The sequence below is a fragment of the Adelges cooleyi genome, unplaced genomic scaffold (genome assembly GCF_023614345.1).
Source record: "Adelges cooleyi isolate 19-005CV unplaced genomic scaffold, UGA_ACOO_1.1 ACOO_flye_CR_arks_rails_tigmint_CR_PRNA_30, whole genome shotgun sequence".
NCBI lineage: Eukaryota > Metazoa > Arthropoda > Insecta > Hemiptera > Adelgidae > Adelges > Adelges cooleyi.
In genome coordinates this window covers 21934491-22209504 of record NW_026095971.1, presented here as the reverse complement: position 1 = coordinate 22209504, position 275014 = coordinate 21934491, and the positions used below count along the sequence as shown (strand labels likewise).

The following is a 275014-nucleotide window of genomic DNA, read 5'->3' as shown; positions in this document are numbered from 1 at the left end:
GTGTCTTTTCGCACATTGTCCAACATTTATAAAACTTAATGGAAATTTTATATTACAACCAACTATCATATTATTAGGTATCATATTATTAACCTAAATGACATATGATTGATTTGTATTAATAAAAATTATATAGAATTTGTATGTCACAGTGTTTTTTTCTTTAAACAAATTTGTTTTTAGCAAAAATGTTTAAAATAAATACCGCATTACATTTAATTATAAAATATGATTTTAATTTAAAAAAAAAAAAATTCAGAAATTGTATATTTTACTTTATTTAAAGTAATATGTTTAATAAAATTGTTTTTCCCTCCAAAAGCTTGTCCTTAACAAGCAAACAAAAAATATTATATAACTGATAATGACAATCAATTCAAATAGTAAATAACAGTATGTTATATTTTTAACAACTTTTATTAATCTGATTTAGTCACATTATTTAGTAGCTACACACACATTTGAAATTATCATTTAATTGTATAGTATAAATTTAAGAAGCAAAAGCTTAACAGAAAAATAATAAAATATCAATACTTCGTAATAATATATAAATTAATTATGATAATTTTTCCAAAAAGAATCAAATGAAGCGATAACAGTGTAGTCTAAAATACTAAAATATTTGTCTACATATCTCCTAAATAACATGAAACTTAATTGACTCACAAGTGGCTTATTTGACTTAGGAAAAGTCATATAAGTGAATACGTCTTTATTCCTTAATTCGCGATATGAATATAACTTCGTTACTAGCGCTATAAACCTTTTTTTATAATATAATCTGCTATTTTCCACCGGAGAAAACAGACTTTGGCCGAATTGTAAACGAAGACGAGAATCAAAATTTTTTAGTGTAGCCAACAATTTCTTATTAACTGCATTGTTTTTTTCTACATCGGCCAACGTGCTTGCAGATGATTGCGATTTGAACAGTTCATCGATAAATTCCAATTCTTCATGATTCTTCAAATTCAAATACTGTAAAATGTTATTAATATCGTGATATATTAGCCTGTTGTTCCTCTCTATCTTACTGATGGCAGAGTCTTGCGTCCGCCATTTTTGGTAGAATTTAGCTTTATATACCAGTGTTTTATTTGGGTTCTTAGATGGTAAACGAGCAGCGATTTCAAGTACGTAAATCCACGAGATGTGTAACACAATGTATTTCATAACGGTTATAAAAAGGTCATGACATTTAGCAATGTGTTTGGACAGTGCCTCATAAGATTCGACGTCAATACTTTTAGAGCATGTATCATTTATTAGACTGTATATACGGTCTTGTTCCTTTTCGTCGTCAATTCCTACGACGACTCTCAAAAAGTTCTTAAAAACACGGGAGTCATCAATTGCAGGACGCAAAAACAATTGTTCAAATTCCATATAATATGTAGAACCGTCAATATTTAAACCCGTAGTTATTTTGCCGATTCTCTTACGAATCGTGGTCTTGAATCGGTCCACCAAATTTTTGATATACTCACGCGTTGTTTTAGGACCATCACGAATTTCTACCAGAGGTTTGAAATAAACAGAATCAACGTTTCGGTCGTTGTACACGTTATTATCATCTTCATTTTTGCAATTTAAGTCGGTGAATTGTACAAGTCTGTTGGAAACTGTTTCGTGCTGTTGCAGTAAACGCATTGGATCGTCTTGGTTTAATTTAGGCTTTTTAGTTAAACTGCTCAACGTACCTAAATACATGAACACGAGCCATAAGGGATCCGCGGAATTGATCTTACCGAAATTGTACAAAACGTTTAACAAAACCATCACTTGCCGTACGAATAAAATGTCGGTGTCAATCTTACCAGTATTTGGATCTTTTAACGCATCCTTACCTTCTACGACCAACAGAGGTTTGATCAAATTCATGTAACAACTACAATTAAACACATAACTACACAGCAGTTTTCCGTAAATATCATCAATCGCTGTCGCCACTTTTAATGTTGGATTCGTCTTATGTTCAGCCCAATTATTTATTAACTGTTTGTGAGAGTATCCCGTATCTATGTAGAGCAATTTTTCATAGTGATCATCCGTTTTTTTCTCGGCATATTGTTGACGGAGACAACAATCAAATTGCCCCGCTGATATAATAATCAGCAACGACAATGGCCAAGTAAGCGACATGGCCTAGTTTTAACTTAAAAAATATTGAATATTACAAAACTATCTAATAGAGTTGTAAATGCCAGTGAAGAAGAAGAAGACAAAACTATCTAACCGTAAGTCAAGGTTCGTGCTGGACTAATTGTGTTTTTCAGGTAAAAATTGTATTTTGTTTTCTAGTTTTATGAAAAAATTGACGCACATAAACATATTTTTTTCGATAGTTTATTTGTTGTTTTTGGTTTTTAGTACAGTATACTGCTTTTCAATGTTTTTTAGCACGGGTTGTGGGAAAAATATGTTGTGTACAGTCGTTTGTATTATCGCTCTTATCGATACAGGGTGTCCCGTCAGGATTTAACAAATCCTTAGTTACAATTTAGTTTCCGGTTTTCCAATATCATGGCTCCCGTGGATGATAATATAACATAAAAGAGTGGGTAAGTACCCAGTACTTTTGAATAATGACTGGGTTTTCCCAAGATAAGAGTGTATAATATAATTTATTGTCAAAGGTTTACAGTGCATCGGCCAAACTTAAAATTGATTAGTTCGAGTTGTACTGTTGTTTGTTTCAATCATTAAAACAGCAATGAAAGTGATGTTAAAAGTTTTTTTTAAGTGCCTACCTAATTTATGGTTTTTGTATTATATCGTAATATTAGTATTTTGTGTTGTTTAACAATGGGAGGTGCCTGCGGTTATTTCTATATCCGGGCCCAAATGTTGCCACTGACTTTGAGCCATGGCTTCTGGGCAATATACAAGACGAATGTGAGAAATTATCTACTTAGAATAAATATATGAGAATATGACATTTCAGCTGTTAAAATATACTGATGAAGTACCCAGTATCGACAAAAGCGTTATTATAATTGAAAAAATTGTTGTTGTGTAGAAGTATTCAAAATGTACACTGCAGTGATGTACTCAGTAAAAAAAAAACTCAACAAAACCGATAAACGAACATAAATATCAGGTCATATACTAAATTTCCAGTTTTAAAACAGATTTTGGGGTTTTTCATAAAAAAAATAATAATTTTGTTACAGATATTATTATACACACTATTACTGTTACAGTTATTATAACATGATAGACCTATCCTCAGAAAAATGTTCTATTTATTAAAATTATGTATATTTTATATTGTATTGTTGCAATAAAGTTATTATTATTATAATTAAAAATGAATGTAAGCTTTCAAATCATAAAAAATACAAATTAAATTTAAAAATCTGCAACCCTTCCCAGGGGGCGGTAAATTGTCAACATTTGGATTTGGTGGCATGTGTAGATAGAGGCGTGCTTAAACTATGTTCTAAAAAATGTCGACATGAATCGACAGTCGTTATAGTTAATCAAAGTTTTCCATTGAACACCCAGAAAGAGGAAAGAAGAAGAAAAATTATAATTTAATCTAAGTTTAATTGTTCTTATTCTTACAATGACCATCATAAATTTGTTCTATAAAATCTATTTTGTGCACATAAGCTGGAGTGTTCTGAATCTAAATTCAAGAAGGTAGGTATTGTTAAATCTTGACGGGACACCCTGTCATTATTCAAAAGTACTGGGTACTTACCCACTCTTTTATGTTATATTATCATCCACGGGAGCCATGATATTGGAAAACCGGAAACTAAATTGTAACTAAGGTTTTGTTAAATCCTGACGGGACACCCTGTATCGATAAGAGCGATAGTACAAACTATTGTACACAACATATTTTTCCCACAACCCGTGCTAAAAAACATTGAAAAGCAGTATACTGTACTAAAAACCAAAAACAACAAATAAACTATCGAAAAAAATATGTTTATGTGCGTCAATTTTTTCATAAAACTAGAAAACAAAATACAATTTTTACCTGAAAAACACAATTAGTCCAGCACGAACCTTGACTTACGGTTAGATAGTTTTGTCTTCTTCTTCTTCACTGGCATTTACAACTCTATTAGATAGTTTTGTAATATTAAATATTTTTTAAGTTAAAACTAGGTCAGTCACGGCTAAATACTCTAAAATTAAAATAAATAAATAATTGAAAAATATTAAAATTTTAATGTGATAATTTATTGTAGTTAAATTTGCAGTTATAACATGGTTAACAAACGGGTTATTATAATATAATATTGTTTTAATTTTAAAATTATTTCTAATTTAAGTTTTTATAATAATATTAGACTACAAGAAATCAAATACTACCCTATCCATATCGTTTTCCAATTTGATTTCATCAATATACTAGAGCTTCGCTCTAGCTGGGGGCTCCGCCCTCAGGCCCCCGAGTCGGGCGGGTAGGTCACAGATTCCTGGTACTGTACCCGGCTACGCCGGGCACGCTCACGTCCCCTCGCTGCAAAGTATTTTCGGGGAGGTCACAGATTCCGAGGGGGGTGCCCGGCTGCGCCGGCCACGGTATGTGGAAGTCAGTGCACAGCGGTTCCTAGGGGGGTGCCCGGCTGCGCCGGCCACGGTGTCGAGCCATCGCAATACGTCTTAAAGGAATGACGTTATAATTCATGGTACCTATAGGCTGTATCTAGTAATCAGAATTCATACCTAGTTATGGACAAATATTTTGCAAGCTAAGTACTGATTAAGTGTAGAGTAAGTCTAGGTATGTATCTGTAATTTTTTTTAATTTTAAATTAAAAAGAATAGTCTAGAAGTTAGACGGTTAATAAATATCAAGTGTCCGGTGTTGCTTACTTGGGTTGCTACCACTTTTACCAATTTGTATGAACTACCAATTTCCAGTTCCTTATCAGCGGGCGGAATTCGTATTGATAACTTATAAGGACGGCAGGTCTCCGTATGTTTTAGCATTGAGCATTCGCTCGCTCGGCGCCGTCGCTTCGCTCCGCCAACTAAAAATATCCTAGGTTTGTAAGCTAGTCTATGAGGAGGTAACAGGTTTAAAATTAAGTTTAAATTAAAATTTTAAAAAGTTAAAGAGACTTGATAAGAAGCTGGCCATTGGGAAAAAATGTATAATGGAAATTGTCTTTGGTAAAAGTTGTTATATTATAGACCACGTCATCAATATAGGCCGGTGTCATCCCGCTTAACTTTATGAGTTGAAAACAGATAAAAATGTCTAGAGGACAGTCAGCTAAATGTCTGTTAAGGTTTACCTTTGTGAAACAAAATTTGTTTAAACGTAGTATGTTATATGTCTGTACAAAGCGGTTCCAAGGGAGGTGCCCGGCTACGCCGGCCACGGTGTCGAGTCAGCTCACTATGTTTTAAAGTATACCGTTATAATTCATCGTACCTTTATCCAGTAATCATAGTTCATACTTAGTTTCGAAAAAGTGTTTTGCAAGCTAAGTACCGGTTAACTGTAGTGCAAGTCTAGCTATCTGTCATATCAGAAACGTCCTACTACTAAAGCGAGTGTGCTACTTGCTTAAAGTACAATTTTTTTTTTTAATTTGAATTGTTTGAGGTGTTGTTTACTCCAGGGGCTTGGTAATAGCTATGGTTAAAAATAGAAAGAAATGTTTAGAGATCAGTCGGCTATATGTCTGATGTGGTGTTCCTATGTGCAACAAAACTTTTTCAAACGTAGTATGTTATATGTCTAGATATTGGTTGAATTAAAATCCTTATTTGTTCAGAAATCACCGTCTATGCCATTATTCGGTAATGACGTACTGTACGTTTAGAATGTAACCAACAGCATAATGCATTAAATATGTATATTAAAGGTCTGGTGGTTTAACAGAAGTTCATAAGTGTTTAAGAATTCAAGAGTAAATCACATGAATGAAATGTCTAGAGTTTATATTAAAACTTAAAAGGGAAAGAAGTGAAGAGTGATAAATACATTATTTTGATTTTTGATCGACTATTTGGCAGAGCTTATAAAAATGTCCAAAGAGAGGTTAAATGAAATGTCTCGATGCAAATCTTTTAGTTTTTGGATCTGGACCTTTAATGCTAAAGGTACTTTGTTACTTAAGGTCTGACGTTTGTTGGTTATTAGAAGTTTAAAAGTGTGGAAGAATGATATGTTTGTGTGACGGTTACTTAGGAACTCAAGAGTACAAAACATAAATGAAATGTCTGAAATAATTTGTAGCAAATATTTTTGATTATTCGAGTGTCTGGCGGTGATTATAAAACGGTCAGAGTACAAAATGATAATAATAATAATAATATTCAGTGCATAAAATACCTAAATTATTTGATACTTATCCAGACATATTTTATACATAATAGATAAATTGATATATACATTAATACTTTTTTAAGTAAACCATGAAAAGTATAAATCCATATGTTGATATATTTTTAGATGGCTAACCAACAATTCATCCTACTAAATGATAATAATCAACAATTTTAAAATAATTTTATTTTTCATTATGTAGTATCAATTTAAAAAAATATAGCAAAATCTATAGATTTACTATACTTTTTTAGGGTGGAGCGAATACTTATATTATACTTCTGTAAATAATAAAATAGTAAATTAAATGTTGATTTTCAATATAAATTTTAACCCTTTGAAACACAGCATTTTTTTCTCCGATTTTCTCTGAACATGATTATGAAGGTGGTAATAAATATATACCACTGTGCGAGAGTAGGCTATTTTTTGAAAAAGTGGTATATTACTTATACCACCATGCTTCAAAATGTTAAAATGCAATAAAATGATTTGAAATTAATATTTTATTTTTATGTTTTAATTACGCCCTATGTCTGAAATCACACCACAAAAAAAACCAAAATAGTCAATATTAATAAGTATCTAATTTAGTTCAAGCTATATCAACAGCAGCTCAAAAAAAAAAATATATACATACATATAATATAAAAAATTAACATTAAATAGTTAGTAAAAATAAATGTTCAGACAATTTTTTTGATTTTTGATTACTACTCATAAAAACGGTCTAAGAACACAAAATGTTGAACGCTAAAATAATCTAAAGACAACTGTTTTAAGAATTTAAAAAGATGATATAGGGACTTTTGCTGATGCTTTTAAAAAACATACCTATAATTTTTTATTATAAGACTGTGTAAAAATGCATTTATTCGTTGGTTAAATAAGTATTATAAAGCCAGGGAGTAAAAACTGGAATGATTACAATAGCATAAGATGTTACTATGTATAATGTGATTAAAATAAATTAGATCATGTAATATAGTTATTTTTTATTAGAGCGGAATGAACACATAGATATTTTATGTCAATAATGTATATAAATTTTAAGCACACAAAAGTAGCCCCAGGTGTATAAAACTAAAAATCGATTGTTTTTAGATCTGAACAATTTTTATTCAGTGCATCAAATATACTATTATTATTATTTAAAAAAATATTTTTCATTATATATATATTATTATTTTAACAACAATAAACTTTTTTTAAATTAATCCATGTATTATGTTATTTTTAGATAGGTAAATAAATGTTTTTCTACTAAATAATTTACAATAATACTTCCTAAAAAAAAATTATCTGGAAAGTGAAATCAGATACATGATTTAAAAAAATAAAGTTATATGTTTGTCAATTTCAAAGAATTTTCTTAGCTTGAATTGTTGATTTCCACATAGCTTACCTACAATGTCTGAATTTTCCAAAGTTAAAATATTAAAACCACAAATTAAGTCAAAACACAAATTTTAAAAACCCCAAACGGTTAGTGATAGTACTCGATAGTGATCATACATATTTATATAGGTAAATCATCCTACTAAATGAAATAATTAAAATATATTCAAATAATGCCAATTTAACGTGAAATAATATATCATTAAAAAAAAATATATAAAAAAACTAAAATAATTTTTATTCTATGTAGTGATCACAATTGTACAGCTTTAACAAAAAAATTTGAAATAATTAATGTCTTAATTATTTGGACATCAGTATCGTATGTGTGTGCACGTTAAGAAACTAAAGCGTTAAGAGAAGTCGGTTAAGACACTGTATAATGAAAAAAAAACTGTCAATTTAAATTAGGGTTGAGTATAGAGATTAGATAGGCACTAATTATTAAAAAATACTTCATAAATAACAAAAAATGAACTTCTACGGCGTAAGTTTTCTGTTGGCCGCAGGCAAATTAATCGGTGACGGCATAGGATAACAGTCTGTAACCAATGGTAACAATAATAACTACTTATTGTATTAATTAAAGACAGAGTAGATAGAAGTAGCAATCAATCTTCTAAACGGACACGCGTCAGTTATGATTTTACTATAGCATTGGCCTAAAACAAATAATTTACATATATATAAAATAAGTCAGTAAGTTATTTAATTGAAAATAAATAGTAGATGTATATGTCAACAAATTTTTCAACAAAAAATATGAAATGTATCGTTATCACCACGCACAGCGGTTTGAAAAAGATAAGAATTTTGTACATCTAATTAATTTGATAATTTGATTTAAGCAAAATGTAATATACTACTGTACTATATATTTTTATATATATTCTAAATCTAAAAAACGTACCGACATCCAACGACGCATATTAATAGGTAATGTTTGCACACCGGGAAACACGTCGATTTCTCTTGAACGAAAACCGTGAGCGAATTACGGTCAAATATGTAATTAATAATAACTATTATACGTTTAATATATAATTGTATATATATAATATAACAAACTACAAAGACAAAAATTCACCAAAAAAAACAAAACACGCCGTTCACCGTTTTTAATTTTTATTATTATATATATGATAACGTTTGACACACCAGGAAACACTATTGAATAAAAAACCACGTATGACAATGAACAACAGTGTAATTAATAATAATAATAATAATTTAACGTTTAATTTAATTTAAGGAAAGTACAAACTCGGCAAAAAAAACAACACACGCCGTCACCGTTATTATTTGATACGATAACGTTGTGACATGATAAAAACGCGCGCCAACGCCACGCGCTGCCTAAGCCGCCTCAGATGCTAGTGTTATGAGCGAGATGTATTATATGAATCCCATGGAAGAGACGATTAGGCGACTGGCGGGACGTCGGCTATTTGAATTGACATTTTATGTATTAGATTCTATGATTAACTGAATGAGATTAAAACCGACATATTTGAACCTCTGACGGAGTAAAAGAAGAAATGCCCTAGCCTTTTCCAAACTGTTATACTCAACCGGCACATGTATTTGCCAAACTTATTGTATCAGCATTCGACGAACTTGCATAGGATACCTCAGCTTCTTTACTGTCTATATTGAATGGATTGTCAGCCTCACAACCGAGAGGCAGACAAAGCGATACTAGTACAGAAGTTACATTACTAACCACACTATCTATTTTTACTGTTCCATTAGAGAGATTAATAATGTCAGATAGCAAGTTCTTTACGTGTAAATCATTGGTTAGGCTTAAAAATTCCAAATATCTAATTCCCTAACTTCTCTACAAACGCTTCAAAAAATGAATCCGTTAATATATATTTGCTTTTCAGCAGTTCTAAGGCCTCTGTATTATTTATGTGCACCATATCTTTCCAAACATGTTTTGGTGGGTGAGGCCTTTTCAAGGCAGAGAAATATTGCTACTGATGAAACATGACTTTCATCGTATTATATTCATGTATACTTTGATCGATAGTCTAGCGATTGGAGTGTCTGTATTTTGTATCTATATATATATATATTTGTTTTTGGTATTTTTTTTGGCGCAATGTTACTCTACAGGCGAACAGTCATATTTTTTTTGTACAAGTATAAGACAAATCTATTTTTTTAAACTTATTTCTTTTGGTTTTTTATATTTTCAGAACTGCTTTCTGGCACGGTAGTATATGTACTGTACATTTACATAAGTTATAGCGAATGCCTATTTTGTACATTCGTAATTTACCATCGTTGAAAGGTTTGTATTATTTTATTTGTTATTTGACTCCACAAGATAAATTGTAACTACATTGCATTTAGCGTTTAACACATAATTATAAGTACCTATACAACTAGCATTTTTAATTTTAGCTATAATCCCCTTGTTGTACAAAGCCGGCGATGTATAGGGAGGTATTATTTTGTTAAAGGTTATTTTATTATACAGTATTTTTCACAATGACTAAAGCATTGCAAACTAAATATGAAAAACACCAGTTGGTTACACATGGCCCAAAAAGTTTTTACGTTATATGAACAGTCATATTTTTTGCAAAAACAATATTTTATAGTTTCATGTTATATTATTTTCATGGTCTAAATTGCTTGGCGTAGACTTACCTGAATTATGCACATGTACTTGAATGGAAAAGCTATTAAAATAGTATGATGGGAACAGAACAGGGGTTAAGAATGTTAGAAGAGAGAGTAGGACAATGAAAAAGAGGATGGGAAAATCACTTATAGTAGGTGCTTCGTGTAAGATGCACTACATCGAGGAATTAAAGGAAATGTTTTTAGCTATATGTTTATAAAACCAAATTAAGTTATTTTAAGCCATCGCAATAACTATTCCACGTGACATTTTTCTGTAAAGCTTAAGAATGTTCTAACAGGGGATGAGAAGTCCACGTGGATGAGGGAAAGATACAGATGAGCTGGCAATGTATTCAAGTCGTTTTTAGTGATCCCAGAGTTAACTGAAACCTACAGGAACTGCACTATTTTGATTCAGAACAAGAAATACCGTATAAGAGAGATCTAATAATACGGAAAGATATTTTAGAGCTAAATGTGGAGGAGGTGTTGGCTTCTTTTTTTTTTGTTATTGGCAAAATAATAATAATAAATAATTAGTTTTGAAGGGATGCAAAAACGAAAAAAATTGTGAAAAACTGATCTCAAATTGTATAAAACAAAAAAAATGTTTTATTAAACCTATGAAACATTGAGTGATTAAACACGATAACATGATCACCAAGCTAGAAAATTTGAATTACATACTTTAAATAGTATGAGTTTTTGAATACAGTGAACAACGATAGGATGTTGAAGTAATTTCGTAGCCCTGAAATATGTATATAAAAATAAATTTACAATGCGTTAGTAATGTAGGATATGTAACATTATATAAAACGTCGTATTAACATTCGATCTAGAAAGTCACCGGTCTTCAGAAATAATTATTGTCATAACTAAATAAATTGATACTTTAAAATCTCTTGATTACTCTAAAAAAGAAAACGCTTTAGAAGATAGTAATTGCGCATATTAATGTGCAATTGTATTTTTTGTACTTCGATACGTTTAGAGTTGATTAGGAAGACATTTTTTTTTTGTTTGGAAATTGTACAATCTGTAATATATTTAACTACAATAAGGACAAAAGATGATATTTAAGGTATGCAGATATATAATAATATATTGAGACAGTAGGATTGATAGAAGGGGCCAACCAGTGCTGGTACTTCATGACGTGTGAAATCGTAGATTAGACAACCAATAGGTCGCCAAGGAAAAAAATTTAAATAAAAAAGACCTGTTTCGGTCAGACCTCAGTCACAAATTTAGTAAAGTTAAATTAAACAAAAAACAAACGAGTTTCATCCGTACACCGAATCAGAATTACTTCAATAAATTTAGAACGGTAGATAAACAGTAAAAGTTTTTGAGTGCATATTATGCTCCGTCACCATTCTGCCTATCACTCTGTACTGGATTTTTATTTTTGTATTTAGATATTATATTTTGGATAACTAATAATACATTTAGACAAGCCAAAAATATGTACCAATATTTATTTTTATTTATCACATTACAAAACAATTATAAGCTAATAACATGTGTTATAAAGAAACGAACAATTTATTGTTAAAAGAGTGAAAAATATTACTTGCCTAGAGATGGAAAATGTAGAAATCCTACACCGGCCGGTATTGTAGCGTCCACATTAGGTACTTCTCACCCGTGGACGGTACCACATTAACAATCCCATAATACTGGTTATACTTTCGTTTCATATGATCTTTAAAAGCCTTTTTCTTTATACGACGATCGACTAGAAATCATTATAAAAGTATTCACGTCAAAATGTATCCAACTATATTATATTTTAACGAGTTGACTGGTTGCAATTATTATAATCGGGTTATTATGTACAATATTTGACCCCTGATATTATAAAAAGCTATTTAAAAACATTAATTTTTTCTGTCCGCTTATTTGGTTTTTAAATAACCTAAAATCGTGTCTAAAAAAGTCATGGGGAATGCCACAAAATAAATATTGTTTTATCACATAATTTGTAGGAAAACTAAGACAAAAGCGTTTTATATATCTATATAATTTCTGCCTAACCATCTTTACATAGTACGTTGTAGTGTAAGTATTCCCCAGAAATGTTGTAAAAACGCACTACCTATCCATAATAATTTATGAAAAACATCAAAGTGATTATTAGTTGTTCACATTTCACGTATATACATATATTTTACAATATGTATTACTAAATTATTATTGTGTACCGTACCCGTCGGCAAGCCCTCTGTTATCGCTGTCATGCTTTCCATAGTTAGTTCATATTCTGATAAGTGTTTCTTTAAGTAGCTTCTTGTATTTAACTTGTTAACTGTTCCAAAACATCCAAAGCAACAAAAAGGACAATTTGCTTTGGCACTAAACATTTTGACTTTAGAATACATTTTTTCCAGTTGCTAAAATCATTATACTTTTATAATTAATACACAATGTAAACAATACTATTGCAGAAATAATGTGTCTCGAATTATTCACTAGATTTATAGAGGTTATAATTATATATTTTTTAATTTGATACATTAAGCTATGAGACCATTTAATCACCTCGTCAGTAAATGTGTTTGCTATTTGAAAATAAACAAACAAGTATACAAATATATTAGCATATTTAAAATACATAGTTTTATTTTTTTTTTTTACACTCGATGTAGGACACTTGATGTTTTGCAGGAATTTAAGACTTTAATGATTCGTATTCTTTTTAATGGATTCTGTCGTAGCGATTTCAGTGTTACGTTTATAATATACGAATAATAATGGTGGCTGTCAATCATAAAAAAAACAGCAGTTGTTTTGCCGTTTGACAAAAAAAATTCCTGTAATACTTCTTTACACAACAGTCTTTGAGCCAAACATTTTATAGGAAAAAATTGTGTTATTCTTAATGACCTCCATAAAAATTGAATTTTTTTTTTATGTTTGAACAGTAGTTTGTTGTTGTACTGGTGATAGTATATGAAAGAAACAACAACAAAATATTCACCTAGAAAATTTGTACGAAAATTTAGCCGATTTAGTAATATCTACAGTTTAAATTGAATTAGGAAATTAATATATATATTTTTTGTATAATTAATTTGAAAAGTAATATATTATATGTATTATATTTTCATTTTTCTCTGTTAATTTAATTTTCTTACAAGTCGGTACTAATATTAGCCCAATAAGAGTTTTTTAAACTTCCCTAATTTTTTTCACAAACAATACTATATATAATGTTTTATTGTTGGTATTTTCTTTAAATTAAAAGAGACTCAGTCACGGCTAAATAATCTAAAACGAAAATAAACGATGGACAAATATTAAAATTGTAATGTGATAATTTATTGTAGTTTAATTTGCAGTTATGACATGGTTAACAAATGGGTTATTATAATAATAATATTGTTTTAATTTTAAAATTATTTCTAATTTAAGTTTTTATAATAATATTAGACTACAAGAAATCAAAGTCTAACCTTTCCATATCGTTTTCCAATTTGATTTCATCAATGTATTCTATGATTAATTTAATGAGGTTAAAATCGACATATTTGAACGTCCGACAGAGTACAAAAAGAAAAGCCCTAGCCTTTTCCAAACTGTTATACTCAACCGGCACATGGGTAATTGTATTGGCCAAACTTATTGTATCAGCATTCGACGAACTTGCATCGCATACCTCAGATTCTTTACTGTCTATATTGAATGGATCGTCAACCTCACAACCGAGAGGCAGACAAAGCGATACTAGTACAGAATATACAACCCTTACCACACTATCTATTTTTTCTGTTCCATTAGAGAGATTATTGATAGCAGATAGCAAGTTGTTTACTTGTAGGTCGTTGGTTAAGCTTAACAATTTAACAAATGCTTTGACCTTGTTGTACCATTCAAGCACCGGACCTTCTGAATACTGTAGATATTTCAGGTGATTTAACGTCAGCTTGAACATGATCACTTGAAAAAATGAATAGACAAGCTTATAGTATGATTTTAGATTTTGAAGGTTGTCGGTAGTCCAATTCAGTGTATGTGCGTGACGATAAGATTTTTCTAATCGTACTTTGGTTATGTCTGGCCAGCTCACTTGTTCTCTACTTACATACATTAAATCACATTTTCTAAAAAAAAGACTATTCATTTTTAACTTCTCTACAAACTCATCAATAAATTCATCCTCTGATAAATTGGTCTTTTTCAGCAGTTCTAAGGCCTCTATATTATTTTTGTGTACCATATGTTTCCACACATGTTTTGGTGGATAAGGTTTTGAGTGAATCATATTATAGAAACTATCATAAGAATTATCTTTATGGCATCCGTTTAGGTCTTTTAGTAGTTTATTGATGACATACTTGTGCGTGGCTTCAAGTTTCTGATAGTCCGTCGGTATATCGATTGAGTGTTCAGCCAAGCCTGTTACTAAATTCGTGTACAAAAGTAGTAGCCATAGGGATCTCATATTCTTTATTTTTAAACTATACAAAGAAGCTATCTGGAATTTAATGGTATTTTTATAATAACTTTCGTCAACTGCCGTCAGTGTTGTTGGCGTATTATATGGAGGGCTAATTAAAATCTGAGTTAGCAGCATGTGCTTTAACCCACTGAACAGATATGTGCATTTGAAATAATCAGACTCACTATAATTTTCGATATGATCTTTGCTGCGATATTCGTATCTGATATCCATTAATTTTACCGATTGACAAAAGAATAGCACAAAGCAATAAAAAAATGTCTTGAGCTTCATAGTTTTTGTGTAAAATTCAACAACTATTCCGTGGAAAAAAGTCTTGTTTTCTTGATGCTTATCGAGGCAGAGAAATATTGCTACTGATGAAACATGAATTTCATTGTATTATATTCATGTATACTTTAATCGATAGTTTAGTGATTGGAGTGTCTACAATAAACGTTCGTGTTGTTGTGGCGTTACTTTAAAGAAACAGTTTTAATTTATTTGTTCAGAACACATTTATTTTTATTTCAATATATAAACTTTCTGAACTGCAAAGCATTAATATAGTGTTAGATAAAATATTTTTGTACGCGTACAATTTAAAAAAAAAATAAAAATAAGGATCTATGTTAATCAACCAACGAAATCCGTCATCATAGAAAACACTTATTAGTTTGGTTTTAACCGGTACTTAGATACACAAATGATTATTCTCATAATAAGTTTAGGTATTGGCTACCTCTTGTTTCAATCGCATTTTGTCCTTGAATGTAAATGGCTCTGGCTTAAATTGTAATACTAAATTACATAGGTATTTGAGTAATTGAAAATCTAATTTGTTTCACCTGTTTAATAATGGAATTTTTTTTTAAACAAACGGGTAATTTATGTTAATCCCTTCCAAAAAGGAGGTATCTTAACTGCATAGACCTATTAAGAAATGGACTGCGCCTATACTGCCGCATTATAAACATCATTATTATTTTTTATTTTTACCAATAAATAGTTTTACGTCATAATTGTTAAAAATTAATAGTACTTTTGGTGGTTTCAAGTTTTACCAATAGCAATACATTTATTATCTACAGACTATATGTATATAGGTATTGGTTCTAAGGTCGTATAATTTTGCATTATTACAAAATAACAATTTTTTTTTAAAACACGCTTGAGTAAATTAAGTACCCGCTATATACATCATAGTTTCATGTTTTATAAAATGCTAGCACTAAAAAATATATATCAACACAATAGTGTAAAAAATGTAATATTTTTTCCACAATTTTCGTGTAGATTTATTATGGTTTTTTTGATCGAAAACCAGTTTCCTATATTGACATTTGCAGTGTTAACAAATACATACGCTTTTGTGAGTCATAAACTTTTATGTTCTAACATATTTTCCTTTTTTACGAATGTTGTTTATCGGAAAAGATTATTTTTTTAGCGCAAAATTTGTATTTGCTATATTATCAAGCAAGCAAATTCAAACGTTCAAAAACACAAATAATAAAAGAATATATGGCCATAAAACATATTGTTTTCCATAAAAAAAAAAAGAACAGTAAAAATAAAAATAAATTGTTTTTGTAATGTACAATCGATTTTAAAATGTAAAAACTAATAAAATGGGCGATGCCAACAGTTATTTGTATTTTGTCTGAATGATCAAACAGTACAAAAGGTATCTTAGGCTTAAGTACAATATAGATATAATAATTAGAGTTAAAAATGTTAGTTGCATACAAATTAAAAACTGATTAAAACCATTATAATCGTTAGATATGTAAAGATAGATAATCACTTTCAAATTAAAACTTCGATGCCTATCTATACATTTTGTATAAAATATAATGATTGTCAACAATGTGCTTAAAATTGTATTATTTTTTATAAGGATTCACAGAGTGTTCTCTGCTTCCCTCGTTTTGCGCCACTGATGATTGCCTATTTGCCCAGAGACTTAACACCATATTTTGTTTAACGTTTAATGTGTCGTGATGGATAAATAGAGTTGATATTTTATTAAAACTTTTTTATTTATTAACCGATTATTGCAAGGGGGACATAATTTCATTTTAACTAAAATTAGTATATTATTATGTTTTTTTGTTTTTATTTTCTTTAAATTAAAAGAGACTACGACTTTTGAAATAGTCTATAGCAAAAAGCTCACACGAAAATAGAAGAATAAACAAACTAGTAAAAAATGTAAATGATTATTATAAGTTAAGTATAGGAGTAAAAAACATAAGTAAATCTCACTTATCTTGAATTCTGATCTTAGGGAAAAGCCGAGCCTGCCTACATTTAATAATCAAGATAGTTAAAGAAGTACTAGATTTTAATGTTTAAAAAAAATAAAAATAATTTTCATGATATTTTGCTGGTATAAGATTCTCAAAAAAAATAAAAATAATAAATTAATAAAAAATGACGAATTTGTCACAGGTCACAAGTCTATAATATGAATTATTACAACTTAAAAGAGTAAAACCTCTTACAAGTAAATGCTTCAATACAATAATAAGTCAGCCTCAATATGTAGATGCAACACAACATAATCACGTTTCCAAAATGGATAACCCTTGGGTCATACAGGATTGAAGTTCAACGTTTTGTGACGAATTATTATCAGTTTTCAAAAAAATGAAAAAAATGGTTGAAAATTGGTTGCTGTAAATGACAATCAGTTAGTAAAATAGTAAAAAAAACAATTAAGTTATATTTTTAACAACTTTTATTAATCTGATTAAGTCACATTATATACTTACACACATTTTCAATAATCATTTAGTTTTACAGTTTAAATTTAAGAACCAAAAGCTTAACAGAAAAAAAAACAAAATATCACTATTTTGTAATAATATGCAAATTAGTTATTGACACTTCTTTTCCAAAAAGAATCAAATGAAGCCATAACATTAAAGTCTAAAATAATGCAATTACTTTCTACATACCTACTAAATAACGAGAAACTTAATTGACTCACAAGTGGCTTATTTGACTTAGTCACATAAGCCGTTGATAACACATTATACCTTTCTTCATAATATTTTCTGCTATGTTCAACCGGAGAAAAAAGACGTTGGCCGAAATGTAAACGAAGACGAGAATCGACATCTTTTAATGTAGCCAACATTTTCTCGTTAACTGCATTGTTTTTTTCTACGTCGGCCAACGTGCTCGCAGATGATTGCGATTGGAACAGTTCATCAATAAATTTCAAATCTTCATCTTTCTTCAAATTCAAATACCGTAAAATGTTATTAAAATCGTAATATATTAGCCCGGTGTACATCTCTATCCAACTGATGGCTGCTGTTTGCCGCCATTTTTTGTAGGATTTAACTTTATATACCGGCGGTTTTTTGGGGTTTTTAGATGGTAAGTGAGCCGCGATTTCAAGTACGTAAATCCACGAGATGTGTAACACAGCGTATTTCATAACGGTTCTAAAAAGGTCATGACATTTAGCAACGTTATTGGCCAGTGTCTCAAAAGATTGGACGTTAAATTTCTTAGAGCATGTATCGTTAATTAGACTGTAAACACGGTCTTGTTCGCTTTTGTCGTCAATTCCTGTAACGACTCTCAAAAATTCCTTAAAATTATAGGAGTCATAAATTGCAGGTCGCAAAAACAAATGATCAAATTCCATGTGGTATTTACAATCGAGGATATGCATACTCTCGGTTATTTTATCGATTCTTACACGAATCGTGGCGTTTAATTGGTCCACAGAGTTTCTGATATACTTGCGCGTTATTACAGGGGTGGCACGAATTTTCGCCAAAGATTTGGAATAAACGGAATTAACGTTTTGGTCGTTATAATCATTATTAGTATTGCAATTAAGGTCAGTGAATTTTACAAGTCGGTTGGAAACTCTTTCGTGCTCTTGCAATAAACGCATTTGACGGTCTTCGTTTAATTTAGGGTTTTGAATTATAATGATCAACGTACCCAAATACACGTGTACGAGCCATAAAGGATCCACGGAATCGATCTTGCCGAAACTGTACAAAACGTTTAACATCTCGAGCACTTGGGATACGAATAAAATGTCGATCTTACCACTAATTGGATCTTTTAACGCATCCTTACCTTCTTCGACCAACAGAAGTTTGATCAAATTCATGTAATAACTGCAATTATACACATAACTACACAGCAGTTTTCCGTAAATATCATCAATCGCTGTCGCCACTTTCAATGTTGGATTCGTCTTATGTTCAGCCCAATTATTTATCAACTGTTCGTGAGAGTATCCCGTATCTATGTAGAGTAATTTTTCATAGTGATCATCCGTTTTTGTCTCGGCATATTGTTGACGGAGACAACAATCAAATTGCCCCGCTGATATAATAATCAGCAACGACAATGGCCAAGTAAGCGACATGGCCAAGTTTTAACTTCAAAAATATTTTTTATATTACAAAACCCTCTAACTGTAAGTCACGCAGCAGTTGTGGTTTTTGTAGTACTAATTGTGTTTTTTAGGTAAAACTTGTATTTTGTTTTTCTAGTTGTACGAAAAATTGGACGCACAAAAACATATTTTTTTCGATATTTGTTTGTTGTTATTGAGTTTTAGTACAGTATACTGCTATTCAATGTTTTTTAGCACTAGTTAAAATAAACTATTTTACGGGTTGTAGGAAGAATCTAAAGCACAACAACATGTTTTTCGACGCTCGATTCGCTCTTATCGATACAGGGTGTCCCGTCAGCATTTAACAATACCTACCTTCTTGAATTTAAATTCAGAACACTCCAGCTTACGTGCACAAAAAATTTTTTATAGAACAAATTTATGATGGTCATTGTAAGAATAAGAACAATTAAACGTAGATTAGATTTTTGTATTTCTTCTTCTTTCCTCTTTCTGGGCTTTTTTTATAAAATGTTCCAAAAATAAAATGGATCTGCTTCTAGAACATTGAATAGTCAAAGGTCATAACGTGAGGTTTGTAAAATGTTAAAATATGTTAAATTCAAACATTTTAAACAAAAATCTCGTTGTTTGTCTTCCATATCTTAAAATATTAATTACTCGAAAATGCGTTTTTGTCCTTTTATTTTTTAATTTATTCCCATCACTAGTTCATGTTCTTGTAACTGAGCTTCCAAATGTAGGTACAATGAAGAGTGGTACACAGTTAAAAAATAACTTTAGGCAGTGGCGCATATAAAAGGGTTTATAGGGTACAAAAACCAATTGCTTGCAAGTATTGAAAATAACTAATTGTTTTCTATTTCATCACCTCCGTGGACGACAACGTAATATGAAGAGTGGGTAAGTTCCCAGTACTTTTGAATAATGACTGTTTTTTCTCAAGATAAGAGTGTATAATATACTTTATTGTCATTGGTTTACAGTGCATCAGCAAAACTTTTACATGAAATCTATTAGTTAGTGTTGTACTTTTGTTTGTTCCAAACAGCAAAACAGTAATGAAACTGATGTTGAACGTTTTTTTAAGTGCCTACCTAAATTATGATTTTTGTATTGGGTATAAATTAATGTAAGTATTTTGTGACAGTGGGAGGGGCCTGCGGTAATTTTTGTACCCGTACCAAAGTTTTGATGTTATGCCACTGACTAGTCGATGGCTTCTGGGCCATATACAAGACGAATAATAGAAACTAACTACTTAGAATACAAACAGGAGAATATGATATTTCAGCTATTAAAATATACTGATGGAGTACCCTGTATCGATAAAATCGTATTCATGATCGATAAATATGTTGTTGTGCAACAACACCGATAAACAAATATGAAAATCAGGTCATATACTAAATTTCAACTTTTGAAACACACTTTGGAGTTTTTCATTGTTACAAAATAATTGTGTTAAAAATATTATCATGCAGACTAATATTTTTACCGATATTATAATCTGTTAGACTAAATTTATTATTAAAATTATGTATATTTTGTATTGTATTGTAGAAATATAGTTTTTATTATTATTATTAATAATAAATGTCAGCTCTCATATCCCAAAAATGCGCCTAAGAAAATTAAATAAAATTTAAAAAATGTCCATCCCTTCCCCATGGGTGATGGGTTGTCTAAATTAGGATTCGGGGGCATGTGTAGATAGAGGCATGCTTATCTATGTTCTAAAAAAATGTCAAATTTATTGGGCAAGTCAAGAATTTCAATTGAAAAACCGGTTAATTTTTTTCGGTTTTTGGAATGTAGTTGGTGGATTTACTTTTGACCATTCAATAAGTACCATCGGCATACGAATAATGTTGTAATATTTTTTTTAATGTTAATTATGATTTTAACAATTTACTAAACATGTAAAATAACCATAAAATATTACACAACTTGTACGAAAAATTGGACGCACAAAAACATATTTTTTTCGATATTTGTTTGTTGTTATTGAGTTTTAGTACAGTATATTGCTATTCAATGTTTTTTAGTTTAAATAAACTAATTTACGGGTTGTGAGAAAAAAACGAATCTACAACAACATGTTATTCGACGCTCGTTACGATCTTCAGGGTGTCCCGTCAGGATTTAACAATACCTACCTTCTTGAATTTAGATTCAGAACACTCTAGCCTAGGTGCATAAAATAGATTTTATCAAACATATTTATGATGGTCATTGTAAGAATAAGAACAATTAAACTTAGATTAGATTTAAATTTTTTCGCATAACAAATAAGTTTGTAACATGTACTACCAAAAGGGTGTTTGGACCTTTTGTTTAAAAACAAAAATAAAAAACACTCACGTTGCCGTTTGACTTTTAAAGTAATTCTTAGAAGTTAAATCTACTTTTGACAATATCGGTTAATTAAAATTTGTTGTGCTACAACTATAAGAATAATTCATTTAAATATTATCGGGTTATTTGCACGATACTTCACAAAATCCGGATTATTTTCATTGAAGTTCGAAATCCGAAATCTGGCTTTTACGGTTTTAAATAAAATAACTCAACAACGCCGATGAACAAATATCAAAATCAGGTCATTTACTAAATTTCAAGTTTTGAAACGCACTTTGGAGTTTTTCATTATAACTAAATAATTGTGTTACAAATATTATCACGCAGACTAATATTTTTAATATTAATGTTAATTTTTTTTCGGTTTTTGGGTTGTAGTTGGTGGATTTTTTTTACTTTTGACCATTCAAAGGACCACGGACATAGGAATAATGTTGTAATATTTATTTTAATTATGATTTTAATAATTTACTAAATGTTATGTAAAATCACCAATAAATATTACACATTACTCAGAGACTTAAATTATGCCTTTACTAAAGGGGAGAAATTCAAAGTTATTTATGTTGTCGAAAAAAATTTGTAACTATTTAAATTTTGTACTTGAAATTTAGCTGAACATTATTTTTTACACCACAATTGTAACATATGCGCAAAAATATGTTGTTTTTGGATATAGATATACGTATGTTGTTGGTTGCACGCATTTATGTATGAGCAACAAGTAACCGTTTGACCAATTTAATACAATAACTGTTTTTCGATAAATCATTTTTTTAAAAAACAACAACACCGTGATTTTTGTACGGTCCGGTGTAGGAAAATAAGTATGAAATTATTTTTAAAAATAATACCGATGATAAAATTCATACAACTTTTTCAAAAGGTTCCAAATGAATATATAACAGAAAACAGTGCTGTGGGGTCAGGGTATACTCAGGGAACCGAAACGGACAATTCATTGACCTGAGCGGAAATGTTTTTCTAAACTGTATACAATTATTAAATATTGTAATGTATATTTAGTTTGAATGTAGACAAAAATGTATATATTTTTGTATCAATTTATTGTCTTACTGCGTGACTTAAAACCCTATAAATTAAAATTGTAAAGCTAAAAATCCGATGTACGCTATTTGCTTTGTATGACGGAATTTAAACGCTATACAATCTGAATTTGGTGCGCGATTTGGCGTAGAATACCACATTAATACCACATGTGTTTTGCGTATATTTTATTAAGCCAAAGCTGAATGACATAAGGTGTTAACAGAAAAACGTAAAAATAAAATATAGTGAGTAACCGCAGTACCAAAAACTTCATAAAAATACAACTTCCATCCTAACCCTAATATAACTACCTTTTTTCTAATCATATCCCAGATATTCCGCCAAGAAGATTGATTAAAAAGAAAATGGTGCAGAGATCTCCAAAGTAGGTAGCTCCATTGGGTGCCCCCCTACATCATATTATATTCAAGTTATACTATTCCATTTTTATGGTTTATTAATTTACTGTTGTGCATATTTGTATAGATGTAAATATTCAATATAATAAAGGGAAAATGTTATATATATATATATGTAATATAATAACATATTGTTTGCTAGTTAACAATACTGATTTTATTAAACTAGGTATGACTTGTATAATATTTCAAAAAAATGATTGGTTTGGTTGAAACCCTTTGATTGAAATAATTTTTTGAGTTTTTGTCTCGATTATGACATTCTAACGATTATAGTTTCTGTCTTAATTAATTATTGGGCAACCAAATTTTTTTCAATACCGATCAATGCGTTAATGTACTACAGTTGCCTATACATGACGCCGTTTGGTGTATCGCGACCTGAAAACAATAAACAATATAGTATTGTGATCAAAAACAATTTTGAAATAATAATAACATTTAGAATGCACTGAATATAAATTGTCCAGATCTAAAAAACAACACATTTTTAATTTTATACTTTGTGTTACTTAAATTTATATACATTATTGGCATAGTATAAAGTGTTTTACATATTGTTTTATATGCATGCATAAATTTGAAGAAAAAAAACTATAAAGACAGACTCGGTGTTTTATTTTGAAATCAGCATTCCGGAGCTAGTAAAAGGAAAATGACTATTGGGTAATATGTACTCAAGGTATACCTAATGATTTATCAAAATAATAATTGTTACATTAGTTTTCTAATACTAAATAATATAATGTTTCAAGTAAAAAACATTAATTTTTGTAGTTTTTCTGCGTCAACTTGCGTAATCAAATTAGGAGGTGTTCGAATTAACGTAAAAATAACGTTATCAACGTAAAATACTTATTTACATATCTATTCTGAAACAAATTGAATTTTTCCAAAATTTTCAGACCAAAAATTCAGACAAAATTCCGATTTAAGTAGTATGGACCGATTTTAATTCTGTAAACATATACGAGTTCTTTGCTACTTTACTAGATTATTTAGAAAGTAAATTTTAAATTTTTTGCTTTTTTTATGTAAACTAAAATTGGTTTTAATACCGAAAAAATTGTAAATTTGTTATAAATATTAATTTTTTTATTTATGAATAGGTTCAATTGCATGGATTATTAGACAAGTTACACAAGTAAAAAAAAACCGGCTTTTTGATTTAATTTTCTTAACTACAAGGAATTGAAATTTTTAAATGAAAACCGGCTTCCTATACAACACAGTACAGTAACCAAATAACTAGAATCTCTTTACACAATTGAAATCGGACCATCCTATGTAGTCGATAATTGTCTAGCTTTTTGGTCTAAATGAAACCAGAATGACTTTTATTCATAGAAAAAATTATTTAAATTAAAAATAATACCTTGATGATTATACAAATTTACCAGCTAACTAGTTGATATGGTCGAAATTTATTAAAACTAATAACATTGTTTTCCTGAATATTGTCTGTAAAAAACTCCTTGAAAATAGACCGCATTCAATCCCCCTAAAATAGTTGTAAGATATTTATATCAATTGCAAATTTTGATCATATAATATTCTTTAATTAATAAAGCAACGACACATTTTTCATACACTAATTATGAAATTAATGCATTGCACGTTATTCGAAACTTTGAAAGTTTTATTCATATTTTAGTTTTATTTCTTAGCTAGCGTTATCAAAATTCATAGAAAGAACCACTATGGAGCATTTTAAAATCTGTATAAACAGTAAGCACATATTATTATAGCAAGTTATTATATATTTTAGAGCATTTGAATTGGACAAGAACGTTTTTATTAAAATAAATTTCAGCAAATTTACAAAGAATCAATGAAAATTGGGTCAAGCACAGCGCACAATTATTATTATGTTTTGTAGAATTCAACATTTGAATTATTCAAACAGTTACTTGTTGGTCATACATAAATGCGTGCAACCAACAACATACGTATATCCAAAAACAACATATTTTAGCGCATATGTTACAATTGTGGTTTAAAATAAATATTCAGCTAAATTTCAGGTACAGACTTTAAATAGTTACAAATTTTTTTCCACAACATATCTCTGTAACGTCAGAGTGTGACATCCAGCGTTACGCTTCGGACAAATTTTTTGTACCTGACCCCCAGCGATAAAACACATACTTATGTTAAAATAACGACCTATTCTCTACGGCCAATTAATTTAAATAATTTTTTATTTAATTTATGTAGAAAACACAAACTGTATAATTTAGCTAAACAGAATTAATATTAATTAATATACTTTTACCCTTAGTGACGTAATATAGGGCTCACATTTAAAAGTATCACAGTTAAAATGTATCACATTTAAAACTTAACCGGGTCCTGAGACCAGATTTCCTGCCACTTATTTATAAATTATTTAGGTTATTCCTGAATTATGATATATTTCCTACGGACTGAAAAGTGTGTTTTAATACTCCAAACATGAAAATCAGGTGATAGAGGTGATATTGCGAATTATGAACCAATTTCTAAGCTAATTATTTTAGGTGATGTTTTTTATACTAGTTATAAATTCTACATTAGTTGTATTCCATAAATATAGGGCTATAAAATTAATTGTTCATTTTTCTTCCATTCCTCTCAGGAGGGGGGGCAGAGTTTTCGTTATTTTTTTTGTAATTCCAATTTTATTATTAAAATACTAAAAAAAAATTTAGGGTTTGCACTTTTGTAATACTATAAATTACACGTGGACTTTATTAAAAATAATATGAAAAATAAAATAGGTCGGACCGCCTATAGTTATCTTAGATAAAACAAACTAGGTAGAAATTAACACAGTTAAAAAGCCTTCGGTAATTTATCAATAACAAATTTTGTATCTCTGAGTAATGCGTAATATTTATTAGTTATTTTAAAAATTTAGTAAATTTTTAAATTATAATTAACATTAAAATAAATATTACAACATTATTCGTATGCCTATGGTATTTTAATGGTCAAAAGTAAAAAAATCTACTACTGCATCCCAAAAACACATAAAAGTTGACCATTTTTTTAATTGAAAACTTTGATTTACTAGGTATAACTAACCAATCCAATCAATTTGACATTTTTTTAGAACAAAGTTTAAGCACGCCTCTATCTAAACATGCCCCCGAACCCCAATTTAGACGACCCACCGCCCCTTGGGAAGGGTAAGACATTTTTTTATTTTATTTAATTTTCTTAGGCGCATTTTTAGGATATGAGAGCTGACATTTATTATGAATAATAATACAATACAAAATATAAATAATTTCAATAATTAGAAATTTAGTCTGAGAATAGGTCTAACATATTTTAATATATGTAAAAAAATTATTTTAATATAATGAAAAACCCCAAAATGTGTTTTAAAACTTGAAATTTAGTATATGACCTGATTTTCACATTTGTTTATCGGTTTTGATGCACAACAACATATTTTTCGATTATGAATACGATTTTATCGATACAGGGTACTCCATCAGTATATTTTAATAGTTGAAGTATCATATTTTTATTCTAAGTAGATAGTTTCTCTTATTCGTCTTGTATATCGCCCAGAAGCCATCGACTAGTCAGTGGCATAACATCAAAACTTTGGACCAGAAGCCATGGACCATGTTGTTGTACATTCATTTCTTCCTACAACCCGTGAAATAGTTTATTTAAACAAGTGCTAAAAAACATTGAATAGCAGTATACTATACTAAAACACAGAAACGGCAAATAAAATATCGACAAAAATATGTTTTCGTGCGTCAGTTTTTTCGTACTACTAGAAAAACAAAATACAAGTTTTACCTAAAAAACACAATTAGTACTGCAAAAACCACAACAGCTGCGTGACTTACAATTAAATAGTTTTGTACTATTAAACATTTTTGAAGCTAAAACTAGGTTATGTCGCTTACTTGGCCATTGGTGTTGCTGATTATTATAACAGCGGGGCAATCCGATTGGGGTGTCCGCCAACCAATGTATGCCGAGACAAAAACGGATGATCACTATGAAAAATTGCTCTACATAGATACGGGATACTCTCACGAACAGTTGATAAATAATTGGGCTGAACATAAGACAAGTCCGACATTGACAGTGGCGACAGCGATTGATGATATTTACGGAAAACTGCTGTGTAGTTATGTGTATAATTGCAGTTATTACATGAATTTGATCAAACCTCTGTTGGTTTTAGAAGGCAATGATGCGTTAAAAGATCCAATTACTGGTACGATTGACCGCGACATTTTATTCGGACGCCAAGTGGTCGCTATGTTAAACATTTTGTACAATTTCGGTAAGATCAATTCCGTTGAACCCTTATGGCTCGTGTACATGTATTTGGGTACGTTGAGCAGTTTAACTAACAATCCTAAATTAAACCAAGACGATCCAATGCGTTTATTGCAACAGCACGAAACAGTTTCCAACAGACTTGTACAATTCACCGACCTTAATTGCAATAATGAAGATGATAATAACGTGTATAACGACCGAAACGATGATTCCGTTTATTTCAAATCTCTGGTAGAAATTGGAGCTAAACCTATAATAACGCGAGAGTATATCAAAAGCTTGGTGGACCGATTCACGTCCACGATTCGTAAGAGAATCGACAAAATAACTACGGATTTAAAATATATCGATAGTGCAACATATTATATGGATTTTGATCGATTGTTTTTGCGTCCTGCAATTAATGACTCCCGTGTTTTTAAGAACTTTTTGTATGGCGTTGCGGGAATTAACGACGAAAAGGAACAAGACCGTATATACAGTCTATTAAATGATACATGCTCTAGAAGTATTGACGTCCAATCTTTTGAGACACTGGCCAATAACGTTGCTAAATGTCATGACCTTTTTAGAACCGTTATGAAATACATTGTGTTACACATCTCGTGGATTTACGTACTTGAAATCGCGGCTCACTTACCATCTAAAAACCCCAAAAAACCGCCGGTATATAAAGTTAAATCCTACAAAAAATGGCGGCAAACAGCAGCCATCAGTAAGATAGAGATGTACACCGGGCTAATATATCCCGATTTTAATAACATTTTACAGTATTTGAATTTGAAGAATGATGAAGAATTGGTATTTATCGATGAACTGTTCTAATCGCAATCATCTGCAAGCACGCTGGCCGATGTAGAAAAAAACAATGCAGTTAATGAGAAATTGTTGGCTACACTAAAAGATGTCGATGCTCGTCTTCGTTTACATTTCGGCCAAAGTCTCTTTTCTCCGGTTGAACATAGCAGAAAATATTATAAAAAAAGGTTTAAAGCGCTAGTAACGGAGTTATATTCATACGTATTGTCTTATATGTATTTGCCTAAGTCAAATAAGCCACTTGTGAGTCAATTAAGTTTCATGTTATTTAGTAAATATGTAGACAAGTATTTTAGTATTTTAGACTACACTGTTATCGCTTCATTTGATTCTTTTTGGAAAAATTATCATAATTAATTTATATATTATTACGAAGTATTGATACTTGAATTATTTTTTCTGTTAAGCTTTTGCTTCTTAAATTTATACTATACAATTAAATGATAATTTCAAATGTGTGTATAGCTACTAAATAATGTGACTAAATCAGATTAATAAAAGTTGTTATAAATATAACATACTGTTATTTACTATTTGAATTGATTGTCGTTATCAGTTATATAATATTTTTTGTTTGCTTGTGAAGGACAAGCTTTTGGAGGGAAAAAACAATCTTATTAAACATATTACTTTAAATAAAGTAAAATATACAATTTCCGAATTTTTTTTTTTTAAATTAAAATCATATTTTATTATTAAATGTAATGCGGTATTTATTTTAAACATTTTGGCTAAAAACAAATTTGTTTAAAGAAAAAAACACTGCGACATACAAATTCTATATAATTTTTATTAATACAAATCAATCACATGTCATTTAGGTTAATAATATGATACCTAATAATATGATAGTTGGTTGGTGTTACATAAAATTTCCATTAAGTTTCATAAATGCTGGACAAGGTGCGAAAAGACACTAGCATGCTAAAAATTTTAGCATATTTACAAGAGTCTTTTAAATATATGTCACAATTCTCTATGACAATTTATTACTATTAAAATAATAACTAAAAACTGAACTGTTTTAAGATCTGTATAACTAGTAAGCACATATGGCAAGTTATTTTATATTTTACCGCATTTACATTGGACAAGAACGATTTTATTAAAATAAATTTGAGCAAATTCACAAAGAACTGATCAAAATTGGGTCAAGCACGACGCACAATTATTATTATGTTTTGTAAATTCATCATAGAAAAAAAAACAATTCCATAAATGTTATGGAACGGTTTATGATTGTTATGTTATTAAAATATAGTTTTTGTACTTTTGGGTTATATACAAATTCAGGGATTGAATACGTTACCTCACCAAAATCAAAACTACTTGTCAAATTTTAACCAGTTCATAAATAATTAACTAATTAAAAAAAGGACTTTTTTAAAAATGATATGGCGTCAGTCGTACTAGGTATATCGAAATAATACGGATGCTAGAGCACAAAATAATTTTGTCATGTACACTATGTATGCATTTCTTTCCTTAACTATACTATGTGAAGCCTGAGAAAAATTAATCCGCGCAAAGCAGTTTTGATGGAAAAAAATTGTAATTTATTCTATAGAAATGTCTGTGATTAGTCTGACAAAAAATAACAGATATTTGGCAACAGGGAGTACATTTGTCTCGCTTGGGTTGTATTTTTGGCAACGGGAGTCTACTGTTGGGCGGATCGTAGCAGAGACAACCAAAATAATATGGGATACAATGAAAGAAGTTAAGATGCCGAAACCGAATAAGGACCGATGGCTAAGTACGGCAGAGCGTTTTAAATCGTTGTGGAATCTTCCAAACTTTATAGGCTCTATCGACGGAAAACATAAAATACGTATAGAAAAGCTACCGAAGTTACAGGTTCGAGTAATTTCAACTACAAGGCTTATCATGATTCCGTAAACCGGTCTAAAAGTTTTCAACTAGCAATAATCGCACCTCGGATGGACCTCATTGGTTACGATATCGCCACTGCGCAAAGCTAAAACCGGTCTAAAAGTAAATAAACTACCTAAAGCCGTTATGAAATTATTGGTTTGTAAGTGAAATATAAATTCACCAGAAAAGACATCAGGGCAAAAAGCCCTAAACGCCATGCAAAGTCGTCCGACTTTTGTAAACAACATCAACACTGAAGAATACATTATTTACATCTAAAAGTATAACTGTCAGAGACAACACAAATAAGAACGGTCGTAAACAACTGTTGTCTACAGCGAAATCGCACAGCTCGATAGTCACAATATTGAAACCGTTTCATTCCTATAACCATATGTTATGAACCACATTGTTAACATTGTTTTAATCAAAGTCGCATACTACATGTAAGTTATTTGCTACATCACTCGCCACGCTACACGCCACGTTATAGAAAGTCTTGCGGTAATTCAATAAGATACAACACTGCCATTACATTATAAAATCGACATAAGTACTATTAGGTATCGAACAGTTTCAAAAGAGTTATTACTTTCAAAACTGATAATTGATTATTTTCAATCCAAGAATATCGTTTAAAAATTTTAAATGTATTCCAAAAATTTCATACCGTTGTTCTGCGTGGCATTATACTTTTTGCAATGTCAGGGTGCTCTTCCAAATTTTGAACATTTTGTAAGTATAACGAGAACATATTATTAAATTACTAAACTTAAAATTCATACTAAAAAATTAATGTTATTACGCTAAAAAAAACCAAGCATATATTATATCTTTTAGTTAAGCGTTTTGATTTTTTTGTGTACATTATATATACAAATATACTAATTGACTAATTCATACTCTGAAAACAATAGGATGCTATAAATGAAATAATCAGAGAATATTTATATCCTGAGGGCATAGTCGATGAAGAAAATCGGACCACTAACTTGATAGGTCTAAGAGATATCATTGAAAAGGTAGGACGGCGAATCGAAGGAAACAAAAAAATTCCCACTGTTGATGAATTGAAAACTATAGGATCAGGTAAAAACAAAAAATTATCCAATAAATTGATTGAGTAAATTGTTCAAAAAATATTTAAAAGACATTTTAATTATCAAGTTTGTCATTTCAAAAATTAGATAAAAAATTAAAAATTAAATGGCATTTTTTTGGAACCTAGTGTAAAAATATTTTTAGCAAAATGTTAGGTACAAAATTCTTTTATTTTTAAAACATTATAAATTTCGATAAAACCATCTAATATGATTACAACATTAGTATTATTAAAATTTTACGCGTTATTATTTTTAATTCATTCTAGGTAAAATAATTGTTCTATTTAGTTATTAAATAAAAATGGGCAACATTTTGTGATTTTAGGATTTACATACACATTGTGGGAAGTTAAAAGATACGTTGCAAAATTCGTAGATTGTGAAGAATTAACCAAGGAAATGGAGGTAAATTGAAACTATACTATTATGCTAGTTAAGTTATAGATATGTGTTAGGACACTGGTATTATTGCAAGTTTCAACTAATCTATAACACAAATAGGTTGAAATCCGTATTGTAAGATTCTTACTGATTTGTACAACGTGTAAATTATTGTTTGGAGAATTAATATTGCGATTGAACATTTTTTTTTTAAGTGATTTTTTAACGCCTACACTAGACATTTTTTTTGTTGTATGTATTGAAAACATTCTAATGTCTAGTTTTTATTCTGAAAACAATAGCCAAAGGTACGTTCTCTGTTCGAATCGTTCAACCGGCCAAATGGCATATACTTTCAAGAATTAGATAATCTACTCACACGATTATGGACGGCTTATCGGAATCCGGATGGCAAATATCCATATCATAAGGAACCGAAAACAGCAATACCGTACAAAATGGCCAGATCGGGTAACAAACAAAATAATTACAATTAATAAATGTCTTAATTGTCTCAAATGATCAAAAATTATTAAAAAAACATTTTAGTAAAGGAGTTTGTCACGTGTGACACATGTGTATTCTGGAAATTATAATTATTATTTTTACTGAAAAATCATAATTCTCTGAGCGGGCAAAATATTGAACAATTGTTGGTGGACAAAATAAATCAAAAACTTGTGGGATACATGATTGGTTTTTTTCCCCCATTTTTTTATAATCTTTACTAATAGATTAAAATTTAATTTAGTTTTAATGATTTGAAATAAAAATGTTTTACGAGTGTCATATGTTATTGTTGACATCTTGTTTGCTGTAAAATTGACCTGATTGGTTTGTTAAAAAATGTATAATATTTTGTACTTTCAGAATACAAGTTTACCAGGGACGAAGTTACAACCATCGTCACTGATTTTTTCTTTCCTGGATTGTTTTGATATATTTATTATTTTTTAATTATATATGTTTATACATGTAGTTTGTCACATAAAAATGATGTTTTGATGAAATAATAAATCACTTTGCTTTTATATTTTGGTTATCATTTATTTAAGTTTGACTAATCTTGCATAAAATATCAAAAAAAGTCCTATTATTTACTAAGTAAAATAGTTTAGTCCTGAACACCTTTAACCTTCTCGTCTCTAATAAGATTTGACACCTAATCCTCAGGCATTACTTGCATAAACTTCGAATGAGTTATTAAGGCATGTACAGTTGCCTATACAAAATTTCGAAATTTGTTCTTTCTTATCAAGCAACATTAAAAAGAAGGAGAATGTTATACTTTGACCGTAGTCAATAGGTACTTAATGAAAATATTTTGATTATACTGTTAATTACGATACATGGGACGATCAACCCTAATCGTATTCGCCTTATTAATAAAAAAATATTTTTTAAGTACATAATAATTGTGCCATTAGATTCTTTTATCGATATTTGTATTTTTATCCGTAAACACTGGACAGAATAGTTGATAATAAATAGATTTAACTTCTAAGAATTACTTTAAAAGTCAAACGGCAACGTGAGTGTTTTTTATTTTTGTTTTTAAACAAAAGGTCCAAACACCCTTTTGGTAGAACATATTACATACTTATTTTGTTATGCGAAAAAACTAAAATCTAATCTACGTTTAATTGTTCTTATTCTTACAATGACCATCATACATTTGTTCTAAAAAATATATTTTGTGCACGTAAGCTGGAGTGTTCTGAATTTAAATTCAAGAAGTTAGGTATTGTTAAATGCTGACGGGACACCCTGTATCGATAAGAGCGAAACGAGCGTCGAAAAACATGTTGTTGTACATTCATTTCTTCCTACAACCCGTGAAATAGTTTATTTAAACAAGTGCTAAAAAACATTGAATAGCAGTATACTATACTAAAACACAGAAACGGCAAATAAAATATCGAAAAAAATATGTTTTCGTGCGTCAGTTTTTTCGTACTACTAGAAAAACAAAATACAAGTTTTGCCTAAAAAACACAATTAGTACTGCAAAAACCACAACTGCCGCGTGACTTACAGTTAGAGAGTTTTGTACTATTAAACATTTTTGAACCTAAAACTAGGTCATGTCGCTTGCTTGGCCATTGGTGTTACTGATTATTATAACAGTGGGGCAATCCGATTGGGGTGTCCGCCAACCAATGTATGCCGAGACAAAAACGGATGATCACTATGAAAAATTGCTCTACATAGATACGGGATACTCTCACGAACAGTTGATAAATAATTGGGCTGAACATAAGACAAGTCCGACATTGACAGTGGCGACAGCGATTGATGATATTTACGGAAAACTGCTGTGTAGTTATGTGTATAATTGCAGTTATTACATGAATTTAATCAAACCTCTGTTGGTCGTAGAAGGTAAGGATGCGTTAAAATATCCAATTACTGGTAAGATTGACACCGACATTTTATTCGCACGCCAAGTGATGGTTATGTTAAACGTTTTGTACAATTTCGGTAAGATCAATTCCGCGGATCCCTTATGGCTCGTGGTCATGTATTTAGGTACGTTGAGCAGTTTAACTAAAATGCCTAAATTAAACCAAGACGATCCAAAGTGTTTACTGCAACAGCACGAAACAGTTTCCAACAGACTTGTACACTTCACTGACCTTAATTGCAATAATGAAGATAATAATAACGTGTATAACGACCGAAACGATAATTCGGTTTATTTCAAATCTCTGGTAAAAATTCGTGCTGAACCTACAATAACGCAAGAGTATATCAAAAACTTGGTGGACCGATTCAAGACCACGATTCGTAAGAGAATCGGCAAAATAACTACGGGTTTAAATATTGACGGTTCTACATATTATATGGAATTTGAACAATTGTTTTTGCGTCCTGCAATTGATGACTCCCGTGTTTTTAAGAACTTTTTGCATGACGTTACAGGAATTTACAACAAAAGGGAAGAAGACCGTATATACAGTCTAATAAATGATACATGCTCTAAAAGTATTGACGTCGAATCTTATGAGGCACTGTGCAAACACATTGCTAAATGTCATGACCTATTTATAACCGTTATGAAATACATTGTGTTACACATCTCGTGGATTTACGTACTTGAAATCGCTGCTCGTTTACCATCTAAGAACCCAAATAAAACACTGGCATATAAAGCTAAATTCTACCAAAAATGGCGGACGCTAGACTCTGCCATCAGTAAGATAAAGAGGAACAACGGGCTAATATATAACGATATTAATAACATTTTACAGTATTTGAATTTGAAGAATGATGAAGAATTGGTATTTATCGATGAACTGTTCCAATCGCAATCATCTGCAAGCACGCTGGCCGATGTAGAAAAAAACAATGCAGTTAATGAGAAATTGTTGGCTACACTAAACGATGTCGATGCTCGTCTTCGTTTACATTTCGACCAAAGTCTCTTTTCTCCGGTTGAACATAGCAGAAAATATTATAAAAAAAGGTTTAAAGCGCTAGTAACGGAGTTATATTCATACTTCGAGATTAGAGACTTATTGACTTATATGTATTTGCCTATGTCAAATAAGCCACTTGTGAGTCAATTAAGTTTCATGTTATTTAGTAAATATGTAGACAAGTATTTTAGTATTTTAGACTACACTGTTATCGCTTCATTTGATTCTTTTTGGAAAAATTATCATAATTAATTTATATATTATTACGAAGTATTGATACTTGAATTATTTTTTCTGTTAAGCTTTTGCTTCTTAAATTTATACTATACAATTAAATGATAATTTCAAATGTGTGTATAGCTACTAAATAATGTGACTAAATCAGATTAATAAAAGTTGTTATAAATATAACATACTGTTATTTACTATTTGAATTGATTGTCGTTATCAGTTATATAATATTTTTTGTTTGCTTGTGAAGGACAAGCTTTTGGAGGGAAAAAACAATCTTATTAAACATATTACTTTAAATAAAGTAAAATATACAATTTCCGAATTTTTTTTTTTAAATTAAAATCATATTTTATTATTAAATGTAATGCGGTATTTATTTTAAACATTTTTGCTAAAAACAAATTTGTTTAAAGAAAAAAACACTGCGACAACAAATTCTATATAACTTTTATTAATACAAATCAATCATATGTCATTTAGGTTAATAATATGATAGTTGGTTGTAATATAAAATTTCCATTAAGTTTCATAAATGCTGGACAATGTGCGAAAAGACACTAGCATGCTAAAAATTTTAGCATATTTACAAGAGTCTTTTAAATATATGTCACAATTCTCTATGACAATTTATTACTATTCAAATAATAACTAAAAACTGAACAGTTTTAAGATCTGTATAACTAGTAAGCACATATGGCAAGTTATTTTAGCGCACTTGCATTGGACAAGAACGATTTTATTAAAATAAATTTGAGCAAATTCACAAAGAACTGATCAAAATTGGGTCAAGCACGACGCACAATTATTATTATGTTTTGTAGAATTCATCATAGGAAAAAAAACAATTCCATAAATGTTATGGAACGGTTTATGATTGTTATGTTATTAAAATATAGTTTTTGTACTTTTGGGTTATATACAAATTCAGGGATTGAAAACGTTACCTCACCAAAATCAAAACTACTTGTCAAATTTTAACCATTTTATAAATAATTAACTAATTAAAAAAAAGGACTTTTTAACTTTCTTAAAAATGATATAGCGTCTGTTGTACTAGGTATATCGGACAAATACGGATGCTAGAGCACACATGATTTTTGTCATGTATAATATGTATGCATTTCTTTCCTTAACTATAGTATGTGAAGCCTGAGAAAAACTACCTTACTACGTTATGATATTATTGGTCTTGTAAGTGAAATAGAAATTCACCAAAAAGGCCATCTGGGCAAAAAGCCCTAAACTCCATGCAAAGTCGTCTGACTTTTGTAAACAACATCAACACTGAAGAATACATTATTTCCATCTAAAAGACATTTTAATAATCAAGTTTGTCATTTGTATAGCTTTAGATTATTTTTTAACAAAAAATCTTAACTCAAAAATCAGATAAAAAAATTAAAAATTAAAGGGCATTTTTTTGGTAGTGTAAAAATATTTTTAGCAAAATGTTAGATACAAAATTCTTTTATTTTTAAAACATTATAAATTTCGATAAAACTGTCTAATATGATATCACATTGTTATTATTCTTACAATTTTACGCGTTATTATTTTTAATTAATTCTAGGTAAAATAATTGTTCTATTTAGTTATTAAATAAAAATAAGCAACATTTTGTGATTTTAGGATATACATACACACTGTGGGAAGTTAAAAGATACGTTTCAAAATTCGTAGACTGTGCAAAACTACCCAAGGAAATAGAGGTAAATTAAAACTATATTGTTATGGTAGTCAAGTTGTAGATATGTGTTAGGACACTCGAAATTGTTCCAAGTTTTAACTATTCTATATCACAAATAGATGGAAATCCGTATTGTAAGATTCTTGCTGATTTGTACAACGTGTAAATTATTGTTTGGAGAATGAATATTGCGCTTAAACATTTTTTTTTAAGTGATTTTTTAACGCCTACATTAGAGGCGTTAAACACTATACTTGTTGTATGTATTGAAAACATTCTAATGTCTAGTTTTTATTCTGAAAACAATACGTTCTCTTTTCGAATCGTTCAACCGGCCAAATGGCATATACTTTCAAGAATTAGATAATCTACTCACACGATTATGGACGGCTTATACGGTATTGCTGTTTTCAATTATTTTTACTGAAAAATCATAATTCTCTGACCGGGCAAAATATTGAACAATTTTTGGTGGACAAAATAAATCAAAAACTTGTGGGATACATGATTGGTTTTTTCCCCCCATTTTTTTATAATCTTTACTAATAGTTTAAAATTTAATTTAGTTTTAATGATTTGAAATAAAAATGTTTTGCGAGTGTAATATGTTATTGTTGACATCTTGTTTGCTGTAAAATTGACCTGATTGGTTTGTTAAAAAATGTATAATATTTTGTACTTTCAGAATACAAGTTTACCAGGGACGAAGTTACAACCATCGTCACTGATTTTTTCTTTCCTGGATTGTTTTGATATATTTATTAGTTTTTAATTATATATGTTTATACATGTAGTTTGTCACATAAAAATGTTGTTTTGATGAAATAATAAATCACTTTGCTCTTATATTTTGGTTATCATTTATTTAAGTTTGACTAATCTTGCATGAAATATCAAAAAAAAAAAGTTCTATTATTTACTAAGTAAAATTGTTTAGTCCTGAACACCTTTAACCTTCTCGTCTCTAATAAGATTTGCCACCTATGTCCTTAGGTATCACTTGCATAAACTTTGAAGGAGTTATTAAGGCATTCACAAGATATTACCTTATAGTCATATAACAGAAAATATTACATTTGTTCAAATTACAGACACGGCCTCACATCATTTTCAAATGCGAATCTGTAATAGCGGAAATACACATAACACAAAACCATGTACCCCAAAAACAAAATAATCTTTTTTAAAATGTATTTTAGCTTCGATGCAAAGCGAGAAGGTATTGATTTTACTCTGATGTGTGTTTTTTTTTTATCTGTATACACTGTAACTTTTTTAATACTGGACCAATTCCTTCGAGTAGCAACTCTATAAATCGCAAATTTCATCTAGTTGGTACATTGGGGGGGGGAGGGGGGTAAAAGTTGAAAAAGTTCTTCACAGACGAAAGTTGAAAAAACAAAAAAAAAACCATACGAGTTTTTAAGTTATAACTTTTAATGGCTGTAATTTCGAGAAAAAGAGTCGGATCGAGTTGAAATGTATAAGAAATAATTATTTGGTATGCCCGCACACGTCAGTTGTGTCAAACTTAAACTATACTCATTTCCCGACCCCCTAGGGGGGGTACAATTTTTTTGTTTTTCGGGATTTTTAGCGGTAATTTTAAAACTTTCGGGTTGAAAATTTGCCAGTAGTTGGAACTCATATGTACCCATAACATATCAAATCATTAAAACAATTTTATGTATATCTATGCAGAATGATACTATTAAGTTTTGTGCTCAAGTACCACTTTTTACTTAAAGTTTATACAAATTCAATTTTTTTAAGTTCTTTCTGGCTGATTAAAATTGAGAACTGATAACAAATTCGTAATCACCGACCCCAAAAACATATTATTTGACCACTTTTAATGTCTTTTTCACAAAAATCCAGAAAAATGTTTACGACAAAACCACTGTCGTTATCTCGTTATTTTATAGCCTGCGTTATATAACCTTACCGAAGGTCTACTATGAGTATATAAGGTCCAACTACCTGCAAATTATGAAGAGGACTGTTGTTTTTTGGATTCAGATTGAGTGTTGGTTTTTATAAGTACCTATACAACTAGCATTTTTAATTTTAGCTGTAATCCCCTTGTTGTACAAAGCCGGCGATGTATAGGGAGGTATTATTTTGTTAAAGGTTATTTTATTATACAGTATTTTTCACAATGACTAAAGCATTGCAAACTAAATATGAAAAACACCAGTTGGTTACACATGGCCCAAAAAGTTTTTACGTTATATGAACAGTCATATTTTTTACAAAAACAATATTTTATAGTTTCATGTTATATTATTTTCATGATCTAAATTGCTGTGGCGTATACTTACCTGAACTATGCAAATGTACTTGAATGGAAAAGCTATTAGAATAGTATGATGTGAACAGAACGGGGGTTAGGAATGTTAGAAGAGAGAGTAGTCAATGAAAAGAGGATTGGAAAATCACTTATAGTAGGTGCTTCGATGGGAGACAGTAGGCTTGATAGAAGAGGCCAACCAGTGCTGGTACTTCATGACGTGTGAAATCGTAGATAAGACAACCAATAGGTCGCCAAGGAAAAAAATATAAATAAAAAAGACCTGTTTCGGTCAGACCTCAGTCATAAATTTAGTAAAGTTAAATTAAACAAAAAACAAACGAGTTTCATCCGTACACCGAAGCAGAATTACTTCAATAGATTTACAACGGTAGATAAACAGTAAAAGTTTTTGAGTGCAATAATATGCTCTTTCACCATTCTGCCTATCCCTCTGTACTGGATTTTTACTTTTGTATTTAGAAATTATGTTTTGGATAACTAACAATACATTTAGACAAGCCAAAAATATGTACCAATATTTATTTTTATTTATCACATTACAAAAAAAATAAAAGCTAATAACATGTGTTATAAAGAAACGAAAAATGTATTGTTAAAAGAGTGAAAAATATTACTTGCTTAGAGGTGGAAAATGTAGAAATCCTACACCGGCCGGTATTGTAGCGTCCACATTAGGTACTTCTCACCCGTGGACGGTACCACGTCATTAACAATCCCATAATACTCGTTATACTTTTGTTTCATATGATCTTTAAAAGCCTTTTTCTTTATACGACGATCGACAAGAAATCGTTATAAAAGTATTCACGTCAAAATGTATCCAACTATATTATATTTTAACGAGTTGACTGGTTGCAATTATTATTATTGGGTTTTTATGTACAATATTTGATCCCTGGTATTATAAAAAGCTATTTAAAAACATTAATTTTTTCTGCCCGCTTATTTGGTTTTTAAATAATCTAAAATCGTGTCTAAAAAAGTCATGGGGAATGCCACAAAATTAATATTGTTTTATCACATAATTTGTAGAAAAACCAAGATAAAAGCGTTTTATATTCCTATATAATTTCTGCCTAACCATCTTTACATAGTACGTTGTAGTGTAAGTATTCCCCAGAAATGTTGTAAAAACACACTACCTATCCATAATAATTTATGAAAAACATCAAAGTGATTATTAGTTGTTCACATTTCACGTATATACATATATTTTACAATATGTATTACTAAATTATTATTGTGTACCGTACCCGTCGGCAAGCTCTCTGTTATCGCTGTCATGCTTTTCATAGTTAGTTCATATTCTGATAAGTGTTTCTCTAAGTAGCTTCTTGTATTTAACTTGTTAACTGTTCCAAAACATCCAAAGCAACAAAAAGGACAATTAGCTTTGGCACTAAATATTTTGACTTTAGAATACATTTTTTCCAGTTGCTAAAATCATTATACTTTTATAATTAATACACAATGTAAACAATACTATTGCAGAAATAATGTGTCTCGAATTATTCACTAGATTTATAGAGGTTATAATTATATATTTTTTCATTTAATACATTAAGCTATGAGATCATTTAATCACCTCATCAGTAAATATGTTTGATATTTGAAAATAAACCAACAAGTATACAAATATATTATCATATTTAAAATACATGTTTTTTTTTTTTTTTACACTCGATGTAGGACACGTCCTGATGTTTTGCAGGAATTTAAGACTTTAATGATTCGTATTCTTGTTAATGGATTCTGTCGTAACGATTTCAGTGTTACGTTTATAATATACGAATAATAATGGTGGCTATCAATCATAAAAAACAGTACTTGTTTTGCCGTTTGACAAAAAAAAATCCTGTTATACTTCTTTACACAACGGTCTTTGAGCCAAACATTTTATAGAGAAAAATTGTTTTTTCCTCAATGACCTCCATAAAAATTGAATTTTTTTTCGATGTTTGAACAGTAGTTTGTTGTTGTACTGGTGATAGTATATGAAAGAAACAACAACAAAATATTCACCTAGAAAATTTGTACGAAAATTTAGCTGACTTAGTAATATCTACAGTTTAAATTGAATTAGGAAATTAATAAATATATTTTTTGTATATTTAGAATTTAAAAAGTAATATATTATATGTATTATACTTTCAATTTTCTCTGTTAATTTAATTTTTTTACAAGTCGGTACTAATATTAGCCCAATAAGAGTTTTTTAAACTTCCCTTATTTTTTTCACAAACAATACTATATATAATGTTTTATTGTTGGTATTTTCTTTAAATTAAAAGAGACTCAGTCACGGCTAAATAATTTAAAACGAAAATAAACGATGGACAATTATTAAAATTGTAATGTTATAATTTATTGTAGTTTAATTTGCAGTTATGACATGGTTAACAAATGGGTTATTATAATAATAATATTGTTTTAATTTTAAAATTATTTCTAATTTAAGTTTTTATAATAATATTAGACTACAGGTAGTCAAAATCTAACCTCTCCATATCGTTTTCCAATTTGATTTCATCAATATATTCTATGATTGATTGAATGATGTTAAAATCGACATATTTGAACGACCGACAGAGTACAAGAAGAAACGACCTAGCCTTTTCCAAACTGTTATACTCAACCGGCACATGGGTAATTGTATTTGCCAAACTTCTTGTATCAGCATTCGACGAACTTGCATCGGATACCTCAGATTCTTTACTGTCTATATTGAATGTATCGTCAGCCTCACAACCGAGAGGCAGACAAAGCGATACTAGTACAGAAGTTACATTACTAACCACACTGTCTATTTTTACTGTTCCATTAGAGAGATTAATAATGTCAGATAGCAAGTTCTTTACGTGTAGGTCATTGGTTAAGCTTAAAAATTCAACAAATGTTTTGACCAAGTTGTACCATTCGAGCACCGAACCTTCTGAATAATGTAGATATTTCAAGTGATTTAACGTCAGCTTGTACATGATAACTTGAAAAATTGAATAGACAAGCTTATAGTATGATTTGAGATTTTGAAGGTTGTCGGTAGTCCAATCCAGTGTATGTGCGTCATTATAAGATTTTTTGAATCGTGCTTTGGTTATGTCTGACCAGCTCGCTTGTCCTTTGATTATATACATTAAATCACATTTTCTAAAAAAAATACCATTCATTTTTAACTTCTCTACAAACTCTTTAATAAATGAATCCATTAATATATATTTGCTTTTTAGTAGGTCTAAAGCCTCATTAAGATTTATGTGCACCATATTTTTCCACACTTGTTTTGGTGGATAAGGTTTTGAGTGAATCATATTATAGAAACTATCATAAGAATCATCTTTATGGCATCCCTTTAGGTCTTTAAGTATTTTTTTGATGACATACTTGTGCGTGGCTTCAAGTTTCTGATAGTCTGCCGGTATATCTGTTGAATTTTTAGCGAAACCAGTTACTAAATTCGTGTACAAAAGTAGTAGCCATAGTGATCTCATATTATTTATTTTTAAACTATACAAAGAAGCTATCTGGAATCTAATGGTATTTTTATAATAACTTTCGTCAACTGCCGTCAGTGTTGTTGGCGTATTATATGGAGGGCTAATTAAAATCTGAGTTAGCAGCATGTGCTTTAACCCACTGAACAGATATCTGCATTTTAAATAATTAGACTCACTATAATTTTCGATAAGATCCATGCTGCGATATTCGTATCTAATATCCATTAATTTTACCGAATGACAAAAGAATAGCACAAAACAATAAAAAAAGGTGTTAAGCTTCATAGTTTTTTTGTAAAATTCAATAACTGTTCCGTCGAAAAAAAGTCTGGTTTTCTTGATGTTTTTCGAGGCAGAGAAATATTACTACTGATGAAACATGAATTTCATCGTATTATAATGTATACTTTGATCGATAGTTTAGCGATTGGAGTGTCTACAATACACGTTCGTGTTGTTGTGGCGTTATTTTAAAGGAACAATTTTTTTTTTATTTGTTCAGACCACATTCATTTTTATTTCAATATATAAACTTTCAGTACTGCAAAGCATTAATATAGTCGTAGATAAAATATTTTTGTACGCGTACAATTTCTTTTTTAAATAAAATAAGGTTTTATGTTAGCTAACCAATTAAAACCGTTATCATAGTAACATATTTATTATTTTGATTTAAACCGGTACTTAGATACACAAATGATTATTCTCATAATAAAGTTAGGTATTGGCTAACATTTGTTTCAATCGCATTTTGTCCTTGAATGTAAATGACTCTGGCTTATATTGTAATACCAAATTACATAGGTATTTGAGTAATTGAAAATCTGATTTGTTTCCACCTGTTTAATAATGGAATTTTGCTTTTAACGAACGGGTAATTTATGGCAATACCTTCCAAAAAAGAGGTGTATTAACTGCATGACCTATAAAGAAATGGACTGCGCCTCCTACACACCCCGCCTATACTGCCGCGTTATGAACATCATTAGAAAGCGATAGAGTTTATAGGTATGGAATAATAAAATTATATTTATATACATATATATATACAGGGCTGCCCATGAAGTTTTAACAAATGAAACAACTTTAGTTCTAGTGAATATTTTTAAGATTTTTTAAATAATTTTTAGTCATTTACGCTACAAGCACCACGGTTTTTATTGCACTTAGCTGTTTTATTTTTTTAAATAATTTTTTTTTTTTGTTACGTTTTTGTTTTTATTTTCAAGATAGCCATTTCATTTAGAATAGTTTTTAAAAAAGAATTGGTTAACAAAAATTGTATTTTTATATTCATACATTAAAAAGTTATACACATGAAATTGATGAAAATTTGAACATTTCTCTCCGCGTTTATTGTGTCGGCCATTTAAACGTGTTATTTAATCACAATTGTTCATCTTTACTTTTACCAAAGCTTTTTAAAAGGAACTATTAAGCTAAACCAAACACCATGTGAGTCTAGACTCGATAAATGGGGAAAGGAAATCACTTTCGAAAACCAATGGATACAACCAAAGAAACCCTACCACCTGGTTATAAGAACAAATGGCAGATCTTGAAGTCTCTGAACAGACTATTAGAACTGGTGTAGGACGCTGTAAAGTCAATTTGAAGAAATGGGAACTACTGGGAGAAGAAGACACGACAAGCTCATGCGGCCAAGAGCAAAGCATGGCCCACTTACTTAGGTGTCCAGAGAGTACACACACTTGTTCCGAAAAGGACCTTATACAGGCGAATCAAAATGCCATTTAATTGTATTTTTGGTGGTTTCAAGTTTTACCAATAGCAATACATTTATCATTTACAGACTATATGTTTATAGGTATGGGTTCTAAGGTCGTATAATTTTGCATTATTACAAAATAACAACTTTTTCTTTTAAAACACGCTCGAGTAAATTAAGTACCCGCTATATACATCATAGTTTCATGTTTTATAAAATGCTAGCACTAAATAATATATCAACACACTAGTGTAAAAAATTTAATACTTTTCCACAATTTTCGTGTAGATTTATTATTGTTTTTTTGATCGAAAACAAGTTTCCTATATTGACATTTGCAGTGTTAACAATTACACACGCTTTTGTGAGTCATAAACTTTTATGTTCTTTATTGTTTATTGGAAACGATTATTTTTTTAGCGCAAAATTTGTATTTGCTATACTATCAAGCAAGCAAATTCAAACGCTCAAAAACACAAATAATAAAAGAACAGTAAAAATAAAAAAAATTGTTTTTGTAATGTACAATCGCTTTTAAAATGTAAAAACTAATAAAATGGGCGATGCCAACGGTTATTTGTATTTTGTCTGAATTGTCAATCGATACAGAAGGTATCTTAGGCTTAAGTACAATATAGATATAATAATTAGAGTTAAAAATGTTAGTTGAATACAAATTAAAAACTGATTAAAACCATTTGAATCGTTAGATATGTAAAGATAGATAACCACTTTTAAAATAAAACTTCGATGCCTATCTATATATATTGTATAAAATATAATGATTGTCAACGATTTGCTTAAAATTTTATATTTTTTTATAAGGGTCTATACGATTATGGTTGATCGTCTGATTATATTAATTTTATTGCCATAGTTACCCATACTACATAAGGGGCAAGTGTCTTCTGCTTCCCTGGTTTTGCGTCACTGATGATTGCTTATTTGTTCAGAGACTTAACACCATATTTTGTTTAACGTTTAATGTATTGTGATGGATAAATAGAGTTGATATTTTATTAAAACTTTTTTATTTATTTATATATATTTACGGGCAAAGCCCTTTACAACAATTTAACACAGGACAATACAAATTCAGATACTAAATAAGTTTAAACATGATAATAATTCAATAATAGTAATAATAATAATAACAGGTAATATAAATTAGTAATAGTAAAGTGGACAAAAAAATAATATTAAAATAATATATTATGGTAAATGGTACTCTCATTGACCTGCCGCATCATGCGATCAATAGGATTATTTTTGCCATAATTTGTAGTGTGCGTAGAAACTAAGAATGGGACATGGTGTCGAATAGTGCGGGAAGGGACCTTGAAATTGACCAATACAAGAAGTGAAGGAGCATCAAAGCGACCATCCACAAGTTTTTTCAAAAACTCTACGTTGGTGTTAACTCTCCTGTCTGCTAATGAGACGAGACCTAATTCCTGCATAACTATAGAGTAGTCGTGGGGAGGATGTTTTGTTTTTAATGTAAAAGCTGCGCAAGATAGGAATCGTCTCTGAACACGTTCTAATTGACAGGAGTCCGCTAACGTATAAGGGTCCCATAGGACAGATGCATAATCTAATAAGGAACGGACCAAGGAGCAATAGATTGTTTTCAGAGAAGAATATAAATTGAACTCTTTCGAAATACGTATTACGAACCCAAGCGTTTTTATAGCTTTGCAACATAACATTTCAATATGAGAGTGAAAATTCAGGTCAGTATTAAAAATAATACCTAAATCTTTCTTACTACTGACAGATGTCACATTAGAACCGTTGATTGCATACGTATAACTGATAGAGGAGCGGTGTTTAAAAAATGACATGGAATGACATTTATTCACATTAAACTGCAAACCAATAGTATTAAACCATGCAACCATGTTGTTTAGGTCCTCCTGGAGCGCAGAGCAGTCAGATAAGTTTTCAATTTTCCTAAAAAGTTTTAAGTCATCAGCAAACATGAGAAATTCACAATTTTTGATAACCCCTTTGATGCCATTTACATACAGTGAAAACAAGATCGGGGATAGATGTCCTCCCTGAGGAACTCCAGAAGAGACTTTAGAGATGGAAGATTTACAGCCGAATACTTTAACCCATTGAACTCGGTCGGATAGATAGGACTTGAACCACGACAGCAGTGGTTCGCCAAACCCAGACTTGTATAGAGCATCAATTAGGTAGCCATGGTCAACTCTATCAAAGGCTTTTGCAAAGTCTGTGTAAATAACGTCTACTTGGATGTGCTTTTCAACAGCCTCCATAACAAAGTTGTTAAATACCATTAAATTCATAGTGGCCGAGCGACCAGGTCTGAACCCATACTGCTCGTCGATTAGAATTGAATTAACAGAAGATTGAATATTTCTCAATACCAGTTGTTCGAAAAGTTTGGATATGTGGCACAAAATTGAAACTGGTCTATAATTTTTGACATCGTTTTTATCACCCGATTTAAATATAGGAGTGACAGAGCTAATCTTAAGGATAGATGGGAAAACTCCACAATCAATGGAACGCCTAAAAAGTAGCCACAGTGGAAAACATAGTGAAGATTTAATATTGTACAAGAAAATACCTGATAAGCCATCTGGGCCTACTGACTTTACATTTTTAAGGGCATCTAGGCCATCATTAATATCATCGATGCTGAATGAGCAAGTGCTAGGCAGGTCATGGACAACGGTCATGGATGCTTTTAATTCATAATTAAAATCTAATCTAAGTTTAATTGTTCTTATTCTTACAATGACCATCATAAGTTTGTTTGATAAAATCTATTTTATGCACATAGGCTAGAGTGTTCTGAATCTAAATTCAAGAAGGTAGGTATTGTTAAATGCTTACAGGACACCCTGTATAGATAAGAGCGTCGAAAAATATGTTGTTGTACATTCGTTTATTCCTACAACCCGTGAAATAGTTTATTTAAACTAGTGCTAGAAAACATTGACTAGCAGTATACGGTACTAAAAAATAGAAACAACAAATAAAATATCGACAAAAATATGTTTTTGTGCGACAATTTTTTCGTCCAACTAGAAAAACAAAATACAAGTTTTACCTATAAAACACAATTAGTACTGAAAAACCACAACTGCTGCGTGACTTACAGTTAAATAGTTTTGTAGTGTTGAATATTTTTTAAGTTAAAACTAGGTCATGTCGCTTACTTGGCCATTGGTGTTGCTGATTATTGTTTACCCGTTGATAACAGCGTGGAATAGCAGTTGGTGTGTCCGTCAATCATATGCCGGGAATAAATCGGACGATTACTATGAAAAATTGCTGTACATAGATACGGGATACTCTCACGAGCTGTTGATAAATAATTGGACTGAACATAAATAAAGTCCGACATTGACAGTGGCGTCAGCGATTGATGATATCTATGGAAAACTGCTGGGTAGTTATGTGAATAATTGCAGTTATTACATGAATTTGATCAAACCTCTGTTGGCCGTAGAAGGTAAGGATGCGTTGAGAGACCCAATTAGTGGTAAGATTGACTCCGACATTCTGTACAGTTCACTGACCGAAATTGCAATATTAATAACGCGCACAACGACCAAAACGTTGATTCTGTTTATTTCCAATCTCTGGTAGAAATTCGCGATGGTCCTAAAATAACGCGAGGGTACATCAAAAACTTTGTAGACCAACTCAAGACCACGATTCGTGAGAGAATCCACGAAATAACTCAGAGTATGCGTCTCTTCGGTTGTAAATTTCATATGGGACTTGATAATTTGTTTCTGCGACCCGCAATTAGCAAGGCCTTTAATTTTAAGGAATTTGTCAGAGCCGTTTTAGGAATTCACGACGATAGCGAACAAGACCGCGTTTACAGTTTAATAAACGATACGTGCTCCACAAGTCTTGACGTCGAATCTTTTGAGACACTGTCCAATAATATTGCTAAATGCCATGATCTTTTTATAACCGCGATGAAATGCACCACTTGTGGATTTACATACTTGAAATCGGTGCTCGCTTACCATCTAATATAAACCCAAAGAAACCGCCGGTGTATATAGCTAAATACTACGAAAAATGGCGGACCCAAAAATCTGCCATCAGGGAGATTGAAAAAAAACAACGGGCTGTTATATTACGATTTTAATGAAATTGTAGGGATTTTGAATTTGAAGCAAGATGAAGAATTGAAATTTGTCGATGAACTGTTCCAATCGCAATCATCTGCGAGCACGTTGGCCGGATGTAGAAAAAAACAATCAAGTAAAGCTACAAGTCAAGGCTATAATGGAAGGTGTCGATTCTCATCTTCGTTTAAATTTCGGCCAAAGTCTCTTTTCTCCGGTTGAACATAGCAGAAAATATTATAAAAAAAGGTTTAAAGCGCTAGTAACGGAGTTATTTTCAGACTTAGAAATTAAAGACGTATTGTCTTATATGTATTTGCCTAAGTCAAATAAGCCACTTGTGAGTCAATTAAGTTTCATGTTATTTAGTAGATATGTAGACAATTATTTTAGTATTTTAGACTACACTGTTATCGCTTCATTTGATTCTTTTTGGAAAAATTATCATAATTAATTTATATATTATTACGAAGTATTGATATTTGAGTTATTTTTTCTGTTAAGCTTTTGCTTCTTAAATTTATACTATAAAATTAAATGATAATTTCAAATGTGTGTATAGCTACTAAATAATGTGACTAAATCAGATTAATAAAAGTTGTTAAAAATATAACATACTGTTATTTACTATTTGAATTGATTGTCATTATCAGTTAGATCTAATTTTTTAAAAGGATCTCGTTCCACTTTTCGTGCCTTTTTTGTAACCAAGTTATTTAAAAAATTGCTGTTATTATTAATATTATTATTATGAATTAGATTATAAGGTATATTTTAATCGTCGTGTGTTTTCAAGATAATAAGTTGTAAGTAGCATATACATCGTTCCGTATAGGCAAATAGCAACGCAGGAATGTTTAAAGATCATAAGTGTATAAGTCACGGCGTTTTAATTAATCGAATAATTGTTTTACAATTGATTCGAATAAAAAATTGTCTTCCTATCTAATATATAATATATATATACTAGTTTTAACTTTTATGTACTATTTTCTAAATGTAGTATTATGTATTAGATTTATACGAATTAATGTTTGAAAGTATAATTATTTGAAGAAAAAAAACACTAACTATTTAAATTATATTTTTAAAAATTATTCGAAGAATTCTAATATGAAGTCATTCGCACATATGTAATATAATATTATATACAAATTATCACAATATTGTTTTATTGCTTTATAAATATAGGTAATAATATTTAAAATACATTTTATAATATAATAATTATAAACTACTATTATTATTATTTTTAGTTTATTAATAATTTTTTTTCTATTTAAATATTGTATTAAAATTTTATAATTAGCATGTAGATATAATGTAAATATACAAAATGACGCACACGGGCGAAAGGCCTTTTCAATGTGAAATATGTAAGAAGACATTTTCACAATCTGGAAATCTGAAAAAACACAAAATGGCTAAACACTAAAAATCAAACACTTTAAATTATATAAATATAATTTTTTCTGTTTTATTTACTCGTGTAGCTAATTTCACTCTCGTTTTAGAAAAATTATCCACAAATAAATATCTTCTTGTAATTTTAAGACAAACTTCAGTTGAAGCCATGGAGCTTGTTTTATTACCATTTTCATAAACATCTATGAAATGACTCCATCTTATATATGGTTTTTGAGGAAAAAATATATAACAGGAAGAAAAAGTAACTAGGTATTAGTTATTCAATTTTTGTTTTTAAGTTTTCTAAAACAACTAACTAATATTACATTTTTGTTGAGTAATCAATTTCTCACATTTTTTAACAAGTGTGGTGGTGCATCTAAAAACGTATATGACGAATTTGACTTATGTAATTATGTTTTAATTTTTAAAACACTAGAATATCTATCTTTACTATTAGGAGACAGAAAGGGTCCTATATTTTTGTTTTCGCTACTAAAGTTATTTTTCTATATCCCCTAAATGATAAAAATAAACCTTCACAATACGTATACCGTTTGCCAAATAAACATCTATCAAAAAATATAATTTCATTAACTTTTTCGACCAACTGACAAAATATATACCTAATGTTAAAATCTATAAAAAATTAGAATAATTGAGTTCATAAATCTAACGGAATAATGTTAAATTGATAGAAAAAGTAGGTTTGGAAAAAATTAAAAGTATGGTAAATTATTTAAAAAATATTGTGTCTGAAATCTTCAGATAAAATGCCAAATGTTAGGCCAATTGGCAATTAATAACTCGGAAATAAATACTTACTTTATTACAGTAATTTTTTGTTTAATTTTACATAATTGGGATACGATTATATGATTATTTAAAATGAAGATAACTAGATTAATGTGTATCTAGGTGGTTTAATAGATAAATAATCTGTCTGGAGTTAAATTTAAAGGTAGGTACTGAAACTACTGTGCATAATTAATTGTAAATAGATAATACACGTTTTTTTCAATTTGATTAGAGGAACTTACCCCCTCCCCCCTTTAAAAATACGACCTTCAGATTAAAAATGTAAATATTTTATTTTCAATATTGTCATAACACGAGTCCTAATTAATATGTACATATGTATGGCTGATGAAATTGTGAAGCCAAAATATAACAATATATTTAAAATGTGGGTGCTAATAATAATATAATATTTTCTGTGATTATTTAAACGGATTGGGCCTAGAAAATTGAAACTGAATATAAATTATTATCTTATGTTGAATTAATAGTAATTATGTCTCGACAAGAATAAATCTTTTATTATTATTAAGTAATGATTAATTTTGTTTATTAAAATTTGTTGTTACCATTATATTCCTACAACTCGTGTGCTTTTTAAGACATAATTTATTGGCATAATGATTAATTATTGTGAAATTGTATTCTAAAATTGAGTAAGTAGCAAAGAGACGAAGAGATTTAAAACCCTATTTTAGTGTACAGCGCAAAAAACACTCTTACAATGTTATCATAATTTATTTATATATACAATATTGCAATATAATTATAATAAATATATAATAAACTTACGTCCTATCAATTTTACTAAAAGTAACGACAAAATATTATACATCTTAACTATTATCATTGTACCTTAAAACAATATGGATTGTGTACACACAATAATATTGTAAATTAATAGATTTTCATGCGGTCTGTTTTTAAGGAGTTTTGTATAGGCAATATTTAAGCAAAAAGCTGGTTTAAGAAATTTCCATCATGTCAATTATTTAACCGGTTAATTTTTATAAGCTTCAAGGTGTTGTTTTAAATTTGTTCTATGAGTAAAAACCATTTTGGTCCTATTTTTGTCATTGCCTTTAATTACAATATTTACATTTTTATTTTACATATTATACTTTATTTTTAATAAACCTACTTATGTACAATTTTTTTTTAACTTACAATTTGTTAGTTAGTCTTTTAAAATGCTCAATTTAGCTGTTGAACGATATTTTTGGATTCGTTTGAAATTTGTCGAATTCCAATTAAATGTTCTAAAGAGTTTACAATGAATTAATAACGTGGTAATACAATTTAAATGATCTAAGCGTGTATTATCAACATTTAGTGTTTCACATAAAGAACTTATGTGCTTTTTAATTTTAAAAGATAATTTTCTCAAGTTAGGTTTTTTGGTTTATGAATTTAGTAATTATTTGTTGAGTCGAAGTTACAAAATCAATAAATATGTTAGTAGTAGTATTTCCTATAAAATCTTGATTTATGTTAAAAGATAATTAAAACCCAATTGCCCTCTTGCCATGAATACCGGGGCTTGGCTGGCTATACGATTGGTTCTACCTTTATAGCCTAAGTCATCATGGCCATGTCTGAAAATTTCGAATACTCTAAAAATGATTTGATTTTAATTTCATCAAAAAAATTATAACGCAATACTTTTCTTGATCAGTGATCGTCGTGTGGACTTTTGTTTTAATATGGTTTAAATTAACTGGATTAAAATCAGGTCGAAACTTTGCAGTCTCGCCCGGTAGTTCACTTCCGGTGTGGCTTTGAACCATTTGCCGAGCTCGAGGTGCTGTTTTGAAAAAGTGATAATATAATTTAAAAATTTGTTTTCAAGACATTCGATTATTTTTGACATCTACACAAAATATAATAAATAATTAATAATAAAAAAGTGTATTTGTATATAGCAATTAAATAATCGTTTGTTTGTAAGACAAAATAAATGAAATCTATGTAAAAAATGTGTCGAAAATAGTATGGCATGAAATTATTTATTTATTGAAATATTTAAATAATGAATAATTTATTGCCAAAATGAGAATAATGATTATAGCTGCGACGTGGAGTTGAAAAGGTATTACAATGATGTGTTTTTATTTATCATATTTTATTATATTATATTTGTGTTATACCAACGGGTCTGTCTATATTGACACCACTGGACTGATATCTTCGTGTCAGCAAGTCTGTAGATCAGAAATCGTGCCCTAAAATACACTAAATATACAATTTTAATTCGGTCCAGTGATTTCAGATGGTACAGACACAGAAAAAGAAAAACGCATGAATGTAAAAGACTTGGTTCGTTAATTGCATAAGACATTTTTTTTCCAACTTTTACCCCCCCCCCTTTTTTACTGTTTTAACCTTTTTCTTTTTATTAGATAACCGCATATCTACAATCTAACTGGATATAATTATTTTAAACTTTTGAATACCTCCTTTGAACTTGTATAAATAAATCGATATCGATAATTATGCGGACTATTGCCAATATTTATAATGTTTTAAATCATACGCTAATTAAAGCGAATGAATTTATTAATAACGGTTATTTGGTCATAAACTAAATTTACTGACTAAGTAGTTTGTTAGGCTTAAATTCTGGCTGACGTCAATTATTGACTAATAATTCATAAATATAAAACTATTACATCACCGTTTTCGTGAACCGGATATCGATCATTGCAATTATTATTATAGAAAAAAAACTAGGCATTGATGTTGTCAATAATTATTCTAATATCTTTATTACGGATATTAATATTGAAATGACAATTAATAACATAAGACAGTGCACAATTTCAGGTTTTTAACACGAACCTTTTAAACCTAATTAAATGATATATAAATGTATATTTATACATGTGGCTCTCACTCTCCCAAGTTTTAACAAATTCTTAATTTATTATTAAATTTTGATTAAAATACAGCATGCATAGCAGAATATGGCATCTATAAAATATATACTGTACTCAAACCATTTATGATTTTTATTGAAGCTACGATTCTGTTCTCCAAACTTATTGAAAATAAAATACATTATTTTTTTTTTCAAATAAAATGTTAAATTTATACATTTTTTCTGTACCTATTTATACTTAATTGCGAATAATCTACTAAACAAAATCGGTACTTTGGATAAATATTACTCTTTAATATTTTTTTTTTAATATAAATAGCAAGCAGTGCTGTGCGTTATTTAGATAAAAAATTGTCTAAATAATCATTTAGATAACAAATTATTCAAGTGAAAATTATTCGAATAACTTTCAAACATACTAGGTATTCAAATTACCTTAGTATTCAATTACCTTAGTCCTGAATTAAGGTTTCCTTAATCATCGATGGTAATAGTGTCATAAATTATTGGCTAATCATGAAGAATTATAAAGAATTATGATTTACAGATTGAGCACAGACAGTAGATTTATTTTGTGTGAAGATGTTTCTACAAAAAAATCAAATCAATAGGTCAACATGTTTTGAATTATAAATATGTATTTTTAATGTTTTTAAAATTTTAAAATTTAAAAACAAACATGAATACAAAATTTGTTTATATTGTAAAATTATTTTCTTTTGGGCGGGGGGGGGAAGGCTAATAAGCTAATGACTGTCAGAGATATGGCTTAAATGCACTACGGTTTAAAAAATAATTCTACTACAAGTACAATTTACCAATCAATTGTAGCACATTTTTTTTTTAAATGTCAATCACTTTGAAAACAACCAAAAATTAACTACAATTTTAAACAATGTTAAGCATCTTTAATTTTTGACTAAAAAAAAAAAAGCGTGGGCCCTATTCAACTAAGTCCCTAATAAATTTATCGGATAATTTTTTATATTGTAAGTTTTTTTTTGTAATTTAAATTTGGTTCAATTTTAGCGTGTGACACAATATGATACATTTCATAATACTGAACTCAATGAATTTGGACTTTGTTGAATAGGGCCCACGGTTTTTTCTTTTTAGTAAAAAATTAAAGACGTTTAACGTTATTTAATGTTGTAGTTAATTTTCGGTTGAACAATGATGTACCCTTAAAAATAATTACAGTTGGCGGGATATTAACCAGCGGCACACGTGGCTGCACTGGTTTCACGTAGGTGGTGGTTATCTCCTCTCCGCCGACAAGACACCGGCGGCAGCTGAGGCCAGCTAACCAAGCGCCCTCTTAAAACCGGCAATTCTCCTGGAACTGTCTTACTCGTCGCTACAACGTTGTCATCAGTGCTGTTGCATCCAATTTCACCACTGCAATTATTACTGCAGCTGTTGTTATCTTTCGAAAGGAAATAACCGAAAATTCAGGTAAAAACTTGTATGTACATAAAAATATTATACATGTAAAATTATAATAAACTACGTACCTTATTATTTATGATATGAAATATGATTTCTTCAAAGCGTAAAATTTTGTTGAAACGCGTCTGTTTTGTATTAGCCTTGTTGTAGTGTACAACAAACAAATGTTTAATATAGTTATAATACAGTTTTCGTTAATTGTGTGATAATATGAAAATCCGACCGGTTATTTTGACTCGAAAGAGTGTCGGCGACGATTTCGTTAATTATACAATGTCACAACGTTATGGCTATTTTTTAATTTAAAACTTTCGGTTAGATATGGCTAAGCTGTACTTTTGAGCTTTATTTGAGAAATCCCGAAAGGGTATTTTGGATTAGAGTACATACTAATTTTTCGTCGTTTAATTTTTCAGCTCAGGTACATAATTGCATTTATTTATTTAAAAGTAACCATCATTGAAGTTTCCTATTTGGGTTTTGTTTTTAATGTTTTTAATTCATAAGTGTGCATCTCGGAACTTGCAGACCGTAACGCGTTATGTCGTTCTCGTTTAGGCGGAAACCGTACTGGAAAATAATAATCTCGTTAAATTAAAAAGTGTAACCGTCTCGTGACTTCGATTTAAATGTACAGTTTGTAATATTAGTTGTGTACAAAAAATATAACATGTTCTTTTTATTCCTCGTCGCAGAAATTCAAACCAAAACTCGGTTAATTATTGTGTTAATTTGTAAAAAAAAAAAAATGTAATAATAGATAATAATGTTTTATTCGTCGTGGTCAACATAATGTTATCATCGTCCGTTCCGTTAACTCACGTTTTAGATATTGTGTCCGGCCAGTTCTTTTGTTTTTTAACCATATGGCCGTAGGTTTGGTATGCATGGTCGTGTCTTGTCTTCGGCACGATTGCCAAAACATCTGCCCGTCTACATAATAATGTAGTCGCAAAACTTTACACAAAGAAATAATCCAAATATTATTATCATAAACATTTATTATTGTACATATTGTATAATTCACTGATGTGCAGCACAACAGCTGTGTTATAATAAGTCCGGTTTATGCGTTTTGCCCGAAATATTTTGCAAACGTATTTTCGTTTGATTAATTAATAATAGTTTTAATAAAAAATTATTATCGTCATGTGTGTGTGTGTGTGTTTTTTTTTTATGCACCGGCGGTGTGTGACCGCGACCGAGGTAACGGTCAGCTTCCTACATGCTATAATATTATACTTAATTATTACAACTACATACGAGGAGGAATACTAGCTAGCTGGAACGCAACCACCGGATGCATTCATTTGTGCACACTAGTTGCATGCCCAAGAAAGGTTGAGATTTCAATCCTCCCTCGACTTATTATTATTATTATTTTTTTTTGGGGGGAAGGTGGATTAACATTTTTTTATATCCCGGTCAAAAACATTTTGATTCCAAGTCCATTTCAATCGCGCATTACCCGCGATTTCTGAATAATATGATTTTATTTTAACGCACTACTTGCCCATGTACTTTTTAACCCCTCACCATCCCCTCCCTGATGATCTTTTGGTGGTTACGCTGATCAGAATCAACACTGGGAGGAAGTTTATACTTGCACAAAAACGCGGTGGCCATCTTAAATCTGCACCCACTATAATGCGTTTTATCTATGCATTATTATTAGTTGTATTTAGATACATACACAGTTATGTATTATAACATATTATAATACTAAATAGATTTTTAAAAATGGTCGTGACTTTTTTTTGTTTACATTGTAAGTGACCCTTCTGCTTTAATCTGTCCTGTAAAAAATGTTATGTGGCGCTAACGGCTAAGTGCAAATGAGCAGTATAATAAGTATATGTCGTTTTCAAAAAGGACTCAAATTGATTTGTATTTATCTGCGTATATGGTTGGGCTTCGATCCTTTTTTATGTATTATTTTACATGTTCAAGTTGTGTTCTAAATAGTGTCTTGATCTTTTCACAATGTAATTTTTTTTTGGTTTTAAATCTTTATTTGACGTTTACTCCACCAGGCCATTTGCATAGCAATAACTTATAGTTAATTCTCGATAGTAGTGTACTAATAAGATGTGTTGTTTTTTTAATGATGATTTTTTGCCTGTTTTAATTAAAATACACGTTTTTTTCTGACATGATCATATTATATGTTGTATGGGTTAAATTTTTTTTTTAAAGTAATTGAAATATGGAAAAAAACTAAGCTTTGTAAACTAATACGATTATGTTTGAAAAAAATGGACTTTTTTATGAATAATCTTGGTTGAAACTTAAAACAACATTTACTTCAGGCACAATTGACAATATATTTTTTTTAAAAAACTGAACACGCTAGAATAAATTTGGGTCTTGACTTGAACCAGCGTCAAAATTTATCAGGTTTTATCCCAGTTGTAGATAAGATAAATATATATTTATAGATAACATAAAGGTCGATAGCCCAATACAGTACACAAGATAACATCGTTCGGGCATTTCCCATTTTAAAAATTGTACACACATATTAAAAAAGCTAAAAAAATTGTATTGTGTATTCAATCAAATGTATGCAAAAGTCATAATAATATGTAGGCCGTTGATTAATAATAACGTTCATTACATATTTTATGAAACATAATATTACTCATCGCGTTTTATACTAATTTGGAACTGTATGATTTTGGATTTTATAGAATTGGTTATAAAAAAAAATTGATTTTAAAATTAACGGTAAAACTAATATTAGCAAGACGTGTGTATCTTGTTTATATATGATTATTATAAATTTTAAATATTATACGACACTAGGCGACACCATGGGGACACCTGTTAGATGGGCTCAACAATTATTATTATCTAAATAATTATCTCTCTATTGTCTGGCATTATGAGCAATTCTTAAATTTTTTCCTCTTTATTTTATATATTAAAATGATTGACATTAGGCAACCGGCCGTCACCATCGTTTACTATTACAGTAAATTATTATAAACTCTCGACTCGGTATTACACATAATATTGATTATAATATTTTATTTGCCTGCTTGCTGATGATGATTCATCGCCTCGATGCATGACGTAGTGGGTCACGGACTTGCCCCGTCGTCAGCTCTAGAAAGTGTATATTTTACTAAATATCATGCCTAGTTTATAGTGTATTACTATTACTATAGGTTTATACCTAAGGCTTATGTATAGCTTAGGTATACTCGAAACACTGTTAGGACTGTTAAATTAAAAACAATTAAATCTAAGAACTTATTAGGCGTTAAGTGTATCCTACCCCCCCCCCATCCAACGAAGGGAAACGACATTCACTCGACTTACTTAAATTGTCATTTTTGATTAGACCCAAAATTGTGTGTGTTACCTTTAATTTTTTTGTTGTTGATTTAGTTTTCTAAAAAAATACAGTATTTTTTGGTGTTTTGTGAGTGTTTATGTGCGTTTAAAGTCAGTTTTGGTTATAGTTTGGCGTTTTATTAAAAATAGTGATAGCATGCAAAATTGACAATCATCAATTGACCTAGTGTTACCGCAGATTTAAGTTTCTGTGTAATACTGTAACTGCAGCTAAATGGTTTTTTTTATTATTTTTTACAATACAAAATCGTTAAGCTTCGTTAGAACACAACGTTAGAGATATTTTAAACAGTCCAAACTGTCAAAACAAATCGGTGTTTTTTTTTTCCAATCGAGACATTGTTCTTTACTTCAACATAACAATGTAATACAATTAATATCGAGAGCTCGTCGATTTTTTTTTTTTTTTTAAATACCTCCTTCCCACTCGTATTATCGACGTTGCATTCGTTTCCTGAAACCGTGACCAGGATTGAATAACTCTCGACCGTGTGTTGTTTGCTTGTAAAAAAAAACATAATATTAATATACAATATTGTGTTATTTATATACGGCCATGGAACTACCGTCTTGTGTAATGTCTTTTTAAACTGCGTATTAGGGTACTATACTGTCGCAACGCCCTATCCATGTGTTTTCTTCGTTCAAGTCTGCGGCATCCCCGTAGACCGTAGTAAACATGTTGTTTATCGTGTGCACAATAATAATATTGTAAACACGAGAGTTGTGGTGCTGCAACCAAGAGATATATATATATATATATTAGGACGTATCTCACACATAAAAACATCTTATTGCCAGTTACCAACTGTTGGAAAACAAACAACGCCTCGTTTTTCGCTTTTAACTTGCAATAAATAAAAACAATTTGAAGGTAAAATTTCGCCGTTGCAATCAACGCGCTTGTCCAACGCGAGCAAACCAATCATTTATTATTATACATACAAGCGGAGATTTATTTAAAAAAATATATTATAATATTATACTCTCTGTCAGTGTGTGTGTGTGTGTGTGTACGTACTCGACGAGTGCATCGCGGCGTTGCACCTTATTGTTATTGTAACGTTGTTTTTTCTTTTCTTTTTTTTATTATCCATTATTATTATTATTATTATTATTAAATTAGCTACTATACGGCGCATAGTCCACAGCAGAGGTCGAACGTACATAATAATAATATACCGTTGGGCAGACGGTGACACCAGACGATGACGTCACCCGGCTAGTCCGAACGGATGACGTCATCCCACATACCGGTATCGTTAGGTATAGTAAGTACATTGTCCCGTGGATTTACAGTCTATATATATATATATATATATATATATATATATATATATACACTATAGCTGCTGCAGTAGGTGCCACTCTTTCTAAATAGAAGAGAGAGGGGTGGGGGGAAATTATAAATTATGATTTTACATTTTTCGATGTAGACGTGCGTTATCATCATCACCGCCTTGTACGCTGCACAATACCTGTTGGAATAATGAGTAGTTAAAAAAAAAAACAAAGTCTGTTACCGTGATAACGTAAATAAAAAACACCATCCTGCGCAATGTGTAATTACCCGTCGGATTCTCTTTATTGAGCTGTTCGAAATAATGTGTTTTTTTAAAAAAATAATCCGCCAGCGTGTTGTGTGCTATGGACTTTTAATCACAGCGAATTGTTGGAAAACTGTTTAAACTATTATAAATAATAATAATTGGCGGCTATTAAAATTCCATAAGACCACCGGATTAACGTTAGAAATTAAAAGACGGTATCGAAAAACGTCCATGATGGCAACAAACGAATAATAGTGTTCTGGAAACCATACTGAAATAATATAATCAAACTCCTCCCCTCTTCTTCCCTTAGAAAATTACCAAAAAAAAAAAACATTAGACGATTATCTGCTTATTGTTTGGACATCAGCTGTTGGTGAACGGAAACTGTATTTTTAAAAAAAGACACATAAGAGTGATAATTTATTTTGTATATGTAATATAAAATACACAATGTATATTTAGTGTGGCATTGTGTGCACTTTTTTTATGTTCAACAAAAATTCGTGTACGTTTCTATTCTCAAACGGTATTTAATACACGTTTACCATTAGAACCAAATGATTGCGTTTTCGATATAAGATTTATTATGTTAGTTTATTGCAGTGAACATACACGTTACCCGTTTTTAATGTCAGCAATACAATTATTCTCTGGTAACAGTAATCATAAATACAAAATTCAATGAGCTTTTTTTTTTATGGTCGTATCGACCACTTAATTGCGACCTCATGCTCACTTAATATGGCAACTTTAGAACTTTGAATAAATGTATATAATGATGGTGTGTTCGGTCATGGTTTGCTTAGTGCATTTACATATTATCATAGCTTGATATCGGCTACGGTCGCAGGAAGTGACTGTCTCCACCGGCTATTCACAATGTTTTTCCCTGTACACAGCTAATAGTGCTATCGTACAGCAGAGGATAATGGACATGTTTGAAATTCATTATCAGTTTTGTGTGACGGCAAAACTTGATAAATTGTTTTGTTATCGCATCCGACGCGTTTTACCCTTTATCCAAGTGTTCTAGCTCGTTTGAATAATTACTATTATGCGTACCCATTTACTGATTTCTGAACACTGATCGAAATTTTAATCGTAGGGGTTCTTCAGTTTTGAAATTTCTAATTTCGGTTGACTACAAGGTGGTCGTTTTTAACGTTATCTGTTAAAAAATGAACATTGTCGAATGGATATAATATGTTTTTTTTTATAGCAATAGCTTCACGGCAGCAGCTGGTATTCACTATGCACAATGCGTTTGGAGATTTATTGCCCGTATCGCAGCTCTGTGATAATGTCCATTTAAGAGCTGTTGTGGCTCATTAATTGTAGTTTTTGTATTTTTATCAGTTTTTACTTCTGTGGTCCCACAAAAGATGTTCAAAAGCAGAAATGCTTGTTAAATAATATTACATTTACATTTTTTTAGCCACATCGTCGTCGTTGACGTGTGTGCTGTTGTGTGTGTCACAATTATTTAACGACAAATAACGCATGATATTATACCGCTTACTTGCTTCTGAACAAACGGCACCGAGTGGATAACCTACTTATGATACACTAACATGGTCAGACTACTTAAGTTATTGTACTCGAGACACAATTGCGCGTGCATGCATTTAATTTGGACGTTTGGCCACACCGACTGTGTGTTGTTGCTACATCTATCGGTCACCCAAATGGTTTCATGAAATTCCTTCAAGTTGCCGACGCGGATAAACTATCCATCATAATTTGTTAAAAACAAAATACTAGTCCTACTTTTAATTTGTATGTAGACTATTCATTTTAGACGCTAGTTGTGCGCCTACAGTCATTATTCCCTACTTAAAATTCGATTTGGACAACTGAGACAATTTTTAAATGAACCGCCATAACAATATGTTCATGGTAAAATATTTTGTCATTTTTTTTTTTTGTTCATTTTGATGTTATTTATTATACATTTGATGTATTTGATCCAATTTTAACGTCGGCTTCCGATAGAAACCGACTTGAAAACGCTAAGGACGAAATTGTAATAAAATCGGCTCGAACATAACCATAATTTATAATATTTAATTTGTTTGTTTCTTTTTTTAATTTGTGTTGTTTTTTGTTAAGCCTATTTGTTTTGTTAAAAAAACTTGTTGTTCTTTGGAAAAAGGACATAATAATATGAACCTCCTCGTGTACATTTTTAGGGAAATAATTTGAGAAAACTCACATAGCACATAAGTCGACGAAATAATTATTTTTTTATGTTATAAAATAAAAGTATTGAAAACTTTTAATAGGCTCTTTCTCAAAACAGTTATTTTGCATATATATATATATATATATATATAGGTCTTTTGCCCGAGAATGCATGAATCAACAGTATTAATTACATATTGATTTTTTTTGTTTTTGGGACTTAATATATTAGTATTTTGATTGTTGTTTTCGTTATTTTTTCTTGACCTAAACGTTGACGGTTTACAGTGTAATATTATAATTCTGAAAACCTTGATAAAAGTTTTGTTCTTGACGAACAGAAAAAAAAACGATATTAATATTATAAGATTATATTGTTTTTGCATATTTCGTTATCGGCTGGCAAAAACGTGATAATTGACTGTACACGCAATACCAGCAGTCGTGATTAATATATTAATGAAACTATTTTAATATTACTATTAGTACGATTGCTTGTTACAAGTAAGAACACGTTGCTGTTATGGCAAAAAAAAAAATAAAAAACATTTGAGTGACGCATACAAGAATTGCGGATATTATATTATTCGCATATGGCGATAAAAAAAAAAAAAATGAAAAAAAATTGACAAGTTTAATAAGCAGTTTGTTCGCGCGACCGAAGATTGTTACCTTCTTGGGCTGAGGTCGTACATAAAGCAATATTATATAGTGCTTGTATATATGTATAATATTACTATACAAACGCTTGTACTCGCCTGTTTGTCATGTACTTAGGTATCTCCATGCCCGCGACATTGTATATTATATTTTTATCCACTTAGCTTATCCGGCTGACGCGCGTTCCACGTACATTTTTCAACACATTATGTCATCTCATTATTATTATTATTATTATTATTATATTGTAATAAAGCGATATGCAAAAATTGTTATTCCCGTTTCCTATAAGAAGAAAAAAAAAACGGGTTTGAATTACCCGTAAGTATCCAATATGCCGTCGCGTCTATTGGAAAAGACCGTTCTCGGTTATTATTATATTGTAAGCTACGCTGGTTTTTTTTTTTTTTATTGTTTGAAACGTATATTATTCCTTCGCCTGTACGCATCACAATAGTTTATTAGCAAATACCTCAAACAATAGTAAAAAAAAAACTACAGCCGTGCCCTACATGCGCCTCTCCTTGTGCAGCGGTGTTTTTTTCTCTATAATATGTTGCATTAAACCTATATTATGATAATAATCCGAATAGGTGTACATTTTGCTCTTCTTCTTCCGCACACACACACATACTAGAATGGGGTAAAAAAATCCAACCAAAATGTTTGATACTTTATCATCCTTTTTGTACGTCCATGGTTGTTCTGTATTTGGATTCCGCTTGAGCATCGGCTGTTTGTCATTAGCATATTATTAATCATTGTCTCGGAGAAAATAACGTGTGGCAGGTAAAAAAAAAAAAAGAAGAAACATTAGAATGAAAAAAAGAGTAGTAGTTAAAAGTGCACAATAGAGAGAGGAGAGTGTTCGAGATACAAGAGACCGTGAACGACCGACCGGTGTCTGGTTCCAAGACCTATTTACCGTACAAGGAAGTGATTTTAATGCGCGCAATATCGTTTCAATGACGAACCGTTTCATCTCTCTAATACGGTTGTGCGTGTGTGCCCACACGTTGTGTGTACATAATAATATAATATTTCGTAGAGGAGCTAGTTAGTTAAAAAAAAAAAAAAAAATTAAAAAATATAACGTATATATCATCCAATCATGGACAGTTAAAAAATTGTGTTTTGATTACACTGCTGTGCGGACGGCGGTTTGTTGACCGACCAAAACACACTTATTACTGCTGTTTAAACGCCAATTGTTTGGACATTAATATAATAATTAACGTTGATTATTATTACTGTTCGGAGAGGAACTTTTTTTTTTTTAACACATGCCCCTCGTGCATTGGTGGGTGTTAGTGTTAGAGGTTGAACGGCCGAATTCCAAGCCGGACGCACCTATCCGTATCCGACCACGGACTGCAGCAATTAACTCTCTGGTCCGGTGTATAATGATTTTCAATTGTTCTGACCGATCTCTGTGTTATCCCATACCCCTCGTTTACTTATTATTAACGGTACGCAGACTTTTATAATGACTTACGTTCATACCGACTTGGTGGCGCACGGGGGTTTTATAATAACAGCACAATATATGCAGTTGGATAAAATCATGCCTACCAAAAGATGAATGCATTTTTTTTAAATTAAGAATTAAGGAACATATTATATGTAATATAAAAATTAAGTTATATACACTCGTAAGACTTGATTAAAATTGTATGACCCTTCGGCGAGTGCACGTGCAGTTGCTGCATTTTACATATGGTAAGCTAAATGAGCGCCATTGCTTAGGTACTTAAACTGCAAGCGAATAATAGCCGCAATAACGTTTCTTTTTTTTATGGTTTAAACAATTTAAAAACGTTTGAAGGTTTTTTTTTTCATTATTATTATTTAATGGATGGTTTTTGCGAGAAACGTTTGCTCGATTCGTTAAAACCGTTTAACGTCGTTGTGCGGTCACGTGTCACGCCACATCGAACATTGTGTTTACTGATTACATAATTTTACCTATTATGAGACCGAAATTCATAAAGCCGTGTAAACGAGGGTCGCAATTTTGAGCTGTAGACGGAAGACAAACAGTTAACATCCTCCACCACCACCACCACCGCCACCCTTGTTGTTGCAGCCGCCAGGGCGTGTTCTCGGATAGAATCAATCTGTAGGGGATGCCCAGACGACGGTCCAGGGGTTGCCAAAGGCACTCTATCAGAACACCAAACACACCCTTCTGCTGGCCGCACACCGTGTGTGCAGTTGAAATATAGTTGTACATGGCGTTTAATATTACAAGCTGTGTATATCGATGACATAATATATATTTCAGTGTAGAAAACAACTCTGGTTTCGTCGAAAACAGTGATTTTTTGGCAACTCTTGAGTCATGTCTAGGAGGACGTATCCACCTCGATTCGGGTTATTGTATACAACGGCCGTTATAGGTTGTGCCCAAGGCTGTCAAACTAAAAAAAAATGACTCTTCGTCTACTTTTTAAGTGCATATTTTACAAAACACGATTTTGCACTTAGTCATCGGTTTTAATAATATGATTTTAAAGCGACAAAAAGTAATTCGCAGTATTCGTCGGTTCTACTGCAGCTGCTGCAACAGGGGGGTTTGAAATTTATCAAACGTAATGGGGGTTTACTACCCCCTTGTAATAATATGATCGATAATGTCTCCTCGGCATCCTGTAAATTTTGAATGCATTAACAACTTAGGTAGACCGAACTCGTGTATGGAAAATATAACCACGGTAGACTATAGGGTAAATTATTTTACGGTGTACAACGTAGAGTTTTAACAGATGAAAAGCTATTTTTATTTTCTAAACTTGTATATTCATTGGACATGAATCATCCTCTTTTTACTAAAAATAAATCCTCGACCACGATAGCTTGTTGGTAGTTCCCAGAGTGTGGTGGCGCTTTTATAAAATCTTATATTGGTTACTTTTATTTTTTTTAGATAACATGAGTTCTCCGTCGTTGAAAGATTTGCCCAAAGTGGCCGTCGACTTGAAAAGCCAACTAGAAGGGTTCAACACCGAAAACATGAAGAAAGCCGACACCAACGAAAAAATCGTTCTTCCTACTGCCGAAGGTGATAAAAATAAATAATAATTTTTTTTTTTATAGTTGCTTTCCAATGTCTAGCTATATAATTTTGAAGGGTACCGGGAAAAAGCCAGCAAAGTCACTTTTTTCTAATCTAAGATAAACATGTTTAAGTAATGCTAAAAAATGTTTTAAAATGGTAAAGAAATACTTAAAAAAAAAAAACTTTAAAATAATTGTATATTATTGTTTATAATCGTGCTTAAACATAAAGAACAGATTTGTTTTGTGTCAAAACGAATTTTATGACAAAAAATTGTCATTTTTAAAAAGTGACTTTGCTGTACCCTTCATATATTAGCATATTATTAGCTGTTGTATGCAAAGGGTTTATGTGAATGTATTTGTGGGTTAAGTAGACTTAAGTTTGCAGTCCGGTAATTAAGCGTGCCCAAAGAGCTTGTGTTTTTTATTTTTTAAGCATAATGACTCATATATATATATATATATATATATGGTCGGTTAACTTCTTTAACTTGTTTTACTCATTAGCCATTTTAGTGGCGGTGTGGTGATCGTTATTTTTACAAGGGCACATGCTCGACTTTCTTTTGTATTAAGAGCGGGCGGTGGGAAGTAACTCGCATAATATAAGCATGTATAGAATTAAAATGGATTAAGTAAGGGGTAGTAGGTCCTTCACGACAATGATATTTTGTCCGTTTGAATATAGTATTTCAATTTTCACCACACCGCACTTGCGCATTATGGTTATTATGAAATCGGTGAAAAAACAAATGTACAATCTATGAGAAAAAAAACAAAAAATCGAGTTCCACGTTTGGTCTTCGCTATTTGGGATCATTCTGTAACTTTGCCAGCTGATAATCATCATTAAAAAAACACTCGCTATTTACATTTGTTGTGTAATAATAATAATTTGGAAAAAAAATGAATTAAGGTTTTTTTATTTTAAGTATTTATTGGTTCTATGAAATCTTACAGCGATTCCAACTGGTCTTTGACATAATTTATGTAACATATTTTTCTCAGCTTTACAAAAATAATAATACATTGGGCCGAAAACATCCTTTTTTTTTTTATAAAATAAACATGTACAATTTACACTCTTCTATTGACGTGTAATGTAAAATATTCATAAAAAAAAAAAAAATCTAAAAATATGTTTTTTAACGAGGACTATCCCAAAACTAATAAGTTACAAAATTCTATCCTAATTAGTCGTGGATCCCAAAAATGGTACTAGATTTGGTCTTTATCTATAACACAAGTGTCTGTTGCTAATTCGATACACTTCAAAATCATATTAGTATATGTGAAATATTTGAAAACAGCATGACACTACATCCATTATCCATTATACATCCATTATAGGTAATATATTTTAGAGCTGTTATATATATTATCAATTTGCTTGATGCTTCAGTTGGGGTATTTGCACAACTCGATTATGGGATATTTCCAAATAGTGTTAATTTTTTTTTCGATTGTTATCTCATTGAAATACAAATATATTCTCACCTATGAAGTTAACACAGTGACTATAATTAAAATATAAAAAGTTAATACTATTTTTTTTTTTTTTATTCAGTTGTCGCTTTTATGATATTCATTAGTTGCTTACACGTTATTGTTGTTGTTTTGTCTGCATATCGTGTGTTTGAATGAGCCATGACATTTTTGGGTAGCCCTTAAGTTGTGTGTTTAAGCTTATAGTTTTGTTTATAATTATTATCGAGTATTGCTAAAACGCTTGCTGTTGCTTTTTGTTTGTTTGAAACGTTATAAAAAAGACGTGCAACGCGAACGCCAACATAATGACTTCATCAACGACGTCAATAACTTTAGCCCGGATAAGCTTAAGAGAACAGACACCATGGAAAAAGTTATTTTGCCCAACGCCCAAGGTCAGTAATTTCTAGTGCAGTAGTATTATATTTGTGCTTTACATAATATTTTGTTGTCGGTTTTTGTGTTATGCATTCGCAGAGAGAGAGAGAGAGCGTGCGTGCATGCATAATTTGTGTAAATTGAAAATCTAAATCTAATTGCACTTTTGGTCTCGTTAGATGTGGCTCAAGAGAAAACCCAAAAGGCATTCACAGAGGCACTCATCGAGGGTGTAGCCGGTTTCGATGTCGGCAAACTCAAGCACACCGAAACCCAGGAGAAAAATCCACTTCCCGACAAGAACGGTAAATAAGAAAGTTGACAAGATAAAGTTGGCAGATAAAGCGGTGTGTTAACACGGATTTCAACTATGTTTTTTTTTTAAATATCTAGCAATTGAAGTGGAAAAGGAGCAGAAACAATTAATATCTGGCATTGAAAACTTTGATCCTAAAAAGTTAAAGCCCACTGTTACCGAAGAAAAGAACCCGTTGCCTACAAAAGAAGGTGATACGATAATTATTATTTGTTTATCGAAATATCCTTTAAAATCGTTTCTTAAAAAGACCAGTGCCCGTTTTGATAACGATACAAAAATACTGCCACACGTTAAACACATTATCGGTTACTGTGATACAATTTGTCGTTATTTTTTCATGTACAGTAATAACCGTATCAAAAATAAAATTATACATTTAAAAAAAAAACTTTTAACTAATTATTGTTGAAAATGTGAAAGTAAAAAATTAAATACTTGTTATAAATCCAAAATAAATAATATAGGTACGTAATACCATAAATATACTTATTCTAAAAATTTGTTGTAAAGATATTGTATAAAACTAACGATGAAAAAATCATTGTCATTTTGCTCAAATTGTAAATTTTACTGTAGGTTGGCTTATAAAAGTCGTTTGTACCCCTTTTGACTCTGACCACTTTATTTCATCTGCATTTGATGCACATTTTTAATTAAAACGCTAATCAAAAAATTGTTTTTTATTTTTTATTTCAGTCATAGCCGAAGAGAAACAGGCGTAGTTCCGTCACTGGCTAACGGGCACAAGATGGATATATATATTATTTTATTCTTAATACTCTTACATTCGTGTTGAGATTCCCACGGCGTGGCGATTTGATTGGTTTTCTTTTTATATATTTATATGTATTTTTTTTTGTATTGAATTTTTTATATGAAAATCGGTATTTTAAAAACCAAAATCTAGTGCCGTCTTCTTGATATATATTAACTATTTAGTTAAGTAATTAATGTGTTTTTAATGAATTTTTTTAACACTAAATTAATTTATATTTATTCCTTTTGCTTTTTATTATTTTTATACATATACATCTATATCTATACACCTATAACCGTATACATTCGTATTATATTCTATAACGTCAATACAAAACATTATCGTATGAATAGTTTATATATTTTGCGAAATAAAAATCAAAAAAAAAAATGTATACCCTTTTTTGTTTAGTCATGTTGCTTGTTTTTTTTAAAAAAAAATTTTAGTTCTAAATATTGTGACCAATCTATTTCCTTGTGAACCATTGAAACATTAAGACAATCGTGTGATTGATTCAGTGTATGCTTAAATAGCAATTAGTAAACCATTAAAATACCATTGATAATTGTGTACCTACGTGGGACATTAGCGTGTCAAGTTGTCTCGTCCAAGACATTAACATATTTATAATATACCTATATTAATACGATTCATGGTTAGACAGCAGAGCTATTAAGTAGACATAATATTGCATATGTCCTGTAAAGGGGGGTATTGGAAGCGAGCAGTCTTCTATAGGCAATATTTAGGAAAAATTGGTTTTTAATAAATTTCGATATTGTCAATAAACTGTCGGTCAGTTTGTTTAAGCTTAATGTGATTGAAAGTGGTATGTTTTTCTTATGTTGTTTTAGAACCAAAACGCTTGAAAAAATTACTCCTACTTAGAATGATTAGATTTTAATTTTGTAAAGAGATTCCTGTTGTTTGAACACTGTACTAGGAAGTACAGGTTAGTATTTTTTAGGTTATGTAGGTAAACAGATAATTACATTTAATGTAATTAAATAGATTACATTTTTTATTATTAAAAAACGATTTTTTTTACATAAAAAACAAAACCAAAAAATCTGTTTCCGGTGTAACTTAGTCAAGTAAAACAAAAAAACTTGTATTATAACTTGATGGCTTAAGGTGTGAATTATTGAAACATGAAAATAATTATACAACGGACTTGATAAAATTTGGGAAGCCTTTCTTCAGAAATTTCTTACCACGATTGTTCAATTTACTTATATTTGGTGTGTAAACGTTATAGTCTTGTTACATGGCATGGGAATATTTAAAAAATCATAACTTTTATTCAAAACAACAGAGAAAAACGTTTGGGTGAACTGTAAATTTTCCTCTAGTCAGAAATTAAAGTTGTATCACTTTATAGCAAAACAACAAATGTCATTCTTAAATACACTTGTTAAAAACTTAAAAAAAATAAAAAATTTATCGTTATATGTGATTATGCAGAAAATGATTAATTTTTCGTTCAAGACAAATACAATCCTTCCGTTGCAATATAACAATTAAGCTTCACTTAATGTCTATGATACAACATCAGTTCATTTGTCTATTGCCAACTGGGTAATTAAATATTTAAAAAACAAAATTTAACAATATTAAAAAGGTATATTATTATTTTACAGATCACATAATTTGTTTTGGCAAAATGCTTAAGTTTTTAATCCTTTGAAAATTCAAAGACGCGCGTTTGGTTGATTTTTAAAAGAAGATCTTCGGCCAATAATAATTGTTTATTTCGGTAAAATATGGTTCGTTGTACATTAAAGCTTTAAACCAATAAACTCTTAAAGGAAACTCATGCCACATGCAAAATTCTGGAATTAGTCTTTCAATGTATTCAGTCTGTTTATCTACTTTACCAGTAGATATTCTGTTAAACATAATGAGTAAACTCGAGTTATTAAACATATGAGCTTATTTAAATTCCTTAATTAGCCAACATGATTTTACTTGAATTAATGGTTGGTCTTTATTTGTTACTCTGATGGTGTACTTGTCTTCGAAATAATCCTGATATGAATCATAATTACTTGAAGGAAATATGCTTTCAGGTGACATATCATCTTTATGAACATCTGTGACAAGGTAACTCTAGAAAAAATAAACAAAAAAGTAATTAAGATATCACACATTTTTTATTCAAAATTAATTATAAGCTAACTAATGACAACACTGAAAGGTTGTCAAATTAATTTACTATTTTACCATTTCAGCAAAACGATTAACACAAATTTCTCTATTATTAAAGATTGTCCATGTTTTTTGATGAGTATTTTTTAACTGATCTCAAAACATCAATATCACTTTAAATGCAATTTACTCGATTCATATTTATTGTCTATTGAAAACCTGATCAATTTATTATAAGTCAGCCTGATTTTAACAGCTAAATTGAATATACAGATTTGTATTAGATTTGATACGGTCTGGCCAGCTGTAGCTAGTATGTTTTATTAACTTTCTACTGTACAGCTGCTATAATAGCTGTCTAGCCAACTAGATAGTAAACATACTGCCCTAACTACTCTCTGAAGATGGGTTCTAAAATGTTGCCACAAAACTAAATACGTGCATTGTAATAATTTTAAAAACAATTAATTAATAATATATAATAGCAATACATACATATATTACTTATTTTATAAACAATTAATTTTCTCATTATATAAGTAAATTTGTTTTTAACTTACAGATGGCAATTTCTTTGAAGTTATTATTCGAAAATGTTCATCTGACACCTTAATAACCCATCAAAATTGTATCTATATGATGTTTTATTTGGTTGTGGATACACATTATTCAAATATGATGGACTAAATATAAAAAAATCAAACTTTTAATTAAACACTAATTATAATATCTGCACATAAATGTACACAAATAAATAAATAGGCATTGTAGTTTCAAAATAAGGATTAACAAAATAAACAATAGGTTTTGAAGTCGTGAAAAATTGCAATACTAATAAACAAATGGCTAAATATTGTAGTAAAAACTGAATTGTTTAAAAACATACTAATAAAATTCAAAAACTTTAACATTCATTAAGTTTTGACTTCTTAAAAACTTTCTAAGTAATATTTTTAGTTTACAGATAAATCTATTTCAAATTGTATCTAGAACGAAAATTGAGACTTTTATAAGGCAACAATAATGTTTTTTTGTGAGCAATTTGTATTTTTCAGATCCAATCTAACATGGCATAGTTTTTCACATGGTATGTATTTTGTTGAAAGACTTTATGATTATTTAAGCAAGCAAATGATAGGGAACTGATATTTTGCACTAAACAGAAATCAAGTTTCTTAAACCACATCAGAGACAAATCACAAATGTAAACAAATTGATGAATGAAATTGTATTTTACACTTACATAAATGTTAACAATTCTTTTCATTTTATTAGTTCCTGATTTATAGTCGGCAACACTTCTACAGCATTCTCTACCCAAAGTGGAAACCAATTCAGATCTTTAAATATAGGTTTGTTTTTAATGGTTGTTGGAAGTTGAACGCGGCACTTTTTTTTTGCTTTTTTTGTTTTGAACGAAACACTTCACCCTGTAAAAAAAATGTATAATTTATAACATACTTTTTTCATTTCTCTTTCCGTATACTTTGCGTAGGCTCACATTCCGCTCGATTTTGATGTTACATAAGAAGGATAGTTACTCATCTCATACCTGATGACATAACTGCATTCTGGTACGTCAATACCTTCTTCCAATTCTTCAGAAGTTATTGAAACATTTACAGTATTTTGGTGAAAACTAAAGAAGTTTAAATTTGTTGTACAATAAATACAGATTTATGTTAAACTATTATAGTTTTAATATTTAATTACTAACAAATAATGATAGTAGTAATAATAAAAAACTTAAATAGCTAATGTAACCATAAGTGGTTGATAAGATTCCATAAAAATATAGTGTTATTATTTTTGTTTAACACGTTCACTTCCACACGTAAAACTCTGGACAGGCACCATATGCCGAGTGATTTCCAAGTCGGTTGCAAAAGAGCTAACACAGTCTTTATATTTTTACAATTACTATTTATTAAAGTAGCAGTTAATGGAAGTATGCAAGATTTGCATCCATCATTTTCATATAACCATAGTGAAGGTTATTTAAATAACCTCATTTTATTTTCCCAACTGTTTAACTTAACCCTTTAAGTAGCAAGTCTATAGATCAAACTACTGTATTTGAAAGGAACTTTATTGGGCAAAAATCTAACTCCTTCGCTTAAAAATCATGAAAATCAACCCATAATAAAAATATAATTTGTTGAAAACTGGCCGACCGTGTTAAAATTAATTCACACATAGAAACAATCTAGTTTGACTACACATTTTTGAAAACATTTTCTTTGTTATAACTCCCATTCTACATCTACCAAAAAAAACTTTCCACTCTTTCTAGGAGAAAATGTTGAGACTTGAGAGTGATTTCGTCACTCTCAGTTGTAATAGTTCCTACAATTCTGTGGCAGCGCTAAATTTCACTATCTACCTTTAGTAGAATATAATCCAATAAACATTCCAATTGGTAAAAAAATAACACGCTTGCATAAAGTCTACTATAGAAAATTAACAGTTTACATTTAATAATAGTTGATACTTATAGTAGAACACTCACCGACTAGTAACTAGTAATGTGACGTCGGAACAAAAATAAAGGGCAAATATAAACACAAGTAATAGGTATTACAATTTACGAATTGTTTCAATTAATAAGTTAAAGATTATATTATAATATAATAATATATTGTATTTAATCAATGCCCAAATCCCAAACGGCCACCGGGCAGAATGCCGTTTGTTATCTCTTATCAGTTATCTGGCGTTATCTCTGATTTTCGGCGCGCATTCGTTATCGGGGCTCGCAGATGCGCAGCGGTTGGCCACACTGACGGTTCCGTTAAATCGGCGCGCGTTCGTGTGACTTGTGGCGTACGCGTCGGGCGACCGCCCTAGTGGGGACGGGGAGATAACCGATTATTATTTTGCCGTTTGAAAATTTAACGGATTCCTGAATCCAGGACATCTGCACACGGCGACCGAGCCAGATCTCACGCCAACGGGAACGGCGGTGCACGTCAACGCTTTTCCGGTTTCGTCAGTTAAATTTTTTTCACCTTGTGTTTACATGCTTTCCCACTTTTTTCACCGGATATCTCGCCGCTACTATCTGTACCGCGCCACAACAGCGGCTAAACCGTGTTAATAAAACCGTAGACGACCCGCCGCAGACCGCTCGGAGCAAGACCGTCCAGCAACAATAAAATAACAAAATATCATAAGACCGACCATCATTTTCAAAGGCCTATGAGTACACCGGATTCGTCGAACACGACAGACGACATGGCGCAAGGTTTGTGCATTTTATTTTTTACCGTGGAAACAATATAATATGTAAACCTGTGCGAAAAACGGCGGGAACTGTCGACGCTCAAATATTGTAAACAACTCTGACTGCCCAGACGGTCTATGTATCTTGTTTTTTTCCACTTCTTCGTTTTTGCAAATACTTTTACCTTACAAATAACCGGCCGTGGTGTTACATTGCCTGTTCATTATGCATTCACTGTTAACCACACACTTATTCGTATATATTATAAATATTTGCTTGTCACAACAATAACCTAGTAGTTAGTACTTACTCTAATTATAATAACGACTGTTTACGTAATACGTTTGAGTTATAGCACGTAAACAGTAATTTAAATAAAACAATATTGCATATTATATTTAACCGATGTAAAAATAATACAATCCATACAAAACCTATGTACTTCCAATATTCTTAATATTAAAATCATTTTGGCTAAGATATTGAAGACATTTTTAGATAAGTAACAATGTCAACTTGTATATGGTTTACAGTAAAAAAAATGAAATTATGACCAAAACAATCTTTTTTTGTTATGGGTCAATATTTGATATGAAGAGAGCCTATAAAATGGCCACACAATCAATTGATATTATACTACAATTATTTGAAATTTATTTTAGAAAATTACTATTACATATCAGGGTCGGCCTGATACCTAAAAGCATCCAATAAAATTTAATTTATACAGATTATATATCATAGACAATTTTACAATTGTTTTTCATGACCTTGCAATTTTAGTCAAGCCGATCCTGTTTCATAAAATATATACTTTAAGTAAGCTGTGTTTTATTGTTCCATAGTATTGCTGAGTTTCTGGCTCCAAGGAAATTGTTAGGTCTAATATCCAATATATCATCTTTCATCACATATCTAATATTTATTTCCATAAATTAAACTCATACTAATATGTAGAAATAATGTATAGAACTGACTTAGATGCCCCCGAATGTGGTCTATTATGGTATAAGTAATAGTTCCATAAAAATATAACTTGATTTCTTCTCTAAATGTTCACAAAATACATTGAAAATGTTTGTAGTACTTTTTTTTAGTGTTTTCTGTGCAGCTGGTTTCTATAATATACGTATATATCATATAATTTGGTTTGTAGAATTCATTTTTAATTTTTTTAAAATTAGATAATTAATGGAAAGGTATAATGAAGATAGCGAAAATGTAATAAAATAAAATTAAAAAAATACCTCAGATCTGTCTTAAAAAAATTAATAGTTAACCAAGAAATAATGATTTAGTTGTATTGTTTGGATAAAGAAAAAAGCAAATGGCAGTCACTATTCAAAGACGGTTAAAAAAAAAAAATTAGAACGCTTACCTTCATGCCGATTTTTTATTTTTAAATTTGAGTTTTAGAACTTATGTTTGACATTTTTTTTATTAATAAATCATACTAAATCAAATTTTGGCGTTATAACCCTATAGACAAATCATGTGTTTTCCTTTAACCCGTAACTGGTACAGAGATAAGAAGTCTCATAAGATTTATATTGATAAGCGGAGTGTAAAACCTTACTGTACCAGTTATAGGTAAAAAAAAATTATTTAAATCCATTCAATAGATTGGCCAGAAAATTACAGCAACCATACTTTGCGCTTGCAGTGAAATTTCAAAATGCTCCTTTTTGTTTTATCTTAAAGTGGAAAGTTTGTGGGTTTTACAGTTATTATTTTTTCGTACTTCATAATGTCATTACTTCATTAGTTGCATGTTTTTTAAAATTTTATATTACACACATGCCTCTGTTTTCAAGTTTTAATTCTGTAATGTTATATAATGCGTTGGCATATTTTAAGGTACCAGTTAATTTTTTTTCAGTTCCAATATAATTTATTTAAAAAATAAAAATAACATAATTAGTACCAAAACAAGTTAATTATAACTTGTAACTTGAAATCAAAAGCATTTAGATCAGTTTTATATTTAAGAAATAAATCAGATTTAAATATTATAGTCCATAGAGTTATCTATATAAGTTTATACTACACAGAAATGAAAAAACTCAGACATTACTTTAAATCTATCTTCTAGTTTAACAAGCATTTGATCGTAAACTTGGAAAATACCTTTTAATAATATATTAGGGTCATTTTTCATCAGGTTTTTTAAATACCTCAAACTTATATATCCTATGCAAATAGTTCCATAAAATCGATAAAGTGAGAAGAACAATGTTTTTGGACTTACAATGTAAAATCAATTTTGTTCACAAACGCGTTACTTAATGACTAATTATGATATCGAAATGAAATTTTCACTTAACAATTGTAATTTAAGTTTTCTTTTTCTTATTATCCTTTAAAAAAAAATGTTCAAGTTTTTAAGTAGCTAAAAATTGAAAAACAAATTCAAGACACTTTTATGCCAGACTCAAGGTCCAAATTTAAAAAAAAAAATGTTTTATTCTGACACATCTAATTACACTTATTTGATTCAACATTTTTTTTGGAAATTTGGTATTTTACTAAAAAGTGCAATATTCAATGGCCTATAACTTTTTAGGGCTTAAACTAAAAATTCTGTAATTTGTACAGCATTACTTATATGTATATAGAATATCTGGTAAAAGTTTGGTAATGTATACTTAATTTTATTAGCAGTTGTAAGAACTTGAATTTTTAACATTTCTTATTTTAGAACATCTTTTTAATTCATTTTCTAATAATATTCATAATTCTATTATTTTTTATTTAATATTATATCTATATTTGAAGAGTATCCCACACAAGTTATATATTCAACTATTTTTGAAAAAAACATTTCTTGCCATAAATTTAAGTTCAATATAGTTCGTCAATTTAATTATCGCTATAGTAGGGGTCCGGTTTTCTTCTCGATCTAATATTTTCTAATCTCCATAATGTGATTGTGAGCTGTGATAATGATAAGGCTCTCATTGTCCCTTTGGACATTTCTTACCGTCCAGCTTTATTAATTGAAATTACATTTGCCACTTTAGTAAAGGAAATCGACTTCAATGAAAGATGTTTTGATTTCAAACGTTTTGATTTTGCAGATTTTGGTTAAATTATCATAATTGGCAGGCTACTTTCAATGATTTCAACATTAATGATGCTACCTCCAAATTTTACTCTATCCTTAACTCTTCTTTAAATATTTTTGTACCTTAATATTCACGCAAAACATCTAACTTTCCTCACTGGTATAGAAACAAACTAAAATCTATAATCATCAGCAAAAAAATAGCACACAAACGGTTTAAAGTGACTAATAATCCTATTGATTATCAAACATTCAATGATATACGTCGTTCAGTGAAATTGGAATCTAAACTTTCCTATTCTAATTATTTAAAAATGACCCAAAATAATTCATTTCTAATCCAAAAAAATTTTGGGATGTCTTCCGCTCAAGGAAACATGAAAACTAAATTCCTCAAATTATGTCTTTGGACGAACATTCAGTAGACGATGGTGGTGGTATTGCAAACTCGTTTGGCTCATATTTCAAGTCGGTATACAGATGTTCAAAAAAATCCTATTAATATCTCTCTTAAAGATATCCCATCTAACGTCGTTGATTTAATTTTTGTTCTTTAAGTGATATTTTTTATGGTTTAAGTGCGCTTAAACCTAAAACAACTGTTGGTCATTATTGCCAATATTCACAAGTTATCCTTAACCTCTTCTACATTTCCTGATTTATGGAAATCTAGTTTCATTAGACCTATTTTAAAATTGGGAAATAGATCTAAAGTTGAATACTATAGACCCATCTCAATTATTTCCGCAATCCCTAAATTACTCGAGAAGTTTTTATCACAACAACACGGTTTTAGATCAGGTCGTTCCACATTCACCAACTCACTCACTTTCCATTGATCACTACTTGATTCGGTTGAAGTTGTTCTTCAAGTTGATGTTATATACTCGGATTTGCAAAAAAACCTTTGATACCGTCAATCGTCATATTCTTCTACCAAAACTACAACATTTTGGTATTTCCGATCCAATTTTATCTTGGTTCAAATCTTAACTTAGCTCTCTCGTACACGGATTGTTAAAATTCACAACTATTTCTCTTCTCCCATCTCTGTCACTTTTGGTGTTCCCCTCAAGGGGGACGTTTATCCCCTTGGCTACTTAACGTTTTTATTAATGACGTTGCTCCTTGCTTTCCTATGACTGTGTTGATCTTCAGAACTGCTTAAATAATTTTTATACATGGTGTGTTAATAACGACTTATAACTTAATATACGTCTCTGGTGCGTTCAATTCTAGACTATGCTTCAATGATTTGGACACCCCGTCAAGCTATTCATACTGAGAGACTTAATAAGATCCAAAAAAAAATTCTGTAGCTTAGTTTTGTTTCGTTGTGGTACTAGTTTAAATATCCAATCTCTAACGGATAGACATTGTGACTCCAGTGTGTCATTTGCTTATAAGTTATTAATTAATTAATATTATGTTTATTGTTTACAAATTATTAATGGTTTAATTGATTTACCGGAGTTCCATGAAATAATATCTTTTACAATACCTACATTTAATTTAAGAAAACCATCTACCTTCAAAATTAATTTTCATAAGACTAATATTATGGTAACGCAGCCCCCTTAGACTGAGCCCTACGCACAATAAATAATGTCGTTGATATTTTCATCGATTCTCAGCGGTTTATTTTATCTAAATTAAACTGATATTCTTAATGAATCTTAATTATAATTTTATTGTTTCTTTATTATGACTAGGTTATACTTTAATTTAATATTTAGTCTTGTAAGTTTTTGTGTTAAATACCGTACTCTGTGCCCCCGTGGCGTTAATTTACAATGAATAAATAAAATATATGTACATTTTTAGTTTTTCTCGATTTTAAAAGGAGAGAGAAGGACCAAAGTGCCAGTGGGATTGAGTGGGTTATAAAATATATATTGTGGGTCAAGACAAAAAAAAATAAACAATATCATTGTGAACAATACCTTCTTAGCTCGCATTGAAGCTTTAAATATATAAATTAAATAATTAAGATATTGTATTTATATTATAATCTTAATTAGACGGTACCTAGCTTTTTCCGTTAAGTGTTTTCTTTTTAGTCCAATTTTAAATGTAAATTAGGTAAATTGTTTGTATAGTTTTCGACCCATAACTCATTCAAATTTAGCAAATTAATTTAAACCGTACATTTAAACGCAATAGTCGAAAATGGGGTAGATTTAAATGAAAATCCTATTAGTAATATTTTTCATAATTTTATTTTATGTGGCAAAATTCAAGTTTGACAGTTACAAACACAGATTAGATCAAATTTAGATTTTATTCTTATCTGTGGTTCCAACCTGTAGTTTAAAGGTTTAAACACATTAAAATACTATTCCCACCATCACGAATCAAGTAATATTTAAAAATCTATCAATTATTATTTAAATTTAGCCCAACTATTGAGTACATTTGAATCCAAAGGGGGCAGATTAGAATGTATCTTATTAATATATTAAAATATGTACAATACAACACAATATTAATTATATATAAAACTGTTTTTCTTTATTTAAAGCAAATAAGTTAAAAATATAATATAAAATATTTCTAAAAGTGTTCTTTGGCTCTTAACTAATTTTTCTTAAAATTTCAGCAATTTATAAACACTTAAGTAACATACATAATACTTTATTAGTTTTGTTTTTGTAATCAACGTTAGGTAATTGATAGAAAACAACATTTTGGATCTGTATAAACTATTTTCTACTCACGATTAATGAAGTTGCGAGTAAAAAATGTCTTACAAAAGAAATAATAAATTTGTGTTCAAATCTATTTTTGAAAAATTCTATTACTGTGAAAAGTCCTTGTATTAACATTAAACCTTTGTAGCATGTATGCAAATCTTAGAACATTGGTTTGATAATGGTGGACTTTGATGTTATTTAGTTTATTATGAATATGGCTCGGGAGATGATAAAAATGACTTTAAAAAAATATATGAAAATATGACTTAAAAAACAGAAAAAATTACAGTTAAAAATGATTAATTAATTAGAAATAAATAACTAAAAATTTAAATAATAAAAAAATTTACATTTTTTTTAAATTGTTTTTTAAAAAATATTTTAAAAATTACAAAATTACTCTTTTTAATTACTTTTATTTTATATAAACCAATACATGGTAAAATGTAATCAAAGTTATTATATTGAATGGTAAGCGTATGGTTAATATTTTTTATATTATTAATTATTATTATTAATTGATCGGAGACTATCAGACAACAAAGTTTTACACTTTGAGAATTTTCTTTATACGTCGACTGAAGTAATTTAAAGTGAACCAAATCACAAGTAATTAAGTCATCCAGAAAACTATCGCTTGAAGTTGAAAACGTTGTTGGTATTTCTTTCTTAAAATATCTACCAAACATTACAATTCCAATCACTGATTGTGGCCAATTGTTTGACTTATTTGCGGAAAACGGTCATGCCCGATGGATATCATCATTATAGTTTACTAGTTCAGTAGTTCTGGGATATAAAACCCAACATATGTATACATAGTATTTCAGTAAATATTATAAATCTTTAATTTTTACAGGTGTCGCAAGCAATGAGTACGAAATTGAAACCATATTGTTTGATGAAATGTTTGGAAGTAAGACAATGTATCTGGTCAAATGGAAAAATTATCCAATGGCGCAATGTACATGGGAACCGTATCGAAATCTGACCAACTGTCCGGACGTGTTAAGCGATTACGAAACCAAAAATAAAGTTATCACTAAAGATGTTTATAATGACGATAAATTCAAAAAACTCAACGATCTCCTCCACGAATACACCGAGCAAGATTTGATTCACATGATGAAAAACCATGTCGATAATGGTATACCTCCCATTGAAGAGCGATTTCTCAAGGGTACAATTGGCTATTTGTCGACAGTGTCTACCACGTACAGGAGCAGAGGACTGATGAAGGTGGTGAAGCATAATTTAATGCTCATCGAAGTCAACAAAAGACGGCAAAGACAATTGGACAGGTTAGAGAAATGGCAAGGTGACATGAACAAAATATGTGGATTTAATTTGACCGTTGTCAATAATGTGGATTTCGAAGGACCTCCCAAAAAGTTCATGTATGTAGACGAATGTGTGGCCGGCAAAGGAGTGACTATTCCAAATGATCCGCCCGTTTGGTAAGTTGTAATGAAAAGTAAACAATCTCTGTTCGATAAGAAAACGCTCATTGGTCATAATGTTTTTGTTTATAGGTGTGACTGTAACGTAACTTGCGGCGGAAAAAAAAGAAAGCGCAACGGATGCCATTTTAACGATTCGCAATTCGCTTACAACAAATCGAAACGATTAGTCGTTCCCGCGGGCACTCCGATTTACGAATGTAATAAAAAGTGTTCGTGCGATGACTCTTGCATGAACCGCGTCGTTCAACTCGGTCCGAACAAGAACGCAAAGCTACAAATATTCCGTACGGACAACAATCGCGGATGGGGCGTCAAAACGCTGGTGCCCATCAAACAAGGAACTTACGTTACCAAGTACACTGGCGAAGTAATCACGAGCACCGAGGCTGAAGTACGGGCCAACAGCAATGGGCAAAAATCCACCTATATGTTCGATTTGGATTACAATACTGAAAAAAACAATTGCGTATATTCCGTCGACGCAACCATCTACGGAAACGTGTCGCATTTCATTAACCATTCGTGCAACTCAAACTTGGCCATATACGCCGTTTGGATCGATTGTTTAGATCCGAACTTACCGACGCTGGCGTTGTTTGCGTCCAGAGACATTGAGGTTGACGAAGAGTTGACATTCAACTATATGACCCAAGTGAATAACAAAAACAATAGGATAAAATGTAAATGTCAATCTGAAAACTGCCGAGGGTATTTATGCTGATAGCGATACAAATACAGCGATACGAAGGGAAATAAAACTTATACTCGTTGAAGGTTACATTTTTTTTTTTTATGGTTGTACATGGTATATATTTAAGAGACAACTAATAATTGCTCGGTAGTAAAATGTGTGTACACATTTTTAATTTTAATCGTATTACAAAATATGTTCTAGAAGTGACGTTTGCATTTATAACCTATTATTAAAATTAGTTTCTTGTTGACATTTTTAACTTAATTATTTATTTAATTTAGTTTTATAATATTAATTTTCTAGTATGTTGGTAAGGGCGACTAGTTAACTAAAAATAATTTAAATACTGGTTATTGGTAGAAGTGTGTAGTTCATGTTATATATTATACGAAAAACTCCGTTCTCGGAGTATCAATATTTCCAATACGATATATATATATCAATATAACTAGGTACATTTGTGTTTAAAATTATTAGCTACCAGTAATTCTTTTTTACCTTTATTATTATTACTATTAATATTTTTTTTTTTGTAATATGTTCCAATCTAAAAGTTCTACGGAGAACATAAAATATAAGCTGATGTAATATGTAATTTGACTTATATTTTATATTTCTATATACACGTTCGGTTGTATATTTTGTTAAAAAAAAAAAAAAATTTTGACTATATTAATTAAATAAGTACTCGTATCCTTATAAATTTTAAATAATTTAATTTTGTATCTAGTTACCTATAGAGTTAATGACTATTTGCTTTTAATTACGTAATATCCAAACGTGTTTTTGAACACTAATAGTAATCTTATTTATAATAGTAAATTTAAATGTTTTAAAAAATTAATATTTTTTTGATAATTATAAATTTAATTAAAAGTTTAAAATAAATCGCTTTGAGAGTACATTTTAAAAAAAAAACTTTTTTTTAATTTTGCAGCTGTTACTTGAAGTAAAAATGAAAAAAAAACCTCGCGTTAATAACAATTTCAATATTTTATAATGTACGTATTAACTGTTTTATATTGTATACTTAACTTTTTTTTTTTGGAAATATATTAATTAAATTTAGTATTATATTAATCGATTTTTTTTCGTGACAATTTTCCAAAAAAAAATTGTTTACATTAATTTGCATTTGTAGTCTTAGAAAACGTTGTTTATATTTTATATATTGTGTTCAAGTCGAGTAGCGTACTAATTGGTAACGCTATTAGACTACTCCCCCCTCCTACTACTCCCAGCATACGAGCTGGATGCTCTGTATGGTATTTAACTTAAATAATATAGTTATTATTATCATTTTTATTTTTAATTGCACTTTTCGTTTTAATAATCTTTGTATCTTTGAAATGTGGTATTTTTTTTTTTTCAATATGAATTAGCTGTAAGTTTTGGTAACGCCGCTGTAAGTCTAGCGTTATTGCCTACATTATATATATATTGATTAAATATTATAGTGAAACGTATGTAAATATTTTTTTCGTTTTTTGGGCACTTTTTTTTGTTTTCAATTACAATTATTTATATTGTTAATAACGAGTATTGTAGACTGAATATGTATTTTTCAAACTAGAGAAGAAAAAAAAAAAAGGGCGACTCAAGCGAGTATTTTTTATTTATTTATTTTTTTTTTTTGTAAATATTTTGTAGATATTATATATTTTATTAAATGCACGGTTCCGATTATTATAGCGTTTGCTAATATTGTAATAGTGTAACAGTTTTAAACAGTAAAAACACACCACAGTGGGGTCGGGGAAAATCACAGAGACTATATCGCTCCGTTACCACTTTTTGATGGAACCCCCCCCCCCTCCTATCACTGTATAGACAATAAACTTGCCAATTATTGGTTGGTTTTTTTTTTTTTTTGGTATTCTTTGAAAAAAAAAAATCTAACGACTTAATATTTTATTTAGCTAGTACTAGATGTACTATTTCCATGTTGTGTAAGCCTTGAAACATTTGTTAAAAGTGATTAACGGCTTTGTGGCAAGTGCAACGGGTCTAAATTGTTTACAACAGAAGAAAATAATAAATTGTCAAGTTTACTTGAATCGTTTTGACCATCCAAATGGTGTTGTTAAATTATTGCAACGTTAAATGCATAAACAAAACAAATCATAAATTCTGTGCACAATTTTGCAGTAGCACTGCCTGTTTTGTCGAACAGCAGGTTTAAATAACAAATCGAACAATTATTTAACAAAAGTCATAAGCGTAGCATTAAGGATTTTTAACAACTTTCAATAATATACTATGTTGTTATAAAAGTCCCCGTGCAGCAAAATTATTTTTTAAAGCTTTATAATTGTTTACAATAGTTGTTGAAAATATTTTTTATTGAAAATACCTATTCTTAATTCGTATTTTGGTAGAAAATCAATACAATTGTTGTTTTAAACAAAGTTTGTTAATATTATATTTCACGTGTGATTTTTACCGATTTGGCAAATTTTTGTTATTTTGCCGCCTTATTAACACTATAATATAAAATCTTATAAAAAACTTTATAGTGTCCGAAAATTGTTTAAATAGGGTACACTTTGTACTTGAGCATATTATTTCAGACATTTTTAACATAATTTTATTCAATTGTTAATATTATATATTTGGTTTCTTCTACAACTGGTTTTTTTTCCATAAGCTTGATCATGGGTAAAGGCATATAATAATATTTATAATACATAGATAATCAGAATATTATAGGCCCTAGCATAATATGTGTCGTTCGTTGTAAAAATGAATTATATCCTTGTGATAGAATTTTGAAATAACCAGATTTTTGTATTAATGTGTATGAAAAAAGATATATATTCATTAAGTGTTTGCTATTTTTTTTTTTTATTTGATTTTGTATTTATTGGAGCTGCTCATCTTTTATAATGAAAGACTGTATGTGACTCCCTTAATTAAAAATATGTATTTTTTTTAAAAAAAATTGGAGTTACACCACTTTTACAACGAACCACCCTATATGGTTACTCCTGTGCACGCAAATAATATCAACTATGACTGTTACAATGGACAATGTCTAACAATTGTTACTAGGTATTTTTATTCGACATAAACAACTATAAAATCTATAGTCAATTGCAAGGAATCGGTCTTGATAATATATGTTTTAGCTTAGCCAACTTAACTCGAAATATTTTAAACAATAACAATACAATGTAGCCCGTGCTAGAGCAAATGTAACAGAATTGGGTTTGGTTGTACAAGAACTATACAAGAAACAACTAAAAATGGGCAGGACACGTCTTGCTGAGGAAAGAAGGTTCATTGATAAAGTCAGTATTTAATCGATAAATCCTTTTTGGTAAATATACAGCGCTGTATCGACTGACAGAATGAAATGACAATGAGCTAAGTGTGGTTCAACAGATTTTTCATTGATCAATAACTGTATGGTAAATTCGCATTAGTGGATCAAACTAGTAGTAAATTGCGTTTTATCAGTATTTTTTATTGCGAATATTACAAATTCCACAGTATGCATTTTTAATCAGTGTTGTAGCAACTGTCTTCCAAAAATTATTTAACCAATAAAATTATTATACTAGTATAGTATATTTTTTAGGAAATAATAGTCAAACAATACAGCTATAATGATTATATATATATTTTGTAAGAAATACAATATTGAATATTAAATATGATTTCGTATCCATAGGTACCATAGCAGAACGTATTAAAATAGAAACAAAATTCATAAAACCAGAATGAAAAAAAAAAATCAAATTCTGTCGTTTAACATTCCCAAATAACAGTATTGTTTTAAATTGTGATACTTAATCACTAGTTTTAAATAAGGAAATTTTAGTTCAAGTGTTGTCACATTAATAGTGATCAAACCATAAAATTATAAATTATATGTTTTCAAGTATATTATTTTAATTATTTCATTTAAATATTTAATTGTTGCGTGAGTAAAATATTAATATTAAAATTTTTTTTTTTTTAAATACTAATTAAAACTCTTATGTGATTAGTTTATCGAATCTGTTGTATACAAATATATATATATACAAATACATTTTAAATACACCTTTATTTTATAATAACGTTTTGATTATGCATAAATGTACCGCAACGTTTTTTGATATATGGACTGCCCCTTAGAATAATTAGAGTGTTGGCAACACAACATACACAAACGCCATGACACTTTCTGTTATCAAATATTGCTGGCTAACTTCATGCACGTTAAAAATGCGTTATCTGTTTTTTGATAACAGATACTGTTATCACAACCACCACCACAGTACATGCGTTTTACCGGTTAAAATATAATTATTATTGTTATATTATTAGAGAAATCTATGATTATCAGAAGATTATTGAAATTTACTGATATTTGCGGTTTGAGCTCTATAAAGGTAAGTGTAATACACATATTATATATTTGGTCGGGTTTATAACTAAATTAGTTTGCCATACCCCACGCTTAAAATATTTACCTACTGTTTTGATATTAAAATTCTGCGTAACTTGCATTTTAATTTACAGACAATACACACGATGTCTTCGTCTTCGACGTTGAAAAAGATTCCAGACGTTGAACTGGACAACAGAGGCCGTTACAAGTATATTTTAGTAAAAGTTACCGATCAGAATGATTCAGCTAACAATTCAAAATACGTCGTTCGAGGAGGCCGACAATTTGAATATCACGGTTAGTTCTTTTTTACTTATAATGTTGTAGCAGAAAAACAAATAGGGAATGTTTGGCTTGTAAATTGTTGAAAATGCCGATTCAGTAGAGGTTATATAATGCCTTACAGTAAACATATTGCATCGTTAACTTTTTTTTTTTGTTACTTTGTGAATGAGTTTTGCAAAAGGTCTATTACGTCAATTCTACATTTGAACTGAAAATTGTCTAAACTGTTTTACTAAATTAGTTGTAGAATATTAAATTTTTTCATGTGAATTATTTTTTCTAAATTACAACAACTTGGACATCTGTTTTAAATTTATCAGTTATACATTGGTTTCAAGAGCAAGTTTCAATCCAACTTATTAAGGCTGTTCAGGTTGACTCGTATTATTGTATTTATCGGTGTAGTGACAACTCAATTTTTGATATTAATTGGTCATACCGGGTGATATTTTCTATACTAGTTTAAAATTAAGTCGTTAATTAAAAAAAGAAATGCTATTATTAATTTTAATTATCGGGGATTAAAAAACATATTAATAGCAATTCAAAGTTATGCAGTTATTATAAAATATATTCGATTTTGGTTTTATAGATTTACAAAAGATGTCAAATAATAAAAATGCATAATATTTGTAACTATTTTACAAGTACACAAATATAAATATAGCTTAAATGTAATATTATTTACAAATAATGATTCCTGAGTAGCTTTAGTATGTCTTTCTTATTTCAACGATGACAGAAATTGTCTTTTTTTACGCTCATTAATTTTTTTATGTAAACTAACTTAAGTCAAAGTCAAACAATTTGTGTATTTTGAAACTGAAGTTTTGTTTTAATCAGAAATATTATGCTTAGATACATATTTACATAATTTTTTTTTATGATTTTGTTCAACTATTATAAAGGTTAATTTATCACATAAATTATTATGATCTAATGGTCGAGATAGTTATTAGTAAGTATGTGTATTATTGTAAATTTAAATCCGTTGAACGTATTTCGGATGAAACTAATTGGACGGTGGATATCTCGTTATAGATTTGAGCAAATGAATCAGTCGGAACGTTTTAATAAAATACTAAATTATTTTTTATTAAAGGCCTCGACAGCCGAGGTCTGGCTTGTATACTAAATAATTTATTAAACATACACAATTTAAATGTTTACTTAAAATAATGATTCTGTGACAACTTATAATAAAACAAACATATTATTAAAAAAACAATGATGTTTATTTTTAAATGGCATAATATCGTCTATATAGTTAATAATCATAAAATATCAATTAAATGTCATGACAGTTGACGGGTTGGATATAAAATATTTATTATAATCTAAAAACCTTAACTTGTCTATAAAATAGCATCTAATAAAAAAAAAACATAACTATAAGGCATACGTCTTATAGATTAACAAAGTATATTTCCCGTTTATTTCATCAAGTGTATAGGATAAACAATGTTTTATCGTGTTTCTTAAGAAAACAAAATTATTAGTGATTGATAAGAAAAAAAATGTACATAACATTGGAGATTAAAAAAAAAAGGTTTTTTAATTTTTTTTAATATATACTTACCTACCTAATAAAAATGGGTAACTTGAGCTACTGTTATTTAAAATATTATTTTTATACTGCGTCGCTGTATGTTTATTTAAAAGTATAGCCCACAAGGAAAAACAATAATTGTATCGTACATTGTTTCTTATAGTATGTCTTATTACATTTATAACGATTGAAATTAATTAAAAATAATTTGTGGCTCAAATCAAAAGCACCATGTGAAATGTTTCCCATTTTTTGGATTTATTATATTCAAAATGACTAGTTGTAATATGTTCAGTTCTGAAGTTAACTATTAAGATAACATAGTTTTCCATTTATAGTCGAATCGCATAAACATACAGTACGACTATCGTTTAAAATACAACATGTAAAAACACTGGTGTTATAAATAATTATAATAAGTAAAATCCCCCCTCCCCCCCCACACATACACACGAAAGGGGACCGGAAATGGTTAAGATTATCTTAGATGAGTGCTCAGGTTTTCAACAACAGCTATCTAACGGAATTCGGAGATCACTATTTTTATCATTTTTTGGGGTGACATTTAAACAACAAGCGTTGAGGATGATTCCATTCATTGGTCGGACAATGGAATATTTATTGGTTATTTTTTGAGCTCAGACGATAGACTTTGTATTTGGAACAATTATTTACAGCTCTTGTGTACACTGCCAAACTACATATGTATACAATAACAGTTAACATACACACACGTTGTGTACCATCCATCTCAAACGTGGGGCGGTTTTTTAGTACATAGATTTTAAAATATTCTACCCTGCAACAAATCAGCCTAATATATTATTATTTCAATATTTACCGTGTTCCGTTTTGCCGATGAAAATTTCAATATATTTTTATTTTATTATAAAACATGTAAAACGACAATTTCTTTTTAGGCAATATTAATTGCAACGCGAGCACATAATATGTCCATTACCACACACACACACACACACACACACACACACACGACTCGTCTTCCTCTAAATATAGTTCCGGTCGGAAGTAATAATATTAAACACAACGAGAGCTGTTGACTAATAGAAACACATGGTACAGGTACGACTTGAGAATATAATAATAGAAATCTGGTTAAACGACAGACGGGAAAATGGCCGAACACGATATGTGTTTTCTCGTTGGTCGTTTTTTTACCCTTAAATAATTGGCGTACATAAAAAAAAAAACGTTGAATATGTATATGAGTTCATAACGCGCTTACAAATTATTTTACATTTTTTTTTTTTTTTTAATTGATATATTTATTTTCTTTCCGTTTTTTGGTTTTGGACCCACGTTCACCATCTGTAGTTGCTGAAACAGCACAAAATTCTTTTGAACTTAAAACGGTTCGCCTCGTCGTTGTCGGCTTCTGGATCGGCCGTAGCTGTTGTTGTTGTCGAAGGAGGAACTTCTCGATTGTCGGCCGATTCGATTAATCCTCAGAGCTCCAGACCGCTGTTGTTGGTGCACCTTTCGTCGACGGCTATGACGGCTTCTTTGCCGACGGGCGGAACAAGCGGACACGGCCCCAACGATGCGCACGACGTGTTCTTGCATTCTGATAAAAAAAAAAAAAAAAACACATTGGCCATTGCATAATATTGTATAGTCCAAATGAGTTATTCGTTCGGTTTTTAGATAGAAAAGTGTATGATAAAATTTAAAAAAATACGTTTTCTCTTATCATTATTATATCTTATCACTTTTTTCATATCTCTTATCACTTTTCTCATATCTCTTATCGCGTGAAAGTGAAAGTTTAATGCGGAAATGGCGACGTGAAATTTCACGCATCCCCAGCCCAATAACATAAATTATCATTGTGGGGAAAATAAAAATATCCCTCAAATGGCGTCTGAGAAATAATTATTCGGCCATTCGATCGAGTAAAGCGGTGTACCTGTGTCAAATTTGTTGAAATTTCGTGTTTCTTACTGTCAGTTGCTTACATAAACGGAGTCGATACATACTCTACGGCGTAGAGCTTTCTTTTTATGGACAACAAAAATGTCAAAAAACGTAACGCAACACAGTTTCCGTTCAGTCTCCTACACCTTACTCTGTCAATGTTTCTTATATTTTTCATTTTCCGAATTGAACACACACTGTGGGGTTGGGAATGTCGACCGAGTACGATCGAGCCAAAGCTGGTTTTCAACGTCAGTCTGGCCTCTAATGACAAACCAACCTGAGAGGAACGCGTTGGACGGCGTGTGCATCAACGTAAAGGGCAATTTCAGAGACATTTGTCCGCCCATCGCGCCTATTAGGAGTTTCACTTTGACATAGTACGTGACGTATATGGCGAACACGTTTCGGTCTTCGGGCGACACACACACCACCGTGCTGGACAGAGATCCTTCTGCCTTGTTGACGGCTGTGCCCAGAGAGTCTTCCAGAGCGATCCAGTTCTTTGTCCTCGCCTTGATCGGATACAACTTGTACTCCTTCTCCAACGAACCGCCGTTGCCGGGTATTGGCACGTCGGTGCACTCCTCGGCGGCCACTGTGTTTTTGAATTTACCGTTGCTGAACATGCACACGTCCACGTGTTGCACGATGAACACCTGTTGATGAAAATTGTTCAGTTTACCATTTTCGCGGATACATTTGCAGAAAAAGGTGGGAACCGGTGTGCATATTTAATATGAGCTGCCATGCTACCGTATGGCAACGTTTGCACAACGTTGTTCATTGTCTCGGATTCGAAGTTTGAACTTATAATGACCGATTATCCTAGAGCATCAAGTTCGATTCCCTCCGGGCCGTGGCACAGAGGTTATCTCTCACGACCGTCAACAAATTAACGTTAGGTACGTTTGACAGTTATGCATGTATAATAATACAACGTGTTTGTACACTGCAGGCATAACAGTGCTAACGTGTGAAATCATAGTGTCTTACTGATAATTGTCAAAAACAAATGAAATAATAATTTCTGTTCGAGCGGGTACAAAATATCTTTTATTGATTGAAGTCTATATTTAATTTTAAACTTATCGCAAATCTATATTAACGTTATTTCTCGAATATTGCAAATAGGATGCTATTGCATGTTTGTCGCTGATGTTATATAAGATAAACAGCTCTATTATGTCGTTGTTTTAAGAGCAATCATTTTAATTATGACGATATCATTTAGCTTTTTTGTTCGTTTATAACTATTATATTGGTGGCCTGTAATTATAAGAAAATGAGTTTTACTTCAAAGAGTTTATCGTATTACACTTACGTACACTATATAAGCGTCGACATAATATTGTATTGTATGTTTTAATTTTTAATAGATTAATCTACATGATTTTTTTTTATTAAACTTTTTGTAATAAGCTATTGAAAGAAATAGTATGTCATAACTCCGTTATTTGTTAAATCATTAAATAATAAAATGACAATATCTTAGTTGTGCAATCTCATATCTTATTTCTGTAACAACTGTGAATAAGTGTGTAAGTCGATTTTAGTGATTTTACAGGGGAGCGTTTTAAACTTAGACCAACTGCCATAAATCAGGATTTCATTTAAAACATTAAATTTTTTTATGATCCTCTTATATTGATCAATAATTTAGAGGTACTCAAGTGGTTTCTTTCAAGTTTAAAATCGCTCCCCTGTAAAATCACTGAAATTGACTTGCACACTTATTCACAGTTGTTACAGATTTATGCAATCTATTCCTCGTATCATGAATTTATTACCTTTATGCGCTTAACGGCTTTTTTAGTGGTGTTTTTTACGTTGATACTTATATGTACAGGATCACCGTGTGTGTAAATAGCTTTGTCTAGATTCGCCTCCAGTGTAACTTTTCCGTCACTGAGCAAAAACGGTTTTTCTGACGTGGCTTGTGGTCCCCTTTGCCGCCAACCTTTAGGCTGTTCTGATCTAGGGGTGGGCGTAGGCGGTGGTGGTGCTGAAGCCATCTGAACTACTTTGATACCCATTTTTACAATGTTCTTCCTCTGTAGCTTTTCGTCTGCTCTCTCGGCTGTGAAACAACGCACGTTATAACATTAAATATGGCCATACTAAACATTTTCCTTTTCTAAAAATACATTTAAAATTGCTTCATAAATCTCTTGAAACGATTAAACTAAAATAAAGTCCTTACTAATTAAACTTTTTATATATCTACTTATTAATTTGTGAAATGCATACATTTCCCCCAGATATTTAACTTTTTACACCCTCCCCCTTCCCAACAAGCACAGCTTTTGCGAAACAGGGGCTTGACAACTTTGTTAAACTTGTTAAAATTTATCGATGTGAGGAAATCCGTTAAAGTTTTGTCATGATTATCGGTTTTGTGGTTTCTCTTGTGTGTAAGTAATTGAAGTTTTGCTGTTGGTGATGTCGTGTATTTCCTAAAAGCGTTTGGTAAATGTGTAATTAATTCAACCAAACTACTTGCCAAAGTGACTGATATGATTTCAATTTGATAACACTAAGCCTTTTGCCTTTAGGGAGTTAAACTTTAATATATTTTGACAACATTATGGGGCAACGTCACGTTTTTCATCCACAATCGTTTAAAACATTTTGTATTTATTTTTTAAAACTTATATTTCGACGTTTTACCCACAAGTGTTACAAGTATTAATTATTATTCATGAATTAATTATTTATGTAAATACATGTATAAAATACATATATTATTTTTTTAATTTTCATAAGTATACTATTAATTATGTACATTTTACTTGGCAAAATGTTATTGGGTTGTTATAATTTTTAATAATTACCAATATATATGCGTATATCATAGCTGGTTCCTATTGGCGCTCCGTTGTATTCTTTGGCTGGAACTAATTGTACACTGGGCGGAGCTAAATGTGTTACTTCCATTGAAAACGGATGTGCATTATTTCCTAACCTCTGTATCAACATTTCCTGAAATCGTCGGTTATCGTTTTATTACAAAATTCGCGCATGCCAATCATTATTGTTATTAACATGTATTTATGAACACGGATAATTAGAATTCGATTTCAAACACTCGAATATTTGTTCTACCTATATTATGTATATTTGTTGTACAACGCGCATTTCACATAACACGGTATTGCTACGGTTGTAGAATATACATAATAAATCCTCGGATTAACCTTACTTCAGAACCGTCTACAATATTGGTTTGTCGAATTTTCCAAGTGTAAACATTATTATACAAATCGGTATACTTAAATGGTTTTGGTCAATGTACCAGGCCAAAGCTATCCCTGCCTTACTCGTTGAGTTTACCTGCAAAGGTGTGTTTTGATCTCGCTGCGCGTTTTCGTGAGGTGGGTAAATTTGTGCTAAGCACATGATTGCTTCGTTGCAAAACTTAAGTCCCATGACTTCTTCGTCTTCTCGGCCGTACCGGAACGTCAGCGTGATTTGTCCATAGACCTAGGAGAAAAAGGAAAACGCTGAATTAGTTTTCGTTGGATTAGTTGGTGGTCAGTTTTAAAATCTTTTGTTTGTTCTAAACAATCCAATAAACATTGTGGTAAAACCTTAAGTAACTTTGGTGATGATGCATTGACCCGATCAATTGACAACGTCAGCCGGTTCGGCGGGATTGGTGATATTGTGTATCGAATAGAAAATTAGGAGTTGAGATGTTCTATTATTGACAGCTGTACGTTTTGTAGCTTAGCCTTAGGCAATTACGCGGTTTAGAGAATGGACAGAATTAAATGCTTCCTCTTGAACGCCGCCCGCCATTTAGAATCCATTAAAGGCCACGGAATTGAACCGGAAATTACATCCAACAACAACCGTGCGTAACAACACTCAGCGTGACCGCGTGGAAATGCTTTTAACGTTCTAGCCAAATCGCTTCATACCGTTTGGAAGTGTCGTGTCGCGCGTCTGAGGGCTTTGCATGTAGGCAAAGGGCGAGGGGAATGCGAAGTTGGTTGAAATTGTGTACAAAGCATCCGAGTACACTTAACCCGACCATTTGCGGTTACGAATAATAATTGTTTTGAATAATTCCAACCAACAGCTGTTGTTGACATCACATTTGTTTCAAATATTTTTTACCAACTCCAAACCGTATAATTCTACTCACAAACACCGGCAATGCGGCGAGTCCAACGTGTACAGCTTGTATTCTTAATTAGAAATTGTTTAGACTATACTCTAGGTTTTTATAAGGTATAGTCAACAATGCCGTTGATGGTGTTCGGCTAAACCGTTGAATTTAAAAGCAATCCAAATTAAAGGGTGTCTTTCGGTTATGGAATATTTTATCAATACGAATTACCACGTGAACCTTTCCTTTCGTTCTCGGTTTAAATAACATAACGTCATAACCTGACCGATATGACCGTCTTTCTTCTTCCTACACTCTCCCAGACAACCCTGCTGAAAAGTCCAAATGAATACTATTACTTGTCTAATACTCATCACCCCTGAAATTTTGAATTGAATGTCGACACTACTGAATGGTTTTCTAACTAAAATTGTTATTCATTTTCAATGTAACTACAAAAGTGATTTTTTTTTTTATTACAATTTGATCGGTCAAAGTTTTTGATTGATGAAAATCCGCAAATAACGATTACGCGAGAGTTAATCTTCGGTGAAATTTTACTCGTTTTATATATTATACAACTATGCATTTTCATTGTTTTACTTGTGCTAACAACAAAGACACGGTGTCTAAAAATAATCCAGCTTAATCCACAGTATTACGAGTAAACAATGATGTTAAAGTTGTGCGTAAAACTGTAATATAAAGTTTACCCAGCGAAACTTTGTACTTATTAAATGTTTGAACAATTTTAAACGCGTTTAAAACAATTAAGTTTACGGTGTTAAATCCAAAGAGTCGCCAATTGAAATCCCGGAACGATATATGGTCGGTCTGGATATGTTGCATTTCAACAAATCTTACTGTATGCACTTCTAACATTAACATTGATCCAACAAATTTAAAACCAACATTGGACAATTGAACTACACCAGCCAATGTATGTAAAACGTCGAAAGTGACGATCAAATAATTTGATATTCATTGAATACAAATTTCATAGTGTTACTATTCCTTTTCAATGTCGAGATTTTGTTGTTACGGTATTGGAATTACACAACTCATAAGATGCTTACTTTTTTCTTTGGGTCTTTCAGTAGTTCTGGATCAACCAAAACGATACCGTGGATTTTAGTGGCGGAATTGTTTGATACCACAACGTCTCTGTTGCCCAAATACAAACACAGTTTGTTGTTTTGTGCGGTTTTCCGAAAAACTCTGAAAAAGTATAATCAACTTGTATAAATAACATGTTATTATTCATATATAAGGGGACATTGAATTAAACGGTATTCAAGCCATCAGCAATTTTTTATTTATTTATAGAACTACTTATTACCTGTGAGCAATTCCAGGCATAGAATCTTGAATACAAGACCTGTAACAAACACATTCGTTGTATTCTTCGTTTAGTCAGTTAAATGTATATTTAAAAAATGTGCGTTATATATTTGCAATAATTTGTGGTATATATTTTAAGGAGGAAAAAGGTAAATGGGTAATTTATCTTAAAGATTTGTCTTCGCTCCTCAACGCCTCCTCTTTTTCTGTTTAGATTCCTTTAATAGTGTTTATAAAAAGTAACAAATGTGTCGTTATAAGCAAGCAGGCAATTGTTGGAGCGGATGCTGAGTTCAAAATTTGATAACTCATTAATCTAGCGGTAAAAAACCAAAAATAAGGTTTGTCTTAAATAATTAACAAATGTGTTTACAATATGAATAGACAACAGAGAAGGCGTTGTATTGTTTTACACGGATACAATCTACGCTATAATGTTTTACATCTTTTGCACAGATTGTTGTGTTGCCTTTAACGCCTTAATGTAAATATTGTTGTAACATTTGACGTTTAGTCCGAACGATTAATTATTTAAGATGCGTCATGTTTGATTTTTCAGACTCCAGCGTTGTGTTTAGAATACAAACACATTTATTACAGTCGCATTAGTAGGTATACTCGACGAAGGCTCGGATTGCTTTCAAACGCTACGTTTACATCCTCGGGACAGTTATGGCACGATACAACGACGAGCAACAATTTATTCGACTTAACCTGAGTAGTAATAAAAAGGGGCATTACCGCCCATTTTATACAAATTCTAGTTCAACCTTATATATTGTTTAGTATAGAAAATTCTTTTGCAACATCGAGTGTTTTACTAAATAACAAATGGGAGAATAAATTATATATATATATAAAAACATGTTTCAAATAAACTATACTCATTTTAATAAATTATGTGTACGTAGAAAAATTTAAACAGTATAATAATGGTAACAGTAAAATCTCAATAGTCTAATGTACGAAAAACATCACATTCGTTATTATAATCATCCATTATTATATATGACTATAGTTTATTTGAAACATGTTTTTATATTTAAAATGTATTCTCCCACATCTTATTTAGTAAAATACTCGGATGTTGCAAACAAATTTTCTATACTAAAAATCATATAAGGTTAACTGGAATTTGTATAAAATGGGCGGTAAAGCCCCTTTTTATTACTACTAACCTGCCTTAAAAAAAAAAGAACTTTCGCCCTTAAAGGGGACCGGAAAACACGTTGATTAGTTTGTATTACTCTGCGCAGCCGGAGGCGGCTACGAAATAATATAATATTATTACAGCTGTTATGATTATACATTTTTCTCTCTCTCTCTCTCTCGCTCTTGATATATTTCCCCGGGGATAAGACAGCAAAACGTTTATTATAAAGCAGGATGAAACGAGTCTTTGCGAGTGCGACTCACGTGTTGTCTCTTAGCCGGCACGAACGGTTCCATTACCCGTGGCCCGTCTGTTTATTCGACTCACCGCGACACAACGTGGCGGTTATAATAGCGGTCTGTACTTATACTTTCATTGAAATGGCTTAGCGCCGACTTTGGGGACACGCCGGGGGGGGGGGGGGTCATCACGTATTCGGTGCAGACGAGGTGCGAATAGCCCACAACAGTCGAGCGTTATAATGGATTTTTTTTTCTCATAATTAACACGTTTGTTGAAAATTCTTATTAGACTGATAATTGTTTTCACTTTTTGGTCTCGGCGACCTGAGAATATTATAAAGTTTGTTGACATTTTTTTTTTTTTTTTTTTTTGAGCGCACTATCCGATTTTATTTAATCCGCGGTATTAGGCGGATAACATTGCGGACTATATTACCACGTTGATAATTATTATCCCTATAAATACCAGCTTAAGCGGTATAATGAACGAGACATTTTCACGGCGTCGTTCACGGATTTCTAGATATTATACAGCTGTAGTTTTATTTAAATTAACTGTTATTAATATGTTTTTCCTGATGCGGTCGTTTGCGGATACGAATGTTTACACTTAACGTTCTCTCTCTCGTTTGCTATGGAAATTTCAAAGCGTTTATTATTACCTGCTCGGTAGGAGGGTTGTGTATTATCATTCACGGTTAAGTAGTTCAAAGGATGTGCTCTGGTGCATGTGAATTATGTGAAATGCCCCCGGGGCAAGTAGCGAACACCCCCCCCCCCCCCATGTAGGTCTGGCACTGAAGTGTTTCACGAATTCGTAGTAACGTAGCGTTTATGTGTAAAATTTCGGGAAAACCCGAACTTTATAAGCTGTCCACGTCGAGTAGATGTGTACAAGTGTAGTAAACGGTGTAGGGAAAAAACATGTACAAAGTATAAATAACGGTACTTTTAATGTTTTAATACAAACCACTTATTGTATTCGAACTTTCAATTATATATTTTGTCTTAAAAACGAATAACGGTCGTTCCGATATATATAAAAGGAAATTTATATATATATATATATATATATTGATTCGTCTCATCTAATTTACGTAGTATGAATAACGGCAAAACCGTTTACGCTGACTATGCTATAATCGAGATTGAATAATAATACCTTTTTTATTATTATTATTCCGAGAGTCGTGGAATATATATTTCATTTTCTTTGACAACCAAGAAGAGAGTGGGATTTCGAGAGGTTTTTCAAGCAGATAGGTTCTTTGCTATAAAAAAAAAATATATATATCTAGATAATATATTGCTTCTTTTTTTTTTGCTTGCAACGTACTGTCGGAATTGTTGAAAGCCTCATCAGCATGCCACGAGTTGATAAGACTCGGGTACCCTTACATTAAGTTGTATTAATTATTTAATATTTGTTGTCTAGAATGTGAACATTGTAAAAAAAACTTGTTTCTAAGCAAGAAAAAATCGTCGGGGTGTGTGTGTCCTTGTGATATATATATGTATATATCTTACTTTGGTCATCATGGTCTTATTGCGGTCAGTAAAGTACAACTTTTCTAATGTTTTGTCGTTAGTTAGTTAGTAACCGTGTTTGTGTGTCTCGTAAAACAACAGAATGAACACGGTTTATTTTGGAAATTTATGATTCGAGATAAAATAGTGTTCACTGTTGTGCCGATGATATATAACGTATCTTGTAATATTATACAAGGTGTTTCAGCATTGATGCTAGAATACCCCCTGTATATCAATGAACGTGTGGCTGTATCATAATCGCATAACCGAAGTGCCGGGTTACTAGTTACTGTCAAGACACTCCATATACGTATACCTATAATTATTCTTGGAACACTATTATTTCCGGATCTCGTAAATATTTAAATTATTCAAAGTTAAGGTTAATCAAAAGGGCACGTCGTCGTCGGGGACTCTACTTGGGTACCATATTATGTTAATGATATTAGATCCAATATGTTTATGAGTTTATTTGGGAATAAAGACTATCAATGTAAAAATTTATCAGTGTTGCAGCATTTAGTAGCATACATCAATTTGTACAATTATTATATTAAAATTACTCTCTCAATAGTATAACGAATTTATATACAACAATTTAAATATAAAAAATATAATGTTATAGAAAATGTAAACTATAAAATCATGCGTACAAACCAAGTATAGATTACTAAGATTACAATTTTCCAAAATGTATTGGTAAATGTTAATTGCCCAGCGCTTCATTAAGATTAAATTTCCGATTTATTTTTTTTTGCAATTAAGCACGCACGGGACTTCCAACAACTTTGGTTTGTAATTAAACCGAACGAAAACTAAGAAAGCGCTGAAAACGTTTTAATTAAACCACAACCTACTAATATGCAACCATCGGCTAAAACTTTTCATCCCGTTAGTACTCGAGAAATACTATTGGAACGCAATTTTGGTATTTTACCAGTAGAGAGTATCGTATCTTAAATTAATAATTATGAACCGTTACGTCAAGTAATTTGCACTAAAATTGATGCTTTGATTAATATTAATATTGTTATTTGCATTTTAAGACAGTTTACAGACAAGACGATTACTTTGTTCGTGGAAATATTTACATGAATATATATTTTACCGCCGAGGGTCGTTCTCCGAAATGTCCGTGGCTCTCGGACATGACTTTGTAAAAGGTATTAATAAAATATAAATTAAGTTTAGAGCGACCACTAGTGTGTAGGAAATATTACACTCAAAGTGACGAACGTGTTTTCAAGAATAATATAGTATGCTATGCAAACCTGTGAATGTTAAAAACTAGAATAATGCAACCTAATATCTATGACTGTCGTTTGATATGGGTGTATGAAAAACTAATTTAAAAAAAAAACTTCTGTATATACAAATTATCTTTGGATTGCTCCGAGAAAGTATAATTTGGAGTTTCTATTGAAAAGTTGTTTGCCAAAAAAGTTTTTTTGTGCATTGTTAGTATGAGCTTAAGCATAATGACTTTGTCAACAACAACACATTGATAAGTACCGAAGTTCCAATTTGTAACTAATTAATTATGTTAATCGCAGTATGGTTTCATTTCAATATTCATTAATGTATAGTTTATTTTTGGTACATCTTGTTTGAGAGGTTTACCTGCTCCACGCATTTCATTACACCGAAAAATACGTTAGGTCTAAAAGGTTAGGTCCGAGTGTTGATGAGTGTTGTTGCTCAAAGGTTTTATCACTTTTAAGTGTTAATTGAACTGCTATAGTCTGTACCGTAGTAACCGCAACGACCCGACTGTGTGTTTAATCCATGTTTTATTAGCAAACACCATATAATCTAACAGCTGTCTACAAATATTTCCAACTTGAGGATTTAGGTTATTCATTTCGGGTGAAAACCTATCTAAATGACAGCGATTGGTTAAAAGGTGACATATTATATCTCATAAGTTATAAAAGCGTGATTGATCAATTGGTAAACACATTGCTATAAAAACGCCATTGTCACAAAGAATATCCGATAGGAATACTGCGAACGTGAAAATGATTTATATATTTATGAATTTGTTAATAATACTTATGTCAATCGTTTGGCAAACTACTGAATTTCTAAATAATGCTTTGGCGTTAAATTAACAAATACCCGCTATTATAATACGAAGCTAATTTTGAAATTATTAAAAGTCCACTACTAAAGCTGATGACAATAGTGTATGTAGATAGTAGATACACAATCATATAAAAAGTTTGATAAAATTGTTTATTGTCCTGGAATTTATTTTAATTTACCGTTAAAAACAAATTGCATGACCTTAAACAAAATTATTGTTGGGCTTTGAAAATCTTTGAGCTACGCTGTTTAAATCCTTTTGAGAATAGCTTTAATTTTCTTTTTTTCCGCTTTGTATATATTCTGTTTATACAATTTTCTTTCACTTTCTCTGATATTAGCACAGTTGTGTATTATTATCCAACTAAGACAATTATAATAGATTTCATAGACATTCTTCAACGACGAATGTGCTGCAAAAACTAATAAATATAAATGTATGCAATCGTAGTTGTTTTGACAGTATAATGGGGTTGGTTGGTACGAAGGGTGAAACTCTTGACACAGACATCGCGTTTCAGCGGCTACCGGTGACAATTTATTAGGCCAACTAAGAGAATATAAATCCATCGTGTGTGGTTGGTTGGAGAAACTTGATTCATGCAGCCATTCCGTTTTAAATGAACCGAGAACTGACTGGGAATACTCGGTAAGGTATCTTTGGGGGGCATTTGGGTAGTCATATGAAAACTCATTGTCGGGTTGTCGTTTCTTAAAGGTTTTCTGTCGAGTGTTTAATTACTCAGCCCGTCAGTCGTTTCAGAGTTTATCGGGAGAGACGGCCCTAAGCACACAAGTAGAAAAACGGCAATCGTGGGATTATAAGTGTTGTATCGTCGGTGTTGTTGTTGTTGTTTTTAATCGTTGTATAGGTGGAAATTTGCTCGAACCGCACAAACGATAACGGCGATAATTACAAGGTCTTATTAATATTAACGTCGAGATAAATTGGGTTACGCCTTCGATAACACACGTCTTGGGCTTCTCGGTACAACACCCACCCACACGTCAGCTCTTATATAATTAAACGTCTGTCGGTGTTTGCTCGATTACCAGCACCGGCACTGTTGTAGTGCAGGGTATTTTATCTGCACACATCAGCTGATTAGTGGTTATGGTGTGCAAATTAACACATTTTTATACATACTGAGCTTGACAATAGGTAATTGTGTTAAGCTGCCTAACGCTAATGGAATGATTAATTATGGCTGGATCGCCGTGTGTGTGTGTGTGTGTAACAGAGAACAAAAGACAGTTTATAACCGCATGTTTGATGAGAAAATCCCTATGCGGTTGCATATTACAATGGTGTAGAGTATTGTCACCGGTAATCATTGTCGTGGCACTTTTAGAGCTATAAAACCCGATTCATTAACTATACTCGGTTGCGTTCAAATGTAATTAATATAGTTTTGCCGATTAGGCTCAATACCGCGCCACTGTCCATCATTGGGGATATAAAGCTTAATTCAGTCAAGTATCCTGACGATATGCTAATTTTTTTGTTTAATTGTGACCTTTTTTTCCATATTCCTCAAAGGTATACATTTTTCTTGTCTACATACTGTTGGTTGGTTTTCTATAGTCGCCTATAAGATGAAAAAACGTTTAAGAAACTTTCGGTTTGCTACACTGTATGTTACACGGCACGTCAGTGTTAAGAACACCCGATTTGTAACCCAACAAATGGTAGGTTATATAAACTTGCATTGCTATCCTAGAGGCTATGAAGCACTATAATAGCCGAGACATTATGTTAGTTTTTATATATTGGGAGATAAATAGAAACATTATAGTTTCTTAGGGTCCCTGACGTTGGATTGTTTGATCGTTACTACAGTTATATAGGCGCAGATACATAAGTTATAAAATAATATTTTTTATGTTATTTGTACACACCACTTATTCATTACTATATTACTATACTTAATATCATTAATATGATCGGTTATCGTGTGATGGCAAATTCCTCAGCAATTGATGATATTATGTCGAACATAATGGCTTATAATGGTGCATGATAGTTTTTGGTTGTAAAAAAAACACATTAAACCGATTTCATTGGTAATTTTTCAGATTTACTAAAATAATGTACGAGCAACAGATTGAAGTTAAGCTACCTCAATGGTCAATGGTTATATTTTAACACCGTGTGTTAGTTAACGTTTATTGTAGTCGAGTAAAATATTGTTGTATCGGTATAAAGAAAAAATAATTTTAAATTAACTTCACGGGGTCATTTTTTTAGTTAAAAATAATTTAAGCTAATTTCCAATTAATCTACAACGTATTGTTGTGCGCTAGTTCAATGTACAAACGAATAGCTATCCTCAAACAGTTAAATAAAATTAGTGTATATACTATAAAGAAGATGTTTTATGGTCTTAGTTCAGCTCACTGTGATGTTGACATTCGCGTTCAAGTACAAGAAACGCGAAAGTTTTCTGGTTTTCTTTGTTTTATACAATTATCATAAAGCGATTCCACCTGTTACAAGACTGACTTGACCCGTATATTAACATATATACGGGATATGTTATTGGGCTGGATACAAGACATTTTAGCCATTATTGCGTTACACTTCCACTTTCATTTAGAGATAAAAGATAATTGATAATATTAAAGTGATAAGAAATTAAAAAAAATACAATAGATAAGTGCTAAAAGATAGGTGATAAGAGTTAAGAAATCAAAGACAAGAGACAAGTGATAAGAGATAACATATACCAATAAACAAAGACATAACGACTGTACCTTCGACGAGGCTAAATCTTTTTATAATTATTAAATTTTTTTTTTCGTGCATTATGTTGCCCCGCTTGGTTGTTGTGTACCATACGAATAAATAAAAACAAAATAAGTTTTTCCTCGGTTCTCGAATATTTCTCCCTCGACGTGCAGCAACGTTTGTTCATGTCATTTATTTAACGTTAATTGAACATTGCGTTCTTTCGCCGATCCACGCATAGATAGGCTTTATATCCATTTCTCGGTGTTGAGGTTTCTGTTCTACTCCAACATACAAAACAACATACTCAGTATTCCATTACCCGCAGCATTACACTACAGGCAGCGGCATCGTTTCTCTGTGGAAATACCTCCTTGGCAGTTGTGCTCGGTAATTACATTCTGACGATCATATTATCACCACAGTAAGATGCCCAAGAAGTGTGTGTACAGATATGATAGTGTTTTACTTGAGAGCTCTGACGATAATGTGTCGACATCCCAAAAATCCTGCACGCAGCCATTGTCTTTTTTCAAGCAGAACTACTATAAGCATTTTACTTGCATAGAATCTTTTTGGCTTGTATACATATTTTATAATGTTAACAACGAAGCTTCTGTTTTTAAATTTGTTTTCAATTTATACACTATTTCAACAATTTACAGTTATAAGTAGTTAGGCGTTATTATTACTTTAACGATATTGGTTTAATAATGATTGCAATTTGTATTTAATGTACCTATACAAAACCCAACGAATAACTTTTTAAAACTGTTTTGACGTTCAAATACCGTTATACATTTTTAAACTGGGTATTTTACCTATGTTGGTAGTAAATTAAGTATGAACTAACGATGTAAAACAAATTAGGGGTTCTCGTAAAAAAAAAAAAAAAACAGTAATTTAACGGTCGATATCATCGAGAAACCTTTAAAAACGTTTTATTTTTTATCATAACGTTGGCAAGAGTTGTGTAAAAATGTAATCCTCTTATTGAACGGACTTGGGGAATTAATTAAAAAGCTCACATGAATTTATCTTGTATTAACTTATCATTATATTGAAAATAAAACGATTCACATAAAATCTATATTACAATGACAGAATATCATAATTATGTTCAGTAGCTTGACAATATATTTTTTACAGTACTTTTCTTTAGGCCTCTGACGTGTTTGACTTGAGTGTTACTTACAGTTTATCATTATTTTATTCTGAACTAACCGCTTTTTTAGATCATCGTAAAAACGTTAAAGTATAGTTTGCATGCAAAATTCATGTACTATGATAAAATATTTGTACCGTATAAAGTTATACTATTAATTATAAATATTAATATCATTTTTTTAATGGTTATGCGTTCATTTAGAACGTTTGTATTTTGAGTACTTTAAAAAAAAAAAGAAAATATTTTTTAATTAGATAAACCGATCCGTTGGAGGAATGTATGTTGGAATTCGACGTGCATACTGTTTTATAAATTCATACCTTTTGTCAGTCTAGAAAATGCTAAGAATTAGTTATTTTCAAAAACATCTTATTGTTCTAAATTTCAAGCATTCCAACTTGTTCGAAATAAATACCGTTCCAACAAACAGTGCGGTGCTGAGCAAACAATATTATGTCAAATAACAGTCAAAGTTAAATCAAATACAGACTATAGTATTTTGTCACTTTTCCTTAAGCTAATGTTTATCATTATTTTTTCTAACTTCCTTAAAATCTACAAACGGATTCAACAAAATAACTACAATACAATAATATGTTGCAAAATAGTTTTAAACGGATATTTTTATTTATTTTAATATTTGTAGGTTTTACGAAATAAGTGTTACTGCCTTTACACATTTAATGTTATAATACTTATGATATTGTTAAGTGTGCTCGTTGCACTCCTGATACAAGACGTTTTGTTGAAGTGGAGCAAGTTTTGTTTTGAAAACATGTAACTCTTTGTGGAGAAACGACTTGGCAAAACTTTGTATACAAGTTTTAGAAATTAATTTTGTTATATTATGCTTATACCCCAGTAACGCCACTCTCGAAAATAATTATTAACAGTGAATATAATTTTAAAAATATAATAAATAATTTATTACCTATGCATTCTAATTAGTAATTGCAATGTTATGTATGTGTTCTGTAGTATCACATTAAGTTATGTTTTCCTTGTTATCTTATCAGTTGGTTCTCTTAATAACATAGATGCTTTTGAGAATTATTTGTTAATTATATTAAAAAAAAAAAAAATCTAATTTTGTAAACCGGCCTATTATTTTTTCATTTTTTTAAGGATTAAATTTATTTAAATTTACAAATGGGTTCTACCTGATGCACCATAAAGTAACTGGAGAAATACAAAATAGTAATAAGCCTCATATTATACGGTTTGTTTGTACTTTTAAAGCAGCGACTTCCGGAAATTGTAAGCATACTGTTGCAGTTCTGTTGTACTCGTATTTAAATAGGTATATTTTTTTATTGACCTGATTACCAGTAGGTTGGTAAATTGTTCATACCATAAAAGTTACTTTTTATAAATGTATCAAACACCTGTCTTGTGTGAAAAACTGACAAGAACAACTGCGACTGAAGGAAAATAGTTTTTGAATTATATCATAACAAATGATGTGTACAAATTAATTATTACACAATAACACAGAACATTGATTAATATTTTATTATACGGCGTATTACAATAGCGCAAACTGTCTATATTGTACACCGAATTAAATTACTAAAACTTTTTATTTTAATTTAAAACTACGTTTATTATAATCTTAGTTTCTCCAAAGTTCGGTTAAGTTATAATGAACTTTTGAATACCAAATTTGGTGCTCAAAGCACTCAATTCGGTCGGTCTGAAATTTAATAAATATTATGTTTTGGAGGCTTTTATTATAAAATATACAGTCGTGTTGTCTTGTTTTTATGTTAAAATAAACGTATCCAGCTATACTTTAGCGCGGCCACGTTTGGTGGCGCTTTTCAGTCTCTGCGCGCAGGTATCTTCTTAATAAAGTGACCAAAGTATAAAGATAGATTATTTAAAGTAACGTTTTGATTTTGAGCGGTTTATCGCGGTCAGTGTAATGAAAGGATCACTCGTTACCGTTTTGTTTCATACTGTACATTAAGAGCTTAGCGGACGTCAAACGAGAAGGGGCTGTATTTTACGGGTAGTGAAAAAAAAAAAGACAATATTGGCCGGAAAAAAACTACATCAAATTCATCAAGCGTTAAAGGAACTGATAAATAATAGAATTACCGCAGCCATCGAGTTTAGTTAGTGTTTTTTCCCTTCTCTTCTCTGGCTTGTGAATTTACGGACCGCAATATGTCAAGTCTAATTGGACAGTGGTGGTTGACCTGCGGTCTTATTCTTGTAGAGCTATTGACATTTAGATCTCTAACAATATTATATTAGCAGTCGGTCGGATCATTTAAATATGATCAGCAAGACCAGATTGTATACAGCCACTAGAATCCAATAAATTGACTTATTTTGCATACATGACGTTCCAGTTAAAGAACAGTTTAGTTAGGGCTTTTGCCATTGTGGTATTTTTTTATTTTTGCTGCTCATATCATTATGGCAACAGACGTATACTTTAAACCGATTGAATCACTGAGAATTTGACTAATATCTCAAAATCGAATAAGTTCGAAGACGCGCAATGGTAAATTTGTCGTTTCATTTTTGGATAAATTGTTTAAATTAATATCGTTTCGAGTTCGGTAGTATTGAAATTATAAAAAATAGTTGTGTAATTTGATTTTTATGTAACTGGCATCAGAGTTATTATGTTATGGTCTTTTTTAAGTGACAAGATTTTTTAGCTTCGGTGCGGAGCTGAGAAGGTATTGTTTTTACAACGATGTGTTTTTATTTTTTATTTTTGTGTCTGGACCCACGATATCTTGTAAACCGCTCAACCGCTTTCTTCGTGTACCCCAAAAACTCCAAAAATAGTGTAAATTTACACTTTGGCCGTAGTCAGTTTCTAGGTTGCTATGTGTGTGTGAATCAACAGTCAACGGGTAATGAAAATATTTTTATTATATTGTTAATTATGATAAATGGGTGACTATGACAGTACATTTTTATAGACAGACGATCAACCCTTATCGTATCCACCCTGCACAAGACTTAATATTAAATTTTAAGTACATTTTTGCTGGTCCCACGATATCTTCTAAACCACTATAACTAGTTTGAACATACTATCCACTGATTCGCATCGAAGTGTTTATTTAAAAGTAATTTCATCATTTTCAGGTATAATAAAATCTGTAGACCTGTGACCTCTCCGTCCCTACTATACCCCGACCCCACTGTACTGGCATTTTTTTAATATAACGCTATTGCTGAATTATACAAGTCTGATGCAGAAATAGCGTTAAAATTTAATTATCGTATTTAATTTAATTTATATAAAAAAATTGAATTACCGTCCTGTTATGATGATTTGTCGTTTCTTTACCGGATTTTTAATAATTACATTATTTCAAACAAAATCAATACCGCCCAGTTGTGAGGTTTAAAACTAATCAAATAATGTCGCAGTACGTTTTATGGGATTTGTGTTTATACCAGGTGAATCTTTTAGGAAAATATAAATATTCGAAGTCCTTCGATAAATAAAAGGGGGGGGGGTGCTCTGGCATGGGGACTTTGATTATAAAATTATGTGAGGGGGAGAGGGGGTAAAACCAGCAGCGGCGAACGACAAACAAAATGGCGGCAGAAAGAAAATAATATTGGGGGGTTGAATCGCTTCAGTCTACAGGCAGCAGCGGAGCGAACAACACTTAACTTATATATGTAGCACAGTCCTGAAGATTGTAAGATGAACACCTTTGGCAAAGCCAATTTACATACAAATTTGAATAAATGGTAGTTAACATTATCTACTAGTTATGGGGTCGGCTCAGTCCTGGAAAACCTCACAACTACTATGATTTTGAGTGTTGGACAGCGAATAAGCGAATATAGGATACTCTCCAGACTATAGTACCTTGTACTATGATATTATTATTAGTATATATATATTGGTTCAAAACGATAGCTCTACATATTTTCTTTTGAACAAATTATCTGATTTTCATCAATTTTATCTGAATGAAATCTATCTAGTTAATTTAATTATATTTTTTTGATGGACATTTGATCCAAATATATCTTGGATTCTGCTTCCGTTGTCATTGAAACTTTTCAAATAAAAATAAGACAAATAAGTTATTTTGCATACACGGCACGTGCCACAAAACGAACGAGTGAACTTGACAAAAAAAATCTCACATAAATGGAGTAGAAAAGAAGCAAAGGAAGTTATAGTTAGGCGTACTTGGCATTGTTTTGCGAACAGCCGGTGTAAGAGCACGCGCTGGGCGTTGAAATCGTTTTGCATTGAATGTGTAGTGTCGTCTGAGATAATTGAATCAAAGTGTAGAAGTTATGGAAGACATGCGAATGCGAATGTTGTTAACGGTAAACTGAACAACCTATTGATGTGTGTTTTTTGAATTTTTTTATTTTGTCTGTTGTTGCCCCTTTTCATATAACATAATAAACGTATACATTCGAAACGATAAAACGTTTTAAGACTTTTTATTGAATTATTTTCACGACAGCGAGGAAATACAGACTGACGTTGGTGCGCTCATATAATGCACGAATGAGTGAACCGATAGAAAACGGAACACGCGTTGTTACTCTGGGTATTGTGTTCTGGGCTGATTTTGAAGTATTCCGTTTAACCTAAACGCGTTATATAAAAAAATCTTCTGCCAACGATACGGAAAATATTTTTTTCATCTCGCGTGGAAAATGTCAAGCAAGCTATTAGTGTACAAGTGCAGTTGCTGTGGCGTAGACATGTTGTAGTACAGCTCTATACCGACATCGCCGTTGTGGCAAAGGGCAGGAATGACCGAAACAGATATCCGACAAGTAGATTTTTTTTTTTTTTTGTGAATTACTTTTTCCAGCACACGGTCGCATGGACTTATTCGCATGGCTTTATTAATTTGTTAAATATCTAATTTGTATTGTATATAAAAAAAATGGTGGGCACGAGGATGACCTGCAAATAGGATAAATTGTGCACTGATAAAGTGCAAGGACATCTTCCTGTCACACAAAAACACATGACACCTTTGACAGGAAGATGTGGTCTGTACGGTTGGAAGATAGATTTTTTTTTAAACGGTAGTGAGGCCAGCAATGATGCCTGAACAGAGGACGAGTGTAGCGGAGATGAGAATGCTAAGATGGACGAGTGAAGCGACTAAGATGGATAGAATAAGAAATTAATACATAAGGGGGATTCTAGGAGTTGCATCAATTGTGGTGAATATGAGAGAGATGTTATAGGGAGAGATAAGGCAGAGACAGTGAGAGTTGTTATGAAGATGAATGTCGAGAGAAAGAAGAAGACCGAAGAAAAGATGGATGTGCCTTAAGAAAACTAGCGAGTAGTAAGTATTGTTAATAGGCGTTGACTGTAAAAGTAGCTCAATTTGCTTCTAGTGGCATATACTTTTGTCTAAAGGCGGTACATTTGCTTTGTTTCTTATACTTGGTTAGGTTAGGTAAAAATAGTATTTATGCCACCGGGTGACTCTTAATAATCCCTGCGCTGATCTTAATGATGATAAGTGTTGTTTAGCAATTTTATAGCACAAAAAGTTAACTTAAACATTATGTGCTCAAATTAGAGAGCTCAGAGTGAACTTTTGTACATGGAATGTTATTTATGGAACCTTGAGGTAAACGGCAATGATGAAGGAAGGAGGTGACCAAGTTTGAATGTGTGTTTTTTATAATTATTATTGTTACAATTTTTTTGATATAACACTTACAAGTCTCTCGAACTCGATGGCTCTTGGTCTTCTTCAGACACCATGGTAACCGTCGTGTCGGGACCTTGCTGGCAAAGCATAGCGGTGTTCATTAAATGTAACCTGAAATTCAGAAAGAAAAAAAAATTGTATTAGATTGCCTCGCAACGCGCAAGGTATTGTAATAAGACGTCCAGACGAGTTAAGGCGATAGAAGATTACTATTACCTTGCCGTACTGAAAGTCTTAACCCACATATTATATATACCTATCAATGTCTAGATTTAATACCTCCAGGCGCCGCTGCGGTGTGCAATAAACACAGATTACTATTAAACACACTTTTACAGATTTTCCAAAACACGTTCAAAAAGTGTAATATATGTGTATAATGTAAATAGATACATCATATACATTATGAAAACACATATAAAGTGTACAGAGAGGATCTTACCCGGGCATTTTTACATGATTTTAAATCAGAGCTTTAGGCTTTGTTGTTGTGCGCTGCTGTACGCGCGATAAAACGGAGAATGTGTATACTTTACTTTATTTAATCTTCCTGACGGTTTTTTTTTTTTGCAAATACCACAAAAGATTTATCGAATCTCGTTTGAATCCAAAACGACTTCGTTCACATGTTATTATCGAAACACAACAACACCGAGTAGAGAATAAATCAAATATATTGTCGGGATGATTTTTGTCGTTGCAGATCCTTTGTGCATGCTGTTGTATTTGTAACCGCTATTAAATGCACGTTTAAATTAAATATAGTCTCCTTTACTTTTACACGAACAATGAGAAATCGACTAAATTTTAAATCAGACCTCAAATCAATACAATCGCAGCAGCGTGTATGTTTATGTTACTTTTAGTAATTGTCCAAAACTAGAAGCATTAGGTACTCCTCTTTGTTTGTCAAAACAAACAGCCTTTTTTTATCTTGCCTGTTTTAAAGAAAAAGGAATTGTCATCTCTTAATGTTCCCATTAAAAAATGTTGGAATATAAATTGCAGAAGCTTTAGTATTACATTGAAGGGACATTATTAGATATTCATAGATAAAGATAAACCAGTATGTGCTTAAATTATAATTGAAGTTTCAGGAATTTAAATACTTTACTATCTCTTACGGTACATCAAATACATATTTTGAAAAGCGTTGAACATAAGACGGCGCGTTGAGTATTTAATTTTACTTCGTAACACCGTATGTCTACGCCGTGTAATGTATAAAAATGATATTATGTTATACATTTTCACTGAATTTTTCACTTCCAAGTGATTAAACATGACAGGCATTAGTTAAAAATTATTTTTCGACATTCGAGTTCTTTGACGACTTTACACTAGAGTATGTGAGAAACAGATTTCCGTTAAAAAAAATCAGTTTTTTGTTATTGAATACATTTAAAAAAAAACAATTTTTGTCCGGTATTTTGGTCTAAAACGTCAAAAATACAGACTACTATCAATTTCCTTAGCCTTCAGTGGTTATGAAATAATCAATCAATCGACGACAGACGCAGCTTGACTTTGTTCATCCGAAGTAGTAGCCACACCATGTTTCTACGGTTAATTGTATTTTGCTTTAAAAAGTTAATCCACTAAAACACATAATCGGTTAAAAAACAAAAAAATTATGTTATATTGGATTATTAAATTTAGTTTATTAAATCAGATCTTGGTTAACGTCATGGTGTATACTATGATTGTGTCAAGTTAAGTGTTATGATGAGAGCTAACTAAACATTATGCTCCAGAGCTGTCCAAAATGTTTGTAGTAGTTATAGTTTAAGGTAATGGAAATTAAAATTAGAAAATACATTGTTTGGGGGTTTACAAGGAGCCAAAGGGTGTTTTATCTAAAAAAAAGTATGGGCCAAAAAAAAAAACCAACAAGTTATCTTGGATTCAAACAAATAGTACCTATTGTACCTGTTAACAAATATGTTCTTAAAAATTGTAATTTTAGTATTAGAGGGAATACAATTAAGGCTGTTAGTCTGTCTGTGATAATTGATTGCCATAGTTACTCCTATATCTGTTGGCTGATGATTCACTCACACGCAGCAACCTAGAAGTTGACTATGGTCAATGTGTAATTTTTTTGCTTTTTATGAAAATTTAGTTCTCTGATGCAAAATGTTCAGTTGTTCGTTGAGAGTATTATACCGTATTCGCCTGGTGTAATTTCGTATTTACCTCACGTATTGCGTCGTAGAATTTATAACAGCGTATACGAGCACCCCATGAAGTATTGATTAGGGTGTTATGATTTAAGTTTATAATTCGATACCCCCCGGCTGAGGTAATCCATTAAAATCCGGCGGTGAACTAAAACCGTTCGCATTAGCATTCCCTTAAAACCGTTATTGTACCATACACGTAACAGGTACTCTCGGTAGCTTTATAATGCGAAAGTATGATATTGCACACCACCTCTGTCCCAGGTCACCTATTACATTATTATTATCCAAAAAAAAAGTGAAACGGGTCATCATTCGCGAAACGGGTCGCCGACCAGTCATAAATTTCGGTTGCTTTTTGAAAAACTACTATAATTAAATTAGGAACAAAAAGTAAAACAAATTTGATCTCTTTTGGTATTAGTTCGATGGTAGAGAAGATTGGTCTTCGAATTTTGGATTCACAAATGGAGTAGGGTTTTAATTTTGTTTGTATGTATTAGGGTGGCGCAAAAAAAAATCGATCTTCGAAATGTTAATGGGCCAACATTTAAATTTGTTCTATACATCAAAAAAGAAACTTGGTGAAAATTTGAGATAAAAAAAAAATTTTCTGGTCGCTCAACGCGTTTTAAGTAAATTGACCAAAAATTTTCAAAAAACCCAAAAATGACTTAAATTATAACATTTTTGGTCAAAAATCCTCATTAGCACATCTAAATTGTAGTATTTTTCGCGTTGAGTACAACTGTTTGAGTTTTAAAATCCTAAGTTAAAAATTAATTACGTAATTAACAAAAATTCGTAATTAAACGGTTAATTTTCAATTAACCTAAACATATATAAATTAAATAAATTGTAATCAAATATAACAGCCAAAATTCATAACGATAAGTATTTTATTATTTGACACATAATACACATTTTTCAGTAAAACGTTCATTTTGGTGCACGAAAAAATGACAAAAAAGGTATAAGTTTTTAACATTAGTAAAAAAAATGTTTCCACTAGAAACATACATAACGTTCAACAAAATAAAGTATTAAAAATTAAAAAAAAAATTTTTTAGTTAATTTAAGCTTAATTGAAAATTAACCTTTTAGTTACGAGTTTTTGTCAATTACGTAATTAATTTTTAACTTAGGATTTTAAAACTCATACAGTTGTACTCAACGCGAAAAATACTACAATTTAGATGTGCTAATAAGGATTTTTGACCAAAAATAGTTTAAGTCATTTTTGGGTTTTTTGAACATTTTTGGTCAATTTACTTAAAACGCGTTGAGCGACCAGTAAAAATTTTTTTTTTTATCTCAAATTTTCACCAAGTCTCTTTTTTGATGTATAGAACAAATGTTAGCCCATTAACATTTCGAAGATCGATTTTTTTTGCGCTACCCTAGTATGTATTGAAAAATATACAATATAAATAGACGTCTCAAAGAAATACTCAAATAATGAAATTTGAAGCATCTAAACTTTATTAATACCTCAGATTTAAATATATATATATAGATTTAGCATCCAATTAGTTTCATTGAGAGTAGTTTTATTGCAATTTAGAGAGTCCACCATTCCACATTAAAGTATATATTTTCAGCAATGATTATTATTCTCTTTTGGCCTGGTTAGGTAGGCAAAGCCTCATCTTTTTGTAATATACACTTGCTGGTCAAAAACAACTTTAAGTATGATATGTTCAAGATGTTTGTAATAGAAGTATTTTCGAGAACCTATAGCAAGCGTTAATAGCATAATAGGGGCGGTATAATTAGATGAATCGTTATTAGCTTACTCCGAATTGAGAACAGCTAAATTGAGGATTATTATAAAGTCTTGAGGAATACGTCCCAGTTCAATACATCTGAAAAGATAATTTTAATCCATATTTCAAGCGCCATTGTGGTTTTTTTTTTATAAATCCTGGACATTTTTCGTCAGATCCAGTAAATTTCCATAGGTTAATTGTTCATTTGTGTAACAGTAGCCATATAGTAGTGTGCATGCTACTTTACTATAACTTGAGAGGGTGTTCACACAATAGTTCGATGGTAACTGTATATTACAATGCATGATTGTACTAAGTCTACTATTGCAATAGTTCAAGACTGTAATAGTATGCATTTTCAGGGTAATATAGTTGTGTACCTCACATGGTACCACCTTTGTATACGATCAAATATCCGCGACATATGACGAGACATGTAATTCGTTTAGTAGTTGATATTGGCTAATTTGGTTGGTTCGTAGAAAAGTGATTAACTTGGGTTCTTTAGATGTATAGTTCGTAGAAGTTGAAAATTCCACGGCTACGAATTTCATTGGTTTAGCGGAATATTTATCTTGTACTAATTTAATTCCGGTTGTCTTACGGGCGAGATTACGTTTGAGCTGGCGGCAACAAATAGTGGTGGGAATTAGTATAATGTTGTTTACTTTGCTATACACCCGGCGAGATCAGGTGTATCTTACCGTTAAGCTAACAAAACCGTTTCTGAAAATCCATATTTCGCTTCGATTTCTGCCAGTCGACTGTTGTGAATGTATTCGCCTTTACACGGCGACTTTTAGGTGAGTGTAGTAAGCAAAAAAAAAAAACGGAGCACCCTAAAAACAGATAATGTTAGCGTAATATTCCTAGGAATATTGTATTGTAGTAGTTCTTCTAGAATTCGGTCTACCTTTCGACCGAAATTTATTATTCAGCGACACGCTTGCGGATGACTAAAACTCCGATCATCAGCCGCTTCTGCCGTATTATCTTCCATATTAACTCGCCGGTTTATAATTCTATTATTTTACACGGTCCACCGATCACTGTTTGGCAATCCGTTCACGGCACTCACGTTCTCCAAGGTACCTGACACGTCATAAATCTCAACGTCTAAGAAAGCAAACGAGCAGCTACGTTGTGCACAAGCGTGGTGTCGGGTTACCACTTAAACAACATGGTATCATATTCGCCACGTACACAACACCGTCTACTAACCAAAACGGGTTATGTCGCGCCTCGTTCGCAGTTGAAAAAATTGCATCCTATCTCGAATATCCTTGCCACTACCGCTGATTTCAGATAGACCCCAGCCCTAATACGTATCCGTGTTGTTATGCTTTTATCCCTCGGCAGTGACCTCTTATCACTTTTCGATCATTCCTTATCAGGAACCGTTATCAGATGTTTGTAATCAGCTGTTTGTTGTTGTGTATATGTTATACTCCTAGGTTGGTAAACTTGAGTGAGGGTAACGTGAAAAAGCTGGCGCAAAGAAGACGACGGATGGGTGAGTGATTGTTTGCTTAATTTCAAACGTCAAGCCGTCCGTCAATAATCCTTAATGAAAGACAGCTAAGCGAGAGATACAAGGGGAAAAGATTTATTAAAAATCCTTAACAAAAATGATTCATGTAAAATGACTTCGGAAAAAACGCCCCGCACAAAGAATGTACCTGGATCGCATGTCGGTCATTTGGTCATCGGATAAATCTTAAAATCTTAAAATTTGGAACAATACAGTAGTACTGTTTAATTACTGTAGTAAAAAAATGTCCAGTCTAATATATGCGCATTTCCTAAGCTACTAAACGATGAGAATAAGTGTTTTTTATTTGTTATCTGTATTTCTCATTTGGAAATAGAAAACATAGATGTTATTGCATCTAAGAGATGTATGTTTCCTTTGGACGTTTTATGTAACGTTCGGTGTTTAAATTTTCTGATTTAAACAAGAGTGGAAACCCAACGTGGTGGAAATGTTGATTTCTTTAGTTAACGTTATATGCACGGTAAAAACCAAAATTGATAGTTATGTAAATATTTTAAAAGGCTATAAAACGCAAACCTAAATGATTCTCTAACCACGCACGCACGTTCTTCTGTACTTTCATATCGTTTTCAGAATGTATTTTCAACACTATTAAAGGCAACTCTGGAACTCATATTAAAGTCGTCACGGCTTTTGTGCGGGAAAATGTAATTATTATTCGCGTACCGGATTGTCATTGCAATTTGTCAACGTGGAACACTGTCGTTTATAGTTTTTCATTTTCCATCCTTTAGGGATCCGCTCGTTTCTTTCACTCCCCGGCAACGTCACACTCGACACATTTATACACATTAAACCCTTAAGTACGTTTTCGCGTTATTTTGTTTCATTTATGTATTACACATATTTTGTAAACCGTTGTTCTCTCATTAATAATTATCAAAACGTTTCATCCGTTCGTTGTCTTTCACTTTACTCGGTCATACATAATATTTCCAGCCGACCGAATCCGCCTGATTAAATAAATAACATGTTTCGGTTAAACCGTTTACACTAATTTGTATTGGTTTATTAAACATACCATATTATATTACACTTTAACGTTATGACGTCGAGTATTTTCCATCGTTTAATTATTACAAACTTTCAGTGCTTTAATGTATTTCAAATTATATACCACTTATCATTAACAATAAAACAATTGTGCATTATTTACCGGTAATTATGTAGTATTAGTAAATTTAAATTGCTCCATTTAAGTTAACAAGATAAATACAAATTTAACAAACATTTAGAAGCATTTAGAAATCTTAGTTATTAAACTAGTAATTAATCTAAGTCTCGCTGAAGTTTGACAGATGTCAAAGTCGGTGTAAAGTTATCATTGTAATTATTTATGTTATTAGCACACTAGTAAGTCGACACTATTTCTAACACTTAATGTTAACATATTTACGTTTAGTTTTTATACGTTAAATTAAAACGTGTATATCTAATAATTTACTCTGGACAAGTTTCGGTATTAAAGTAAATATGTTTTTAAAAAGTATGCTTTATTTACTGTTCGTGAAGTTGGTAGAACTGGAATTTCATAACAAAAACATCAGTTTTTTTTATTAGCACACAACGTTTATTTTATTGAAATGTAAAGAACACTAATCCTATGGTTTATAAAGTCCATTAAAAGTGGGCGTGTGCTGTAGAAAAAAAGTTTATTAGGGCACACTTTACCGGATTTATAACCTTTATAATTTTATCGACTGACTGGCGTTATATTTTGCATTTAATATTAGGATCTTTTTTTTTTTAATACACTGCGCATATATTTTATCCTCTATAGTTATGATGTTTTGTTTGCACAGTAGGGTCGACGCTATCTTTACTCGGGATTAAATCATCAGAAGTTCCCGTGTGAGGTCCGACTGCAGGCCAACACCACCCTACATACATTATACCTATTTTGTATTTATTATGACGTGAACTGACCCCGTTTTAATAACTTGACATTTTGGCCGACTGCAGACTGATAGCCGGTCAACATCTCAATGGGGTTAGTCGTATAAAGTTTAATCTCAATTTTCCACAAATGTTTATGTTCCTACCCTCCTCCCGAACTCATTATTGTTGTATTAACTTTTGAAACGCATGCATTTAATTTGTGAGATATGGGAGATCACTATGCAAAAGATAAATTAAATCATTAATATTGAGTGGGCCACTTAATAAAAAAAATCACCCTTTATTTGTACGAGCGACATTACTGGCTGTACATAATACAAGGCCGCCGGGTTGACAGAAGAAGGGGTTCGCAGACGCTATTGGACAGTATATAATATCAAAAGATATTATTCAATTGCGCCGTTTTGTGGTTCTTATCGGTAACTGCGATAGTGTGTGCTATTGATGAATCGATAATCGTCATTTTCTTACTATTGTGCATAAAGGGCAAGTATATATGTACATATAACATCAGGTAATCCGGCAGCGCCGGGCGTGGCGTGACGTAGCTGTGGTGTTTTGTAAGTGCTGGTAGGGATATTTTTTTTATTATTCTATTTATATTTATATATATATATATTTTTTTTTGTATTACATCGAATGGCGCCGGAAAGGAGAGGTTTACAGGGGGAAGCTTTCGACGGAAAATTGGAGCGGAAGACAATTTCCTTGAAAGCCGCACCCTTGGGGCACCGCCTAAACGCGCGAGGAAATAATCCAAACGTGACGGACTTGTCGTTCGGCGCTAACCTTTTATTTCATTTTATTGTATTTAGTTATTTATTTCACATTGTCCTCACTCTTTTATGACGAGCGTCGTTGCCGGTTCGACATAATATTTATATAATATCTAGTCAACGTAAACAGATAGCTAGCACGACCGTTGTCGGATCATACATTTATCATTAGGTATTAGAAATGCCCTTTAACGCAGTAAAAAAACGCCGGTGAATTTTGGTAATAGGACAAATTTAGAGAAAAAAAATGTGTCTCAAGCCTTGATAACGAATCTTGAACGCGATGGCTAAACAGCTCGAAGGAACGTGTGCATTAACCGCTATACGTTTTGACAAATTAGCAATGCTGCTAAAGTAGTTGAAAATGGAATGTGCGTTTTATATTTACCACAATTCTCTAGGGTTAATCTCTATTATATTACTGTCTAACGATTTTTAATGTACAGAAGTGTCGATGTAGGTCGTTAAAACACAATTATATGATAAACCATTTTTCCTGAAAACAGTGAGAGAAGAGAGCTTTGCTTTTCTTTAATTAACAGTTTTGTAGCATAGTTTTGGGACTCGAGATGTAAAAATTAGACTAAAGGTAGATCTAAAGTCTACGCGGGGTTATGATAATTGTAATTTGTTTTTTAAATATCTTTATCATTTATTAACGTTTTCTGTTTCTCTTTTAATTGACCTTGTTCATACCTACGTGCAAAATCGATTGAATTGTATATTATCTCGTTCACAACAGCATTATACTTGTATTCATATACTCATCCGTCAGTCACTTGTGTATTGTGTTTGCTATTGCGCTCATTTTAAAGAATGTTTTGTCGCTCTCATTGTTTATGAATTCTCCATCGATCGTTACATTAATCTTATCAATCAACAGCGTGTGCCCACTCTAATGCCGAACCATTAACCAAGATAAGATTGACTTAATTCGTGGTTTTAACTTGACGACTATCCACGATAATTAACTTTCCCTGACGCGCTCTCGTTGCATCTTTTTTTACAATCAAGATTGATTTACTCGAAATTATAGTGAATTTTCGTGCTGACAAAGCGTCTACTTAAGAACCAAGTATAATCCGTCTGCCAACTACTCTGGACAGTTTTCCGAAGAAAAAAAAACCCTGAAGCAACGCGATAGCGCATGTATTAACATGTTTTTAGGCAGCGTCACGTCACGGTATATAGATGAGAGCAAAGGATTATGGGGGAGTTAGATAAGGGGTCAGATTACAAATTGTGATAAGAAAGAGCTGATACAGGATTATCGATAAGAATATAGTGATAAGAAACATATGATACGGCAGCTAGTGAGAGACAGCAGATAAAGGATTAGTGGTAAGCGACAGATGATAAGTGATAAGAGATTAGTGAAAATAAACATCTGATTATGGCTCCTGATAACAGACAGTTAAAAAGAAATCAGTTAGTAGAAAGGATACGACTATTGGGTGGATCAGAGAGAGAAGGAAAGAAGGGGATGGTGGAAAAGGTAGGGGATGACAGATATATCCATGATTATAGAATCATAGTATGTTTTTCCGTGTAAGACAAAAAATATTTAGTGTTCAATGAGAGAAGGAACCTGCGCAGTAACCAAAACGCATTACTCGCATATGCGCTTGCGCAGACGGTTGTGACGCGTTTTGGTTTCTGCGCATGGTCTTTCTCTGGTGATCCGTAGCGTAAACGAATAACGTTGACGAAAAACGAATTATATATATATATACACAACGTATGCATATATACAACAAAAAATTGTTTTGGATAACACCATGGCTGACGGTGTTTTACTGTGAAAAGTACCTTCAACGAGCTTTATCATAGTCGACGACCTTATATAATATTAAAACTAATACCAGAATTTCTAGAATTCACTTTAGTATATTATTATAAAAACTATTATGTATACTGTAACAACAAGGACGTTGGTAAATAGTTAATTTATATTTTACGGTATAATAAATAATGTAAACATGCAACGTTTTATTTCGGAAAATAAAAAAAAAAATTTAATTTTTACGACGGGAATTTAAATTGAGTAAAACGTCAAACTATTTTTTTTTTTAATCAAATATAAGTGTTTGCTATTAAATTTTTATCATATAGCATCTGTGTAACTAAGCTATATAAGCGATGGGTTTTGGGGTGGGTATAGAAATATTGTCGAGTATTAAAACAAAAAATATTTAACTAGATTTATTGTTATATTTTTAATTTTACATTTTTAGTTTAGATATACCGTTTTTGTGTTAGTAATATCAACCTTTTTTATTTCAGGTAAGAATCTAGTAAGATATAAGTAATCCTCTGGCCTCTGATAATACAAGAACTTACATTTAAGTAAGTGCATACTCATATGACATTTGTTAGTAATTTTTATTTTCATCTAATAGCTATTGCTATGAATTAGTGAATATTTTGAAATATCCTGTTTTCCCAGTCATTGTACACACATAATACAAATTAAAACAGTTGTTCTTAGTAATCAATTTTATTATTATTATTTATCTAGTTTGTATTAATTACAGTGCAGTTTGTCACTTTTATAGTTTTGTTAAATCAATGATCACATGCCTCTTCGAAATTAAATCCTAGCTACAATGAAGTCTTTCTTTTCTTTTAGTCCTTCTGTTTATTTTACTATCGCATACAAGCTAATATTTATTAGTCTATCTAAAGTATACAAAGATATACTTTTTAAATATTTCAACACAAATTTTTACTACCACCACTTTTGGTACTTTTGAATGATTAAGTCGTCCGATAAGCTAAGCAAAATAACCATTAAATAATATGCAATTGAGTTTTCTAAAAAAAATCTTTTTTTTTTTAATCCTACGTTATTATTTTTTTCAATTTCGGATAACTACTTAAGTCATAAAGGCAAGAACACATATTTTTTTTAAAAAATGTACTCGTTTTATGTAAATTAAAAAACAAAACATAAAATAAAATATATATTTCGACATTAATAAACATGGAATATTGACCTTAACGGGTAGTTTTAAAGTTGATTTTATAAGTTTTTATGAAGGTAAACAAATATATATATGTATATATATATAATATATATATATATATATATATATATATATATATATATATATATCTACCTAAAATACTTTGTGAAGTCCTTTATGCGGAAAGTTTTCCAAGTAAAGCGAGATTGTTTTAATACAGCAATCAAACAACAGAGAACTCTGTTTAATCGATATTTTCAATTGTCTTTCAGTAACGCTGTTGTTTTTCATAATAATTATTGTTTCATTCAAACTATTGATTTATATTTTAACCTAACAGTTTCGAGGCATTACAACACACCGTTTGCGCGTGTAAAACATTAAAACTCTTCTTATCATAATTCTACGATAAATTCCAACGAGACACAGTCGTATCACTCTGTTTGTAAATGTAAAAATTGATTGAACCCTCCCCCCCTTCTAAGCGTGTGCGTCTTTGATTTATCTGGTTCGAAAATGTAAAGAACCATTATTATTGTATAATTAAGATTCGATTGAGATTGGAAAACTATATCATAGTTTCAATATGTTCACATGGTGTTGTGTGTGCAAAAGACACGAGGTTTGGCTATTTTGTCATTTTCTTAGAACGTGACAACGATTTTCCGCCGTTTTCCTGGGAAGGACGAAACTAATTTCGCCGGAAGGTAAACAATAGAACTTTCAAACCGTGACTTGATTCTTGAGCATAATAATTAACCGGGCCATATACTACCAGGGGCGTATACAGGGGGATTAAAGCCCCTCCCTTATTTACTTGAATTGTACGCATTAAAATTGCGATTTGTATGACAATGATTATTGCTTATATCTATTGTGAGTGCATTTTGACATTTTCATGTCTTAGCTCTGGCACATAACCGAAAAAAGCGTTACGTTGTTATCTGATAAGAGATCTGAGATAAGCGATAAGAAATAGGAGGTAGAACATAGGAGTTAGGGGTTGGGTATAGGGGTAAGAGATACGGGGTAGGAGATAACAGTAAAATACTATAAATGGAATGGGGTTAGGGTGGGGATGGAGATGGGGGTGGGGATGGTTTGCTCTGGCGCATAATCGAAAAAAGCGTTACGCTGTTATCTGATAAAAGATTAGTGATAAGACATATGTTGTATTCACAACGATCAAATTATAACTGAAAAAAAAAATTTTAAGTAATTTAACAAGTCATATTTCCTATAAATTGTTTAAGGCCAGATATTATGAAAACACTAAAATATTAGCCAGAAACTTCACATGTTTACTATCCACCTTAGATAATATACTATTTAACCCTAGCTTGTTATTATACTATTTCATTATCTATAATTCCACACCACTAATCTAAATTTATACGGTGCTTCAATGAGACATGAAAATGCTCTTTCGTTTTTTCTATTCACCTAATTTTTTTCATCCCTAGATGAATCCGCCCCCCCTGTACACTACGCGGTTATACTGGTTTTATGTTTTGTCCGGTAATTGATATTTTAAAATAACAAATGCGTTTAAGTAACGGCGAAATTGTTTTTACCGTATTCCGCTCGAGGATAGTTACTTGCCGCTTAATAGTTCCATTTATAATAGCAATTTGTGGGTCGTGTAATATTTTTCCCTCCAGCCATTCATTCCAACTACTTTTACTCCCACAATGTTGTTTTCCAAACGATACCTTAGCCCGCCAACGCGGTAATCGCAAGGCGATTGCTTATTAGGAGGCTAAAGTCTGGGTTATATATGGTCACGAACCTTATATTGATGTCTGTACAGGTGACCCTTCTGCCGTTGTAAGACACTCGTTTTCTCGGACCAATATTTGTTCGGTTTTTATAATAGTAGCACAACAATTTCCCATTAAATAAATGCTACCATTATCTCAAATCTCATCTTATTGTGTCCGGTTGTTGGTGTTGGTACTACTGGAATTTAGAAAACCAAAGACAAATAATGATAATTATTATAAGAGGAAAATATGTAATATCTTTGCAAAGTCATAGCAAACGGACAAATTGATGATAATTAAAAATTCAAACGCTAACATTTGCTAAACCTTTTTGTCTACATATTAATGGAAATAAAAACATATATTCTCGTTTAAAAAAATATATCCTTATCCATATTTGTTTTATGTATAAGTGTTATAGGTAAATTGATAGATTTTTCCAACAAGTATAGGAAAAATGTTATTTATATTTTCTGAGAAAATGAGTGTCCTACGTTAGACGGATCACCCTGTTTGGTATAACTTACACAAAGATTCGAAATAATCGACTTTGCTATTGACCCTTATAACTAGACACGGAAACGAGTTATGCGGGTTAAAGGGGGCTTAGTCATCAATTTCGAAACCGTTCCAGATAATCTTATGGTATAAATCTTGTTTTGAAATAGCTTGCATAAGTTACACGATGAAATCAATCTTGCCATTTTCCATTTTGAAAGATGTATGTGTCGTTTCACACAGTTGTTGTCGATTGTGTAAACTGACATTCTTCTTTTATGTGCTGTTGACACTGTGTAAAAATCAGTCTTAGCCACACAGCAAATCTTCAAAGGCATCTATCTTCACTGATAGGGCACAACCGACTAATTTTTCAGTTGACTAAATTAATCTACCATCAAATTTAATCAATTTTAAACGGAAGGTATCGCCAGTACTGTTATCAGTTCGTATTTTCATGTTGTAAACTATTAAAACTGTTTTAATAGTAAGAAAGTATTAAGACTAAGACGAATAATGTGTTTATTAATTTTAATATTTTCTAAATCCCCTATCTTTACTATGCTTTTTAGGTGAAGCTATAGGACTTAAGATCGGATAATTAGACAGAAGATAAATCTAGTGAGGACTTTAACATAATATACATATTCCTTAAATATCTGTAGTCAATTTTTTAACATGAATATATTATGTTATTGGGTTGAATACAAGAAACATTTACGTGATAAGAGATAAATGATAAGACAAAAAGTGATCAGAGATGATTACATTTTTTTCCTTATTTTTTTATTGAGGAAAAACCAATTGGACAAGAGGTGAAATTACACTTTGTCTAACTGTAGCAATAAATTGTCATAGACAGACTATCAACCCTATTACATTATTATCGTCATTAGGCACAACGCTTTATCGATAAATATATTCTACCTTTCACAATTTTGCATCGAAGCGTTTGTTTGGAAAACGATTTCATCACTATCAGTTGCAATAATAATTCATACAGACCTTTCCCGCCCCAATATACATACGACACGTCCCCACTGTACTGGCTTTTTTTTTTCATTGGAAATTGAATGAATATTGTGGAATCGTATACGTTATCATAGGTGTTGTGAATAGCGGTATTATCGAGGGTTTTAAAATCACACTTGCGGTATAGACCTCGACAATGGCGGCTTTTCGACTATTTCCGTGAAATCCCTGTGGACTTTCGGATAGTGCACGAGAGCTCCTCTTCTTAGCGCAAATAGTAAACGTATTCAAATTGCATTGGATTCTAGGGTTTAATTCCATTTGTGCTGCTTGCCGAGCCCGTATGGCGCAGTGCGTGAAACTCGGCGAATAAACGAAGAATTGTGTAGGTAAACCGCTTGCAAATAACGTGGCGGCGCATTTGAATTACAAATTTAATAACCCACAGTATTATGACTATCATCGTCGGCAAAAATGTATTAAAGACGTATACAAAACGTTATTTGAATATGACCGCGAGCTTGTATTTATTTTGTCCGCAGCTGTTGTGCTTGCTTTACTACTCGTGTTGAGATTGTTGTACCAAAAGCGAAATAAACTCTAAATTTAAGGAAACGTGAACAAATGCCTCAGTTGAAAATTTAATTTTTCAAATTCAAGAGTTTAGCACACTGGTGAAATATCCAGATTTCGTTTGTTACATTTATAAGGCGCGAAGAATTTAAACGAATGCCAAATCTTTAATTTTCATATAAATGACCTTTAGCGATGACTATATATAATACCTATTCTTTTTATTAAAAGATATTTTTAGCGATTTTTTTTTTTAGTTTATAGAGAACCTTTTCTTTTTTTGAAATCCTATAAAATATGACTATTTTGAATAAAAGAAAATAGAAAATAATATCGACTACCTGGGTTTCGGAGCCAATTCAATTTGCACCGTTCTTGGATATGATGAAAAATGTCGCTTAGACCCTTTTGCTACAAATCAAATATAACCAGATAGTGTACTATAAAAATAAATCGAAAAATGTAAACAAACTTCAATAATCTCGGAAAAAATCAATCTTCTGTTATATACAGCGTGGTTTAAGAAACTTCATCAAAAATCTGTAACGTTATCACCATGAACCGTCGTCAATCAGTCAAGATTAACAGAATAATATTATCATCTATTAACCTTGGTAATCAACTACTTGTTATCAGTGATTCTTATCAGTCACGTTATTATTGTGAATAGTGTGTACGATGGTTTCGGCACTATGATTTGACCGTACTGCGTTGAAATTAACAAAACCAATCGAAAATCGTTATTTTACTATACCACACTTTACAACCTTCGATTTGCTTATTATCGGATCTGGACTTTAATCGGCAACACGTGCGTGGAATATATTTTCCAAACGACGCGTTATAAAACGGTTTGCGAAAATAGGGTAAGTATTATCCGATAATGCGCCACAATTGCGAACGATATCGGGGTCGGAATGGAAAGAAAGAAGAGAAAAAAACATCTTTTTGCGGCCTACCGTGGCAAGTCGAATGCGGGCAATATAAACACACACACACACACACACACGCGAGGTACTCGAAAATCTAAACATAACCCTCGAGGAATTTATATTTATTTGCGCTTAAGGACCACACCGAACCACCTTTATTCCAATCACGTGCTCCGCAAGCACAGCGAGGACTTTATCGGTAGTGTCTAACTCGGTGTGGTACTTACATTCAAATTTTGCGCCGAATTCATATTGCAGATTTCCCCCCCCCCCCCGCCTCTTCTACTGCTTTATATTAGCATTGTCGTTAATCTTTTAAGTCCGTCCTCGCCGACGCATATTCGAAACGTTCGATTTCAAGTATACCCACCTCGGTTTCTTGTGATTTTAATCGCTTCTCGTACGGAATATATATATATATATATATATATATATATAAACGACACTGCGTTCGACTTTTCACCGTGTCAGCAACATAGAGTTTTAAAACTCATTTTATGTTAAAAAAAAAAAAATTTTAAATGAACATCTTAAGGTCAAAAATGTTTAAAATCTGATTTTAAAAACACCCAGATAGTGTGCGCTCCATTGTAAAACAATAGATTTTCAAATAACGATTTTCGATTGGTTTTGTTAAATTCAATGCAGTACTGCCAATTATAGTGCCGAAAATATTGTACACGCTATTTACAATAATAACGTTAACTGATAAGAATTACTGATAACAAGTAGTTGATTACAGATGGTTGATAACATTTCTTAGACCACACTATAGAACAAAAGAACGTTTTTTTTTCATTTTTTGCTCACACTGACCTGAGATTATTAAAGTTTGCTTACATGTGATGTTATCACAGATTAAATAAAACCAAAATGGTGTACTTAGTACTCTCTTCAATTTAGTATGACCACATTTAAAAAAATGAAATTATTGTACAAAATTGTTTACTATGATGATATGTTATTCAATAACTAGGTAATATTTTTCCTGCTAGTGGTACTTGACTTTGAGTCGAGGAAGGTATGGGTCAGTTTAAATTTTCAGCAGTCACATAGCTTTAATAGAACACTATCTGGTTTTGATATTATTGTAGTCGATACGCGAATTGCAAAACCATTCAATACCCAAGTGTCATTATGTACATTAAAAAGGCAAAGATATTTTTCATCTGGAAAAGATTTCCAAAGTTTACTTTACTTATATAATATGATTTATTCGTGTTTATAATAATCTCATTAGCGTGACAGTTTTACCATCGGCTTAACCACTTATTATTGTTTGATCAGGTTCGTTTTTATTTTCCATTCTTTTTTAAATTACAATATTATTTTATTAGGTATCTGTATCGATGTATTTTCCTTAATTATCGAGCATATCTTAATTGCTTGAAACTAAGTTTAAATAATGCAAATAATGCAAACGCCTTAATTTAAATTCCACGCCTACACAAAGTCAACCGAATCCAAAAACCAACCAACAGCTAATGACTAAAGTTGCCGGAAGTGGAAATTAAAATATAATTTAACACAAAATTGTACAAACATTTTTTTTCTGTAAATTATTTGATGAAAATAACCTTTTTATGTTTTATCACAGACTATATACGAAAGCGGATAGCCAGGGTTAAAAATGAAATCAGTGTGACCACAGATTTAAGCCAAAATTCGGACAATGAACTAATCAGTTATCGTTTAAATCATTATGATTGATAAGGATGGATAGGATAAGAATAGGATGAATAATATTGTAAAACTTCTGCACGCAATAGTTTATACAATTTCATGCTGATCAAACTGATGATGTCCTCGCGACCAATTAGATAATCTTTTCTAAAAATGTGTATTGTTTAATTGTGTCTATAGTCTTTTCTAATAATATTAATGCATTTTAACAAACGGTGGATGGTTGTGGTTATTTTCAATGTTGGTTATCTGATGATGATTAGGTGATTTTCAAAAAGTAAATCTGTACAGTTTATTTTGGCTTACATAAATATATTATGATAATCGCGTTTTCCATTAAAAAAAAAAATATGTATATTTTTCATGCAAAAATACGGTTGGATTTAGGTCATAAATAAATGGACCATCAGATGTGCTGATCTGCATTTATGAAAACAATAACAATATTAATGATTCGGCTGTGTAAAGTTTAATTAGTGTTATTTTTTTTTATTTTCGATCAGAAAACAAAAAACGGCCAATTCATTACAATCGCGGTGTTTTTTTTTTTTTTTTTACCCTTCAATATAGGGGTTTTCCATTGTTTGTACAACACCATTGTGTTGTCATAATGAAAATAACGGCGATTTAACGTAAATAAAAAATAAACGACGTGCCAGGGGCATTTCTTTGTGAACGTCGCCTTAATTTCCCCATAAGATTGTTACAATAGTTGGCAAGAATATTGTTATAACGAGGTTAAAATTATTAAGATGTAGTAAACTATGCCAGAACACTATAGTTGTAACAAATTATATAAGCATGTTTTCCACTGAACTTTGGTTTCTTAATATTATTTAGACCTTTACTGTTGTTTCGGTTTTTATTCCATTACGCATGTCTACTCATATGAATATTAGACAACATAATCAAAGAACTATTGTGCTTGTGTTGACTATTTTATTAGAATATACCCAAGTGAATTTTTTTTCTCGAATTTTTGCGCTTCAAATAGAATTCCTTCTTTTTTTTTTTTTTAGTGTCTCTTCGGCATGAAATCTAATTAGTAATTTTGACACGTTTATCTTGAAGACACGTCACTTTGACATTAGATACTACTACCCGGTGGTGGAATTTCACAGAAGGTACTCAATACGGGTATGTCGATTTTATCTCTTCGACGACCTCAGGTTTCCCAAAAAGCACGGCTTGTTTGTATAGTGTAAAATACCTGCCTAGCAAAAGCTTTTACAATATATATATATATATATATATATATATATATATATATATATATATATATATATCATATATATTATCTACACTGATTTTTGTTTCCTATTGGAACAAAAAAAAACCACCTATATTAACACTGTCTCACGGTTCAGTTGTATTTTAATGGCAAATCGCTATTTCGAAAATACATTTTATGATTTTATATAAATTATTATTATTAGATTTACACATTCTATTGGAGATGCTATATTAATCCTTTTTACAGCTCTAAAGCACCGCGTGGAGTTAAAAAGTAATCGGTGCCACGGTGGTATAGTGTATTTTCAACGTTATTTCTATATATTGTATACAGAGAGAGAGATAGGCACTTAAAATGAAGGCACGTATCAAATTAGTATTCATGTAAATGTCAATCAGTAATCAGCATATTAAATCAATCATGTCAGAGTATAGAACGGTTATCCGAATTATCCATATTATATATATATATATACAAACGAATTAAATGCGAATGAGCGCAAAACGGCGGTTTTTATATTATGGAACGGACTATTTTATGTGTATTTTGTATTTGTTTACAAAACGGATATGACAAAGTAAAATATCTATTGAAATTATAACAGCTCCCCCCTATTGATCATCATTAGTATGATTGTGATTCGTTGCTGTGACTATAGGAGTATTTTCTTCCCTTTTAAAAGGCTTTTACGGCTTTCATTGAAATGTCATCATTGACAAACGAACACTACAAAAGTTTTAGTCGGCCGACAACATAAAGCACTGTGTAAGTTTAGGTGTAATCATTTTCCAGACTCTGTGTACAATTACTCGATTGATGTTTATCACGCAGATCATTAAATTTGATTTGCGGTTATCATCGCGTGGTGTACCTTTCCGTATAATACTTTATGCGGTTTGGTTTTGTGTGTATTTTTTGTGTCTTATAACGAAAACGATACTGTTGTTTTATGTTCTATAAACACGACACAAGCAATGTCTGAATGTGTGTGGTACATTCAGTATATTCCACCTCCCGCACACCCCTTCTTACAATTCCTCAGTCTTGGAATAAGAAAATCTAACTATAGCGTTATTATATAGTGTTCTATATGGAGACTGCCAACCGCGCATTTGTAGAAAGCCAGTGTAATTAAGTTTTGCAATTAAACTGTCGTTTCTGTACTATTATATAAGTTGCTTGGGCTATATATATATACAATATATATTTATAGGGTGGCTGGCTATGGCAGTTGTAAAGGACTTGAGTGTGATGACAAAACATCAGTGATGATAGCGTCTTGAAAAAAAGAAAAACTATAATATTTCAAGATAAGTGGTGGTAACTTATTTTAAGATAATATACGCAATACCAACCGCTCAACAACGAAGACATTTTTTTTCTTTTGCGGGGTCACACTGGTTAGCTTGTTAGCTCATCGCTTTATATACTTTTTCAAAATTACATCACAATCTACTACCGATAATTTTGTTACTTTTGCATGATTTAGTCGTCCGGTTAGCTAGAAATAATTAATAACATTAAACGCTTCTCGAGTGGGTTTTCTAAACTTTTCTATAATTTTTTGCCGGATAACTGCAAAGTCATAAAGGCGAGAAATCAATTTCGGGGAAAAACATAATATTTATGTTCATTCGAGAAATAGTTTAATTAACGTTGTTGAAAAAAACCAACCCTTGCTCTTTGATTTAGTAATGGAGATTAACAATTTTTCCGTCTTAATTTTGGTTCCTTTAAACCCAAACTGCAAACCTTTGAGATTAGTTGCCGTCGAATGCAGTACATTTATCTTGATCTTAAATCCAAGATTTCTGTTGGGATTAAGCTACTGTGATTTCATTAATTACTTACGGCGTCCTGTTTTAGACTATTTTACATCATTATTATTATGTTTATTTTATATTATTCTTATTTTACATTTTGAACTTTTACTGGAAAGTAAACCAATTAAAAGAATTTCTCATTAAAGTCCGGCCAGAAGCTATGCTCGTATTAAAAAAAAAAAAAACTTTTTTTTTACGTCGAATAATTAATTATTAATAAAAGCATTTTTTTATATATATATGAAAAGTTTGTTTTTATTTTATATATTTTTGTTTTCAATGTAACTTTTATGCAATTATTTTATATTATGAATGAAAATGAAAACGTAGACAGTCTACCTACTCATTTTTTAGACATAATAAAGCAATGTATTTTTACATAGTAAACAAATAAAATAAACAGCTATGATGACCGACAACGATGCAATAAAAATATGTATCGTGGTTAACTGAACTTAAATAAAGTCATTGTATGTTAGGCCAGGCATATACGTATTACTATGAATCAGATTTTACCTACTGATTTTATTTGAGTAACTCCCAAAGGACTTCAAACGTTAGTGGTCCCTATATATTTACTACATTATAAACAAACATTAAAGTAATAAGAATAATACTATAAGGCCTTTTCTTTTCTAAGGCGAAGCATTTTTCAGTGTTATCGAATTTGAATTTTAAAAAAATGTATACTCTTCATGTAAATATTACCTTTGTAGTTGTTTTGTAGTTTGTTTGTGCTCAGATTCTTGTTAGTATTCAAATTCTTGGTATTGCATACCTATAGAAACACAATAAACAAGTATATTATTGTTGTTATTATTTTGTTAATAATAAAAATAAAAATATATATTTGTTTTAATGTTGTGTTTGCAACTGTGCAATGCGAAAAGCGAATAGGGACTTCTTGTGGGCATTTTAGTAAATTATTTTAGTAGAGACATTTTGCAGAAGGCCTAAAAATAAGTTAAATCTCAACATTATCGCGGAGCATTGTAATCAAGTCAATGAAGCTTGTCAAGAACGTTGTCTATATTCCTAACAATAACACTGTCCTAAGACTAGTGTTAATCTAACGTGGCAATCTCAAAGATAATAGACCAGTTATTGTTAATGCTCTTGTATGCAAATTAAACTTGCCCAAAACTTGTCCAAACAATTATTTTCCCTCTTCAGTTTCCTCTATTCGTTTGCGCCTAATGAGTGAATATTTGATTAACTCAACAAAGGTAAATTCGCAGGCCTTTTGTTTCGAGACACATCAAACGATACTGCGATTCCTCTCATTAAAATACAAACAATTGCTTGTCATAAAAAAACCCATCCAGCTATATTTATTCGGTAAACATTTCATTGTCGTCGTTGTGTAGTGATTTTATAACAATGTTTTGTACTTTTCCAAACGGTACACCTACCATTAGTATGAAAAATATGCTCTATTGCTGCTTATGCCTAAATGGCACGTGAGAGGATTCTAAAAAAAACCCTAAAACTTAAAATCAGTGCTACGCTTATATAATTTGCTTAATGTTTTAATTGTTATAATTGCACTCTCGGGATACACTAAATAACATACACACAATTATTATTATTGGTCTGGGTAATAATATCAAGTGTTCCAGTTATTCAAATCTAGTACAATACAACAGCTATGTGACAACTGTGACATTGTCTACGATTGAAATATTTGATAATATGATTCGGTAAAATGTTCACTGTCAAATGTCAGAAACTGAAAAGCTTTATTTGACAACGACACCGAGGGGAGGAAAACAATGTATTAAATTAGTGTCACTCACTTAACGCGTGGTAAATTCAAAAAAGTTAGCCCATTAAGAAGCGAGCACAGTGTGTTTGTATTATACAAAAAAGTAAAGAACCCATAAGACGAGTTTCTGTGTTTTTCTTTGGGGCGAAGGTGAATGGTTATTGATTTTGCTATAGTACTTTTATTTTGTGTTTTTCACATTGTTTTGGGAACCGTTGGACCGAATTTTTTATCTTATATATAGCCCATCTATAATAGTCAATATGTACTGTTGTTGATACTTTGAGGGATCAAACTATATTATATTTCTGACTTCACAGAGTTTAAAGACTTTTGAAGGAGAAAAAAACCTCTGCTGGCGAAAAAGTGAAGTAACTTAATTAATTAATAAAGCGACGTCTGTTTTTAATCCCATTTTTTTATTGTGTTTTTATGCTCGGTTTAAATTACAACCATAATAATAGAGGGGAAAAGCAGATAAATATTTTAGTACCATTTAAACAGTATAAAATAGGTCCCTTGATGCCTAAACCTTTTAATATCAATTATAATTTTATTTTTAGTCGTATTTATATATATATTTTTTTCTTTCGAACAAACAAAATAATATATTCATAAAAATACGTTTGTTCTATCAGTTTTTAAGAATTGTTATTTATTTTTTTTTTTTAGAATACACTATCTCGAGTTTGCTTTTAGTTACATAAATTACTGTAACTGATGTAGAATGTGTTGAAAGCTAACTCCCACGTTTTAACAAGCGCCAATGAAGCTCTGGAGCTTATAAGTTTAAGTAAAGTGCCTTTAAAATGTAAAAGTAAAAAAAAGGCCAATAGAGAACAGAAGCGAGCCAAAAGGGAAGAAGTTTTTTTTTTTACATAAAACATGATTTGTCTTAAAAGCTAGCGTTGGCGATATACCGTACATGTTTATGCAGAAATTGAGTTAAAGTTTGCAAACTTATTGAGAGCCTTTATCACTTTGTCCGGAAGTTAAATATTATAATGTTATAGTAAAACGTGCACTTTATTGTGGTGCCATGAATTTGCATCTAACACACACATCTCGGACCTTGGGTGGTTTTAAAAGGTTTTTAAAGAGATTTAGACGTTTCTGTTTTCCATCACACAATTACGTTTATTTAAAACTGTTATAGAAATTGGAGCGTTTAAATCATGATAAAACTAGATTATGTATAATCGAACATCATAAGAGATGGAAGATAATTGAATTTTGATCAGTTAATGTAAATATATTTATACATATATTTTTTTCAACAATCGTTTTTTTCCAATGGCTATTTATTGAGAAAATATTCCTTTTTATTAAACCTTTTTTTTTGCCAATCCCTCGTTTCCTTTGATGTTTGTATTTTCCAGTTTCTTTCAACATTCCATTCGACAAATCATTTCACAACTACTAACGGCTATGGCCGCGAACAAAGAAATCATATTTTTTCCGAAGGGATTTTTTGTTTGTTTATCATCCATTAACCTTAAACATTTTCATTATCACGAACGGTGAACCCACGATGATGATATATGTTTATAATATTCTTCTATTTTCTTCGTTTGAACGTTTTTCATTAGTAGATTGTGATTCTTTGTGGCAAAACATGGATATGTTATTGGGGGCTGGATACAAGCAATTTCATGTCGCCATTTTCGCGTTACACTTCACTTTCAGTTAGTGATAAGAGATAATAGCTAATAGACAAGTGATAAGAGAATAATCACAAGAGATAGCATATCCACGATTCAATGTTATTCCGCGGAGTAAAGAAAATAACTAGTTTTATGGGTTTTTTATTTATCTCTAGTTATTTTTTAACGATTATGCTGGACGGCCATTTGGTACGATTTCCATAGTAGTCATAAATAAAACATATTGTTTTATTTACTCGCCACGATAATAATACGGCCTCGTTTTACTGTTTACTTTTTTTTTTGGCCAAAAAATAAACACTTTCTTTTTATCATTATAAATTGAAGAAAAAAAACTGATACCCTGGGTTTTTGTTTAGATCGCGAGAACTGTATATACTCAACGATAATAATATGCGCCATCGTTAACTTGGAACGCATTATGCATATTATGTTTATAAACCGCTGCTGCTCGACCGATAAATGTTATTTACATTTTTTTCACACTCAGCCGTGTCCGTGACCCGGGAACTCATTGTGATATTTTTTAACTTTTGGCATTTTGGAAGGCAGCCACGTCTGTCGTTTAATTATAGAATTTCATTAAAAATCACCGTAGAATTTGTCGAATGATGTGTAATCAAATGTGTTAATATTTTTTGGGAATTGTACCTCTTTTCACGGTTCAGATAAAACCAGATGGTGCACTCCAATATAATTGCTGAAAATTTAAACAAACCGCAAAACCATCTTGTTTTCAAGAGTACTAAAACACTGGTAGAAAAAATTGTTTATGAAAAATTATTGTTTCAAAATTGACCATCGCACAATTTATCGATCGCTATCATCGATAGGTTATTTGATAACATATTATATTTAAATGTTTTATCAGTAAATGACGAAGTGTACCATCTGGTTTTATCTTATCTGTGCTTTTATCTTGAACCAACCGTCGTAATGGCTCCCTGGAGTTTGGCAATTCAGAATCTAGCTTGTAAATGTTAAACTCCAGAGACTTCTGATCATCTGACGTTGCTGTTTTCGACTGGAAGATGTATTTCATTCAAATCTTCACGAATCAAATGTATCTCTGACGATACAATCATTGTTTCGCGTTAGAACAACAGCCGGAATCGTTTTCCATTCCTTCGGGATTGAGAACTCCAAGTATGTATAGCTCGTTGAAAGTTTTGCATGGTTTGCTAATTTTGCAGTTTATTGGCAGGAGTTTTGTCTTAAACACTCGTACGAATGAAAAGTAACATTAATTTCCAACTGTTACCCTTCTATGAATTAGACTATTGGCACGTTCATTGTCATTCACTTCTAGATAGTTAAATTTACCGTTGATTCTCAATTGTCAAAGACTCTTGTACATGTTCGCTTTGGGATCCAATAGCATTTCTCTAATGTTAAACAGAGTCGGGGATTTAGGCGCGTCCCCTTATTTACACCCCAAAGTCTATTTCTAATGACAGAATCATAAGGTCGCCTAAAGTCTACAAACAAATAGGTATTGTCTTTGTATTCGGTCAATTGCTGTTTTCGCCGGTGTAAGTCCTGCTCGGTATTCTCATTGGTATATGGCTTAGTTCTTTCAAGTACATTACATTCAATAGTACAAAGGTAATCAGTACAAATAACGCCTCTTTGTATGTATTCCAAGACTAAAGGTGACAATTACATTATTTAGATTCGAAACGCTTTTCTCGCATCCGGAATTCAGGCTAAATTTGATTTATAGTAATTTAATTGGAAATATTTGAACACGTTCGGAATTAATTCCAAGTCGAGCATTTGCGTTGTTTGCAAACGGAAACTAATTGGGTTTTACTTGCTAAACAAAAGTAACAGTTTTCTTATACACTTGGCTTGTGTTTACAACAATTATATATTTCCATCGTTAATTAATATTTATTTTAAGCAAACATCTCGATTGGGTGAACGAATCATTGAAGTCGATTGAAGTTTATTGTAGTGGTAAAAACCACTTGGGATCATCGCAGATAAACTGTAGCCGCTTTTGGTCAGCTCTATTTCTCAATAATGTTGTTGTTTTTCAGCCAACTAACTGCACTCTAATGTGATAATAGTACAGTGAGCAATCTTGCAATTTTGCTGGATCACCATCACTGTCTTAAACAAACAAAAACCAAAAATACAATATCGTCGTAAAATCGATATGTTGTTTTGAATTCCACACCCCGAGGTGTGAATTTCGTTGATAAATATATTGACTTGGCTTTTCCATTTTATAGCTGTCGCAGTGACAATATTATCTAGGACCCCGAACGTGACTGTTCCAAATATCTACTATAAGGGTGTCAGCACATAACGATTTGTGGATTTGTTCGGTTTTCCATCAAATACTTTTCTTTCATTTTATTTTGGCGATTTTCCAGTAGGTACAGACGGGCCCATCACGTTGTGTACGTCATTGAAAATCGATTTTGTACGTTATTGTTATATTTTTTAAGTTGTCTGAAAAATGTGTAAAAATAACAATGTTTGTACAACAGTAAGTACAAGTTGGACGTTTTCGAGAGTTTATTCACAAATGTCCACTGTTCAGTTAAAATATTATAATTTATATCAGACAAATAATCTATCCTATTCTTTATTGATTTATAATGATTTATTACAGCTGCTGAGTTATTGCGGTAGCTTTATGCTGAATAAATCAAAGTGTTCAATATTTACAATTGCGTTGCTCGTAAATATATTTTTGTTTAAATTTGATTTTACAGCGTAAAAAATGTATTAAATGTTTGTGCCTGTTAGTTTATATTACTATTTGTATATTATGTTTAATAATAATAATGGCTTTATGATTTAAACTTGAGCAAGATGATTTTGTTGTGGCCAAAATGTAGGCTTAAAACCAAAATAGAGGTCCATCATCAATCATTATTGACCCGTCATGACAGATTGACTATGGTCCTATGCATTGCTAAAATGACTTATTTCAACGTTAAGTAGTAATTACTTGTTTGGAATCAAGGAAAACATTTTACTGGTCGTTTTTTGTAAATTTAAAAAGTTTTAATTTATTACTCGACATTTTTTATGCGAACCTGGAAGACGTCGACGCCTACTTTTTTTCCTTTTCTTTTTTTAGCTGATCGCAGACTTTTGCACATTTGTCTAAAAAGTATAATAATTGTGTTTTCAATTCAGCCACAGCAGTCGGGGACTCGTTTATTTTAACTGTAATCGCCGTTGACGCGACTTGTCCAAAACGGTATTTTTTTAGCAAAATTATGTTCATAAAAATATTTTCAGTAAAATGGCGACGACACTGTTGTCGGTGTAGGACATTTAATAAATGAACAGTGTAGCCAAAATAAAAAAACGAGATATCTGCGTATTGGCATCACTGCCTATTTCTCAATATGTCTGATCGTTTTTTTTTTTTAACTCTAAGATTCCCTTCTGTTTATTATAATTGCACGCTAGACGTCTGCTTAAACTTGACGAACCAAGTCAAATTCAGACTTCATTAAAAATATTATTCGTTACTTAGCGAAATGTGCTCAAGATCCTTTTATAAATATTAAATCGTATAAATATATAAAGTAACGTTAAAATAAGGGTTTAACCAGTGAGGTATATATATATTTAACTCATTTGACTGAACTCAAAGGGTCTTTTAACCTAATGAAAAAATTCGGCGAATAAGGTTTATTTTTCACGATAACGAAATTACCGAAAAACAAACATTAAGTTTTCAACACAGTGAACATTATTTTATTATTCTTTTGGGTTTTGCGTTTATGCGTTTCCAATTCTGTACTAACCGTGTGGGAGTTTTTTAAAAGTATTTATCAATCCAAAGATTGACCGAATAATTGATGTTTCTCTCAATTTTTCTCGGTCGCTCAAAGTTCTTCTAAGCGCCATTCCATACGGACAATTTTTCTTTGCAATTTAAAAGATCTATCTGCTTTTTATCGAGCTTTTCGGCTCTTTTATGGGTCAATCGGGCAACGAAAATAGAACGGTTGCCGGTTAAGACGCACAAAAACCCTCGAGGGGATACGGTCGTTTGCGTGACCCTTCGCATGTCGAGAGACTATGACGAACTCCTCGAGTAATGTTCGGAAAACGTCCTAAAAAAATCAAATCGTAAAAACTTTATTGACCGCGCTTCCATTGTGAAACCGATATTGTCCGAGACGAATTAATAACCAAAAGGGGTACGACGACGACGTTTGATTAACTTCGGCTGTTGTTAACACCTTTCGCTGTTGAAAACCATCAATCACTTTGTAAAAATATAATACTTTCAAAGAACAGCGGCCCTTGAGAGCTTCTTATCATCATACCGCTTTGTCGTTTTTACTTTTATCGCAGATTAAATAAAACCAAATAGTGCAATAGATTTTTAATAGATATAAGCAGAATGGTCACTTGAATGTAAACAAAACACGTGACGGCCATTTTGTAACGACCTTACATTATCTTATCTATCTAATACTATCAGTTCAAATTAATCATATTACGGTTTGTATTTTATAATGTATATTTGTTTAAATTAGATATAATATTTTGTCACACTGCGACGTCGTAAGACCACGGCCGTCGTGTTTTTGTGTGATAAGTATCTTATTTACAACAATAACGTAAACTGATAACAATTACTGATAACAAGTAGTTGATTAACGAAGATCGATGGTGATAACATTACAGATGCCTGAAAACAATTTGTTGGCTACACTGTAGAAAAAAAGGATTTTTTTTTCATTTTTTGGTCACACCGACCCGAGATTATTAAAAAGTTTGTTTACATTTTTCGAAAAAAAATTTAGAGAGCACTATCTGGTTTTATTTAATCTGTACAACATTTTGTTACCTTTGTATTGAATATAGATGAAAAACATGAATACATCTATAACAACAATATCGCTTTGTATGTATTTTATACATGAATACTTAAATACTTTTGAAGAGTCTTCTCGACAAGAGGGCAAATATTAGACATTTCAATGGTTATCTATTAACTACTTTGAGTCAATTGTTTTATTTTGTCTATTTATTAATGTCTAGTCAATGCTCCAAGTCTTTAATCGCATGAACTGTTTGGCTTTGTGTACGCAATGCTTAAAATTTATCTCGGGTAATTAGTTTTACATTCATTTATAATCTAGCTGTTCTCTCAACTCCTTCGTTACTGCAATCTTGATATTCAAGCTCTCCTTTTCTAACATAATTATCAATCTGTTTTTTAAAAATGTTTTTTTCTTCAAAGTATCATTGTGATTATGTATAATATCCTTTTAGCCGATTGACACGACGTGTCCTTATAAAACGAATTGTATTGATCAAAACTACCCCTTGGAGACCATTAGGTCATAATATGTTTGTAAACCACTTCAATATGAGCACAAAGGAAATAATAACGCTATCGCCGTCGTGTCCGTGTGGTCTCAAGTAGGTTTTTTTTTAGATTTCACCTTTTGTGAATAACAATATGGAAGGAAAAAAATGGATTTCTTAAATTTTCAATTAATGCCTTTTTGTATGATTTCAATGCGAATATAACGCAACGCAGTTTTCGGTATAATTGCATGTGGGCTCACAAACTTTTAACTCAGGGCATGGGTTAATTAATTTTTCTCCTTTTATTTGGGTCACGACAATTTAATTCCCCGGTCTGACAGAGGGTCCGAAATTTAGGGAAAACCCTTTTCTCCTTGTTTTTGTCGGGGGATACGTGCTCTTTACTTGCCTTAAGTAAGTACTTTTTTCAATAATTCAATTAATGCGCGCTGTTGTACGGATACTGCTTTTTGATAAACGCACACAATGTGTTCTATACTCATTTTGTAAGAAAATCCCTTGCAAAGAAGCAATCTAAAATCTATCATATTCATGTGGTGACAGCAATAGCGCATCTTGGCACCGTATCAAATGTACAAAAGGCTGTGAACAAAAGGATGATTATTTTCGAAACAAAACCGCCACATCATGTTTGTAAGGCCAGACTCGTCAGACGTTATAATCAGCTGCAAAATTCAATGAACCTTATTGCCGTTCGCGATTATGTCATCGGAAAATTGCCAACGCGGTCGTCACCGGGGTTACCTCGAAGGTTAGGTAATGCCTTGTTATACAAGTGTGTAATTAATAAAAATAGCTAGTGCCGATGATTTAGAGACGTACTTCCATTTATTTCCCAAGCGTGTAAGGCCATATTTTTTTTTTAAATTATTACTTAACAATCGCTATTGGAAATAATTAAAATCTTTAGCTTCCACCGCTGGAACAGGCCCGTCTTTTGAATGACGTATACTTTCTTAGTTGTCCGCTCACTTCATGTTTTATTCTATTGTTTTCTCGGGCACTCTTTTCCGGTTCGCCATATCCACTTGACCCTTATTAGAGGTTTTGTACAAAGATTTTTATCACGGTGATAACATGCTAGTTATTTTCTCCGCTCCAGACGTGTTATCTCTTATCACATATATTTCCCCCTTATCTCTTATTAATTTTACTAATCTCTTATCTTTAACAAAAAAAAATATTATTAACCAATATTGGTTAAAAAATACAATAATATATTAATATATTATGTTATTTTGGATTCTAGCGATTATAGAGGTTCGTTTATGTCGTTTAGTACACTTAAGTTTAAAACCGAATACGTTTCGAAAAATGGCGAACTGACATACTACAGTAAGTTTTTAAGAGCTCTAAGTGTTTTCAAAGTATATTCGTTAGATATGAAAAGGAGACTCTCTTTACGGGTTTTTCTGCCAACGGTTTCTTTTTGGCGGCATCGTGTATGTGTACTTTTGAATTCGCTAAAATGGGTTTTTTTTTATGCTCTATTGAAAATCCTCGCGATGCGATTAATTGTATAAAATTGTTAGAAAAATAATCTCTATCCCCGCATGTGTGTGTATTAGCCACGATAAGGTGAAATAAATTACTCACCGGTAATTGTACGTCGGGCAAAAATAATTTCGGATTCGTCTTGTCCATGGTGTTTACGCTTGTAAGTTAGGTGTAATTAATATTATCGTCCACCGACAAATAATTTTATATGATTATGTGAGCAGCAGGTAAATTATACCGTAACAAGAGATACACACAAGATAATTGAACATCATGTATGCCCGACAAGTTGGATCTAATCGAGTTTGGCTAGAAATATAATATTATGGACGGTAAACGCGGCGTTTACTTGATACTCTGAATTAGCACTAAAACAATGCACAGCCATGCTGCACTTGATAATTAATTACGTATATTATACATTGTTAAAATCAATTAAGGTATTTAAGAAGGTCGATTCGCAGAGCCCATTTATTAGATGTAAATCTCGACGAGGCTTTCTTTCTCATAGCCAATACAATTTGGCTTCGGTAAAAACATAGTTTATAAAAAAAAAAATAAAGATACCAATTAAATTCAGAGAGAGGCTCGGTTTTGCGACTGTCTATAATTTCAATTGCTTTTATTATTACTTTTTTCTTTTTTTTTTTTGTATAAAACTTTAGGGTATGCGTTAAAGTGCCGAAACTTCCAAAGATCTAATTATGCTTTCACTGTATTTGTTTTTTTGTTTTTTCAATTTTCCGAAACTTCTTTTGGGTTGTGTTTTACTTGTGAAAACAACGAATTCAGTCACGTACACTTTAAAAGAAAGACCTTCTTATCTGTTTTGTGTGCTCCTCTTAGTATGCGCCAAATCGTGAAATACTATTGGCAAGCACGCACACGCATATATATACTAACATATATTATATTATTTATACGCATCATCGAGTGCCACCGCGTACCGTTGTTGAAAATATTTTCTTTCCAAATCCTCCTGTTTCTCGTTGGACTGTTTTCCCTGGAGTATTGTTCGATTCTATAATGCGTCTTGCCTTCCATTATAATATGCTTATCAAATTTATAGTTACAACAAACCGTACGCGAACGGGTATAATTCTTTTACGGCCGCCGCCAGTTTTCTAACCGGAATACGACAAATAGGTATACCTCGAATATACATAAAACATGTACTTGGAATATTATGTTCTTTGGCATGCCACGTTGTAGAATTTAAATATTCATTAAAGCTATTATTTAAATGCGTGTTTTCCAATATGGCGGCCACCGGCGTGCATTGATCAGCCGACATGTTTTTTGTGTGTATAACATCGCGCCGGTGGCCGCCATATTGGGAAAAAACTAGTTATTTTCTCCGTTTCGCGGAAAACATTGAATCATAGATATGTTATCCATACATACATACGTATGTTATCTCTTATCACTAATCTTTTGTATATTATCTCTAATATCCTATCACTCGACACTTGTCTAAAAGTGAAAATGGCGACATGAAATTTCTTGTATCCAACGCAATAACATATTCGTATAAAAAAAAAATAATAATAACCGATTTTGGTCAAATACAACAATCTATTCATGTAACGTGTAATTTTTGATTCTAGCGGTTATAGAGGTACTTGGCATAACATAACCATGTTAAAAATGGCTACGCTTTTCCGTGTAGGGAGTTACCAGACCTGGTTCGATAAGATCATGATTATAACAGCTGATAAGTCCTATAAATACTATGAACGATAATACCGGAAGGCTATGTCTTTTTAGGGGCTCGCTTTTGATACCTCGATTTGGGAAACACTGTTATTGGGGTAGGAAATTCTGAGTCGATACAAATAACATTTTCTTTTTTGGTACTTTTGCGCTGGTGTTGAAATTTTAATGTTAAAACTGCTTGCCGTTTGTAGAATGGTGGTGTGTTTGTCTGTAGGTAATAATTCAGTGCCGGTAACTGCATTGCATTAACGCGATCGTCATGGTTTTCGCCGACTTACTCTGGAAAACGTTTGAAAAATGGCTTTTTCCATGTTAAATATTCATCTAGATTAGTTTAGTCGTTCGCAACCCTACACCATCGTTGTTTATAATAAAACTAATTTATACAAAAAACGATAATAATAATTTATAGCGTGTTGTGAATCATACGAACGGGTAATCAATTATAATGATAAAAAAAAAAAAATATGGAAACATGTACTCGTTAAATATTAATAAAAAAATATTAAAAAAAACTACTTGAACATATCAATATATTTTATTATTTCCACGAATATCTTAACGTGTAGACTATACCCGAAATAGTTATTCCACACGTGCATGGACGGTAAAACGCAATGGTTTTTATTTTTTTTTATAAATGGCAAGTTCAGTACCATTTTAATAATAAAACATTAGCGCAATTATAGTCCGAATCAAATCAATACTATTTGAACTGTCGCAAAAAATAACCTTCTTAAATTGATATAGCTTTCTCCAGTTGTATTCTATACACAGGTTTTGTTCGGTATTATGTATTCAGTATTTTTTTTTCTTTTTTATGTATATAATATGATTTGTATGACATTTATACTGGGAAACGGAAAACGAACGTGTACCCTTATAAAAGAGCTGTTTCGCTGCTTGCAATACTTGGTCAATAACAAATAAATTCTGAAAGTCTTTTTAAAAAATAATTATTTACCGCCGTTGATCCTTCGATTTTTTGAAACGCTACAACGGTCGTGTTATATTTTCCATACATCTGACAAAACTAGTCTTCATTAATTTCCATTAGCTCTTTGTGTTTTTCAGTGAAATCTACACACTTTTTCAGATTATGTGCAAATAATAAAAATTAAAAAGTTAGTGACTTGATAAATGTATGGCGCGCTTATACGGATGCCGTTATTTTGCATACAATTTCATGGAAAGTAAAAACGCTACGTTGCTTTTCCATGATAAACACTAAAATTTTAGGTTAAAAATGATAAAACAGATAAATCATGGAAGAAACAATAACTATTATAACAATATGGCGGCCACGTTATACGGATACGATGTTGTTTTGCTAAGTACCGACATAGTATAATAATATATTGTTATTAAATGACTATTCGGACTGGACTGAATATACTTATACAACAGAAGCAAAATATTTAAGTACAATGTCTTGTGTGTTTCAACAAAATGTTTAATACTTATGCGTACACGAATAAGGTTAGCATACAATTACTGTGCGTATTTCCCCTGTCCGTTGGGTATACTACTAAATGTGTTGAAAATATCAAAGCCCAACTCTCAGTAGTATTAATAATAATAAAATGGAAAACTCTACAATGAATTTTACACGTCATAAAGTCGGCATTGTTCGGAAACGCTGATAAAAATCTCGGCTTTTTACGTCTAGTCCAACCCTTTTTATTTGAAAAAAAAATACTCTTTTATTGTACAGTTTTCTCACAAAAGTCCTTAAACTCTTCTCTTTTAATGTGTACATACTCGGAATAGCCGTTTGTTTTATGGCCCGTTAAATTGTTTTTGAATTCTCGGTATTGTTTTTGAAATATTTGTTCGGTCCCGTTGAACTGAACACCGCTTTTACAAAAGGCACGTGCATAGACATTTTAAAACTGTCCATACATCAAAGAAGGTACACAGTACGTTGTTTGGGTAATTTATTGACCGATTGGAAAAGTGCTTGTTGTTTGAGTTAAGTTTTTAGAAACAAGTCCCTAACGAATTATTATAGCCAAAACTCTCAGACGAGCGACTTTAAACTTTGTTTTTTGCAACTCTCGCGAAGGTTTAAATTCTTTTTGCTTGCACAAACATCCGTACGCTTATCGGTTGGTAACACTGGCGTTCACTTTGATTCTATAAAATTTAGTTGTGTTCTAAATAAATTGTATTTTTTTATTTTATAGTTAATCGCACAAAATTAGTAGCACCTCTGAAACTAGGTATTTATTAAATTAAGATTTGCTGTATTCAATTTCGATATAAATCGTTTAGTTATGGTTTGATCGACGATTTTAAATATTATTTTCTCGTTTTGAACCTCTTTGGTAACCATTTGTGGTCACAGATATGTATACATAATAAACTAGATTGCTAACTAGTGATAAGAACGAAAGTCGACGTCCGCGATTTTTGTGGATTTTATGTATGTATATGATAATATATATGTATACCTATGATTCTGTGTTATCAACTTATCTTACAATTGTGATACAAATATATTTATGTGATAAGGCTCTAATTCCCACAAAAGTGGCGAAAAATGCAACTCCAATATTATCTCTATTGGCGGTATGTACACTTAACAATCTAGTTTATTAGATAATATTATATATATATGTATATCTGTGTTTGGAGTATACTTGTTGATTATCAGTGTAAACATGTCTGATTATTCTATCACTATGACTGGAGCTCATAAGCAACAATCGGTCCAGTATTATGTACAAAAAATAAATATAAATAATATCTATCCTCGCATGTCATTTTATTTTAATTCTAAATTATAAATATTGTCAACAACTTGTGTACAAAAATGTACTGTAACTAATCTGGATCAGGCTATTTTTTTTTATGTCTTGTCCTTTTGCCCTCGAGCCACTTACTAAATCTGGCCTCGCCTGCAGCAGGTCTCCAGGTGATATTGAATTACTTAAAAATCGATTACTGCTAGCTAGGTCGTATAATAATAACATTTTACTCGAAAAGCATTATGTCACGGTTTAACAGCTTATGTAGGCATAGGTCCTGTGGTGTCAGCCGGCCGTTATTTTATCAACCCTATATTGTCAAACTATCCGTTACGGGTCATAATATGTGTGTGTGTATACACATAACGGCTCTTGACCGGTGGAAGATCAAAAAATATTCTCTCTTAAAGAAAACACGGAATTCGATATTTACTCACAAACTATTTACTTGTGTGTTGTTTCTAATATATTTATGTCATAAAAAACCTAATATAAACATATTACATGTTTGCGTTACACGCGACCGCCTTAAGTGTAAAAGAAAAATGGAAGATGCAAATTATTTCTGGCAGTTTAGCTGTACACAACGTGTAATTTTCTTTTTTTTCCGCCTCCGGTAATGTTTAATGCTACAAAAAAAAAAACTAATTTCCACTTTAAATTTACAAAGTAATATCAAGTGTTACATACTTTGCCTTAAAAGCATTAGCTTGTACCGGGTGAACGCCCATGCGGTAACAAGAATATAATAAAAGCTTGTTGAAATTTTAACGTCGTGTTTCGACAAGAGATTGACTAATTATAACTCGGTTCAAAGATGGAATAAATTTCAGTTTACTTTGAAATAACAATTGTAAACCCGACCCAACCAAAAATAAATAAAAACAGATTGAAATGAATAAGTAAAAAAGCAAAGAAAGTATGAGAAAAGAGTGAGCGAGTCAAATGTGAGGGGAGGAAATACAAAACAGAATGGGGTGGATGATATTGTTTATAATGAAACGGACGGAAACTTATGGTTGAGAAATAGTTGATTGCATAAGAAAAGCGTGGAAAAATAACACTGGAAAACCTAAAGCAATTTTTCACAGGGATGTGACGAAGAATCAATAAAAAAACGATTTATCGTTTCATTTTAACATGTTTTTGTTTTTTTTTTTATCAACCGAGAGAACCTAAAAAACTATAAATACACATCTGACTTTGGGGACGTTTTTTTTTGTAGACCATGTGAGACCGGTAAAAAGAACATATTTGTTTCATAGGTGTCATCGGTTTTTATTGTAACATGATAAATGTCAATGTTTTTTATCTTTACCGTGGAAATACATTTTTTCTCCAATATTTCTTAGCAATATCAGATCGGATTTGTTTTTTTATGTTTTTCTGTGTAAATTTTATTACATTTTTCTACACTTTCAGATTTGGAGCCATCAAAACTTGTTAACATTTCTTTTATACCACTAAAATAGTACACAATTAATTATACAAAAATTTAACACATTCATATCAAAACAGATTTCGTTATTAATTATTGAGAGGCGATACTGATATTGAACTATCCGGTCAACAGTTGAATAATTTTTTATTAAATTTAAAATTAGTATCCATTTAGTTCAAACTTTTTTATTGTTATTTTTCTCACTGTATATGTACTCAAATAAATACAAATATTTACTTTTTTTTTTGTCTAAAGCAGTATGAAATATTTGTTTGTCGATTTTTCTTTATTGATGATTATACTTAGTAAAATGAAAATTCATCAATATAGTTAAAACGGACAAAAATGGTATTTCAAACTAGCACTTTTTTAAAAAATACTTTACTTATCGAAATGAGAATATATTTTTATGTCTCGTTTCGAAGTTATATTTTAAATAAAGTCAAAAACCCCTAAAAAGCCTTCGTTTGCTTTTGTTATTATATTAAAACAGACAGACCCCTTGTTTATTTAAAAAACCCTTAGTGTTTTTTTTTTTAGACAGTTGCGTTAAAGTAAAGAACTGTTTTTATCATGTTCTTGATGGTAAAATAAACTACAAGTCAAAAATTGGTATGTATGAATTATTTTATTTGAAAATATTCCAAATTTAATATTATAATATAAATAATGATAATCAATGTGAACATAAATGAAGCATTTAATCAAATCACTTTCAATTAAACAATACCAAAATATGTACTCTATGTATAACTCTGCTTTTGTTTACAATGTACCTCTATAAACTTTTAAGACTTAAACGGTAACGTACATGATTAATTTTTTTTTTTAATTGAAAATAATTTACTGAAAATGTTCGACCGGTCGATAACCAATTTTGAACGATTACTTTTAAAGTTATTAAAGTTTAAAATTAATGACGGCCGGTGTATAGCAATATAACTTAAACAACAAACTTAAGTGTCTATAAAATTGCAATTATTTTAAGAGCAAACTGGTGTGTGTGTTACCCTTATAAAGAATCACCCTGTATGTGAACCCAATGTGATGAATGGGTTTTTTTTAAATTAATTGCAAATAAAGTGTGCCCGAATAGTGTTGACCCGTGTTTTTTTTTTTTATCAAGTCGATAAAATAATGCCAACGACAATATTTGTACACAAGAAAATATATAAGCTGTGACACTTTAAAATTGTTTACGGTGTTGTGATTTATCAAAACGGCGGTGGGTAAACTATACATTTTTTTTTCCTTGCCAAAACCGTCCCAATTTTACTTTCTTATCCTTTTCGAAACTCTACTGTAGTCAGTGCAGTTGATAGTATAGATATATATTGTGTATAAATGCACATGACATGCTAGACCTGCCGAGGACGGCTTTGAGGTGTGTGTAAAAATAGGTATATCAATTTATGGACGGAAACCATTTTGAACGTGCAATGGATCGAATTCGGTTTGGGTATAATTTATGCGAAACTCGTCGACAACTGTCGTGCATTCTCATTTCTCGGATTAAAACATGTAAAAGCCAGTGTAGTCGTGGGTCGATAATTAATGGCCATATATTTCAATAATAAACTCCAATATTTTTATGTCGGGCAAGTACGCAGGAAAAAAAACCCAGTTAACGCAGTTAATCAAATTTGCAGTTCTTTCAATCAAACGTTTATCCGGGTCCTCTAAGATTGGACTATAGGTTACTTAAAGTCAGCAGGTAAAAGTGAAAACAGCACTGTTAGTCATAATATTTTAAAGCTCCAGACTTGTAACATAACCGTTACATGCATGCATATAAAACTGCCTGAAATATACTTGTACAATGGAAACGTGTCAAGTGAGTAACTGAATGAAAATTTATTTTTTTAGCTAATGGCAGTGTTATTAAAAATGTATAAATACCTCTTTTTAACGAGATAAGCAATGCGGAAAGCTATTAAAAACCAAAGCCCGCCGGTTAGACGTTTTTGTGAAACTATTAAAAATATTTAATATATAAGTGCACTTTGATTCACGATTGTAATCTCAGTGATTCGCAACAACAACGTCAATCCGAAACGTTCAATATTAAAATTAAATTTACCATAAACCGGGCGTGTAATAGAACAATGGGTTTTATTTCGAACAGGCGCATAAAGTTCAGAGAGTTATACATTTGTGAATACCTGTGAATTGAATAAGGGGCCATTTGTACATCTGTAAATTGCACCCAAAACGTCATCATAGTAAGACGCGAGTACACACTTAGAGTAGAAAATATAATTAGATAAGAGAGTGAGTGTAAGAAAGCAGAGTGTATTTCGACCCATTGACCATTGACCCTTAGCGCTAAAAAAACATACCTGAGGCGATGGACACTTTCTTAGACTCGTGTGTTTCGGTTGACGCGGATTGATGTAAACAAAACACTCTAAACGCGATTCGGTCAGGTCAAATCTTCATGTTTTTTTTTTTTTTTTACATTTAACGGCTCGCAGTTTGGTTGTATTTATAAACTATACTCTGTCATCGAGTGGTGGCAGCACACGGGGTCGTCGTCCGGTGAATTTTTTTTTATTATTATTATTATTATTATTTAATCCGCGGTAATGCACGTCGGCCAAGAGGGCGGCAAGTCGCGTTCCGTGGTGAACGGTCGCCAAGCTTTTGAACACTGTTGCGCGCTATTCGCCACCACCGCCAGCACCGCGGAACGGCGTAAGAGGATTTTACTGCTGCCGCACTCACACACACACACACACCTACCTGACCGTGCGCGCCTCTCTCCCCGGCGGCGGCGTTTAACCGTGTTATTGTTGTTGTTGTTGTTGTGTGTGTGTATTTTTTTTTTTTATGCGTCGCCGCCGTTCTTTCGTCTGCTGTCGGCCTGCCTTTATTCGCACAGATAAAATTGCTACATCGTAGCCAGCGCAGAGACGGCGAAGAAACCACCCTAGAAAGAATGGGGGGGGGGGAAATAGAATAACACACTCGAAAACAAGAATATCGCATATGATTGATTGTATACGGTATACCTGTTAAGATTAGCGGCTGTCGGACAAACTAGATACTACTCTAGTCTGTTTGTGAGTTCAACGATAAGAGAGTTGAGATAAGTTGAGAGCGTTTACACTTCACGCAGATACATCAATACATGTACGTGTCCTGATAATTATTTCTGATTAGCCATTATAGATGGCCGACAATTTGAAAGTGTGAAAGTGACTTCACATCTGTCTTGTTGCAATTTGGCCGACTTTTCACTGAGCTAGTTTGCATAGTGTTTGAGTTTATTTAAGTCCACTATTGACCAGTTAAATGACACTAGAGTTCTTTGAAGTATTTAACCGCCTATAATAAGTCCCTATATATATAGTGGCTGTATTTAATGACACGGTTTTCCTTGGTATAAGTTGAGAGTATTTACACTTCACGCAGATACATCAATACAATGTATATGTCCTGATAATTATATGATTACTTCCCATCTATAAACTCTTGCGATATATAATGATAGTATAGTCTTAATTATATGTTCTGGTCAAACGTTTTTCAGTAGTTTTATAATATCTGGGCCTTAATCGATTTACTGACAACATTTATCAATATTTAACATTTCTCATAATACATATTCCGTGGTTCACCATTAATTAAGTGCCTACCTAACAAATTCATTTGACTATCCTTATATATCCTTTTATCCTTATATCCTTATAACCTTATATATTATCCTTATATCTTTAATCTATATCACTAATCTCTTATCTTATATCTCTCATATCTTATCAGATATCAATCGTTGAGAGAAGATGGAAGTGGATAGGAGATATCATAAGAAATAGTACATGGATAACGAAAGCCAGGAAGAGGAAGATTTAGGCAGTCATATACAAAAAAAAATAATGTTGATGATTTTTGGATTTGGATTTTATTACAAAACAATGACTAGATGAAAAATAACCGAACGTGTCAGTACAACAATACTTATTGGATGTTCTGATGATGTAGATGAAAATTTAGTAGATGAGTCAATACAGTTTCAAGATTTAAAATCGGTTATTATCAATCCGGGTCTTAATACAGAGTATATAGAACTTAACCTACCTGCACTAATGTCGAAACTCTAATACAAAAATACTTATTTATGCCTTGCACAAACTGTACAAATGAAAGATCATTCCCCGTTTTACAAAACGCCGGGTGTCATATGGACTGTGATCAATTCACTAGCTACCGATTGAGATAAACCTGATCCGATTACACATGCACGCGATAATACTACTATTGTCTACAGTGTGATACAATAAGGTCTTCGACGAAGAAAGAGGAAAGAAAAACGGTTTAAAATTACAAAAAAACTCTTTCACACCCTTGAACAGCCCTCAGGAAATGACGTATCATTGTAACAGGAAGAAGGAGGTGTAGATTCAGGAACGCTGAAAATGGCTTTAAAAAGCTGTAAAAAAAAATGTTTATTGAAGATTTATTTTGAGGTGCTTTAAGTAGACCTTTTTTTTTGCTTGTCCGTGCCTGGCTACATATTATATTTTATGTTATAATGATTATCTGGCCAGTAACATACTTATTGCCACCAATGTTGGTAAGTTAGCACACCAACCTATCTCAAACACAAAGCGTTTGAATTGCCTAACAAAAATATGTATTTTTATGCCCTGTACTCAGCAATGGAGTAATCAAGTACGCAGATCAAAAGGTAAATTCTAATTTCATATTATGATAATGTGATAATATTATAACTGATATGGAATATATTTTTTATCTCGTGGTAGCTGTAGTGAACAAGTATGTACCATACAAATTTAATTTCGCCTACTTCATAATATTTTACTAATTGCCACCCGCTGGTGTGATCGCCGTTATTTTGACTAATAGAGTGATGAATCTTTCAATATTAGAATCCGAACTGAAAGATCCCCAGAGAAATGGAAAGGAGAGTTGTACTTTAGCTGATGAAACACCATACGACCGGATGTGCATCCGACTTGAACGGATTTAAACAGTTTTCAGTATTCATGTTAAGGAAGTGACCCCGAGGGAAATTCGAACAGGTGTCATCTTTATAATATTAATCAAAATTGAATTACAACCCAAACAGCTTAAGCTTTAGCCGCCTGACCTGCTTGTCTTGAACTAAACGACTATTAATGCAGTACTAATTGTTTACAGTCTTTAATGCTTTTTCAAACTTTTACCACATCTTAATTATTTTAGTACACCGTGTCACGGTTGCTTTTTTTAAGCCGGTTAGTAAAAGAAGTTTATGCCTTGGTAAGTTTACTCGGTAAACTTGGCAAACTAGCTGCCGTTTCCTATTATTTATTTAAAGACGCTGCATATCATATCAAATGGATTATTAACGCGGAGTCAATGCGTAGTATCTTACTGATTGTATTAAACTCCTTCTTGACAAACTTCTCGAGCGCCTCTAATTACTTCCGAATTTTCAAACCGGGAAAACGTTCTCGAGTGTGTGGGTGTGTTTGTGTGACAATTTTAAAAGACAGACGAGACCATAAACAAGGCCAAAATCGCTGTCACCACTAGGTACTGGAAATAGTAACTGTTATACTGATTTTTTAAGGACTAAAGTGTAGTGACCAGTGCTGTGCAACGTATGGCTGTAATCCTGAGAAAGAAAAATATTAAGGGTGCTTTACCACCCTACACGGTGTATAGAAACAGACATGTACACATAAGAGGATAGAAAACACTGAACTATAGAGTCTCTGTGGAACGCCCATTATTGTCTTGTACATAAGACGTTAAATGGCTTGAATTGAAAGCGGATAAATGTCGATGGAAAAACAGTGGCCACTAGCACAGATAGATAAAACCAGATAATGCACTTGGTTGTTAAAACAAATAGATTTTTTCATGTAACGATTTTTGATTGGTTTACTTGTAATGCAGTGTGGCCAAATTATAATGCCGAAAATATTGTACACGCTATAATATACAATAATAACGTTAACTGATAAGAAATACTAGATTACTAATTAGTGATAAGAATTGAAGTCAACGGCTGCCATTTTTGAGAGATTTATGTGTGTATAAAATAATATATTATGTGTATAACTGTGACTCTGTGTATCTAATACAACTTAACTTGTATTTGTTATAAAAATGCGAGATAAGGTTCTGATTCCCACAGAGATGCCGGAAAATGGTAACTTGTTGATGTTGATAACACTACAGACGGTTGATGATATCTCTTTGATCACACTGTATAGAACAGGAGGATTATTTTTTGTGCACTATCTGATTTTATCTTATCTCTTCCACTAGTGTATGAATGATTTCAGATATTTTGTAGTTTATAGTTGAAATGTGAATATTTTTTTTCTCATATTAAAATAACTGTATGGAGTCACGTCGAATGAGAGATTTACCAAAATTGTGTGTGTCAAATAGCATACGACGTTGATGGCGGTGGCCCTTAATAACTTGAGAAATCCTTTCTTATTTTTTCCTCTAAAGCGAAGCACTATAAAAAACATGACCCCCGGTGCGTGTCGCATCCAATTTATAAGCTACTATTCGTTTCTCCGGTCGAGTATTATTATGTGTGGGTAGCAGATAAAAAAAAAATATAGTTTATGTAATTTTAATAATTCATCAAAATCTGTATTTTTTTTTTGTCGTCAAAATGTATTACCTACCCATCACGTCATAACTCTACAGAAATGATTTCTCCAAATCTAATCAAGTGACGTTTATACTGTTAAATCAAGCTCCCGACATTTTATCTAAAGGGTATCATCTTATATATATTGTAACTTGTACACTAATTTTATCTAGTGTCGACCTTTGTGTCAATGATACAGTCTTCTTGAATGAGGGAATTTTAAACCATCTTACCAATTAACAAGGTAGACATATTGTTTACAATATTTTATGAAATAAACGTCTTGCGAATAAATTATTAAATCAATAATTATTTATCGACGATATTAACAATAAAGTGTTGTTTAGTTTAAGATAATAAATAAAAGTTTAATTTTGTTTTTTTGTTAAACAAAAGGCTTTTGCTTTTTTTCTTATCTGTTTTCACGCCTCGACAACTTAATGTTAACGGTTATATTAATTGAAAAAACTTTACTTTATTAGTACTTAATACATTTTTTTTATATTTTCATATTATACTTGTCTATATATATATATATATATATTTATTATTACATACTTTTATATTCTTTTTTTTTTTTTATCTACATTATAATTGTTTTGTTTTTTTACTTGTTTTATTTTTAAATATAAAAAAATAACAATAACAATAATGAAAGTCACAAATTATAGGTACACGTGATAAAGTACAGCTATAAACTTAATTGCTATAGTCGTTAAAAAACAGGATATTGGTGAGACATTATGACGTGGCTGGTTATTTTTCAATGACGGTAAATCGTTTTAAATGTGTTGCTTCGTGGTTTATGGTTTTCATATTTTAATAAACCTACAGAAGGCTTCAAGGTTCAGTTCAACTGGAAACTTACATATATATTTGAATGCAAGAACGCGTTGGGTTACACAAAAAATTAATAATTTCAACGATTCATTTAAATTTAACGGACCGATAGCCAATCACGGTTCACCATAATGTAATGTTTAAGATAGTATTAAATATGTATGTATTCACTAATTGAAAAATTAATGAACGGTAACGGAAACCGGTATAAGACGGTTTAATACTATACAAGTGGGATAGGAGCCCAATATATACTCAACAGCAAACTACACGAATTTAGTTTCTATTAAACTAACTTAGAATAACTGTTTATATTGCAAAAAGTAAATTTTTATACAAACATTCGTTTTAAAAATAATATTAAGTAAACGAATTAATAATACCAATCGACGTTGAGGCTTTGACAAAAATTCAAAATGATCAAATGACATTTTAAAAAAGCCAGTACAGTGGGGTCGAGGCATAGTGGGGACGGAGAGGTCACAGGTCTAGAGATTTATTATAACTGAAAGTGATAAAATCAGATTTTTCAGAATCAGAATTTGACTCAGATTTTTGAGAAAATTGTATATGTTATAGTTCCATTTTAGATCTACCTTTGGTCTGATTTTCAGATCTAAATCTCTAAAACTTTGCTTAAAAAAGTGAAATAAAGAAAAAAATTCTATCCCTTCTAAGGGAAAGGGCTTATGATATTTTTTTTGGTTTGTTAATGTTTATCGATAGTACTATGTTTGAAGAACAATTCATATAAATTTGGAACATTGTCGACTATTTTTAAAAAAGTTATAAAGCATCGTAATTTTAAGTTGAAAATTTTGTAAATTTTTTAGGTGTTTTTCTCGATTTTGATGGGGAAGGGGTGACTTTTTTAATTTTTGGCCTGTTGAAGTACCTTTCAGGTATGATTTCTGATCTATAGAGTTGCTACACGAATAAATCGGTTCAGCGGTTTACAAGATATCGTAGGTCCAGCCACAAAAATAAAAAATTAAATTAAAAAAATAAAACACATCATTGTAAAAACAATACCTTCTCAGCTCCCAATCGAAGCTTAAATATGTTGATGAATACAGTTTTTTGGTACAAAAGTTAAAAAATTTTCAACCTGAAAGCTGAAATTGTTGTTTTTATGAGATTTGATGTTTTTCATTAATACCAGACATGTTAACAAAAATTTAAAAAAATGATTAAAAAATCTTTTCAAGTTATTTTGAATAAGAGATGAAATGATTTTTTGTCGTTTTATTTACGCCCAGTTGACGACGCGCTCATTACTTTTGAACTTGTCGACCGAAAAAATGTTTTGCTTTATACAAGTTCAAAAAAAATTGAACAAAAATGAAAAGGGAACACGAGTTCAGACACCTTGTTAATTATGTAAATGGAACGGCCATTTTTCAATTAGAATATTATTACTTTACTCATCTTTTACAGGTCATCAGTATTTATAGAGATTATTGTGTTTGTTATATGGTTTTTAGAGTCTTCTAACACAGTTTGTTCGTGGATAATAATTATTATCGATCAGACCCTTTAAATGTGTTTATGGCACAACATTTTGACGAAGGCGCTTTCTCGCGAATCAAGTTTAATTGACCGATTATTATAGTTGAATATGACTTGAATTAGATTCTGTTCACACATTTCAATAGAAACTGATTGAGTTCAAAATACAGCCTCAGTTTAATTCAATATTACAAATTATATCAAAAACATGTGTAAATACAATTATTGTTTTGTCAAATGAAGAGTTAAAAAACAATTTTACTTAACATAGAAATAGATTGGGAGCATAAGTCACTTTGCTAAAGAAACTAGCATTATAGCATAAAGAAGGATATAGAAATCATTGAAGAATGTAATTTTTTAAATCGCCCATTTTTTAAATTTAACACTACACAAAATCCGAAATAAATGTATGAAAGCGAACTTGCAAATCAACTGATTATACAGGTTTCAACCCCAAAACCAATGGTACACTTGAACGATAACGTTTGCACCAAAAAATGTATCAAATTTATCGAAACTAATGTTCTCTCTCTACAAATTTCATTCGGCTCTAGTTGACCAACTAAAATCTTGTTAATGTAATGTTATCTGATAATGTTACTGTTTTGATGATTATAATTATTATGTTTAAATGGTATTCTAACTTGTGCGTACTTACATTTTTGTTGGCAGCCGACATTTATGACAATCTGAAGAAATGTATAAACCCGGTGGAGTTGAATGTCACAACCCAAATATTGGGCGGCGGATGGGTGGAACATGGCGAAAAATCTATTCTAGTCGAAGGAGCATCCGTTGTAAGTTAATCCAGATATTTTATTGCTGTATCAACACAGCATGTACGCATTTTTTTCATTAACGCGGGGTTTTGCAAGCTTAATATATTTGTATGAAATTTCGAATTGCGTGTGTCAACACTATTCGTCGTTTCGGGTAAAAATAAAACCAACAGTTGAGATTATACCCAAAAAGAGAACAAATAGAAATCTCGTTTATTTCTTTTAATTTGAACGCGTTTTCGGTTATTTAAATTATGGCGTGGTGCAATCCGTTAAAATATGAAAATAGCTGCCGCCAAATAGTTATTAAATTATAAACTAAAACGCAGCCACGGTCTTTGGTGTTCAAATAAACCAAGAATAAATTCGAAAACAAACAATATTATAATTTCAAGTAAAAAACACAGTATACGACTTTTTTTATGTTCGGATCAAATTAAATTGAACGTTATAACTTGTCTAAGAAACTAGCAAATAAGTTTGCGCTAACCAAACAACCGAGTTGCCAATTTTAAGCTGTATCGTTTGCCGGTTGTATTAAAACTTTATCTTATGCAAACAAATATCCATTTCATTCATAGATTCCATATTTTTTCGAAACAAAATCTAGATTTGATCGAATTTTATATTATCATATCGATAACAAGATTGTCAATAACAAAAAGCAAATGGATTTCTTTTTCCTTGTTAAAGAATTTGTATTCGAGATATGCTAATAAAAAAAACTATTGGTTGCTTTATTCGTTTTCAATAAAAATAAAAAAAAACCCTGTAAATCGCTTTGTCAAACAAAAACGGAAATCAAATATTTGGTTCTGTGTTGGTTGAGATTTTCACTCTGGAATACAACTTGGTATACGATACTTCCAGGTAAAAAAAAAAATAGCATTTTTACAGTTCATTAATTCCACTTCCCAAAATAGCTACCATGTCTACCATGTTAATGTTCAATGGTAAAGAAAAGTTTAGCTAATATTGAAAAAGTGTTTAGTTGTGAAAAACTTAATTGATTTTTAATTCATATTTTGTGTATTCTTGACGAGCTCTTTTTACTGAGCTTAGAAACAACTTTCTATCTCTTATAGAGAAAATTAGGCTTTTAAAAGATGTAACACACAGACTTTTTTTTATTCAAATCATATTGGTTGTGAAATCCGATCTACCTATATATTATCTTATGTTAAAGCTAAGCCAAATACTTATCTTCTCACTGTTATTAGTGCGTTATCCCTACGACTGTAGCAAACAATTTAGACAAGTCTTTACTGAACTCCTTAATAATTAAATGTCCTCGCTAAAATATAACAATTAAAATTACCCTTTAGGAAAAACGCAAACATATTATTATTATTATCGCCCGAATGTCTTTATTTATGTATTGTTTGTTGTACTTATTAAGACACCGTATTGCACCAAGTGAAACTAAAGGTTTAAAATATTACATCTTTAATATTAATTAAGGTACAACACTTGACCTAAAAAACGTATTGTCAAACAAGTATAGTATTTATTATGCGCGCTTTTCATATTTACACATGTGTTCTTAATGCACACACACACACATACAATGTATACAAAAGACCGTTAAAAGTTGTTTTTATGAGAACGAATAATACTATAATTTATAATATTATACTTAGCTATTATATATACATTATCTACATAACCCGTGAGGGGAGGGGGGCTGTTCTTCATAAACTTCCCCCCTCATATTGAACGGATCTTTACTTACCGTTTATCAAATATAATATTATGTTGTATATAATAACAAAAATATGAATAAGTTCAAAAGTTTAAAAAAATATCCCGTCTTGACAGTCTGAGAATAAGACACATTTTTTTATGGGCAACGCTGATTAGGATTATTTTTGTATAAAATAAAAAAACGAATCCCAATTTTGTTTAGATAAGCTTTCTAGTAGTTCTTGGGGCATGTCACTCTGTCGGACATGCGTTTTGAAGTTTTATTTAACTCAATGGTAACGTACTAAGTAAGATAGATTAGATGTACTCTTCATTGTTATCTACTTATTTCATAAAAAAAAATTAATTCCTAGCATCCATTAAAAAAAAGTCAACGCTAAATTAAAAAATTTAAATAATCTTTTCAATTTTATTTTTTTTTAAATAGCTTTTAATAGCTGCGTGGCTAAAAAAAAAAAGCAATTATCAATTATATTTTAATTAATCCGCTAGAAAGGACCGAGGTTGATTCATAAGCTTCGCATAACTTCACTAAACTTCACGTGCATGTTAATACATAATATTTGTTTTTTAAAAATAAATCTTCACAAAACACAAACAAAGAAAAACACACAGTCCACATACTAGTTTTATTTAAACATTCTTAGAATTTGGCTATCTGATATAAGTATCTAATTGTTGCATAAAACAAATATGGCCATAAGTTTCATACCGTAGAAGTGTTTGCCAAACAATTTTATTTAATCTTATGTAATAGTGTAGGGGTAAAGTTGGGCATTTTATAAATATTTGAACAACTTTAAATTCATAGATATATTTCTAAAGTAAATAGATCAATGCGCCCACAACAAAATATATTAGACAATTTGTACTTGAAACTTGCAGAAGGTCGTTGACCAAACAAACACATTTTTCAGAAATAGCTAAAGTGATATTTCATTTTATTTGTTTTGTACCTACTATTATTTTTATAAGTAGTATATACTACGCTTTGAAATTATATACGAAAATAGATGACTAATTAAACAATAAAAATTGAATATGTTATAGCTCCGCTCTAGTTACTTCCTTTAGTTTGTTATTCAGATCATAAGCTAAACATAAAAGAAAAATATATGAAAAAATGTCACCCCTTCTTGTGGGTAAAAAGGCTTTTGATATTTTTCCTTGACTTTGAAGTGAAAGGAGTGAACTTTTATCCTGTTAAACGTTGTTATGATTTTATTTTTGTGTAACCAACAATATATTATGACAATAATATTGTAATAAATCAAATAAAGATTAGTTAGATAACAATAGCAGAAAAACAAGTCGTTTGACATTTGACAATATTCGTATTATTGAATTCACTGCAAATATATAATAATTGTTTTTTTATATATTATATTTTTATTATACACTTATGGCCTACTTAAAGGCAACCAAACTCATGTATATTTTATGTATTATCACATAATTTATTGTATCTTATCACTTATCTCTTATCTCCAACCTCTTATCACATCAATTGTTTCTTATCTCTAATCTCTCATCTCTGATGTTAAAAACAAAATTTTTAATTTAAAATTAATAGGAAATTTATTTTTACTGTCATTCAAATTATCGTTGACGACAAGCTTTGAACAGCTTCTATTCTATTAGTATAGGCTATGTACAAAAATTGGTTTAGCAGTTAATAGATAATACCATTCATCCCCAGTCCCACATCAGAGCTCAAACCTATATTGGTATATAGGTATGTGAATAGTATATGAAATATGTAATATGTATACCATGCTTTTATATATGTAGGTACAACAATAAGTATGACCTTCGTGAAAACCTTATTCAAACTAATATTACAAAATTATGGGTGTATAGTTTGTGTATTTTCCATGCTTAAGAATAGTTTTGAGAAAACAAAGTAAACAAACGAGTCGGAAATATTCGAGTTGAAGACGGAAAAGACACTTTTGACTTGTTTAACAAAAGAACAAGTGTTGTGCCACGATTGGCATTCGTCGGTAAAATATTCGGTTACAGCTGTTTATAGTAGTCTGATATGTAATCACTGTAAGGGGTGTTTTTAAAACCGTCGAATTTCGGGTAAAATCGCGTTTCCTTAGAGATTATTTCCTTAACGTTTCCGTTGAAATGGCCATCGTTAACAGAACGTATTCCGAACTTTTGCACGAATTCATTTTTGCTTCTTGACCAACGCTCTCGTAGAATTCTGTTAATAATGCAACCATAGTTTTGTCCAGCACTTGGATTTCTTCAAACGTTTTTCCCGTACTCGACGCAAAATCCAAGTAGCTCTCGATGAGTTTCGCCATTATAAGTTTGAGTATTTTAACAATGCCGTTTTTAATGTGCCACAGATAAACAATCTGTACGTTCAACGCGACGTCCAAACTCATCGCGGTCCCATACATTTCGTCCAATCTGTTTTTGACATTTTTATGTCTTTGCTATGGCACACACACGGAAAATCGACATCGACACCGCTTATCATAACGAAAAATAACAGGCGATTTATCTGATAAGATAAGATTGATAAGGGTAAAAGATAAGAGATATGGTTTTTACTTTGGAACACAACCAGAAAAATCGATACCGACCCCGGTTATCATAACGAAAAATAACAGCTGATTTATCTGATAAGATAGATAAGAGATAAGGGCTGAGAGATAAAAGGTAAGAGATGAGAAAGGGTTGGGGGTATATATGTTGTATTCACGACGTTCAAAATAGAAATTAATAATAAATTCAATAATTTAAAGGGCCAAATTCTCTATGAATTGGTTTGGGCCAGATATTATGAAAACACTAAAATATTAGCCAGAAACTTGATATGTTTACTAGCTACTTTAGATACATAAAAATGTATCCCGTGGTATTGCGGACTCGTACGCAAGCTGTTAAAATATAATATGTAATACCTATGTGAAAACCTTTAATAGAGCCTTTTTTACATCGGTCCAGTAATTTTCTCCCAAGTACTCGACAACAATGCGTTTTACGCCGTCCGACTTGTGTAAAGTTATACTCTCAAAGTGTACAAACCGCTTGCTTTCGGTCGAAACGCCACGCCATATTCTGTTGAACGCTATTTGCCTGCTAAGCATTTTTTTTATTGCCACAAATCGATTGCCTTCGTTTCCTGCCGTCCGAGGTTTGCTCTTCGTTTATTTCGTCCAACTTTTCTTGGGCGCCTCCGATTTCATTCGTATAAGATTCCACAAACAACCGTAGAGACTCCTTGACGGATTGGTGAACTTTGAACATGTATATTTTGCTTTGGAATTCCTTCACCGAATCTACCAAATTTGCGTCCAGCAGTCTGTGCAATCTAACGGTGTAAAACCACAAAGCCCATGTACCGTAATGTAAAACGTCCCGGAAGGGTCCACAATTCAGTGTGGCCAACATTAGCGCTGCTTCGGTGTCGAACAACATGACCTTGTATTAACTCTCTCTGTGCAAGTACACACATAGCTATTAACATGGCGTTTGTGAATCCGGACCACGCCAATGGGCTTAAACGCAACATTTTCTCGCACAATTCAGTGAAGTTTATTCGCCAAGTAAACGTTTAAAACTAACAGCGGATTTTCATAAACCAATCTGGAGTTTAACAAGCCGTCTGTACGCGGTACGTTTAGTGATTTATTTATTCAAATGTCTATGTAGAAAACAACAACACTGTTGTTGTTTTTTTTTTTTTTGCAACTAATATGTATATATAAATATAAATTGGCCAAGCCATCGATAACTCTCAAGAAAATACACGCTTACTCGATACAATTATTTTTGAAGAACACATATAATTTTGGTGTACATTTTTTTGTTTATTTTGACTAATATCAATGGTTTATTTCATTGTAAACGCAAATTATCCCTTTGCAATTGATTTTTTGATAATTAATTCTTAACTAATCGTTCTTTTGTTGTTCGCTGTGACGAAGATCACTCAAACGATCAATCAATACATCTAGTATAATCACATAAAACGAAAAGCACTCAATCTCAGGCTCCATCAACTCAGACAACTATCAAAATCAAATCTACCCCTCACTCTCGATCACTATAATCCACTTATATCTAAATTATTGGATTATTCACTCTTCCTGCTAACCCACCACGTCGCTTTTGGCGTAAATTACCCAGAGATGTTCTCAACACACATGCAAATATATAGATATATAAAACAAAAAAAATGTTACAGTCTACTTAAGCCTAGTGGCTAAATTTATAAAACATGGAACATTTGGAGTTACACCACTTTTACAATGACCGACACATTTAATAATTTGTTTTTTATATTATCCATCGAAACATTAATTTTTATATTGAATTATGATAAAAAAAGAAACGCAGTTAAGTTAGTAATCAATCAAACGACTAAGTCAGTCTTGCAGAACTTTATAAGCTCGAGATAGTTTATTAAATTTAAATAAACTATACAATTTTTCGTCGACAGTAAATTGCATTTACTTTTAAGTTTTATAATCGTTTGAACTTTTTTCATTACTTTGTTTGCGCGAATCTTGTTGATTACATAACTTGAGTTTTAGTTAAAACGAATCAATCATTTAACTCAAAATCTTATTTCAAAGTAATAATAATAAAATAACGTTTTCCTGCTTTACCCAAAGCTACAAGGATTTCAGTAGACCATAACCTAATCTGAATAGTTTTTCCTTATAAAGATTTATGTTAAAAAAAAAATAGTGACTTTAAACTGTGCTTTATAATGTGTTTATAATAAACTCACATACACATGTAAGTCGTGGAAGAGCTTTTATGTGTAACAATGTCTTTGAGTTTGAGTGTGTGTGTCTTTCAGTGTCTTGAGAATGCTCAAGTTGGGTAACTGGTATTTTCGATTTGTTTCTTCATTTAAAAAGGATTAAGTACTATATATATATATTATAATGTGATGCTAATGAGATGAGGCCTGTGTCCGGAGATTAAACTAATTGTTCGAATTTTCTATCGCCTACGAGGCTTTTGATATTCCATTATGATAAAAGTATATAATATTAATTGGTTTTATAATAGGATTGTAATCATTTTGTTCAGTGATCCGTGATGACTGGGCTTTCGCAATTTACTAATATTATATATAAATTAAAAACATAACAAAATAAGAAAATCCAATTATTTTTCTATATTCAGCGGGCAATTTTTTTTTCTCGGTAATATCATACTGTACCAATAAATTCAGCACCTAAACGAGGACGTGGGTTTGTAATACGCCCCCATAGAGAAGATAATACTTTATAACGAAAAATGTTTGAAATCGTTTCAGTAGACACTTCAGAAAAGGACTTAGGTTTTTGTCAGTATTAGTATACAACTTGGCGCAGTCTTATACCTCTTGGATATTTATAGATTTCAAAATTAAAATCAAGGGTTGCTCAAATTTTGCCGAGCTCTACTTCTTATATTAGCACTGTCATTAGCAATGTTCTAATATTGTATTCCGTGTCCCTGTACAAAGTTCAATTGTAGTGCTTTACAGTGGGCAATGACTGTTAAGGGAAAATACTAACATTATAATATGCATATGGAGGATAGTATCGGTATACTCAAGGGAAATCCTCGATCGAAAGGTCTTTTAAAAGTGGGTTAGTGGCAAATGGCAACCAATATAATAATAATAATAATAAAAAGGATGCACGACATAATGTTACAGCTGTAGTAGTAATGATTTGTTGTGGCGTGGGTGCCCTCCCTTAAAAAGCGTTATGCAATCATCGTCCTTCCCTGCCCTCTGACTTGGTATATTATATAGACAACCCGTGTAACCCTTTATGTGATTGATATGAGCGTCTCCGATGAGAATTATAAACGAGGGCAAACTTCATTATTACCATGGTGCAAGTACGATATTATAAGTATGACGCGTCCGCTCGACGTGGGTCGAGCAAAGGCTACAAAGTTTCCACACGCCATCGAAATTCCAAAATTAGATTACCTACCTATAATATTGTATAGGGTTACATAAAAACAATAAGAAATTGCGGTTTATCGTCCAGAGTCTAATCGTCGTCTGGCCAAGAAAAGCTCAAGGGTCTGTGGTCAACCTTTAATAAGGTTGCATCACGCGATCCGAGAGTAGTTAACCTGCGTTTGTGCTTTTAAGAAAACCGACGTTTACCAAACCAGAACACTATAGACATATTTTTTGCTAGCTAACTGTAACAATACAATGTAGGGCCAAATTATAGTGTCGAAAATACCGTACCTACACGCTAATTATAATAATAACGTAAACTGATAAGAATTACTGATAACAAGACGTAGTTGATTAACGAAGGTTGTTGGTGATAAAAGTTCAGATGATTGATATTTGATCTTTGACCGCACTGTAAAACAGAAGGATTCTTTTTTTCATTTATTTGGTCACACTGGCTTGAGAGTATAAAAATGTGTTTAAATTCGGGGTTTTCATGGTTATACCGTGGAATTACCCGAAAATTATCTTGCACAAATTATAGTACCATTTCTTAAAGTGCAACATTTGTTCATAGCACACCTTGTATTATCTAAATATGTTTTCCAAAAATTTCGATAAAGTTATAACTATAAACTAAAAGGAAACGAAAAATATTTTAGGTTTTTTTTACAGAAAAAAATGATAACAAGTTTTATCAACTTTTTTTATAATAAACCAAGTTTCGAATTTTCATTCAAACTTTATTATTTTCTATAATGTCATAAAACTATATTAACCTCTGTAAAAAACATTTCATATTTCCTATAGAAGCAATGTAAAATTTGAACTAACCAAATCCCTCCTTAACTCAGGTTGATGACCACTGATAAAAAAATAAGTTCTTTTTGGGAATTTTTTGTTTCGGAACTGAGCATCACTGAATTCATTGATTGTCATCGCCGATATAGTATAACAATTGATAACATATTATGGTAAAATGGTTTGTACAATGATTACAATTTCTAGAACGTGGCCACACTAAGAGTGTTGAGGAAGGTTTCAGTTAATCAGTAAATGGCAAAAAAATGTCCACGATAAAAAACGCGATAAGCGCGTTTGAAACAAATTGAATTGTAAAAAAAAGAAAAACGTTTAAAAATGCATTCAAAGACTTTTGGAAAAGATTTCGTTTTGCGTACAACGTAACCTTTGAAAACGTACTCTAGCTTAGTTCTGTACATATTTATGTCGCCAATAGTAGGTTGGTACCACTGGTCTGCGGCTGAAACTCTGACGACGATGTTCGGTTTTGGGCATTTTGGCGGATTCGGTTTTGAAGTGAATTTACTATTATTCGTGGTGCGCTAATGATTTTAAATTGAAATAAAAAAGGGCCCGGTGATAGTGCAAATAAGCTACAGCGCTAAAGGCGGGTTTATCGTTGCCCGAATGAGCTGTTGTCCTATACCTGCGGCGGAAAAGGGGTGTTTTTTTTTTTTTTTTAATGCTAAAAGGTCATAAACTCAAGTTAAGCGAGTCTATCCGGTCTGTTTGTATACTGTATAATATCGCGGAACTTATATCGACCTGGGCACGCATGAATATTTATACCGCCTCGTTGCCAAACAGAAACTTCAGGTTTGTAAAAAAGTGATAAAAAAAAATTCCAAGAATTCCGCTACGTTGTGAATCTGTTGATGATGATGGATACGTTTTTTAAATATCGATTCGAAAACACTGAATGCGAAGTATATTTTGTTTGTTTAGCGCCTTTGTTTGATAAAAATATATGATATGTATTTCACCGTTATCTTTTGTTTTTCCTACGGCTTATCCTTTCAATCGATAATAGTCTATTCAAAAATGAGTAATCCTTAAAATGTCCAACTCGAGTCTTAAGTACTTTCTCGTGCTTTTATTTTTCATTAGATTAAAATGGGAATTTTCATTCTCAAAAAGTTTATTAAATTTATAGGCACCCGTTTGAGTTAAAAAAGTTGAGAGCGCTCTGGATGATACTAAAATATGTAAATGTTTGATTATTTGTCAAAGCACTTTGATTTGGTATTATACTACTACCTATATTGGACGGAAAACAAAAATTCATTGGCTTTTAGCTGCTACTCGTGAAATTCAATATGTACTAATCGTATTTCAAACGAATCGGCTTAAAAACAAAACTCACATCGCGTTTACAATTACACCGATTTTAATTCACTTGACAAACGCAATAATAGCATATAAATATAATTTTAACTCGTTTAAAAGTTTTCTTTTTATATATATATTGAATTTCACAAATTGTTTTGTCATCTCTATTTAATTTCAACCAAGTTCCAAGTTTTCTCCATGCGATACATTGCATAAGTATAGTATATAATTAGTGTAGTTGAATTTTAATTTGATGATTACAGACATCTGAACAAATGTGACAAAGATTAATGCTCTTTTCTATCTGACTGTCAGCAATTAAAGGCAAATTGGGATTATACAAACGCCATGTTGTACAAATAAATGTTAAATATTAAACCCACGCGGTTTACAACATTTTTTAGAATGTATATAAAAAAAAAGTGTATGTTTATTTGACGGTTACACCCTGAATAAATGATAATTGTTTTCAAAGAAAACCTAATATAGTATATTAAAAAACATGAGAAGTACAAAGTTCCAATAACGAATAATGTTGGTACTAGTGATGGGAATCGGAAAATCCGGATTTTCACAAAAAAACGCTATTTAAACTACTTAAAAATCATATAAGTGTTAAATAATTTTACAATATAAAGCTCTATAACCAAGTAACATTTTTTTGATAAATATGTGAAAATAATATAAAACACCAAAGAGATAAACTGCTTTTGAATTTCGGATTTGTTGAAATCCGAAAGTACGAAATCCGAAAGCATTTTATAGACAAAGTTAAGAGTTTTTTTTTAAAAATTTTATCAACAAATTTTACTTAGGTACACATCTTTATATTGTAATAGTATTTAACAATTATATGATTTTCAAATGACTTAAAAAGCGTTTTTTTGAAAAATCCGGATTTTCGGATTCCCATCACTAGTTGGTAAACATGAAAATATTAAGAAACCCTAAGCTGATACAATAGCAGCCATTAGAGTGTGATATTTAACTAATGTAATGAGTTACATTCAGTAACATCAATATAACAAGTGACATTCAATCAGAAATACTACTATACATAATATTTTAGAACACTGTTCAATACCGCAACGGGTATTGATGAACGGTAAAATGATGGCAAGTTTTAAATTGGATTGAGTTTAACAAAATTAGTTCAACACAGGATTACACGCATTTATCTCACTTATTTAATAGAAAGTAATAAATTAACGAACAAGTGATTCGAGACCAAATTAGTTTGTTGCTAATTTTACAGCAACGGTTTTTTAACGAGTACACTTAATTTAACTAGAAAAGTTTGTCGAGTGTAGCTTGAACAATGGCAAATCTCATATCTTAGTAATCTTAGCATTGGTTAAGTATATCAACCCTACATTATAGACGCCATTTGTGTTGCTTGTGATAAAAGATTAGAGATTATAAGTGGAAAAAATTACTGAAATTTCTAAAAAAAAAAAACCTAAAACATAAGGAACATACTTCATAAAATTATTTCTAAACAACTGATAAGAGACAAGTGATAAGAAAAATCTGAGGTGTTATCAGTAATAGCTCCTGATAAGAGACAGTTGATAAAAGATCAGTTAGGTTATGGTTAGTTTAGGATTAAACATGTAAGATGAGGTCAAGGGGGGGAGAAGACTATTCACTAGATCACAGAGGGGAGGGGAAAATATATCTATGATTTTGCATTTTTCTACGTAGCAAAGAAATTAATGTGTTTTTAAATCGAATAATATTTTAGCTTGACATAAACGTTTTGTAAAAACTTTTGACACTTTGTACCTGTATGTTTTATTTCTTGTTTTCCAAGTATTCTTTCTCTCACTGTCGCGTGATGTATCTCAAAAACGCCCTTTTTATGATAACTGTTCTTTTTTCTCAACTTAATGTCACTTTTATACATATCCATTACCTACAAAGAGGAGTTTGCTCCGAGTTTCTTTAACGGCTCTTTTCATTACAGTAATTGTTATTTTCACGTTCACATTATCAAATGCTTTTAGAAAATCAACTAGGCTTTTTATACTATTCTAAAGTCACATTGGTCTACTGAATCTGTATTGTAAACAATATATTCTATGGTTTCAAAGTACATTTAAAAGTACAAAAAAAAAAATAGCTCTTTTCTAGTTGCTGTCTTGTTTTTTTTTAATATTTTATGGCTCAATCGAATTGTGCTGGCATTTTTCTTGGATCACCATAGAGAAACCGAGAGAGAAAATTTGTCTACATCTCGCCAAGCTAATTGCCCATTTAATAGTGTTCTAAAATAAGCGCTATAAAAGCTGCTAATTTTGGTTTATGGTGAAGCCCCACGAGCACCTCTTTTCACGACCCCAATATAGAACATTCCTTTGTTTTACGGTTTTATTCAGTAAAAAAATTATTTATATTTAGCATTTTATATATAAAATAGTATTCACCGACGATGGTCGCTCGACGGCTTCTTCCTTAATGGAAAATAATTGAAAACGGAAATCCTTGAAATGTATCGCTTCTATAGTTAATTAAGCGTTGGAATTAGAATCTATTCCAACAAACAGGTTTGATAATATTATTATACATCAATTTTCATATATAAAAAAAAAAAAAATGTTGTGAAGTAAAAATGTTTGTTGGTCGACTTGGATTATATTTGAAAAAGTTACTTTACGCTCTCAACAAGCAACTTTGAAAAAATGCCTTATCTAATATTATATTCAGAGGCAGCCCTATTGTGATTTTTAATTTTTTTACAATATCTAAAAAAAAGAAAAAGGTTCTTAAAAAAAATACATATTATTTCCAATGAGTTCAATAGCCCTGAAGCCGTCGAAACTTAATAATGTATAGCATGTTGTGAAATGTATATTTTTAAATACTAAAGCAAACATTTCATTGGTATTCAGTTAGTAAAAAAAAAAACACTTGCCAAGTCGGAGTCGACTCGTGTAGACTTTCTTGATTTTTTTAAGAATTATTTAAAATATATCTTTTATTACCAAGCGATACCTATCCTCTCGACAGGCTCTTTTCGATGAGATTAGAATCGACCCTCTATAGTTTCAGAGAAAATTAAGCGTTTAAGAATACATAATACACAGACTTTTATTGAAATAATCAATTTACCGCATGGGTGTGAAATCAGATCTGCTACTTAGTGTGTATTATCTTATATTAAAGCCAAGGCAAATATCTGTCTCCACACTATTAGTGTGTGACATTTTGTTTTTTTGTTTTTCTATTCACTACTTGCTCTTAAAAGTTATCAACATCAATTTTTTTTTCATTTCATACTTACTTAATTTTTTTTAAAAGTCAAGAAAGTGAAATTACGCAACGTGTTTACCTAAAGATCTAAAACCAGGTTCGATAAAAGCGAGTGGTTGCAAAAAACTTGAAAATATTAAAATATATGTAACAATGGTAACACTGTTGACCGATGCCATGTAGTTGCTATGTCATGATATCTTATCGTTGATTGTGTTTATCTCTATAAAATGTTATTTTCAATGTAAACTGTGTATTAAATTAGTTTTTCTTATTTGTAGATTTTTGTGTAATATTTATACCTTCAATATTAGGTAATAAGCTATGAGAAATTGATTTTATTTTTTAGTTATGTGTTTGTTATTTGTCATTATAAATTTTGTCTTACGTAAATATTAATAAAAATTTATTGTGTAGTAGTAAAATCAATCAGTTTTATTATCTGACTTCTAAGAAACAGAATTATTTATATATATATATAGTATATTACCATAATAGATTTTCGGCGATTGTGTCATCAAAAAAAATCAAAACCTTTTTTAAATATTATAAGCTCTATCGCCAAGGACGTATACCGTCACTTGGTGTGGGTGTATGGTATTAACTTGAAAGTTTATTTATTGGACCGAATACACTATGGAAGTATTATAATATTGTTGTTTTCGGTATTACAGTTTTTTTGTTTTCGTTTTCAAACCGAAAGAAAACTAATGTAAACAAAACGCTTTAGTTATTTAAACTTTATTGTGAGCACATATACTTACCTGTATTGATATAATATGTATGCTGTATTGCCAGGTAAATAATTGTGTCTTACATCGGTAAGACCCTGTACAAGTTTAATATGATATTTTTGACATTTTCGCTGTTGCTGTTTTTTTTTTAACTGAAAACAAATGCATACAAAACGCTTTAGTTATTTAAACTTTATTGTGAGCACATATACTTACCTGTATTGATATAATATGTATGCTGTATTGCCAGGAAAATAATTGTGTCTTACATCGGTAAGACCCTGTACAAGTTTAATATGATATTTTTGACATTTTCGCTGTTGCTGTTTTTTTTTTAACTGAAAACAAATGCATACAAAACGCTTTAGTTGTTTAAACCACAGACTATATTATAAAAAACGGACAGATACCATGACTCAAAACGAAATCAGTGTGACCGCAGATTCGAGCGTTAAACTTCAAAATAATATCACAGATTAGATTAAAAGCAATTTTAATATTTTATTTATCCGTGCGGCTACACTGATCACATCGGCCCTTATCAGTCTTTTCAATAGAGTGAGCTATCCGTTTGCGTTTAACCTTTGCTGTATGAATAGAGCTTGGATTTATTTCAAAAACAAAGTGGTTTCCCGCCACATGATATGACCGACTGTTGTAAGTATGGCGATCATCAATCGTTCGGGTCCATTAGATGGTGTGTACGCAGTAGGTTGATGTTACACACTAAGGGGGACACGCGATACGGGGTCGGTCGCTTCCGGGTCCAGTAACTTTATTACTAGCCAGACCAGAATGAGATAATATGCGCGTTTATCACTCACACGGCAACAGTTCTCGGTGGAGCTGATATATGTGCAATGGTCGTAGGCCCTTCCACATGTGTGTATGTATGTATGTGATATAATATAACGCCATCGGTCGTGGAAACTGCCGGCAAACGACGACTGGCGAGGTCAGGGGGAAAAAAATGATATTTGCCGAGTACGCTTCTCGATTGCAAATCATTTATATAAATCTCTTAGGTAACGTTGCCATTATACAAATTACTTTTCCAAACTATATACATATATATAGAGTCGGTCCCCGGACCCGGAAAAGGGAACAGATGTGCGGGGGGATCAAGTCAACGGCACTTCATAAATCGTCCAAGAACTTTTCCACTCGACGTTATATTACCCAACAGTCTGATTGTCATAAAATATATATAAATAAAATAATGTGTATTCTCAAAACCCTACAGGTCGGTTTGGATCCGCCAGCGTGACCCGGTCGTCGCTACGTCATTTGTCTCTATTAAATGCCCATAAAACGACGTCCACTGTGTATAAAATCACACTACAATCGCCTTTTGTAATTAAACAAAACTAGTTGTGGCGACCATAGGGTGTTAATCGAAAAAAACTTAGTTACTTTCTCCGCTCCACTGAAACAAATTTAATCATGGATATGTTATCTCTTATCATTTAACTCTTATCACTCATCTCTTATCTCTTATCAGTAACAGAAAGTGAAAGTGTAACGCAAAAATGACGACATACAATTTTGTTGTACATAGCCATGTTAATATTTATTCAATTGCAAATGTTTTTTAATATTTACTTTGATGCGGAGCTGAGAAGGTATTGTTTTTTACAATTATGTGTTTTTGTTTATCGTTTGTTTGTGTATGGATCCACGATATTTTTTAGCACACTGTTTCGCTTTTTCAGCTGAAGTTTTAGAGATTAAGATCCGAGAATTAGACCAAATATAGATATAGTATAGTCATTTCTTAAAAAACTTTTTTTTTTTATTAAGGAAAACCCCAATTGTTAATAGCATATTATTGTAGTTTTTAGCTCAAACAATTCCCTGTCTTTTTTTAAATTTACCATTTGTTTATATTGCATCCGGTTAGGAATTTAGCAAGTAGTATATCTATAGATTAAACAATTTTGTATTTAGAACATATAAATCGAAAAACATGTATATACAAATATTATTGCAGATGACACGTGTGTAGATGAAATGCATAACCAACGCGCCGTTCTATTAAATTGAACATAGAATGTCGGAATAATGATTTCCAACATCAATAAGTGTCCATTAACAACAAATATGTAATTCTTGATATTACTGATAAAAACAACCCCTATTAGTATTTTTTTAAATGTCATCTGGAAACATCATTTGATGCCAGCCTGGTGAAGTCAACCTGGTTAAAACCTTTTTCATTTCTATATGAAACACTTTTTATCCCACCCTTACGCCAGAAAATATTACATAAAAATGCTACTAGCTTAACCCCCTAAAATTCATTTAAACATTTTTAAAAAAAATTGTCATTATTAAACAAAACATACTGTCAAAAGAAGAAAAGCTTTCTTTTTGTCCACTCTCCTAACTCATACATTAATTATATTTATTTAGAACTGTTAGTTGCTTAGAACAGTTTCAATTTAATTAAAAATCAAATACTGACTTTACTACAGCATAAGTAATGTTGTAAACAAATGTTGGCCAAAGGAAACGTTCCATATATATATATATATGCAAATTTCCAAGACAAATGTTGCGTTTATTATGCGTACCGTTTCTGTATCGTCCATTTCATCTAATTGTATTTTTAATATGCGTCTTTTTCTGCAGTTTAATTTTGTTTTAGGATTAGTCCGGCAATTATTTGCAGGTTAAATCATTTTTTCGCAACGCAGCTTCCTGGAAACGCTGTTAAACTTAAAGTAATAAAGTCAAGTGGAGGCAAATGAAAATATGATAAAACAGAATTTAACAAATTTAAACACCCAATGTTTATGTTTAAAATATATTTTTCATCAAAAGACTACTTTGTCTTGTCTAACTGTCGGCTTGTTTCTGGCAAGAGTTGTTTTGAATTTGTTGAATTATAAACTGAGGTATAACACGATTAACTGGGTTTTTTTCCGGTCATCAGTTTGCCAAAAAATATTGTTGTCTTCAATTTAACTTCTGCGGTTAGGTTTTTTATTTTTACTCAGATTTCAAAACATTTTTCTTATTTCTTATGTATATTGTACATAAATCCAATATTCTTCGTACGGTTTATTTACTTACTTTTTACCCTTTGTCAATGGTGTTCTGGTGGCGATTTAACTTTTAGGTCGACCGAAACTCTACACAAAAACATGTGTATTCCATGCATTGATGAAATCACAATCCTTCTTCGACTTGGAAAAGCTCTTATGAAAAGATGCCGCACAATCGATAAACTGTGTAAGATATTTTCAGAAACATATTCAACACTGACAAGTGTTGTTCGTTGCTCGTCACGCGCAAAATCTATCTATTTAAACATCATATTATAATGCCTTGCACTGGGCAAAGAATCAATCAAAATGGCGAGCGACAGTGTGACCACTTTAAATTTTAAAAAAATAAATACTTTCTTTTATAGGTCGTTATAAACTGCACAGTATCGCACCTTTATCGATTATATACAGAGTGTCACATTTTAAAATACTAATCGATTTTTCTCCAAAAATACTAATTATATCAAAAAGTTGCTTATTAGAAACTTATAGAGTACAAAGGGGGACGTTATAAAAATTATAAAAAATTGGGTCTAAAATTCAAAATGGCCGACTTACGGTCAAAAACATGTTTTTTTTAAATGGAAACCATTTATTTTTTGTTAACCAAACAAATGTTCTTATCAAAACTAACAACTTTTGTAAGAAAATTTTTTCGGTAACCCATAACTTAAATTGTAAAACCCATAATTTGTAAATTAAGTATCTTAAACTATTTTTAGTTTTGTTATTTTATTTTGATGCATATGGTAACCTTGGTTTGTGTGGTAACCATGGTATTTTTAGTAACTTTGGTATGTGTGGTAATCATGGTATGTGTGATAACCATAGTTTTTGTCTTTGTGATACACAGAAAAGAGGATAACATTAACGATAAAGATAATGATAATGTAATGGTAAGGTTAGGTTAGGAAATTATAAACGTACCACGGTTACCACACATACCGTGGTTACCACACATACCAAGTTATCACACATACCACAGTTACCACACATACCATAGTTACCTCACAAACCAAGGTTACCACACTTACAAAGGGTACTATACATGACAAGGTTACCATATGCATAAAAATAAAATAACAAAACTAAAAATAGCTTAAGATACTTAATTTACAAATTATGGGTTTTACCGAAATTTTTTTCCTACAAAAGTTGTTAGTTTTAATAAGAACATTTGTTTGGTTAACAAAAAATACATGGTTTCTATTTTAAAAGAACATGTTTTTGACCGTAAGTCAGCCATTTTGAATTTTGGACCATATATATTTTTTTTTTTTAGACGTTCCTCTTTATACTCTAAAAGTCTCTTATAAGCAACTTTTTGATTAGACAAGTATTTTTGAAGAAAAATCGATTAGATCGATTAGATAACATCAAATTTAAAGCTCACATTTTTAGACATTATCAGGTATGACAGTGTCGTAAGAGAAAAATGGTAATTATCTTTATATTGCCTACCCTGATTCTGCCACGTTTTAAAATCAAGTAGGTACCCGTGGGCGTTGTTAAATTATTATTATTATTATTAGGTATCAATAACCAAAATCCATCTGTGGGCAGCGCAGTGCGCGAGTAAATACTATGAATTAATCGAATACTGTCGAAAACTTTGTTGACAAGTATAAATGAACAACACCGTGCAACGGACAAGTTCAACTTTTGGGGTGAGGGGGGGTGCATATGTTATGCGGAAACGGCAAATTGGCTTAATCAAAATAACAGCTGCCCATAGTGGGAGTGATTTTAGCTGGCCTGAAATAGAACATTTTTCGTATGGTATTTATTTATCTAAAACTATATTTTCGTATTATATTTTGTTGCCGCCTATCCTCAACGATGATGGATGAAGTATCACATTAGATAATATGTATCAAGTACAGATTAACCGATTAAAACGTATAATAGGCTCATTCGGATTGTTGAATTTAATGCACTGCGCCTGAGCACGTACATTATACATGTTAAATAGTTTGGCTATTTTAGTGCATTTTTTTTTTGTAAAAAATGTATCCATATTTAGTACCGACCAAGTGTTTTAATTTCAACACGGATAATATGTTATTGGGCTGGATACAAAAAATATTTAATTTCGCCGTTTTCGCATTACACTTTCACTTTCAGTTAGAGATAAGAAATAATTGATAAGAGATAAGAGACAAAATATATGTAATAAGTGATAAGATACAACATATATGTAATAAGTGATAAGAGATAACATATCCGTGATTAAATGGTATTTCTGTGGAGTGAGGAAATAACTAGGTTATTTTTATGTTATTATTTTTTTTTTTAAATAAAATTAAGCTTATATTATGTCATGTAATTACAGAAATATGCTACTTTGTTTACATATAATTGAGTAGGAAAATTTCTTAGAGGGTTGATATATATGTATATTTATATTTTTTTTATATAAACCGAAGAAACGTATGCACTTTTATTTGATATTCTAAAATTTTCCCCCCTCCCTTCGTACAGGGGGAGAGGTACATCAAGTGGGATGTGGCTGTCGTAAAATTCATTTTGAACTATTGTATTTGATAAAAACATTTTTTAACTATTCTAAACAAAATGTTATTATGTGACTAAAATAAACTGATTTTTATAGATTTTTTTTTTTCATGTATTCTATATTTTTGACAAGCTAAAAAGTTTGATTTCTTGCGGCCGAATAACATTGACCCGAGGTAGGAAAGAGAGAGAGAGAAGGTGAGAGAATTTTCTACTGAAAAGGTAATGTCAATGTGGATGTAATAAATAAAACATTTATTTCTATAAACGTCGAACGGTTTAAAATGAGATTATTTGGCCCTTTAGAGTTGCTTGAAACGATTGATTAAAGTTTGGTCGGCGAGCCTGCTGTTATTGGTCACTGTTGTTAAATTGTTCAACACTAACAGGATTATTTTCTAGTTCGTGAAGGGGACCGAGACGACTTGGAAACCGACAAGATGACGGTGCTCGGCCATTAAACAAACCTCATTATCTTGTCGAACACAACTGGGATTTTCGGGCCTTAAGTCTTACCTGAATTTATGACCGTGGCTGTCTACTGATTAACAAGCACAGGGGGGACCGCTTCTTATGTCGCCTCGGCACGACAATAATGTAGAGAAACTTTCAAAGTAGAGTGAAGTAAATCGAATAAGTATTTAATAGAGGGGAAACGTTTTTTTTTTTTTTTTTGAGATAAAGAGCCACGAATACACTCTACGACAAATCAGAAACTAAGTTTGGTAAGTGCTTCTTCTAAACGGAGACAACTATAATGCGAATGATATCAGCTCGTCGAACCTTTAAATCATCCAATACCACCCACACTACTTTAAAAGTATTAATTTAAAAATATTGTAATATTATAATATAGGATTTTCTTTAATAAATATAAGCTGACGCGGGGTCCATTAATTCGTTAGAGAGATAAGTAAAAAAGCACACACACTAAAGAGGGCGGCCGGCAAAGACCTATAATAAAAAGCAGCAAATAAATTATAATGGCGATTTAACACGGTTTGCTCGGTTCTTTTTATTACGACCCGTTACGCTTCTTCTTAATAGATAATAATGCTCTGTTAAAGAAGCGACTCGGGCTTTTTTCTAGAAATATATCACAACGATATTCCGTCGATCATTTATAAGCATTAGAAGAGCAAGCATATCTAACAAAAAACAGCGAGTTGTGTTTTTTATAAAATATGACCTAATTGAGTAAAATATAATTTTACTTTCTTATCGATTGTCTTTTGGGGGAATTAATGAATTGCGTGTTGGTAGGTATTCCGAGTTGATTGGAATTATCGGTTAAGTACAAAATCGATGTGTGCAAAATCCATTCCAATGGCTTCTCCTCCGTAGCTCTCTGTATTATAATTTACAATCATGTTGTTGTATCGGTTCTGAATATAATATTATAATACCACGATGGATACCTCTCTCTTGCTGCCTTGTGTGTGTGTGTCGTCTCGATGATTCCAAAAGGGGCTTCACGTCGGTCTAATTCCGTAATTGTTGCAAAGGCATACTGTATAGGTGTATTACCGCACGGAGGCGTATTTGAATTTAATTTCAAATCTGCGATACATACCAAATGTACAAATGTAATTTCCGGATTATATGCCCGAAATGGTGGTTTCGGTCGAGCCAAACCGAAAAGCAAACCAACAACCGCGCAGAGACTGATTTTGCATAATAATTGATAATATATTCGGTTAAAAATGTGTGTTGGACTTTCACGTTGATTTCATACCGTAAGTACAACACTGCACTGTCCATAGCGTAGCGCATCACAGAATAGATAATAGCAGAACGGTCACTGACGACCATGTTGTAACGACCTCGCATTGACGTTACCTTACCCTTTTCTTATCTATTTAGTACCTACTATCAATTGGAAATATTGATATTACGGTTTGTATTTTATACCATATATATATACGTTTAAATTAGTTATACGTTTTAAATTTGCTAAATGCTAATATATATTCGTTTAAATCAGTTATAACTTTTAAGTTTATTAATATGCGGTGTATGAGCGTGTGTTGACAAATACAATTGCAACAGAGTACTCACAAATTACACACACACACACTTAAACCTTTATTGCGACACTCTGTAAAAATATTAAATAGTTATTTAAAATAAAAACCTTTTGAAGCAATTATTTCTAGTCGTTTAATCGATGACTCGTTTGAATCGTTGATCGTTTGACTCTCGGATGAAAAATTATATTCTAATTTTAGTTTTTCGAAAATGGTCACACTGTGACGTCGTAAGACGTATGGCCACCGCGGTTTTTGTGTGATAAGTCTGATAGAGTAATTATATATATATATATATATATATTATTTTATCATAATACAGAGTACCAACCGCTTAACAATGAGGACTTTTTTTTTTTGTGTGGCCATACTGACTAAAACCAGTATGGCCACACAAAAGAAAAAAAGTCCTCATTGTTAAGCGGTTGGTACTCTGTATTATGATAAAATAAGTTTTTCCCCTTTGTCTTACAATGTTTTTTTACTGTTCTCGTTGATATCTTATCACCACAATAAATTGAACGGTATTTTATTTTCATCCAACTAGACAGACTGACTTAAGTCCTACTACTTGTGTCGCATTAAAACTACTGTATTACACCAATAAATATAATAAACAAAACCATAACTGTTTACAAAATAACTGTTCAGTGTAAATACCAGATAAAAATAACTCTTAATAAACTAATATACAATTTATTGCTAAGGTAGTCTGTGCTTAATGTTTGCCATTTGGAACACGTCTTATACCTATTCTATTAGCGTAATCGATTTATGTTAAAAAAAAACTAATTATGAACTGTCAAAACCGTTAAAAAGAAATTAATTTTTAAAAAAAATTACTCCCAAGCAAGTGTGGGAGTTGGGTAATTTTATCGCAGTCAATTTTTTTTTTCTACCATTTATTAATCCGAATTTCTTATTTTGCTTTAAATAAACTTAAATAATTTTAAATATTAAACTGTATAAACTTGGCGTTCATTTGATAGCAGAAATATAGAGTTAATAATATTATAAAATATCAGTACTACAATTAAATGTCAAATAACAAAATATATTATGCTACAATACTAATTAGTAATGTTTTGACTTTGACGGTTTTAAATCTCATCATTCTATTAAAATATATTTACTCAAATATAACCGGAATATATACACACTAAATCAGTTTTCCATTAGAAAATGTTTAAAGCCAACAAGAAATAATTATATATTTTATTTTCATTACTAAATTATTGTATGCATTTAAGCTGTAATAATAATTCTAGCAACTATATTACTCGAAGGTTATTTATTATTTATATAATAATATACTATCTACTAGCTTAACGGTTTTGTATTTTATTCTGCATTAATATTAATTAATAAATTGTATAGTGTGTGGGTCACAATACATTTTGTTCGCATTGACTCAAGTTCCTTTATTTTGAATCCAAAAACCGCCAAAAAGAAAGTGACCAATAATATAACGTGTACTTAAAATACAATAAAAAATTTACATTATACACATTGCCGGTGTTATTTTTCTACAACAATAATGTGTTACTATTCATAGATTCTACTACTAGAATTTAAAAGTATAATAGAAAATTATAAATGGCACAATTGTGCAGAAACTGTCCAGACAACGAATAAAACTACTAAATGTATTTTTTTGAAAAAAACTCAATACAACTCTAAAAATAACATAACAAAGGTAAAATAAAAATAAATTGGGCACTATAATAACAGCGACAACAACAATAGAATACTCGCCCACCAATTATTTACCGACAAAGAAATAAACCCAAATGTGCAAAACTTGCGGCCAATACGATCAATTGAATCAACAGTGTCAAATAAACCTAAGCCACCTCTTATTTTCTCTTAAAAAAGAATGGCAATTTTCTAGTTCAGACATATTTTGGTCTGGGGTGAAAGGGTTTATGATATTTTTTTATTTTTTTGGTTTGTCAACTGGAAGGGGTGAACTTTTTACATTGTTGGCCCGATAAAGCACCTCTCAGGTTAGATATATTTTATAATCTACACGAAGAAGTCGGTTTAACAGCTATCAAATCACAGTATTATCAATTTAAATAAGAATAGGAGAAATGCCACGAAATTTGGCCTTATAATTAGTTATTTTTTTTTTTGCAAACCAGATAGCTGTGTTGACCAAAGATATGTGTTGGTATAGTTCGTATTTTGTTGTTGATGTTAAGAAATTATCAAAACTTATATGCACATAGGTACACTTACCAAGTGTGGATCAAAACACTGTCTTGGTGATAAATCTCAAATTTTGTTGTGTTGTTTTTGTTTTAGCAATACGGTCCGGCTGATCATAACATATCGGTGGACGTTTTGAAAAAAGCCTATCCGGACTTCCGGGTGACTTGCAACATCGAATGAAGAGTACAGCTCTATACAAAAGCGAATAGATCAATTATTTCACTGATACATTCGTGTACAATCTAATTTTACTTTAAACCCGCCTACAATATCGGTTTTCATTTGGTTTGTCAGCAATAAAATATTTCTCAATAAAAATGTACACAATATACTTAATTATTGAATAAAAGGCGTTTTCGCTCTACTCCTTTCCACCCTCCAGTGACCATTTTAACAGAAGTGCAAAGTGTTTATTACTTAATTGTGTATTTTGCTAGAAATAAATACATTTAATTCGGGTTATGGTTGTTAAAGTAATTAACTAATCAAATATATCAAAGCATGTATATCTATATTTTTTTTACTAGTGTAGTTATAGTGTAAAACTTGCTATTATAACACATTTTTATAGGGTTTTCTTATTTTTTACAGTCTATACATGGTTAAAATGTTCTAGAAAAAAAATACAATTCCACATCCTTATAAAATATAGTCAATACACAGGCGGCTCGTTTAGAGGCTATCTTCACAAATATATCAGAGAAGTAAAAATAACGCCTTAAGTATTTTTTTAAAGAACTAATAAGGAAAAAATTCAACCCACCCTTGTTAATCTTGCGGTATACGTTAACCTAACGGGTGAAATATTTCCTATAGGGATTCTTCACCATTTTTGGTAAGCTCTGTTACAGGTATTAGTGTGAACTGTCTTTGCTCGAAGTAGTCAACATTTTTAAATGTTCAACACTGAAAACAATTTTAGTTGAGTTTAGCAATGATAAAAAAAAATCATTATCGTTGAAATAAATATTTTTCTTTGTTCATAGTACTTTAACCGAACGCGCTAATAATTGTAACTATTATTGCAACAACCCCATTATATATATATATATATATTATTATTACTGTATTGTATGGTAACAAACACAGTTTATATTGTAATAAAAATAAAACATGAATTCGTGCTGCTACTGCTGTACTTGTTTTAGTACCGCCATTTGCTGGTGCCGTCGCCGCTTTGAGGGGCAAAAGGTCAATTAATTTAAAACAAAAAGAGGGTTGTAAAAAAAAGGGGGGGGAGGCGAGAGTTGGCGGAAAACAGTAAAAGGTCGCCGTAGGTACATGTACGACATTTTAAAAACACAAATATAATGTTTTAATTAATATAAATGGTTCTTGGCACTTGTCAAATTGAGAGCAAAACCGTCGCTAAAGGGGAACATTATTATTTAGTTAGAGTAGCAAGAGCCATCTAGGTAATCATTTTCTCGAGTGACTTTATTCGTTTTTAACACACCGGAAATAACGATTGCTCGTATACCTAATGGCCTAGTTTACTTTAATCCTATCCAGGGTGTTCCAGCATGAAAGGTAATAGGTGATTGAACATCTGGGGGACCCCCAAATAAGCCCCCCGTTTTCATTAATTCGATAAGTCAAAAATTGAAGACTTCGACAATTAAGTAAAAAAATAATAACTTAAAAAAAAAAAATTATTCCCTGTTATTCAATGCAAAAAACTCACCTTAAAAGAGGGGTCACATCATTTTCAGTCCCTTTCGGCCCCTAACTCAAAAAATGATAAGATAAAAATGACTAGAGACCAGAAATAAATGATAAGTGATAAAAGATAAATGCTAAGACATAATTCATAAGAGATAAAAGAAAAGAGATAATTGGTAAGAGATAATCTCTAATCTCTCATAATTTATGAGAGATTAGAGATCAATGATAAGAGATAGGTGCTAAATGATAAAAGATTAGAGATAAATAATTAGAAACAAGAGATAAGAAATAAATAATAAGGTATTAATGATAAGAGATAAATGATTAGAGACTAGAGGTAAGAAAAAAAAGATGATAAGAGAAGAGTTAGGGGCTGAAAAAGACTGAAAATGTAGTGACCCCTCTTTTGAGGTGAGCTTTTTGCACTGAATAACAGGGAATAATTTTTTTTTTTTTTGAAGTCATTAATTTTTTACTTAACTGTCGAAATCTTCAATTTTTTACTTATCGAAAAAATGAAAACGGGGTGCTTATTTGGGGGTCCCCCAAATGTTAAATCAACTATTACTTACCTTTCATACTGGAACACCCTGTAAATTCTGTTCTTTAAGACCCACAGACCTAATATCAATTTACTTGTTCATTTAATATACTTTATCAAAATGAATTGTTTGCCTTGTCTACAAAAAAAAAACAACACACGATTTATGTTTGATCCTGATGAAAAAGTAATTTACCAAAAGTCGCTTGATGTAAAAATTGATTCATTTAGGCACACAAGAGTAGACAATAATATGTTTCTGCAACACCGTGTGTACTGTGAAAATAGGACATGGTTAAAATGTGATTGATTAAATCACGAATTCAGACTTTGACTGAGAAGACTTACTACCTTTCTCCGTGTCTTTATTACTTATTCAAAACTTAATATCCATCGTTAATACTCTTGTCTCTTAGTTAAAGACTTCTCCTCATTAGTCCTGTGAATAAAACAAGACAAGACTTCAAAATTAAATGTATTCCTATGCAAGCAAAAAAAAAAAAAAACAACAATACAACAAAATGCTGGCCTGATAGTTGGACATGGCCATGACTTTATTGCTACCTTTGTGAGAAGACATATTTTCTAGACAGAAACGATACCCTTTTAGCAGTGTTTTTTACCGTTTATTCGACGTCTCGACGTTAAGTTAATTTTACATGGAAAAAGGTCGCAGTCTCGTCAAAAGCCCGTCCCACTTATGCTTAAGCGAAGACGCCGGTTCGACTACCGCGAAAACCTTTGTAGTAAATCCTCGCTTGTAAGTCACAAGCAAATTACATTTTGTGTACCAGACACGCACGAGCGGATCACCTGAGAAGTAAAGAAGTATACGGACCATATTTTACATCTTGCACGGTGTGTTCTATTTCTGTTATATTTTTTATTGAAACGCCACGCGGCAACTCGTGGTAAATCCGATTTCCAAAATTGTTTCCAAGAAGTATTCAAACCGTATTGAGCTCACCTTATCTGCGGATAACTGTTTAGGTTTTAATGACCGAACTTGAAGTATAATGTATGGAAATGTCAAGTATGGTGACGGAAGGAAGCTAGACGATTATCAGCCGTCTCTTATCAGCATCCGTAATCAGCTGTTTCTTATCACGGACACACGCACGCAGATATAAATATTAGTGATAAGAATGGAAGTCGACGTCCGCCATTTTTGTGGGATTTATGTGTTTATAAAAAAAAAATATATATATATCTGTGCAGACAGCAGAGTGACCTCTACAATGTCTCACCCTAAAAGGAAGAGACTAAAAATTGAATTTTAAAAAATAAACGCCACTCACATTGTGTACACCTCTCGTACTATTCAACGGGATCTTGCAAAACTAAGAAGGAAGTTTACGGCGGTAGGTAAGTCAGAAAAATCATAATAAATACGCGTGGGAAATATATGAATGTGTCATCCATCATTATGAAACAATGCTCGAGTCGGTTTTTTTTTAAGAAAAAAATAGGAATCGTTCCTTCCTTTTGTACCGTTTGTTTCACAATAGCAATAATATGTAAATCCCTGATTAAAATCTGACTTAAAATCTGGAATAAAATGATCGGTATTTACTCAAAGCCTCGTAAAATTAGTTTTACTTTCATCGCTTTAATTAATTTCCCCCTGCACCGCTCAGGTACCGTGTAAATTATACTAAAAAGGCTTCTTTTGAAACTTGAGAAGTACATACATATAATCAAATATATTGCATACAAAGCTCTGAGGTCCGTTTGTGAAACAATTTTGCTGCGGTTGTTGGGCCGAACCGAAAGACAAAATAATTATATTTAAGAGCACACTTCGTGGAAATGATAGCGAATAACAATCGTTTAAGTTTGTGCAAGCTATTTTAATCAAGTCTCTGTTGTAAACGATACGCCTCCAGAGGGTTTCTGAGAAGATTTCTGGAAACTACAGTGCCTAAGTAACCCTTTTGCAAAAGTCGTTCCCACCTACAACAACTTAAAGCTTAGGTAAGTACAGCTTAGACAAACACGCCCTTACTTAAATTAAACGACTTGTCAACGCAAAAACAAAACGACAAACACGTTTAAAACGAAACATTATTAACACATCGCATTGTTAAAACAATAAACTTTAAACCGACCAATACATTTGTTTGTGTCCAGTTTTTAGAGTTTAGAAATTGAAGAAAATAAATAATAATAATGTATAGGTAAACAAGAATGCTAGTCGCAAAAAAAGCCCTTAAAGTGAATGAAGAAATTGGGCAAGCAATTTAAAATTTTTTTTAGGAAAAACAATCTGTACAAAATAAATTTACAATAAGTTTTTTTTTTGACATTTTCAATAACATATCATTGGTAGCGTTAAAGGAAGTCGCCCAATGGTAATTTTAAATTATGAAATATTTTCTCGAGTCGATTTAGAGTAGAGTCACCACTTGTGGGTTTATTCATAATTGTATTTACTTAAGTCGGTTATGAATAAACCCACAAGTGACTCTCAACTTTAAATTGACTCGAGAAAAAATTTCATAAATTAAAATTGCTTGGCATTTAATTTTTATTTCTTCATTCACTTATAGGGTTTAATTATTTTATCTTTGACAGCTCAGCGGATCAGTGATCCAGTCAAGTTAAACAATTACATTTTTAAAAAAAGTCCGTCAGTTGTCAAGTGAGATTGTTTAATTTTTTATAATATAAACCATTTAAAATAGAACATGACAGCTGCTCTTGTTTTGTAGGCGCAGCCCATGTTGTTTTAAAAAGTATCAATCTAGTAGTGACCTAGTCTTTGATGATATTAAGGAAAATTTCAAAGCCAGTACGTTTAAAGTCATTTAAAATTCAGTACAGGAGAAAGAGTACAGTGTAGTATTGTATATTTTTATTTACATCAAAAGTTCATGTTATTGATTTATATAATAATTTTATAGACATTTGTTAACATCACTCGAATGAGCACATTCCAGTTTATGATTCAGTACGATTAGTTAGTATAAAAAGGGTCAAATCGGTATTGACAAATTTAAACAAGTATAGTGCATAAGAATATAAAAAATATGTTTTTAAATTTTGATGTAAATCTAATTTGAATTTACCAATTGACAGCTCTCTGTACAGTTGTGGTAAAAAAAAACACACTTTTTTTTTTAACCTGCCTGTTTGTTGTCCATGACATTACAAATTATGTCAGCAGAGAATCTCAAACGGTTTTTGAAAGGGTAATGGAAAATAATCGTTTATGCATTTTTAATGTGTGTGTGTGTGTGTTGCGTTTTAAAAAGTTTTAACACTGTCAATTATTTGACATGTTAGTGTTGTGTTTCCCTGGAAATGTGCGCAAACAACTGATGTTTACCTGAAAATAATATGATTTCTATTGTTTATATAGTTTTGTGCTCAAACGGGTTGTCTTACCATCTATTGTAATTCAATACTATGTAAGAGAATAACGTGCAAACTAAACTAGGCCTTATGGCTGTCTAATTCCACTTCTTGAAGATAGACATCTCTAAAATAGTAATACCAGAGTGTACATTTTTGGTAACTCGAATGGTAACATATTATATACATTTAATTGAGTTTTTTTTTACATTAAAAATACTTTAGCTGAACTTTAAATAAACATTTTAACTGGTCGACAAACAGTTTTGGTCCATTGCTTTTTTTAAGTTATTAGAGTTAAAAATATGTATGAGCGCAGGAAGCCCAACAAACATTGATAGTCACATATTATTATCTATTAATGATTGTATCCAATAACACAGAAATTGTTATTCTTTGTAAAAAAATCATTCTGGAACAAAAAAATAGTTTACAATTCGTTTTTAATGTCTCAAAATTGCCAATACAGCAGTAAAAACAATATAAAATAACAATTAAGTTAATACCAATTAGGCAACCATATATATATATATCTACCTACCTATCTCATTTTTAATAACAATAGTTGACATTATAAAATATAATTGATAACAAATATACATTTCACTTAATTTATATTATTACTAAAACAAATAAGAGCACCAGTAAACTAAAAGTATAGACTTTCTAAACTGAAAATCAAACTTTTTAAGAATTAAATTGTTTTATGTACATATGTTGAAATATTGTCTCTGTGACTGGACTAAAGACCAATCAGTAATATAATTCACTCGGTCGGTCCCAAAGAACATATTGAACTTATATTACAACTGACATATTGAACTTTATCACAAAACCCACTGCACATCTTGTAGCTAATTCGCCACTACGACCGGTTCGTTATATTGTGCAGACACTATGTTTGGTTGTACTGTGTTATTTGAACGGTCGTTGTTCCTGAAAAAGACAATTTCGAATGATTTACTTATACATGGTTTTAAAAAAATGCCAGAAACGCAAATCGGAACGACAGTATCCAATTGATAGGTAATTGCTGAATACTAGTTACCTTCTGCCAAACGCAATTCTAATTATGTCTGAAAAAGGCGCATCCACAATCAAATACAACGCAGCAGCCATTAAATACGTTCTAATACTGTCATATATCCATGCATCGACCTGTGTAAATAAATCAAATCCATTCATTGATCAAATCAAGTACTACCGGATAACTTGCGTTTCAAGTTATTGTTACAATGGTAATTATTGTAAGAGAGTTTTGTAAGCTCTTAGATACCTAGGCTCCTGGGTATTACATATGTAGTATGATGTGATGTAACACATTTCAACTAACAAATACCCGTCACTCTGTTAAGATTTGTATTTACTACTTATTTGAACATGTGTAAAACCTTACTAATGATTTAAACGACCAGTGGACGGGTAATCTCTGCGTGGCCGACGACATCAACATGACCGTGAGGTTGACCATAAACACGTGGTATGAAAGTTTGCCCAATGTCACCATGAAACGATTGCTGAACACCTTCGCCAGAGGACCTGAGTTGAAAAAAAAAATGTTCTTTTGCTGTGTTCTGTTTATTCCAATTACTTGTCTTTGCGCTACTAAAATAGTTGTCCTGAGTACTATTTCCGACATTCTGCTATTCCTGCCTCTTCACACCGAATACTACTATTCCGTTTGCTCCTTTAACACTTGCGGTTTTAACTTTTCTTTCCCCTGGCAAATATTATCCAATAAACATTTCGTTGCTTTTCTCACGTTCTCTATTTATTTCATTTATTAATTTCCCTGTTTCAACATGGACATGTTATTGGGCTGGATACAAGCAATTGCGTGGCGCCATTTTCTCGTTACACTTTCACGTGATAAGAGATAAGAGCAAACTGATAAGAGATAAGTGATGTGATAAATGATAAAAGGTAAGTGATAAGTGATGAGTGATAGAGCATTTTTATATCTCCTTCTTTCATTAATCATTTCCAGGATTTCTTCGTTCGTCCATTCTTTCCTTATCATATCTTTTGATTTGATCTAAAATGTTCTCTACATTGTTTAGTACGCAGCGTTTCATATTTTCTCATAATTGTATTATGATAATAATAATATTACTACCGTAACCGGTGGTAAAACAACAAATGGATATCCAGACTGATATCAGAGTCCAAGAAAAATGATGGAAAGTTGCGTATAAAGCATGTTCCAGAGCATTGTACGGCCTATGTCGTTGGTAGAAAATAGCTCCGTATAACTGTATCCACATGCCAACTACCGTGACGACAAATGTTCCAGTATAAACCACAACCTGATTGAACAAACAAATCGTTAGAAATTATGACACTGGACGCAATCGTTTGCCCGTGTACCTACCATAGGTAATTTAAATTTTCTTTCCTTTAACGTCTCCACGAGCATAGACACGGCCAAACCAACTAAATAGGGCACGGCTCTCAAGTAGCTGGATCTGTAGACTTCATCGAATGTCCTTGAACTTCTGACATTCTCGAGAGCTCTTAACCGAGAAATTCATATTAATATTCAAGCGTGTATACACTAGGTGTACAATTTATATTAAATGCATATGTGTATTATAATTTGAACGTCTTTCGCTAAGCAAAAGAACAGATTTTATAAATTTTTATAGGTATTTTAGACCTAAGTATATTCTGTTGTGTTAATATCCAACAAAAAATGTTGACTTTATTCGCTGTTTTTAATTGTGTTTGTTCTGTGGCCTATGCCGGAGTTCTATTGTAGGAAAGGTTTTGTGGCACGTGTCTATTTTTTATTAATTTTGAACCAACTCAGAGGGTGTATCGATTAAAATTCCACTATACCCAAAGTAAGGACCACCTTAGTATACCAAAGCAATATAATTTAATATTATTAAGTCAAACAATAATGATGACAAACTTAACATATTTACAGCACATAACTTGCAAACCGTCGGTAACTTACGGTATGAGTACTTTGACCAGGCCGTCGACTTTCTTGACTATGGTCGTATAGAACGGTGCGAATAATGATATAACCAAAAGCACCGTCAGCAATCCAACACCTAATTTCGGTCTCTTCGTATAGATCAGTATGACTATAATGCCAACGACAAGGAACTGGAAGTCGCACGAAACGTACCAGCTTATAATGAGACACTGTAACAATTATTATTAATTTACAATTATTAAGGATTATGGATACGTTTCATTCGCTATTCACCCGGGGAAATATTTCCTTATACAATTTTCAAATAATGTTTCAGAGTAAGAATTGACTGACGATTAGAATGCAAGCGCGAAAGATTCGAGTAAAAAAAGCAACTAGTTATTTTCTTCACTCCACGAAAATAATTTAATTATGAATATGTTATCTCTTATCACTTGTCTCTTATCATTTATCTATTATTACCACAGATATATATATAATAAACTAGATTGCTAACCAGTGATAAGAATGGAAGTCGACGTCCGCCATATATATATATATATCTGTGATTCTGTGTTATCAACTTTAATTAATAATTGTTATAAACATATTTCCATGTAATAAAATGTTCTATTTCCCACAACGATAGCGGAAAACGGTAACTTCAATTATCTCTATTGACGGCATTGTACACTTAGCAATCTAATATTTTATTGTACATAATATTATCTGTGATTATCCACTTATCTGTTATCATTTTTCTCTTATCTCTTATGACGACGGCGAAAATGGCGACATGACATTTCTTGTATCCAGCTCAATAACATAATATTATCCATAGTAGTAGTAGTAGTTTTAGATATTAGTAGTACCTGATACTTAGCGTCAATGTAGTTGTTGATGAACACCAAGTTTGTCCACCAGTACTTTTGGCAATTCTCTGCTTCCTGCCACGTTTTCAAAGGCCAAAGGGGACCGTTGCCCAGATGAGGTAACACGTGGGCGGTAAACGCCATCACCAAACCGTACGACGGCACCAGTCTGAAACGCCAAAAACGGTGTATTCTAAGTACATTTCAACAGGAACACACTTCCTACCTGGCAAATCGGTACGCCAACGTCGTGGTCAACTTAAGCCACCACGATCCCGGTTTTTGAAATGTCGACTTGAGTAATATGTACGTCACGAAGCCGGTCATATAGAAAAACGGATCGACCAAATTCATGCTGGTCAACAAAATAGAGGGACCGTCCACGTAAATCTAAAAGAAAAAACATTTGAGTACAACAACAGATGTTATAACAAAAAAAAAAATATTACAAATTTGACACACAATATATTGCGATTTACAGGTATTTTTTACAAGATATATATGCGCGCTTACTCGTTCAAATGGCTCGGGATAGCTGAGAGGGGTTGCTATAAAATACATTAACCTATGTCCAAACAGTACGGATACCATCACCCCCACTTTGAATCCATATATAATGTTCAACTCGTTGTTCAAATCGTACTTCAACAGGTCTTTGGCGTTTTTGATAATGGAGAACGTCTCGTACATTCTATAGTCATCCACATCTATAAAAAGTCAGGTGTTTTAGTTGAAGAAAATTAACTATAGTTTAAACACGTTGCCAATATTATGGGCAGCCCTCTCCGAAATGAAATCGTGGCTAGTTAATAGCTGTTATTAATTATTATTGTACCAATCTATTACACGGATCATTTTCTTTGGGCACTAAAACGCATAAGTGTAGCTAAATTGCCTATACTTGACTTACTTGTAGCTTTACTGCTTTGTGTTTTCAACAAGATTGCAAAATGATAAAACGTTGCAACGCAGCACACAAATAAAAGGATAGCAATCGCAGCGCTGTAAATAATTCATATACAATCAATTAAAAAAAAAAAAGTCATCTTACAATATTGACTAATAAAACCGGTTGTAAAGTTTTTTTTAAAATCGTTGGACTCAATCTACATTATTTCTATTTAAAATTGAAAATGTACAAAATTAATAGTACATAATTTTTTAATTACTAATATTTTATAAATGTGTTTTTACCAAGTTATATAATATCCACTAGTGTAAGGATATGTGTCTTTGCTGGTGGTACACATGATCGGATCAACGCGAACGACAGCATTCACTTGTTCTGGATTAAAAACTTTATTCAGTTCCGTTTGTAAAGAATTTTGTAGATCAAGAGCTGAACAAGCCGCAGGTATGCAGATACCAATTTTCAAAAGATTCCGTGGAAATTGATCTGAATAATCAACCCACTGTAGAGTGCATAAAAATTGATCTTTAGTAAATGGCAAGTGCATATTTAGTTTAATAAGACATGTTATATAGTTCACAAACCCTAAGTCTTTCGTCATGATTTTTACCCAGTAATAATTATCTAACATATTATAAATATTTTTAATAGTGTTCGATGTACTGAAACAATCGTTGATTATAAAAATACTTACAGTATTTATAACCAACGATAGAATATAATATACATTTTTGTCAACTGATTTTTTTAAGATACATATGTTATTGAGCTGGATACAAGAAATTTCATTTCGCCATTTTTGCGTTACACTTTCACGTGATAAGAGATAAGAGATAAGAGGACGATATGTGATAATATATAAATGATAAGCGATAAGAGAGAGGTGATAAGAGATAACGTATCCATGATTCAATGTTTTTTATTATTAGGTCTTTATATTTTAATCCAGCGTCGATTTTCATAGTATAATTATTATAATGTATGAAAATTCGCTATACATGTCGGTAAAATTTAAATATAGTTAATATTTCGTTTTTATGCTCTAATTATTTGTTTGTGAGCAAACAACATAATTGCTAAAAACGGTAAAGTTCAAAAAATTACCCCAAGTATTTGATGCCAAGCGTTGTCCGTGTTTTTCGGATAATCCGGTCTGTTCAGCGTGTAATCTTTTTTTGTTGCCGTGTACAATTTTATATCAGCTAAACAGTATTGGCCTTGGACCGGGGAAGCGACATCAACGCATTCGTCGTAAACGCCCAATTGATAGTTGTCTCCGGCCAGCAGACCACTTGGGTATCGATTCCAAGACTCGGCCACTGCAAAATAATTCATTTTACATAGTATTTTCATTAAGTACAAAATATCATTGGCAAACTATTTCGTAGAATTTGTTGCAAATCGATTTGGCATTTGATTTTACAGGAACAAAATCTTTCCACGTAGCTAACCTTAACTTGGCCTTGTATCTTTTACGATACATCTATTTTACAAATAGATAAATTCTCACGGCCAACCTAAAAAGTACTATTAGTTTACTTGTTTTTAGCGTCAAAAAATCAGATCTTTCACTAATTATTTGTATAGTGCAATGCGTAGAAGGCATTATTGGGCATCTTGTTACGGACAAAAAAAAACCGTTTAAAAAAAATCAATTGTCTTTTTTTGATGTGTACCGATGAGTAGTATTGTCATCCAAACCTAACCTAACCGGTTTAGCAGAAACGTAATAGCTAATAGGATAGTTTTGACTGAATTCAGAGACTAGTGCACTGTTACTTGACCTTGTCACATCATCAGCATCAGCTGTGTTATTAGATGAGATTAGATTACATTGCGTTTACTGTACTAATGTAACAATTGACAATTTTTTGGGGGAATATTAATAATTTAATATTGCTTGGATAATACATTAAAATTTGTATAAAGTCAATGTACTATTGCATTATACAATTCAACAGAATAATATATAGGAAGTGACTGAATTTATTGTAGGGACGTGCAAATTTATTTCTTGGAAAAAAATATGTATAACCTATTAATTATTTTAATTGTTTACACATAATAACCATTTGACACATTTAATTCTGTTTTGTTATCACATACAGGAGTAAAATGTCCAAAATGAAAAAAAAAACTTGAAAGTAAGTCACTATAATATGTACTTGATAAATCACAATTATTATCGTCGTTTTGGAATTTGCTTAGAACTTGCATTTTCATTTTATTGAGACATTTAACTACATTCAACTCTTTTTTACCATCCAAGTTCCCGCCCAAGGAAATCCAAATTCATTCATATACTCTAAGTTATATAAAAATAATTTCCCAGATTACCAGGTAAAGAACAACTTATGTGTTCCAGTCTATAATAATATACCGAGTGATTCTATCGCAACGCCCTTACAACAGTTTTCACCTAAAATTATTGCAATTTATGTAGTTTTTCTTTTTGGACAAATTTAAATTGTTAGACAGTAATCAAAAATGCCATTACTTAGTATCATATTTAGCATTTTCCAGGGAGCTTAGTCGACTTTTGAAATTCAACCCTTAACGTCTTGGTGATGTATCTTTAAAGATACACAAAATTTGAAATAAATATTCCAGTAGAAATATAAAAGATATTGATGTATAGACTGTTTTTATTTTCTTATATAGTTTTTCACGCCTTAGGTATTATATTTTTTGTATCGTTTCAAAAACCATGTTATATGCTATCATATTTTTTTTTGGACTAATTTTCAACACATTTTATTTGCAGCTTAAACCCCAAATATATTTAATTCGGCTGCTGGAATCGGATGATGTACGTCTGAATATTTTATTAATATATTAAAATAAAGCCAATCGCTTATTCAGTTATTTAAGTATAAAATCTCATCTCATCCTAATAAGATGCTAATCCAATAAGATACATCACACTTTTCCTTTATTTTCATAGTTGTGTCCAAAAAGACACACAATTCCCGGTAGATAAAATACCTAATTTTTTTTTAATCCAGGTGCATTTCTAACTTATTTTCTTTTTGAGAAATTTCCTAAATCTCAATTGGTCGATGTATCTTTTAAGATACAAATATCAAATTAACTCCACGTGACAGTGTATCGTGACAGTGTTTGCCTAAATATTTGTACCGGTCGATAACCAGTTTTGAATAAAAACAGTCAAGTTTAAAATTTAGACCGGCACCACCGTGAGTGGAGTGCAAAATTAAACGATGCAAATTAAATTCTAGTTACTCTATATTACGATATCTTAAACATTGTAATGAAGTAACTATTACTTACTTCGGACGGCCCAGTAAGTATTGTTTCGCAGGTGCCTGACATAGAGATCAGTTTGGATGTGACAAGCAGAGTCATCGGTGGATTGCACGGTGAAGTCGGCAAACGCCTTATAGTACATATCCGAAATGCTTGAAGAGGGAAACCCATAGTTGTTCTTGGCGCCATAAGACGTTTGTTGCCTTATTATGGAGACATCAGCTCTTGACAGGGTCGACACAGACAGGGTGTACACTAAGTAGTACACTAGCATCTGGAAGCAACACATATTGTCCAAAGTTAGGTCCGAACACAGACGAGCAAACAGGAATAATGCAACAATTTTTTTTAGGTGCATAAGGTGTAGAATATTATCATATAGTTTGGCTCGTGCCAAAAGTGACAATGTGTTTAGAACATACATGGTAATAAAATCGCCAATTACACATCAAAATAAATAATGTTTTGGCGCATAGTCAATTTGTTTTTACACTAGGTCACTTTTGGCAACGATAATAATTAATACAATCAATATTTACAATACTGGATAACGGATATTTTACAACAGCAGAGTAAGATCTTCGCTTCGAGCATGTGTCTTCTCACGTGGTCCTTGGAGTGGTCTTGTTTTCGCAGAATTTCATTAGTCCAAGGATCTAAGAACTTTGCAATATCTGAGAACTAAATATAGTGTCAATTACAGCATAAAGTAAGTATTAATTGTCAAGTTATTGATTGGGCTAGAATTTGGCGGTTGTGTCAGATGATTAATTTCTTATGATATTTTTAAGGAAAAAAAAATGACATAATAACTCAATTATTGTAATTTTTGATAGATTTCAACATTATTATATTTTGCCAGTTGGTCGAAAAAATGAATGAAATGATATTTTTTAATAAATGTTTTTTTAAAATTTTATTTCTTATGTTTTTCCCGACTTGGGTTTCGATTACCTTTTTAAAATTATTTTTTCCTATAAAAATGAATGAATGTTAAGTTTGTAGACAAATAATTATACCAAGTTTACCTTTTCCACTTTTAAAAACGCTATACATTCTTTTTGTTGTTTTAAATAAAGCCGTTGTCCGTTATCTGTGTGGGTTGATGTATTTCATAATAATAATAATTAAGGAGATAGAACTTAGACAACCCCCTGTCCCCCCGGGGGTGTCTGAACACAGGTCTAACATATACCTATAACATGTGTAAAAAAAAATAAAACAAAATAGTTGACACTGGTTAATATATTTCATAGGTACTATCTGGCTGAAATCGATTTGTTGTATTATGTATACACGTTTGTATACCCTGTCGAATATTATTTAGTTTTCAATAGCCGTGCACACCGGTTGCCACAATATTCAAGTATAGTAAGTATGTACATTTAGGCGACCACCAGACTTCACGAGCTGCCGGCAAGTGTGTATTATTAGCCAAATATTTAAATTTAAAATTACAATCCGTACAACATTAAAATACATTTATACTAATTAAAAATGCAAGTGGACAATCTCATTGTCGAATGAACTTATTGTCAAACGACTCAATAGTGGCAAACGACTGTAATAGTGAATGTCTTGCAAGTAAGGACTTGTCTTAGTTCATCATTGTTACACACACTTACAAGCATGGCGGAATAAAGGTAAAAATTCAACAACACGGATTGAACCCATTTGAAGTGTCATTAGTAAAAATTATAATAATGCAAGTCCACCACAGCGGTCTATGCCGAATGTGTTAAATATTTGATTCGTAAGTAGATATAGCGTGTGTCTACCACACAAGTCAAATGATATTAACCAAAGTATAACTCTGAAAATTAAATATATCATCAACCATGACTGATAAACGTTCAGACAAATTATTTAGACTCAAAAAACCTTTGAGTGTGTAATGGTAAAATATTCAAATGTATAATATAAGGTAAGGGTAACACATGGAATTTAGAAATATATATATATATATATCATTTAGAAAAAAACAATACCACTTGAGTAAAATTAAGTAAATTACTTAAATTACTTAGGTAAATTTAAATTAGCTTGTCGAGCTAAGTGTCTCGGTTAAAGAAGACGGTAAGTGAATTGTTCGTATAAAAATGTCAAACGAATCAAACAGCAGAAGTTGACGATTTTAAGTATCTAGGTGCCAACATTAATCACTGACCAGTGATAATGTGAAAAGTGGCCAGGAAGATGAGAAAAATCCAGCCAGTCGTGGAGAGAAAATTATTTAGGAAGGCTGAAAACAAAGAGGCTGGATCGACAAAAGCAACAACAAATTATCGCAGTTAGGGATAGACCATTTTAAGTGAAATAGATGGACGGAAGTTTGTTTTATTTATTTATTTATATTGACAGTATACACCAGTAAGTATTTTAAAAACGTACAACAATATATCTAAGCAATAACTGTAGTAATATAATTTGCAGCTACAAAAAAACATTACACTTATTATGTAAAATAAAATTCTACACTTCCGACGAAACAGTTGTTTAACTTTATAATTGACAAAACTCGTCTATCGATTGGACATGGTGGCAGAAATAGAATGGAGTAGAAGTATTGAAATCTAAAAAACTTATCATAAACAAGAAACAACAGCTGAGGCGTTCAAGCAACGAAAACAGCTGTTCTAATACATTTACATACAAATCTACTGCATACCAACACCTATCTAGTATACATATATATTTATAGTTCAAAACATAAAAGCGGCGGTTTAACGGGTCGAACAAAGAATCTATTTTCACACACACACGGTATTAATACCTAATGCTTAATTATAACAACAGGTATACGGACACATAGACCATAAAGCAATAATATTATATGGGGTGTACGATAAAATATAGTAGATAGAATTTTTGGAATGAAAAAAAAATTAAATCACAAGTACTCACACAAAGTAGCCGACAAGGGACTCGAACCTGAAGACGGAGCACTGAACGTGTTATACTTTACACTGTCGGTGTGAGATTGTTTAAGAATTTTTTTTTCTTTCAAAAAGGTTATTTTTGAAAAAAAACAACCGATCAGCTTAAAAGGACTGCGCAATTTGTATGTTAATCGGCAGCGGACGGATCGATGACATAGTGATTTATTGGTGTGGGAAATGACAGTGCATGAAATATGATTTCCAAAGACTTGTACTTGGTAGGTACTTCTTTTTTGTTATTCTATAAACCGATTAGACAAACGGCAGATAAATGCGATAAAAAACCGTAATACATCATAGAAAATGAATTTTTTTACAACTAGGAAGAACTCGGCACGAGCCATAATAATATTATAATAAACGCATCATTTTGCAACGATAATAGTAAATATATTAATAATGTTAACGAGACTTACCTGGCAAGGATAGCGACTATGAGACGAGGTGTGAATATTCAAGTACAATATTACACCTGATATGGACACGGCAAACGTTTTAAATGTGGTGTGAATGTTAAGAAATTTCCATATCCCTTTGTAATTCCTGTGTTTACTAGTTTATGCCTTTTCTCCAAGCAACAACAAAATGGCTTACTTTGCTTGTCTAAGGAGGAGACGGTGTGCACACATTCAAGGCAATGGTGGGTCAGACACGGGAAACGTCTCAATGTGGAAAATTGTACTTACAAAGTTCAGCGTACACACCGGTATTGCAACAATATTCAAGTATAGTAAGTATATACATTTAGGCGACCACCAGACTTCACAAGCTGCCGGCAAGTGTGTATTATTAGCCAAATATTTAAATTTAAAATTACGATCCGTACGACATTAAAATACATTTATACTAATTAAAAAAATTCAAGTGGACAATCTCATTGTCAAACGACTGTAATATTGAATTTAGCAAGTAAGGACTTGCCTTAGTTCATCATTGTTACACAGAGTAGATTATGCGAAAAACAATATTTGGCAGCCAATTACAGGAAATCAACTGTGATTTGGACTTGGTTCATGGTTTACCTATGTATATGGTAAGTATACATTTGGGCGACCACCGTGGACTCCATAAGCAGGTAAGTGTGTTATAAACCAAATATTTTTGCACAAATAACGTGTTCGGTGTAAACCTAATTTGTAATGACGACTACAGACTTACAAGCATAAAGGTAAAAATTCAACAACACGGATTGAATCCATTTGAAGTGTCATTAGTAAAAATTATAATAACGCAAGTACACAACAGCGGTCTGTGCCAAATGTGTTAAATATTTGATTCGTAAGTGTGTGTCTACCACACAAGTCAAATGATATTAACCAAAGTATAACTCTGAAAATTAAATATATCATCAACCATGACTGATAAACGTTCAGACAACTTATTTAGACTCAAAAAACCTTTGAGTGTGTAATGGTAAAATATTGAAATGTATAATATAAGGTAAGGGCAATACATGGTGGCAGAAATAGAATGGAGTAGAAATTAAAATCTAAAAAACTTACCATAAACAAGAAACAACAGCTGAGGCGTTCAAGCAACGAAAACGGCTAAGGCGAACAGAACATGGTGAAGTACTGTACTTGTCAAGTTCAATCGAACACGGTCGACAGTATAATAGGTATAATACATTAATAATTTATTAATAAAATCTTGCAGTCGTGGAATAGGCCTTCTTAGACGGTTTTGAACGACACACCGGACGTGAAAGTGAAGGAACGTTTGGTTTGTCTGCAAAAACTGTTCCAAGAGGGGAAACCACGCCAAAAAAAAAAACGAGCCTGTTACTCTTACCTCGAGGGTGGTTTGGAAAAAGAGTATAATATTATTATTATTGCACACACAATCGCACAAGTACTCTTCTGTAAGTAAGACAGTCCGACTTGCCAGACGGGCATGCTCGGTGTAACAATTGTTGCCTATACTTGGCTCCTGTAATGGAGTAGCGATATATATTGCTAGTCATAACTATGTTTTAATGAATTTATTATTATTTATCCATTGTTTAATTTGATTTTACAAATTTCCATACAACCGAACAGTTATGGATTTAAGCACCTAACGAGTAAGTAAACCGTGTAATACACTGCGAGCGGTACGCTGTATTTTTTATGAAAAAACTGTTACTAGTATATTTTATTTGTGCAGTAATGTATTAAAAATAATTGTTAAAATTGATTGTATAAAAAATCATTGTACAGTGTACAGTTAATGTCTAACCAATACAATAACAAGTCAACTAGAGTAAATATGCCAGTCGATCAATACACGGTTGCTCTTGTATTAAAGGGCGATTCTCCAACTATGGACTTGGCCCAAATTCGAGTTCAAACCAATAACTGCGAATGTAAGTAAAATAATAATTTTTAAAAGTCTTAATATATTTTTTAAGATCTAAAAGGTACCAAAAGAACCGACTATCGACCCATATACCATGGAGCAAGCATATAGAATACAGAATCGAGTAGATGGTACGATCAACAACGGCCACTCGTCAGTTATTTGTTCATCGATAGACTCGTGCAAGATTTAGTGGTTTAAAAAACATCTTAATTAAAATATGTTTTCAATATAGTAATTAGGTTTATAGAGTTATATATATTATTTTATGCCAGACTGCCACACAGACATTTTTATAGAATAAATTAAAAACATTTTCCCGTCACAACTGCTTTGCGAGGGACAAGTGTTGTAATTCTACTCGAGTACAACTCAAAAACAAACGTGTGGTGTGGCGTCCACTTTAACAGAATTTTTGATTAGGTTACATTGTGTATTCTTGCCGGCAATAGTGAAATTATGTTTTTATTAGACACAAGACAATCACATTATAATATCAGCTTGGCTATAGCCAAGCATCGAGTTGTACAATAACACTTACATAGAACGCATCTTATATTATAGAGATACATGTATACGTACGAGTCTATTAATATAGTAATAATATATATATACTATATAATTATTGTGTACATTACATAAGTCGTAAACTTAATCAAGTTTATAATACGCCTTTTTAATACTTAAACTAGTTAATATCATTAAAACACAAATATATTTCAAAACTAATATCAAATCGATAGTAGAATATTATCAATAATATTGTAAAATAAAAGCACTTAAATAAAAAATATATATATATATTATCAATATTGGAAATGTAAAAAAAATGGAACTTGAAATACAGGTTTTTTGGAATATAATTTTAAATGTACTTAAAAATAAAAATTAACAGCTAGTTTTTTAATTTTTTTGGTGTATTTTAAGATTGGCCACGGTCATTGCTAATATCACAAAATATACGGCACTTAACACACATTGTGTACCCCCCCCCCCCTAGAAGCCTTGGAGTTTTAAAGAAAACAATTACCCACAAAGTATACAAGAATAAATACAACTATGGAATGTAGCTAGAGGAGAATTGGCATGTGTAGTATAGTTTTAAGTAATTAAATTAAATGTTTTGTCTAGAATGACTGAAATAACAGCTATAACTGTGCTTAAAGACGATATTTTTGATTTACAAGAACACACATTTGGACAAACGGAACAAAGATGCAGAGATAAGTCAAATAGAGTAAAAATTAAGAAAGGAAAAAAATTAAAATATAAATCATAAAGTAAGGTAAATTAAACGAGAGGATAGCTGGCACTGGAAGCGATACCGCAGTTGTTACTCTTATTACGAGCCATCAAAACGTAGCCTTGGTCGCCCCAGACCGTGCCCCAAGAATTCTTGACGATCCAATAGTCTCCTCCCTTGCTGTCGGTACCGTAACCAACGGCCAGCACTCCGTGGTCCAACTGTTCCGAGCTGCAACGCGGATTGTAGTAAACTCCTTTCTTGTAGAACTGGAATTTCTCGGACGAAGCGTCGATGGCGACGGAAATCGGACCCACAGTGGCCAAAGCGTTCATCAGACTTTCTTCGTCGCCTTCGGGAATGTCCACGAAACCTTTGTCGGTGGCGGCGGCATTTTTGGGATTGTAACGACACTTGTCGTCCTGTCGACGAGCAAAAAATAATAAACAAATGCGCAATTTATGTGCTAATAAAGTTTATAACACCACAATATGCACATACTTCGGCTTCGTAAGGATAAGATTTCTCGGTATCGAGACCTTTGTTGGCTTTGATGTACTTAAAAGCCAGATCCATGAGACCACCTTCGCAGCCGTTGTTGCCGTACTTGGTCGAGCAGTCGATCAAGTTCTGTTCGCTGAGCGAGACCAATACACCGGTTTTACGGAAATGTTGACCTTCTAGCGAGCCAGTCTAAAATTTCAAATAATCAAGTTAACTACTACAGCCGTTAATACTTATTTTCATTTATACATATACATGACTATCAAAAAAGTAAATAAAAACAGAAAGGGGATTTTTCAAACATAGATATGATAGATGGCCGTCAATGCGTTTAGACGTATTCTCAAAAATAAAGCTTGGCGTCCACATGCAGTGTGGTCAATGTTCAAATTATGTTATCAATAAATCATTGTGGTAATGAGATACATAAGGTTTACTTAGTTTAAGGTATATTACTATAATTATATCTCAATGAAATATTGATAACACCGTATAAACATTGACCACACTACATATGGTCGCCAAGCTTCTATGAAAAAACTGAAGTCGGCTATCTAGTAATATATATATATTCAAACTGATTTCCTACAAAAGATATAATTTTGTTGTGTATTGCCATCGAGTGTTGGTTTCAACTCTATTTTTGCGTTAGAGTCAAAACACTACTCACTAAATAAATATTAACACAGCTTTACCATGCATGTTCACAGCGCATTTATTGTATGTTAATATATGAGTCATATTTAATACTTTTTTTTTAGAAAATAATACTGAATATTATTAAGTTTTCATAAACTTAGATTCCATTTTTTTTTAAAACATAAAAAATCGCAGAAACCAAAATCGAGAAAAACGCCCCCAAAATATTTACAAACTAACATTACGGCGCGCTATAACTTTATTTAAAAATAATGCAATTGACTGAAAAATTTGTTCTCGATAAAATTATCGTAGAGTTTAAGAAATACTAGTCCGTTGGTTGAATTTACGGCATCTTAAGCACAGAAATATCAACACCTATATAAATATCGTAGTTAAACTAATTTAGAAAACCCGTGATAATTGTCAACAATCTTAAAACCCCAAAAAATTACATTACGATTCTACTTCCTGATATAAACTATTGTTTAACCTAACTGCTGAAATTCTAAAACGTAATGTTAAAATGTCGTATACAAACAACTCTATTTGAACGTCTGTAAAAAAAAACACACGTTATAGCTGTACACTGTTTAAAGATTATACAATAATACTTACAGCACTGAAAGACCAACAGGATCCACACTGTCCTTGGTTTTTGATCGGAGTGACATAACCTTTCTTTCTCCAATCGACGGCCGGCGGGAGGACAACGTTTTCTGCTTTCAAGAAAGTCACGGCGTCTTCGTCGGAATAATTACGAGCTCCTCTGACGAGTTTGCCTTTGAATCCGTTCACCATCGAAGCGTACTCGTGTTGCAACTACAAATAATATTATATTATTAATACATATTATATTTCAATAAATACCGCAAAAATTCTGTAGCGATATTATAATTGGTTTATAAGATGATATTTCAACACACCAAATCACCGAAATGATTCATTTCCAACTGGTACGTTTCTTCGCCGCTTTCGTACAGTTGATTGTGTCTGGCGATTTTCAATTTGTTATCCAAATAGATTTTCCTGCGTAATCCTTCTTCGACAATATCGTTGTAGATTTTCTTAAATTGGGCCTGTCAAAATAAAATAGACCAATCGTATTTAGTTAATACCGACTATGTTCATCAAAACCGAATAATTATACGAATAAACATACCTTGAACAAATTCCATTCTTCTTCAATCACTTCGTTTAAATTTAAATTATACGAATAAACATTGCTGATAGCACAGACAGCAAAACATAAAACCACAGCGATCTTCATGATGCTGGCTAAAAGAAAAGAAAAAAATACTTATTAGCCTAAATTTTCATAAAAGTATCATTGATCATTTTCGATTTGATGTCTATACATAATTTATTTATTATTAAAACAATTGAATAAATTATTATCACACAAATATAGTTACAAAATTATATCTGAAAATTTATAGGCAGTTAAAATGATAAAAACTACGCAACAACAAATAGTAGAATTAAACTGTCGTCGAAATATTCAAAGGTGATATTTAATGAATGTCTGGCGATATGTTGGAAATCATTGTAAGTTTATCGAAGAAAGGCAAAGGCTATCTTAATAGTAATAGGCTATCTATTAATATGTTATTGTTAACATTTCCTAAAGCATTGTGTAGCACACGATTATCGGACGGGAAAATATTATTTATCAACTTGAACTTTAATCCCCATTGACCACCATTATGATGACAAACATTAGATAATTTTTCAAATGGTTTTCCCATTGTGCTAAAAACAAATCGGTTGTTCCTCGACACAATTTATACAAATATGGAATTTAATTTTAATTTTAGTACAGTTCCATTTTACACTTTGCTTATTTTAAATTGTTTTTTTCAAACAAAAAAAATAGACAATTAAATGAAAAATTAAAATTATTTTTAAAAAAATAATGTCTCGTGAATAAACGAGATATAATTTAAAAAATAAAATAAGATACCATATTTTTTACACCACATGCGCTAGTGTTAAGTGTACTGATACGAATGCATAGGAGAAAAATGAAAAAAATAAGATAGTTTCATAATTTGCTGGACAGTTAAAATGTATAACTTAAAAATTATGAAGCTGTTCTAATATGTTTACATACAAACCTACTGCATACCAACACCTATCTATTATACTATAAATTTATAGTTCAAAACATAAAAGCGGCGGTGTAACGGGTCAAACAAAGAATCTAGCCTGCCGTATTTTCACACACACTGTATTAATACCTAATGCTTAATATAACAACAGTCGCGAAGTGATGAATAAACCGAAAAAAACGTATTGGCAATTAAAATGTATCGGTATACAGACACATAGGCCATAAAGCAATAATATTATGGGGGTGTACAATAAAATATAGTAGATAGAATTTTTGGAATGAAAAAAAATTAAATTACAAGTACTCACACAAAGTAACCGGCGAGGGATTCGAATCTGGACGGAGCACTGAACGTGTTATACTTTACGCTGTCGGTGTGAGATTATTTAAGATTTTTTTCAAAAAGGTTTCCTTTGAGAAAACAATGGATCAACTAAAAGAACTGCGCATTTTATATTTTAATAGGGAGTGGACGGGTCGATGAAAGAGCGATTTAATGTGGTGGGGAATGACAGTGCATAAAATATATGATTTCGAAGGACTTAGTAGGTACTTTTTTTGTTATTTTATATATTGAGTGGACAAAAGTATGCGATAAAAAAACAATATACAACATGGGAAATATTTTTCGCAACTAGGAAGAACTCGGCACGCGCCATAATAATAATAATATAATAAACGCATTATTATTTTGCAACGATAATATTATTGTATTAATAACGTTAACGAGACACTTACCGGGCAAGGATAGCGACTATGAGACGAGGTGTGAATACTAGAATACTCGATTTTACCTAATATAGGTGTAAAAATAAAAAAACTAATTAATCAAATTCCTCTCAAACGAGATCCGTCGTCTTCTTGCTCTGACAAAAACGTACTACGCAGTATGTTCTGAATTATTGTATCGTTGTGCGATCAAAAACGACCGAACAGTGAAATTTATATGTTGATAATGGCATATGAATATAGTACACCTGCTGCAGGCAGCTATAGCTTTTTTGACATGAAAAAAAAATAATACAATTTTAAACACAGCTTGGCGAACAGCTGACGTTATATAGGGCACGGGCGGGAGAGGGGCGGAAGGTTAGGAGAAGAGGGTGGTAGTCTTTTGTTTTGTTTTGTTGTTATCGATGGCGGCCAGTGTGACCAAGAGCGGCAACGCTAAAAACCAGCAGCAGCAGGGTGGCCCGGTAAAAAGGCCCAAAAAAAAAAAAAGCCCGCTTGTTTAATAGCACACTTCGTTCTAGTGAATAATAAAAAAAGGAAAATCTATTAAGTTTAGTAAACTATCAAATAGGTATCTGATCAAGCTGAAAAAAATATAATAGGTATAACATAAGTTTTAACGTTTTCATTTCGAATACATAGCCTAAGACGGCCATGATAATGTTTGTGAGTAGGTATAAAAAATGTATTTCATATATTATTATAACAGGTAAATTACTTGATTATCGATAATTATCGTAACGTTATAAATTATAAATATATAAAAATACAACTGCGTATTAGGTACATAAAATTAAAACGTATTTAACATTCATCAAAGAGGACGTCACACTCCCATTTATTGAGGTATAGGCAATTTTTTTATAAAACTTAAACGTTAAACTTTGATGTGTGTAATATTATTAGTTTAGTAATCAGGACCTCTTTTTAGGTAGTTGATATCTCCTGGAATAATAAGTCAGTTATACTTGAAAAGGGAAACCCTTGTGTCCAGACATTTTGTGTAGCAAAAAACACTATCATAAAGTGAGCAACAATGCTAAATCTGTCGGTATTATTATAAAGAATCTTTTTTTCCTAATGAAAACCTAATTAACCGTTCAATATAAACAGCTACGACTTCAAATGAGGAAGAACTCGATGTGTTTGAAAACAACATATTAATATTACTTTATTCGCGTGGTTCTTTTATTATTTATAAAAAAAAAAAACCGGTACCTAGAAATGATGGTATCTAAAAAAAAAACACTAGTCAAATTTGTTCTATTTGTTTTGTAATTACTCTCTATATCCGAGCCTGCTTCCGTATTTTGCCAACTTAAATACAATACACAGTTTGAAAAGTGACCATATTATAAAAATCAAGTGATCATGAAAATATGTCAATTATTATTTGTACATGTTTCATGTATTCAAGTACAGTGACATAGTAGATATCCAACAGTTCGATAAAATTACAATGAAAATATTGTTTTTGAAATATATAATTCATATTTTAAGTTTAAATTGGTACATCGTTATAAATATAATACCTATTTTGCTACTACTGTTAGCCACGTGATGTAATTTTATCTCTTTGTCTCGTGTAGTGCCACCGTCTTGAATTTTTTTTAAATTATGCTAATAACAACAAGACTTCTTTGTTTGTTAAAAAAAAAAATTACCAAACAAACAAACCGCCTCACACGCTTTGTTGATATGAGTCATTAAATGTATTTACATTTATTATTTAAAAAAAGTAAACATAAAATGATTTCACAAATAATTTATTATTGCACACTTCTTGTATAAAAGGCGTTGTTAAGGACTATGATTAAACCTCCCCCCCCCCCCATTTGGGCAGTTCATCTCATTGCGTTTTATTATTGTGTATTGTATGAAAACCGTGCGAAAAAATCGAACAACATTTTTGTTTTTGCATTTTTCGTTGGATTTATCGGATTTTTGTACTGTACATATTATTATGGTGACCATTCATTATAATATTAGTTCATAGGATACAACTGCAATAAAGAACAAACGATTAATTATTTTTATAGAGTAGTTTACAATTGCAATAATTGCACTTGTACTATTTGAAGTCCTCCCTATCTAGTGTATCGTTTTACACTGTGTATAACATAAATGGCACATTTTTTTTTTTATTGCTTACTATTTACTGATAAGCTAGTTTTCCAAAATTGAAATCAAATTACCAACATTTTTCAAGTAATATGAGTAATGCAACTTACAAGATTTTTTATCACATAATTTAGTTCTATTATACATGTTTTTAATAAAATCACCGGATATGACAAATATATTATGGTTACAGTTAAAATAATTATATACATCATTACAAGTAGACATGTGTTATTCATCATTAGGTTGTATATGTTTGGTAATTTCTATATTTCAATAATGTTATAAAACAATTTTGGTGGACTAAAATATTTGTTACCTAGCTATGGCCCCAATAAATCATAATTAATATTATTACCGTCGTTTATAAATAGGATTTTTTTTTTAGGAAATTAACGTCTTGTTGATATGTTTTATAGCTAAACTTTCAAAAGTACATAGATAAAACGCTTATATTATTATTTCACATCAAAACCTACTAATTGAAGTGAAAACAGCTTAAAAGTACTATTATAATATTCAATTCGTTACTTAAACACTCCTGTTTTTTTTTTACAACCAACATTGGAAAACTTCACATTTCACATTTAATTATGGTTGCTTGTGGATAAAGATGAAGATAATATGATTAAAAAGTTCAGTCAATAATCAAAAATGCTATTAAACGAATGTCACGACAGTAATCAAATAGCCTTATTATATGTGGCAATATTTTTCCTCAATGCAAAATTTTAGTTAAATATAATGTTTGAGTAAGAAAAACGATGCGCATCAAGCTGATAATTTGGATTTTATGTAATTTTCACCAATGGAAATAAATCAGTTATGACATAATATTTTATCATCTTCGCTTGAGTCATTATTAATACTGCTTTGGCTATTATAAAACCCGCGATAACTGGTACGGATAAAACGACCGTCGAAAACAGGAAAATATTCAACCGGTAAATTTGCTTTTGGCAATTCAAGTTGAGAAGAAGGAAATTGTTACAAATATGACAATAGTCATATTTAAAAAAGATGATTTTTTAAAATAATTCAATATCCCACACTTACCAGTGAAAACTCCGGCGGTGTCTATATTATAGATGTTATCCGGAATAGTACACGATTTCGAATAAAAATTAACACACCGGTTATTGTATTTAGAAAAAAACAAAATTACAAAAGCGGTGTGGCTATCAAGAGACTTTAGTTTCAGGTAATATCAGCAATGTCTGATAATATTGTGTATAGGTCGTCGTTGAATATTATTTTCGTTGACTAACATACACATAGCGATTACATTATTGATTTAAAACTAGGAGTAAACATTCGAAACAGACACATACGCCTTCCACAGGTATAAACAAAAATTATTTTATACAGTAGTTACTAATGGACAATAGACAAAATCTGGAAGGAGTTAACCACATGCTCGAGATGTGGAGAATAGCCCCAAGGACCCCAAGGATTAGTAGAAATAAAACAGAATATATATTATATAGCTTACGAGAAAGACCACAAAGAGGCGAGGTTTTCAATGAGACTTAGAAGTAAGTACTACAAGATTGTGGCGAGATCTACAGTGGACAGGGAAATAGAGCTGAGAATAGATGATGGTTGGATCCGATTGAGAGGGCTATGCCGAGGTCTGTTGATAACTTGATCAGCAGCTGATGTAAACGGGATAAGGGCGAGAGGTCAGGATAAGAGGGTTAGGATATATTATTTTTTGTTTTGTTATTGCAGTTGGCAGTTGGGGATTCATTGTACAATCCGACAACAGGAGCAGCTGATCGACGTGCAATGGTGGCAAAAAGCGGTAACTCTGACACCACAGTAGGGTGAATAGATCATAATATAATATGGTCTACTGTGTGGAAACACAACAGTACTGGCTAATATCGTTGGGTACAGAGTACAACGATGGTAATACAATATTCCTCATTCCTGAGTGCGTAAAGAGTTGCTTGAATTTCAAACTATCATAAACCTATTATCGTTTTTTTTTGTTTTGGCTGCTGACTGCTTAAGTCTGGTCAATTTGTATTTTCTATTACATTTTACTATTGTACAGTCAAATATATTATAGTAATGTGCTTGCTCTTGTTGGCGACATATAGACATTTTTTGCCACCGTGTAACAATATTTAATCATATTTTTTGTTATTATTTCAATTCAGCTGTCGGTCGGACAAAGCTGAGTCATCTTCGCTATCTTCGCACAACGGAAATGTATATTTTGCACAAAAAATAAACTATTAATTTATGCACACATACACACAAGATAGACAGACAATGTCTGTTATTTGTTCAGCGAATTTAATCTGCGGAAATCATTCGAACCGTTTCATAACATAATAATAATATTATTCTCTATTTATATTTTATCTGTGAGCGTTACTACTCAACAGCACTTCATCGCCTACCGTCTTTCATAATTACACCTATTTGAAACAGCCAGTCTGCAAATTGTTCTTGATTTAAAAAATTATTATAATATAAACATTGATAAATCTTATACGCAAAGGATGGGGAATTTATCGTTGAAAGATATATATCAAATTTGGTCTGTACCTAAGAAAAATTCAAGTCTAATATATGGACAAGTTATTGATTCGGTCATAGTTAACACCTTGTAGTGTCATGTTATTTCTTACAATGGTTCAAACAATGGTTTGTATACAACACACTGTTCACAGATATATTATATTTTATGTCACACTAAAGTTTACACTTTGGTTGGATTATATTTACCTAAAAAGCGTATTACCGGTTAAAATAAGTCACATCGATTATTATTGAAATAAAATATTAATACATTTCCAAATGGAATTTACCGATTTTGTGCAACTCGACACAATAATATTGATCAAACGGACAAAGGCCGTTTATGATGTAAATTGATAAATTTCAAAGGTCAAATGTATTAACATTAATACAACAAAGGAAATAAATTAAACAGCAGTGTGCTTTGTGTTATGCATAAATAATATCAACAACGATAAAATCGAAAAACTAATAAAACAATAGGTGTACATTTATTAGATATTATTATTTTAAAATTGATCAATACAACACACAGCACCTACACCTAGTGGTTCAAACAAAACATTTTAAAAAACGGTCAACTTCACAACAATTGTATGGTTTTTAAAAATAGTATTATAAAATATTATTGAATTCAGACTAACATTAATATTAGACATTAATGATAAAAATAAAAATAAAATTTAAGGTAACCAGTAAAAATAATGTTTTTTATTTGAATAGTAGTATAAATTATTTGTGGGAAATTTCAATAAAATAATTATTATTTTATAACATATTATATTATAATAACAACATAAACATGATGATCGGCAGTGGTTCATTTTAATGCTCTTATAATGCTGATATGGTAACTAATTATTACAAATATCATTTTGAATAAAATTAAATAAAACGAAATAACTTCGTGGAGAATTTCTTTGGTTTTCTATAGGAAAGAAGTAATGTGACATGTCTTGGAAAGAAGCTAAGAGGTAGCTCAGGAAGGACAGTGGGTATGAATTAACTGATTCTGAAGAAAAGGAAAAACTGTGTAAGGTTCTCACGTGGAAGAGATAACAAAAATGAATAAAGAAAAGTTTAGAGAAACGTTGAATGAAAAAAATGATTTAACTTTGGATAGATAGTTCATTGACACAAATAAGGAAACAAATAAAAGAAGACATGTTCGATTCACTTAGTGACGGGGTAAGTTTTTACATTATTACTACTCTTCATACAATTTTTTAAACTTTTTTGGGACAAGATTCAATTATTAAAACATTAATTTTATAGTATTAAAATCACTGAATCTGGCCTCAGATAATATACATTACAGGAATTATGCGTATAGAACATGTTAATAATAATATATTTGTATAACATGTTTATTGAGAGGAATAAATTGAATTAATGGTAGTGTATATAATTTTTTTTACGTTCAGGTGTATACATTTATGAGATCACTTCCAAGTGAAATCAGAGTTGTTGCTACAATGATAATGAAATCAAAATTTATAAAAATGCACTGGTCCCCCCCTTTCTGTAGTTAGCAATTCAATTGTATACTAAATATGTTTATTTTTTGGCCGGGTGTACGTCCCTCGTGCCCAAAAAACTGACCCATTTTTTTTTATCTAAAGTACCTCCATCTAGCGTTAAAATTGTGAACTATAGATGAACAATAAACAACTGAAAATATTTTAACCGCGTCGGGTAAAAACCATTTCTTTCACATGCTATCATAACAAAAAATTGAAACTACCGAATTAAAAAAAAAAAAAAATTACCACCTTGTAGAGGGAATTTTGTGGAGAATATTTTAAAAGTAAGAACACATTTTTAAGTATAATACTTTTTGAAATACAACAAAAACTTATTGGTTACACAAAACGTTTGGAACAAATGGTGATTGGAAGAAAAAAGTTGTCGAACAAATATTACCCACCCACTATAACGTTATCACCGGTTTTCAGTGATTGCTGCATTTTATACCGGTTGTTAGGGATCAGAGCTACTTGTCTATATACTTTTGTCTATGATCAGAACCTTGACAGTTCACACACATTCTCATTGTACCTATAGCTGTGTAATAGTAAGACGTAAGTACTCAGTAACATTATGGTTCTATTTATTAATTTATAACAATTCGTTCGATTCTGTAGTCTACGTGTAAGGCATTGTATTTTTTAAATAATTTAAACAGTTTTCAAACATTGTTGAAAAGTTATTGTAAGAATTGCCATCTGTGGTTGTAGGGACGATAATTGATAAGAAGTCACGTGAAGGCATCGAGATAAAGAGAATACACTTTCTTATTATTATTAATAATATTATTATTCTTTAATTATTATATTATTAGTATTTTTTCGGTTTCGACTGGTTTTTTTTCCCTCTTAATTGTGAGATCTATATTTTACATTTAGTGTGAATAATATATTATTGGAATGGAATGTACAGCTGTATAGTTTCTCATAGCATTACTCAATAATAATTGGATATGGTCAACTGTTTGAATATTGACCGAACCATATTGAGATCGGCTGTTGTTCTACAAAGTGCATTATGAAATTTTAAACAATTTAAAAGTGTTTTTCATACGTTCATTTTTTGAGTTATAGAGAGAACTGTGGTTGTGGAAACGACAGTTGAAAAGTAGGTTTTTTTGTCAATTGTGAGTTCTATTTAGTGTGAATAACATATATAATTATTATTGATATATATGTATTGTTTAAAAAGTTTTATAGTTTCTCTAGAGTTTTCTTTTATACCATCTGTAATGTTTTTATACTTTACCAATCCAGTCAATTTTTAGTTTTAAATATTATCAACAAGAATATTAATACCGATGGCAAAAGTCGTCGGGTAATATTCATCGTAGTAGCATTGGTTATAAATTTTACAAGACGCATTTATATATGTTTATTCCATAAATAATTTTATACATTTCAAACGGTTTTTATTTAATAAATTACATAGTGTGTGTTTTAATTTTGAAAACTGTTTAATGTTTAAAAAAACATTTTAAAGTGTTGACACATGACTTTAATGAGTTATAACTTCAAACCATTATAATACCATCCAACCAGTAATGGTTTGGTTATTACTTATTTAATGGATACTTATTTAATCATTATTTTTAATTTGTTACTGTTGTTAAGTAGTCATTATTTTTTATGCTATAAAGTGTATATTTTTTCTTATTATTATTATCTGACAGAAAAGAAAAAATATTTTTTAATTATGTAAAAAGTATAATTAATATAATTATACAGAAAGTGAAAACTAATTTATAATTTTATGGAGAAAGAAAATTGTATTTCATATTGTGTGTAGTATTAAATTTTTTAAGATTGGATAATGTAATTTTTAAAATACGCTTTGTTTTTTAAAGGTAAACTAGTGAGAATCAAAAAATACTAAAAATAATATGGATAACGATAATGGTACCATGATCGAAACAGAAGAAGACGAGGAAGTTAAATCGTATTTTAACGAAGCCTTAGAGAAAACACCAGAGCTGAATCACATTGAAAACACTCAATGGTTCACCAATGGCAATCCATGATTATCGAAAAACAATTGACGGGTATGCATATAATAAGTAATGTGATTTTTAAAGTTAAATACATTTTGTTGCAAAGAAAACAGTAACTCAATTTAAATTAGGACAGGTATTCTATTTGGTGTAATTGTATTTTAAATTTTAAATTATAATCTAGTCTGGTTTGTATTCACATTATTTAAATGGATAAAAAAAATTTTTTTTTTAAATTGTACTACCCCTTCTGGTCTCATTTTTTTAGGGCTATTGGGAAAATTGGCTTTTTGTTTTATAAAATATACTCTATTTTTTAGATGGGAATCTAACCTAGCCTGGTTGGTCCGACCTGTTTTTTTTTAAATTTTACTGTCCGTTCCGGTCCTATTTTTTATGACTAGACAAACTTCTACGGTCTAAGTCTATAGTTTTTAAACTGAAAGTAAACATAGAAGAGTCGATACTTGTTTTAAAAATGGATTTTATTTTTTAGACTTAACGAAGCAGGAGAAATAAAAATTGAAATAGAAAAATCAGACGATTATTGCTTCAAGTCGATTTGTGAAGAAGATGAACTGGTGATAGAGCGACAAAAGACAAATGTCAATAATAAATACATGTAATATAACTTTTAGTACAAAATATTTTAAATACATAATATGTTAATAAATAAAAATATTAAGGTCACCCATATTATAATCTTTTCTTTCAGTTACAGGACACGATTGTTAAATACTTTTTTGTATACTTTTATATACATTTTATTTTTCAGGTTTTCTGAATCGAAAATCAAAATTGAAGACGAAACAGACGATTACTACGGCACTGTGAACAAAATTGATAAAGACGACGAGGATACGATGAAAGAGGAGTTTACTGAAACCTTTGTGAAAGAAACAAAATCAACCAACATTGAAAAATCATGTTGTAGTTGCTGCTTGACGGCGCACAACGATCTTTCATTCGACGGGAATATAAACAACAAGTAATTGGTTTTTATATGGTAACTGAATACCTAAATATAAAGTGATGATAAAATATTGCACAGTCACTACCAAATATTTTTTATTAACAGAGAATTGTGCAATACAACGGTGGTTAAAGTCCAAGTCGATATAATAGATGGACATTATTATACGAATCTCCGATTGAAATTGAAGAAAATGGGCTTTTGGATTTGCAAAGATGTAAGAGGTCTTTTAACACTAAACGGAAAGTGGCCCAACACATCATAAATCGATCACATAGTGCACATTCATCGACCCAGAAAAGCACTACAAAACAGGTCATCAATAAAAATATTATGTAAGGCAATGCATTTAATATAAAAAATTATCGCTAGTCTTTTAGTTAAAACTAAATAGCAAAAATGTTATTCTTGTAGTTTACGTTACATAATATTTTAATATACAGTACATCCACTATTCAATAACTCATAAACTTATTTATAAATCTACAGTGTAAGTTTACATTAAATATAAAATTTAAAAAAAAATTAAAAAGTGGCGAGTAAACACCTGAGAGATATTCACATTTTTTAAACGAATTATTGAATACGCTTGAATATATAGTTTTGTAATTGTATCTTTATCATTTTATCTGGATGATTCAAAATTATTCAGTTGAATTTTTTGCAAATCCAACAAATTTTACATCTCTCAAAATAAAAAAATTAGCAATAACACACAAATGTGAAAAGAATATTATTTTTTTGTTTTTATTTTACGGATTTGTTTTGTTACAGGGCCAATACTAGCTTACACAATAGTGAAAAGCCCTATAAATGCGCCGTTTGCTTAAAATCATTTACTGCAAAATCAAGTCTCGCACATCACGAACGAGTGCACACTGGTGAGAAGCCCTACAAATGTGGGTTTGTTCTAAGTCATTTTTTGAAAAAGTAAAACTCATAACACACAAACGAGTGCACACTGGAGAAGAAAGGCCCTACAAATGTGCGGTCTGCTTGAAATCGTTTTCTCTAAACACATGTCTCACGAGACACATCAAACGCGTACACACCGATTGATTACCCCAAAAAATATGTATACTTGGGTTTATTATTTTCTCAATAATCCAAGTTTATAAATTTTAACTTAAAATTATATAGAAATATATTTTTCATTTCATAGCACCAACTTGAAAATATGTGTACGTGCATTACTTATTTCAATCAATGTTTATCAAAACGTGTTTATGATGTACTCGTTGAGAAAAATGTATTTATAAATAATGTTGCATATTGTGTACGTTAAATATATTGAAAGCTACGAGAGACAGTAGTAATTGTAATGATTAAACAAAAACCTACATGTTATATTAATAATAAATTTATTTAATGATATTGATATTTGTTTAAAATATATATTATATGTATACAATTGTTTGATAACTTATTTTATTTATTTATTTATCATCACGGACAGTGTCCAAAATACAGTAGTATGAAACATTACACGTAATACGTGAGCAATCCTCTTTTATTATATACTTTGTTTAACTATAAATTAAAGTTCATTACCTGATTTTACTTCTGAAAAGATATTATCAAGAAAAGCAGAATTTAATTAATGATTAAAACAAAGTGTAGGATTTTATTTACTATCAATATGAAAATATAGCGATAGAAAACATCCTTCCTTAACTAGATAGGTAAAAGAAAAAATATACCTACCACTAGACTACTTTACTTATGTAAAGGATTCGTTTCAAGTATATTATATATATAAAAAATTATAAGCTAAGAGTAAATACAAGAATTAAAGAAAATATACATTACTGCACAGTAGCCCAGTAAACACTTACACAGCATTAAAATGTAATAATTTATAAACAAACCAAAATAAAAATTGTATTAGTTCAAACACTTATTTTAATTCAATTAACCCAGTGAGTAACAGTAGGTGACCTCTCTCAACTTTAACCCAGCACTTAGAGATTACACTATAACCATAATATATCAGTTTATACATCAACTGATGTAAGACATATTGCCTATCTAGTATGTCAAAAGGCACCATGGATAGTTTTTTTTAGGCCAAACTATGTTTAAAACTGTTTTTAATATAATTTAAAAATTATGTTTTAATCATGTTAAGAACATTGTTTTTTTATTTTATTTAAAACGTTTTAAACAAATTTTAATTTAATTTAGTACACATGTAGAAATTGTAAATATATTATATATTTACTAAATACTTACCAATTACGGATGGTTATTTTTTCTTTTAAATTCTAGTTGATTATTTAATTTGATATTTACTCTTTAGAAATAAACACAATAGTTCCATGTAAATAGTTCTAGAGTCTACAGACTACAGAGCAAACCCTTGGGCATAGTTTTTATTTTGTGTATACATAAAAAATAGTGCATATTTGATATTTATTATTATATAACACCTTAAAATCTGAATTCTGTATATTTCAACAAATACAAATTAATTACTTAAATAAATATAACAAACATATATAATATGTAAATCGTTTATATAACATATCATTAAATATCAATATAATAATTGTGAAAATTATAAAATAAATGTAATTGTATGGTAAACTAAAAACGTACAACCTGTGTGTGTTCAATATTTGAGCTGCAGTGTTTTCAAACAGTAAAATAGCTAATAAAAAAAACAATATTTTACGGTCTTGTTTACTATGCGCAATTTAACGGACAATGCAAACAGATAAATACACCTTAATGGGTTGCTTTATTTTAGCTAAAACTCTTAACACTTTTGGTTTTTTTGTATTTTCAGAACCAACAACATACCGACAAGGATTATTATGACTACGAGTTTATTAATTATATTATCAATTTTGTGCCTTGAATATATTAATAATATTATTTTTAGGTATTCGTTTAATATTGTAAAACCTATAATATTGCGAAGATATGGATCTTACTTTCAATTATAATACTTGAAAGGAATGTGTTTATAATAATATACACAGTATGTTGTATTGTATTATAATATGTACTTGTTTGTGTTTACTTTGTCTTAACTAATTAGTTATAATTTTTCACACGCCAACACGGGAAGTTTGCAACCGCAAATTATAAGTCGGTTTAAAAATAGAACATTCCGCATTACATTTTTTTAAAGTTTTCAAACCGTTAAATGCGCCATAAGTACAGAATTTGTGAATAAAATATGGATAAATATGGTTAGGTTATATAATGCGTAATATTAAATATTTAATTAAACTAAAAATAAAAATTACATACTATTCGTATTGTACTGAAAATCAAGACAATTTATTTGCACAGTATAAAATTTGTCACTAACAGTTCTAGGTTATATTATGTGTATTACACGCTTGATCGGTGATGCTTAATTTTTTTATTTATAATATTATCCTAACCGAATGACATCAGCAGTTTTCCCGCTCAAACGCTGTTTATTTGAACGAAAAATAAAGTAATTTTAAGTAATATTCAAAAAACCTACATACAACCTTGAATTAATTATAATTAATGATTTTTACAAAGAACATAAATTAGAATTGATTAATTATATTGCGCGTAAAATACTAAAAATAAAATACAATTTTTAAGTGTACTGGGAATGTTGAAGTACTAAGTCTTATTGTTGTGAATAACACATATATTACATAAGACGCTGCGCTTTAAGAAATATATTATGAATATTATATTAATAATAATTATGAAGTATTAAACTTTTTTATGTGGATGCAAATGTATTCATATAATATTTATTAAAAGTCCTGAATAAAACAAACGATGTATAATTTATAGTACTTAGTGTTTTTTATTAGCATATTTATACTTTTACTAATTACAGTTAAAATAATCTTAAAATCCTTAAAAGATTAAAATTTTAATTTATTTTTTTCATAAACTTTAATAATTTTTTTACTAATATGCCAATACCACACATCTACTGGGAAAATGATATTAGTTTTTAAATGCTTTCCAATAAATAAGAAAACATAATATCTAAACTTAAATACATTGCCAGAAGCTTAAATATTTTCAATAATATTACTGACATATTTGTGTTATTTATGACTTTAATGGGCACCTGTCATGTTTTTTGAAATATTGAACACTATTTTTAAAATAATACTCAAAAACGTTTGTCATCATTTTAAAACTGCGACCAAAAATGTAACGTTTACAATTGTTTTCTTAAAGGATTTTTTCCCTTAAATATAAATCTAAACAATATCTTCTAAAACGTGTAAAATTATTTTTCACCATCATTATAATAAATAATTATTTCTAAATATTTTCTCCTGAAATACAATATTATCAACGCTAATAATTATTAGACGTTTTTATATATACATATATATAATATTTTTGTATTTTGCTACAATTTTGGTCGAAGAAAATATCATCAATTCATTTTCAAGTTAAGGTTTTGTGGATTAATTAGAAATGTAATCGTTAAAAAAAAAAGAAATAGTTGTTTAAATATTCATTAAATCAATCAATTCGATAGTCATTTACAAGTATTAGAATTTTTCAAATTGCTTTGCGGATAAATATATGTGTACATACACTTGAGAAATATACCTAATTTATTATAGTCTTGACAAATTCAGTTTCACTTTATTTTTTTTTTAACTAAAACAGTAGTTAATTGCCAGTATATTTAATAAGTACCATTATTGTCGTATGGTTTAAATGATGAATCCGTTCACGTGGAAACTAGTTTGACGGGAAATTACACGGTTGTTCGTCGAAGATGGGCAATTTAGTAAATCACACAAAAACGTTTTTAAAACACAATCCAATTAGCGCCTTGTTTGTTTACAGACCCGTTTTGTCGCGAACAGTGGACTTCCCCAATTGGCTCTCGATAAGACACGCTGTGTGTGTGTGTTGTAAAAAAATAATAATAAATTACACATATGAATTACTTAACAAGTAACACACAAACGGGCCATGCACTAAACTTCTCCGGAAGGTCGCATTGTGCAATATTTAAATTTAAAAAAAAAACCACAATTTGCTTAACGTTGGCCCAAATTTTGGAGCCTTCCTATTTTTATTTTTTCACTCTTAAAAGTCACGGCGACCAATTAAATTGACTGCCAATTTTAGGTAAATGCACCTTATTCGACCATTGAATTCGCTCCTCCTAATGTATATAAATATAATTTAATTGAATCTACTCCTAATAACAAGTGGTTCTCAAAATATACTTATGAAAACTTATGTGACTTTGTGCTGGATTCAATTGCTCAATTATCTTCCTAAATGTACTATAATATTGTGTTCAAGCGAATACTATAATGTAATTGTAAAAACTCAAAAGAAAAAATTACTTTAAATAGACTTAAGAGAGGATTTGAGGGTATTAGCACCCCCAAAAATAAAATAAGCCTCCCCCTTAACATTTGTCTTGTTTATTTATGTACTAAAACCTCTGCGTATAAAAATGTTTAATATAAAAAAAACCCAAAAGCTTTTTGGAGAGTTGATAACAGTATACGTATCATTCAGTATTATTTATCAATTTCATGTGGCTATCACTCTCCTCGTTAGGTCTGCATCTTGTAAACGCTCGTTTACTGCTATAAGAAAAATAAAGATTTTGGCTTAAGGTTTCAGTGAGACAGGACAGACTTACAGATTTACCATATATGAAAAAAGAAAAAGATATGACACGCTTAATTAACATAAGCAAAGTTATTGACACATTTGCAGAACATAAGCAAAGCGTACAACTTGTATAAAATACCTGTAAATTGTAATATTGCATACATTTTTATTATTTTTTGTTATAAAATAAAAATGCTAATATACTTAAAGTGTTAAATGTTAAATTGATAAACAATATCCTTGATAAAAAAAAAAACATTAAACTTTTTAATTTTAATACATAGAATATGCAGAGCTTAAGCACAGATCCAATTCACTACAGTAGTATACAGGGTGATCCGCCTGATGCAAGTGTAACTGGTTTTCTCTGAAAATGCAAACATACTGAAAACACTTTTTTCCCTATACTCGCAGATAAATGGTTTACTTCCATACGTATAACAAGTTATGGAACTCGTTTTTTCAATTGGGAACATATTTCAAATTTATGTTTTTCATTAGTCCGTTTGTCCATTAGCCGATGACTTTGCATCAGATGGATCACCCTGTATACCGGCACTGACTAATCCATACCGACCCATTAGACGGGATCATCATTATTGCCATGCCGATCAGTGTATACCTAATATGATAATTAATTATAATATCACTTACTATATATTACTACAACGACTTGTGTTTGCCGCCCGATTGATTTGGCTTTCCTTGCACAGACACCGCTTTATGCGTGCAAATAATATGCATACCCGTATTTCTCCACGTTGCCATTGACTTGTACCACAAGACTGCACAAATAATAATTATTATAAATCACTATATAATATTATAAAACAGTTTTAATTCAACAACATACAGGGCGATCACAGAAACGACACTGAAATGCCGAGGTAGTGTAAACCAGAGTAATAACTAACTTGTATAGCAAGACAGTGGTTGGTGTATCAATAATATTATACTTTATCAAGAAATTAAAATAACACTTATAGATATTGTTGAAACAATAGTTCACAATTATTTTAGCTATACCTACACGGCGAATTAATTCATTATATCATTTAAAAACGAAAAGGCTCTGCCCAAAAAAAGAAACAGCTTTTTAAACTTGAATTTAACTGCATCGTACCTTTGGTAAATGATTTGTCATCCATACTCTGTATGTACATTAAAACAGGACATGTCGTTGAAAAGATCAGTCCAGACATTAAAAACAATATTGTAAAACCAATACATCAAAGATTATAATAATAGATTAGTGGACAAACATCATAATGTTTGGTTAAAAACAATTTTTTTTTCTACAAAACCTTAAACACTGTCGGAGCGATATTTATATGTCGAATCCATATAATAAATCGCCCTGTACATTAAAATAATATGTAAAATTAATATTATATACACGGATAAATCCATGAAAATAACAACCTAGACGACATTGAGAGGTATCCAGATTGACGGCGGCTGATGACCGGAGAGGGAGAAGAAGTTAAGGAGACAGCCAAATGCCGGTATGACTCCTCTTCTGGAAAACCAAATAGTGTAATATATATACATATATACATGTGCACTTCAAGGTTTCAAAAAACTCATCATCGACACAAAATATGTGTGTACCTATCTATATTATATTCTACACTGATCGAACAACAATCGCGATACACCCGAATACCGTGTAAAACGTGCGACGAATTGTCTTACCTGTACTTGTACATTAGGTACAGAATTGAACTGTGGACGTTTTTTTTTTAAATATAATTATACAATTTGTCGGTAAATTGTAATAAGTATATAATATTACAATATATATATACTTATTTTTTTTACACCAAAGATTCGCTGTAATATTGAACATCCTGCGGCGAATTGTTTTTCTTTACGCCAAGACACAACAATAATAATAAAAAATATATACATACATATATATTATATAAATGAAAACACCTCTCAAGGTCTTTTCGTCGGTCTAAACACGGTCCAAGACGACAGCCAAACAACGTTGGCGTTCATTCTGTCCGGCAAGCTCAAACGTCAAAGGATAACGTCGCCAATCGCACACACACACACACTGTTATTGCAAAGAAAATACACACACACACTGTTAACAAGAGAAGAAAAAACATGGACAACCATCGCACGCCGGTAAGGGTTTGATAAAAATTAATTAAAAAATTTTTTTAAAAAAAAACCCCTAATGATAAAATCCTATGTCGACCCATCGAACAATAGATTTTTATTAAATTTTTTTATAATAATATCATACATTTAAAGTGTACTGTTGGTTTTTGTGTGTTTTTATATGAGATTGATTACTACAGCGGCTATACACCCTGTGCTAGGTCCCCGTCATGCTGGCTAAAAGTCACCCTCCGACTCGCCCCTCCCAGCACAAGCTGTAATATTTTGTATATTAGGATAAAGTTTGTAAAATGGATATTAATATATTATTATATATATTATATTATTATTATATTTGGATATTAATGGTTTTTTTTTAAAGGTTAAAAATATAATGCTAAATTGGAACGGGGGGGGGGGGTGGTTATACCAATAATAAAAATATGATAACGCCCAAAAGGGTACAAGTGACATATTTTTCAAAAACAAGTTCCTGATCGTAAAATTTTATTTTCAATGCGAACACGAACACCAGTCACCATGAAAATTATTAAATCTTAACTTATTTTTTATACTTAAGCGTACACACTCTGTCCGACCTTTGTGAGGTAAACGACAAAATAAAAAACCTTCATTGTCAAAAAAAGTTGTGTCCAACATTGGTATTCAAAGTTCTAAGTTTTTTTTGAGAAATAGTAGTCAGTGTCTTAAAGTAAAAAAAAAAAGTTTATCTTTCACAATAAAGTATTATTTGAACGTGTTCATCTTAAGCGCTGGTCTTTGGCTTGAGATTCAAACTTTCTTAGCGAGTATTATTAAGATAATATTATCATAGTGTTTATATTATTTAACCGTGTCTATTTTGTTGTTTTTTTTTTAAATTAAACGTTGCCTAATAACATAATATAAATTATATAATATTATTAATGAGTGATGACCATTATTTCTAGGCTTTCTTTATAAAAAAAAAAAATAATAAATTTAAATCGTATGTAAACAACTCGATAGGACGTGTTTGTTGTGCATGAATTATGTGAAGTATTTAAGTGCAAGTGGAAAAATTGATCAGACACTAGAAGTCCTTCATCGAAAGAGCACAAACATAGACGTGTACATATATTTACTATAATACACTATTATAATTTATTTATGTAACGTGATTATATGTTTACACGACATATTTTACTCTGAGTAGTTTATTATTTATTAAACTTGAATAACTTGTGGATTTCCCACATTTATAAAAAACGCTTATGGGCTTGCAGTTGTTTTGACCAAATATTGATGCGTGTAAGATTTGGAGGTCACCGGTGTTGCTAATAAGTGAAGAATATTATATTGTATAGTAATAACAACCGAAGGGAGTTTGAAAAATAAAATCAACAATGTCTAGTATTTTTTTTTTTTTATCAAAACAGAAATCCACTCTGATTGACAATGCTCGATTAAAAATATGTAAAAAAAAAAAAACCGAAATTAAAAAATCGAACAATTATTGTTATTCTTCAAGCCCGTTTTACATAACAATGTATTATTTTGTAAGTTGTATGCAATTCTTAAAGGTCGTCCCAGACCTAATTATCATTTTTCACGGTCACGTTAAAAATTCGTCGAGAAAAATGTTTTAACACAATTCAAACTATTTCCCAGAACTTACACCGCGGACAAAGATATATTAAAAACTACTTAACATTATTAGATAAAGCGTTGTTAAGTCGCGAGTCGTGCTAAATATACATTATAACATACTTTGTTATGTAATAACTTTTTGTTGTACACCAATTTATACTGGACTTACAATGCCAGTTTAAACGGATATGAAATGTTTAGAGTTCAATACAATATGAGTTGTCAACATTATTAAAATAAAAACTAATTTGTTAAATCGCATATTTATTAAACAACAACGGGTACACGGTGAGGAGTGTGTACGATATGCGAAATACGACCTGATGAAAGATAAAAAAAAAAATTAAAAAATGATCCTTTCTAAAGTAATAGTTTTAAAATTATTAAAGTTTAAAATTTAGGATGGTAGGAAAGGTGGAAAGAAGAGTTTTTTTTATCTCAACCACACTCCACCTCCCATTCGAAATTTTAAACTTAAATAACTTTGAAACTGTTTATTCAAAACTGGTTATCGACCGGACAATGTTTTCAGAAAATTATTCTTAATTTTTAAGGCTAATTAAATATATACGTTGCCGTTTAAGTTTTAAAAGTTGGTAAAGCTTTAGCAAATAATTAAAAAGATAAAAATGTAAATATTGTCTCGTATAGTAATATATCATAATCAAAAATATTATCAAAAAAAAAAAAACGCTTCAAATTTGCAATTATTTTAAGAGTAAACTAGTGTAGGGCGTTAAAAGAATCACCCGGTGTATTAATTTATAAAATAAATAATATTTAATACTTTAAAAAAATAGTTCACATCGATAGTAATACATTCAGACAATACTGCTCCCAAATAAAAAACAATATGAATGAAAATAAATATGCAGTTAAAATATAAATACTAAACCGATGTCCTATTAAAGCGTACAAACTACATTCACCAGACACCTATATTATGTTTTAATTTTAAATGCTGAGGAGTTATGGGAATAATCTTCAACACAGAGATAAAAAATGAGGTGGAAAATTTTCTAAATATTTATTACTAAGACTTGAATTATAACAATCTTGCTAAGTATTAAATGCTAGGTAACATAGAAAATCAATTCAAAGTAACAGATTTCAGTATATTATACAATTTTATTTGGCGTATAGTTCATGGTTTATTTTTTATTGCCTTATTTGAACTTTTTATGATTTTAAAGCGTCTATATTACCATATATTTCAAACAAATTGGTTGTAATTAAATCTATAACAATAATTAGTAATGTTTAGTGCATATTTATATATTTTTTAAGGGCATAAATGCATGCAAATGTTAACATTTTTTAGTGTTTATGAACTATCAAGCCCTGGTTATTATAATGTAATACTTTTCTAGATATTATACATTTATTAATTTGTTTTCCCCCGTTGTGCATTTTTAATTTTTATATTACATTGTCATAATATAGCCATACACCATATTGTCTTAGTATGGTAACTTATAGGAACTACCGACCATCTCTATAGGGACCAATGATAGTAAACAGTCAGTAAGATTCAAGTACAACAATTTTTATAATATTTAAAAAAAACAATAAGACATCTTATGATAGTACAATATTGTACGTTTTAGAACAATGTATCATAATAACAGTTACGGAATATTTGTTAGGGACATATTACAATTAAATGATGTTAATTTATGATCATAACTACATTAGATTTTTACCGGTGGTCAACTGGTCTGCATTATACTTTTTGCCTTTCTAAGTTCTTGAATTGTCTTTTAGAAATTTGTTTACCACACAAAACGGCGAAAGGTTTTTTTTTTAAAGAAATTTAAAGACAATTTCTCAAAGGAGTTGCAACATTTTATGTTGGCAATAACTCTTGGAAATCCGGAAGTAGATCGGACTCGGACTACCCTTTTACATTAATTAAAAAATTAGCGTACAGCGCGCGCATGGCCAAAATTGCAATAATTAAAATACAAAACTAATTTTAATTCGGTTCCACGGTGCGTTTATAATCGATTACGCGTTTCCCTTGTCCTTCAAAGACGAACAAGTAGTCGTCTTCTTCGCGCGATCACAGCCGGAATGATATAACTTTTTTTTTCTTTCTTCGCTTCTCCTACCGTTCAATTCGACACGTCTAATTAAGTAGTAGGCCCCCCCGTTTCATTATCACCGGATCGTGAACCTATGTATAATAAATACCTGATGAGACGTTTGTTAATCCGATTGATTTTGCCTTGTTTTCCGCAGTTGAATTTGTCGGCGATCGCCTTGTTGACGGCACTGGCGGTCACTTGCAGCCTTGGTGCGCCGGCTTCTTTGTCCACCGACTCCGGCAGCGAGACCCAGAGCAAAGACTCCAACGAAGTGGGTCCCCTGCAAGAGAACTGGCAACTGTTCGAGAGGTTGGCCAAGAACAAGTCGTACGGCGGTCCTTCGGTCGACCCGGAAAAGACCAGGCAGCTCATCAAGGAGATCGAAGAGTTTTCGCGGCTGGTGCAAACCACGACCACGGTAACGCCCGTACCGGCGGATAACGGTACCGCGGTCGAAGACGACGACGACGACTCGTTCGCGTCGGCTTCCGACTGGTTCGACAAGTTGTGGAAGGAAATCACGGACGGCATGGACTTTGACGGTCTGGACGACGACGACAAGGGAAAACCCGACAACGACGCGCCGCCCCCGGACGTACCGCCGACCACAGAGGCCGACGCCGAAACCATTGGCTACGTTCGGCCGCAGTCGCAGGGACAAGAGACGGAAGACGGCGGCACCGTCGAGGAAATCATCAGGAAGCTGAACAACGACCTGAAAAGGTTGTACAACAAGATCAAACAGGTCATAACAGTGATAAAAAACTGGTACGCAGTATGGTCAATAGTTCACTCGGTAGCTGCGGCCGCAGGATGAACCCTCCCCCAATTCCTAATTAATTTCCTCTCAAAACATACATACTTAGCACAACACTCTCTATTCACCATGTCCGTTTGAACGTCAATCGGTTAGCCATCATCCACACATAGTATATTATACTCTGACCATAGAGGAGCCGTTCCATCTAAAACACATTGGTTCGACAAGGGTCGCGATTTTCAGTGCAGCCACTTTAGAAAGAATTTATACAATAATTGGCAAATAATAGCGGTGACGCTACTTGTGTCATCATTTAATGAAACTCATCACTACGATTTTATATAGTGTTACCTGAAATTGTAGGTACTTAGCACAAGTTTTAGAAGCCAGTTGTCAAAATATACTTTTGATACGTACACATTAATTTTTTTATGGCTATGGTCAAACTAAAAGTCGCAACCTTTGTCAAAACATTGTGGACAGTGGAATACAGGCGATATAGGAAACGGCTCCTCTATATCACTTTAAGGGACAGACTAGTAGTTCGGTTGGTACAAATTGAAGTAATGGGAACTAAAACACGGTATGACAAGTGACGTTTTTGAAAAAAACAAGTTTGTGATCATACAATATTTTGATGTCGCATACGAAAAACCACACATGAAAATTGCCAACGAAAAATAACACTTCAGCTGAGATGATCAAAGGGCTAAAGTGTGGTTTTCGTTCAGCAGGTTAGATTTGCTGTTTTTTTCGTATGGACCATCGATTAGGGTTAGTCTTAACTTTTCTATATGCGTTTGTTTTATAATTTTGAAAAATATCATGAAGAAAGCATACGATTTATGGGCATAGCCCGTAAGAATACATTGAAAATATGATTTTCATCATTTTGCTCTCTAGTAAAAATTACTTACACCTTATTTTGGTTCTCATTACTTGAATTATTGTACACAGATTATGTATAAACTAAACTCACCAAGCACGGTAATAGCGTTATCTCACAGCTATAAATCATAAACTAAAACTAAAATAGTTGCTTCATTTCCATTTAGTGCAGGCCTTTTAGAGTCCTAAAAATTGTCATTCGCTATTAATATTGTGAACGGCGACAGTTCAAATTTATACTGCCTACTTGTTTATACTAATTTTTGTTGATTTTATAAAAATAAAAAAAACAGTATACATAACAGTATACCCAAAAAAGGTAGGTATTATTTTTAATAAATAATACCTACCTATTAAGAATTGATTTATGTGAAGTATTTTTTCTTTTCAAACGGGTGTGTAACAACAGAGGGTAATAAATAAAATATGAAGTAAGCGAAAAGGCGAGTTGCAGTGTGACCAGTACGACGAAATTACATTTCTCTGGTACATAATTTTAATTTGTTTCACTATTGCAACGGGCAACCGTGCGATACAAATATAACGATTATAATATAATCAGATTATCATACAAAGTTTGAATTTATCAGTGAAATGATAACTTATAAAAAAAGTAACTATTTATTTCTAATTAAAGTGGTCACACTGTCGCTCGTCTTCTTTATTGCTTAGTTTTCGAGTACAAGGCATTTTATGATATTACAGCTCTATACATTAATTACACTATTGTCTATACTCTATAATAACATTTAGCTGTCTACTGTGCATAAATTGCTTGTCCATCGAACCGGATCGACCTCTGTTCTAATGATATCCGCATTTTGAAAGACTCAAAAGTGTAATTCATGTGTATATTGTTTTCACAGGGTCAGCAACAATAGAGCAGATGACTTGACTGAATTGTCTGGCAGCGGGTCTGAACAGGAAGTTTTCGTGATAACCAATCCGTTAATTGGCGACAACGATAAATCTAATAAATACACATTACCTATAAACGCGGAATAGTCCTGGATATGAAGTTTATTAAGTTATGAAGTTGCCCATAATTCGCAGCCGACTCTCTCTTGTCTATTTAAAAAAAAAATCTTTTTAACTTATTTGCACTTTAACTTATATTTTACTATACAATTATTATGAATATTATTGCTACACAATGTTATTATCATGTTTGTAAAAAACAAATGTTCCTTTGATAAGTATAATAATATTGTATTAGAAAAGTACTATTTATTTCACGTCGAACCCAAAAAGGCCTGTACATACACGGTTTAACCTTGCAATACTAGTTATTATATATTTTATTGTATCATGTACTTACAATTAGTTAATTTGTATTGAATCGGTAGTTATCGCCAAACTTGTCAACTATTGTAAACAATAGTACTTACACGCACAGCACTATTTTGCTTCGCACTTGGAGATAAAAATCTGCACGGTTGTCTTCGATTAGAATTTTTATTTTCACTTATAATAATTTGTAATACTATAAATTGTATATTTGACGTTTAAATAGGTTATTACTTATTATCGTACATGTAAAATGGTTATGTCACGGTTTTATACACCATTATTGTATTAATGTTATGTTTAATGTCTTTACTTGATTAACTCTGTTTTTAACTGATACCTAATCTAAAGCTTTTGTGTAATGATTTATATTGTAATTATTTTACATGATGATTACTTGCTTTACAATTATAAAAATCCATAATATTACATAGTTTCGAAATTTAAATATATTGTTAAAAAAATGTTTAAATCAAGTTATTAGGTAACAATGTTTACTCAAAACATCAAAAAAGATGTGCATGGATAGGGTATATAAAACATAGGAGAGGAACGAAGCGATACTTGTGGAACTTTTATGGGTATAAAAATTTCTGAACAGTCAATTCTATTGTTGAGTAAATTATACATCCAGACATTTTCTTCTGCACAAAAGAGAATGAATTTTTAGACTTCAAGCAATTTATATCGTGTTTAATTTTGTTAAAATTTATCTTGTAGGATAAGTTATTAAAATAACTTTGAAACTTCCACGCTCTTATTAAAATTCTCTACGATTTTAAGATGTGTGTATTTTTACATAGTGTGCATTACACACCGTTTAAACAAACAAAAAGTCGGTAAAAAACGACTATCACTAAGTAAAAAGAGCTTAAATATTAATTAAATTTGCTTTTAAAAAGGAGTAGAAAACTGTCCCAGACTGCCAGATGCGGTAACTCGCCAATAGTAATATTTGCCTATAGTAGTTCCTTAGAAACTTTCAAGTATTATAATGTAAGTATACACAACAACAATAGTAAACCAACACGGAAATGAAGTATTCGAGTTCTAAGAAGTGTCAATCATTATTAATTCATAATAATTTTGAAACACTCAGAATGGTGACAATGCATGCCAATCAAAAGTATTACAAAACTTTAGTACCACTATAGTCTAGAACTATAAGGTTAACGTTTCTTCCAGTGATAAAATATATCATCATCAGTAAAGTCAAATTAAGATAGCAAGACACTCATCAGCAAGATCATTATCTGTCCTACTTGGGAATTCTTTAACGGTAACTTTAAAAATTACATTTCCAACGTACAGTATTATACTCGAATGAAATTATTACTAGCCAGTAAGTAACAATTAGTACTACAGTACATCTATTTACATTAAAAAATAATCTTTTACGTCTCATCAACCCGTTATACCCGAACGCCAAAGTAAAGTTCGTTTGAGATGTATAATAATTGTAATTGAAAGTTTTTTTTAAAAAAAAGGGCCTAGTAAAGTAGTCATGTCGAATTGGTACAAATGGTAGTTTTTTGTTGCTATATAAAAAATAACGAAGTAACGTCCCCCGCAAAGGTATACACACTATTTGCTGCGTTATGAACGATTCAATTTACTTGATTAAATCTACCTGCTTTTCAATTCGCCCATCGCGTCGCATATTTAAAAGGAAATATAGACCGACATAATATATTTCTATTGCCTTTTAGAGATATTATACAAGATACTACGGCGGTATATAAAATGTTACAAACACAGTGAACGGGGGTGTCGTTGTATTTTGCCTAATTATTGTAAATTATACACGGGTGTAGGCAGTAGGTAAAAAAAAAAAACACAAAATCGATTATGCCGAGTACACCGGTGTGGGTAGACTTTTTTAATAAATTAAAAAAAAACCTTGATGGCAACGGAAATGATAGAACGTCAAGTGAAACGCCTGTAGCGGTGTCGAGCCAGCAACTCCTTAGACATCCGTGTCTTCTAGGACCGGCGCACGTATCTGCAATTGGGAAAAGTTAAATATAATATATTTTATATATTAGACTTGTACATCATAACTGGTTTTTTTTCCACTGTCATAAAAATAATAACATGTCGTTTGGCATCGGTACTTTTTTTAGTATACTCTCACAGACATCACACAAGCTTATTCGTGGAACGGTCAATCAACCGTTTAGGTATGTGTATAAGTTTGCCACCCATTAGAAGACATGTTCCGTAAAAAGATCTTTTCTTCTCCAGAAATGTTTATCTACTATGAACAAACAAAATAAAAAAACAATCATTAACAACGTACGACCCGAACCACCGACATAACACAATAATAGGCTAATCGCGGTGTTCAAGGTGGACATTATATAATTTATTGATAACTTTCGAAGTTGTTGAAAAACTTATCCAGGTAAATATAGTAGTTATTATCGTTGTTGTATTCCATTTTACGATATAATATTATATTAAAAAAGTTTTCAAGTGGCCAATACAATCAATTGAAAAACCCAGCAAGTACGTCGAAAAAGAGAAGAACATCAACATATTTTTCCCTGAAAAATAAAATTACTTCTTCCAAGTTTTAACATGAATCTAATAAAATGGGAATCCGAGGATCTTAAAGAAATATGTAATATTTTTATTTTATTGGGTTCGATTTCAGTTTTAGTAGCATAATATTTAAGAATCAGTCATAAAATCATAACTTAACCAATCTATGAAAATACAAAAAGAAAAATCCAAATTTTTTTCTATTCTACAAATTTTAGGGTTTATTTTTAAAGTTGAGAAATATGTTGGCTTGACGCGATGATGAACGAGTGTCAGTTCAAAGCTATTGGTTGGGACTTAAAGTTGATACTTTACCCCCCCCCCCAAAAAAAAAAAATTACAAAATTACCGGTTTTCATTTTTCAAACTAAACTTTGAGAAAACCGGATCTTTTTTAGGCGTGCTCCATTTTAAAAATCGCTTTAAACTCAAATTCAGATAACCCTTCTTCCCTTTTCAGGGGAAATAAGTTTTTTATTTTTAAACTGAAGGCAAGTCATAAAGACAGCAAAAATACATTTGCATTTTAAAAATGTTGTTAAGAGTACTTATTAATATTGTAAAAATAAGTTATTAATTTTGTGTATAATTTATGTCAAAAACTGTTATTAGCTGAATAAATCCTAAAACATTAATATACATATCGACCATCAATTCTTTATTATAATAATAATATGATGGGTACTATTAAAAAACATTTATTTAAGGAGAACGGAAAGGGCTATTTATTAAGGGGCAAAGAATAAACAATTTAAAAACAAAATTGATCTAGTAGCCATTTTAAATGTGCAGACTAAAGTTAAGGAGACAAAACATGAAGATTTTTTAGTTACAGAACTTAAATAGTTATTTTTCTCACGAGTTGTAGTAAAAGATTGATGAAAAAAATGATTTACCAATGTATAAGTAATTTCCATGTGTATCTATTGAATTTGAATTTTTTTTTAAAGGAAAAATATAAACGCTTGTAGTACAATTTTTGGAACAAAAATTAAATAAAACGGCCTTTTGAAGAATATGTTTAACTTTATAAAAATTAAAAAAACACTTGAAATCGGCTCAGTAAACACTTAAAAAAGTGACTTATCGTTTTAGTCTTTATTTGTATAAAATTTAGCACGTTCCGTTTCTCTTAAGAGGACGTGTCTTATTCCAATTTAATAAGGAGTTAGGTATAAGCAATTTTTTTACACAATCTCAATATTAAGGTTTAGTAATTGGCAGTCAATTTTCTTTTCAGACTATCACAGCATCCTCGACAGCGATTTAAAAAAAAAAGACATCTTACCACCATAGTTACGCATATTCTCTATTTTTGACAATTGTTTTTTACAAATTTAAAAAGATGAGAACTTTAACCTAACGACCTCTCGTCGGCTATTTTATATATTATAACATTCCCAATTGAAATTTTAACTCTGTCATTTTCAAGTGTTTGTCTTAAGGTAAAATTAGAGTTTTCTTAAAAAAAAAAAACCGTCGAGAGAACATAGTTAAATTTATTTTTTTCAAGACCATTTCTCTCTTTGATCTACACACGCTTTTCCATAAACACGTTTTACGATTATTTTTAAAGGGTACGACGTCCTCTTAATACTAAAAAATATATTACAACCTTCATTATTTAGCCGGTTTTGATTTTTTATCGCCAAGTCTTTCATAAGAAAATATTAGTATAGAAATGGAAGAAAAACAAGTTTTTTCGTAATTTGTATTTTAATCAGTTTTTTTAGAAAACTGTTGAACCTTCTTAATCACACGAAATAAAAATAACTTGATTCGTCACACCTGGTGTTTAAAAATATAATCATTAGAGTTTATATTATCTGGACAGATTTCTTCTCTATAGTTAAAAACAACGGTATGCTACATATGCTGTATTTTACTAAAGAAAAACTTTCATAACTGATTGAATAATTCTTTCTGCAATTTGTATAACATTGCATTCAAGTGCAACGACCGTTCGTCGTTGTTTTTTTCCCCGTAGACTGAAATTATAGTGATAAATTAGTTCCAATAAATTTGAAACATAATATAACGAGTAGCTTGAGGGTGCATATGTATGCATGTATTCGGAAAACACAAATAATCATCGATTCGGTGACGTTTTCAACGATATTCCTCCGTTTCACAATAGACACATGGGGCTAACACAGTAGAAGTACTTTGAGAGATTTTTGTAATTTGTACACGACAAGTAAACAATAATCCTTTAGTTGTTTGCGCCTAATTTACCAATTCACTCGGTACCCGAGAAGCGCCGTGTCTTATATGCGTTTCGAGGAAAAGTATAATATAACAAGTAATAACTAATAAATATTGCTCAAAAGTCTACGGTTAGCACGTGTTTAGATTTCTTAGCCGTAAGAGGCCTTCGACCTTCGGTCAGAATTGAGTAAATAACATACACACACACACACATTACTACAACCATCAACCGGTTATATAAAAAGGTGCAGATGTGTGTGTATCCACAGAGAGTAAAAAAAAAAAAATAGGAGAACTATCATTTTTCTACACTTTTGGCTGCAGTTACACAACGTATAAGATCCGTCTAGAAGAGCGTATTACTCTCATATATATATATATAAATAAATGTGTGCATAAGAAATGGGCGTGTCGTTTCCGCCGTGTATACACCGTGGATAATGATAGAATAATAATACTAATAATAATATAAAAAAACGGCCAACGGTTATCCTTGGACCATGGTCATTGGCACCGCCGCCTTGTGCAGTTCATCGAGACGGTGTAATTTTGTTTTTGTACGACACGACTAGATTAGTGCACATAATGGAAAAAAAATTCCAAACGACGTTGTTAATCGCGTGAAAGATCAAAATTTAATGTCGAAATAATTTTTTTTTTTAAAAACGCTCATAAAAAATTAATAATAATATTTATGTACGCGAAAAACATGAATTTTTTTCTTTTAACGAGAAAACACAGACACCAGACTGTCGTGGTGACGACGATGAAAGCTAATGGCTTATAACACAGATAGTGCGCTAAAAAAAAAACCGAAAAATGTAAACAAACTTTAATAATTTCAGGTCAGCGTGACCAAAAAAATGTAAAAAAAAAACCATCCTTCCGTTATACAGTGTGGTTAAAGATAAATTTATTCATCCAACATCTGTAATGTTGTGTCACCATGGTTCAATTAATATACTAGGTTGTTGCATATGCCCACTTTATTTCCAAATGGCAGCGTACTTTTCAAAAATAAATGAATTCGTTTGGTCGACCTTTACGCGGCCATTTTAGTTTTATCGTAGAAAATTTCGTTATCAGTATTTCTTATCAGTTTACGTTATTATTGTATATTTACACGCTATTGCGTGTGCAATATTTTCGGAACTATGCCTGCACAAAGTTCAAACCAATCAAAAATGGTCGTTCGTAAAAACTATTGTTTTACTAAAAAGTGTGTACACGCTGCTATCTCTGGTTTTATATTTAATGACTCTACTCGTTTTCATAGGATACGAAAATGGCATAACCGAAAAAAACGTGCAACAGTTATAATAATATATTTCCCAGATGGTTTTCTAGTCAAACTGTGGTGGCGGCCACGACTCCGAGTTCACATACCGTAGAGAGAAGAGTTGAACGTCCGGCCAACGGTCTAGCAGGAGTATGTACACTACTACTTGCATCCATTCACCTTCACCGTACAATACATGAAAAAAATAACCTGACGCCACTTCCTTCTCCTCCTAAGTCGAAACACTATTATTGCACTCCGGTGTACATACACACAAACAAACGGGCACGGTCCACGTCCGTACAATTATTATTATTAAACATAATATATTATAATATAAAAATGCGCACACACAAATTTAATACTAAATAATAATAATACATCGTTATTGGAAGAACACGCGGTTGCACATTTTCTCACAGACCGCCCCCCCCCCCCGTGTGTCTTTCTTATTGTTTTGTAAAATAAAAATCAAAGGTCAGTCTCTCTCTCTCTCTCCGTCGGTTTTATGGTCAACACACACAAGCCCTGCGCCGCCGTTGTGTTAACATTGCAATCTTAACGAAAGAAAAATAAAAAGGTCGTTGGCAGAAACCGTAGAAGAGGAAATCATTAAGATATTATACAAAACCCGAGCGTGGTAGAAATGCCACTAGACGACGGTGGTCTCGCCACAGACTTGAAGCGCAGGACAGTTACATCTTATTTTTATAGTAGGCTAAACTTATTTAAGATTTTGCGTCTGCTGCCGTCTTGCTTGGGACATATAACATATTATATAGTACCAATAGGGGCGACGAGCTGCTATATATAGAGCCCGGGTTCCTTCGACAAATGTGTGTACCCGTCCGCCACCAATCTATCCATCACACAAACATACACACACACCACCACAAACGGTTAAAGGTCTACACGAAAATATTTAATTTTTTTTAAACCAGTTTCGGCCAACCGGTCGAACACCACACCACGCTGCCATAGGATTTAATTATTATTATGAAACGACCACCAAAGGAATCGGCAGTGCACTTAATAACCGTAATCACGTCGATAATACCACCCGAAGGATTTTTGAAACGCATGGCGTCAGGAGATAGATAATACAGATGGTTTTTTTTTTTTAATACTTTAGGCCGATAAAATCATCGTTGCGGTCCGATGAATATATTATTTTTGTATAATATGAGCAGGACGTTATTGAAAATAAAAAAATACAAATTACATTAACCGTAAAGACCAATCGGTAACCACGAGCTTAATCCCGAGGGCTTGCACACTGAAAAAAAAAAATCATTAGAATTCTCATAATAACATTATAACCAGTCGACCAAGAGCTTTACACGTCGGATGCCTTAATAAAAATAAAAATATCACTAATAAAAAACGTACAAATAATTGTATTGGTACAATGATTCATATTAAAAAAAAAACAAAAATAAAAGTATATAATTATATATAATATACTAAAATATATATATTATATACTAATATATATCTGTAGAATATATAGGGAGATACTTTATATATAGAGGTGCGATGGTAGTCAGTACCAACTTCACCATAAGGTGAGAACATACGTTTAACGTGTCAAACCCAATAATTGTGTAACTCTAATTGTGAAATCACTCTACTAAGTATAATGTAATGTCATACGATAAACCAGTAAATATGATTCATAAAGGATGTCACTCGTTTCCTTTTAAAATAATTACAACTACACTATGTTGTTTTACAATATTAAACGATTATCTTTTTTTCCAGAACACTGTCGACCTTTAAAACTAGGATAGTAATGTATACATATTATATTTAATTAACTTTTTAAATTGAGAATAATTTTGGCTGGTCGATAAACAATTTTGGATATCTACTTTTTAGGCTACTATAACTTAAAAAAGTAGTTATCCAAAACCTATGATCGAAGTTAAAATTTTAAGTAAATTATTCTTTATTTAAAAAGTTAATTAAACATATTATACTCATACATTACCATTCAAGTTTTAAAAGTCGATAGTGCCGTGGAAAATACTAAAAAAGGGTAAATATTTGATAATTATACATAATCATGTACAACAATATAAATAGAAATGTTTTTAAAAATAAAAACTATAAAATGTAATTATTTTCCTAAAAAATAGGGCAAAGGATAAGACACTAGTTATCCTTGATGAATCGCATGTTTAAAAGTACAATACACAAAGAAGACCGAGAGATTTTGAAACGCAAGAACACAACACCATGAGGTTCCACATTCGAGGTTAAAACGATTACAAATAATTACACTTAACCGGGGTAAAGAACGCACCTGTTAATTTACATTTTATACAGATATAATATATACAAAATTATCTAGCGGATTCATCTATAGTATTAAAAATTAAATTATCATACAAGTACAAGTTCAGTATATTATAAAAAAACTATCATTATCATAGCATAATATTATTACTATTGTTTTTTTAGATCTTGGCCGTAGACTGTATTGTAACAACGTGTGGAAACAGTCACCACCGGCTGCGAATTCAAAATAATTTTGTACTTATTTTTTATTTTTTTGAAACAAAAAAACGCAATCGGTGGTGGAGTTACCAGAACCCGTTACAAAATACAAAAAGCGTCTTCTTTTTCTTCTCTGCTGTCTCGTCTTGGCGTGTGAAGAAGATTTTGACATGACCAAACTGAGGAACTTCCAACCATTGCGGGATAAAAAACATTGACAAGACACCGGCAATGGTTTGGAGTTACCACGGCTTGAAATCACGAGTTGACACTTAATAGCCGTTAGTTTTTTAAACTAACAACGATTAACTATTATTAACTATACTATTACTACAACTTATATAATATAAAACGTAATTGTACCTGTTCTAATAATATTATATACATTTGTGTGTACACGAGTGTACAGAGAGAGACTGCATAAAAACGGTATTACCATTATTGTAGTAGAGCTAGGTTTATTTTTTTTTTACCACTGTTCCTCCTTTAATATCGCGTTCGTCGAATACCGCTACGCCAAATTCTTCAAGGTTATCTTCTTAGCAGGTTCAATAACTCTCAGTAACCTGTACCACACACACACACACACCGACAGCGAAAAATCTTTTAATTGACTAACACACGACGACGATAATAATATTATAACGACACATGCGCGGTTAATGCTGTCTTTATAATGATATAAATTTAAGTTGAAAAAAAAATGGCGCAAACTGGAGGGAGAAAAAATGCATTTTTAATATTCGTTCAGGAAGACCAAAGTAATATCGCGGTCGTGTGTATGTGTGTGTGCGGTGAGGTCATCCAGAGTCGATAACCTCTCAAGTCACGCGAATAATATCTTAAAAAAAAAAAATAATAATAATATATAATTTTCTTCGAATTCACCTTACTCTTCTCTCATTGCCGCCGGACAGGATGATCACCACCAGCTGATGGTCCATTTAAATGAATGTCAATCACACGGGTAACCGCCAGTTGAAGTGTCTCGTGTTTTGAAAAATAATGATAAACAATTATAAAAAAAAAAATATAAAAATATTAACCAAGTCCAATGGAGCTAAATATTAACGGTACAACAACGGTTAGGCCGCCTTACCGACAACAGACTGTTTACCAGGGCCAGGGCACTGATAAAAATCAACACGGTAAAGATACAGTTATCACACAAAACCGCGGCGGCCATCTTCCAAAAAACCTGAGACATTTCATATTTTATTCGATTGTAATATTAGTCGCTTTTTTGTTTACATCGAAAGTGACCATTCCAAATTTCTTCTACGCCGTGCATTTACCACAGAATGGATAAAAAAGCAGAAGGGTCACTTTCGATGTAAACAAAAAAGCGACGACCGCATGCACAAAAAAAAAAATATAATAATGATATAACATTACAGCGGTGTTGTCTTAAGAAGATGGCCGCCGCGTTGGACCAGGAGGGAAACCTAGGCCGGGGACTTAGATAAGTGCCGACATTTTGCTTAACTCTGGAATTATCCAGGAACCTTTCCTGTCCTGTTTCCCCTTTGCGGTTAGGTCCTGTGCCTTAACTTTTGAGAATTTGATGGAATAAAGATGTTGGGCGGCGGCGGTAGAATCCGCTAACGCCAACTGCACAGTGCAGGTACCGCACAAAGTGAAAATATACAAAAACCACGACCGTGGGGTGCTGCTGCCGGATGCGGTGTTATTATTGTAGCGTTTCGGTGGAGCAAAAAGGGTCTTTTTGGCAGATGTTTGGGAAAAGGGATGGGGGGGTGAAAGGATGAACGACGATACCATAGAAGTGGGGCGCGGCATCCAACGAAAATAATATTGATCGAATTTTCGTTTCCTTCATTACGCGCGCCGCAGTTTGTATATATTTAAATGTATTGTTTTTTTTTTTTAAACTGTCAAATGCATAGTAGAGCGCTATTCGGGGGGGAAAAAACAAAATGGACGCGCGTTAACAGATATAAGGCGGCGGTGGAAGAGAGCACACACATATAGAGAAGTCCAAGTACACACTGTACGCACGACACGAATATCGTGACTTTTCAGCGGTTTTTTTTTTTGGGGGGAGGGCGAGGGAAGACCAAAAATATAATAATACATTATACGGTATGCCGCCATGTATATATGCACACCACAGACGGACTCTCGCTCTCGTTCGATAAGGGTGATGCGTTTTGTGTGTGGGGGGGTTGGGCATAGTACAGATAGGGTCGCGTAGGAAGCCGGCTATATGACCTTCAAACAAACAACTAGCAGCATACACACACAGGCCTGCCATCTGTTTTCGACAGAATGGTTTTCGAACGCGACGCGACATTGAACCACACACACACCACGCTAAGTCTGTGGAACAACCGCTGTAATAATATTTATCATATTACTATACTTGAATGACGATGAAAACAAAAAAAACTTAGACCAGACAAAAACGATTTTCCTAGACATAAAAAAATAGATCTGTTTTTTATGGGAACGGCGATATACCCGCGTTAGGTAAGTAAACAACAATGCAAGTATTACAGAAATATTACATATTATTATATTATACAACAACAATACGGTAAAAATCAAACGGCGTTAGAAGCTAGTACGATTTTAGAGACGAAACAACACAGAAACCGTACACGAAGCGTCCCCCACGTGTTTGTCAAACGACGCCGGCCGGCCGGCCGGCGGTGGCGGCGTCGTCGTCGCCGCTCGATTCACAACAAGGCGGCGGACGACAACGACCATCTAAATAAATGGTATTCAAGCGATTGGAAAAAACACAAATTAGCTAAATAAATAAAACATAATCTTACCTGTTTCAAACACCGTTACTGCTATCATTGAATTGAAAGCAAACGTCGTTGTGTGTGTGTGTGTGTATGTAATAAGGGACGAGCGGCGCCGGCGACGGCGGATGGCTGATGGTAGACTACCGTCGTCTACACGGTGTACGCCGAGAGCGGCCGACGGTATCGTACGCGCGCGGTGTGAGGTACTGGTGTGTGTGTGTGCGCGCCGCCGGTAACGGATAATGGAGGACGGGCGAGACGCGCGCGGCGGTTCCTCCGGACGCACGAAGGGACACCCCCTCCAGAATACTACTACGGCGGCGGCCGTCGCGTATCCAAGCGGGCGCCAACGCCCAGGGGTAAGGGTGAACTAACCTAGGGTAAGAATTTTAACAATGGACCCCGCGCGCCCGCGCACCGACGGCCGTTGGTGCGGATGTCTGGTCTCTCTCACACACACACACAAGCCCACACCAAAAACCCATTATGCGATTAAACCGTTTTTTTTTTCACATCAGGGGCGATGACAATAACAAATAACATTGGGCAGAGCGAGGCCCGGTGAGAAAGTGAGTACAACAGAATTGCCAACAACAACAACAAAACGTGAACGGTTTTTCGAGAAACAGCAGTGTGTAGGTTTCTCAGTACACAACAAAATCATATTAATTACACATAAAACCCCCAAAAATAATTATTCTTTTGACCCTCCACGTCTAAGGAGGATTGGTTACTTAAAGCCAGAACAGTATTAAACAAAAATGTAAGTAGTCCAACAGTCGCGAATGGAAGACATTTGTGATCATCAAAAACCGAACACAGAGATAATATGTAAGGCTTGAAGCTTATTTAAAAAGGTGGTGGTTTCGGTCAAGTTTAGTTCAACAGCCAACTAAATTGGTTTTGGTTAAAAATGTGTTAAATCATTTTCATACAAAGACAATGATTGAAATACTTTTTTTGAAAAATACAACACATTTTGCAATAGAATTTTTGATGAAAGGTTTCAAGCGGATAATGTAAATTATAAATTCATATCATTTGATAACACACACTGATGCTTATCCGTGTCTCGATTGCACCGCTTACTTAAACTAAAAATATTATAAAAAATAACACATTCGAAAATAGCTTATATTACATTTTATTATAATAATAATAAGAATGCAATCATGATTAAGCGATTTTGCATTTTAAAAATGGTTATCAACGTGTATAAATCTAAAATTAGAGATTGATTAAACGCGAATGGTCGTAAAATAATAATATTATTTAATCTTCTGGGAGGTCCACCAATTAAAAACCATAGATAAACCCTCTATAGTGGTGTGGTGCACAATATGCTGCTTACAAGAGAGAGGACCTCGGTTAGGACAATAATAATTAAGAATTCCAAATATTTCTCTAATGGGCTATTGCTGCTGTGGTCGGGTAAAAACTAAAAATAGACCTTTGTCAAACAAGCAGCCTGAAAAATTGGGTTTCGTTTTCTATTTATACACATATAGCATCACATTTGGTTAAAGTACAAAAACTCGAGCAGACGGTGGTGGTCGATTTTTACCCAAAACTACCAACGTGCAACATTGGTAATACAATATGTATGATGTATCTACTACTTTGGTTATGTGTACATGAAAAACACATTACTCGAATGAGAGTCATGAAATTAATTTGCTATTGAAATATATATCTACTTGCCCAATCCAAAACATATTATATTACTACCAATATTTGTGGTTCGATAAAAACGGTGTCGATGAAAATGAATTAATTATTACAGTTACAACGAATAAAACTAATATGAAAAAAAAAAAAATCGCCACTAATAAAATATATTAGTAATGCCTTGTGATAATAATTTGTACACAAAAATATTTGTACTTGGTAAAACGTTTATCCAAAAAAATATGACCAGCACAAAAAAAAAACCCCAGTTTGTTTTTCATAGAATTAGCGTTTCCCATATAGGCAACGACAAGAGATTTTTACTATACAAACACTTTTTCTACACTTAAAAACAAAGAAATGCACAACAACACCACACATGTGAGACCCAATCCAAAACACCACAATGGGATGAAATACTTTAAGTTTTCACTTTCAAAAACCACCCCACTGCCACAGACGACCTCGCTGTATTACATAACATAATATGTCCGGCCGTCTCCTATGGTTTCCTCAAGTTGTGTACTCCACACGACAAACCCTCCCCGTCTATCCAGCAACCCCTTGGAAACAATCACCCGACTAATTATATATAAAAAAATATCATGTTCATACTCACCTCAGAGTCTGGGCTGGAGAACTACACGGGGTCGGAGAGGGGGGGGGGCGGTGGATAAATAAAAAATATGAAAAACCGCACAGACAGGCGCTGGAGAACCAGCCGAGAGAAAACGCGAGCAAAAACGACAATTTCTTTTCAAAAAAAGGGATGAGAAACGCCGCCGCCGGTAGGAAAAACCAAAAATATAATATTGTAAAACGTGTCTTAAGAGACAGGTGGTCGTGGTGTCTCTCGGTGCAGCGTCGTCCGGAGAAGTCCTTGACAATGGTCTGGTGGTGTGTCTGTGTATGTTGGTGCGCGAGTGAGTGCATATTATTATTACATTTGAAACACGTTGGAAGTAACATGTGAACAAGGTACGACCTCAACCCGGCACAAATCATGGTCAAATGCTCTTGGTCTGAGGCGTTTGCGAATGACGCCAAACCGGTCCCACTCCCGCGCCACCACTCTTCCTCCACTACGTCTAGCCGGCTCAGGTAATACACACACACACACACAAACAACGAGGCGGCAAGGGGGTGGTAAACGTGAGCGCGCGCGTCACCGCACCGGCGTTTTCACGTACAGTGTTGCCACCTAAACGAATATTATCTTCATATTATTATCCGCATTGTATATTGCAGCAGACACACTCTACCTCTACCGACGGCGGCAATAATAATAATTACATATTATAATATTACTGTTAATAAGTACAATTTTGTGTATAGCCGTAAATACAGAGGATTGACTCGAGATAAGAGACTTTATAATAACACAAGATGACTGGATAATTATTATTATAATTATTAATACCCATTATCAAACGTCACGGATCGCATCGTACAATTATTACACATCATAGACCTACCGATATTATTATTATATTATGCTATTGACCGACGACGTCAGAAATATGTCTTGTTATCAGCCGGGAAAAAAAACATTAATAATAATAATCGCGTTTTTCTAATAATAAATTAACGATTTACGAAATTCGTTATTATATTACTCATTGCATATTAGTATTATTATCTAATCGTGCACACGGAAATGAAGGAAAGCCCCGAGCCTGTCACGATACGAGGAAAATAGTATTTTTAATTTTAATATCAAATAAGCCAATATCATGTCGACCTATAGTTCATCGACTACACCGTGTCAAAACTATAAAATAAGTTAATTTCTCTTGGTAAAAGAAAATATACATATATATACAAACCCCTAACATTGGCAGAGATCATTGGGGGGGGGGGGGTCTCGGGATAATCATAAACTATAAAACTTAAAATTAGTGCTTTTTAAAAATACCTACATATTTTTTTCAGCCAGAGATTTTTTGAAATAAAAATAAACAACACTAATTTCAAGTATTATGGTTTTAAGAATCCTAACCCCCCCCCCTCCCCAATTAAATTAAGATAACATATCTATGACGTTACTTGTCATAAATTACACAATACCGTCCAGTGGTAAAAAAAGAACAAAACACGGACCACTTGAAGCGAAAACAAAATCTCAAGATCAATAATATGTCTAGGCGAGTATTCAGCCAAGAGCAAATATAAATTTAAAGCTCGGATATTGCATATATTTGCCTATAACGATTATTTCTAGATTTAGTAGCATATTATATTTTGTAAGTATAACATTATTAAAAATGTTCCATTTTATTGTTATCTGTAAACGTGTTTTGTGAGTATGAGGTTAAGAAAATGTATACATATTATTATGAGAAAAGCATTAAACAAAAATTCTGGTTATAAAATATTGCTCAAAATAATCTCACCATTGTTCTTTTAAATTTGAAAACATTACCAAAACAATTGTATTTCAATGTCATTCTAACCTGATACATATAACTCCTTTTTAAATAATTAACTGTTATGTAAACTGTTATTTATATGTTCACAAGTTGGCTATTTTTTTAGTCGAACTCAATGAAGACATACTATTATTGCATATTTTGATAATATTAGAAATACATATTTTAATACATTAACATCCGAGCTCTAAAAATAATATAATATATTATACTAAAAAAAACGTGGATTGATATTATTGCATAACATATTTTACTATACCAGCCCCACACACACATCTACAGATGGTCCGTTTTGCGTAAACGCTAAATTTCTTTTAAAATAGTTGAATTTTTGTGGTTAAGAATTCTTGAAAATGTAGCACTAATTTTAAGTTTTAAGGTTCTTAAAACAGTTTTGGATGATAACATGAAAATTATTAAACTTTACAATTTAGAAAATGCGGTCGAACGTCGATAGAGCTCTTGTATTTAGGTATCAAAGAAATAAAAAAAAATTCTATTAACCCTTGGCTTCGCAAGGGTCATTTTTAAATATCAAAAATAATTAAAAATATAATAGTACTACTTGGGTTGGCGATGGAAAGTTCTATAAAATAGATGTATCCTAAAAGATACAATGCCAAGTTAATGGTTTTATTTGGTCTAATATTGTAAAACTAAAAACGTCTGCCAAAAAAAAAAAATGTAAAAAGAACACTACTTATAATTATTTTTATAGAAAACTCTAAATATGTCTGAATTGTTGTTAAACGAATCACCCTGTATTATGCAGATTACCGTAACACGATATTAAAACAACCGCCATCTGATAGCAATGAGTGTGTTGTGTATGTGTTTTCAACAAAGAGTGTCGAGAAACTTCCTTGTCTGGTCGCACACACAATGGAAACTATTAAAATAATTTAGAAACACTAAACCGAGAATGACGGCCAAATGGAAAATGGATAGCCGCTGTTGATATCCGCCGACGGATTGCGGTGGCTCACGGTCATAATAATATTATTATTGTTGTTTTGGTCCAAAAAATACTTGAATATAGTATCTTAACATAATAGGTAATAACATCAGCGCTCGGTCATCATATTATTATGATGGAAAACCGTTCGAAAAGAAAACCGTCGCATTTTAATTATTGAGGTTTCCCAAAATTAATATATTTTTTTTAACAATTAATTGTTTGGCAGACGTTCTATCCTCTCATGGTTTGTCTAATTTATTTTGGGAGGTATACTTCTCAAAATCAGGGCTCAGGACTTGAATAAGCATTTGCTTTTTTTATTTTGGTTTGACATTGAAATGTAGTGTTTATATACACGGGTCGTTCATTGCAAAAGTGGTGTAACTCCGAATTTTTAAAATTTAGTCATAATATCTTTCATAATAAAAGAGAAACAAGTTCAATAATTGCAAAAAAAAAAAAAAAATTGAAAACGCTGAATACTTGTTTTTCTAGACATTAATTTACAAATAGCTCGTTATTTCAAAAAATTTAATTAAATGGAGATAATTCACTTTTACAATAGACGACACGTGTATAAAATTTGCTAATGCTTTATTTTTGCTAGTTTGAATGTTTAAATAATTTTTTTTTAAAAAATGTTTCTTTTTAGTGGTTTTTTTTAGCACATTTTCTACGCAAATAACTGAGAGAAAAAACTAGGTGTGCGATAGAGCTAAAAAAAATGTCAACTAGCATTTGTTTTGTTTTTGTTATCTACTTGTGCCGTTGGATTTCAAAAAAATATACTAAGCACAGGCAAAAATATCTAAAATTTTCAAATATAAGGGGAAACAAATATCTTTGATGGGATATTTTTTTAGAGTTAGAAGGAGGGATACCATTTTTGATAATGCTTTTTATGCTTATTTAAATGTTTCCAAGTGTATATATTTAAGTAGTGCTGCTCACGTACACACAATCTAGTTTAAGAAAAAAAACACATTTAACTAGTTTTTTTTTTAGCGTTATTTGAATATTATAATATTTTGGTTATATTAAAAAAAAAAGTGACTTTCCCGGTTTTTTCCCCGTACCCTTTTCAAATATACATACATTTTTATTTATGATTTTTACAAATCGCGTGTGCCTGATTTATTTGGTTGGTGCCCACGTGGTGAACACACACACATACAATCGAGTTTGGAAAAAAAAAACACATTTGACTAGCAGTGTTTTTGAACCTCTTCCATCGCTAAAAAGGGCACCCGAACAGAATTTACAACGCACAAAGAAAATACACAGAGAGAGAGAGGAATTTTGTTACCTGGGCCTCGACAAAAGGGCATACATAATAAACACCACAACATCGCCGACAAGGGTATTCCCAACAGCCACCGGTTGACCTGGTCTGGAAAAACAGCAATTGGCACACCAACCACCTGGTCTCGTGTCTTCCTGTCGTTTCAAAGGTTCCCAAAAGAAAAAAAACGTGTTCACGCTTCCGGGACACGACCCCTTCTCCTTCTTCTTGGATCCTGCAAACATTTTAAAAAATCAAGTCGTAAATATTTTTGATAATAACACCACAAAATATCTTAATACCAGCGCAGCAGAGAGCTTTTGCCACGGTAATTATTATCTATGTGCCGTTAATTAATATATATATATTAGGTGTACACGTTTAATTGGCCGGATAGAAATTCTCTACAACCGGATTCGCACCTCGGATCCGCGGTTAATTAGCTGGGCCCAGAGAGTTGAACACCCTCTAAGTAGTTTGAGAAAATATGGTTTCAAAATATAATATTTTATTAATTCACACTTGGTGTAAATTAAATCTCGATGCATCTTAACGAGTAATTAGAGTGCTGAAAATACACGCACACCAACTTTACCGACAGGTAGAGGTTTAGACACGCGGAAATACGGTCAATACCGAGAAAGAGACGGTAACGTTTTATTTATTACTATATATATTTTTTTGTGTGGGCTATTCTTTGAGATGTAAAAAAAGGACCTTGAAAGACGAGGAATTTGTCGCTCTGGCGAATAATAGGGAAAATTACACTATACTCTGCTGCTGCTCGTCGGCCGGTGCATATTATTCTCTATGTCGGTTTCAGAAAATACACAATTGTATATATATATATATATATGTGTGTGTGTGTGTGTGTCTAATAATAAAATCTAACGAATCAAATCGCATAATACCCGACCACCGATGATCGGATCGTCTACGACCGTCAATGCTCGAGAGGGTAAAGAACTCCAAGTGCAAGTACCCCCCCTCCTGCTTCAACAGTAAAAAAAAATAATAATAAAATAAAAAACTCCTCTGTGCAACAAGAGGAATTCTCTTAATAGATTCATAGACAAACGAGCGTTCGACTTGCCACCACCACCAAACCGCGTCTTGTGTGGCTGCAAACAGAAAACGACGATACCTACCTATAGTGTGTAGTTTTCCCAAAACAACAATAATATGGAATTATAATTTAAGAGAGTAATAATTATTAGGTGTGTGTACGACAATTAATAATAATAATATAATAATATCCGTTCACCGAAAATAGTAAAATCGTTTTACAACAAAGCAGCATGCGCGCCTTGCCTTTGTCTTGGCGGCGACGGCAACGGACCGAGAGAGTGAGAAAAATACTCAAAATGCAAATTACCTAAGCACAAAAAGTAATATTTTACCAGCACGTCATATTTAACTGACTAAATTAAACACAAATAAAAAGGATAATAGGATGCGGCGGCGCACATAACACAACAGCGTAAGAGAGGCGTGTGTTTCTTTAACGCTACATAAGAAAAAAAAACGTGCTTCCGCCTGGAATATTATTGTTTCTTCAGAGTGTACCTAACCAGTCACAAGAGCGATAAGATTTTAAAAATAGAAATCTCACTTTCCGTTTTTTATAAATATACGTATTATATAATACACGGTTTTAATATATTTTTTTAAAGGTGAGTTTTTTTATAATCGGATTAAAAAAAATGTACACATATTTAACCTTATATTACGCCAAGATGGGCAAAGACAATCATCAAGTCTTAATCACTTGTATTTCGTTTGACAATTTCTTTTCCAAATTATCAATACATACTTCTATTATATGTCTTGTGGGTCATAAATAATATGACACGGTGATTACAGACTTTATTCTTTTTTATATATTTATAATAAAAGCGTTTTACTTATTTTTATATTTTATACTTACAAAAAAACAAACCTTGAGAATTTTTTTAATCGTTTCTCATATTGTACAAAAGTCAATGATATTTTTAAATAGCTAAATCTTGATATCAAAACACGATTTATAATTTATTATAATGAATGTAAAATGTTAAGAACGTTGACCCTTTTGGAAACTTTAATGCTCGTTCGCCAAAAGTTGCGTACCGACAATAATGTGTACGTCCCAAAACGACCAGGATTTCTTTGAATAAACGACTACAGAAATTAACTTTCTTCAAAATTAATACACAATCAACACAGGCCACATCCTATGTTACAAACCGGCATAATTTATACAAATAAACATAAATACTGATTGGTGATAAATTGCAAGATGGCCGGCATATTTTCTTTTCATATTATTATCAGGAATTTGGGAAAAATAATTAAAAAAGTATATATCTAAAAGCATTACACGTTTATAACATCTGTTAGATAGCAATTTCTTTAATAACATTATAGGCGCCACATAAATTATATGTGCATACAAAATACAATTATGTAATAAACGTTGTTGCGACGGGTACTGGAGGATTACATTTTGAGTGTCCACTTCCTCAGATTAAACTAAGATTTTCAAGATTTGTTTATTATGTGTAAGCAGTGGCGTAGTTAAGATTTTGTTCTGGGGGGGGATGGATGAATTTTTGAGTAAACGTTAAGTGGGGGGCAACGACCCCCACACCCCTTATTCAAGTTTACATTTTTTTTAATATACTTCTGTACGCAGTTAAATATTTTATAATATAAAATACATAGAACATTTGAAACTTGGTCTGCATGTTGTTTAATTCTTAACGCTATATACACACTCTTATTATTTACTTATTTTACTGTTCGCTTATTTCATTAGCGAGTTATTTTTTACTCAAAATCTAATTTTATAAACTTATTATATAATATGTTATTTTATTATTTGCCTCACGGGCGCAATCGTCTTAAACGGTGTATAAATAAACACACAAGTAACGTAATAGGTTTTTTTTTTACAAAAAGCATATTATGACCAGGCGCTAGTAGCACGCGGTCGGTGGAAACGTATTCCGCCGGTTTCGCGGCCAAGATTGTGTAAGAGAAACACACACAATCCCAAGGAGTTCAGTGAATCCGAGTAGTGGTCGCCGAACCAACCGGCCAGTGGCGGCAGTGGCGGCGGCGGCGGCGTGTGCCCTTGACATCGGCCAAGTTCAACGGCCCGAGGACGCTGCTGCTCGTCAACGTCTTCGGCCGCGCCGCCATGTACGCGCGAGATAGTCGTGCGGCCGTTCCCTCCTCCTCCTCCACACGGCCGCGCTCACACATATATTATTATCATTGCCGCATTCAACCGAGTCCTCCTCACTCCCACTCGGCGCCGCCGCCTTCCTCCCCTCGTTCGTGTGTGCGCGCCGTACTAGGTTTTTAGCATAGAGCATATTACTACATACATACATACACGGGTAACACACGAATAATAATGTATAATATCCAAGTGTGGCGTATACACGCGGTGTGTACGACAATGGCGTAAATATCATTTCGAAACAACGTCAAACGACGACAAGCGTCGCAACACCGAAAAGACCCACCCCCGATCGTTGTGTGTGCGCATTTTTTCGCCGGTGAACCGAAAGAGCGCGCGCGCGCGGTGGAGTCGTCGATCGGCCAAGAAAAACGGAAGGTTATCGAACCACCGCCGCCGCCGCGCCGACAGAAGAAAATCCGCCGCCCGTGAAAACCGGTTTCGGACGAGGACCGCGAAAAAGCGGTCCGTCCGGCAACCGTCATCGGGCGGTGCAAGTCGCACGCACCGAGGAAAGCGCGCGCGCGCCAAGGAGTTAACGGCCGGTACCGAGTGCGATACACCGGCGCGGCGGCGGCCGCCATTGGTGGAGTGATGTGCACATTGGTGGCTTGGCTTGGTGCACTTTTTGTCAAAAATACACTTTTTTGATACCAACAGATAGAAAATTGAATATGCTCTCTATTTAATAAATGTTCTTTAAATCTCAAAATGTACATTTGTTGTGATATTTACACATTTGACTTTGTAGTTTTTTTATATTTTTTCATTCGCAATCTGTACAACATAAAGAAAAATATACAATAAGCAAATAGGTTAACAATGTAAATAATGATTTGGAGACTACGAGTAGGGAAACGGCTATCCAGAGAGATTGGACACTTAAATTTTGTAGTTTAAAAGTAAAACATTTAATATGTTCTCCATGTGCGTGTCACATGTGTCGTTCATTTGAAAACAATAAAAGTATTCATTCAGCCTTTTCTAACTTTTTTTTTTTTGCATATTTTGGAGTTGCTTTTCTTTTATAATGAAAGATATGATATTAAATACGACTCCATTAAGCCAAAAATATGTATATCATCGCTTAAAATGCAACACCCGAAAATAACTTTTTGATCAAATTGAGTTGGCAACACTATTTGATTTAAATTTTCGCAGGGAATCGACTGATATTGATGGGCTCAGATTTATTATAAAGCCAATAGATAACGCTATAAACGAATAATCGAAAACACAGTTATTATGTTATTGAATGGTAATTGAAACTGGTTTTATTGTTCTCCTGAAAAGTTGAGAAAAGTGAGTTATCGGGTATTACATCTTATTGACGATACTTTAAAAATGTGGAGTTACACCACTTTTACAATAAACGACCGATATGAAGAAAAACCATGTGAATTCAAACAAACACACTGAAAATTCTATGAAAATCTTCTTCTCTTGTTATTTGCGATGGCCTTACTAATTTTAACCATTTTTTGACCAAGCATCGAAACAAAATAATTGTTAAACTTTCTTTTTGCATAAACATTATGTTAATATTTGACCTAAATATGGATAAAATTGTATTTTCGATTTTTTACCCAAATTTGAGTTTTGATTGTGTTACTTGGAAGTAACGATGGTCGTTACTAATTTTTTTTTTTTTGGGTACTGAAGTGTACCGACCTAGTCAAACTAGCAACATACTACATAAAATATACATTTTTGACTTTATAAAAAATACTTTTTCTTCTTTTATTTTCGAAAATATCATTGTTAGAAATAATTACTAACTAATTAATTAAAAATCTTTGTAACTATTAAGTGTAATAACTGTAAAATGTTAATTATTATACCAAGTCTTCGCGATAAATTAATTACAAAATACGTTTTCTGTGCGTTTGTAAATTGCAGTTTTTAATAGAAAGTTATGAATTATATTGTGTTGTTTAAATTAATTAAATAATTGCAATGTATAACCTACGAAAAAACCCGTTAATTAAAAACAACGTTTTTAATTAATTTTAAGCTTGTTTAAAAAAAAGTAGTTCTACTTATGTAGACCAATTAGTATAATCATTTGTTTAAGGTAATTGTTTGTACATATAATTCTTAAGAAGTTTATAATCGAATACTAGACGATTTTAATTATCACCACCGATTATAAATTAATCTTTAGTAATTATTTATAAATGTAACTGCCACTATCTATAACAACACTGTAAACCAATATTATTTAGTATACTTTATTAATAGTATGATTTTTGTATATTATTTCCATGTCGACACCAAAATGGCAAGGATCAATAGACTTTAAAATACTATTGAAGAAACTAAGAGATTTTCCATAGCACTCTGCCCGTCGTTAAGCCACAATTAGTAATCCTAGGCCATTAGGTTAGTTTATTATACATTAATAAGGTTCACATACAAGACCATCGTTGAATTAACAATAATATTGATATCAGAAAGGTGGCGACCAGTCGGAAAACAAGACTTAAAACCTTAGGTAAGGTCTGAGCAGAAAAATAGTATTATTAACAAATGATTAAGGACAAAGAAAATATCATCAGGTCTGATCGACCAAAACCATCTTGTGCGCATACTTGAATGCATATGTTCAACAGTATTATTATGTCCAAATCGTTCTGACCAAGGTCTGTGACATCATTATACCAAATTTTTTTGTCTTGAAACTACCAACGTTAAAGCACCTCAAGGTCGGCGCTCCTTACACTATTTTTTTTTTGGTAATTTAAATCGATACACAGTTTTCGGTTAAGAAACCAATAGGAACCCGCTACAGAGACAGAACATAAGTGATATAAAGATATAAATAGGTACAAAAAGGTGTGTTGAATTTCTTGCTAGGTTTTGTCACATTAGTTTCGCTGAAATGAGCTAATATTGATATTTTTTTTTTTACATGATATTTATCACCAAAAATGTTTCACTCAATACAAATATTACAAACAATTATAACTCCATAATGAAATTCCATCATAATAATATCGCCTGTTTTTGAGCTGTTCTCTATACAGAGTGACGGGTGTGTCGCTCGAACAAAGACAACAGCTGACAAGGCCGGGAAAAATTCTTCTCGACGAGACTATAAAAATTGTCGCCAATAAGTGTAAAAAAAAAAAAAATTGTTAACCGTCTTGGAATCAGTGTATATTAATTATACACACAGTTATACAAAAGACTCGCACGGGCTGGGGTCACATAATATTATGGACAAGATGATCTAATGGAATGGAGGTTAACACCAAATGGTAAAAGACCACCGGATAGACAAAAGTCAAGATAGATGCAACCAAGACGGTGAAACATATAGGCTGCTTTAATGACCTCTTTAAGACAACGTCAACTCTCAGATTCCAGAATGTATAACGGTTTTGAAATGTGGTCCCGGTCTTATGTCACGACATTCATCAATCCAGATGGATACACTACATCGGTAAAGAGGTCTTGGACGTTATAATTTTCATTATATAAATAACAGCGTGGGCGTAGTAGAGAGTGATTCCTAGAGATACCGGATAATATAGAAAATCAGCATCAAGATAACATGCTGCTGCTGCTGCTGCCGCACCTCTCACCACAGTCCTTGGGACGAGAGACTAAAAATAGCATATTAAAAAGCAAAAAAAAAATCAATAGGTTTTTTTTATACCTATGCGTGCCCCAACATAAGTTTAAGACGAAAAGCGTTCCATAAAAAAAGAACTGGTTTGATTTTCGAGAAATGACCGGCCGCCCGGAGATCGTTGCACCCATTCGACGAGGCAACAAAACTGTACACAAATGCATTTAGCGTTATGTACAGGTTGTCGAATCGTGTTTGTGCCGGTGAGAATTTTTTCCTTAGGCCAAACGGCAAACCAGTACTAAAATATCATGTTAATAAAATAATAATACTACACTTGATAATAACGTGGTTAAACAATAACTTCACTGCGTACAAATCAATTCAAATCATCAATATTATAGCATGTGGTTTGAATAAGATGCGTTAGACATTTGATGCTACAGAAAGATGCAAAAGACAAGCTGTGGACCGATAGGAACATTGGCGAACAACAAGTTCAAGCAAATGCCAAATGAATGGATAGGTCAGGTTGCTAGCACCAATCTTGGAATGGATGGTTGATGGAAAAAACCACCACAGAAGAAGACAACGATTACAATATACACGAGTCCCATATTATAGAAGACCAAGAATGTATGTTAGTCATACAAAGAAGTGAAGAGCAGAGCCAGTGACAGAGAAGCTGAAAACTGCACAATAAGAAAAGAAATTATGACAGTAATTATTGCCGTTGTTATAAAATTTACACAAGTAACCAGCTGTTTTACGTTACTTAATTTAATTTAATTACAATACACATTTAGTTACTAACAGCGATTTTTTAAACATTTCCTTTCATCGCATGTTTTCACATAAATGGCAACAAGCGAAATTCAAAGTCCCATAATTAAGTCATGTAACAACCACAGGGAAATGTTTTTGTGTCCAAAATTTACATAATAAAACAATATTATTAATTATAAGAAAAAAATTGATGGAATAACTCCTCCGGATTCAATGAACACAGGCAACACACACAATATAAGCGCCACTTATTTTGCCTACTCCCAATGCAAGTAGGGAAATATTAACGATTCATTTTTTATTTAAAAACGAATCGAGACAAAATAAGTTACAAACGTCAAACAAAACAAATTTTTCATGATGAAACCGTTTTGTAATTATTAAACACAAAAAGAGACTTAAATATTTACAGAACGCTTTTCTTAAGGTAAGGGGATTGATTGAAAGTGATTCTTTACTGGATGATTTTTTTTGTTGGAAAAAAAATATGCGCTTTGAATGTATTTACTCAATACTATTAAAAAATATGGAAAAAGTAATTTTTAGTTCAGTTAAGTTTAGCGGAAAACGCCAAATATGTTATTGTTCCAATTATGGAACATTGTGCAGTGAAGGGTTGGATCAAAGGGCCAGACAAAATGTCTACTACTTAGGATGGTCCCATTTCAATTCTGTAAAGAGAAACAATTTCTTTGGCTACTTTGCTAAGTTGTGTCGAAAACAGATTTTTTTTTTGAAAAAAATTGCCTTTTAATGTTAAAAAACGTTCAAATTTAATTTATTTAATTACAAGAAACTCAATTTTTTTAATGATGCTCGGTTTCCTACACCACCTAGTAAAATAGTCGTAGAACTCGAATCTACTTACAAAATTGAAATCAGACCACCCTAAGTAGTCAACATTTTGTCAGACTTTTTGGTATAAAATTCCATCAAAATAGCATTTATTTGTTGAACAAATTGTATAAGTTAAAAATACTTTGAAGCCTATACAGATTAACCGGATAATTAATTGACACGGTTAAAATTGATTAAAATATTGCCTATATAAAACTACATTAAAAAACGTCCCTTCCAATTTCAAAAAAAAAAAAGAACTGAAAAAGGAGTACATGACAAATTATAATATAGATAAGAAACTTTTATTTAAATAAAGAGTTGGCAAACGTAAAGGTAATTTTCATAAAGCCCTACCAAGAGTGGTTATTTTTTAGTCCAAGCCCAATAAAACTCATTATTGGTTAAATTCCCAACTTCTTCTTGATTGAAACAAAACAAGAAACCCGCCAGATGTTTTTTTTTATAAACTGCTATAAAAAAATCGTAATTCATATTATATTGCATACATTCCTCAAATTGTAATTATCATACCATAATTTTATTAGAATAATTTATTGCAATAACCGAATGATTTCGTTTTAAAATAAATAAATGCGCATTCACATAATAGGGCTTCGGACACACGACAAGCGACCTTCTTAAAAAACGCTATTTATTGGATAAAACAAATATTATATTTATTAGTTCCTAAACGTAACACACAATATTGTGCAATTTGGGTGAAACAAATCCAAGGTAATTTGATAAAAATTGAATTGACCGACAACAAGCGATGACATTAGAACTTCTGGTATTTCGTCCAAAAAAAAAAAAAAAGAGGTCATAATATTATTATAAACTATTGAAGACGGTTACACAAATGGCACATCATTGCACACACACACACACAAACGATAGATAGGCGCTGTCTCTATTAAAAAATATATTCTGCGATTTTCATTGCAAACCAGTTGTGCAGACGAGACACACCAAAATGTCATCGGCTAACAATTTAATAATTATATAACAATAATCATTTATCTCGCAAAAAGTGGTTTTACTATTGAAATTTAACAACACGACACACACACACACACGCCAGGGTGACATTTAACAAGACTATTTCTAATGGCAGTTAGATGCATTGGCAATGTCTATGGAAATATTTACACCGAGAGCCATACATACATAATGTGTAACCACATTGTAATTAAATCAATTTAATATCCGGTAAAAGTAGAATGGCAAATGTAAATAATTGTAAACTTGCAATTTCCAAGTCATTGTGGTCAATTTTCTAACTACATTTTTCTCTGCTACTCATATTTAGACTGTTATAAATAGTGAAGTGTCACGCATAAGAAATATTTCTCAAAATTCGAGCTTAAAGTATCGCCTGTTATATTTCACATACAAAAAAAAACACAATAATTAACATTCTCTGTAAACACCATGTTGTTATAGATTATAGACATTCATTCATCAATTTGATCTTTTATTTACATGCGGACTTTAAGATAAATATTAGGTTTATGAAAATATTTTTCGAACAAATAACGTTGGAATATATTTTTGATTCAACTATTCCATGGGGTATGTTTGAAAATAGGACTTGACAACTTCAGGCACCGGTTAATTTTATTTGATTTTCCCTAAAACGTTGTATACATAATTTGTAAAAGTATTCAAACCGTGATAGGTTGTGTAATCAATAAATTCCCCAAGTTTGATTTCAAAGACCGCCCTAGTAAAAATGTCATAAACAGATTTATTGCACAACATGGTACTGACATTATACAAAAAAACTGTCGTCTCGAAGATGTTTGTCTACACCCAAGTTAAAAATATAAAAAATACAATTTTAGTTTTCAATATCGATTTTGAATTATACAATTTTCGAAAAAAAACTCTTCGAAGGGATACAGTTTTAAGGGGTTTTGAAAAAGGTAAGGAAATCTGAACTTGCTAAATATTTGTAGCTCTAAATTGAGTAGTTTTTAACAATCGCCTAAACAGTATAATATGCTTTAAAAAGTAGTTTTTGTGGTGTCCTATTAAATTCGAGTTAAATTTTAAAACGCCATTATTTGGTAGTATTTGATTGAAAATTTCAGGAACACGTTAAAAATATAATAAATAAGTAATAATGACTACACCACGGCCAACAACACCGATTAAAAAAAAAATATGTCATTGTCGCGTTTTATTGTGAAAAATATCATCGCGCCCATTAAACAATATTATTACAACATTAATGATATTTAAATAGAAATAGCGTTGTGGTCAAACCGGTCGGGTCAACTTTAAAAACATGCCTACCGTGTCATTCATCTTGAAAACTATAAGAAACAAGTATGGATATTATAATAATAATAACACCTAGGTCAATAACAATATTTAAGACCCAGCGACGGCCAATAGCTTACCTAAAACGAAACCGGTGGTATTGAGAATAGAATTATGAACATTTTCATAGTAAGAACAAGTCGTCCCAATTACATAACCCTCTTAGTTTTTAAGTAGGCAATTCTCAGTTATATTTGCATGAAGACTATATTACTTGATTCGCGTTTCAACCGTGTCTTCCACATTTTAAAACTTGTACATTGTTAGATTAGGTTCAATAGTTAAATTTGTACACACCATCAAGACCAAAGTATTAAAGAAATTCGATTCGCGAAACAGGAAATTTGTTTTTGAAACGTTATCTCGCAAAATTTGTTTTGTAAACAAGTTTCCCCAAAAATAGATCAAATTGTTTTTTCCCCCAACATTTTACCATATTACCTTCTCAGAGCGCACACAATGAAATTTACTGTATTATCTCTGTAGGTGTTGTGAAATTATGAAATCAATTTGCTCTATTGTCTATGAATATGGCTATTTGTATGAAACCATTCATTCCCCTGTTTCATTAAACAACCGTTTAATAGACAAAAATGTAATGCCGTGGATTAAAAATTAGGACAAGACAAGAAGATCAATTGGCGAATTTCTATTTATCAAATTGGAAAAAGTAAAAAATCATAAGGGAAATGCCTATCCAATTGTAGGTATAGTCTCCAACATTCAATTTAGAAATTTAATAGTACATTACAAACAAATTGACTAAAATAAAATGAAAATTAATATAAATTAATCAAATTAAGATCATACAGCGTGGCTAACCTCGAGTTCTAAATAGTTACTCGGTTAGGACATTATAAAAAAAAAAATTCAAGTTAATATTAAAATAAGAACTCGGCAAGTTGTAATAATGACAAAATTCTTAAATACATTTTTTTTTTTTAAATTGAAGTGTTAAATATATATTTTTGCACATCAAAGAATGATATAAAATACAAATATTATATGTACTTTATTATCGATATTTATTTTGTTGATTTGGACTTCAGTTCATATCTGCTACCTGATTTATGGCGATTTTTGTACTATATAATAATAAAATATTCTCTGTAGTCTAAGCGTTGACGGACCGTTTGGCCATTCTCGATCCCTTAAATAAGTAAGCGGTACAACATCCTCCTAACCAGTTGTTTATTTATATTTCAAATAAAATTTTTGAAGCAATTATAACAAACAGTAATACTTCACAATACAAACTTTAATTTCAATTATAGACAAAAATTAAAATTACCTACATGAAATTAGTGATCGACAAAAACAATATTATAAAAATGACTAAATTTGATATTATATTACTATTTGTGATAAATGGTCTTGTTTAATCACAAAATCACATTAAAAAATGCAATTGACGTAAAATAATGCAATATTTACATCCTTAGATACATTTTTGTCTTTTCCATTGGATCATTATTATTCATAATAGAAAATTGTTTAACATTGACTACAATAGAGCTATATTTTTCTCATTTAATTTAAATGTAACAAAAGTTTTTTCATAAAAAATTTAAAATCTTATCTAACGCTAAACAAAGAAAACAAAATATCAAATTTTATTTTCTCTACAATGACTATTAGATAGATTATAAATCAGAGATTGAAGACGTGTTACCAAGCCAAAATTTAGTTTATTTTTTAATAAATGAAGAGTGAAAGTGTCAAACATTCCAAGTGCCAAAGTATAAAAATTGAACTTTATAATTTGATTTGAATTTTATTCATTACCGAAAACACCTAGCATATTTTTGAGTTTTAAATATGATTGTTTTTTTTTTTTATAAATAACTATTCTTTACTTGAAAAATTTACAAAATTGTTTCCGGTAATGAATAAAATACAAATCAAATTATTTACAATTTTTATACTTTGGCACTTGAAACGTTTGACACTTTCACTCTTCAAATATTGATATAACTGATTTTAAAGTTATATTTTAAACCTTAAGGAACGATATAAAATATTGTTACTGGAACAAAACGTTTATTCCTTTCCAAAAGGCACAATTTTACTTTAGAATGCTTTTAATTAATTTCTCTTTCTTTAAAAGTTCAAACTAGAAATATTCAAGTATTATTCATTCTTATTAACAATTGTTTTAGTTATAACAAATAACGTAAATTCTGGTTTTGAAATGTTTTCAATAGTTGGTATACCTTTATTACTCGTCAAAGGATTAAACGTTAACTATAATTATACATTATTTTTAATATAAATGTAAATACATAGAACACCTAGTCAAATTTGCGTTTTAAGCAAATTTGACCAAATCACAAATGGCATTTAAATACATTTAGAATGGTATTTAAATTAGATGTGTAAAACATAAAAGTATTTGTAGGTACATATTACTTTGTGTCTACGGCTCGTTTTACATCTAACGTGTGTCGTACACACGTTAAATTTTTTCATAGGCAATGTACTAATGGCGTTTCGAAAACCGAATGCGTGCTTACTATACACGTTAGGCCCATGGACTTTAAAATATTTACTATTAAACAATAAGTATACTATAGATCAATAGAATACATAATGAAACCAAAACATTAGAACATATTAAGCCCACTAAAATGTATACCTGTTTTTTAGAGGATAACTTGTTTAATCTGGTCACAGCGGATGTTGTCTCCCACAAGAGAACCACCACTGCAATCCCCTCTTGGTGTTGCATTACCACCTAGAATGAAAATATTGCACATAGTATATAAAGAAGCAGAACTGAAATAATTATTATACATTCGACAACCACTCGAGTCTCAGTACACGTTTTACACAAACAAAACAAAAAAACCCTAACAAAATGTCAAAACTTGTGGTAAGTAAAACATGTCTATTATTATTATTAATAAAAATAATACATTTATCAGTGTTAAAAATAACAATTTGTGCTTTGTTTTTTTCCCCTATGCACAGATCTTGCTTTTGGTGGCTATCGCCCTCGCTTTCATCAGCTCCGCCTCCGCCCAATTGATTGTTTACCCGACCAACTACTACAACCCGTACGGCTACACATACCCGCTGACATACAACTACAGATTTGGAGCATACCCTTACCTTCTACGTCGTTGAAAATAAAAAAAATGGTAAGTTTTACAATAACTATTTCCAAGACAGAAGTTAATATTTAAAAAAAATATATACAACAATGTTATGGCACAAAATTAAACGTTTCAACAAAATACTATTTAAACAACATTTTATTGGCATTGAATTTTGCACCAAACATTAATATAAAATTGTTCAAAATTATTGAAAACATGTTTGACAGTAATTTTGAAAATATTAAACATTTTGCTGTCTGGGTAAAGTCAAGAAAGAAAGTAGAACTTAAGAAATTTGATAATTAATATATATATATTTTTTTTTTTAACAGGAACTCGACCAGACATTCTTCTTTTGCTATCAATCAAAAATCGACTCCTATTTCATACAGCTCATGTACAAGATTTCAACCACATTATTTACTACTTCTAATATTACTAGTAAAACTATATATTAAATAAAATATAAAACATGATTTATCGTTAAATATAATATTTTTACACTGATAAAACACTAATGTGAATTGTTTTTTAACATCCTTGATAACATACATCATCTCACTGTCGTGCCAACCCACAGAAACTTTTTGCCCAATATATGTTTTAAGAAAATAATGAAATTAAAGAACATGATATTTTTTATTCATATTAATTTGTATAGTATGTTAATCACCGGTGACCCTTGAGTAGTTTTTAAAATACAATAAGTATTTTTATGGTTAAAACACACTTTATATATATATTTCAATAATTATTAAAAATTACCTTACTCAAATGAAAATACTACACAAATTCATCTGACTTCACAAACAATAACTGTGTTCCAAGTTGTTCCATTTGGCATCATCAAATCCAGGTAATAGTGGTTCTCTTTAAAAAATAAAAAATATATATTAGAAGTTTAAAAAAAAATAATACTAGAATAATATTAATTACCTACCCTTTTTTTCTTCTATTGAATATTTTTAAGAAATGCGGTCGCCAAAACATTTATGAACAGCTATTAAATCTGAAAAATAAAAAAAGTACACATTAATTACAATAATTAATGCCATGTTTTAAATTAACAGGAACACAAACGTTAGGTTCACAGCTATAACAATATAAAATTATGTAAAAGTAGGTAGCATTTGTTAGTTTAAAATAACAATTCTTGAAGTGTACAACTAAATTTCAAAAACCACAGCACAGATTTTGAAAACTTGGAAGATACATAATAGTTCATGAAAACATTATTTTAGAAGAACAAAACATAATTTTCAACCGCTCATTTCTGTACCTCGGATATGGTCGAGCGTTAAGTCGCATAACGGTAACTTTAAATAAATTATAATAGGAACACAAATTGTATGGCTTGATAAAAACTCGGGTTCTTTATGTAGAACTGGAATAACCTGTGAATATTTATTTGGACTTAGTTTTGAGACACAGATTTTAGCTTGTTCTTACCATAATTTTTTAAAAACATTACTTTAGATGTCATAATAGATTTTTAATAAAAAAAATGAACAATGCGGCTCAACCAGATCCTAAAATTATACTTTTATATTATATATATATATATATATGTGTGTGTGTACTTTTTTTTTTTTTTAATTGTAAATTTTAATTGATAGTGATAGTAAAAACAATAAATAGAGAATAATGTAAAATGTCAATTACGCTCTTTTGACTTGGAAACGTTGACACTAACAGCTATGTTATAACTGTTAAACATAATAACACTAGATTATAAACTAAATATCTACTAGTACTAATTATTGATAATTTATAATCAATGCTAATAATTTAAACACGTTCCCTACATTTAATAGAACATATAATTTTACTTTTTTTTAATATTATTCAGTGATAAAAAATACATTTAAGGTAAATCATTTTTTTTTTTATAATTCATTTGAACATTTTTTTACCTAATACGATTTTCTCAGCTTTGCGTCACTGGTAAAATATATCATTTAGAATATAAAAAAATATGAAAATTAGATGTATTGTATGTGTTTTTGAATATTATGTTTTATTTTATAATAATTATACAAAATAAATTCCAAAATACGCTGCGGAAACTACCGATTGTTATGTTAATTTTTGTTGTTGTTCTTCTTCGATTATCGATGCATTTCAAAAAAATTTTACTATTCACCAAAATACGTTTTATAATGTAAATAAATAATATTTACCATACTTAAGTTGAAATAAAAAAAAGAGGTTATTTTAATTCCAGGCTCAAGTGTTTATTTAAATCAGCAGCTGTCATATAAGTTATTGTAATTTATAACTAACAGCTTAAGTTTATATTATAACTATGTTAATTAACATGTTACAAGTGAATTTGAAGATGGTGTTTGACACAAGTAGGTACTTGATTCATTCAGTTAACCCACTCACTCAGAATGGTAAACATTCATTTTGATTGAATATTTATTTTGTTATTCAATGGGCAAAGACCACGCGGCGATTTTTTACTATTCAATATATACAGTCAACCTGATAGGACTATAGCGTATTCTCTAGGAAAAAATAAGCAAAGGAAATTACAAAAATTGAGTATAAATGCTGTTAAAATTAATAAAATAAAATGGTCTTGCAAAATACAGGAAATCGTATTTAACAGAGAGGTAATCTGTGCAATAAACAAATGAAATGTATCTATAGTTCCCAACGATGGCTATTCAAATATTTACCGGCATTAAACATATAATATTTGCCACACTACGTAACTACCATCGACATTCATTCTTTAAAATTAAAAAAAAAAATTCATGGACTATCAACTCTTAAACAGCCATAAGTCTAATTTACACACAGACATCATTGGCAACAAAAAAAAAATCCTATAAAAATGTATAACGCACAATGCGTACAATATAGTAAAATTAAAATTAAAAAAACCACTGTTGCCATACTTAATGGCAAGTAGAACAAAACAAAATCAGCAGTTATTAACAGAGGAACAATACAAGTTGGGCATCAATAACACCGATTAGGTTTCAAAAAAAAAAAAAAAAAAAAGGAAATGGGTAAATTTTGACATCCGTCTACATAATTTTGTATAAAAAATTATATAATTCCAGTCTGGAATGAAACAAGTTAGGTGGCCGTCAAAAGCACATGACAGTGTAAACATGTTAACAAACATTATGCAACAGAATACATTTTAAAAACTAGTTTATATTGTTAATATTCGCATAGTAAAATATTGATTTTTCAAACTGTGCGAATGAAAACGACGGCGAAATACACGTTTGGGAAGGTCTAAGGTTATATGCGGTTAGAAAATGAAAATACATTATGATGCAGACAGCAGACACAAACAAATACTTGGGAAGGGGTCCAAGAAAATCAATAATGCGGCGGCGGCCAGCGTCACTTGAAAACACCAGACGCGATGCACAACGAGTGAAGCAAATTAAATGAATGGGAATGATTAATGTTCGGTTGAAAATATAGCAAAACACGGCCAATCTCAAAATTCTAGCAGTTTAGCCCCGTTCGAACCGGTCGCGCGTTTTAGATGCCGGCATATTATTATCACAAGTTTCCCGGGGGAGATTTGTCCGAATTAATTATTGAGTGTTTATGTGCACGTACCATCGCCATCGCCGGTTTAATGAAGATTTATTTTTTTTATGTAGTTGATGTAATTCGGCACCACATGTGTTCTGTCGCTTGTGCCGGCGGTTTTCACTTTTCGCCAGAGATGAGCATCGATAACAGTCGACCGTGTGTGTGTGTTCACACGACGAGTACCAATATTGGTAGACATTATAGTATACACGATTACAGCGTTTCGGCGACAAACCGTAAACGAGCCCACACTGAGAAAAATTGCACGTCTTGATCTTTGGATAAATTTCAAAAATAAAAAATAAAAAAATTCAAAGATACACTCAATATTTTAATAAATAATGGTCGACCGCTGAAAGAGACACTAGCCGAGGACCGAGACACGATTCTCGCAAAACGCCGGACGGCTTGAAGCGGCGTCGGTCCCTCGGTTTGGTCCGCGCAGTGTAGCCAACCGATCTCGCTGATCTCGATAAACATAACAATGTACTAGACATTGTTTTCCTTTGCAAATTGCAGCTATACCTATGTAATTTAAAAATAAAGTAGTATAATTACAAATTAGTAATTTTTTTTCATCCTCATCCGGTGTTCTGTGTCCGACGGCATCGAGCACCGAGCAGTGGTTTTAAATGGTTTTTCGGTAAATGTATTCGATATGTGATCTGTATATGTAAGATGTTAGTAAAAAAAAAAAATTGTCTCGTTTTTGTAAATTTTAAACGAGTACCTACTAGGTAGTATGACTTCGGGAAATGTACACTGTCTATTGGTTACCCTGCGCGCTTGTATGTGTACAAACAATATTATATATGTATATAACTCCTCTGATTGCGGTGTAAAAACATCAGTTGACGAGGGGAAACTGCAGCAATGGCCGTCAGCATCCCCTAAATGCGTTTTCTTCCCTGTAGTAGTCTCTTATAAACCCCACGCCCTTCCATATTATAGTTACTTCTGTTTTAATACATTTTTTGATTTCTTTTAAATAGCCCATTGAGGTCCTGAATGGTGAGGTTTAAAGATTTGCCTCGCCATAAATTGATTTTCATATTTATGGCGATATTATTTTAAAAGTTAAACAATTTGGCGTCCTCTTAAATATTGCCGCCCTAGTAGTTGGTCTTCAGATTAAAGCTGAAAATGCTAACATTGATTCAAGTATCTTCAAAAACTACAGTATATTTAGCATTTCACCCTGTACTGTAATCTACAAGGGTTCATCTGCTCAAACTATAAAGCATTACTAGAAAAAACGTTACCACACTTATATGAGAAATTAGAATACATCTTTACTGTATGCACTGTTTTATTTAATGTTTTACTATTCTTGTAAGACATGTTTTAGAAAACAAGATGTGTCTCAGATTAAATTAACATTTAACATTAATTTTGTTAACATTTAATAATAATTTTACCATGTCTCTGTAGTAAGACGGGTCGTGAATTAAATTTAAAAAATGCCTATTACTGCCTTTCTCATCAATTGTTTGCTCAACATTTAAGTACATATTATGTAGCTTGGCTTAAAATTGTAGTGCTGTTAAACTACAACCCCAATGTTCAATCAAAAGTGATGAGAATGACCATACAAGTTATTTTTAAATAAACAGTCGATAGTAAATATTATTAATAAGAGCAAAACAAAAGTCGTGTAAATTTAAAAATACTTATTAACTTTTACCATTTATTTTACCTGGCCAGGTAATCATTTTATCATTTTAAAGTTTCGTCATCATTTTATTTCAGAACTATCCACAAGTAAAACAATCCAAAAAGGATCGCTTACAATATAAACCAAAACCAAATTTTTAAATAATTTAACAACGCTGTCACTTTTTTATAGACTGTTCTCAATATGGCCGTATACGCAGAGGGTACCTATAGATAACCATAAGTGTAAGGTATTGGTAATAAGTGTTGGTGGAAAAAACAAATCAAACGTGTTTTTTAGGTACTGATAAAAAAAACAATAGTTTATTTTCAGAGCAATTGAATATTAAAAATAAATAAACAGTACAGAATAGAAGGTGTGTTGTGAAGATGTCATTTTATGAAATTGATAAAGACTCGTGCTGTGTAAGTAAGAACGTTGAGCGAAGAAAGATCCAGGAAGCCGCGGCGGTGAAGTACATGACTTGAGTAAGTGTTACAGACACTTATCAGTTGTTGTCGTGTGTATTTGCTTCGTGGAAGTATGTGTGCGACTCGTGCGGGTCTATCGGCGGAGCAGCGGGTAGACAATCGGGTAAGTCAACGGGTAGTTGTACGTCTGGTACTGCGGGTAAGTGTACACGGACGGGTAAGTGGCCGGGTAAGTGTAGATGACTTGGGAGGAGACGGCGGCGATGAGGGCCATGGCGGCGACGAGCAACAACTAAAGAAGAATGCACATTTTTACTAATTAAAAAAATTTCAAAAATAAAACCAAACCGCCGGCAAAAACTTACCATTAACTTGTACATGATGATGTTTGGTTGAGAGGTGTTTTCGGGTTAGAACTCAAAGGTATTTTTAGCAAGACGTGATGACTGCAAATCACTGATATCCAATCTTAAATCCTGTACGGTATATATAGGTACTCTGCTGCCCCAATCCGCATACTATGTGTACCGCGCATAACCCCACCGCGGCCCACTCGAGCAATGTGTTTTAATAATTTCCAGCTGCGTTTTCAGCATAAAACCAGTTTGTCGACCAGTTTTTTTTTTTTTTACTGATCAAGTACATGCGACAAACCGCATAAACTATTTGTGATATTCGGGTAAAAAAAAAAAATATGTAGGTATTATACAATCGAGACGGCGGATAGTTTATTAATAGTGACCTTGAGCCGGAAATTCTGTAGGTTAGTGGTGTATCTTTTTTTACATATTATGAACCGGCCCTTGACATTTCAGACGTTTATATTTTTTCAGCACCTGTCTTTACAGAGTCTGCACAATAACTTGGAACGTGGTAGGTACGTTGTAGGCTTTAGGCATTTACCAGAATGAAGACGTTGGCTATTTAATATTTTTACACAAGTATAATAACTGTGTAGGTCACTGTAAATGTATACAAATTGTTGTGACACATTACCATCTTTTAGTGCGCAGATTATGTGAAATCCTCTGATAATAAACTTTTACAATGTAGGTAAACGGTAATATCTATTAATATGCAATTACCGACTTTATAGTATGATTACCAAATGTTTTTTTTTTATTCCTATCCTTTCATCTCCGTTCTTAGAAACTTATAGCAACATATTGATTAGCGAGAATCGAGGTTAGAAATGTACAATTTCTAGTACATATTTAAATATTATTGTTATTGGAAAAGGCGTAGTGCACTGCAATTCTAAAGCTTACACATTTAACTATACGTAAATATAATTATATTTTTATTGAAATTGGATTAAAATACACACACCGGCGTAGGTACATTTCATGATTAATAGTCGTTAATGTATCATTTATAAATACATTTATGACTCAAAGGTCAGAGCATAAATTAAAACACTCAATGGCGTTTCCAAAAATAATTTTAAAAGATTGACAGAAACGTTACCAAAAAAAAAATCACAGAAAAGTATGAAGTATACAGTAGTTCAAACCTTGGCATTATTTAAATTATTTTATTTGTAAAAATTCAAAAAACTAATAAAAACGAAAATGTATTTATAAAAGTATTTAAATAATAAATCAAATGTTATTTTAATTTGAAAAACTTCCCCAAAAATAATTTCAAATACATTTGTAAATAACAGGTTATGAAAAAAAATTCACTTAAAACACGAATGAGCATTTGTCATTGAGTTAAAGTTAATTTGGTAAAAAAATACATTTTTTTTTAATATGTTATATAATAAAAAAAAAACCCAAAAATAACTATTAATGCATGCAATTTATAAAAGAGAGGCTTAAACAATTATAATTATTATTTTATAAAACTATTATTGAACAGTTTAAGATTATTATATATCTCAATTTTAGTTAATTAAACAATAGCAACAAATTTAACCAGGTTTTAAAACATAATTATCTTAAAATGTAGGTATATTTGTTCTCTTTAAATGTAAGTGTCAAAAGATGTTTTACATTTTAAAAAACTATTATTGATTGAACTGTTGAAAAAATTAATATGTGGTCAAGGTTTTTTAAGATTAAAATATATGTATATATTTAATATTACAGACAGGGCATGACGTTTGAGTGGTAAAAATAAGTTTCTTTAAAACTCTACCTACAGATCTAAAAACATAATATTAGGACTTCTTTTACATAGAGTAATATTACTATTAATGATGTGATAGTGAACACAGAACATATTAGATTTCGAAATTTTACCTATTTCATATATTTAATATTTCACAACAGTAGTTCAATACTTAAGTATATGTATGTATATTATATATTATCGAAGCAGATGAATTTAGAAATGATAACAGTTTATTACTCACAATTCTTTACCCGTAGGCTGTAATTCATTAAAAGTTAATGGATTAAGTTTTTACACAATATAGACCTATTAATGTACATTCATTTTTTTATTTTGATACAAGATTAACGCATATAGCTTATCAGTAATATATTTATGAGCGGTAGTTTAAAATATAATAATAATTGTAATAAGAAATACATCTTAAAATAGACGTGATTTCATTAACATAAAGCGTTTCGCATTAATGTAGTTATATTACTAGGACTGATTTTTTTTCAATTTCGGTGGCAATTCTCGTACAAACAGAGTAAGTTATTCATAAAATCTCTATAATGTATGATAATATATTTAGTGACCAGCTATTATTTATATTCCATGTTTATTATTCTTATCTACCAGTTAACGATATATTATATCTTAGGGTGGTTCTTATTTGCACGATTTTTGGATTTAAATTTTGCCGCCACCCTACTCGATTCAAAAAAAAATATGTAAGCCTACTTTGAATTTTCTAATCCAATCCCAACCATTCGCTGTAAATTGTAACGAGAAAAAGTTTTCTGTTTAAAATACACGCAATTTACCTATTTTAATTTAATTATTCTACTGCAAAGCTAAATAATTGACGACAAAAATTCATTTAATATGAAACCGTCGGGATCAGTGCTACTTTTTAGTAAAAAAAAAATGTTAGATTCTTCGCGTTCTAGTGTTGGTGTCACTGTTTTAATGTTTTAAAGTGAGCACTCGATATTACTTCATAATGATTCTACTGGAAAATGAAAATTCACCGTGCTAGTATTTATATTCTTTTAATTTTTTTTTATTAATAATTTAGTTCAGGGTTATTGATATTAAAATATATTTCTAAATCAAACCGTTTTTAATAAACCTTTAATAATGGAACTAAGGAATCGAAAATTTGGTATGAATTTTTTTTTATGAAAAATAAATGATTTTTATTCTAAAATCTAATTTAATTATTTCGATAGAGTTGTGAAGTACACAATGCTTGAATTTCAGAAATCGTGCAAGTAAGAACCACCCTAATATAATGTATACAAGTTACATCCTTCTCAAAATCATTAAAATATATTTATGTTATTAGTAAAAGTGTGTAAAATTAGTTGTTATAATAAAATACAAAAGTGGTTATAATAATATATAATGCAAAAAACTGATTTTCCATAATAAAAACTGACGTGCAAATTTAGTAAATTAACTGAAAATAAAAAGGTAAGAATTTTTTTAGATATTAGTTCTAAGTAATAATAATATTATTATGATATAAACATAATACAGAATACTTTATTATTACCACATAAAAGCAAACTTTATTTAAATTATTTCTAAACACGTAGAGACATTTGGGCCATTTTCAGTATGATATTTAAGTACAATATATCTATGATGATAGTTAAAAGTTTATTAGTAATCAGATTTTACCAGTCACGATTAAGGTTTTTAACAAGGCAAATATAAATAGAGGTATTTATTGTTATTGTTATTATGTTATAATAATAACAGTATGATGATACTTTAATATCACCATTTATTTATCAGATAAAGTTCTCATAATGTAAACTAATTAATACTTTTGGTAATGTTTGAGTAAATAAAACTATTAATATTTTGTAATAATTGGTAGAACTTGCATTACTAAAATTGTGCCTTATTGTACTGTGCATAGGCAAATAATGGTTGAGTTGTGTATATTATGTAGTTATCATTACCTAGTTATTTCTAAGTGTAATTTGGTATAAACAACTGATACAATAATATTGCGCATTGTCTTGTTTATATTTTATGCATCTAGAGTTGTATGGGACTGATCAGATTGGTTTTTAAGAGTTTTAATAGAGGTATAATCCAGAATACATATATTTATATATTTATTAAAAGCTCTTTTTTTTTTAAACAAAACTTTATTTTTTTAGCTCTGACGCGAATACGAGGAAGTATTGGTTTTACAATTATTATGTGTGTTATCTTGTTTATTATAATTGAACAAGAGGATTTAAAATCGGTTTAAAAGAACGTTATACTTCGCTTTAAATGTTTGCAGTTAAATACTCCCGTCTCTTGGGTTTCTCTCAATGGAAAAAAAAAACAAATGTTACAAAATATTAGTGGAAATTATAATAACCAAAAAATTTGGTTTGTTTTGGTTTTTAAATTTTTTATTGGAGAAAAACTAATACCTAAATTATGTTCACAAAAAAACATTTTATTTTTAAATGTTAACAATGAAATGAAAAACGTTGATTGGTATATGAGTTTTTCTTCCATGCCTATTCATTACAAGGCCCGGCTTGTTACTTGATAAGAACTATGAGGTTAAGAGTTGTTATCACTACATCACGGTATCAATTTTAAAGTTGTACAATATTATGTTCTAAAATTATTTTTGAACATTTTTGTTTGAATAGTGTTATTAGTTTGTGTTAAATAAAAAAAACCGTAGACAATAAGTGTTAGTTATGAAAATCACTCAGGTTTTGTATAAACAACACATTGGGCGTTTAATACAGTGGCAATGGCGTGCCCAACGGAAGAAGGCTGTTGTCGAAACGAATGCTTTTAAAGTTCTCGCTGCTAAAAATATTCCTGTTGTGGATGCCCTGGAATTTATACAAGAGCCTATATTAGAAGCTCAAAAGATGGACGTCAAGCAGATATTCGACAATATTGTTGGACCGTGTGAATTGCCGCAAAAAAAAGATCATACCCATCCGTTATGGAACGACGACCCTTGCTTTGTATACCGTGACAAAGATGTACTGGTTCACGGCCTCGATCAAGCTAAAGTATTTACTAATACTGTTGAACCCGATAATGCTTTGCCACAGCATGTGCAGGAATTATATGGTGCGTACAAAATTCCCAACCAAGATGAACGTGTACAAAAAATTATTAGCGCTTCCGTATTGTTTGACGCCGTACAAGAAAAGTTACCCATAAAGAAGGATAAAGAGAGGCCAGCATGGAAATATCCCAGAGACTACGGTGTACCTGCAAAGCGACGCAACCAACTATTAACCAGTAGACTATTACAGTTATGCGAATCGAGCGCTGGGAGTATGTGTTCTAGCAGGGTTATAGCTAGAGATGTTTTTTTCAAAGTACCGATTCAAAGAAATGCAAATGTGAGTCTTAATTTGAATGCCAATCTGTTACTCTTATCTGACACTCCGTTAGGTTCATATTTGGATAACGCAACTGGTGATTTACCCGATATTTATCCTTTTGATTGCAAGGTGTCCTTAGAAGAATATAATATTTACAAAAAAAATGAATTTATTTCACCTATAGATGGTAAATTTAATAATATTCACACGGTATTTGTACATTTTGATGACACCGAAGTAAAGAATCTGTATGAGACGCCTGTAGTAGAATCGCAAATCCTCGGACGTTCGCTTATGAAGTGTTACGCGTTTGCAGTTGCCAATGCAAAATCGAAATTCGGAGAAGATGTTGTTGATTTACCAGAACCCATTACTCTTCAGTGTGTTCACACTAATGCCAGTTGGTTCCATTTTTCCGTTTTCCAGCTGAACAGCTTGGCCGGTCCTGAAGACAACGAGAAAAGAAATGCTTACTGGCAAGCACCGTTAATGAATTTGTATACAAATTGTAACTACGAAGAAGGTATACCAGTCTTGGAAGATTACAATCCCGAAGTGTTCAAACATTTTTTGGCATTTTATATGAACGGAACCGGATACGGAGCTGAATAATTCCTTACGTTAGTCGACCTTTTTACCTGTTTATGATTTGTTTTGTATTTGCAATAAAAAACTAATTTGTTTTTAGAAATGTCTTAAGTTATAATTTGTTATGTAAATCTTGAAAACCTTAAGTGTACTGTAATCCGTAAATTATGGTTTAAAAATATATGCATAGTACATATTATTGCGAATACCTTATCTCAACAAATTGTTATTGAATTTTATGTATTTTAGCAATTTTAGAATGAATACTTTTTGTTCATAATTTCATAGATTAAAACAATAATATTTCGTTATTTAATCTATAATAATTTGTTATGTTAATATAAAAATGTATTTAGACGACTAACTAGAATTGGAAAAGAACTAGGTTTTTTTTGTATTGTTTATTTAAAAATGTGCAATTGAAGTTTAAAAAGTATTTAATCGAACAATTATTACGACTCTATACAAGCTAATACAAGCCATATTTATATATTTATTTTAATTTTTGGAAGGGGCGCAAATGTATTTTTTTGTTACCCGTAACAGCATGTTTTGCAATCGATTAAAAGGCAGTAAATTTATACAAATATGTAGAATGTTAAGTGAAGCTAAAAAACACCACAGTCCAAACCAAGCACAGTCTGAGCTAAGCACTTTTTAAACCAACTCCTTGAGAAAAAATGGAATGATATTATTTTGGTTTAAAAATAGTTTTTAAAAGAGGCACACCTAATAAATGTTCCAACATAACATTGTCGGATCGAACAGACTATTATAATATTTATGGCAAATAAAATTGAAAGATATAAAATTTGCAATACATTTTTTTTGGGGGGAGGGGTCTATTCTAAGAGTAGAGAAGTGAACTTTTCAAATTTTACACTCCCCTCCACAAAGCGCAAACTAGACACAATTATTACTGATTGATAGACTTGCTGATCAAGTAAATTAATCCAGCGGTTTTTAAGTTAAAATAACACAATAATGTGTTTTTGTGTTTACAGAAGTACTAAATTGTGTTAAAAACTTTAAAAAGTCTCTTTAAATTGATTTGCTCGTGTTTTTTTAAAAAATAATTGTTAAAAAATTACTCACATAGAATTCACTTGTTCGCACACCTAATAAACGGATTGAAAATATTTTTATTGTTTGGTAATTTTACAATTTTTTTCTGTAAAACTAGAAATCAATATAACATAGTATTTGTGGAACTGTTTTCAGAACCAAACTAGATATATACCCCACGCACAGATGCTTTTTAATAATTCATATTTTTTTTCTAACTCTAATGAAGTTGTGTTAAACAAGTATTAGGTTGAGTTTTGTGTATAATAACTCTATAGATAGATACGCAGATGAGAAATATTTCATTGTATTTAAAAACTTTAAAAAAAATGCATTCCAAAATCTAGCAAAACATCCAAAATATGAACATAGGTATATTTCAACGTAAAATTACAGCTTTGTTATAAATTTTTTTATTAGAAGTCGAATTATAGCAACATATTTTTTAGACTAAGTATAATAAATATACTGTTAACAAACCGACAAATATCATTTGTTCATACAAATGTTGTCGAATAAAATTATTTACTTATGTTCAAATACTTATGTTTTGCGAGTATAATAGGTTAGTATTAGTCACACCATATCGTACGAAAGACTTGTATTTACTATTAATTAAATATAAAGAAACAACAATGATTGCTGACATGTCTGCATTTTTGTTATGTTGTTTTGCTGTAACGTCAAATATAAAAAAAATCCAATCAGTTGATAACAAGGTAAGCATTTATTTTAAAATCTGTAAAATAATTTCGGTACATTTTTGTAAAATAAAATAATTATTTTTGGCACAATTAAGAACCTTCCGGGTAAGATTTCTAATCTATACACGAAAATATCGGTTCAGCAGTTTGAGAGATGTCGTGGGTCCAGACACAAAAAATTATAACCCAAACACCACATCATTGTAAATATAATACATTTTGAGCTCCGGGTCGAAGCTAAAAACTATATTAAACAGCTCAACACACTGAAATTGGGTTTATTTTATTTTGAAGCTAAATAATCATTGGATAAAATATGCTAAGTAGATTTTTAAAAGGCTGACCAAGGTACAATTTTGTTTTTAATAACACGTACCATGCGTTATTAAACGAAAATCCAACTTCTCCAAAAAAAAAAATACAAATTATTGAAATTTTATTTTTATAGTATAAATCTGTGTATTTTTTTAGATTTATCCTATGCGATTTTTGAATAAAACATTACCTGAAAACTATGTACATACCGTAAAAAAATGTAAGACATTCAACAAACATAGAATTGTTATTACACCTGCATACTGGAGTATTCTGTCATCGCCCAGTGTCGGCAGTAGTCAAGTTTACTCGTTCAAATTAAAAAGCCAGGTGAAGTTCGAGAAGAAAGTTCAGGACATCAAATGCAGTTTTTGTGCAATCACAAAATCAAACATATTGCATTTGAAGGACTTGGTTGAAAAATTAAAAAGCAGAGAACCATTCGTTAGTAACCAGCACGATATAGAACGTGTTAAAAAGGAAGCCGAAATTATAGTTCGTTTATTGCTGTTGGGAAATGTTGAAACGGGCAAATGGCTTTGGAGTTATTTTTTGAAAATCATAGCCATCAGCAAGTACGACGACAATGCGACTTTTATCAACGAAAATCCGTTCGACGACGAGCAACTGCAAACCGACGTTTCGGATTTCATCGAAAATTGTATAGCTGAAAAATACTTACCTGTCGTTGCAATGGAATCCGACTTTGTGTGGAAAAACACTAGAAGATACGTCAAGATGTTTCGCCATTTACGTTTGTCCGAAGGGTTTTTAGGCGTTTTACTTGGCCCCAATTACAATGCCACTATAGAGTTTTTATACTTAAAACCATTTTGGGACGACCAAAGACAGCTGTTGTTGTTTGGGCAAATAACAGGAGCCAATGTCGACTGGAGTACGGCGAAACAACGACATGAAGTAGAGGTATCTGCTACCAGAGAATTTGTGGAAAATCGCACTTGGATATACAAACCGTACGGTCGACATGTCCACCAACAGTTGTTGATCAACATAATCGATGCTAGAATTTATTGTTACCTTTCGGTTGTACTGCATGTTTATGAAAAAAATTTGCCCATACACAACGGCATAACTGTGACACTGGTGAAATATTTTTTAAAAAAAGTTATCTATGCCGCGTTGGAATTGACGGCGTACAAAGATGATTTTCTCGTGGGAATTTTATCAGAAATCAAGATGTTAACCGTAGACAACATCGACGACATAAAAGACATTCTGGTAAGAGTGAAGGCAAAGGCCAACGGTATCCTGAACGATTTAAACGGGACCAGCACAAGCCGAATCGATCGGCTCGGTATCAACGTTGATGAACCGGCTACCAACAGTTTGATAAGAAGATTCATTAAGAAATTCGAAGACTTTTTGACCGACTTAAAAGACTTCTTGCCGGTACGATATAAACTGATTTTGCATTTTATGGATGTTGTTAAAATGCCCACTGTTCGATACGTTTGATTTTTAAATTAATAACACATTTGTCGTACCTTAATCAAGTTTAAATTTATTAAAAGAATAACGTTTAAAAATAATTGCAATTTTTTAGTGACAGACGTTGTAATTATTTACTTATGCTGTTTAAACTATTTAAATTAAAACTATGGGCTACCGTAAAATGTTATCAGAGACATAATAGGTTTGGGTTAATTATACCATACACGAAATACTTTATTGTATTATAGTTATAATTTATTATTTTGAAATAATAAAAACATATTATTAAAACAATTTTCATACATCAATAAATGCGTAAAACCATTGCACTCACAACTTCGCATGTGAAACACAGTTATCCAAATTAATGAAAACAAGT

The 275014-nt window shown here is 31.4% G+C and overlaps 11 protein-coding genes, 4 long non-coding RNA genes and 1 other non-coding gene across 34 annotated transcripts; 9 read left to right on the top strand and 7 right to left on the bottom strand.

Annotated features, from left to right (window-relative positions):
* Positions 1–29972: 29972 nt before the first annotated feature.
* LOC126839438 (U4 spliceosomal RNA) lies at positions 29973–30107 on the bottom strand. The gene has a single exon (XR_007685865.1). It is a non-coding gene; the product is annotated as a U4 spliceosomal RNA (small nuclear RNA).
* A 397-nt stretch (positions 30108–30504) lies between these two features.
* LOC126838786 (uncharacterized) lies at positions 30505–37622 on the top strand. 2 transcript variants are annotated; one of them, XM_050573490.1, is made up of 5 exons: positions 30505–30737; positions 30920–31091; positions 31431–31510; positions 31789–31957; positions 37512–37622. In XM_050573490.1, the coding sequence occupies exons 1-5, from the start codon at positions 30651–30653 to the stop codon at positions 37577–37579; spliced, it is 576 nt and encodes a 191-aa protein (XP_050429447.1). In that variant the 5' UTR covers positions 30505–30650; the 3' UTR covers positions 37580–37622. The 2 variants fall into 2 exon arrangements, with proteins under 2 accessions (XP_050429447.1, XP_050429446.1); XM_050573489.1 differs by lacking the exon at positions 37512–37622 and adding an exon at positions 32357–32475.
* A 17260-nt stretch (positions 37623–54882) lies between these two features.
* On the top strand, positions 54883–69108 carry LOC126838218 (thymosin beta). 3 transcript variants are annotated; one of them, XM_050572465.1, is made up of 6 exons: positions 54883–55025; positions 65700–65834; positions 67603–67716; positions 67879–68004; positions 68093–68206; positions 68715–69105. In XM_050572465.1, the coding sequence occupies exons 2-6, from the start codon at positions 65705–65707 to the stop codon at positions 68738–68740; spliced, it is 510 nt and encodes a 169-aa protein (XP_050428422.1). In that variant the 5' UTR covers positions 54883–55025; positions 65700–65704; the 3' UTR covers positions 68741–69105. The 3 variants fall into 3 exon arrangements, with proteins under 3 accessions (XP_050428422.1, XP_050428424.1, XP_050428423.1); XM_050572466.1 differs by having other exon boundaries at positions 54896–55035; positions 68715–69108; XM_050572467.1 differs by lacking the exon at positions 67603–67716 and having other exon boundaries at positions 68715–69103.
* Positions 69109–70378: 1270 nt separating this feature from the next.
* Positions 70379–74494, bottom strand: LOC126838550 (uncharacterized). 3 transcript variants are annotated; one of them, XR_007685711.1, is made up of 6 exons: positions 73433–74494; positions 72476–72562; positions 72167–72353; positions 71484–71606; positions 70744–70884; positions 70379–70663 (listed from the first exon to the last, which is right to left on the bottom strand). It is a non-coding gene; the product is annotated as an uncharacterized LOC126838550 (long non-coding RNA). The 3 variants fall into 3 exon arrangements; XR_007685710.1 differs by having other exon boundaries at positions 72425–72562; positions 73433–74492; XR_007685712.1 differs by lacking the exon at positions 71484–71606 and having other exon boundaries at positions 72425–72562; positions 73433–74490.
* On the top strand, positions 73755–82684 carry LOC126838549 (histone-lysine N-methyltransferase SUV39H2-like). 3 transcript variants are annotated; one of them, XM_050573053.1, is made up of 3 exons: positions 73755–74167; positions 80763–81360; positions 81436–82684. In XM_050573053.1, exons 1-3 carry the CDS (start codon positions 74122–74124, stop codon positions 82085–82087), a joined length of 1296 nt encoding a protein of 431 aa, XP_050429010.1. In that variant the 5' UTR covers positions 73755–74121; the 3' UTR covers positions 82088–82684. The 3 variants fall into 3 exon arrangements, with proteins under 3 accessions (XP_050429010.1, XP_050429011.1, XP_050429012.1); XM_050573054.1 differs by lacking the exon at positions 73755–74167 and adding an exon at positions 75898–76003; XM_050573055.1 differs by lacking the exon at positions 73755–74167 and adding an exon at positions 80437–80681.
* A 3625-nt stretch (positions 82685–86309) lies between these two features.
* Positions 86310–180683, top strand: LOC126838743 (14 kDa phosphohistidine phosphatase-like). The gene is made up of 4 exons (XM_050573409.1): positions 86310–86439; positions 86570–86735; positions 156677–156801; positions 180446–180683. The coding sequence occupies exons 1-4, from the start codon at positions 86383–86385 to the stop codon at positions 180530–180532; spliced, it is 435 nt and encodes a 144-aa protein (XP_050429366.1). The 5' UTR covers positions 86310–86382; the 3' UTR covers positions 180533–180683.
* LOC126838742 (arrestin homolog) lies at positions 88107–149666 on the bottom strand. Of its 2 annotated transcripts, XM_050573407.1 has the most exons (10): positions 149370–149666; positions 131587–131656; positions 110265–110366; positions 95661–95699; positions 95398–95539; positions 93541–93690; positions 93042–93189; positions 91998–92287; positions 90488–90866; positions 88107–89857 (listed from the first exon to the last, which is right to left on the bottom strand). In XM_050573407.1, the coding sequence occupies exons 3-10, from the start codon at positions 110354–110356 to the stop codon at positions 89739–89741; spliced, it is 1359 nt and encodes a 452-aa protein (XP_050429364.1). In that variant the 5' UTR covers positions 110357–110366; positions 131587–131656; positions 149370–149666; the 3' UTR covers positions 88107–89738. The 2 variants fall into 2 exon arrangements, with proteins under 2 accessions (XP_050429364.1, XP_050429365.1); XM_050573408.1 differs by lacking the exon at positions 131587–131656.
* A 5799-nt stretch (positions 180684–186482) lies between the features above and the next one.
* LOC126838362 (nose resistant to fluoxetine protein 6-like) lies at positions 186483–196914 on the bottom strand. Of its 2 annotated transcripts, none has more exons than XM_050572721.1 (15): positions 196789–196914; positions 194424–194565; positions 193909–194158; positions 191722–191936; positions 190902–191119; positions 190618–190709; positions 190221–190414; positions 189934–190097; positions 189708–189876; positions 188872–189065; positions 188284–188425; positions 188029–188218; positions 187309–187451; positions 186961–187070; positions 186483–186848 (listed from the first exon to the last, which is right to left on the bottom strand). In XM_050572721.1, the coding sequence occupies exons 3-15, from the start codon at positions 194156–194158 to the stop codon at positions 186767–186769; spliced, it is 2163 nt and encodes a 720-aa protein (XP_050428678.1). In that variant the 5' UTR covers positions 194424–194565; positions 196789–196914; the 3' UTR covers positions 186483–186766. The 2 variants fall into 2 exon arrangements, with proteins under 2 accessions (XP_050428678.1, XP_050428679.1); XM_050572722.1 differs by having other exon boundaries at positions 194424–194558.
* Positions 196915–199605: 2691 nt separating this feature from the next.
* LOC126839337 (procathepsin L) lies at positions 199606–204653 on the bottom strand. 2 transcript variants are annotated; one of them, XM_050574615.1, is made up of 6 exons: positions 204398–204653; positions 202709–202824; positions 202473–202625; positions 202165–202368; positions 200905–201096; positions 199606–200825 (listed from the first exon to the last, which is right to left on the bottom strand). In XM_050574615.1, the coding sequence occupies exons 2-6, from the start codon at positions 202814–202816 to the stop codon at positions 200451–200453; spliced, it is 1032 nt and encodes a 343-aa protein (XP_050430572.1). In that variant the 5' UTR covers positions 202817–202824; positions 204398–204653; the 3' UTR covers positions 199606–200450. The 2 variants fall into 2 exon arrangements, with proteins under 2 accessions (XP_050430572.1, XP_050430573.1); XM_050574616.1 differs by lacking the exon at positions 204398–204653 and adding an exon at positions 203968–204109.
* A 6352-nt stretch (positions 204654–211005) lies between these two features.
* LOC126838476 (uncharacterized) lies at positions 211006–214710 on the top strand. Of its 6 annotated transcripts, none has more exons than XR_007685701.1 (6): positions 211006–211125; positions 212418–212612; positions 213058–213183; positions 213277–213567; positions 213640–213869; positions 214309–214710. XR_007685701.1 is itself a non-coding variant. In XM_050572950.1 (6 exons), exons 2-5 carry the CDS (start codon positions 212578–212580, stop codon positions 213797–213799), a joined length of 534 nt encoding a protein of 177 aa, XP_050428907.1. In that variant the 5' UTR covers positions 211006–211125; positions 212418–212577; the 3' UTR covers positions 213800–213869; positions 214309–214710. The 6 variants fall into 6 exon arrangements, 5 of the variants coding, with proteins under 5 accessions (XP_050428907.1, XP_050428905.1, XP_050428902.1 ...); XM_050572950.1 differs by having other exon boundaries at positions 213337–213549; XM_050572948.1 differs by having other exon boundaries at positions 213283–213549.
* Positions 214711–220789: 6079 nt separating this feature from the next.
* Positions 220790–227834, top strand: LOC126838956 (uncharacterized). 4 transcript variants are annotated; one of them, XM_050573775.1, is made up of 4 exons: positions 220790–221199; positions 221232–221274; positions 225121–225734; positions 227481–227834. In XM_050573775.1, exons 2-4 carry the CDS (start codon positions 221254–221256, stop codon positions 227617–227619), a joined length of 774 nt encoding a protein of 257 aa, XP_050429732.1. In that variant the 5' UTR covers positions 220790–221199; positions 221232–221253; the 3' UTR covers positions 227620–227834. The 4 variants fall into 4 exon arrangements, with proteins under 4 accessions (XP_050429732.1, XP_050429734.1, XP_050429733.1 ...); XM_050573777.1 differs by having other exon boundaries at positions 220790–221274; positions 225121–225711; positions 227481–227609; XM_050573776.1 differs by having other exon boundaries at positions 220791–221274; positions 225121–225689.
* Positions 227835–258595: 30761 nt separating this feature from the next.
* Positions 258596–263336, bottom strand: LOC126838432 (uncharacterized). Its single transcript, XR_007685696.1, has 4 exons — positions 262983–263336; positions 260332–260400; positions 260157–260261; positions 258596–259027 (listed from the first exon to the last, which is right to left on the bottom strand). It is a non-coding gene; the product is annotated as an uncharacterized LOC126838432 (long non-coding RNA).
* Positions 259026–259903, top strand: LOC126838431 (uncharacterized). The gene is made up of 3 exons (XR_007685695.1): positions 259026–259165; positions 259264–259433; positions 259724–259903. It is a non-coding gene; the product is annotated as an uncharacterized LOC126838431 (long non-coding RNA).
* A 1566-nt stretch (positions 263337–264902) lies between the features above and the next one.
* LOC126838677 (uncharacterized) lies at positions 264903–265625 on the bottom strand. Its single transcript, XR_007685722.1, has 2 exons — positions 265409–265625; positions 264903–265335 (listed from the first exon to the last, which is right to left on the bottom strand). It is a non-coding gene; the product is annotated as an uncharacterized LOC126838677 (long non-coding RNA).
* Positions 265626–269744: 4119 nt separating this feature from the next.
* LOC126838351 (39S ribosomal protein L37, mitochondrial) lies at positions 269745–271202 on the top strand. Its single transcript, XM_050572704.1, has one exon. The coding sequence runs from the start codon at positions 269864–269866 to the stop codon at positions 271121–271123; it is 1260 nt and encodes a 419-aa protein (XP_050428661.1). The 5' UTR covers positions 269745–269863; the 3' UTR covers positions 271124–271202.
* A 1577-nt stretch (positions 271203–272779) lies between these two features.
* LOC126837951 (uncharacterized) lies at positions 272780–274659 on the top strand. Its single transcript, XM_050571973.1, has 2 exons — positions 272780–272883; positions 273340–274659. The coding sequence occupies exons 1-2, from the start codon at positions 272800–272802 to the stop codon at positions 274657–274659; spliced, it is 1404 nt and encodes a 467-aa protein (XP_050427930.1). The 5' UTR covers positions 272780–272799.
* Positions 274660–275014: the final 355 nt, after the last annotated feature.

What these genes read in the sequence shown, in the direction of transcription:
- LOC126838786 (XM_050573490.1), top strand. Translation starts at nt 30,651, where the DNA reads ATGTATTCCAAAAATTTCATACCGTTGTTCTGCGTGGCATTATACTTT. An exon ending in TTCCAAATTTTGAACATTTT is followed by an intron (nt 30,738 to 30,919) that starts GTAAGTATAACG and finishes TGAAAACAATAG; the next exon opens with GATGCTATAAATGAAATAAT. An exon ending in GTACAAAATGGCCAGATCGG is followed by an intron (nt 31,958 to 37,511) that starts GTAACAAACAAA and finishes TTGTACTTTCAG; the next exon opens with AATACAAGTTTACCAGGGAC.
- LOC126838218 (XM_050572466.1), top strand. Translation starts at nt 65,705, where the DNA reads ATGAGTTCTCCGTCGTTGAAAGATTTGCCCAAAGTGGCCGTCGACTTG. An exon ending in CGTTCTTCCTACTGCCGAAG is followed by an intron (nt 65,835 to 67,602) that starts GTGATAAAAATA and finishes GTTATAAAAAAG; the next exon opens with ACGTGCAACGCGAACGCCAA. An exon ending in CCCGTTGCCTACAAAAGAAG is followed by an intron (nt 68,207 to 68,714) that starts GTGATACGATAA and finishes TTTTTATTTCAG; the next exon opens with TCATAGCCGAAGAGAAACAG.
- LOC126838549 (XM_050573053.1), top strand. Translation starts at nt 74,122, where the DNA reads ATGAGTACACCGGATTCGTCGAACACGACAGACGACATGGCGCAAG. An exon ending in GACAGACGACATGGCGCAAG is followed by an intron (nt 74,168 to 80,762) that starts GTTTGTGCATTT and finishes TAATTTTTACAG; the next exon opens with GTGTCGCAAGCAATGAGTAC. An exon ending in CCAAATGATCCGCCCGTTTG is followed by an intron (nt 81,361 to 81,435) that starts GTAAGTTGTAAT and finishes TTTTGTTTATAG; the next exon opens with GTGTGACTGTAACGTAACTT.
- LOC126838743 (XM_050573409.1), top strand. Translation starts at nt 86,383, where the DNA reads ATGATTATCAGAAGATTATTGAAATTTACTGATATTTGCGGTTTGAGC. An exon ending in CCGACAATTTGAATATCACG is followed by an intron (nt 86,736 to 156,676) that starts GTTAGTTCTTTT and finishes TTTTGTTGGCAG; the next exon opens with CCGACATTTATGACAATCTG. An exon ending in TAGTCGAAGGAGCATCCGTT is followed by an intron (nt 156,802 to 180,445) that starts GTAAGTTAATCC and finishes TTTTTGTTTTAG; the next exon opens with CAATACGGTCCGGCTGATCA.
- LOC126838742 (XM_050573407.1), bottom strand. Translation starts at nt 110,356, where the DNA reads ATGAACACCGCTATGCTTTGCCAGCAAGGTCCCGACACGACGGTTACC. An exon ending in ATGCCTGGAATTGCTCACAG is followed by an intron (nt 95,540 to 95,660) that starts GTAATAAGTAGT and finishes ATACTTTTTCAG; the next exon opens with AGTTTTTCGGAAAACCGCAC. An exon ending in GTCCAACGCGTTCCTCTCAG is followed by an intron (nt 89,858 to 90,487) that starts GTTGGTTTGTCA and finishes TTTTTTTATCAG; the next exon opens with AATGCAAGAACACGTCGTGC.
- LOC126838362 (XM_050572721.1), bottom strand. Translation starts at nt 194,158, where the DNA reads ATGCTAGTGTACTACTTAGTGTACACCCTGTCTGTGTCGACCCTGTCA. An exon ending in ACATTGACGCTAAGTATCAG is followed by an intron (nt 189,066 to 189,707) that starts GTACTACTAATA and finishes TAATTGTTACAG; the next exon opens with TGTCTCATTATAAGCTGGTA. An exon ending in CTGGTCAAAGTACTCATACC is followed by an intron (nt 188,426 to 188,871) that starts GTAAGTTACCGA and finishes TTCTCGGTTAAG; the next exon opens with AGCTCTCGAGAATGTCAGAA.
- LOC126839337 (XM_050574615.1), bottom strand. Translation starts at nt 202,816, where the DNA reads ATGAAGATCGCTGTGGTTTTATGTTTTGCTGTCTGTGCTATCAGCAAT. An exon ending in AAGAATGGAATTTGTTCAAG is followed by an intron (nt 202,626 to 202,708) that starts GTATGTTTATTC and finishes TTATTTTGACAG; the next exon opens with GCCCAATTTAAGAAAATCTA. An exon ending in CTTATCCTTACGAAGCCGAA is followed by an intron (nt 200,826 to 200,904) that starts GTATGTGCATAT and finishes GCTCGTCGACAG; the next exon opens with GACGACAAGTGTCGTTACAA.
- LOC126838476 (XM_050572945.1), top strand. Translation starts at nt 212,578, where the DNA reads ATGGCAATCCATGATTATCGAAAAACAATTGACGG. An exon ending in TATCGAAAAACAATTGACGG is followed by an intron (nt 212,613 to 213,057) that starts GTATGCATATAA and finishes TTTATTTTTTAG; the next exon opens with ACTTAACGAAGCAGGAGAAA. An exon ending in AATGTCAATAATAAATACAT is followed by an intron (nt 213,184 to 213,276) that starts GTAATATAACTT and finishes CTTTTCTTTCAG; the next exon opens with TTACAGGACACGATTGTTAA.
- LOC126838956 (XM_050573775.1), top strand. Translation starts at nt 221,254, where the DNA reads ATGGACAACCATCGCACGCCG. An exon ending in TGGACAACCATCGCACGCCG is followed by an intron (nt 221,275 to 225,120) that starts GTAAGGGTTTGA and finishes TGTTTTCCGCAG; the next exon opens with TTGAATTTGTCGGCGATCGC. An exon ending in ATAACAGTGATAAAAAACTG is followed by an intron (nt 225,735 to 227,480) that starts GTACGCAGTATG and finishes TTGTTTTCACAG; the next exon opens with GGTCAGCAACAATAGAGCAG.
- LOC126838351 (XM_050572704.1), top strand. Translation starts at nt 269,864, where the DNA reads ATGAAAATCACTCAGGTTTTGTATAAACAACACATTGGGCGTTTAATA.
- LOC126837951 (XM_050571973.1), top strand. Translation starts at nt 272,800, where the DNA reads ATGATTGCTGACATGTCTGCATTTTTGTTATGTTGTTTTGCTGTAACG. An exon ending in TCCAATCAGTTGATAACAAG is followed by an intron (nt 272,884 to 273,339) that starts GTAAGCATTTAT and finishes GTATTTTTTTAG; the next exon opens with ATTTATCCTATGCGATTTTT.